The following is a 286,616-nucleotide window of genomic DNA, read 5'->3' as shown; positions in this document are numbered from 1 at the left end:
TGAGCCACTAAGTGAAGAGTCAGTGAAGCCTTGCAGCAAATTTCATGCTCAAAGACAGTGCAGCAATCTATGATTCCCAGAAGATCTGGCCTAACCCATGAGACACAGCTTTGAAGAAGTCAATCCTATGTTGTAGAGGAAAGTGATTTCAACAGCTTGGCGTTTAACCTTGTATGCTGTAGTGTTTGAAGTGCGCATCTAAATAGTTATTGAATGAATTGAGTTTTACACCTTCTACACCCTTTTAGGCATGAGTTCCAAATATTCATGACTCTCAGGGTGAAAATATTTTCCACAAATCCCCTCTACACTTTCTACTCCTTGCTTTAAAACTGTAGCTTCTTGTTATCAACATCTTTACTAAGGGGAAATATTTCTCCCTATCCATATTGTTCATAACTTTGTACTGTTATCTGTGCTTTGGATAGTTTGACCAGTTTATGTATTAAAAACTTAACCCAAGTGCTCAAGTCAGTGAGTCAGACAAAGGGACACAGAATTGAATTTGTGGTTCAGCTCTGATTTTATTAACAAAATATTCTTTATTAAAAACACTATGTGAGTATTTCCCAAATTCCCACAATATTTACTCTCTATCCACCTCCAGATGTTTTAGAAAGGATATTACCTGCAACAATCCATAGAAGGCTGTTGAAATCACTTTCCTCTACAACATAGGAGTGGAATGGAATTAGAATTAGAATTAGTTTTATTGTCACGTACTCAAATGTGTCTAGTAAAAAGTGTATAATTTGCCACTTACGTTGCCATCTTGGGTAAAAGGTCCCTAGATACAGTTTCTTCAGTTACAGTTCTTAGAAAAATAAAGAATTATTGCACATTTTATGAATTTTATGCAATTAAAATGGAAAACAAATGTTCAGTACAACGGTCTTCCAACCAAATCCATGCTGGCACCTAGCCTCTAGTCCACAGCAAGACTTGACTCTAGATTATGCTAGGTTTCAACTCAGGGTTCACAAGGCCGGGAGATCACTCTGGAATCACCTTGAGACCAGATCTCTACACTGAGGCCACACCAGTCCAATAGACTGCCCCAATGGGCTGCTGGGAGATCACCACGCTAAGCCAAGAGACTGCCATGCTGGGCCAACAGGCCTCCACGCCAGTTCAAGAGGACACCTTGTTAGGTCTAAGCAGAAGCTGGGAGTTCAGAGGACGAGATTTCAGAGTTTGGAGGCTAGGAGTTCTGAGACCGTGAGGTTGGAGGTCTTGAGTTTGGAGGTCGTGAGGTCATGATTTTTGAGGCCACAGTGTTGGAGGTCATGAGTTCTGAGGCTTGGAGGTCTGAGGCCAGGAGGATGAGAAGATAAAAGAGCAGAAAAAAAAGACAAAAGAGTAAAAAGAGAAAACAAAAGGCCTCCACGCCAGGCCAAAAGGATGCCTGAGATCGAAGCAGAGGCCATGAGGTCAGAGGCTGGAAGGTCCGAAGCCACGGGTTCAGAGGCTAGGACTTCCGATGCTGTGAGGTCGAAGGCCGTGAGACACTGAAGCTGCAGGATTGGAGGTTGTGTGTTCTGAGGTTGAAGGCCACGAGTTCCGAGGTTGGGATGTCAGAGGTCATGTGGTCCAAGGCCGGAGGCTGAGAAGAGGAAAGAACAGAAGAGAAATAAAAGACAGAAAAAAAAGGCAAAACAAAATAAAAGGAATGGATAGAGCAGATGTTCTCTGGCGAAAGCATCCTACTCCAACACCATCTTGATTGGACCAAAATCCATTACTAGTATCCAGCATGGTGAAATGTTTTGCCCATGAGTCCTGCATCCTCATGGTTTTAGGGCTAGTCACTACTGTCAGTGTGTGATTATGGTGGTTTAATTTAACTCCTTGTAATTGATGGTGAGCTGCCAAAGCCATCCAGTTTATCCACCAGTCATATTGGTGAGTCATTGGTCGAAGCTTTAGTGTATAGGGCATTTAGCATTAACAAGCTGCTAATGACATAGGTCACTTGCCCCTCTGCCTGCTTGGAGAAACTGTATTGGTTTTGTAGCTTTGGGTGCAGTTCACCTAGAACTGCCTCTATATAACTGCAGTCATGTTTGTCAGTGGCAAACATACATTTGTGGTTGATGAGAACTGCTTGTGCTGCTGGGTCCTCAGTCATTTCAGTGTGCTTAATCCACAGTTCCTCCAACGTACAAATTCATTGTGTATATGTGTGTGTTGCAATCTCTGCTGGGTCTTCATCAAACTTGGGCATTTGCCAAATACAATTGGCTGGCTCAAAAAATAAATTACACTTCCTCATAAGATCCAAACCTAAAATGTGCTCTGCATCTATATAGAGATTAAGCAACAATTTAATAAGTTCTGCCTCTATCCCACCCTATAGTGTCGAGGGAATATACCCAGAAGAATTTTCTTATGGATGTGCCATGTGTTAAGAAAATGTCTGGTCATTCTGGACTCCACTCTGTCCCACGAGAAGTCAACAGTCTGGCCTTCCACCTTGCCATCGACCAAGGGCCATCCCACACTGTCCCATCTGGTGTTGCACACCTACGGAGGAGAGGTGCAGCTCCATCACGCTTTAGGGAGTGTATCCAGCTGGGGGTATAAGGAGTTAGACAGTAGAATTTCCTTCACTAATTTTGACTACATGATCTCCTTACCAAATTAACTGCCGCTTGCCTCTTTGGTTCTTCCAGCAGTATGGACAGGGATCGTGACCCTGGCTCTGTGGCAGAGCTGACTGCCTGGGTACCCTGCAATCCTTGTGAAGTGACCTGTGTCTCCACAATTGTGACATTTCCTTTGAAGTAGCTGCTGGTGCCCTGAACCTCTCTGCTGCTGATCCCTATTTCTCACCGCAGGCATACGGCGGTGAACAAACAGGCCAACAGCATCAGGAGATGGAGAAGTCATGAGGTATAACCCTTCTTCAGAACTGGATGTGGGAGTAGGGGCAGCTACAGGTAAGGGGGGAGAGTGGGGGGTGTTGCGGACAGTAGCAGAATAGTGAAGTAGTGATAGGTGAACACAGGTAGTGGTCGATAGTGGGAATGAATCCGGTTAATGGCTGGATGGAAAGGTCAATAGATGGAATTGAATGGAGGAAGCAGGGCTGGAAAGGGAGCAGGGGATAGATGGGAAGGTTTGAAATGTTGACTCCTCCACCTCCTGATGCTGGCTTGCTGTATTCTTCCAGCATTCTGTTTGTCTACTTTGGATTCCAGCATCTGCAGGTTTTTTGTCTCTATACAGAGGAGAATGGCTCTGATAATACCTCCCTTGTTTTGGTCACCCCCTTTGTCCCTCCACAAGGGACTGGAGTTTGGGGCTTTTACTGGATGCATTTCTCCCTTGTCTGCTTTGGAGTGTCTGATTCAAGAATCTCTTTCTCCCAAGCATGGGACATCCTCCGGATCAGCCATTGTTCTGTGTAGGTGTTGTCACTGGGATCACTGTTTCAGTGGCCAATTCGCCCTGTTTTATGGTGTCAGCACAGTCTGAACACTCCTGTGAAGTGTCCATAGGCACCAGGCAAATGCAATTAGGTATTCACCCTTTTGCTGCCTACACGTTTTTCATCCTTGCATGGGTCTTCCTTATTGTATTCTACAGCAGCAAGCCTACAACTCCCCATGTCCCAAATTCTGACGATTGCATAGAGTCATAGAGAAGTACAGCACAGAAACAGATCCTTTGGTCCATGCTGACCAGATATCCCAACCCAATCTAGTCCCACCTGCCAGGACTCAGCCCATATCCCTCCAAACCCTTCCTATTCATATACACATCCAAATGCCTTTTAAATGTTGCAATTGTACCAGCTTCCACCACTTCCTCTGGCTGCTCATTCCATACATGTACCACCCTCTGCATGAAAAGGTTGCCCTTTAGGTCTCTTTTATATCTTTCCCCTCTCACCTTAAACCTATGCCTTCTAGTTCTGGACTCCCCGACCTCAGGGAAATGATTTTATCTGTTTACCCTATCCATGCCCCTCATAATTTTGTAAACCTCTATAAGGTCACCCCCTCAGCCTCCGAAGCTCCAGGGAAAACAGCCCCAGCCTGTACAGCCTCTCCCTATAGCTCAAATCCTTCAATCCTGGCAACATTCTTGTAAATCTTTTCTGAACCCTTTCAAGTTTCATAACATCTTTCCGATAGGAAGAAGACCAGAATTGCATGCAATTTTCCAACAGTGGTCTAACCAATGTCCTGTACAGCCGCAACATGACCTCCTAACGTCTGTACTCAGTACTCTGACCAATAAGGAAAGCATAACAAATGCCTTCTTCACTATCCTACCTACCTGCGACTCCACTTTCAAGGAGCTATGAACCTATACTCAGAGATCTCTTTGTTCAGCAACACTCCCTAGGACCTTACCATTAAGTGCATAATTTCTGCTAAGATTTGCTTTCCCAAAATGCAGCACCTCACATTTATCTGAATTAAACTCCATCAGACACTTCTCAGCCCATTGGCCCATCTGATATTGATCCTGTTGTAATCTGAGGTAACCTTCTTCGCTGTCCACTACACCTCCAATTTTGATGTCATCTGCAAGCTTACTAACTATACCTCTTATGCTCACATCCAAATCAGTCAGCTGACGTCAAGCTCACTGGTCTATAGTTCCCTGGCTTGTGCTTACCACCCTTCTTAAACATTGGCACCACATTAGCCAATCTCCAGTCTTCCGGCACATCACCTGTGACTATCGATGTTACAAATGTCTCAAGAGGCCCAGCGATCACTTACCTCATTTCAGACAGTGTTCTAGGGTATACCTGATCAGGTCCTGGGGATTTATCCATCTTGATGCATTTCAAGACATCCAACACTTTCTCTTCTGCAATATGTACATTTTTCAAGATGTCACCATCTATTTCCCTATATTCTATATCTTCAATGTCCTTTTCCACAGTAAATACTAATGCAAAATACTCGCTTAGTATCTCCCCCATTTTCTGTGGCTCTGCACAAAGGCTACCTTGCTGATCTTGGAGGGGCCCTATTCTCTCCCTAGTTACTCTTTTGTCCTTAATGTATTTGTAAAAACCCTTTGGATTCTCCTTAATTCTATTTGCCAAAGCTATCTTATGTCCCCTTTTTGCCCTCCTGATTTCCCTCTTAAGTATACTCCTACTTCCTTTATAATCTTCTAAGGATTCACTCAATCTATCCTGTCTATAAAATCTGATTGAAGATTTGTAGCTCGGGTATCCGTTGTTGTGGTTCTGCTCGCCGAGCTGGAAGTTTTTGCTGCAAACGTTTTGTTCCCTGGCTAGGGAACATCATCAGTGCTGTTGGAGCCTCGTGTGAAGCGCTGCTTTGATGTTTCTTCCGGTATTTATAGTGGTTTGTTCTTGCCGCTTCCGGGTGTCAGTTTCAGCTGCAGTGATTTGTATGTGGGGTCCAGGTCGATGTGTACTTATGAAAGTAACCACCCCAACACACACAAACGAAGCTGCATCAGGACACTATTCAAAAGGGCCACAACACACTGCAGTACACCAGAACTGCGAAAAGAGGAAGAGGAACATCTATACAAGGTATTCGCCAAAAACGGATACCCACGCAACTTTATCACCAGATGCCTAAGAGATAGACCGAGGAACGAGGACATGCCACAACCAAAAGGACTAGCCACTCTACCATACGTCAGGAGCGTCTCAGAACTGACAGCCAGACTACTGCGACCCTTAGGACTCATAACAGCACACAAGCCAACATCCACGCTCAGACAACAACTCACTAGAACAAAGGACCCAATACCCAGCATGAGCCAAACTAACGTAGTTTACAAAATACCATGCAAGGACTGCACAAAACACTATATAGGACAAACAGGAAGACAGCTAACAATCCGCATCCATGAACATCAGCTAGCCACAAAACGACACGACCAGCTATCTCTAGTAGCCATACACTCAGACAACCAGCAACATGAATTTGACTGGGAAAACACCACTATCATAGGACAAGCCAGACAGAGAACAGCCAGAGAATTCCTAGAAGCATGGCATTCATCCCCAAACTCCATCAACAGACACATTGACCTGGACACCATATACAAACCACTACAGCTGAAACTGACACCCGGAAACGGCAAGAACATCCATCAACAGACACATCGACCTGGACCCCACATACAAATCACTGCAGCTGAAACTGACACCCGGAAGCGGCAAGAACAAACCACTATAAATACCGGAAGAAACATCAAAGCAGCGCCTAACACGAGGCTCCAACAGCACTGATGATGTTCCCTAGCCAGGGAACGAAACGTTTGCAGCAAAAACTTCCAGCTCGGCGAGCAGAACCACAACTATCCTGTCTATACCTGACATACACTTCCTTAATTTTCTTAACCAAACCCTCAATTTCTTTAGTCATCCAGAATTCCCTATACCTACCAGCCTTGCCTTTCATCGTAACAGGAGTATACTTTCTCTGGATTCTCGTTATCTCATTTCTGAAGGCTTCCCATTTTCCAGCCATCCTTTTACCTGCGAACATCTGCCCCAGTTAGCTTTTGAAAGTTCTTGCCTAATACCATCAAAATTGGCCTTTCTCCAATTTAGAACTTCAACTTTTAGATCTGGTCTATCCTTTTCCATCATTGTTTTAAATCTAATAGAATTATGGTTGCTGGCCCCAAAGTGCTCCCCCACTGACACCTCAGTCACCTACCCTGCCTTATTTCCCAAGAGTACGTCAAGTTTTGTACCTTCTCTACTAGGTACATCCACATACTGAATCAGAAAATTTTCTTGTACACACTTAACAAGTTCCTCTCCATCTAAACCCTTAACACTATGGCAGTCCCAGTCTATGTTTGCAAAGTTAAAATCCTGAAGCACAACCAGCCTATTATTCTTACAAATAGCTGAGATCTCCTTACAGATTTGTTTCTCAATTTCCCTCTGACTATTAGGGGGTCTATAATACAATCCCAATAAGGTGATCATCCCCCTCTTATTTCTCATTTCTACCCAAATAACTTTCCTGGGCAGGAATATCATCCCTCAGTACAGCTGTAATGTTATCCCTTATCAAAAATGCCACTCCCCCTCCTCTCTTGCCTCCCTTTCTATCCTTCCTGTAGCATTTGTATCCTGAAATATTAAGGCAGAACGGAATGCGGGACTCAGGCACATTAACATTCATTTTACCTCTCGACATTGTCAAGCCCATGGAGAACCCTTTGTTGGTGATTGCTATTGATAAACATATGTGCGTCAGCTATGGGTTAAAATCTTTTTTGCTATCTTCAATTGCAACATTGTAAACAGGATTATATAAATTATTGAATTACTGTTCTGGCCATCCTTATGGGTTGTGGTAAGTTTGTTCATTGAGGGAGGGTAAGATCCTGGGACTGTCAAAGGACCTACTCCCACTGGAAAAGAAGGGGGTCCCCAATCTCGCCACTCTCAAAATATATATCCCATAAACGTGATTCCATCTGATTTTATTATTCCAAATGTGCATATTATTTCCCTTTGCATGGAAAGTTGGGACTTTTAATTTTTCAATCTCGCACTGGCATTTTGAATGGTCCGCAGTGTAGCTTTGTTTTCTTTGCCTGTCTGGTGCAGGACTCTGAGCACAGCCTGTCAGTCTTTGCATTTCTCGTTCGGCTCGTTAATAGCTCTTTAGGCTGCACCCCAATCACTGACCGTGTCTGCTCCTCCTGGTACCTTCTATCACTCTGGGTCTGAAACTGTGTAAAGTGTACCTCATTCATCTGGTTCCTCTTCTCCTGCTCTAATGCTTTGCCTCTTACTTCCTCCAGCCCTTATTTAGCTTCACTTTCTCCCATTCTCTACCTCTCAGCTGTTCCATGCAGCTGACTATCACCATAGTCTTGCTGAGTTTTAAAGCATGTTCCTGTTCAGCCTTCTGTGCCACCTCCCAGCATTTTTGTCCCATGGGTCCCGGACTCAATATTTGCTCACTGCAATGGTCGACCCACCTGGGCCACTTCTTATTTTGATACTTTGTTATCTCATCCACTCTGGGCTTTGTGACATTTCTCCTATTGTCTCCTTCTAATTTTCTGTTTCCTCATTCCCTCTCTCATGGGTCCCTGATCCTATATTAACTGCTTTTTTGCTTGTCTACACATCTGTGTCCCCAATTCTTTTCATTGTCCCTTACCTTTTGGGTTCCTGAGCTTACTCTAGTTTCTCTGTATCCATGTGGGTTCCTGACCCCATTATCTGGATTCTTACCACCATATGGGTCCTCTGACCCCGTATTCCATTTCCTTTCCTCTGTTTTCTACAGGACCCGATCCTGTACTAGCCTTTGCTAGATTTCCTGTTCCTGTACTAACTTTGGCTGTCTTTCTCATGTTACAATCACTTAGTTTAAGGCCCAATCACTGGTCGTAAACTTTCACATTCTTTCACCCGCTAGAATCCTGACCATCATATGGGCAGCTGCTCACTTAATTCAAGCTTAGGCTGGATGTCCAAGAGTTCAAGGCTGGTGTGATTCGACTTTGGAAGTTATACAAACACTTTTAAACAAAGCCACCCAGGGAAGCCAATGTTGTCTGTGCTTTGGACGTGCCAAGGGATTTTAGTATCACAAACACTTTACCAAGCACTCTTGATGGTAAGGCAGTCAAAGAGACTCATAATTCTGGTAACAATTCAACTCGATTTTAGGAACAAAATATTCATTATTAAAACCATTGTGTGAGCACTTCCCAAATTCCTACAATAGTTATTCTCTACTTAGCTCTATCCATATGAGAAAGGATATAATACCCGCAACAATCCATGTGTTTGAACTGGGTCGTTGAAACTTCCTTCACCTGAAACACAGAGCTGGCTCTCTTTCATCAAGGTGGATCTTGCATGTCAGGGCAGATCTTCCCTTGAGTCTTCTGCCACAAGTCTTGCTATGAGTAATCCTGGCAAGTTTTCACTGAGTGGCTGGCTTCCAGATATCCCCCCCCCCCCCCCCTCGTCCTGGACCTTCCAGAATGATTTGTTGCCTTTGGCCAATAAGATCATGAGCTTGGTTCATATCATCCAAGGTGTTTGCACTAACACCCTTCACATAAATTGGGAACAGATATTCTCAGGGAAATGCAACCCTTCACTGTTGCTGCTCCAGCAAGTGCTAAGAGTAGATACTCAGGCAGTCAAGATCAGAACGTCTGATCAATAATTCTCCAATACACAACTCTCAGCCTGATTGTAACTAGTTCCCCTTGAACCTTTGTAACCTCTTTGATCTTGGTTTCCACTGTTCTCTGTTGCTGATTGCTACTATTTAATTTGTAGATAGGCCAACTAGAGGGGAGGCCATATTGGATTTGGTGCTTAGTAATGAACTAGGTCAGGTGTCAGATCTCTCAGTGGGAGAGCATTTTGGTGACAAGTGATCACAACTCCCTGACCTTTACTATAGTCATGGAGAGGGATAGGAGCAGATAGTATGGGAAAGTATTTAATTGGGGAAGGGGAAATTACAATGCTATTAGGCAGGAACTGTGGAACATAAATTGGGAACAGATATTCTCAGGGAAATGCATGACAGAAATGTGGAGGTTGTTTAGGGAGCACTTGCTGCGATTGCTGGATAGCTTTGTCCTACTGAGGCAAGGAAGGGATGGTAGGATTAAGGAACCTTCGATGACAAGAAATGTGGAACTAAGAGGAAGAAGGAAGCTTACTTAAGGTTGAGGAAGCAATGATCAGACAGGGCTCTAGAGGGTTACATGGTAGCCAGGAAGGAACTGAAGAATAGACTCAGGAGAGCTAGAAAGGGGCATGATATAACCTTGGTAAGTAGAATTAAGGAAAACCTCAAGGCTTTCTACATTTATATGAGGAACAAGAGGATGGCCAGTGTGAGAGTAGAGTCAATAGGGGATAGTGGAGGAAACTTGTGCTGGAGTGGCAGGAGGTAGACGAGGTCGTTAATGAATACTTTGCTTCAATATTCACTAGTGAGAGGGACCTTGTCATTTGTGAGAACAGTGTGAATCAGGCTGATATGCTCAAACAGGTTAATGTTAAGAAGGAGGATGTGCTGGAAATGTTGAAAAACATGAGGATAGATAAGTACCCTGGGCCAGATGGGATATACCCAAGGTTACCACAGGAATGGAGGGAAGAGATTTTTGGTGATGATCTTTGCATTCTTACTGTCCACTGGAGTAATGCCAGATGATTGGAGGGTGACAAATGTTATACCCTTGTAAAAGAAAGGGAATAGGGATAACCCTGGGATTATGTTGGTAGTGGGCAAATTATTGGAGATGATTCTGAGAGACAGGATTTATGATTATTTGGAAAAGCATAGTTTAGTTGGAGATAGTCAGCATGAGGGATAGGATGCTTCACAAGCCTTACTGAATTCTTTGAGGATGTGACAAAACACACTGATGAAGGTAGAGTAGTGGATATGGTGTATATGAATTTTAGTAAGACGTTTGATCCAGCTCCCCATGGTAGGTCATTCAGAAAGTAAGGAGACATGGGATACTAGGAAATTTGGTTGTCTGGACACAGAATTGGCTGGTCCATAGAAGACAGAGGGTAGTAGTAGATGAAAAATATTCAACCTGGAGCTGGGTAACCAGTGGTGTTCCACAGGCATCTGTTCTGGGACTTCTGCTCTTTGAAATTTTTATAAATAACTTGGATGAAGAAGGGTGGGTTAGTAAGTTTGCCAATGACACAAAGGTTGGTGGAGTTGTGGATAGTGTGGACAGCTGTTGTAGGTTGCAACAGCACATTGACAGCATGCAGAGCTAGGCTGAGAAGTGACAGATGGAGTTCAACCTAGAAAAATGTGAAGTGATTTGGAAGGTTGAATTTGAATGCAGATTACAGGTTAAAGGCAGGATTCTTGACAGTATGGAGGAACAGAGGGATCTTGGGGTCAATGTCCATAGAACCCTCAAAGTTGCCAACCAAATTGATAGGGTTGTTAAGAAGGCATATGGTGTGTTGGCTTTCATTAGTAGAGAGTTTGAGTTTAAGAGCCACAAGATTATGCTGCAGCTCAATAAAACCCTGTTTAGACTACATTTGGAAAATTGTGTTCAGTTCTGGTCGCCTCATTATGGGAAGGATGCAAAAACATTTGAGTGGATGCAGATGAGATTTACCAGGCTGCCTGGACTGGAGGGCGTGTCTTATGAAGAAAGGTTTAGGGAGCTAGGGCTTTTCTCATTGATGTGAACAAGGCTGAGAGGTGACCTGATAGAGTTGTACAAGATGATGAGAGGCATAGATAGAGTAGATAACCAGAGACTTTTTCCCAGTGCAGAAATGGCTATCACAAGGGGTCATTTAAGGTGATTGGAGGAAGGTTTAGGGGAGATGTCAGAGGCAAGTACTTCACACAGAGTGGTGGCACATGGAATGCATTGCCAACAGTGGTAGTAGAGTCAGATACATTAGGGACATTTAAGCAACTCTTGGATGGGCACATAGATGACAGTAAAATGAAGGTACATAGGTTAGTTTGATCTTAGAGTAGGATAAAAGGTCGGCGCAACATCGAGGGCCAAAGGGCCTTTCCTGTTCTGTTCTGTTCTATTCCTATGTTTTCATTTAGATTGGCCAATTTTCTGTCAAGCCTGCTTTTTCCCAGCTGTGAGTCAATTTAAAATGTCCACATTTGGGCCCATGGCCACTTGACTACTATACACTTTGTTCAGGTCTCCCCACAGCCTTCTCGGTTCTGAGGAAAACAATCCAGCCTGTCAAGAATGAAGCAAAGAAACATGGATGCTGGAGATCCAAAACAAAAATGAAATTGCTGGCGAAACCCAGCAGGACTGGCAGCATCTGTGGAGAAAAAGCAGAGCCAACATTTCAAGCCCAGTGACCCTTCTTCAGAACTGAAAGAATTCTGAACTGAGCTGAATCCATTCTGAAGGGTCACTGGTCTAAAAATATTAACTCTGTTTTCTCTCCAAGATGCTCCAGATATGCTGAGTGTCTCCAGTAATTTCTGTTTCTGTCTCAACCTATCTAGCCTCTCTGAGTATTGGTGAGTAAATTGGATGTGCACATACTATTATATATCCTGGTTTTCCTCCTTACAGAAAATAAATTCAGATCAGGCACAAAGCAGGCTGCTATTTTACCATTTAATGCTACCAAACAAGTTGGGTTTTTCCCTCACCACTCCAGTAGGGAATGTTTAGCATAGAAGAAACCAGTTCTATGATTCCAGAAATGGCATGTAACATAAACTTTTAAAAAATTATTCTTCATAGATGTAGTTGGCACCGACTGGGCCAGCATCTCTTACTTATTCGTTGTTGCCTTTGAGAAAGTGATGGTATCCTGCTTTCTTGAACTTCCACACAATGTTGTTAAATGCATTCCAAATCTTATAGCTTTGGTATATGCTCCAAGCTTTATTCTGGAAGATTTTGCAGGTTTGATGAACTTTGTTGTACCTGAATCCAACATCCACGCTGATGTTGTGTGTACCACCCAATTTTATTCTTATTGCAATTCTTTGAAGCAAAATGAAAACCGAAAGGCTTAGTCAGTTATTTTAGGGGGCGCATAAGAGTGAACCACATTGCTTTGCGTCTGCAGTTGCATGTAGGTCAAATTGGATATGTTCACAAGTTTTCTTATCTGAAGGGCATTAGTAAACTACTGATTTTGTCATAATATGCAGCTACACAGTCACAATTGCGAACAGAAACATTTAATATTTAATATTTATTTCATTTTCCAAAAACTGATTTCAAATTTACAAACTGGCATTAGTTGGGTCCAAAACTCAACCTAAAACATGTGATTGTTTTAATATTGGATTACAAATGACCTCATGGGACCTAATATTTGGGGCACTATGTGAGTGCTTCATATGCTAATTTCAAAAAAGGTGCATTGAAATTGAAGTTGATAGTTTATGCAATTCTAATCACAAAAGGAACCATGCATTTTTTAACTGTGTGCTGTTGAGGTACATGTGGAACTACAGCACCTAATGCTAAGAATAATTAGTTAATTCCTGTTTTTAATATCTCAACCTTCCAGCACTATTTCACATTTGTGATTGCAATTTTTTACACTACCACATAAGAATATAATGCATAAGTCAGAGTTACAGATATTCTGTATGGCAGGTCTGTTCCTACTCAGGACACAATACAGCAGCAATGACAGTGTATACAAGAATAATGAAAATATTCAATTTAAAATTAAGCCAGAATTTTTGAATGCTTCGTACTGCTGATAAAATACAGAGAAGCACAGGCCCATGAGCAAAGCTGCAGCTGGCAACAATACATAAATAGCCACAGTAGCCAGCTCATTTAGCGACAATAAAGTATTGGAATAATTTATTGGTACTCCAACAATAAAGTTTAAGCAAAGTTAACCAGATTATACATTTATCATGCATTTTTTGTACAATGATGATAGTTAAGAAGATTAAACTACTGAATAACCCTGCCATTTAAAATAAAACAAATTATATACTTTTTTAAGTGCTGACTGCTGCCAGTGCTTGTTTAATGTTTTGTTGCTGATTGTAACATGTTAACAATTAGCTTGAGACACAAAGCTCCCTGTCGGAAGTGATTGACACAAAGGTGTGCTAACAGTTGTACTAACATGGCTACATTTTGATTTTGTTGTTGATGTAAGATCCAGAGCAACTTGCTGATGTTCACTGAGTCTTCTGTGGACTTCATCTGTCTGTGACCATAAGCTGTTTTGTCCTTCAGTAAGAATTCTGGGATAAGCCTTGGCTGCTTATTCAGGGTCTGGTTTTGATAAGCAAGTTCCAGAACAAAGCATCTGTTGAAAATTCATTGAGCCGGGCTTGGGTGAGGCTAATATGTCTTCCCCCACATTTCCTTTTTCTTCTTTTAACTGTTCCAGTGAATGTGACCCTTCAGTAACCAGGAATGCCTTTCCTCCTCTGGGAGCTATCTTTCCACTCTGTGAGTTTATCTGTGCGCACACAAAGGCTCCATGACGCTAGAAAAGGAAACAAATTCGGCTTTAACAAGCAGAACACAAGCATCTACTGGATGCAGCTGTGGGCTGAGTTCATTTATTAGCTCAAGTGCTGGCACTGGCTTGCTTCTCCCACTCCACTGGCCATCAACCATAGCTCAGTTATCTACATGCTGCAGATAATGGATATTCTGTCAGCTCAATTTATTCATGAAACTAAACAACAATGGAAAGTATTAAGATTTTGGCTCAGAAACAACTAAAAGAATAAGACTCTTATTCTGTTACAATTTGAATCCATTTATTATTTATTACTCAAATGCATGTGACTAGAATATTACACTGGTGTGCTTGATCTTAATTATTTCTTGTCTTGCAGCAAGGATATGATTTGGTTACACGTTAATTATATTGTGGGCTGACAGATGTAGAATTTTGATAATTTTTTCTTCTAGGACACTTCATACAAGCAGGAATCAAATACATGCATTAGAAGAATAAAGAGGCTGCTCCTGCAACTCTTCTAATGCTATGAGGAGATACATGAGAGTGACTAGCTTTCTGATTTTCCCTCCCTCCCCTTAGAGCCAAATGACTTCAGAATTGTATGACAACTTATTTTAATCACTTTTTAAAAATTCAATCAAGGGACGTAACCATCATTGGCTGGGCCAGCATTTATTGCTCATCCCTAGTTGCCTTTTAGAAGGTAGCATTTTGAACAGCTGCAGTCTATTTGGTGTAGGTACACCAACAATCCCATGAGAGAGGGAATTCCAGGATTTTGACCCAATGACACTGATGGAACCTTGATATATTTCCAAGTTAGGGTGGTGAGTAGTTCAGAGGGGAGCTTACAGGTGAAATATCTGCTGCCCTTGTCTTTCTAGGTTATTGTCATGGTTTTGGAAGATGCTGTTTAGTTTAGAAAATTTCTGCATTGTATCTTGTAAATGGTACACACATCTGCTACTGAGCTTCAGTGGAAGAAGTGGATGTGGTATCAAACAAGCCTGCTGTTATGTCCTGGATAGTGCAAGCTTCTTGAATGTTGTTGGTGTTGCACTCATTCAAGCAGGTGGGGAATATTCCATCACACTCTTGATGTGTACCTTGCAGATAGTGGACAGGCTTTGGGGATTCAGGAGGTGAGTTACTCATTGGAAGATTCCTAGCATCAGACCTGCTCTTGTTGCCACTGTAATAACATGACGAGTCCAGTTCAGTTTTTGGCTAATGGTAACCGACAATGGAGGATAGTGAGGGATTCAGTCCTGGTGAAGCCATTGAATGTCAAGGGGCGATCGTTAGATTCTCTCTTGTGAGAGATGATTGCCTGGCACTTGTGCAGTAGGAATATTATTTGTCACTTGTCAGCCCAAAACTATGTATTGTCCAGATCTTGCTGCATTTGGCAGTATCTGAGGAGTTGCGAATGGTACTGAATGTTGAGCAGTCATCAGTGAACATTCCCATTTCTGACTAATGATGTAGTGAAGGTCATTGCTGAAGCAGCTGAAGATGGTTGGACCAATGATAATCCCCTGAGGAATCCCTACAAATATGTACTGGAGCTGAGATGATTGACCTCCAACGACCATAGCCATTTTCTTTGTGCCAGCAGAGAGTTTTCCTTCTGATTCCTATTAACTCCACTTTTGTGAGAGTTCCTTCATGTAACAGTCCCATCAAATGTGGCCTTGATGTCAAAGGCAGTCACTCCTACCTCATTTCTGGAATTTAGCTCTTTTGTCCACATTTGGACAAAGCCTGTAATGAGGTCAGGAGCTGAGTGGCCCTGGCGGAAGCCAAACTGAGCATTAGTGAGCAGGGTATTGCTAAGCAAGTATTTCTTGATAGCACTTATGGAAAATATCTTTTGTCACTTTATTGATGATGAACAGTAGACTGATGTGGCTGTAATTGGGTGGGTTGGATTTGGCCTGTTTATTGTGTACAGATCATACCTGGGCAATTTTCTACCTGGTTAGCTAAATGCCAGTGTTGTAACTGTATTGAAACAGCTTGGCTAGGGGTGTAGCAAGTTCTACATACTATTGTTGGAATGTTGTCAGGACCCATAGCCTTTGCAAAATCCAGCACCTCCAATCATTTGTCGATAACATGTGGACTAAATTGAATTAGCTGAAGACTTGCAGGTGTGATGCTGGGGACCTGTGGAGGAGGCCAAAATAGATCATGAACTCAACACATCTCGCTGCAATTTTTTATGAATGCCTCAGCTTTAATTTTTGAACTGATGCGCAAGGCTCCCTCATTGCTCAGGGTGGGATAATGTTGGAGCCTCCTCCACCAGTGAGTTGTTTAATTGGGCAAGGTGCCAAATTTGAAAATAAAAGCTGTATCCTGACCCAAACTTACTCTGAGGATGTGGGTTAGAACTCTAAATTTGAAAAGGAGCCTGTCAGCCTCACTTGCATTCAAGTTTAACTCTGGTCACTTGGCTCCTCCCATCTTATGGAATCCATCAGGTTTACTGAGATGAAGATGACGGACTCAGAAACTAAATATTTTTGCCTTTTAGTTCCAGATGCCTGCCTGCAGCCTCTATAACCTCCTTCCCCAAAGCCTCTGATCCTGCTACCAGACCATAATCTCCCTCACCACAAGACTTCCCATCTCCAGCAGCAACCTTTTGATTCCCCCTTAGCAGAGGCATCCACCAATCTCCATCCCTCATGCCCCTACCATCCTCCCTGAGGCCTATGGCCCACTGACGCCATTAGCCCTCCAATCTCACTTACACCCCAGGCCAAAATCCCTCTCAGGATTGGCAGCCCACCAAGTCTGGGAGAATCCTGAACTGAAGGTTCGTCATGAGTTTCTGATGAACCCATTCCTTGGAAGTAAAACTGGATGTAGCAAGTAGGTGGGGAAAAAAAGGGGAACTGGTACATGTAATGTACTTGCTTTGCAAAAAACATTTGATAAAAGGTACCACATAAAATGTTACTGCACAAGAGCTCGTCATGTTGGAAGTGCCATATTAATATGATTAGAGGATTGGCTGACTAACAAGAAGCACACAATCAATGAGCCAATTTCAAAATGGAAAAGAGTAATTAGTGGAATGCCATTGGATCAATGCTGAGGCTTCAACTATGTACAAATTGCCAGAAGGCAGGGCCAATTATTGTAGTACAATATTTGCAGATAATACAAAATTAGGTAGGAAAGCAAGTTGTGAGGAGGATATTAAGAATTTGCAAAGGAATATTGATTGGTTAAATTAATAGACAAAAAAAGTGAATCAAGTATAATATCAGCAAATATGAGATTGTTCACTTAGCCAGGAAGAATAGAAAAAGCAGAATAGTTAGAGTGATACTGCAAATTACTATAGTACAGGGAGATCTGAGTGTACTTGTATATAAATCACAAGAGATCAGCATTCAAGTACAGAGGGAAAGCATGTGAAATGCCTGCCTTTATTGCAAAGGGGACAATGTATGAAAATTGAAACGTCAGTCTACGTTGCACAGGCATTGGTGAAACCGCACATTGTGCATGGTGTACTTTTTGGTCACCTTATTTAAGAAGGCCATGATATTGAGGCGCCTGTGCAGGACAGGAGTGGATAAAGTTAAACATCACACAACACCAGGTTATAACCCAACAGGTTTGTTTAAAAATATAATCAAAACCTGCATCCCCATCCTAAGTGATTAAAATCTTAACAGCAATATAGGTTCGTTTAATACATTGTATCAGTTGTATGACACTTTGATCTTTTAACATAAATCCTGTGTCCTATGATCCTGCCCCACTAGTTACCTGATGAAGGAGCAATGCTCCAAAAGTTTATACTTTCAAATACACCTGTTGGACTATAAGCTATTTAAGAAGGGATCTACTAGTATTGGAAACATTTTGGCAAAGGTTCATCAAGCTGATCCCTGTAATGAAGACATTTCCTTTGAGGAAAGATTGAGAATATTTGACCTATATTCATTAAGGTGAGAAATTATGTTATTGAGATTTGACATTGTACTTGCTAAGAGGATGGACAGAATTTGTTCCCTAGAATGATCTTATCCTCTACCGGATTGAGAGTCAGTGAAAGACACGTACTGCCTCTTTTTGAGAAAGACCAATTAGACTAGCAGCATGCCTTTCTTAGGAATCAAGACTCCAGGATTGGAAATCTCCCTTACCAATCAGTTATCACACTCAACCCTAAAGGGGAGGCAGTGACTGCTGCTGGAAGAAAGAGTTCGGAGTTCAAGGATCAAAGAACAACCCAGACCAGAAGTATTGTTGGGAGGAGTTTTGGGGATGGAGTCTGTGAATGGAGGGTGGCAGTTCTCAGTGGGCATCTTTCACCCTAACAAAGTTAAGTTTCTAGGAGGCACTGAGTGCCTTTGATCAAAGGATCTCCACACTCCGGTATATTACAAGCTAACAACATAGCTGCAGTTGTTGTGCACACTGTATGGTTGTGGAAGCAGGCTGAGACCCTCCTTAGGTGGTCATAAATTGGTTTTTCAGCTGTGACTGGCAGCAGGCTAGGAATGTTGACCACAGGGCATTTGTTCATATTCTGGAAAAGGCACACAAGAGGTGAGACTCGAGTAAGCCATCATCCTGCCTAGTTAGATGTGTATTTTTCAGCAGCGGCTTCTGGGTATTCCAACATTCATCGTCTTAATCAACTTTACCCAAACTTAAATTTCTCTTCGATGAACTCTGTCTTAGTTTTTACTTTGTTTTTCTTGTCTATTAATACAGGCACCGTGATATGATGACTTATAAAACTCACTTTTTTGTGTGAAAATGCACGACATTAGATTGCTATTCTAATCTATTCTATTCTACTGCCTCCAAACCTACCAGCAGAGACAATAGAAAGTTTTGTCCATTGTTTCCTCTTTTGAGTGAATCTATAACTAGGGGACACAGTTTAAAAATAACAAGTCTTCCGGTTCAGACATAGATGAAAAAGAATTTCTTCTCTCTGAGATCATTTGTAGGTGGAATTCTCTTCCCCAGTGAACACTGGTCATTAAATATATTAGGACTGAGTGAATCAGCTTTTTGATTGACAAGGGGATCAAGGAATATGGGGAGTAGGCTAAAAGGTGCATTCAAAACCACAATCAGAGAAGCCAAAATCAAAAGGCAGAATGGCATTCTTCTGCTCTTATTTCCTATGTTCTCTTGTCATAAGTATAATTTCTTAAGTCTAGCAATATCCTGGTAATCTATATTGACTGTTTCTAACGGCACTGACTACTTCCAAATGGCATGCCTAAAACAGCACATGTGGTGTAATATAAATTTATATAAACTCATCATGATCTTGTTGCTCTTAGTTAGCTACCTCACTGGAAAACAGTAATTGCTGTTAGTTCAGTCGAAAAGGTTTAAAACATGAGTACAGTTGCAGTGACAGTTTTAATACTCTTGAAAAATAGGATCAAAAGTATTTGTATTATTTCGTATACTAAATACAAATGCACTGTCTGACAATAAAGTTATTGTGTATTCAGGTTTAGAGAAAGAAACCAAATCTATGAGTAAGCAAGTGAAGTTTTGGCTCAGTTTAGTAGAGCAAGTCAATAATATAGCCATAGGTCAAACTGTGGAATTCTATGTTTCTCAGAGTATAAAGTTCTTACCTTTAGTACTTTCAGTTTGTCATTAAGTTAATAGCTGTAAGTACATAACAGTTGACTCTCCCACCAATTCTGACTCTTTCCTTGCTTTTGGCTTTCACTTCCACATTATGCTCCTTTACTCACATTGGCCAAGATAAGCTGGTTAAAAACCAGTTTGAATATTTAATTCAGAACCTTTCATAACTTTAAGGCTTCATTCCACACCAAATTGGATAACTCTCTTAGCCATTGAACAAGTCCCTTCAAGTACATTTGAAGTTCATAGCCCATGGATTGCCTTTGATGCAAATTCAGTAATTAATCACATAATACTTTAGTGCAGTTTGCACATAGGCCTTACAACTATAAATCTTAACTTACTTTGCCTCTGATGGGTTCATTTGGACACTTCCTTGCATCGTATTGATGAATGAAAGATATGTATTCTTGATGATTCTTTGGAGGAGACAGTAATTCCCTAGGATCCGCCTGAGGGACTTGGTGACATTTTTAAGAAATAGGTAAGTTCAACATAAAATATAAACACCATATACTAGAGGTCATTATTAGATTACATATAGCTGTATTTCACTGTTGTGAACTTCACTGTCAGACCTTGATTACAACTGTGCTTCAAAACCTGATTGCAAAATTAAGAGTTCTCACATTACTTAAATAGTATAGTTGAGAAGCTTTTTTAAAGCTATAGGCTTGCTTGACTTAGTGCAATGCCAAGCTGAGGTGTATCATTCTGTAAAAATGTTATATCAAGGGCTTTTCTACTAAATATACTAAAATTCCATTGTCCTATTAGAAGAAAACTAGGAAGTTCTTCTGGTGCTCTGGCCAACAATCATTACACAGCTAACATCACTAATAAGAGATTAACTTTAATTTGTTGTTTGTGAGATCTTGCTATGTACAAATTGGCATTCATGTTTGTGAAAATAAAATGATTTATTGTGGGACATACTCTAAACGGACTGAAGACAGAATAAGGTATCACACATCACTGCAAATTTCTTAAGTAGCAACTATTTACACAGTATGTCACTGATTTAAGATGAAAAAACATATTGTTCCACAGAATATGCATGACATGGAGAGTACTAATATCCCTAATGTCAAACTATAATCAACATTTATTTCTACAGTAAAGTCTGTGTTCTAAGTTGCAGGTTTCATGTTACATAATTCAACTTATTAAATCAGAATTGACCCTGACATTAATTATGTTTGGGTATGATTAAATACATACCATTGACTGCGAATTTATGACCATTTGATTGCATAACAAGAACTTAATAACATCAAGTCTGCTTGTCCTCAATCCCTTCTCTTACCTTACTGTGATTAAATATATTTAACAGATCTAACAGATTTAATAGGCAAAGAAAATATCTGCAATGGTTATCAAAATTTGTCTCTCAAGCAAGTGTAATTACTGCAAATGATTACATACACCAGATTCTTACAACAAATGCTTTCCTGTGAACCTCCAAACCACAGTTTAATCAGCAAAAGGACAGGAAATGTATATGGGGCACCTGATAGTCAATTTCATTTTGGTCAGTTAAAAGAATATTTTTAATTCAAATTACCCTAAATTTCTTTCATCAGTTTCATCTATTGAAGCCCATTAGGGAATTTCAATTCATTTTATAATCCATCAATTCACTGAGAAAGAGAATGCATGATATTAAAATATTGTGATTAAGTGGTGAACAATCTATTAGTTCTGCAAATCCAAATTCTTACTTTCCTGCCAGCACCTATATATTATTTTCCTTGGTTCCAGTTACTACCTCAGAATAAGCCAGAAGAAGCTTACATATATTTTTGACTGCGGTAGGTTTCTTTCTGCAAGAGCTCTAGCATCTGCCGTACTCTGCTTTTATTTTAGTTCCATAACAGTTGTGAATGGAACTGGACATTAGGTAATTACCAGTAAATATCCCCACTTCTGATTTTATAGTGGAAGGAAGGTTGTCAATGAAGCAACCGAAGATGACTAGGCCTAGAACATTACTCAGAGGAAAATGTTCAGCAATGAGCTGATTGACTTTCAGCAAGCACAAGCATCTTCCAATGTGTTCTAAATGGATCTGACTAGTGAACTGTTGATTTAAACTTTGCTTAGGCTCAAGAAAAGTCACTTTAATCTTACTTGTCAAAATTTAGTACTTTTGTTTATTTTGGACTAGAGCTGTAATGAAATATGAAGCTAAATGGAACTTGTTGGCAAAATTCAGCAAGATTCAGCAGCATCTGTGGGAAGAAAGCAGAGTTTAAGGTCTGCTATCATACTCCTGACTTGTAACTTGTAGATGGTGGACAGTCTCTGGAGAGTCAGAAAGTGAGTTACTCTCCACAGTATTCCTAGCATCTGACCTGTTTTTGCAGCCACTGTATTTATATGGTGAGTCAAGTTGAGTTTCTGGTCAATGATAAACTCCAGACTTTTGAAGTGGGGGATTCAGTAATGATAATCCCACTGAATATAAAGAGGAGGTATTTAAATTGACTCTGATTGAAGACGGTCATTGTCTAGCATTTTTGTGTCGCAAATGTAACCTGCCACTTGTCAGCTCAAGCCTGATATTGTCCAGATCTTACTGAATTTGAATGTGGACTGCTTCATTTTCTAAGGAGCCATGAATGTGCTGAACATTGTGCAATTATTAGAGAAAATCCAATCATCTAACCTTGTGATGGAGGAAAGGTCATTGATAAAGCAGCTGATGATGGTTGGGCCTAGAACACTACCATGAAGGACTCCTGCAGAGATGTTCTGGAACTGAGTTGGCCCTGGGTCAATTTTTACTGGCAGTTCTGGGATAACACGTGTTTTGGCAGTATGACTTGTTTGTAACATCACTGACGAATTAGGGAATGGTGTTTTGGAAAACGCTTACCTCCATTGGCAATAGTGTAATTCCAGCAGGGATTTGCTCGCGTGCTTTGTTCTGTGCACGTGCCGTTGTGCACGTCGAAATCTCTGTGTTCTGCGCATGCACCACTGCTTTTGCCGTTTTGCGCATGCATTGGTGCCAGGCTTTGTGTCGTCCTGTACATGCACCAATGTCAGTTGCCGACAGAGCAACATTTTGCAAAACGTGCTGTACAGAGAGCAGCTTTCTTACATTTTTAAAAAATGTATTGTGTTAAATTTTCTTTTATTTTGTTAATAAATTTGATTTCAACCTTCACCTTTCTTTGTATTCGACTTTTGGGTGATTTCTGAGCAATCATGAGTGACATTTTTTGTTGATCTACCCCTAATCCTACTTTTCCCATAGGCCACATTATTCACAATAAGTGATTTTCTATTAAGCAATGTTTCGCTGAAATGCAACTGTGGCATTATAGAAATACTCATATACCCAAAGCTGAGTTCACAGATTTTTGATTGACAAGGGAGTCAATGGTTACCATGGACAGTCAGGAAAGTGAAATTAAGGACACATCAGATCAATCATGATCTTACTGACTGAGGGGGAAGAAAAAAAGGTCTACTTCTGCTGCTATTTTCTTTCTTCTTATTCATTGTTATCATTTTCCTGTATCACTTCAGCAGAGTAGGCTGTTTCTAAAACAGTTCATACTGCTAAATGAAAATTTCCTCATAGCATATCATTTGGGAAATTATATATTGTTGTTTTGTGCATAAGAATGCAACAGTTAATACTTTAATCCACTTATTGAGTTGTTTGATAACTGTTGGAGTAAGTCCATGGATAGGATTTCAGGCACTGAAACAAGTATTGTGAAACAATGATTTGGAGATGCCGGTGTTGGACTGGGGTGTACAAAGCTAAAAATCACACAACACCAGGTTATAGCCCAACAGGTTTAATTGGAAGCACACTATCTTTCAGAGCGATGCTCCTTCATCAGGTGATTGTGGAGGGCTCCATCGTAACACAGCATTTATAGCAAAAATTTGCAGTGTGATGTAACTGAAATTATACATTGAAAAATTGATTGTCTGTTAAGCCTTTCATCTGTCAGAATACAGTGATAGTTTCACTTCTTTCACGTGTAAATCACAAAGCCCTTTTTTTTAAAGTTGCATTCTCGGGTTAGCTGTTAACAATGGTGATAGCTAGACAACATGTTGAAGGTGTAAGCCCCCTGTGTTTTCTGTCTATGACCTGATGTTTAGATTGATTCTAATCTAAAACGTGAGATAACAGAGTTTTACATAAATTCCTGCAGTTTTTGAGCTCAGAGTTCTACATGAATGTATGCAGTTTTTGAGCAAAGTGCAATGTAACTCTGCAAGTACAAATTCACCCCACAAAATATATGTGTGCATGTGGGTCTTTGTCTGTCTGTGTGTGTGTCTGTCTGGGGTGGGGGTTGTGAGTATGAGAAAGTGTGTGTGTGTGTGTGTGTGTGGTGGGTGCAGAGTGTCTTAAGTCTGTGAGGGGGTGCATGTCTGACCGTGGGAGTGTGTGTGTCTATAAGGGTGTGTGTGGGTATCTGTGTGCGCGTCTGTGTGTACCTGTGTCCATGTGTATGTAAGATTGTGTGTGTAGTGCAATGGTGATCACCTGTAATGTGACATGAACTCAAGGTCCCGGTTGAAGCCCTCCCTATGGGTACCGAACTTAGCTACGAACCTCTGCTCAGCCACTTTCCTCTGCTGCCTGTCCCGAAGTCCACCTTGGAGGCTGGTCATCCGAAGGGCCGAGGCTGAATGTCCTGGACCACTGAAGTGTTCCCCAACTGGGAGTGAACCCTCCTGTCTGTTGATTGTTGTGCAGAGCCCATTCATCCGTTGCCGTAACCTTTGCTGGGTTTCCCCAATGTACCATGCCTCCGGGCATCCTTGCCTGCAACGTTTAAGATAGACAATGTTGGCTGAGTCACATGAGTACCTGCCATGTACAAGGTGGGAGGTGTCCCCACGCGTAATAGTGGTATCTATGTCCACAATCTGACACGTCTTGCAGCATCCACCGTGACAGGGTTGTATGGAGTTGTCCTGAGAGCCGGGCAGGTTGCTACGAACAATGATCTGTGTGACGTTTGGCGGTTGTTTAAAGGCAAGTAGTGGAGGTGCTTAGTGAGGTGCTCATCCTCATTGATAATGTGTTGCAGGTCACGAAGAACATGGCGTAATGTTTCAGCCCCTGGGAAGGGTACCCTGTCAGTTGCAGCATGTGTCTGTCTCCTGAGGAGGTCATTATGGTTCCTTGCTGTGGCACGCCAGAACTGGATGTCGATGAGTTGAGCATCGTACCCCCTTCTTGTGAGGGCATCCTTGAGTACTTCCAGGTGTCCGCCACGTTCCTCCTCATTTGAGCAGATCCGGTGTATGCGTAGGGCTTGTCCATAGGAAATGGCTGTTTTAATATGTTTTGGGTGGTAGCTGGAGAAGTGTAGCATTGTGAGGTTGTCTGTGGGTTTGCGGTAGAGTGTGGTGCTGAGGTGTCTATCCTTGATGGAGACGCACATGTCCAAGAATGAGACAGACAGTCGAGAGTAGTCCATGGTGAGTTTGATGGTGGGATGAAACTTGTTGATGTCACTGTGCAGATTTATCAATGACTCCTCGCCATGGGTCCAGAGGAAGAAAATGTCATCAATGTACCTAGTGTACAATGTCGGTTGGAGATCCTGCATAGAGAAGAAATCTTGTTCGAACCTGTGCATAAAAATGTTGGCATACTGGGGTGCAAATTTGGGCCCCATGCTGTTCTGTGTGTCTGGATGAAGAACTGGTTGTCAAAGGTGAAGATGTTATGATTGAGGATAAAGCGGATGAGTTGTAGGATGGTGTTTGGAGACTGGCAGTTGTTAGCGTTGAGTACTGAGGCTGTTGCTGCGATGCCATCCTTGAGGGGGATGCTGGTGTAGAGTGCGGAAACGTCCACTGTGACGAGGAATGTTCCCGATTCGACTGATCAGTGGGTGCTGAGTTTCTGTAAGAAATCCGTAGTGTCACGACAGAAGCTGGAGATCCCCTGTACAATAGATTTCAAGATGCGTTCTACAGAGCCAGAAAGATTCTCAGATAAGGTCCCATTGCCCGGCATGATGGGACGTCTCAGTGTGTTGGCTTTGTGTACTTTTGGAAGGCAGTAGAAGTGGCCTACACGAGAAGTACGTGGGATGAGGGCGCATAGGGAACTCTGAAGGACTGGATCCAAAGTTCTGATCAGTGTGTTTAATTCTCGGGTGTGTTCTTTGATCGGATCAGCTGGTAGTTGCCTGTAGTGTTCTTGGTTGTTACAGTTGTCAGTACACTTCCTTGCAGTAATCTGTTCTATTCTGAATGACAATGGCTCCTCCTTTATCTGCTGGTTTGATGACAATGTCGTGATTGGTTTTGAGAGCCTGGATGGCATTGCGTTGTGAACGGGTGATGTTTTGCTCTACGTTGTGGGTACGGCTGATGAATCTGGCATTTATATATTTCCTGACAGTTTGAGCATACATGTCAAGTCCAGGGCAGCGGCCTTCTGGTGGGGTCCATGTTGACACCTTCTTTGGTCGCTCCTCTACAGATCCCTGCGATGACTGTTCTAGTTCATCAGTGGGCTCAGTGGGATCACTGCTGGCACCTTGAAAGAATTCCCGGAGTCCCATTCGTCTGATGAACTCCTCTGTGTCTGCTGGCAGAACCAACAGGTCCATTTTGGTGGTGGGGCAAAAGTTGAGACCCCTACTCAGGACTTCAATCTCTTTTGGTCGAAGGGTATGGTCCGATAAGTTGACAATAGACTTCCCCGCAGAGATAATGTTGTCTGCTGTGGTTCCAGGGGGGTCTTTGCTATTACTGGTAAGAATGGCAAGCTTCTCCAGTTTTTTGTTCTTGGAGCGCATGTACGTGATGTAGATTTGTCACCTTGTCTGTTTGGCAATGTCACGTAATTGTACTGATGTATCCTGTGTGCAGGCTGTGAGTGTGGACTCCATCTGAATTTCAAGGTTGTGGCACCTGTTGTAGAGTTGGTGCACGAGATGATTTAGATGTTTACGAGAGGTGCGGTGGCACCTCTGCATAGTCTGTGTTGTAGGTCGACCTAAGTGGGTTCGTGATCCATAATCCTTTCGGGATCTTTCCTGCATGCCTGCATTCCTGTAGAAACTTGATGTCTGTGTCTTATACGTTGCAGGCAAGGATGTCCGGAGGCATGGTACATTGGGGAAACCGAGCAAAGGCTACGGCAATGGATGAATGGGCTCCACACAACAACCAACAGACAGGAGGGTTCACTCCCAGTTGGGAAACACTTCAGTGGTCCAGGACATTCAGCCTCGGACCTTCGGGTGACCATCCTCCAAGGTGGACTTCGGGACAGGCAGCAGAGGAAAGTGCCGAGCAGAGGCTGGTAGCTAAGTTTGGTACCCATAGGGAGGCCTCAACCGGGACCTTGGGTTCATGTCACATTACAGGTGATCACCATTGCACTACACACACACACAGATATTCCTACACACACACACTCACATACACACGGACATGGGTACACACAGATGCGCACACAGATACCCACACACACCCTTACAGACACACACACGCTCCCACACTCAGACATGCACCCCCTCAAAGACTTAAGACACTCTGCACCCACTACACACACACACATTCTTACACTCACAACCCCCACCCCAGACAGACACACACACACCCACAAAGCCCCACATGCACACATATATTTTGCATGGTGAGTTTGTATTGCAGAGTTACATTGCACTTTGCTCAAAAACTGCATACATTCATGTAGAACTCTGAGTTCAAAAACTGCAGGAATTTATGTAAAACTCTTGTTATCTCACTTATTAGATTAGAATCAATCTAAACATCAGGTCATAGACAGAGAACACATGGGGTTAACACCTTCAACATATTGTCTAGCTATCACCGTTGTTAACAGCTAACCCGAGAATGCAACTTTAAAAAGGATTTTGTGATTTACACATGAAAGTGAAACTATCACTGTATTCTAACAGATGAAAGGCTTAACAGACAATCAATTTTTCAATGTATAATTTCAGTTACAGCACACTGCAAATTTTTGCTATAAATTCTGTGTTACGATGGAGCCCTCCATAATCACCTGATGAAGGAGCATCGCTCCGAAAGCTATTGTGCTTCCAATTAAACCTGTTGGACTATAACCTGGTGTTGTGTGATTTTTTTAACATTGTGAAACAAGATTAGTTCACACCAGTTTTCATACTACATTTGCCTTTTCCCATCTTTTCTCATCTAAGCAGCTATTCCTTTCTCCCTCATGTGCTTGGAGAAAGGACTGCAGATGCTGGAGATCAGAATCGAAAAGTGTGGTGCTGAAAAAGCACAGCAGATCAGGCAGCATCCAAGCAGCAGGAGAATCAATGTTTTGGGCATAAGCCTGATGAAGGCTTGAGTTAGAGGCAAATGACAAGGAAAGGCAACAGAAATGAAACCGTTTGAATTCTGATTAAAAGCAGAGAAAAGAGAGAGAGAAGGGAGAGAAAAAAGGAAAGAGAGGAAAGGAAGAAAGAGAGGAAGTTTGACCTTCAGAAATTGGCACTTAGACAGGAAAGCTGAAAATGTGTCGCTGGAAAAGCGCAGCAGGTCAGGCAGCATCCAAGGAGCAGAAGAGTCGACGTTTCGGGCACATAAATTCATGCAATTTCTGAGCTCAGAGCTCTACATGAATGTATGCAATTTTTGAGCAAAGTGCAATGCAACTCTGCAAGTACAAATTCACCCCACAAAATATATGTGTGCATGTGTGTCTTTGTCTGTGTGTGTGTGTGTCTGTGTGGTGTGCAGAGTGTCTTAAGTCTGAGGGGGTGCATGTGGGAGTGTGTGTGTGTGTGTGTGTGTGGTGTGCAGAGTGTCTTAGGTCTGTGAGGGGGTGCATGTGTGAGTGTGGGAGTGTGTGTGTCTATAAGGGTGTGTGCGTATCTGTGTGCGCGTCTGTGTGTACCTGTGTGTTTGTGTATGAATATGGAGAAGGGCTCATGCCCGAAACATCGACTCTCCAGCTCCGTGGATGCTGCATGACCTGCTGCGCTTTTCCAGCAACACATTTTCAGCTCTGATCTCCAGCATCTGCAGTCCTCACTTTCTCCTACTTAGACAGGAAAGCCAGCCTAAAAAAAATGGTGTTGAAGGCTGAAGGTAAGTTTAGTGAGGGTAAGCAAACTCATAGTAGCTGAAAGGATCTGTTTAAATACATTCACACATTGCCTAAATTTGATGAGAAGCCTGTGGAAGCCTTTTTCATCTCATTTGAAAAGGTGACTCAACAAATGCAGTGGCCAGTGATCATGTGGGCACTGTTGATCCAAACAAAACTTGCAAGTAGGGCTACTGAGGTACTCACATCACTATCAGAGGAGGTATCTGGGGAGTATGAGGAGGTGAAGACAGCTATCTTAAGTGCATATGAGCTTGTGCCAGAAGCCTACAGACATCTAAGGAGGTACCCTGGTCAAACCTACATTGACTCTGAAGGCATCAAATAAGGCAATTTTAATAGGTAGATAAGGGCATAGACAGATGATCATTTTGGAGGAATTCAAAAATTCACTTCCTGAAGTAGTGAGAACTCGTGGAAGAGCAGAGAGTTAAACAGCAAGATTAGCAACTGAAATGGCTGATGATTATGAGTTAGTCCATAAATCAAAGTTTGGCTTCCAAAATCAATTTCAATCCATGAGGTATAGAAATTGGAGAAAAGAAAAATCCTCACGTGGAAAGGGAAAGGTAGATCACAGTTGAGATCATAAGGATTATTTACCACAGGGGGAAAAGGAAACCCTTGAAGGGGAAAGAAATTAAAAAGCTCAGACGTTTTACTCCAACGAAATAGGCCACATGAAATCACGGCGTTGGTGGGTTAGGAAACGTACTCGGAAGCCACGTGTAGGAAAACAGAAGAAGCCAGTGAATTTTTTTGGAGTGGTAACAGAAAGCACAATAGAAGTTAAAAAGCTGCACCAGAATGTACAACCTGGTCAGAGGTTGGTTAAGGAGGAAGTGCCTGATCTTCTTAAACCAGAGGTAAAGTTTACTCGCATAGGCCAGGAGCAGCAGGTAAAGAGGTTACAATATGAAGAGATACAGGATCCTTACAATCTTTGATGTTGAAAGATGAGGAGATATGTACCTCTGGTGGACTATTGCCAGAAAAGGTGTGAGTACCTGGAATTCACGGCGAGACAAGAAACATTCACTTATGTAGAATGAGGTTAGAGTGTCCAGTGAAGAGTGGAGAAGTTATGGTAGGAATACTGGACAATTTCTCAGCTCCAGGCATACAACTTGTCCTTGCTAATGATATAGCTGGTTCACAGGTAGGAGAGCTGCCTAGTGTGGTTGAAAAGCCAGTGGAAACTCATGCAGCTGAACTATGACAGGACATATATCCTGGACTTTTCCTGACTGTATGCTAACGAGGTCACAAAATTACCAGTTGAAACAGAAGAGATCAAAGAGTACAGATAAGAAAGTTAAAGCAGAATTAGCAGACACCTTGTTTGATCAGATGATTGAGACGAACCAGGAGCAGATAGATGACAAAGCAGACACCTTTAGCTCAGAAAAATTAACCGAGTTACAGCAGAAAGATTGAAATTTAAACCAGTTGTATCAAAAGGCATACATGGAAAAAGAATCCAAATATATCCCTGAATGCTACCATCTTAAAATTGATATCTTAATGAGGAAATGGAGACCATCACATATTCAAGCAGATGAGAAATGGGCAGAAGTCCATCAAGTCATATCGCCACGGTGGCTCAGTGGTTAGCACTGCTGCCTCACAGCACCAGAGACCCGGGTTCAATTCCTGCCTCAGGCGACTGACTGTGTGGAGTTTACACATTCTCCCTCTGTCTGCGTGGGTTTCTTCCGGGTGTTCCAGTTTCCTCCTAGTGTCCAAAAATGTGCAGGTTAGGTGAGTTGGCCATGTTAAATTGCCCATAGTGTTAGGTGAAGGGGTAAATGTAGGGGAATGGGTCTGGGTTGCGCTTCGGTGGGTTGGTGTGGACTTGTTGGGTCGAAGGGCCTGTTTCCACACTGTAAGTAATCTAATCTAATCTAATCAGTGGGTTATAGAAAGCGCAGTGTTGCGGGTGGGGCATGAACTACCAATAGAGGGTCACTTAGGGGTAAGAGAAACTCAAGCTAAAATACAAAAACATTGTTACTCACCTGGATTGCACAAGAATGTCATTAAATTTTGCCAGACATATCATACATGTCAGGTAATTGGAAAACCACGGGCAGTAATAAAACATGCATCTTTAGTAACTATTCCTGCATTTGAAGAACCTTTTACAAGAGTTTTAATTGATTGCATATGGCCCCTATCTAAAACAAAAAAGTGAAAAACAGTATTTGTTAACAATAATTGATGGGTCCACTAGATTTCCAGAGGCCATTCCATTACACAATATCACAGCTAAAAGGATTGTACAGGAGTTACTCAAATGTTTCACTAGATACAGACTACTCATAGAGATACAATCAAATCAAGGGTTAAACTTTACATGAAAGTCATTCAAGGAAGTTATGGACAGCTTAGGAATACAACAATTCAAATCTACTGCACACCATCCAGAGTCTCGGAGTGTTAGAAAGGTGGCATTTGACATTAAAGACCATGTTGAGGGCTTATAGTCAAGACTATCCAGATGATTGGGATAAAGGAATTCCATCTGTACTTTTATGTGATCAGAGATGCATCAAATTAATCGACCAGATTCAGTCCATTTGAATTAGTTTTTGGGCGTGAAGTGAGAGGATTGCTAAAATTGATTAAGGATAAATTGATAAGTCATAAGGCAGACCAGCATATTTGGACTATGTGTCAAGTTTCAGGGAATAATTAAACAGAGTGGGGGAATTGGATAGGCAGCATTTAAAAGTATCACAGCATACAATCAAACAGGAAGTAGACAAGAAATCAAAACCTCGCAACTTTGCTATCGATGATAGTGTTAGTGCTATTTTCAGTAATAGATGAACCTTTAAAAGAAAGGCTTCATAGAATCTCTACAATGCAAAAACAGGCCCTTCGGCCCAACAAGTCTACATCGACCATCCAAAGAATAACCCACCCAGATCCAATCACCTACCCTAATATCCTATATTTACCCCTGACCAATGCACCTAACCTACACATCCCTGAACACTACGGGCAATTTAGCATGGCCAACTCACCTAACATGTTTGGGTCGTGGAAAGAAATCAGAGCACCCGGAGGAAACCCACGCAGACACTAGGAGAATGTGCTAACTCCACATATACAATCGCCCGAGGCTGGAATTGAACCTGAGTCCCTGGAGCTGTGAGGCAGCAGTGCTAAACACTGTACCACTGCTCAAAAGGTATTTTGAAAGGGAAAGAAAACATAAGGAGATTGTGTTATTGGTTACAACATAGATTGAAGAAAGATTCTGAATTGGACATTCCTCAAATTAAATTGGATAATGCAAAATTGTTAAAACATGGGATAAAGTATTGAGTTACCTTCCAGAGGAAAATCGAAATGACCTGAAAGTTATTGCTATCACATGGGGCGATATGTGGAAATAAACTGGGAATTATCAACCTAATTATGCATGATGTAGATATAGGAGATGTTGTCCCGATTAAGGCATAACCCTCCAAAGTTGGCACAGGTTCAAAAGAAGATGGAAAGCATGCTCCAAGACGACATAATCAACATGAATTACTGTGATGGGAGCTCACCCAAACCAAATGTAACATCGCAAATGCAGTACAAAGACTGATCACATCTGATTGCGCATTTGGAAGACTGTGTTGAAAAGGTGGGACAAGCAACTTATATTTCTAAATTGCGCTTGCTCAGTAGATACTGGCAGTTACCTTTGTCCGAAAGAGCGAAGACAATTTCGGCTTTCATAACACCGGATGGACTTTAAAGTCATGCTGTTTGGTAAAGAAAACGCACCAGCCACATTTCAGAGACTAACCAATAAGGTCATTGCAGGATTACCCAATTGTGTAGTTTATAACGCCGGCCTGGTGATTTTTAGTCACAGGTGGAAGGGACATTTGCAATATTTATCAGAATTGTTCGATCAACTTCAGGAGGCAGGCTTGGTGATAACCCTGGCTAAAAGTGAATTTGCCAAAGGCCAAGTTACCTTCCTGGGCTATATTACCGACCACGGACAAATAGCCCCATGGAATTCAAACAAGGTAATTGGCGAGTTTCCCATATCAAAGAAAAGTACTATAATTCCTGGGGTTGAGAAGATTTTATCAAAAATTTACATAAAATTTTAGCAGTGTGGCTGCTCCATTCACTGAACTGCTGAAGAAAGGCAAGAACTTGCAGTGTACAGTGGACTGTCAGAAGGCATTTGACAGCCTGAAAACTGTGTTGACCACGCCCAGATATTAACCACACCTAATTACACAAAGCTATCGATGCAAGTGATGCAGGTGTTGGTGCGGTGCTCTAACAGGAAGACAACAAGAAAATAGGAAGGCCTATCCAGTATTTCTCCAGGAAACTGAACACTCATCAGAAATTTTGGACAGTTCAGAAGGAGATTTTGAGCTGGGTGTTGGTATTACAACATTTCAATTTTTGTGTTACCAGTAATGTATCTGAGACAATGTACACTGATCATAACCCATTGAAGTGTAGAGGTATTTAAGGACAAAAATTCCAGACTGTTTAGTTGGAGCTTGCTGTTGCAGCTATTCAATTAGAAAATTGCGCATGTGGCAGGACAAGGAAACGTGATTGCTGATGCATTGTCAAGAATTGAATGAGAAACGGAAGCGTTCAGTGGCAGGAATAAAACAGATTGAAACAGAGTGTAGTTGTGCATGTTTGCATGATTATTGTGAATGTACTGTATTTGGGTGTTGTCACGTACTAACAATTTATAGACAATAGGTGCAGAGTAGGCCATTCAGCCCTTCGAGCCGGCACCACCATTCATTGTGATCATGACTGATCATCCACAATCAGTATCCTGATCCCCATAACACTTGATTCCACTATCTTTCAGAGCTCTATCCATCTCTTTCTTGAAAGAATTCAGAGACTTGGCGTCCACTGTCTTTTGGGGCAGAGCATTCCATATATCCACCACTCTAAGTAAAGAAGTTTCTCCTCAACTCTGTTCTAAATAGCCTACCCATTATTTTTAAACTGTGTCCTCTGGTTCTGGACTCACCCATCAGCGGAAACATGCTTCCTGCCTCCAGAGTGTCCAATTCTTTGATAATCTTAAATATCTCAATCAGATCCCCTTTCATCCTTCTAAACTCAAGTGTATACAGGCCCGGTCGCTCCAATCTTTCAACATATGATAGTCCCACCATTCCAGGAACTGACCTCGTGAACCTATGCTGCACTCTCTCAATAGCCAGAATGTGCTTCCTCAAATTTGGAGACCAAAACTGCACACAATACTCCAGGTGTGGTCTCACCAGGGCCTTGTACAGTTGCAGAAGGACCTCTTTACTCTTATAATCAATTCCTCTTGTTATGAAGGCCAGCATGCCATTAGCTTTCTTCACTGTCTGCTGTAACTGCATGTTTGCTTTCATTGACTAATGTACAAGAACACCTAGATCCCTTTTACTTCCCCTTTATCTAACCTGACTTCATCTGGATACTAATCTGCCTTCCTGTTCTTGCCACCAAAGTGGATAACCATACATTTATCAACATTAAACTGCATCTGCCATGCATCCACCAACTCACCGAGCCTGTCCAAGTCACCCTGTATTCTCATAAAATCCTCCTTACATTTCACCCTGTCACCCAGCTTTGTGTCATCAGCAAATTTGCTAATGTGGCTTTTAATGCCTTAATCTATGTCATTAATGTATATTGTAAACAGCTGCGGTCCCAGCACCAAACCTTGTGGTACTGCACTGGTCACCACCTGCCATTCTGAAAGGGATCTGTTTATCACTACTCTTTGCTTTCTGTCAGTCAGCCAATTTTCAATTCAAGTAAGTATTTTGCCCCAATACCATGTGCCCTAATTTTGCTTGTTAATCTCCTATGTGCGACTTTATCAAAGACTTTCTGAAAGTCCAGGTACACTATATCCACTGGCTCTCTCTTATCCATCTTCATAGTTACATCCTCAAAAAATTCCAGAAGATTAATCAAGCACAATTTCTCCTTCATAAATCCATGCTGACTCTGACCTATCCTGTTACTGCTATCCAAATGAGACATAATTTCATCTTTTATAATTGACTCCAGCATCTTTTCCACCACTGACATGAGGCTAACCGGTCTATAATTCCCTGTTTTCTCTCTCCCCCCTTTCTTGAAAAGTGGGATAACATTAGCCACCCTCCAATCCGCAGGAACTGATCTTGAATCTATAGAACATTGGAAAATGATTACCAATGCATCCACAATTTCTAGAGCCACTTCCTTAAGTACCCTGGGATGCAGACCATCAGGTCCTGGGGACTTATCAGCCTTCAGACCAACAGTCTATCCGACACCATTTTCTGCCTAATATAAATTCCCTTAGGTCTTCCACTACCCTAGGTCCTTCAGCTACTTTTACATCTGGGAGATTGCTTGTGTCTATCCCAGTGAAGGCAGAATCCAAAGTACCTATTCAACTCTTCTGTCATTTCCTTGCTCCCCATAATAAATTCACCTGTTTCTATCTTCAACGCCCAATTTTAGTCTTCACCATTTTTTTTTCATATACCTAAAAAGGCTTTTACTATCCTCCTTCATATTTTTGGTCAGTTTGCCTTTGTACCTAATTTTTTCTCCATGTATTGCCTTTTTAGTTATCCTCTGTTGCTCTTTAAAGGTTTCCCAGTCCTCCGACTTCCCACTCATCTTTGCTATGTTATACTTCTTCTCTTTTGTCTTTACACAGTCCTTAACTTCTCTCATTAGCCACTGCTGCCCCTGCCTCCCCTTAGGATCTTTCTTCCTCTTTAGATTGAATTTATTCTGCACCTTCTGCATTACATTAAGAAATACCTGCCATTGTTGTTCCACTGCCATCCCTGCTAGGGTGTTGAACCATTGAACTTTGGCCAGCTCCTCCCTCATAGCTCCATAGTTCCCTCTGTTCAACTGCAATATTGACACTTCTGATTCTCCCTTCTCCCTCTCAAATTGCAGATTAAAACTTATCATATTATGGTCACTACCTACTAATGGCTCCTTTACTTCGAGGTCCCTGATCAAATCCCATTTGTTGCACAACACCAGATCCAGAATTGTCTTCTCCCTGGTAGGCTCCAGTACAAGCTGTTCTAAGAATCAATCTTGGAGGGACTCCGCAAACTCCCTTTCTTAGGGTTCAGTATCATCCTGATTCTCCCAGTCTTCCTGCATGTTGAAATTCCCATAAAAACAGCAATTATACATTTGCAAATTTAGGATTTAGGGGTTTTAAAATGAAGCTATCTTTGGATATTGATGTTATTTTAAGGGTGGGTGGGATGATGCTGCTCCTTCAACAAGGTCATGTTGTCCTTGGTTTTTTTTCAGAGGGGTCATAAACGCTGAGACTCTGAGGAGGTCTGGTTTTTATGGGTTTTACAGCCAATTTGATTATAGCTAACAGATACTGCCTCACACAAAACACTTTCAAGTTTTAAAAAACACTTGTACAATGAAAAGGGGAGCAGCCAGTTCTCCCAGCTCACTTTTTCTCTGGTTTGGTTTGATTTGTTTTGGGTTGTAGCAATCTGGCTGCTCAGAGCTGCTGGTCAGTTTTGAGGCAACTAGTCCAAGAAACAGCTACGTGGACAAAGGTGTTCCACGCTGAATCTCTCTGCCATCTCGCTCTCTTTGACATCTCTCCTGTAAGAAACTGAGTTTGATTTTTACCTTTTTTGCCAAGGGTGTTAATGGAATTGTTGCAGGAATTTGGAACAGCATCATTAAGTTGGGATAATCTGCTGGGTTTTTGAAGTGGTTTACGTTATTCTGTATTCTGTTCTCTTTTGTTTATGTTACATTTGGTAATCTTGCAAATAAATTATGTTTTGTTAAAAACTAAATGGTTGGGCCAGCTGCATCACTCCTAGAATATCCATTTTACACCTACATAAACAACTAGCAAAGTTACGGTCTGGGCTACCTTCCTGAAATATTTTTTGGGTGTGGTGGGGGGGAGGTGTCTGGCCTGCTCCACAATAACCTCAGGTTAAACTGAGGACTACAGATGCTGGAGATTACAGTTGAGGGTATGATACAGGAAAAGCACAACAGGTCAGGCAGCACCGAGGAGCAGGAGAATCAATGTTTCGGGCATAAGCCTTTCATCAGGCATGAGGCTTGTGAGCCGGGGTGGGGGGGGGGGGGGATGAGAGATAAATGGATTGGGGTGGTGCTGAGGGGAAGGTAGCTGGGAATGTGATAGGTAGATGAAGGTGTGGGTGAAAGTGATAGATTAGAGGGGAGAGTGGAAAGGAAGGAAGATGGACAAGTAGGACAAGTCAAGAAGGCTGTGCCGAGTTAGAAGCTTGGGACTGGGCTAAGGTTGGGGGAGAAGAAATGAAGAAACTGGTGAAATCCACATTGATCCCATATCATTGCAGGGTTCCAAGGCGGAAGATGAGGCATTCTTCCTCCAGACATTGGATGGTAATGGTTTGGCAATGGAGGAGGCCCAGAACTTGCATGTCCTTGGTGGAGTTAAAGTGTTCAGCCATGGGGCAGTGGGGTTGGTTGGTACAGGTGGCTCCAACTCGCAGACATCACCTCCTACTGCCCCTTCGACCACGATATCACTTCCTAACACTGTCTCCGAGACCATCCACAACCTCATCACTTTGGGGATCTCCCACCCACAGCCTCCTCCATTATAGTCTGAGAACCCTGCACAGCCCGAGTCTACCTCCTCCACAAGATTCACAAACCTGACTGCCCTGGCTGACCCATTGTCTCTGCCTGCTCCTGGATTAGTGGTGCTGGAAGAGCACAGCAGTTCAGGCAGCATCTGAGGAGCAGTAAAATCAAAGTTTCGGGCAAAAGCCCTTCATCAGGAATAAAGGCAAAGAGCCTGAAGTGTGGAGAGATAAGCTAGAGGAGGGTGGGGGTGGGGAGAAAGTAGCATAGAGTACAATAGGTGAGTGGGGGAGGGGATGAAGGTGATAGGTCGGGGGTGGGGGGAGGGTGGAGTGCATAGGTGGAAAAGAAGATCGGCAGGTAGGACAAGTCATGGGGACAGTACTGAGCTGGAAGTTTGGAACTAGGGTGAGGTGGGGGAAGGGGAAATGAGGAAACTGTTGAAGTCCACATTGATGCCCTGGCGTTGAAGTGTTCTGAGGCAGAAGATGAGGCGTTCTTCCTGCAGGCATCTGGTGGTGAGGGAGCAGCGGTAAAGGAGGCCCAGGACCTCCAAGTCCTCAGCAGAGTGAGAGAGGGAGTTGGAATGTTGGGCCGCAGGGTGGTGTGGTTGATTGGTGTGGGCGTCCCGGAGATGTTCCCTAAAGCGCTCTGCTAGGAGGCGTCCAGTCTCCCCAATGTAGAGGAGACCGCATCGGGAGCAACGGATACAATAAATGATATTAGTGGAGGTGCAGGTAAAGTTTTGATGGATGTGGAAGGCTCCTTTAGGGCCTTGGATGGAGGTGAGGGAGGAGGTGTGGGCGCAGGTGAAGGTGCCAGGATGGGAGGGTGGGTTGTAGGGGGGCGTGGACCTGACCAGGTAGTCATGGAGGGAACGGTCTTTGCGGAAGGTGAAAAGGGGTGGGGAGGAAAATATATCCCTGGTGGTGGGGTCTTTTTGGATGTGGCCGAAATGTCGGCGGATGATTTGGTTTATGCGAAGGTTTGTAGGATGGAAGGTCAGCACCAGGGGCGTTATGTCCTTGTTATGGTTGGAGGGGTTGGGTCTGAGGGCGGAGGTGAGGGATGTGATCTTTAACCACGTGGAAAGGGAAATTGCGGTCTCTAAAGAAGGAGGCCATCTGGTGTGTTCTGTGGTGGATCTCGTCCTCCTGGGAGCAGGTACTGCGGAGGTGGAGGAATTGGGAATACGGGATGGCATTTTTGCAAGAGGTAGGGTGGGAAGAGGTGTAATCCAGGTAGCTGTGGGAGTCCGTGGGTTTGTAAAAACTGTCTGTGTCAAGTCGGTCGTCATTAATGGAGAAGGAGAGGCCCAGGAAGGGGAAGGAGGTGTCAGAGATGGTCCAGGTAAATTTAAGGTCAGGGTGGAATGTGTTGATGAAGTTGATGAATTGCTCAACCTCCTCGTGGGAGCACGAGGTGGTGCCAATACAGTCATCATTGTAGCCGAGGAAGAGGTGGGGAGTTGTGCTAGTGTAATTACGGAAGATTGACTGTTCTACGTAGCCAATAAAGAGACAGGCATAGCTGGGGCCCATAGGTGTGCCCATGGCTACCCCTTTGGTCTGGAGGAAGTGGGTGGATTCAAAGGAGAAATTGTTAAGGGTGAGAACCAGTTCGGCCAAACGAATGAGAGTGTCGGTGGAAGGGTACTGTTGGGGGCGTCGGGAGAAGAAAAATGGAGGGCTTGGAGGCCCTGGTCATGGCGGATGAAGGTGTAGAGGGATTGGATATCCATGGTGAAGATGAGGCTTTGGGGGCGGAGGAAACGGAAGTCTTGGAGGAGGTGGAGGGCGTGGGTGGTGTCTCGAACGTATGTGGAGAGTTCCTGGTCTAGGGGGGATAGGACCGTGTCAAGGTAGGTAGAGATGAGTTCAGTGGGGCAGGAGCATGCTGAGACAATGGGTCTGCCAGGGTGGTCAGGCTTGTGGATCTTGGGAAGGAGGTAGAACCTAACAGTGCGGGGTTCCCGGACTTGAGGTTGGAAGCTATGCGTGGGAGATCTCCTGAGGTGATGAGGTTCTTTATGGTCTGGCAGATGATGGTTTGGTGATGGGGGGTGGGGTCATGGTCGAGGGGGAGGTAGGAAGAGGTGTCCTTGAGTTGGCGTTTGGCTTTAGCAGTGCAGAGGTCAGTGTGCCAGACTACCACTGCGTCCCCTTTATCTGCTGGTTTGATGGTGAGGTTGGGATTGGAGCAGAGGGATTGGAGGGCTGCGCGTTGTGAGGGTGAGAGGTTGGAGTGGGGGAGGGGGGTAGCCAGGTTGAGGCAGTTAATGTCCCGGCGGCAGTTGGAAATGAAGAGGTCGAGGGCAGGTAATAGGCCAGCGGGGGGTGTCCAGATGGATGCAGTGTGTTGGAGGTGGGCAAAGGATCCTCGGAAGGTGGGCAGGAGTCCTGATTGTGAAAGTAAGCTCAGAGGTGGAGGCAGCAGAAGAAGTGTTCGACGTCATGGCGTGTATTAAATTCATTGATGAGTGGATGGAGGGGGATGAAGGTGAGTCCTTTGCTGAGGACTAATCTTCGTCCTCAGTGAGGGAAAGGTCTGGAGGGATGGTGAAAACTCAGCAGGGCTGGGAGCTGGGATCTGGTGTGGGTGTGGAGCTGGAAGTGGGGGCAGAGCCAGTAACTGCAGTGGATGTGATGGTGGGGGGAATGGGGGTGGAGTCATGAGCGGGGTGGTGTTCCCCTCAGGGTTCTGGTGGCCGGGAATGGTGACAGTGGGATCTATGGGGTGCATGTCAGCAGAATGCAGGTGAGTGGTGTTGGTGGGGACGGAATTGGTGGCAGACACGGCAGTAAGGGTGGCGGAAGTCACTGAGCATGTGACATCAGCGATGATGTGAGGGGCGGAAGTGATGCCATGTGTGATGTAGACCTCAGCCTGCTCCTGTCCCACCAAACTCATCTCTGCATACCTTGACACCATCCTGTCCCGCTTAGTCCTGGAACTCACCATCTATGTTCAGGACACCACCCACGCCCTTTACCTCCTCCAAGACTTTCATTTCCCTGACCCCTAACATCTTCACCATAGGTATCCAGTCCTTGCCTCCAAGCCCTCCGTTTCTTCCTCTTATGTCAACACAACCAGTACCCTTCCATTGACACTCTCATGCACCTGGTTGATCTAGTCCTCACCTTCCACAACTTCTCCTTCCAATCCTCCAAACCAAAGGGGTAGCCATGGGCATCCATATGTGTCCCAGCTATGTGTGCTTCTTTATCGGGTACATGGAACAATCCATCTTCCGCAGCTACATCAGCACCATTCCCCACCTTTTCCCCAGCTACCATGACTGTATTGGCGATACCACATGCTCCCACAGGGAGTTGACCAGTTCAGCAACTTTACAAACACCTTCTACCCAGACCTCAAATTCACCTGGACCATCTTGGACACCTCTCTCCCCTTCCTGGACCTCTCCACCTCCATCTCCATCTCCGCCGACCGACTAAGCACGGACATGTACTACAAATCAGCTACCTGGACTACACCTCCTCCCACTCCACCTCCTGTAAAAACACTATTCCTTATTCCCAATTCCTCCGCCTCTGCCACATCTGCTCCCAGGAGGACCAATTCCACCATAGAATATCCAGACGGCCTCCTTCTTCAAAGACTCCAATTTCCTCTCCCACGTGGTCGGTGATGCTCTCCAGCGCTCTCCTCCACTTCCTGCTCCTCCGCCCTTAAACCCCAGCCCTCCAATTGCAGCAGGGACAGAACACCCCCCTAGTCCTTACCTTCCACTCCAGCAACCTCCACAAACATCACATCATCCTCCGTCACTTCGACCACTTGCGAACAGACCCCACCACTATGGATATATTTCCCTCCCCATCCCTATCCGCATTCCAGAGAGACCATTCCCTCCGTGACTCCCTTGTCTGATTCACAACCCCACCAGCCCAACCCCAGGCACCTTCCCCATCACTGCAGGAAGTGCAAAACCTGCACCCATACCTCCCCTTCACCTCTGGCCAAGACCCCAAAGGATTTTTACACATATAACAGAAAGTAACCTGTACTTCCATGCACATTATTTACAGTATCGGTTGCACCTGATGTAGTCTCCTCATCGTGAAGACAGGAGACCAACTTGCAGATCATTTCAGAGAACATGTCTGGGACACCTGCACCAACCAACCCCACTGCCCCTTGGCTGAACACTTTAACTCCCCCTCCTTCACCAAGGGCATGCAAGTTCTGGGCGTCCTCCATCACCAAACCCTTACTACCCGAAGTCTGGGGGGAAGAATGTCTCATCTTCCGCCTTGGGACTCTGCAACCACATGGGATTGATGTGGATTTCCCCAGTTTCCTCATTTACCTTCCCCCAACCTTATCCCAGTCCCAAGTCTCCAACTCGGCACCACCCCCTTGACCAATCCAACCTGTCCATCTTCCTTTCTTCCCACCCATCCGACCTATCACTTCCATCCACACTTTCATCTACCTATCACATTCCCAGCTACCTTCCCTCCAGCATCACTTCCCTCCCATTTATCTCTCAGCCCCTGGCCCACAAGTCCTATTCCTGATTACTCCCGAAATGTCGATTCTCCTGCTCTTCAGATGCTGCCTGACCTGCTGTGCTTTTCCAGCACCATACCCTTGATCCATAACAATTTCCAGAGTGTGTAAAATCAATGGTGTGCTCAAGTCAAAATAAAATAATTCCTGTTAAGATTGATAGCTACTGCTTCTAACTCAGATCTCCATGGGATGGTCCTAGCATTCATAAAGCAATAGAATAACACTACGATAGACCTTGCCTTAGTTTACAGTTGCAAACAATATTGACCTTGCAGTAATTCAGTTAGGCAAACTGCTTTTATTAGAGACTGTTTTGCCGATTTATGATATGTCATTCTTCTAATCTACTAGCTCTTTTGCTCATTATAAATGGAAGCCATTTGACCTCTGACTCTTTTCAAAGACTCCAGACAGCCTTTCAAGAAAAAAAGACAATTAACTTCAGATCAAGATCAAATAGAATTAAATAACCATATATTAAATTCAAAAGTGAATTGGATTATTCTCCTGTGAGTGAAGATGACTTTTAAGTACTTATGTAAAATAACAAAATTAAGGAAACTCATATCAAGTTAAATATTGGACAAAAGTGCGTAATTCTGACCATAACCTTCACATCACCAACAAGTCAGTTCAGTATGTTGCAACCTGTCTCCCCATTAATGTTGTAGAAATCACACTTACCTTCAGTCATTACTATATTCAAATATCATTCAGTCGTGGTTTTGAAAGATCTTGGAGTCCAACTTCAAAATTCTGGTGTGAGCTGTTTTTCATAATGGGGCAATCCCAATTTTTGGACTTAGTAGGCATAATCTAACCAGGCTTTGAGTAACATAGATTACGGAAAGATGTGTGGCTGAATTGGGAGAGAGAAGTTCCGCAAGCCCAACTTAATGTTGAATAATCTTGTAGATATTTTTAATCAACTTATTCAATGTGTTATTAATACCTCAAATGCAGGTGGGATCTGAACCAGGCCTTCCATCTCATTTTATGCACTTTCCTCAAGTGAGATTTTAACTAGGCAGGAATAAGTTCTCAACCGACAATCATTATCACTTGCCAAATGTTTTGTTAACTCTCTAGCTTGCCACTGGTGGTGATTTTACTAAACTCACCTCACAAACTGTCCATCAGCAAAAAGTAAACATGAAAACTAGAGTGAGTTCTTGACAGGTTCAACTGCCACTTGCTCCAAATGACCACCATGTTGGACACCAAGGGAAACATCTCGAGACCCACTCCAAAGGCACTGAATCCAAAACAATGGATGTTGGCATCCAACATATGCCAGCCTCCAAGAATCTGTAAGGATCATTTCCAAACAACTTACAGGATGTTTGTGAACTTCAGTGCTGCACCTTGAATTGCACTTGCAATTCATTTTAATGCCACTGTAAGGACACTGTGAGCACAGGGGAACACCTCCAGCTCCTGGACTGTATCAGTTGCATCTATAGGCTCTGCACTTGCTGTCATAGTGCTCACTCACCTTGATCTGACCTGGATGGTCACAACATTCTTATCTTATATCTCCTTGCCTTTGTGCATTTTAACCCTTCAGCCAGGCAATCCAGGTTAGTATTGTTACTGTCTTTCCATGCCATTTAACATAGATGAAATGGGAGGAAACATGTCATGATTGTCAACAGACCTCAGTCTTCAAGAGGGATAGCCCTTGTTTACAGAATTCCAGCACAGTAAATCAAGGACAACCTCGCAATTCAGGATCTGTGCTGTGTAGTCCAAATCAGGATCCTCTTCTTATAAGAGCTAAGGAGATGAATGATGGATAGCACACCACCCACTGGTGTATTTCTGCCCTATTGTGGGCTATTTTCCTTGTGAAATGAGAGACAGAGGCACAGATATTACATAAACCCAAAAGTGGTAACACAGCAGGTGGGAGGTTTCCTGAATAAATGAGTAGGCAGCATAGAGCATTGCAGGGTTGATGATAGATAAGGGCAAGTTGGTAGAATGTTGGAGGCAATGATGAGAGTTGGTAGAGCATAACCTTTGGTGGAAGGTAGATACAATAGCAATAATTAAACGAGTGTCAGGTATCCAAATAGCTGAGAATGTTTAAACCTGGGTGTCAATCTTTGACATGGCCTCCATTGCTCATCCTGGGGAAGAGAACATGCCACCTATGCACCATCCCATCTAGTAGGACCTCCAGGACCCAATTTTCCATATTCTCTCCTGTCTGGGCAAATGTCAGGAACTGTACAGGGTGACTCTGACCGACAGTGCTCATCCGATAACATAATTGCTTTTTAAAGGTGGCATGGGTGCAGTGAATTTTAGGATATTCAATGACTGATGAGATGTTCTGGGAACAATGTGTACTCAGTTGGGGGCAAAGATTAGGCATGATTCTTGCTGCAAAGGCTCAAACAACAATTAATGTGTGATGTTTGGTAAGTTATGGTGAGAAAGCTTGCTCGTTTTCATGGCAGGAATCACTCCACACAACATATTGTTCACTTGGACAGCCAAAAATCTGTAAGATTCTGCCCAATGGAAAAGCCAAATTTGGATGACCATTCGTTGCACACTGTACTATTTGGGTGGCTTCTGTGACCAATCAAATAAAATCTACCACTTAAAATAGCAACATTGCAATTCTGATCTTTGGCTGGCAAAAGAGATTGTGGTTTCCTGTCCAGTGACCCCTCCTGGAAGGTGCATATTATTAGTTCCTAGATGCTGCAAAGGTTGGGATTAGCTATAATTTCCTCTACTGCCAATAGCCTGTAAACATTTCTTGTGTAAGTTATGTCATGGAGAATGTCTTTTATGACAAAGTACCTTAGGGTTCTTGTGCATTACTTCAAGCAGGATTTAGTGGTTTCCAGTGAGGAACAGAGAATATTAGAGATCAAAATGTACAAAAATAACTTCTATATTACTTGTAATTTAAAAATTAATTTATAGGACATGCATATCACTGGCAAGGCCTGCATTTATTGCCTATCTCTACTTACCATGGAGAATATTTCTATTTTTTAACATGGCCACTTAAAGGAAACAAATTTTGCATATTTAAAAACACTTCAACAGAGATCTTATCAGATTTTTTTGGTGCTTGTCATTTTGCTTGTTCGAGAATTTCCCTGAGATTTCCTTTTCTTTATTTCAGTACAGTTACTACCACTACTGACTATCTGCCTTGATTACATTGCACGCTGAAATCAATTCACAGTTCTGTTCTGAGATATAGTTGCAGCCTTGTTCACAGAGTATGAACTTTCTGCCATTGCTGTCCTAGTCTTAAAATTACGTGAATTTATTGAAATTTATTCTAAAATCCTGTCTGTCAAGACATCTGTAAATCAGTACATTTTTTAGAGATAATTTGGAGATGTCGGTGATGGACTGGGGTGGACAAAGTTAAAAATCACACAACACCAGCTTATAGTCCAACAGGTTTAATTAGAAGCACACTAGCATTCAGAGCGTCACTCCTTCAATAGATGATAGTGGAGGGCTCAATCCTAACACCTATAATTTCAGTTACATCACACTGTACATTTTTGCAGCCTCCTCCAGCCCACTAAAAGTGTTGGAAGGAATAGGTCATGATTTGGAGATGCCAGTGTTGGTCTGGGGTACACAAAGTTAAAAATCACACAACATCAGGTTATATTCCAACAAGTTTATTTGGAAGCACTAGCTTTCTGAGCACTGCTCCTTCATCAGGTGGTTGTGGAGTATAAGATTGTAAGACACAGAATTTATAGCAAAAGTTTACAGTGTGATGTAACTGAAATTATATATTGAAAAAGAGTTGGATTGTTTGTTAAGCCTCTCATCTTTTAGAATGAGCATGTTGGTTTCAGTTCTTTCATATGTAAATCGCAGAACATTTAAAAGTTACATTCTCAAGTGAACTTTAACAATTGGTGTCATGTCAGCCTAGATAATGCATTTAAGGTGTGAGCTACCCTGTGAGAAACTCTGTGCCACAATAGTCAGACTGATTCTAATCGAAAAATTGGATTTACAGAATCTTACATGGATTCATGCAGTTTTTAGAGGTCATGCAAATCTTTAGAAGTTTTTTGAAAATTAAAAATTAACATTCCAGGTACCGATTGCTTTTGTAATGTGTGCAATTTATGGTTGATCATTGTAATGGGGAGTTAGCCCCCCCATAAGCAATGCAATTGTTCAGCTTTCCAAAGAACTATCTTAATTAGGCAAGGGATGTTTTACAAATACAAATTTACAAATACTGCATTAGAAAAAATGTTGGAGAATTAATTCAAGTAAATGGTGTTGGCTATTCACCAGCTGGAAGCCATGTCCGAGAAGAGAATATGGGAAAAGGGCAAGAAAACAAAACTAGAGTGGATAACTCCAGTTACACACCTAACACTGGCATAAGCCGATAGTTTCTATGATTCTTTCAGTCCAGAATTACACATTCAGTTCGTACTGGATAGTCAGTAGTTGCTAGCTCTGTGGCTAATCCTTAGAATAATATCACATCATTTCTGAAATGTAAACTGATTCTTAAAATTACAGCAAATAATTTACATTTGTGTAGAATCATTGAACCATACACTGCAGAAGGGAACCATTTCATCCATCATGTCTGTACTTGGTCTCTGAGCATTTTTTTATAATATATTTTTATTAAGAAAAAATAGATTTTTAAATATTATAACAAATACAAAACTATGCAATTCAAAACAGTACAAAAATTGTACAAAACTAAACCTAAATAATAAAAAACAATTCCCCAACCCACCCTCCTATACGAATGTATAAACATATATAGAGAAGTATAAAATTTAAAAAAAACCTAAACTAGCTATTTAACTAACTAAATCAATACCTAACAACAAACAAATAAATAGTAATAACTCAGCCCAGCCAAACAATACACTCATACATTCACAGTTCCTCCTCCCTGGATATTGGACTCATGAAACACAATCGTCACGGCTATATAAAAGCCCTTGTTAGTGTGGCAGATAAATCTGAGTCCAGGTATTTCAAAAAGGGTTGCCATGTCTTGTAAAAATTCTCAGTTTTGTGGTATACCATATTTGTGAGAAAATTCAGGGGAATATGCTCCATAAGAATCTTCCGCCAACCCGACAGGCCTGGGAGTTTTTCTGATATCCAACCTAACAAGATATTCTTGATTGCACATAATGCAAGAATATTGAAACGTTTCTCCTTATGCGAGTCTGCAGGAAATGCAATGGGTAGGCCCAAAAGGAACGCAATAGGGTCCTTCTCCACCCCTACACCTAAAATCCTCTCCATTGCACCCACCACAGCGCTCCAATATATTTGAAGCCTGTCACAAGACCAAAGGCAATGGGTAACAGTATCCATACAGACCTTGCACTTGGGAAATGCTGAAGATACCCCTGGTTTAAATTTTGACAAACGGTCTGAGGCTAAGTGGACCTTGTGGAGAATCTTCAACTGTAAAGCTTGGGTGCTATTGCAAATTGATATCTTCCTTGCATTCTCCCAAATATCCTCCCATGCCTCTGAAGAAACTTCAACACCCAGCTGTCTTTCCCAAATCTTGCAGAGTCGATCAGACTCACCTGAGGTGGCACTCCCCAATTGACGATATAGAGTACTGACAGAGAGTGTACTCTTAGCCTTTAGTACCCCTCTTTTTATGTCGGTCAAAAGTGTAGTTTTTTTTAATAGAATCCCTAACTTGAAAAAAACAAAAGAGGTCTCTATTAGGTAACTCGTACTTCCGTACTAACTGATCGAAGGACATCTCCCTCAAATAAATCACCTATGCAAGATATACCCCTAGCTGCCCAACGTTTAAATCCTGAATCTATCATACCTGGTTGAAAACTCGGCATACCCAGTAAAGATGTTTTCCCAATATTACCTTCCCTCTGCCGAATTGCCCTCCATGCTTTAACAGTATTGATGATTATTGGGTTATGGCAATATTCCCTAACTGTTCTCACTTTGTCCAAAAACAGCAAACTGGTAAAGGGGCACCTTGCCTGGGAGACTTCGATATCTAGCCATATTGAAAGAGGGTCCCCACAAACCCAATCACTTACATAGGTCAAAAGCAAGCTTAATTGGTAATTTTTAATGTCCGGAAGGTCTACTCCTTCCAATCCGTGAGGCAACTGCAGTTTGGCTAATTTAATGAGGGGCCGTTTACAGTGCCAGATAAAGGAGCTGAACCTCCTGTTCAGTCTCCTGTGTGTTTGTTTATTGAAAATCAGGGGAGCATCCGTATAGGGTATAGCAAACGAGGGAGAATATTCATCTTAATAAGCGCTATTTGACTCAACCATGAGACTGGAAGTGCCTCCCATCTTTGGAGATCTTGTTTAATTTTTTCAAATAATTGAGTAAAATTGGCTTTGAACAGCCAATCCAGAACTGGAGTAATGAATATGCCCAAATACACAAAACCCCCCTGCGACCACCTACATGGGAGTCTATAGTCACTCTCAAGAGCCAAGTCTTTCGAAAGACCACCCATAGGCATAGCCTCTGATTTAGCAAAATTAATCTTATACCCTGAAAAAGCGCCAAACGCGTGAATGCATTGTATCAGGCAAGGCACTGAGACTGCTGGATTTGTCAAGAAAATTAGAACATCATCTGCATACAGTGAGATCTTACGTAACCTTGACCCCACATCTGGAGCTGATATATTGAAATCCCCACGAATGGCCTCTGCCAACGGTTCAATCACCAATGTAAAAAGTAATGGTGAAAGGGGGCAGCCCTGCCAGCTGCCCCTAGAAATATTAAAATTGCTTGATCGTACCCCGTTGGTAATGACCTCAGCAGGAGGTACACTGTAGAGAACCTTTACCCATCTTATGAAAACTTTGCCCAGACCAAACCGGTCTAGAGTATAGAAAAGGTCCAGCCACTCAACTCAGTCAAATGCCTTCTCTGCATCTAAAGAAATCACCAATCCCTGTATTGACTGCTTTTGGCATGCCTGAATTACATTAAGCAGTCTCCTAATGTTACTGGAGGATCTGCGACCCTTTATGAAGCCCGTCTGATCCTCTTTAATAGTAGAGGGCAACACAGTCTCCAGCCTTAACGCAAGAGCCTTAGAGAGGATCTTAAAGTCCACATTTAAGAGTGAGATGGGCCTGTATGAAGCACAGTCTTCTGGATCCTTCCCTTTTTTAAGGATGAGTAAAATATTGACCTCTCTCAGAGATGGTGGGAGACAAACATGACTGCATGAATCATTAAACATATTCAGCATCGGACGTGACAGTATACCTATAAATTCCTTATAGAATTCACTGGGAAGTCCATCAGGACCGGGCGCCTTTCCACTCTGAAGTTGCCTCACAGCTTCCTGCACTTCTTGCTCTGATAATGGGTCATTGAGAAAGGACTGTTGTTCGGGAGTCACACCTGGGAGCTTCAGATGTCTAAAAAAGGATTCCATTTTGGCCTGCCCCTCCTCACAATTCTCAGACTGATATAACTTAGAGTAGAATCTCTGGAACGCCACATTAATCTTTTTAGAATCAAATGTTAGGTTCCCAGACCCTTCCCTAATCGCTGTAATGGTTTGTGGGGCACTTTTAGAACATAGAACATAGAACAATACAGCACAGAACAGGCCCTTCGGCCCACGATGTTGTGCCGAACATCTATCCTAGATTAAGCACCCATCCATGTACCTTTCTGGCAAGGTATGCTAAGTATTTGCCTGGCTTGTCACCATGCTTGTATAACCTTTGCTTTGCAGAAGCCAGCTCCTTCTTTGCCGTCTGCATGAGCACGGAATTTAGTGCAGACCGCAGTGCCGTAATCCTCTGTAGTTTGACTAATGAGGGTCTGTCAAAATAGGCCTTCTCGGCTGCTTTCAACCATGCTTCAAGGAGACGTTGCTGCTCACCCTTCTACCGCTTCCTACTGGTGGAATATGAAATAACTAACCCTCTGGCATAAGCTTTGGCAGTTTCCCAGAGAACAGATGAGCTATCAACCGAGCCTATGTTGATGTCTAGGAATGCCCGAAATTCCCTAGAGAAATACTCCACAAACTTGCTGTCCATGAGAATAAAGGGAATATTGCTTTGGCAATATATGTTAATGATTTAGATGAGGGAACTGAATGTAATACGTCAGAATTTAGAGATGACAGCAAGTTGGGTGGAAGGGAGAGCTGTAATGAAGATGTAGAGACGTTGCAATGTGATTTGGACAGGCTGAGAGAGCGGGGAAATACATGACAAATCCAGTTTAATGTGGATAAATGCGAGGTTATTCACTTTGGTAGCAAAAATAGGAAAGCAGATTATTATATGAATGGCTGCAGATTAAGAGAGGGAAATGTTCATTGAAACCTGAGTGTCCTCGTGCGCCAGTTCCAAAAGCACACAGATGCAGCAGGCAGTAAAAAATGCAAACTGTATCTTGGCTTTCAAGCTGAGTACAGGAACAAGGATGAGCTGAAAATGTGTTGCTGGAAAAGCGCAGCAGGTCAGGCAGCATCCAAGGAGCAGGAGAGTCAACGTTTCGGGCATGAGCCCTTCTTCAAGAATGAGGAAAGTGTGTCCAGCAGGCTAAGATAAAAGGTAGGGAGGAGGGACTTGGGGGAGGGGTGTTGGAAACGCGATAGGTGGAAGGAGGTCAAGGTGAGGGTGATAGGCCGGAGTGGGGTGGGAGCAAAGAAGTCAGGAAGAAGATTGCAGGTTACGAAGACGGTGCTGAGTTTGAGGGATTTGACTGAGACAAGGTGGGGGGAGGGGAAATGAGGAAATTGGAGAAATCTAAGTTCATCCCTTGTGGTTGGAGGGTTCCTAGGCGGAAGATGAGGCGCTCTTCCTCCAGCCGTCGTGTTGCTTCGGTCTGGCAATGGAGGAGACCAAGGACCTGCATGTCCTTGGTGGAGTGGGAGGGGGAGTTGAAGTGTTGAGCCACGGGGTGGTTGGGTTAGTTGGTCCGGTGTCCCAGAGGTGTTCCCTGAAACGTTCCGCAAGTAGGAGGCCTGTCTCCCCAATATAGAGGAGGCCACATCGGGTGCAGCAGATGCAGTAAATGATGTGTGTGGAGGTCAGAGAGGGGAGCGGTGAAAGATCAGTCCTCAGTAGAGGCCTCACCTTCATTCCCCTATGCTCTCAGATTAACGAGTTCAACAGGCGGCAAGACATTGAACAATTCTTCCGCCACCTTCGCCTCCACGCCTACTTCTTCAACCAGGATTCTCACCCACCCTCTGACAACCCCTTCTCCCGCTCCAACACACCCCATCCACTTGGACACCCTGTGCTGGCCTCTGACCTGCCATCGATCTCTTCACAGCAAACTGCTGCCGCGACATTAACCGCCTCAACCTCTCCACCCCTCTCACCCACTCCAACCTCTCACCCTTGGAACATGCAGCCCTCCACTCCCTCTTTCCAACCCCCACCTCACTATCAAACCTGCAGACAAGGGAGGCGCAGTAGTAGTTTGGCGCACCGGCCTTTACACCGCTGAGGCTAAACGCCAGCTCGCGGACACCTCCTCCTACTGCCCCCTTGACCATGACCCCAGCTCCCACCACCAAATCATCATCTCCCAGACCATCCATAACCTCATCACCTCAGAAGATCTCCCATCCATCGCCTCCCAACCTCATAGTCCCACAACCCCGTACCGCACGTTTCTACCTCCTGCCCAAAATCCACAAACCTGACTGCCCTGGCCGACCCATTGTCTCAGCCTGCTCCTGCTCCACAGAACTCATCTCTGCATACCTCGACACGGTCCTGTCCCCCTTAGTCCAAGAACTCCCCACCTACGTTCGGGACACCACCTACGCCCTCCACCTCCTCCATGATTTTCGCTTCCCCGGTCCCTAATGCCTTATCTTCACCATGGACATCCAGGCCCTGTACACTTCCATCCCCCATCACGAAGGACTCAAAGCCCTCCGCTTCTTCCTTTCCCGCCATACCAACCAGTGCTCTTCCACTGACACCCTCCTTCGACTGATTGAACTGGTCCTCACCCTGAACAACTTCTTTTTCGAATCCTCCCACTTCCTCCAAACCAAAGGAGTAGCCATGGGTACCCGCATGGGCTCCAGCTATTCCTGCCTCTTCGTAGGATATGTGGAACAGTCCATCTTCTGCAGCTCCACTGGCACCACCCCCCACCCTTTCCTCCGCTACATCGATGACTGTATCGGCGCTGCCTTGTGCTCCCACAAGGAGGTTGAACAGTTCATCCACATTACCAACACCTTCCACCCCGACCTCAAATTTACCTGGACCGTCTCAGACTCCTCCCTCTCCTTCCTAGACCTTTCCATTTCTATCTCGGGCAACCGAATCAACACGGACATTTACTATAAACCGATCGACTCCCATCGTCATTTCCGCCACCTCCAAATGGACCCAACCACCAGAGATATATTTCCCTCCCAACCACCAACCAACCCAACCACCCCGTGGCTCAACACTTCAACTCCCCCTCCCACTCCACCAAGGACATGCAGGTCCTTGGACTCCTCCATCGCCAGACTATAGCAACACGACGGCTGGAGGAAGAGCACCTCATCCAACCACAAGGGATGAACTTAGATTTCTCCAGTTTCCTCATTTCCCTTCCCCCCACCTTGTCTCAGTCAAATCCCTCAAACTCAGCACCGCCTTCCTAACCTGCAATCTTCTTCCTGACCTCTCCACTCCCACCCCCACTCCAGCCTATCACCCTCACTTTGACCTCCTTCCATCTATCGCATTTCCGACGCCCCTCCCCCAAGTACCTCCTCCCTACCTTTTATCTTAGCCTGCTGGATACACTTTCCTCATTTCTGAAGAAGGGCTCATGCCCGAAACGTTGACTCTCCTGCTCCTTGGATGCTACCTGACCTGCTGCGCTTCTCCAGCAACACATTTTTAGCTCTGATCTCCAGCATCTGCAGTCCTCACTTTCTCCTACAAGAACAAGGATATCTTGTTGCAATTATACAGGATACTAGTGAGGCCACACTTGAAGTAGTGTATGCCATTTTGATCTCCTTATTTGAGGGAAGATGTTCTTGCTATAGAGGTGGCAGAGATTGAATCAGTTAGGATTATATTCACTGGAGTTTACAAGAATGAGGAGGATCTCATACAAATTTATGAAATTCTAACAGGATTACACAGGGTAAAGCAGGAAGCGTGTTTCCAATTAGAGGGGGAGTCTAGAACCATTACTTAAGGAAATGGAATAAACCTTTTACAACCAAGATTGAGAAATGTCTTCACACAGAGTGGTGAGCTTATGGAAGTCACTAGCACAGAAAGTGGTTGAGGCCAAAACATCGTGTTTTCAAGAAGGAGGTGGATGGAGCTCTTGTGGCTAAAGGGACATGTTGGGGGGCGGTGGGGAGGGAGGTTGGGGGGGGGGTTGGATGGGTGGGGGTGAGGGGGTGCAGGATTAGAATATTGAGCTCAATGAATAACCAAAATCATATTGAATGGTGGAGCAGGCTTGAAAGGTCAAATGGCCTTTTTCTGCTCCTATATGCGTCAGGGATGGAAATATGTCATCCTTGCCCAACTCAGCATACATGTGATTTCAAATCCATAGCAACATGTTGATTTTTAGCTGCCCTCTGAAATGGCCTAGCAAGCCATGTCTAGTAAATCTCTACATAAAAATTTAACAAGAATAAAATTGGATTGACTACTCTGCATCAGTCTCAATACTCAAAATGAAAAAGCCACAACCTATACCTGATTACCCTGCAAAGTCTTCTCACTAAACATCTGGCAACTTGTCCCATAATTGGAATAGCTGTCCTACAGGTTGATCAAGTAACTGCCTGACTATAGTAAAGTCCCATTTTTCAAAGGAGATGCTTTCTAAGAAAACGTCACAGTGATTTTTGAACAGCAAGAATGGCTGACTGTATATGAGAACTTCCAGGAAACTGCAGATGAGAAAACACTGGAGTCACACATTGTGAAAAGGCGCACACTAGATATCACTTAGATAAGCAAATGGTGACTTCTGTGATATTCACTCGAGAGTAGTAGTCATGAGAGTCATTAACATTGACTCCAGTCTCCATATGTTCTCAGGCCATCAGGTGAAACATGGACAAGTAATATTTCTGGTGATTATTATCCACTGCTTTCTTCATCTGAACAATCAGTACTCCTACATGTTGAACATCAATACTGGGAAGGGCATAGCGCATACTCTGATTGCAGGACTTTAATGTTCATCATTAAGATTGGCTTTGTAGAACCCGTACTGAGAGATGTGGCTAAATCCCGAATTTCCAGCAGGCAGTGAGAAAACAAACAAGAGAAAAAAGCTTGCCCTTAACATTCTACGTGTGATAGATGCATTTGTCCATGACAGCATTGGTAACAGTGTCCATTGTACAGTCCTTGTGAAGGTAAATTCCCATTTTCATACTGAGGACATTATGTATCCTCGTATGAAGCTCCACTGCATTCCATATGGAATTGATTCAGAACAGATCTATCAGTTCAAAATTAGGCACCTATGACATGTAGCAGAATTATACTCAACCATGATCTTTAACGTTTGGCCCAGCATATCTCTTATTCTAACATTGCCATCAAATCAGGAAACTAAATTTTTTCAATGAGGTGTGCAGGACAGCATGGCAGAAGTACTGCTGGCATATTTAAAAATGAGATGACAACCTAATAAAGCTGCAAGACAGAGTGTATGCTAAACAGCCAATGAAGTACTTTCAAGTGTAGTCACTCTTGGAATGTAGCAAATGTGGTGGCCAATGTATACACATCTCCCATAAGCACCAATGTGAAACTGACAATTTTCTTTATGTGATGTTGATTGAGAGATAAATTTTGGCTAGGACACCCTGCTCTTATTGAAATAGAGCCGTAGATTCTTTTACATTTACCCAAGCAGGTGTTTGGGGCCTTGGTTTAATGACTTATCTAAGAAACAGTATGTTCAGCAGTATAGCACTCCTCCTGTACTGTACTGGTGTATAGAGTTGATTTTACACTCAATCCCTTGAACATAAGAAATGGGACTGGGAGAATAGGCCATTTGGTCTTTGAGTTATGCCTTACCATTCTACAAGATCATGGCTGATCTGCCGCAGGTCTCAGCTACTTTTTCATAGACCTCAGCTCATTGAGAGTCATAGTAGTTTACAGCATGAAAACAGGCACTTTGGCCCAACTTGTCCACGCTGCCCAGTTTTCACAATCTAGTTCCATTTGCCTCTGTTTGGTCTATATCCCTCCATACCTATCCCATCTATGTTCCTGTCCAAATGTTTCTTAAATGACAGAATTGTACTAACTTCCACCACTACCTCTAGCAGTCCATTCCAGACACTAACTATCCTCTGCGTGAAAAAATTGCCCCCGGATCTTTTGTATGTCTCCCTTCTCACCTGAAACCCTCTCATTTTAGACTCCCCTACCATGGGGAAAAGCTGTTGGCTTCCTACCTTCCCTATGCCTCTCATTATTTTACAGTCATCAATAAGGTCAACCCTCAATCTCCTTTGCACGAGGGAAAAAAAGTTCTAGTCTATCAAGCCTCTCCTTATAGTACAAACCTTCCAGTTGAGGTAGCATCCTAGTAAATATTTTCTGCACATTTTCTAATTTAATAATATTCTTTCTTTCTACAGTAGGGTGACCAGAACTCATACAGTAATCCAAATGTGGTCTTACCAACATCTTGTATAGCTGCAACAAGATGTCCCAACTTTTAAGACCAATGAAAGCAAGCATGCCCAAAGCCTTCTTCACCACCCTGTTTAGCCAAGACTCCACTTTCAAGGAACTATGAACCTGTACCCCTAAATGTCTTTGTTCCAAAACACCCCAGGGACTCGCTAATGACAGTGTAAGTCCTGCCATGGTTTGACCTATCAAAAGGCAAAATTAAACTCCATCTGCTATCCTCAGCCCACTGGCCCAGTTGATCAAAATCTTGCTGTATTTCCAAATAAACTTCTTCACTGTCCACTGTACTACCAATCCAGGTGCCATTCACAAAGTTACAAACCATAACTCCTAAATTCTCATCCAAATCATTGATATAAATGCGGAATAACAGTGGACCCAGTACTGATCCCTGTGGCATACTGCTAGTCACAGGCTTCCAGTTTGAAAAACGTCAGGGTCTTTAAATAGTACTTTAATAGTCTGTTTTGTTTGAATATAGAATGAAGTTCAGAGTCTAAAGGGTAGCAATTTAGCATTTCTACCTAGATAAAAAAAAGGAGGTCCTGTCTCCTGAACTAATTGCAGGCCAAAAAGTGGAAATAGCAAGCAATGGTCAAAGTTAAGTGATCTCACAAGCAGCAAGTCACATCTAAACTTTCCTATCCTGCCACATCCAGTTGTGACTGGAGGTAAGATGAAACTCACTATCCTTGGTAACAAAGTAGTATCTGAACAAGTATGACATCAAGGAGCCCAAGGAAAACTGGAGTCAACAGGAATCAGTAGGAAATCTGTCTGCTGGTTGGAGTCATACATAACACAAAAGAAGGTTGTTGGATGTCAATCATCTCTGCTCCAGGACATCTCTGCCAGAATTCCTTTGAGGATTGTGCTAGGCCTAATCTTCTTAAACTACTTCATCAATGACTTTCCCTCCATCATAAGGTCAGAACTGGGGATGTTCACTGATGATTGCACAATGTTCAGCACTATTCACGACTCCTCAGATACTGAAGCAGCTTGAGTTTATCATGCAGCAAGATGCATAGAACATTCAGTTCAGGCTGACAAGTGACAATTAGCATTCGTGCCACAGAGGTGCCAGACAATGACCATCTCAAACAAGAGAGAATCTAACCATGTCCTCTTGACAGTCAATGCTGTTTCTTCCTATCAATTTCCTGGCAATTACCATTAAGACCATAAGACCATAAGACATAGGAGTGGAAGTCAGGCCATTCGGCCCATCGAGTCCACTCCGCCATTTAATCATGGCTGATGGGCATTTGAACTCCACTTACTTGCATTCTCCCCGTAGCCCTTAATTTCTTGTGACATCAAGAATTTATCAATCTCTGCCTTGAAGATATTTAGCGTCCCGGCCTCCACTACACTCCGCGGCAATGAATTCCACAGGCCCACCACTCTCTGGCTGAAGAAATGTCTCCGCATTTCTGTTCTGAATTGCCCCCCTCTAATTTTAAGGCTGTGCCCATGGGTCCTAATGGAAACAATTTCTTAGCGTCCACCCTTTCCAAGCCATGTATTATCTTCTAAGTTTCTATTAGATCTCCCCTTAACCTTCTAAACTCCAATGAGTACAATCCCAGGATCTTCAGCCATTCCTCGTATGTTAAACCTACCATTCCAGGGATCATCCGCGTGAATCTCCGCTGGACATGCTCCAGTGCCAGTAGTCCATCCTGAGGTGTGGGGCCCAAAACTGGATACAGTACTCCAAATGGGGCCTAACCAGAGCTTTATAAAGTCTCAGTAGCACATCGCTGCTTTTATATTCCAACCCTCTTGAGATAAATCTTCGAGGAGAAAGTGAGGTTTAGATAAAATTAGATTACTGACAGTGTGGAAACAGGCCCTTCAGCCCAACAAGTCCACACCGATCCGCTGAAGCGCAACCCACCCATACCCCTACATTTACCCCTTACCTAACACTACGGGCAATTTAGCATGGCCAATTCACCTGACCCGCACATCTTTGGACTGTGGGAGGAAACCGGAGCACCCGGAGGAAACCCACGCAGACACGGGGAGAACGTGCAAACTCCACACAGTCAGTCGCCTGAGTCGGGAACTGAAAATGTGTTGCTGGAAAAGCGCAGCAGGTCAGGCAGCATCCAAGGAACAGGAAATTTGACGTTTCGGGCATAAGCCCTTCTTCAGGAATGAGGAAAGTATGTCCAGCAGGCTAAGATAAAAGGTAGGGAGGAGGGACTTGGGGGGGGAAGGGCAATGGAGATGTGATAGGTGGAAGGAGGTCAAGGTGAGGGTGATAGGCCGGAGTGGGGTGGGGGCGGAGGGGTCAGGAAGAAGATTGCAGGTTAGGAAGGCGGTGCTGAGTTCGAGGGATTCGACTGAGACAAGGTGGGGGGACGGGAAATGAGGAAACTGGAGAAATCTGAGTTCATCCCTTGTGGTTGGAAGGTTCCCAGGTGGAAGATGAGGCACTCTTCCTCCAACCGTCGTGTTGTTATGGTCTGGCGATGGAGGAGTCCAAGGACCTGCATGTCCTTAGTGGAGTGGGAGGGGGAGTTAAAGTGTTGAGCCACGGGTGGTTGGGTTGGTTGGTCCGGGTGTCCCAGAGGTGTTCTCTGAAACGTTTCGCAAGTAGGAGCCCTGTCTCCCCAGTATAGAGGAGGCCACATCGGGTGCAACGGATGCAATAGATGATGTGTGTGGAGGTGCAGGTGAATTTGTGGTGAATATGGAAGGATCCCTTGGGGCCTTGGAGAGAAGTAAGGGAGGAGGTGTGGGCGCAAGTTTTGCATTTCTTGCGGTTGCAGGGGAAGGTGCCGGGAGTGGAGGTTGGGTTGGTGGGGGGTGAGGACCTGATGAGGGAGTCACGGAGGGAGTGGTCTTTTTGAAATGCTGATAGGGGAGGGGAGGGAAATATATCCTTGATGGTGGGGTCTGTTTGGAAGTGGCGGAAATGACGGTGGATGACACGCTGTATATGGAGGTTGGTGGGGTGATAGGTGAGAACCAGTGGGGTTCTGTCCTGGTGGTGGTTGGAGGGGCGGGGCTCAAGGGCGGAGGAGCGGGAAGTGGAGGAGATGCGGTGGAGGGCATCGTCGGTCACGTCTGGGGGGAATATGTGGTTCTTGAAGAAGGAAGCCATCTGGTCTGTACGGTATTGGAACTGGTCCTCCTGGGAGCAGATGCGGCGGAGACAAAGGAATTGGGAATATGGGATGGCGTTTTTACAGGGGGCAGTGTGGGAGGAGGTGTAGTCTAGGTAGCTGTGGGAGTCAGTCGGTTTATAGTAGATGCCCGATAGAAATGGAAAGGTCTAGGAAGGGGAGGGAGGAGTCTGAGACGGTCCAGGTGAATTTGAGGTCGAGGTGGAAGGTGTTGGTAAAGTGGATGAACTGTTCAACCTCCTCGTGGGAGCACGAGGCAGCGCCGATACAGTCATCGATGTAGCGGAGGAAAAGGTGGGGGGTGGTGCCAGTGTAGTTGCGGAAGATGGACTGTTCCACATATCCTACGAAGAGGCAGGCATAGCTGGGGCCCATGCGGGTGCCCATGGCAACTCCTTTGGTTTGGAGGAAGTGGGAGGATTGGAAAGAGAAGTTTCTCCAGTTCTTCAGTTCCCTCATTTCCCCTCCCCCCACCTTGTCTCAGTCGAATCCCTCGAACGCAGCACTGCCTTCCTAACCTGCAATCTTCTTCCTGACCCCTCCGCCCCCACCCCACTCCGGCTGATCACCCTCACCTTGACCTCCTTCCACCTATCACATCTCCATCGCCCCTCCCCCAAGTCCCTCCTCCCTACCTTTTATCTTAGCCTACTGGACACACTTTCCTCTTTCCTGAAGAAGGGCTTATGGCCGAAACGTTGAATTTCCTGTTCCTTGGATGCTGCCTGACCTGCTGCGCTTTTCCAGCAACACATTTTCAGCTCTTGAGATAAATGACAACATTGCATTCGCTTTCTTAATCACGGATTCAACCTGCATGTTTACCTTTAGAGAATCCTCGACTAGCACTCCCAGATCCCTTTGTACTTTGGCTTTATGAATTTTCTCACCATTTAGAAAGTAGTCCATGCTTGTATTCTTTTTTCCAAAGTGCAAGATCTCGCATTTGCTCACATTGAACTTCATCAGCCATTTCCTGGACCACTCTCCCAAACTGTCTAGATCCTTCTGCAGCCTCCCCACTTCCTCAGTACTACCTGCTTGTCCACCTATCTTCGTATCATCGGCAAACTTCACTAGAATGCCCCCAGTCCCTTCATCCAGATCATTAATATATAACGTGAACAGCTGTGGCCCCAACACTGAACCCTGTGGATTAAACAGGAGCTGAACTAGACAGGCCACATAAATGTTATGGCTACAAGAACAGGTCAGACAGTAATAGATCCACACCAAATACACTCAAGAAGCTTAACACCACCCAAAATAAAGCAGCCAGCTTGATTGGTATCTTACTGACCATCTTCCATATTCACTCCACCACCAAAGCAATGGTAGCAATGTGTACCAGCTAGTAAGACAAGAACCACAGATGAGTTGGAATACTATCACCTGCAAGTTCCCTTCAAGTCACAAACCATTCTGACTTGAAACAATATCACCATTCTTCAGTGCTGCTGGGTCAAGATCTTGGAACTCTCCCTAACAGCACTGTGAGTGACCCCAAAGATTGCAGCAGTTCAAGGCAGCAACTCACCATCTTCTTCTTGAGGGTAATTAGGGGTGGGTAATAAATATTGTCTTAGAGATATTAACATCCCATGAGTGAATATGTTTTTAAAATGAACACTGTGATAGTCTTTGAGAAGGGCAAAGTCCATATAGATCTATGTGTTGGATTGGGCCACAGGGTCTAGAAAAAATACTTCTGAAGTTGAAAGACAAATTAGACTACCAGTATTGGAGAGTGAGAAAAGCCAGTCTCAATAGTTCATTGTACATGAATGCAGGTAACAGCCTGCACTCAGATTGAAATGACCAAAGTCAATTTGAAACGGGGTCAGAAGATTCATCTAACTTGCAGTAGAATCTCCAGGGAAAACTCTCACTGAGACACAGTTCTGTGCTTAAATGTTAGCTTTCTGAGAAAAGAAAGGCACAGGATCAAACCTTTGGGAGTTAAGAATCACTTTAAACTGATTTAAGATAGAGCCATTGTGAAACAAAGGAAATAAAATGTTAGAAATACAAAGCAGGCAGCATTTTGAAAAGACAGATTAATCCTTCTTACATAAAGCATTCAAATTAGTGTATATAAGACAATCATAACAGACTGAATAAAAAGAAAACAAAATGAGTGGAGAAGAGAAGAAATATTGATTGAGATTTTTGGAATCTAGCAGGAATGCAGAGGCAGAACTACAAGCTGGGGCCAAGGCCCTCTTACTCTGACCTGTCATGGTGTAGTCTCACATTAGCTGGCATATTAACAACCAGTTACTGGAACTGTCGATAACTCAGCTTCTGGAGGTGGGCAGCCACATTGTCTCCTGATGCAGAAGGTAGTGCTGGCAACGTGAGCCACCAGCACTGGGCCCTTATTTAAACAAAGACCTGACATTAGCTGGCAGCCAGTAACCTGTCAAACTGCCAACAACATCCTTCCCCACAACACCATCATTGCTGTCAACTCCTTGAAATTTCAAAAATCTCTCTCTAAATTCTTGTAATATTCTAACCTCAGCAGTTTACTGTGGTAGAGAATTTCAGACATTCACTATCCTCTGGAAGAAGAAATTTCTTCACATCTCAGTTTTAAATGAGTGGAAATAGGAACAGGAGTACGCCATTCAGCCCCTCGAGCCTGCCCCTTGCTCAATGCGATCTGCGTGTCCTCTTATTCTGTAACGATACACCCTTGTTTGAAATTTCCCCTCTAATGGATATATCTTCTCAACATCTACCTCAACAAGACTCCTTGGAATCCGATATGTTTTATAGAATCAATAAAATAGCTCTCATTCCTCTAAACTATAATAAATAAGGGCTTAATGTGTTTAGCTATCTTTATAAGTCATCCCCTTCATCCCTTATTTAGTCTAGTGAACATCAGCTTCTTTGAATGATACACCTGCAATGCCGGTGTGTCATTTCTTAAATATGGGGACCAAAACTGTACACAGTACCACAGGTACAGCCTCACCAGTGCCTTGGACACTAAGAGGACTTCTCTATTTTAAACACCAACTGACAAGGAATAAATGCCAAAGGTAATTATTTGTTTCAGCAACCTATTGTCTTTTTGCGTTTCAAGCATAAGAACACCAAGTCCCTCAAAACTGCACATGTTTGGAATCTCTTTTTCTTAATTCATTTGTGGGATGGGAGTGTTATTAGCTGGCCAGCATTTGTTGCCCATCCCTATCGTTGAGAAGGTGATGGTGAGCTGCCTTCTTGATCATCGTGATCCACCTATTGTGGGTTGACCTACAATTACAGGATTTTGGGAATTCCAGGATTTTTGGAATTCCAGGATTTTGACCCAGTGACAGTGAAGGAATGGCAATGTATTTTCAAGATAGGATGGTGAATGACTTGGATGGAAACTTGAAGGTGGCTGTGTTCCTATGTATCTGCTGTGTTTGCCCTTCCAGATGGAAATGGTTATGGCTTTGAAGGTGCTGTCTAAGGACCTTTGTGAATTTCTGCCGTGTATCTTGTAGCTAATACACACTGCTGCTACTGAGCTTTAGTGGTGGAGGGAGTGCATACTTGTGGATATAGTACTAATTAAGAAGGCTGCTTTGTCCTGGAAGGTGTCCAGCTTCTTGAGTGCTGTTGGAGCTGCATCCATCCAGGCAAGTGGGTAGTATTCCATCACATTCCTGACTTGTACCTTGTAGATGGTGGACAAACTTTGGGGAGTCAGGAGGTGAGTTATTTTCCTCAGTATTCCTAGTCTCTGACCTGTTCTTGTAGCCACTGTGTTTATGTGGCAAGTCTAGTGAGTTTCTGGTTAATGGTATCCCGCAGGTTGTTAATAGTGGGGGATTCCATTTAAATAATAGTCTGACTTTTGATTACTCCCACCAAGCTACATGACCTTCCAACTTCCTATGTTAAACTCCATTCACTCACTCAATTAACCTTTCTATATCCCCTTGTAGATTCCTAATGTCACAACATCCTTTGAGCTATTTATGTATTATCAGCAAATTTGCATTCATTCCAGTCTGCCTCCTGCTCCATAATTGAGAGCTTAGGTCTGATCCTTGTGGCACTCCACTAATTACATGGTGAACGCTGTATCTTTGGAATCGATTTCCGCTGTTTCAGTTACCCATGGTTTACTGCAGCCCGAACATATTACAGGGAACATTCCAGAACCACGGACCGAGGGCTGCTGGGAAGGTAAATTTCCCATTTAAATGAATGGGTTTGTTACTATCTCCAATTTCATGTTTCCACGTAGGTCTTGTAACATATCCCCCGCAGGTACGGGAGGACTATGTATATCTTTCCAACTTGAAAATGACCCAATAATCCCAAATGTCTGTCTACTGTGTGTTAACAAATTTTCAAGCCATGATAATATGTCACCCCCAGTACTGTGAGCTCCTATCGTGCAGCAACCTTCTATATCACACATCATCAAATGCCTTCTGAAAATCCGAATATACAACATTTACCAGTTACCCTTTACCAGTTATGTTTTTTATATCCTTAAACAACTCAAGCTAATTTGTTAAACATGATTTTCCTTTCATAAAATCATGTTGACTCTGTTTGACAGTGTTTAGCGTTTCTAAATGTCCTTCTCTTTCTTCCCTCATAATTGACTAGCACTTTCCCATCAACAGATTACTGGCTAACTGGCCTAGTGTTTACTGCTTCCAGTCCCTCTCCCTTCTTGAACAAGGAATACATCAGCAAATTTCCAATTGGCTAGAACCCTTCGGGAATCTCTTGAGTTCTGGAGTATTTAGACAAATAGTTCCACTATCTCTTCATCCACTTCCTTAAAACCTTTCGGTGCAGGTCATGACATCCTGGACATCAGTCTGCCTTTAGTTCCATTAGTTTGTCAAATATTTTGTCCCTTGTGATGGATTGTTACAAGAGTTTTCCTACCATTATCTGTTTTATTTTCTTCAAATTCAATTTTCTCCCTCTTTATTAGCCTTTTAGTCATCTGCTGTTAGTTCCTAAAAATGTCCAAACCTCTGACCTACCACTGTTTTTTGTCACTTGGAATCTCTTAGGTTTTTGACTGGATACTCACCTTGACTGTCTTTGTTGATCACGGGTGGTTGGTTCATTCTTCTCATATTGTCCTTTTTGATAGAGATAAATTTTTATGCTGATTCAACATCTGCTGGTGATCATTAACTGACTTTCCCTTAGTCGACTTCCTCAGCCCATTTAGCCAACTGTTTCTTCATACCTTATGACTGCCCTTATTTAAGCTGAGGACACTAGTTTGAGACCCAAGTTCCTCTCCCTCACACAGAATATGAAACTCTATCATATTGTAATGGCTAACCCCTACATGAACCTTAACTATGAGATTTCATGAATCCTAACTCATTATGCATTGCAAATTTAAAATAGTCTGTTATTGGGTCATTATATGCTTTATATACTATTTTATATGGAACATACTGCTCTAAGAAACAATCCCTGATGCAGTGTAGAAATTCGTCTTCCATGTTATTCTGGCTCATTTGACTTATCCAGTGAATATGTAGATTAAAATCACCTATGAAAATTGTACAGTCCTCCTTACACGCCTCTAATATTTTCAAGTTTATGCTTTATTTATACTTTGTCCGGCTGAGAGGCAATGCTTTGGAGGCCTATGGACAACTCGCACCCACTACCTATTTCCCTTGCTATTCTGATTCCACCCAAACTGGCTCTACATCGTGATCTATTGCATTTACATCGCTGCTCTTCAATACATTGATGCAATCCTTTATGCAAACCTATCATACCTCCTTTTCTTTATGCCTATTCTTACAGAATACTGAATACCTTTAATGTTCAGTATTGATCACCTTCTGACATCTCCAAAATAGCCAGCAATTCATTTGTTACTTCTATTTGTGACATCAACTCACCCATCTCAAAAATTGTCTACATTCAGATAAAGAGATTTATGCTTTGTCTTCTTACCATTTTTACTTTCTTGGGTACTAATTTCTGCTGCAGCATAGATTTTCTATCCCTTCCTGTCATACTTGGATTCCCATTCACATCTACACCTCTGCCCTCTTGTTTTGTTTTGATGTTTTTAAACTTTCCTTCAATTGATCTCTACCCATACTAGCATTTTCCCGTCAACAGATGACTGGCTAACTGGCCTGGCATTCCAGTCCCTCTCCCTTCTTGAACAGGGAGATTTCCAATTGGCTAGAACCCTTCGGGAATCTTGTGAGTTCTGGAATATTTAGACTAATAGTTCCACTATATAATTAGTTTAAACCACTATCTACAAACCTAACTGTACAAGTTGCCAGGATATTGGGACCAACATTATTCTATTGAAATTCATCCTGATGGAACAGTTCTCTCTTTCCCCAACACTAATGCTCGTTCCGTGTGAATCAAAACCCATTTCTCCTACGCTGATATTTCAGCCATGCATTAATCTCTCTAATCTTATTTACCCTGTGTCAATTTGCATGTACTTGAGGTAGTAATGCATAGATTTTTACCTTTCTACTTCTGCTCTTTAACTTAATCTCAAGTAACTCATGGTCTCTCAGCAGAACTGCCTCCCTAGTCCTATCTATGTTGTTGGTACCTAAAGGAGCACAACAACTGGATCTTTACCTTCCTAGTCTAGGTTCAGAAGCGATATCTTAAATCGGAATACCAGGTAGACAATGCAGCCTTTGTGACTCTCTATCTCTGCTGCAGCAAAATGTATCCACTCCCCTAACTGTGCCTCCCTTTTAACTAGAAATGCACTCTGGACCACAGTGCTGTGACCAGTTCCACTACTCCATAAGATGGAGGAGCAGAAGTAGGTCATTCAACCTGTTGAGTCTACTCTGGCATTCTTTGAGATCATGGCTTATCTAATAGTCCTCAACTTCACTTTCCTGTCTTGACTCCATATCCTTGATTTCGTTATTGATTAGAAATCTATCTATCTTAGCCTTGAATATACTTAACGATACAGCTTTGACATCCCTCTGCAGTAAAGAATTTCAGTTTCACTCCCGTCATCTCTAGCTTAGATGCGTAACCCCTCACTCTAAGATTGTGCTGTTTGGTGCTAGACTTACCCACAAGAGTAAACAAATTCTCCAAAGCTACCTTGTCAAGCTCCCCAAATTACCTGTTGAAAGGAACAGTGCTCTGAAAACTAGTACTGCCAAATAAACTTGTACTGTTACCAGGTGTTGTGTGACTTTTAACTTTGTCCACCCCAGTCCAACACCAGCACCTCCACTTCAAAGCTCCACAAGAATCTTAATTGCATCAATAAAGTTTCATCTCAATCCTCTAAATTTCAACGGTATCAGCCCCCAGCTTGTCCTTATAAGAAAATCCCTTCATACACATTGTCGACCTGTTGAATCTTCTTTGGAATACCTAAGTTTGAATCTAACAAGTAGAAACAGTTCTTCGCCATCAAGTTTCAGGACTGGGAGTAGATAATTCGGCCCTTTGAGCCTGGTCTGCCAATTATCATGATCATGGCTGATTTTATCCTGATCTCAACTCTACTTTCCTGACTGCTCCCCACAGCCCTTTATCCCACTTTTCATCAGAAACATATCAATTTATTTCTTGTTTCTGCCTCCACTGCATTCTGGGGCAGTGAGTTCTACAGATTCATAAACTTTTGAGAAGAGTAGTTTCTCCTCATCTCAATTTTGAACCTATGTCCTCTCTATGATCTCTTGTTCTAGACTGTCCCACAAGGGGAACATCTGTTCAACATCCACCTAATAAATCCCCTTTAGTATTTTACATACCTCAATCAGATAGTCCCTTATTCTTCTGAGCTCCAGTGAGTACAAGCCCGAGGTATTCAACCACTCCTCATATAGCATTCCTGGATTCAATCTGGTGAATGTCCTCTGAACTGCCTCCAGTACCACCACCACACTGTTCCTCAAGCAAGGAGATGAAAACTGGACACATTACTCCAGATGTGGTCTCGCCAATGCCGTATATAATTATAGCACTCCTTTACTTTTATAATCCAGTCCTTTTGCAATAAATGCCAAGTTTCAATTTGCCTTTCTTATTATATGCTACACCTGCATAGCCACTTTCTGCAATTCATGCATAATGACACCCAAATTTCTCTGCACTGACACACTTTGAATCTGCTTTCCAACTGAATAATAATTTGCCCATTTTTTTGGTCAAAATGGATAACCTCACAGTTATTTACATTAAAGTTCCATCTGCCAGATATTAGACCATTCTCCTAGCCTATCAATATCCATCTGTAAACTCTTTATATCCACATCACATTTCCACAAACTATTTCAGCATCATCTGCAAATTTTGTTATGTTACACGCTGTCCCTGTTTGCTGATCATTTATATAGATTGTAATAGTTGAGGTCAAAGAACTGAAACCTGTAGCACCCTACTAGTTACAGTTCGTCATCCACAGAAGGATCCATTTAATCCGAACCTCTGATTTTTTTCAGTCAGCCAATCCTTTACTCAAGCCAATACTTTACCTGTAACTGCCTAGGATCTAAAATTCTGGATCAGGTTTTTTTTATTTGGCACCCTCTCACATGCCTTTTGGAATCCTTGATATACCACACCAAGGTGCCTTGATGCCCACTATCCACCCTGCTGGTTCCATCTTCAAAGAACTCTAGCAGGTTTGTCAAGCATGGCTTGTCCTTCATAAAACCATGCTGACACTAATGAATTGAGCTTTGATTTTCCAAGTGTTCAGTTATCTTCTCCATTTCTGTCTCAACAAGGCTATACTGTATATGTACCAGGGTAAAGCAGAATGGGGGCCAGTAAGATTTGAATTCACAATCTCTGGTTTAACATAGCCAGTGCTCTGACTTGAAACTCTCCACTTGTCTCCAATAACACTCAAGAAGCTCGATGCAATCCATGATAAAGTAACCAGCTTGATTACCATTTTACCTATAATCATCCACCACTCTCCACTTCTAAGATTCAGTAATAGCATTGTGTACTATCTATAAGATGGACAGCACCTTCCAAATCTACAAACACTTCTACCTAGTAGGACAAGGGCAGTAAATACCTGAGAACACTACCATCTACAAATCCCCCTGCAAGCCATTCACCATCCTGACTTGGAAATATATTGTCATTCCTTCACTGTCACTGGGTCAAAATCTTGGAATTTCTTCCTTAATTGCATTGTGGGTCAACCCACAGCACAGGGACTGCTTCAGTTCAAGAAGACAGCTCACCATCATCTTTCCAATTGCAACTAGGGATGGGCAATAAATGCAGGCCAGCTAGCAATGCCCATGCCCAACGAATGAATCAATTTGAAAAGCAATCTTCTAGGAGCTTCTCCAAAGTCAATGTCAGCCAAACAATCAACATTGTGTACTTCCTGCTAGGTCTGGAATGCTAATAAATGTGTTGTAATGTCCTATGGAAAAGCAGAATTGGCAGGTTACAATTATCCTACAACAAAATGTGTTAATGTCTTTCCACAACCACTAGAATTGGTCATAGACAGTTGGCTATCTGCTAATCCTTCCCCAGGTATTTGCTCATATGACTTCTACAGTATTAAACCCAACAGCCTTTTAACTAGATTTTTTAAATAGCAGGCAGTTTAGTAGTTAGTGCTGTTCCATAAAACATTTACTGAAAAAGTCAACATCCTTAGCTTCAGGCTGTAAAGGGAATAAAAAGCCTCTGGCCTGTATAAATTAGCCACTAATCTGTATTTGTGTAACCTGGAAGTAAAAACCTCCCTTTGCCAAAACAGTAAAATGGAAGTCATATTTCAACAAAACTTGTTATAAAGTCTTTTGAAGAAATGTTAAAGAGAAGATTCTACCTAGTATTCCTCAACTGCTAGCTAACCAATCAATTCACCTCTTTAAAGGAATTACAACTTTGGACCTATGGACTGCATCCTAAAAGTAAGAACATTGATAACCTGATACCCCTCAGTTTTACAGTATTTAAATTGTTACTAATTGTTTACTCTCTTTATCTGTTCTGATTTTTACATTTCACTGTATGCTTATATGTGTGCTTGTGTTGGGAGATTTCCCCTCCATCTAAGAGCGTGTGGCTTAACTTTACTGCAGTGTTTCTGTGGTCCATGCAAAATCACAACTCATCAGCAGCAGGAGTAAGGGAAGTACACCCACACTGCTTAAAAGAGGGGGAAAAATAAATAACAATCTACTTTTGGATAGGTAGCAAGAGTATGCAGAGAGATTTGTTTTGAAACTTGCATTCTATTTCAAACAACATCTTTGTCCTCCTTCTGTCATCCAGCTCTCCGCCGTACCTACTCTATTCTCCACTCGACTCCTCTAAATCCCATCCCCATTTCAAACATAATAAAGATAGGATCCTCCTTGTCCTACTTTCCACTTCACCAGCCTCCACATCCAATGTATTGTTCTCAAACACTTCGACCAACTCCAATTAGACCCCACCACCAAGAACATCTTCCCATCCCCACGCCTCTCTGACTTCTGCAAGGACTGTTCTCTTCACCACTCCCTAGTTTGTTCCACACACCCCAACAACCTCTGCAGCCCAATGTTATCTTCCCCTGTAAGCAAACAAGATGCAATACCTGCCCATAACTACCTCCCTCACCTCCATCCAGGGTCCTGTACAGTTTTTCAAGTGAGACAGAGGTTCACCCTATATCTCCTCCAACTCAGTCTACTGCATCCAGTGCTCTAACATGGTCTTCTCTACATTGGTGAGACCCAAAGTAGACTACATGATCATTTCACTGTGCATTTTCACCGGGCATGAAACAGCCAGCCTGACCTCCTGGTTACCACCCATTTCAATTCCCCCTCCCACATGGCCATTCTCGGCCTCCTCCATTGCCGCAGTGAATAAGACTGTAAATTGGAGGAACAACACCTCATGTTCCGCCTGGGCAGCTTACAGCCTGAAGGACTTAACACTGAGTTTTTGAATTTCAAGTAACCTTCCCACTCATCCCCGGCTCTCTTTCCAGCCCCGCTACCTCCCTTCCATTCCACCTACCGACCCTTCCTTCCAGCTACCAATCAGATTCATCCCTCCCATCGGCCAACCTGATCATACCCATTACCTGTGTTCATCTATCACTACCCCACCATTCTGCTACTTTCCCCATCCCATGACCATCTCTCTCTCTTTAACTGTAGCTCCCCTTACCCCCACACCTAGTCCTGAAGAAGGGTTATACCCAAAACATTGACTTCTCTAAATCCTGATGCTGCCGGGTTTACTATGTTCTTCCAGCCTCCTGTTTGTCTACCTTGGATTCTGGCATCTGCAGATTTTTTTGTCTCTAAACATTATAGACTGGTATTTGACAAAACTGTCAAATCATGCTTCCATGTTAGATATTTGGTGAGCCTAGATCTAGGGCTTAGGTAAAAGATGCCCTCCAACGCATCTCGTCCACATCCCGCACCTCTGCCCTCAGACCCCACCCCTCCAACTGTAACAAGGACAGAACGCCCCTAGTGCTCATCTTCCACGCTACCAACCTTCGCATAAACCAATCATCCGCCGACATTTCAGCCACCTCCAAACAGACTCCAGGATATATTTCCTTTCCCACCCCATTTCGCCTTCTGCAAAGACCGTTCCCTCCGTGACTACCTGGTCAGGTCTACGCCCCCCTACAACCCACCCTCCCATCCTGGCACCTTCCCCTGCCACCACAGGAATTGCAAAACCTGCGCCCACACCTCCTCCCTCAACTCCATCCAAGGCCCTAAAGGAGCCTTCCACATCCATCAAAGTTTTACCTGCACATCCACTAATATCATTTATTGTATCCGTTGCTCCCGATGCAGTCTCCTCTACATTGGGGAGGCTGGACGCATCCTAGCAGAGCGCTTTAGGGAACATCTCTGGGACACCTGCATCAATCAACCACACCACCCTGTGACTCAACATTTCAACTCCCCCTCCCACTCTGCCGAGGACATGGAGGTCCTGGGCCTCCTTCACCACTGCTCCCTCACCACCCGATGCCTGGGGGAAGAACACCTCATCTTCCGCCTCGGAACACTTCAACCCCAGGGCATCAATGTGGACTTCAACAGTTTCCTAATTTCCTCTTCCTCTACCTCACCCCAGTTCCAAACTTCCAGCTCAGCACTATCCCCATGACTTGTCCTACCTGCCTATCTTCTTTTCCCCCTATCCACTCCACCCTTCCCCATGACCTATCGCCTTCATCCTCTCCCTCACTCACCTATTGTACTCAATGCTTTTTTCTCCCCACCCCTACCCTCCTCTCATTTATCTCTCCATCCTTCAGGCACTCTGCCTGTATTCCTGATGAAGGGCTTTTGCGTGAAAGGTTGATTTTAATGCTCCTTGGATGCTGCCTGAACTGCTGTGCTTTTCCAGCACCACTCTAATCTAGATCTAGGGCTTAGGCCAATGAATTGTCTTCTTTCTATTTAACTATTTTTCTAACCAGACTGTTCAGAGATGATATTACACACCTCTAGAGCAGGTGAGATTTGAACCCTGGCCTCCCGGTCTAGGGGTAGAGACACCACCAGTGTGCCACAAAAGGGCCATCAATTGTCTTTTATTTAAGGTAATTAACTGAATAGTTCTCAACTTGTCAGTTTGTTGATAAAACAGGAACCATTGTCAAGGAGTTCCTGCTTACTTTTGGAAATATTAACTGAATTTCAGAAAGTCTCTTATAATGTCTTTATGGGATAATTACAATTTGGACCCAATACCAACTGAATTGGCAGGGTCATCATGTAATTTCTTGGAGCCACTTTGTAAGGTTCTGTGCTTCCATTTTAAAGACAGATAAGCTTTCTTTTCAAAATATATGTAGCTACACATTTGTGACAATGTGTATCATGCAGGCCTGTTATTTAGGTGCCCCATGACACTCACCATCTTGGATCTTATGGGATAATTTAAGTGCTTGGAGGATGGATCCATGTTCTCTTGGTTACTATGGAAATATTCACCTCCTCCTCCACTTCCAGCCAGGCACTTCTGATCTCCTGAAATGAGCCTAGGAAGAAGATCTGCCAAAGCATCTGTAGGATCAATTAGCTCATATCTATTTGGAAAGAGTGTGACATGTCATGCAGTCAGTATACAGAATTGGTTTGATGATTGGGTTACTGAACTAGAACTGAAAATCCCAGCCTTAGAGTAGAAAGAGTTAAAAAGTGTAGAACTTAACATCTAGGTGATATTTGGACTGTTTCTGGCACTGAACCTGAAAGCATGTTGTCTTGAAATAATACGATATAAATTTATTTGGAAACCATACAGGGCCTTCCTGAAACAATAGATCAAATGTTGTGTAGTTTGGAAACGGAAATGTTTATGTATATGAAATGTTCAACTTTGCAGTCACAATTCCAGTTATATCATTACTATTAAAAACCTTCTCGCTGACTATGACTGTAAGAGCAATACAGGGGAGTCAACAATAAAACAGTCAATGATTACGTATTCTGGACGTGACCTACATCCTATTACAAGGACAAAAAGAAAGGGCTGGAACTTGAAAGCCACCCACATCTGCAGTACATCATTCTGGAGAAAACTGTTACAGTGTATTAATCCTACAAGTTTATCATCAATACAAAATTATTCCATATTTGCATCAATGCTGAATGTGGAGACAATTGGTTGGATTTTCATCTTAAAGGGGGTAATGCGAGTTGGGAAATTTCCTTGCACCCACTTCAGGGTAAACAGTCATTAAATGCAGGATTTTCCTTCGCAGTGACGTGGTGATAACAAGGTTAGGCCCACCACCCCTGGAAAGAATTCAGGGGCAGACAGAGAAGCAGTTGAAACCTGGGACAGGTTATGTTAAAAGCCATTGTACTCTGAGAATTTGTCACAGTTGTAGTAATAACAGAAAAGCATTTCTCTGGCCCTCATCTCCATGTCCCATCCATGCCAGCTGATGTCTCCTCTCCTCCTCACCTCATCTATCTTCATGGACCCTCATATGTCTCCACAGCACATTAAGCCATCTCAATGTCAATTCACTCACTCTAAATTCTATAGACAGCCAGTAAATCCTATATTAATTGTAGAATGTGTGGAGAAACGGTCATAACTTTCCACTGGCATAAAAAAGATTCTCTTTTCACTACAGCACTATAAAATTGTCATCCATCAATTATTAATTACAGAAAGTACAAGTACTTTAAACTTATATCTTTTGTAAACAAGTGTACTGCAATTGACTGAATAGATCACAGAGCAAGAGGTGTCAATCAAGCAATGTTTTCCCGAGAACACAGCTGTTGAAGCTGTCTAATGGATGCTGAACTCTTAACGAAACCTCATTACACACTCCTGCATTCCTTCAAAAATCATGTCAGGCAATTATTTCAGACATTCTGACTGCAGGTGGAAATCCTGAATCCTGCCATGGCAGATAGTGGCATTTGAATTAAATAAATATCTGGAATTAGGAGTCTAATGATGACAATGAATCAATAGTTACAAAAACGCATCTGATTCGCTGATGTCCTTTAGGGAAAGAAACGGCTGTCTTTACCAGGTCAGATTTACATATGACTCCAGACCTACATGGTTAATATCTAACTTCCCTCTGGCCAATTAGGGATGGGCAATAAATGCTGGCCTATCCAGTGATGCCCCTGTCCCATGAAGGATTTTTTTTTTAAAAATGCTACAGTAAATTCTGTGAATTGTCTGCCTTCTCTACTCACTATCTATATTCTGTAAAATTTCTATTGTAAATTTAATACCAATTGTCTTGAATTTTAGAACTGATTTCCAGTGTAACCTCACACCCAAAAGGTACTATGTCCAAACTGTACAATTTCATCTAAACAGAATTCTTACACCATGAGAGCGCCAGGTAATACCCATATCCCAAAATCCTGGCTGTTTTCAAATCTATGCAGGAGAGATGAAAGGGCAATGCTTTAACTAAATATATCAGTTTCTATTTGTGACACCATTATATTTAATTATTAAGAATGATTACAGTTCACCATCTTCAATAATCAAGCTTAAAGTGATTTTATAATACTATATTTTGCAAACTACTACTTACTTACAATTAATATTATTTTCTAACAGCAATATTAGAAGATTGTGACAATTGAATAAAAATTACATTCTTTCAACCAATGCGCAGCTTACCTATGCCTGAACAAGGATATTTGTTTGGATTACATCCATGTCTTGTTTGAAGATGAGGTTTGGAGATTATTCTCTGGTAATCATGTCTTTGGGTGCTTTCCAAACTGTAAGCTGGTACATGCTGTGTCAGAAATGGTGATTCATGTTTCATCCAATGAAACTGTTAAACAATGACAAAGCAGTGATAATCTTTATTCTCCTTCCTTACTGTGTTTTTAAAAGGTGATATATCCTGTTTGCCACATCGTTTCCCTGTGTTCCACCTGCTGATTTATTTCTTAGGCATGTAAGCATGCCAGGAAATGGAACAGGAACAATTAAGCTGTTTCTCATGCTTTCATTTTTAATTTTATCGCTACAAATTTGAGTTTCGGGATTCACTCGTCAATTTAGGGCATCGGTATCCCCCACTTTTTGAAAGTTTGCTTTACACCACTTCGCTTTATAAAAGACCAACATTACTACCTGTATTTGCTTACTGAAAGAAATCTGAAGAGGATTTTCACTTTCACGAGAAAAGGTGAAATTTTACCCAAATAAATTTATGCTTCTTCGCTTTACACCATTTCAGCTTACTTTCAGATAGCGGGGGTTACCTATAAAATGGAGGGAAGGAGGGAGTTCAAGTTACCTGTTGTGGAAGGCTGAAAGGAAGCTGAGGTTGTTTTACTGTAAAGCAGTTGGAATGTATTACATCAGTAAACAATGATCTGAGTAGCTGTATTGGTGCAGGTAGACTGTTAGTCTCCAAAGTTTCCTCAGATAATATTAGAAATGCTAGATCTCGTTAATGATAACACTTTATATTGTCTATTTAATTTCAAGATAGAATTGCATTTACTAATTTGCATTTCTACCTAAATAAAGTCCTTGTGATTAACATAAACACAGAGGTGATCTTTGAGAAACGAAGAGCCGACAGAAAACCATTGTAGGATTGGCCATTTCTCAAGAAGTATTAATTAGTTGGACAGCAATTTTATTAGGGTATACCTGCTTTGGAAAGGGGCCCATTGAGGAAGGCACTCCCCTTCCTGCCTTAAGTTCAAGCATAGTGATTTGCTAGAATTCCTCCTCTCATCAGCTTCAAAATTGAGGGTGGGTGCAAAATAGCCCTTCAGCTGTCATTATTTGCCCACTTAAGGACCACAATTGGGGCAAAGGCAGCTAGTTGGCCGAGGTCTCATGCAGTAAAATAGCAGACAGGTCAAGACACGCGGAAGAGTGATGGAGGTGATTTCCTTGAATTCCAGGAGCAGCAATTACTGTTTTATATGCTGTTGCATTGTTTTGGAACTTTGGGAAAAAAAAGCAAAACAACAGCAGTTTAAAAGGGAGAAGAGCAGACAAAGGAAGCACATGGTGAGGACAGCGCAGGAGAGAGAGAGAGAGAGAACCTGTAAAGTTACCGCCTTTGCTGTTTGAATTTGTGTATCGCTGGACATCGAAATGCATCTGGGAAAATTAACAAACAGTGAAATTCGCAACTAATCTTGGAGGAACTGTTGGGCTTCACAGCACAGAATCAGATAAGTTAATTGTTGTTTTAAGTCTGTCCAAAAGAAAGGCTGCAGTAGTGAGTACAGTGGATTCTTTCTTGATTATATGTTTTTGGAGATAAGTCTCTTGATTAAATTAAAATATAAGCCATAGCTATTAATTTAACCTGGGGCAGTGTTTGTCGAGGAATAAGACGGTGTTATTTTCTGGGTCTGTAGATTGTGAAGGAGCAAAAATGGCCTTTGCAGTGATACGTACTTCTTGTCAGATGTGGGAGTTTAAAGAGAGTTTAAGGGTTACTGCGGATTATATCTGCCATAAATGCTGTTGGATGCAAATCTTATCATATCGAGTGAATCGGTTGAAGAGACAGATAGAAGCGATGAGGAATTTGCAATAGCAACAGTATGTGATGGATGGTTAGCCACTGTTGGAATACTGCATGCAATTCTGGTCTCCTTCCTAATGGAAAGATGTTGTGAAACTTGAAAGGGTTCAGAAAAGATTTACAAGGATGTTGCCAAGATTGGAGGATCTGAGCTACAGGGAGAGGCTGAACAGGTTCGGCAGTTTTCCCTGGAGCGTCGGAGGCTGAGGGGTGACCTTATAGTGGTTTACAAAATTATGAGGGGCATGGATAGGATAAATAGACAAAGTCTTTTCCCTGAGGTTGGGGAGTCCGGAACTAGAGGGCATAGGTTTAGAGTGAGAGGGGAAAGATATAAAAGAGACCTAAGGGGCAACTTTTTCACGCAGAGAGTGGTACATGTAGGGAATGAGCTGCCAGAGGATGTGGTGGAGGCTGGTACAATTGCAACATTTAAGAGGCATTTGGATGGGTATATGAATAGGAAGGGTTTGGAGAGATATGGGCCGAGTGCTGGCAGGTGGGACTAGTTTGGGTTGGGATATCTGGTCGGCATGGATGGGTTGGACCAAAGGGTCTGTTTCCATGCTGTACATCTCTATGACTCTAAGTAAGGGAACATGTGCAAAATAAGATGTGGATGGTAGAGTTTTGGAGTCATGATTGCGTCTATATGCCAGGAATAGCTAATGCAACAATCAATGCTCTGTTACATGGAATGTCCCCAGTATTTCCTCGAAGTGCAGAAAATATTTGACAGAGTGGATTCTGGATGCGTAAAGGGAATTCGTATGATTATATTCTAGGATTTTTGAGCACGTTGTGTAAATGCTGACAGAGATGTCCATAATTCACAATAACATGGTTAGGAGTCAGTCCAAGAATATAACAACTTGTGAGAATCTTGGATTTCATTACAAACTTACATCAGTAAAGCTTGAGTGTGTTTTAATAGCTAAGAGGCAGTGAGAGAGTCACACCCTAATAACCCAGTTCCATTGTATAAATCATGCTGCATAACTAGTCAGGATTTTTTAAAAATACAGAATTATTGCTTATTTTGAGCTGTTCAGATCAATCAACTAAGAACCGTGACAGTGGTTTAATAAGAAATGCAAAAGAAACACAAGAAACTGATTCTCAGCAGCTAACACTTTCTAAACTGTTTCAGAAAGAATAAAAGTTGAAAGATTCGCTGGATTTTTAAATTCTTTTTATTCAGGTGTTCCACATTTATTTTTGCTTGTTACTGTGATTTCCATTTTGCAAATGGTACTTATATTGTCCATTTTTTTTTCTTTTTCTGCTAATGGACATAATTTTGACTATTCAGTATCATGATATTACATGAAAGGAAAAGTATGGTGGAAAATAACTCACTGGCTAATATTCATAGTATATATAACAGTACAGGAAATATCCACCTTTTATATAGCTAATATATCTACCTTAAGATGAGGCAAATATGTATATTACAATAAAGACTAATTATGCTTTCCTATTAATTAAAGTGCCATAAAGATATGTAAATTATTTAATATCTGTGTATGTATAAACATTTTTGCTCCAGGGCATAGTTTGCAACAAAAACACCTACACAACAATCATGTTCAGATCATGGTGTAGGCATGAATGTTCTTCAAACTTTAGGTGGTTGTGTAAATACAAAACCTTAATTCCAAACGTATCATCTGTCAAGTCTGTTGCCTAACACATTCAAGTTGCATGTGTCAGCTGTATCCATTCATGCAGGGCAAAAACAATTCCTGTTAACATTCAAAGTCATTCTCCAGAATACAGATATTTTTTCAAAACATTTTCACTCATTTTGAGCTATTTAGATTGATCAGCTGAAAACTGTGACAATTATTTAATGGGAAATACAAAATTTGCATGAAAATAATCAAATGCCCAGCATCAATAAATACTTATTAGAATTGTTTTTTTAAGTAATAACTTTCTATGGAGTTAACAAGCAACTTTCTGATCTTCCCAGTAGGACTTTAAGAATATATACCAGAGCATTCAAAGTAGTCTCAGCCATAAGACGATAAGATACAGAAGCAGGATTAGACCATTCAGCCAACCAAGTCTGCTCTGCCATTCGATCATTGTTGTGCTTCTCCATTCTCCTGCTTTCTCCCAGTATTCCTTGATCCCCTTACTAATCAAGAACGTATATATCTCTGTTTTATAAGCACTCAATGACTTGACCTCCACAGCCTTCTGCACCCAACAGTTTTCATAGATTCACTACCCTCTGGCTGAAGAAATTCCTTATCTCTGTACTAAAGGGTCAACCTTTCAATCTGAGGCTGTGACGTTGGGTCCTAGTCTCTCCCATTAGTTAAAATATCTTCTCCGTGTTCACTTTATTCAAGCCTCTCAGTATTCTGTAAGTTTCAATGAGATTCCCCTTCTCATCTTCTGAACTCTACCAACCCAAAGTACTCAAACGCTCCTCATATGACAAGCCATTCATTCCCAGGATCATTCTTGTGAACCTCCTAAGGACCCTCTCCAAGGCCAGACCATCTTTCCTTAGATTTGGGGCCCAAAACTGCTCACAATATTCCAAATGTAGTCTGACCAAAGGCTTACACAGCCTCAGCAGTACATCCCTTGAAATGATTGCCAAAATTGCATCAGTCTTCATAGCTGCCAACGAAACCTACATTTTAACCTTAAGAGTAACAGGATTAACATAAATGCATTGATTTAAGTCTGGAGTTTTTGACAGTTCTTAGCAAGCATTTAGTTAATTCATATTATGAGAATATGTATTTGGAATTGCATTTTGACTTAATTGACTACATCAATTGTACCTAAAATTTTTCCATTCTGTCAGAACATTGCACAATGCCATTCCAAATTCTGTTTTCCATATCTTAGTCTGCATTAAGTTACAATCACCTATCAGCCCAGCTGACTACCCTGGCTCCCAATTCCCATACTATCTTAAATTCAAAATTCCCATTGTGTTGAAATTCATCCAATTTTTGTCCTACCTACTACTATTATCTCCTCCAGCCCTATAAATCTAGGAAAACTTCTCCATTCATTTAAATCTAACCTCTTTTGCATCTCTCACTTCCTAGACATTTTTGGCAGCCATGGTTCAGCTACTTAGACCCAGAATCTAGAATTATTGACTTAAACTATCTTACCTACCTGTCTCCATTTGAAGTTTCTCTAAAACCCATATCATTGAACATACTTTAAATATCTCACTGTTTAGCTTACCATTCACGTTTTTTGATTTCAGCTCCTCAAAAGATCATATTTGCTTATCTTATAGATTGCACATAAAGACAAATCTTTGTTGTTCAAATCCAACTCAGAATATTTTGAGTTTTTAAAAAATATTTATATAAATTATAAAATAAAATATATAATTGTGTATTATCATTTATGTAAGAATTTTGCTGTATTCAATAATTAATAAAATTAATATGATGCGTGCATGAACTAAGATGCATAAGACTTACCTGCTTTGACACTGTATCTTCAGATTCCATATATGCAAATGGCTCATTGATAAATCTTGTATTACTTCTAATATATCTTGCATAGTGGGGTTGGGGTTTATTACGATTTGGTGATCTTGGACGTTGAGGGAAAGCCTTGGTGCCATCATGGACATTAGAAAATATTCCTGAAGTATTTGGGCTGAAACCATGGAGACCAAACAGTTATTTAATTAAATAGTTATAGATACATGTAAAACACCAACATTAATCAAAATAAGCTTTCTTATTTATGTATATTTTATTGCTTTCACTTTGATAGTAATTGCTTTTCTCTTGATTTGTTTCCATACACTACTTACATTCTTTGACAGAGAAGAAAGGAAAATAGCTTGTTGCTAGGCACTCTCTGTAGTGTCTTGAAGGTGCCAATTTGAAAGCAGCAGATGGTGTTCGTTAGGGAATATTTTTTACAATATCAGCTCAAATGAGGGACAGGAAAGGAAATTCAGTGGTCAGATTGAATGAGCTGGAGATGGGTGCCCTAAATTATATGAGCTTGAAGGGAGAATGAAAATTTGGGTGAGAAACAAGGGTTTGAGGTGAGGACAGAGTTATAGATCAATGTCTGTTTAGATGAGGGAATAAATAGAGACAGCTGAATGAGTGGCCTCTAATTTATTGATTTAAAAAAAACCTTATGGTTGTTGTTAAAGGTATGGGAGGAAATGGCAAGGACTTATGGAGATGACTAGAGGCAGTTAACTTAGTTCTCCAGAAAAATGGTGTGGTTCATTTGTAGAGACAGCAGGGTGCAACAGAGACATTCAAGATTTTCCCCCATCTTGAGGCAGGGGAATGGAGGAGTACCAGGCTAGAATATGAAAAGGGGAGTATTGGGAAGTGGAATAGAGATTTTGGTTATGACAAACACTAAGCTAAGAAAAGAGTCATGATTGGAGATGCTGGTGTAAAACTGGGGTGGATGATCACCTGATGAAGGAGCAGCGTTCCAAAAGCTAGTGCTTCCAATTAAACCTGTTGGACTATAAACTGGTGTTGTGTGATTTTTAACTAAGAAGACAGTCATGAAGCAAAGTAAGATATATACAGATATGTAAAAAATGCAGTTGTCTGTCAGCTACGAGGCAGGGAAAAGGCTTCCAGGGAAAGATGCAGAAATAAGTAGAGTTAAAAGAGGATAAGAGGAAATTTGTGACTTATCATTCATTCAGACAATGGGAGTAAAGAAACCATGGGGAAATGTTGAGGTCAAGACAACGGATGCAAATATAATTAGGAGCATTTAAAGAGAAGTGCGCAGGTAGTTGAGATATGGATTGAAATTGCCGAGGATGAGAAATCTTTTTATACAGATTTGGGATGTGGGGCAAGAGAAAAAGGATATCAGAGGTGGATCTTGATGGCATAGAAGAAAATGAGAAGTTCAAAAAAAATGCAGAAGGCAAGTTAAAACAAACTAAGGTCTAGTGACTAAAAGAATAAGAAGAAGACATTAGATGACAGCAAAGGCCAATGTGTGACTCGCTATAAGGGTCACCAAATTACTGTCACAGCTTGCACTGATCAGAAAGTATAAGCAAATTGAAATAAGGTGACATCCTCAAAAAAAAATTTTAATTATAATGAGATCATGGATAGAAGGTGCCTTGTTCAAGAACAACAGACATCCTGGGAGAAAATGTAATACATTACAAATAAAATATGCATTTTCCTAGTAGTAACAGACCAGAGTAGCTAAGATAATAATATTCCAGGGGTTTCAGTTTATATCACAAATCAGTGTTAAGAAATTTAAGTATTTTTGGATGTACTGTCCTTTGGAGGATTTACAACATTAGACCTTGTATGCCTGTTCCAATGGTTCAGATAGATGTGAAAGACTCCTGGTGCTATTTGATAAAAAGAAAGTTCTTCTAATATCTTGGCTAACACTCCTCTCTCCATCAATATAGTTTTCATAAAAATTAATTCCTCATGTTCATTTTTGTGATCAAGCTGAGCATGTTTGAAATCCCTTTGCATAGCAACAAGCGCTGCAAAATAATTTATTCTGTGCAAAATGATTTGTAGTGACTCTGACTGTCATGACAATCAGCTAAATAAATACAAGTCTGATTTTTTGATGAGAATTCTTACAGTTTTCCAACCAATCTGCTTTTAAGGTCTTTGAAGATCGATAAGCGAGATGTATATTTTATGGAACTCTACATCATCATTGGCAGACAGTACGCACTCCTTACCAGGCGAACAGAAATCTTCAAACAATTTCTAACAGGTACCCAGCAACCAAAGTAAAACCGATTAATTTCTCATATTTCCAAAGTCAACCTCAAAATCATGAACGAAAAATATATCTACGTTTCAACTACTGTGCGTGTATGTACTTACCAACCAAGCAATGGCAAAACAGTTGCCATGAGTCATGATCATATCATAGTGCAATATTTAGCATCTCTATTAAATATGGGCAGTGAATGTAGGATGCATTATCTCAATCAATTCAAACTTGGCAATTGCTGAATCATGATACTCAACTGTAACTTGGATTTATAGAACTAGTGAGAGTTCAGCTCCTAGCCATTAAATTTCAATAATCATAAGTACTGAAGCCTGATTCGGTGAGGTGTGGAGAAAGGCATGCCAGAAGCAGCACCAGGCCTTGCTGCACTTGTCCGAAACTGCCACACATCTTGCCATAGCCCACATTGTTCAGATCCCTTATAAAATGCACCTGGCTCAGTGTTCCCACATTGAGTGAGGAAAGCAGGTACAGACATCTCTCCTCTGTTGGTGTGTTAGGATCAGCAGGCCATTTGCAAGTTCAGTACATCTGTTACCATCACTATGGATCTTAACTTGGGCTTTCCTTAGTTGAGATCAATGGGGACAGCTGGAAACTACTTTTGTACTGAATACACTACTAACTATGTAGAAGGTCAGGCAGACCTTGACCCTCAGTGGCCTTTGTTAGCATTTGATCTTACCTCACTGATGATGTAGATTGTCCATTCACATATTTAGTGTATACACAATTTTGTGTATAATATACACAATACACAAAACACGTTATACAGTGTCCATAAGTGGTAGGGGTCTGGAGTGCACTGCCTGGGAAGGTTGTTGAGTAACCGCACAGCCTTTAAAAAGTACTCAGATGAGCACGTGAAGTGCTAGAAAATTCATGGTTATGGGTTGAATGTTGAAAGTAAGACTAGTGAAGATTTAGTGTATTTTTGATAGTACAGATTTGATGGGCCGAAAGGCCTCTTTCTGAGCTGTATGATTCTTTGATTCTAAGCAGTCACACTCTCAAATTATTAGCAATTCTTCATTAATTCAGTCTGGTAACTTCAGGACTTTTTAAAAGGTGTTTTGGAACTACGGGAATTATACTCTAAGGACTTTCAAGTCAAAGGACTTGAGTTCCTATTAGTCCACCCCACATTCAGAATGGTACCTTATTCCACAGATAGATTGATTTTTTTAATAATTTGCAATCTGCAGTGGGACAGCTCTTTGAATACAATATTATTGGCCTCCACTGCAGCCAGAAGCACCCATAAATTTCCCATCTGCCCTTCCAACCAATTACCCACCTGCCTCTGCCCTGTCTGCAATTTTACAGTTGACAATTGAAACTCACAATGACCTATTCATCCTTCTCCTATTTGAGGCTATTAAGTTGCCAATACTAACCAGCCCGGTTGATTAGCTTGGTTGGACCTGGGAGGGCAAAAGGGTTTGGGTGCTTCCATCATAGAATATGGAACAGTACAGCGCAGGAACAGGCCCTTTAATCTACCATGTTTTTATACTCTTTCAATTTATGCAACCTCCCTAACATCTGCCCACTCACCGCCTCCTTGGGTGTTCCCTCCCTACATCTTTGACCCAGACCTGGATCCCCTTCTACTCCAATTATGACTCTCTGAATTTAGATAGTTCCTTAGTGGTCCCAGCATTCACCAATGCTCCAAGTGGCACAACAGGAAATACAAAGCTTGGCCAATCAAATGGCAGTTGGTTCTCAGAGACAGGATTCCACGTGTAATAAGATAATGTCTCACAGGGTGGCAGATAGTAAGTGTCCAGAGATGTTAACTGTGGTAAATGTGAGGTCACAGGGATAGGGTGGGTGCTGTTTGGAGGGTCGGTTCGTACTTGGGCTAAATGGTCTCCATGTACACTGTAGGGATTCAACGGATTCTATGATCTTCAGCCAATCCATGTGCAGTAGAGCATTAAAAGGCTGCAGAATTGCAGTGATTGGCAGAGCTGCTGCAAAACTGACTTTTTCAGAGGTGGATAAAATGTCCTGTCAGCTGAAAACCCTGACTCTTGGAGATCTAGTTGCTGCACAGCTGAAAAAGTCAGAAAAATGTACCTAAACAAGCAGAGATATGTTTGTCTACAGATTAAAAACTAATGCAACAACTAACAGAACTTTCTGAGGCAAGAAAAGTTGTAATGGAATGGGGACTACATCCTGCTTTCTTGGCCTTTTCCCATTAAACTACTGACTATTCAACATACATTCCTTACTCCATTATTAGCTGATATTGTTAATGATTCTCTCTCCACAGGTACTAACCCCATCGCTTCAAATCTGCCATCATCTGCTGTCTCCTAAAAAATCTGTTGGCCCCACTGCCCTTGGAGACTTTCAATTCATCTCCTGAAATTTGATTTTCTCTCTTTTCAGATGCAGCTGCTTAGCAAATATATGCTCATCATTCCAGATCTGTTTAAATCCCTCCAATCATACATCACAGTACCAAGCTGATTCTGATCAGTCACAAATGGCATTCTATTTGACTGTGACAAAGTAAGCTCTCTTTTGTCATCCTTCTTGACCTGTCTGCAGCATTTGACATAATTGATCACATTAGCAAGGCACCCCTAAAGTTCATTTTCTCTGTCCTCCAGTTAATTGGGACTCCATTGTATGGTCCAATACCTATCTATCATATATTCTCAAACAGTTAGATAAGCAGTTGCCAGGACTTTATGTCCCACTTCCAAACTGGCATAACACCCCCACCTTCCACACCCCCATCCTCACCTCTAACCAACAGGTGGTGGCCTACCTGTTTCTTGTTATATGCTAATTCCTTGGTGATATATTCTGAAAACATAACATCAAATTCCACAAGTACACTGACCATACTTAACTCTATCACATTTCTACCTCTTGAATCCTCCACAAACTTTAAAATTGGCAGACTGGTTATCAGAGATCCAGAGATAGTTGAAGAAAGATTTCCTCCAACAAACACTAAGAAGAGCAAAGTCTTTGTCTTTATTCCTTGACAGAAGTTTTGTTCCCTAGCAACCAATTGCACTCTTCTTCCTAGCAACTGTCTGAGGTTGAACCATGCCTTCAAACGCTGTTCTCATGACTGATGCACAGATGAGTTTCTGGCCACTTAGCTGTCCTTACGTAAGGCTGTCTTTTTCCACCTCATTAACATCAGCCAACTCCACCCTGTCTCAGTTTATGTGATGCGGATACTCTCAGGGATAGCTTTGTTGCCTTTTCTAATTAATTCCTGGTCAGTCTTCCATCTTCCACTTGCCGTAAATTATGTGCCACCAATATTCCACCGCCTGTATCTAACTCACACTGAATTCTATTAATCTATCGCTCCTGCATGATCCATTGTCTCCCCTGTTGAGCATCAATTTGTTTTTAAAATGTCATCCTCACATTTAAATTACTTCTTGCCCTCACTCCCTGCTATATGGATAACCTCAGCCAGCTCCATAACCCTGTGAGATAGGGTTTCCAATTTTGGTATCTGATGCATTCTTGCACCACCATGACAGCCACATCAACTGTTTGCCAAGGAGCAAAGCTTTGGAGTTCCCTCCTGAACCCTTTCCAACTCTCTTTCCTTTTTAAATACACTTCTAAAACCCACTTCTTTTTTTTTTGTAGATATTTTTATTGAAATTTAACATTTTTGCAAATTTACAAAAATAAACAAAACTCTCAAATACAAACATTGATGTACAATTAAATCATATATACAATAGTCATTTAACAAAGAAAAGAGAAAGAAAGAAAACAAAAAGAGAAAAAAAAGAACGAAAAAAGAAAGAAAAAAAAACTCAACTTTCTACTAATCTAACCTGTAACTAACCAGAGTGTATACCTAAGTCTCTTACATGCTCGGAATGTATAAACATCAAATATAATAAAACCCGTATTCGCGCAGGATTCCTCTCCCAAGGGGCCCCGGAGCAGCCCGGTCTGAAATCTTCACTAAATAAAAGCCCTTGTTAGGATAGCCGAAATATCTGCATTTATATAATTCAAAAAGGGCTGCCATATTTTATAAAATAATTCAGTCTTTCGGTGCACCATATTTGTGAGGAAGTCAAGGGGGATATATTCCATAATTAATCTGTGCCAATTTGAAAGTCCAGGGGGGCCCTCAGCCACCCAGTTCACCAAAATATTTTTCCTTGCACAGAAAGAGAGAATAGAAAATAGTCTCTTCCCATGCATATCCAGAGATGAGAGGTTCGAAAAGCCCAAAAGGAGAGATACAGGGTCCACCCTAATTTCCGTTCCTAAAATTTCTGTCAGGGTATTTGCCACTTTAGTCCAGTATCTGCGGATTTTCTGACAAGTCCATAGACAATGTGCAAGAGTACCCACCTCTATTTTGCATTTGGGACACATTGGAGATGCTCCTGCCTTAAATTTTGCCAGTCGAGCCGGAGCTATATGGGCCCTATGAAGTATCTTTAGTTGGATAGCCTGAGTTCTGTTACAGATAGCAATTCTTCTAGCATTTTCCCAAATGTCATTCCACATATCCTCAGAGATTTCTAGCCCCAAGTCCTGCTCCCATGTTTTAAGCAGGTCATCCATGTCTCCTGAGACTCCATCATGTAGCAAATGGTATATAGTACTAACGGAGGATGCCCCCGCTGGTCGTAAGACATTACGTTCTCTGTCTGATTTATAAAGACTATCTATTAATGTAGTCTTCCTCTGTATATAATCTCGAACTTGGAAGTATCGAAAGAGATCCCCATTAGGTATTCCGAATTTCAGACGCAGCTGCTCAAAGGACATCAGGATCCCATCTTTAAATAGGTCCCCTAAGCATGAGATGTCCCTGGATCTCCAGAGTTTAAAGGTGGCATCTGTAATCCCCGGTTGGAATCCCCATGCGCCTACTATTGGTGCATGGGGGGATGTTTTATGTGAGTTACCCTCATTTTGCCGCATTATATTCCAGGCCTTAATTGTGTTTAATATTATGGGATTTTTACAGTGGTCTGTAATGATTTTCCTCTTATCTGAAAATAAAAGGTTAATAAGTGGGTATTTTACTTGGGAGGCTTCGATATCCAGCCAAATTGATTGTGGATCAGATGAAACCCAATCAGCTATGTAACTTAGTAGGGAGCTTAACTGATATTTCCTAAAGTCTGGGAAGTCCAGTCCTCCCCTTGCCTGTGGAAGCTGTAGCTTCTTCAGCTTAATAAGGGGCCAAATAAAGGAGCCCAACCAGCCATATAATTTACGTAGGGCTAGCCTTGGCAGCATCAGCGGGAGCATTCTCATAGGATATAAGAGACGGGGCAGAACATTCATTTTAATTAATGCTATTCTCCCTAGCCAGGAAGTCGGAAGGTCTCTCCATCGCTGGAGGTCCTGCCTTATCCTTTCCATTAATTGTACAAAATTAGCCCTATACAGCTGATCAAATACTGGCGTGATAAAAATACCTAAATATAAGAAGCCCTCCAGGGACCAACGGAAGGGAAAAGGGGATCCGTCCATTAAGTGGGGTATCATAGCCAGACCACCCATTGGCATGGCTTCCGATTTTGAAAAATTAATTTTATAGCCTGAGAATGTACTAAATGTATTAATAACTTGAATTAGACGAGGCACTGACATTAAAGGATTACTGAGGAATAAGAGAACGTCATCTGCATAGAGGGTAATTTTGTGTTTACCTGTACCAATCCTCGGGGCCGTTATATTAGGATCAGTCCGGATGGCTTCTGCTAATGGTTCGATTATCAGTGTAAACAACAATGGTGAGAGAGGACATCCTTGACGGCAGCCCCTACCCACACTGAAGCCATCCGATTTTAACCCATTAGTAATAACAGCTGCTTTGGGGTCATTATACAATGTTGAAACCCATTTGGTAAACACCTGTCCAACGCCAAACCTTTCCAATGTGTAAAATAAATATGACCATTCAACCCTGTCAAATGCCTTTTCCGCATCCAATGAAATTACTACTCCTGGTATCTTTCCCTGATGACAGGCTTGGATCATATTGGATGATCTGCGGCCCTTAATAAATCCCGTCTGGTCCTCCTTTATAATATATGGCAGTACCCTTTCTAGTCTTAGTGCTAACATTTTTGAGAGAATTTTTAAAGTCTACATTTAGTAAGGATATTGGTCTGTAAGATGCACAATCTTCTGGGTCTTCTCCTTTTTTGAGGATAAGAGAAATATTTGCTTCTTTCAGCGTGGGTGGGAGACAGACCTGACTATGCGCAAAATTATACATATCCATAAGTGGGTCAACCAATATTCCTTTAAATTCTTTATAGAATTCAGCTTGAAAACCATCCGGGCCCGGTGCTTTTCCGCTCTGAAGTTGCCTAATTGCCTCAAGTATTTCTTGGACTGTTAAAGGGGTATTTAGGGCCGACACCTGTTCCGGAGTCAGGTCCGGGAAGGTCAAATTTTTAAAAAATGACTGCATCCTCCTAATCCTATCTTCACAATCCTGCGATCTATATAGTTCAGAATAAAATTCTTTAAAGGTCGCATTGATCTTTTTATGATCGTGAGTCAGGGTACCTGTACTTTCCTTGATGGTCGGAATAGTTTGAGGGGCTTTCTTTTTCTTTGCAAGAAATGCTAAGTATCTACCCGGTTTGTCGCCATATTCATATAATCTTTGTTTCGCAAATAATATTTCCCTTTTAGCCGTTTGAGTAAGCGCGGTGTTTAAAGCTGTCCTAAGAGCTGTAATCCTCTGCAATTTTGTGATAGAAGGTCTATCAGCGTATGCTGTTTCGGCTGCTTTTAGGTGAGCTTCGAGCAGATGCTGTTGCTCTCCCTTCATTTTCCTCTGGGTCGCTGAATAGGAGATGATCAAACCTCGTGCATAAGCTTTGATGGTCTCCCACATCATTGACGGATTGCTAGCCGTACCAGTATTAATTTCTAAAAAAGTTTTAAGTTCTTGGGAGAAGTACTTTAAAAATTTGCTATCTTTTATCAGGAAGGGGTCCATACGCCAATGCCGAGCGGTTGTCCCATTGTTCTTTACCTTAGTTTCCATGTATACAGCGGCATGGTCAGAGATTGCTATCGTACCTATTTTACAGGTTGCTATAGAATTTAGAAAAATCGATGGGGCAAAAAACATATCAATTCTTGTGTGACATTTATGTGGATTAGAGTAGAAAGAAAAATCTCTACCCTGTGGATGGAGACATCTCCATACATCTACCAATCCTAATTCTTTATTCAGGTCCGCCAGTTGTCTAGATCTGGGAGATACTCCAGCGGCACTCTTGGGAATCCTGTCTATTTCCGGATCCATAATACAATTAAAGTCTCCCCCTATAATTGTATGACGGGCACCAAAGGCCATCAGTTTTGAAAAAGCTTCCGTTATGAATTTAAAGGGGTGTGCCGGGGGGCAGTACACATTTAAGATCCCATATTCCTCTCCATTTATGAGGGCTTTAATCAAAATATATCGTCCAGATTCGTCTTTTATCTGATTTAGAATTTTCAAAGGGAAGTTCTTCCGGACAAGGATAACGACTCCCCTGCTTTTTGAATTAAAAGAGGAAAAAAAGGCCTGATCAAATCCGCCCTGTCGTAATTTTAAGTGTTCTTTATCTGACAGGTGTGTCTCCTGTAGGAGAGCTATATCAACTCTCTCCTTCTTAAGATTTGATAATATTTTCTTCCTTTTAACTGGCGAATTACTCCCCCTGACATTCCAGGTGCACCACTTAACCGACTGTTCAGCCATAATCGTCTGGACAGATCCGAGACCCCTCGGGAGGGGAAACCCTATCTAGAACATCCCGAGCATGGAGCATACAAGATTTACAAAAGTAAAGACTCTCTGATACACTCAAAACAATATGACAAAAAACTCTTTCTAAGTATAAAAGATATAAAACATTCCGAATTGGAGATTTTCTCCCTTGTTCCCAGAGAGCGTCACTTCCTCTCCCACAGTCCATCTTACCCTCTTCCAACCAGTGCCCCACCCTTGACCCAGGTGTTCCTCAATAAAATGAGGAGAATTCAAATATAATATAAAGCTAGAGTTAACAGCGAACAACCCACCCCCACCCACACCTAAATATATTTGGGAATATTAATACCATATATAACTATAAGATTACAATCTCAACATGTAATACTTAAATATAATACCACAAAATAACAGGGGAAAGAAAAACAACCCCGCTCCTAAAAACAGAAGTAAAATAGAATAAGGTAACCACCTCTCCCCACCAACATTAACCAAACGCCCCAACATATATATATACATACACACACAGGGGGAAAGATAGGAAAAGATGAAGGGATGTAAACCAAAATAATGGGAAAGGCAGACCAACGTCCACAATCTCTTACAGTTTATTTAAGAGAGTCCAAGAATTCCTTAGCCTTCTCCGGTGATCCGAAGTTATATATGGATCCTTCGTGGCTAAGGCGTAGCGTCACTGGATATCGTAAGGAGTACTGGATATTTAAGTCCCTTAAACGCTTCTTCGCCTCATCGAATGCCTTCCTCTTTCGGACCAAAGCTGGGGAGAAGTCCTGGAACAGCATGATCCTGGATCCTTTGTGGGTCATAGCTTGGGGATCTTTTCCCAGATTTCTTGAGGCTTCCAGGAGCATCTGCCTCTCCCTATAGCTCTGCAGCTGGAACAGGACCGGGCGTGGGCGCTGGGTTGAGCCGGGTCCACGTACTGTGACCCGGTAGGCCCATTCTACTCTTACCTGGCCTGATCCATTATGCAAATTTAAAAGTTGTGGCAGCCAATGCTCTAAGAATGCTGTGAGCTTGCCTCCCTCTTCCTGCTCGGGCAGGCCCAACAACCGAATATTTTTTCTACGACATCGATTTTCGAGGTCATCAATGTGGTTTTCTAGGTTCTGGACTCAATTCTCGAGAAAACGGATGTGGTCGGCTGCCGATTTTATCGCAGTCTCTGAGGCTGCGGCCTTCGACTCCACCTCTCTGACTCGGCACCCCAATTCCTGAATGTCTCTGCCCTGCTTCTGCAGCTCGGCTGATAGTGCCTCTCTGCTCTGCCGAGACTCATCGATAAAAGCATCAATCTTCGCCTCCCACCTGGCAAACATCTCCTCAAAGCTCATCTTCATTGGTAAATCTCCTGAAGTAGCTGAAGACACCTTTGTTGCAGCTGAAGAGGGAGAGGGTGGGGGAGGGGTCCCTGCTTTCTTAGAGCCGCCTGTTCCCTTCCCTTTACTCATTTTCCAGCTAGTATTAGACTATTTAAATGTACTAATAGGTAACTATTTAAGGTTAACAACTGTTATAAATGGTTTAGTGAGTGTGGTGGGGGTGGGTGATCCACTTTGCCCAAATTTTGGGTAGAGCACTGTGGACTCAGTCTTGCTGGGTCGCCGCCATCTTGGATCCCCTCAAAACCCACATCTTTAACCAATCTTTTGGACAATTTCCCTAATATCCTGTTATGCAGACTGATATCAAATTCTGTTTGACAATGTTCCTGTAAAATATCTTGGGAAGCTTTACGAAGTAAGAGTGCTAAATAAATATTACTTGTTGTAAACGAAAATGCAGTTACTCTGGAATGCTGGAAGGGGATGTCAGTAGCTGGTGTGGGGGCTTCCAGCACTGACAATAGTAAAGATTAAAAGATTCACTTCCATGAAAGCAGATATTGAACCACCACAATGTTGGAATCGATTACATAAATTTTCACCAGTACAATACCTAGATGATGCGTTATTTCATACTGACAAGATCAATAAGTATGCATTAGCATTACAGTTGATACTCCTTAAGGTAATAGAATATGCTTCCAATATATATCTTTTTCTTCCTGTGGACTACTGCAATATATCTCTCACAATCAACAAGGACAACTGTATGAAGATGTGTAACATTAGATCTTAACACACACAACCCAAAGATCATAAAGCATGGTTTATTTATTTTACTCACATCCGATCATTTCAACAAAGTAGGAAATGTATACACGGAAGGCACAGTATTTACATGGGATTAAGCCTGCGTATGTTTTTTTACATTTGGTTGAGAAAATCCTTTCTGTGTCTGATCCACCTCCCCATGAGCCTTGCTTCCATGAAAGACACCCTTTCGTCCAGAGAGGGTTAGTTTAACTGTTCCAGCTCTCTGTCTGGTTCACTCCCTGACCATTCCTCACAATCACTTTCCTGCCTTTCACTCCTCCTCCTAGGAGCGTGTGTGTGTCTGTGGGAGTGTGTGTGTGTGTCTGTCTGTCTGTGTGTGTGTGCGCATCTGTGTGTAGTGCAGTGGAGTTACCTGTAGTGTGACATGAACCCAAGATCCCGGTTGAGGCCTCAGCTCGGCCACACACACACACACACACCTACAGACTCATACGCACATGCAGACTCTGTCATACACAAGCTCTCTCTCATATGCCCACACATACACTCATACACTCACACGCACCCTCTCACAGACTTATACCCCTTTGCACACACATGTACACACACTCTCCCACAGTCACTCATAAGCTCTCACCACCACACACACACACACACATTGTTTGTGGGGTGAATTTATACTTGCAGAATTACATTTCATTTTGCTCAAAAATTGCACGAATCCATGTAAGATCCTGTAAATCCATTTTTAAGATTAGAATCAGTCTAAATATTGTGACACAGACGGTCTCACACAGGGCAGCTTACCCCTTAAATGCATTATCTGGGCTGACATGACACTGATTGTTAAAAGTTCACTTGAGAATGAAACTTTTAAAAAGCTCTGTGATTTACATATGAAAGTACTGAAACCAACATGTTCATTCTAAAAGATGAGAGACTTAACAAACAATCCAGCTCTTTTTCAATATAGAATTTCAGTTACATCACACTGTAAACTTTTGCTATAAATTCTGTGTTTTACGATCTTACACTCCACAACCACCTGATGAAGGAGAGCACTCCAAAAGCTAGTGCTTCCAAATAAACCTGCTAGACTATAACCTGGTATTGTGTGATGTTTTTTTTTATAGATATTTTTATTGGGAATTTAACATTTTGACAAATTTACAAAAATAAGCAGAATTTTCAAGCACAAACATTAATATAAAAATAGATCTTAAATATATAATCATCAAAATTCAACTAATCCACAATCATCCAGAGTGTATAGTTGAGTCGCTTACATCCTTCAAATAAGAGAAAATGTTCTCTAATACACTCATACCAGTATGATAAAAAGGAAGCTATTTCCAAACAATAAGAACAAACAAAAAAAAAATTAAACATGTTTGAATGGAGATCTTCCCCCTTGTTCTCAGGGGGCCTTACTACCTTTCCAACGTTCCACCATATCCTCTCCCAAACAGTGTCCCACCCTCGACCCGGGCGCTCCTCAATAGGATTTAGATATAATACCGAGCTAGAGTTAACAGTGAGCGCCGCACCCCCACCCCTCCCCACCCATACCTGAGTATATCTAATAGCATCAATGCCACGTACAAACACACATAACTATAAAATTACAACTCCAACAGATTACAGTTAAGTATAATAACATAGCAAGGAAGACAACCCCGCTCCCAGAGGCAAAAGTAAAGTAGAATAAAGTATCCATTTCTCCCCACGGAGTGTGGGAGAGGCAAGCCAACATAAATTGTCTCTTACGATTTATTTAACCGAGTCTAAAAGTTTCTTGGCCTCTTCCGATGATCTAAAATTATACTCGGATCCTTCGTGGGTAAAGTATAACGTCGCTGGGTAGCGTAAGGTGTATTGAATATCTAAGTCCCTTAAACATTTCTTCACCTCATCAAACGCCTTCCTTCTTCGTGCCAAAGCCGGGGAGAAGTCCTGAAATAACATAATCTTGGATCCTTCATGAATCATAGCTTTAGGATCCTTTCCAAGCTTTCTGGAGGCATCCAGGAGTATCTGCCTCTCCCTATAACTCTGCAGCCGGAACAGGACCGGGCGTGGGCGCTGGTTTGGGCCAGATCTGCGTCCTGCGACCCGGTAGGCCCACTCCACCCTTACCCGGTCAGTTTCAGCCCCCAGGTTTAAAAGCTGGGGCAGCCATCGCTCCAGAAATGCTGCTAACTGTTCTTTCCCTTCTTGCTCTTGAAGGCCCAGCAACCGAATATTCTTTCTCCAATTTCTGTTGTCAATATCATCGATGTAAATTTCAAAGGCCCGGACTCTCTGCTCCAGAGCTCGCACCTGTTCTGTAGCTGTTTGAGCTGCAGTCTCGGAGGTCGTGGCCTTTAGTTCCGCCCCCTCCACTCGGCCCTGCAGCTCCTCCATGGTTTGATTCTGTTTCTGCAGCTTTTCTTCGAATGCATTCCATCTCTGTCGGGATTCTGCAATGAAATTGACGAGTGTCGATTCCAATCTGGCAATCATCTCTACAAGGCCTGTTTTTACATCAGCTGCAGCCGGAGCTGATGTAAAAACATCAGAGAGGAGGGTGGGGGAGGGGTCTTTGTTTTCTGAGAGCTGCGGGGTCCCTTTGATTTACTCATTATCCACTCAGTATTAGACTATTTAAATATAATATTCAGCAGCTAATTAACATTAAAGAAATTTTTTGGGTGGTTTGGCAATTGTGGTGGGGGCAGGAAACCCACTTTACCCAGGTTTTGGGAAGGGCTCTGTAGACTCAGACTTGCTGAGTCGCCGCCATCTTGGATCTCCTTGTGTGATGTTTAACTTTGTACACTCCCAATCCAACACTGGTATCTCCAAATCATTAACATAGACAAGGGTTTTGCTCCCACAGCTCTCTGTGGCAAGGAATTCTGAAGACTCATAATTGTCTGACAGAAGAAATTCCTCCTCATCTCAGTGTTACATTGGCACTCCTTTATTCTGAGACTATGCCCTCTCGTCCTAGAAGGGAAACATCTTCTCAGTAATTACTCTGCCAAGCCCCTTAAGAACCTCTCATTCTTCTAAATTCCAACAACTCACGTCCCAATGTATTCAACCTTTGCTCATAGGACAATCCCTCTACACTGGTGATCAGTCTTCCAATTGTTTAATGCCTTTTTTTCTCAGTACTTCTCTCTCCATCCTCTTGGATACCATTTCAAACACCTGACTGAGCCTCATGTGATGCTTGGCTATCCACACACTGACCTGATCATCTCCATCAGAAGATGTGATTCATGCCAGGAGATGGTTCAAGAGATGGCTAGGACATGTCTAAAGAAAAGGTTGTGGGGAGTATAGTCCATGGATGAGTGCAGAGTGCTATTAGAAAATGAATCGAGATCCAGAATATTCTTAAGCCATTTCCATTTATTCATCGCAGGCAAGGTGCGCAGACAATCATGCAAAGAGTGATTGAATTATTCACAATGTCATTACCCTCTGGATGATAGACAGTGGTGTGGCTCATGGCACTGCCATTAACTTGCAAAGATCTTGTCGGATTTTGTTCCCAAATCATTGTAATATTGACATGGAACAATGAATTGGACAAATCCATCCTGCACTATCACTCTGGCTATAGCTGAGGCCTTTAGGTCAAAGGTGGAAAAGGCCTGCATGAACTAGATGAAATCGTCTCTGAGTACAAGAATGTGTTCAGTCCCATTACTACTAGGGTTATGCTCAATAAAATTGTTTGCAAGGATCTCCTGAGATTTCTTGGTGACCAGGTATCCCATTTTGGCCAAAATACATCCCTCTCAAATTTGACAGTAATTATCAATATCAGCAGTCACCCTGGGCCAGTAGCATGACTCTCCGGTCAGCACAATCTGCTTTTCTGATGTTTGGATTGTTGCTTGAGCATGGCTTGCTCCGAAAACCTGAGACTTGAGGATGGTGGAGGCTGGTACAATTGCAACCTTTAAGAGGCATTTGGATGGGTATATGAATAGGAAGGGTTTGGAGGGATATGGGCCTAGTGCTGGCAGGTGGGATTAGATTGGGTTGGGATATCTGGTCGGCATGGACAGGTTGGACCGAAGGGTCTGTTTCTACGCTGTACATTTCTATGACTCTATGTCAAGAAAGATGAGTTGCTTCATCTCTCTGTCTTTATAATGAACCTGCTGACAGAGGACTCCATTCTCCTCCCAGATCTTCTTCCAGCATCTCAAATGTTACTGTACCTTTTTGGACTCCTTCATCATCTGGTGCTATGTTGGTGGATGGTGTGCTTTCCAATAATAGTGCTGTCTATTGATGCCCATGTTAATCAGCTGAAGCTGCCTGAGTTCTTCTTTCAAGATACCTGCATATGATAAAGGTGAAACCATATCTGGGGCTACTTGTCTGACCAGGTTCAAATCTCACTCATAAGTGCAGATGATACTCCACTGCATCTTAGACTGATATCAGAGGGAATTGGAATCGGAATGCTGCCTTTGACCGTGGACACGTTGTCACCCACAATGCCTTCCAGCCGGACAGAATGTACCTCCAAATAAGGGCATCAGTACTTGCATTACTTTTGCCTGACCTGTCCCAGATCTAGAATCAAAATTGAGTGAGTCCAGCAGCCTATTGCGAGTCTACTGCTTCAACTGTGGTAGCTGTTTGAAAGTAGCTGAATGGGCTGTTGCCTGTAAACTTTTCAAAGTCTGCGCCGATCAGAACGTCTCTAAATTTCAAGGAACTAACCCACCTCAAAGCTAACAATTCAAGTGTCATACTGGAGTAATTCTCCATATTCCTTCTGTTTGGCTTGAGATTCCAAGTGACATAGCTATAACCACTTTTTTCTGCCTTAGGCCTGTGATAGCACTGTTCCTATGCTGAGGAAACTGGTGTCACTTTCCAATATGAAATAGAGATGGAAATCTGAGAGCCATGGATGGGCGATGAGACAAGGTTCTGTTTGTGGGTGCGGAAGGAGTCTTCACATTCTGGGGTCCAACTCTCTATGATGTATCACACATCGTTCATCTTTTTCCATACAGTCTTTTACCATACTCTGATTTTCTCAGCAGATCATGGAGCGAGACAGACATTGTGTGTATTCTTGCCCAAATCTCTTTTAGTCACCAAATAGACCAAGGAACCAATGCAGATCCTTCCCCAACTTAGGCTGGGGCTAATCCTCTACCAGTTGAACGTTCTCACCATCAGGAACAATGATTTCCTTGATAATGAACTGCCCAAAGTAGTTGAGGTGTCGTATCATGCAAGGGCCTCAAATATTGAAGTAGAGATGTATATATCATCCAAATAACTGAAAATGAAGATCACAAAAAGCTTTACCCATTACACGCTTGAAAGTGGCAGGGACAATACAGAGCCCAAGTGGCATTCTTGTGTAGCCATAAAGTACCCCAGTGTCTACTTGGAATTCCATCACTTCAATGTCTTCTTCAACAATGTGGAGGTGGTTATAAACTGTGAGCCAAATCAACACTGCAGATACTGTGGACCTTTGAGAACTTGCAATGTTTTCTCAAATCCTGTTAAATGATAAGCATGGGTCTTTCCATTAATGCCCAGAAGTTAACTCAGATCCTCAGCTTTCTGACTCATTTCTTTCCAAGGAATGTGGATGATGGTTCTGGGCTTGATGACTCTTGGATGATATCTTGCTTTAAAGACTTCTCCAAATGATCTGGCGATAAGGAATCTTTACTGGACAGTCACCTTTCATCATCATCATGTGGCTCACCAAGTCACAATACGCAATGTCATCATCATCTTTATTGAAAGTTGTCCTGCACTTAGTAGAAGTAGAAAAAAGCTGCTTCCTCTGCGTATCCTCCAATTTGCCAATGTCCATCTTTGAAATTAGGTTAGAAATGCCTTTTCCAGTCAGTCCATTATCCACAACAGTGACTGGTCTAACTCACCTACGGTGTACTTGGGTGGAGTAAACATCAATGTCACTGAAATTGGCATCTGCATGTGTATCCTACCCTTTTCCCTGACAATGATGAGTATGATCTCTACCACATGTAACATATAATCCTCTGGAAAACCCTGATGTCAACTAGTTGGAGGTAGCTGGCATGCATCTTTAAGAACAATGACAGATGCATTTCATTTGTCAAATTCCACGTTTACTGTAAAGCACATTCCTATCACTCTACGTATGAGTGAACCTCTTCCTGGAGAAACCTGGTTCCCTCTACCAGTTCCCTCCAACCAAATAGTTGAACATCTCACTTACCACAGTGACGGGACAGCAAAGATTGGATCTGTGCTTTATTACTATTAAGCCTTCTCAACTTAATTTGGAGGTTCCCAATTAGTCACTACTTTCACGAGATGATCCTTCAGAAGTGCCAAATCATCAGGTGTTTCTGGTCTTCCCCATAATCTGTCCATCTTCCCACTCCAATGGACAGAATATCCAGGAATACAGGAATACTACTTCATTCCTCTGCAGTGCCAAAGGAATGGAGATGCAAGGTCCAATTTTGTCTGCTGAGCTTTGAATTATGCGAGAGCAGCTTCAGCTTCCTGCGTGGAAATTGCCACTTTCAAATCCCGCACCATCTGTTCCATCTCAAATAGGTACCTTTCAACCTCATCTCCTATGACTTGATAGTTATGCTATGGACTCCTGTTGACTACGCCATGAGATTTGAACATACAGAAAGACCAAAAGAACATAAAGCAGGGATCTTTTATTCCTCTGATAGTGGGTCATTACAAATATGAGACAAATTAAAGTCAAACATGGAAGACACAGTATTCACTTGGAATTAAGCCTTTTTTTTACATCCAGTTGAGGAAATTCTTTGTCTGTCTGATCCTTCTCCCAGTGAGCTCTCTGGACCCAAAGAAACCCTTTCCTCCAGACAGGATCCATTTGTCTGCCCCAGCAGCCCTCTGTCACCACTGCCTTCTGTTCCTGAAAGCTCTCTGTTACAGATTGAAGCAATGGCACTAACAAATACAGTAGTACTCAGAAGCACCATATGTACGATAACTGAGCACACAGAAACTAACAACTTGTCTCTCAAGTCATTTTGGAAGTCCTATTCAAAGTCGCAAATTTTACAGAACCTTGTCTACAGTAGACTCACAAATGGTTAAGAGGCTTCTTTTCAAACAGTGAATGTTGAAATAATGATTGCAATTCCTTAAATTAATGGTGCTATAGTATACCATTGCTAAAGTTTCAAAGTCTAGGAATCTCACTCTCAATATTATCAAATTGTGGTTAGAATAGACTGGTGAATATGCAAATCAAGTATATCCAATTGAGTCAATAGAGTAGCAATTGTACAAAACTATTGTTCCTTTTTTCAAAATTTTCCAGTGATTCGTGCTTCAGTTTTTTTTTCAATACAAGTGAACACATTTCCTGTACAAACAATTCATTCAATATCCCTTAATGGATCTAATTACCAAGCAAGTAATGACTGCTGTTCCTCAGGGGAGAAATTAAATTTCACAATCAAATAGGCCATGAAAAGAGAAAGCAGTTAAGAAACGTGGAAGAGAAAGAAATAAAGAAAAAGAAATGAAGAAACAGGAAAGTAAAGACTGAAATGAATGGTAAAAGGAGAATAACAGATTGACATCTGATCAATCATAATACAGGTGTAACTCTACACTTTTAGCCATGTTTCTGCCTGGACACAGGGCACTCATGGCACAGTAGCAAAGTCCATAACTCTGAGCTAGGAGGCTTAGGTTCAAGTCTCACCTGCTTCACAGGTGTGTAATAACATCTCTGAACATTGATTAAAATTAACTGGGAGTGAAAATTGTATTTCTACAATTCATCACAATTTGACTGCTATGACCTCTGCAACTACAGACCAAAGAGTCACTCCTATCCCATTGATATACTGCATCACATGTACCTCCTGGAAGGTCTGCACCTCTCAATGTAAGGTGTTCCTGTAATAGGTGTACATATAGGGCTGGTACCCTTTCACTGAAGATCACTTTCTTCATTCCCTCAATCTGCATGTTCATTGTTCTAATACATCGACATTGTTCTAATAGTATGATTCCTCTGGTACAGGGGCATGTGCCATGTTCTTTCTTCTGAAGCAAAACCTTGTCCATTTAATGATGTAGTTAAAGTCTGATGAATGATGATAAAGAATGTCAGTTTGAAATTTCAAATATTCAGCATGATTTAAATTAATTTCTCCCATTAGACTTGACTGAATTAGTTGGCTCATTTAATTCATCATTTTTTAAAAAACATCTTTTCATTTTTTTCCCAGACCCATAATGTGAATCATTGGTTATATTCAAAGGCTGACTATTAGTCTGAAGAGACACAATGTGAACTTTCCTTTATGGTTGCAATGATTTTGATATAGTTAATAAGACAGTTAGTCCTATAAAGAAGAACAACTTTATGAGCTCCCACTATTCATACAATGATGGAAGGGCCATCTACCTAACATGACTGTCCCACTGAAATTCAGAATTCAGAGCCATCTGTTCAGTCTGACTCTATCAAAGTGTGCCAAATATATTAATACTAGATTACAAAAGTACTCAATTATGACCGACAATCTATTATAGCGCTTATCACTAAACAGCATCCAGAAAAATTAGTTGTCTGTTATATTTGGACAACTTCCTTACAAGCTGTTCTTTCCACAATTGGTTTTATGGGCCAATGGTTAATGGTTTGGCAATTCACTTCAATATGATTAAGCAGTCTGTCAGAATCTCTCAACGAATGGAATGTTAATAGAGTGGAGAGGTCACAAATACAACAGTCAATTACAAGAAGCATTTTTGCATTCTGGGAGATTGTACAATTAGAGTTCAATTCAAAATGATATGCTTCTCTTAACCAGAGCAATGTATAAATGGGGCAAAATGTATTTCATCAAGATGCCTTTCTAATTGATTTTTATTGTAACTTCAAAATGATTCTTATTAGAGAATGTAATAAATACGTTATTCCTTGACAACGTCGTTGACATCATTTTCTGATAAAACACAGTACAAAATTTACATAGGCTTCAACTGAAGTGATTTTATAGGTTTTAACTCTTATTTTTGAGCCAATTTATATGAAGAGCACCCTGATAGGGTGCTGAGTTCAAATCAGCCAATCGCACATACACTTCCGTTCTAAGGAAGGGTCACTGGACCCGAAATGTGAACTGTGAATTTTCTTCACAGATGCTGCAAGACCTGCTGAGCTTTTCCAGCAACTTCCGTTTTTGCCACAAACATTTTATCTTGGGTCTGTATGATTTTTGGAAATCAAAGTTGAAGGCAAATCAAAGGTAAAGTCGCTATGGTCCGACCAAACTACAGGAGAGAGACAACTGGTGGTAGTTAGAAGTGAGGGTCACCATGCCTCAGATGAGGGAATAGGTTGGAAAGGAAAGTCCTTCATAGTAAACACATTAAAGGTGTAGTTGAGATAAAAGATGAATTAATCATCAACTATTCAATGGCTGGATCGCCAACTTATTTTCCTGTTTCTCATGTTCTTATGCATCTGATCTGCACCAACAATATATACTTTTTGCACTTAGGAACAGGTGATAACATTGTAAAGTTTAGGATATTTTAGGATATGAATTAGATTGGTCATATGGAGTCATAGAGATGTACGGCACAGAAACACACCCTTCAGTCCAACTCGTCCATGCCAACTGATATCCTAACCTAATCTAGTCCCATTTGCTAGCACTTGGCCCATATTCCTCTGAACCCTTCCTATTCATATACCCATCCAAATGCCTTTTAAATGATGTAATTGTACGACCTTTCACCACTTTCTCTGGCAGCACATTCCATACACGCACCTCTCCATGAAAAAGTTGCCCCTTACGTCCCTTTTAAACTTTTCCCCTCTCATCCTAAAGCTATGCCCTCTAGTTCTGGACTCTCTCACCCAGGGAAAAGACCTTGTCTATTTACCCTTACTATGCTCCTCACGATTTTATAAACCCTTATAATGTCACCCCTCAGCCTCCAATGCTCTAGGTAAATCAGCCCCAGCCTATACAGCCTCTTCCTATAGCTCAAATCCTCCAACCCTGGCAACATCCTTGTAAATCTTTTCTGAATCCTTTCAAGTTTCATAACATCCTTCCATAGGAGGGAGACCAGAATTGCCCAAAATATTCCAAAAGCTTCCTTACCAGTGTCCTGTACAGCCACAACATGACCTCCCAGCTCCTATCCTCAATGCTCTGATCAATAAAAGAAAGTGTACCAAATGTCTTCCTCACTATCTTTTCTACCTGTGAATCCACTTTCAAGGAACTACGAACTTGCACTCCAAGGTCTCTTTGTTCAGCAACACTCCCCAGGACCTTACCATTAAGTGTATAAGTCCTGCTCTGATTTGTCTTTCCAAAATGCAGCACCTCATATTTATCTAAATGAATATCCATCTACCATCCCTCAACCCACGGGCCCATCTGATCAAGATACCATTGTAATCTGAGATACCTTCTTTGCTGTCCACTACACTTTCTATTTTGGTGTCATCTGCAAACTTACTAACCATACCTTCTATGTTCACATTCAAAACATTTATATAAATGACAAAAAGCAGTGAACCCAGAAGCTATCCTTCTGGCACACCACTGGTCAAAGGCCTCCAGTCTGAAAAGCAAACCTCCACTCTGACCCTCTCTCTTCTAACTTCAACCCAGTTCTGTATCCAAATAGCTAGTTCTCCCTGTATTCCATGAGATCTAACCTTACTAACTGGTCGACCATGAGGAACCTTGTCGAATGTCTTACTGAAGTCCATACAGATCATGCCCACCACTCTGCCCTCATCAATCCTCCTTGTTACTTCTTCAAAAACCTCAATCAAGTTTGTGAGACATGACTTCCTATGCACAAAGCCATGTTGACTCTCCCTAATCAGTCCTTGCCTTTCCAAATGCATGTAAGCCCTGTCCCTCAGGATTCCCTCCAACAACTTGCCCACCACCATTGTCAGGCTCACTGGTCTATAGCTTGGATCCTGTGAATATTTGATAGACTAGTTGATGATTGTAAGCAAATACTAATAGGTCCACATTCACGCTATATTTTGCAAAATATAATTAATTATGCTTTAAGTGGAGCACATACATTTTTATCTGACTTTTATTCCAAGTTAATAGAAAAATTGTTTAAATATTTGTCATTTGGTGAAAAACAATTAAATCAGCATTATGATCGCTTCAATTTTTTTTGCTAGACCGATATAATTATTTTCCAGAAAATTACTTAACTTTATGTAAGTTACAAGAAATGTTTTAAGTGTAACATGGGGAGGATCTTACATTAGTTTTAGTGAGAACACTTAAAGACACAGCTCTTCTCTCAAATTTGCCTTTTTAACAATTCAACTTGATCATTGTCAACTGCAGACTTGCTGTGTGCAACAGAATTATAAAAAGGATTATCATAATCTATGAGAATAGGAGCCACGATACGGCATATGGCTAAATGGAAAGTCTGCTTTACAGAAACTGACCTGCGACTTGGCAAATTAGAAGTACCTTCAATAAATATTCAAATAAATAAACTTCTGAAGCCAAGGCAAACCTCTGACTTTAAAATATATTACTAATCCTATTTCTACACCATGGTCAGCGTTTAGATAGCGTATGATTATTCCTCAAAATTGTCAGTACCTAGTTTTCCATTTAAAATCAAAAGTAAACACTACCGTATAATGCATTTGAGGTACAAAGTTATTATTGGTATTGGTGATAGGTTTAATCACCGTTTAGGTGAATCCTAGTGTCAACATTTTTAAGTAATAATCAGAGTAAAACTTATTTTAAAAATCCTTTCAGAGGGCTGCTATTTTTTAAGAGTATTTGCACGTACAATGGTTCTTGTTTGTGAGCGCATGGCCTAATTAGTTAAATTGCATCACAGGACGTCTCTTGCGTGAAATGAATGCCTGATCGTGCCTCAGCATAAATATAATTATTGTGTTCCGTTCCCAAATAAATAAGATGGAGCGATTTTTGTTTGCATTAGGCCTGGAGTTTGTTGGTGGTCTGACTATTCCCTTTCGATTTTCGTCGAGAAATATGCCAGGGAACTGCAACACAGGGAGGACATTGTTCTTCATTTTAATTTGTCTTGGTGAGTTTCGAGTTGGTTGGAATGCTGTTAAGATTATACTTACTAAAACCGCCTGGTGACCATTTGTTCGATGAAAACTCGCTCCTTTGGAGCCTGCTGCATTTTGGTGGAGGCAGTGATAACAAGAGATATTGAGCTTTACCTGAAGCCTGCTCGTCAGGACTGTTTTGTCAAAGTCCACCTGGAGAACGTCATGTTGCCTGTCAGTTGCTAGGTTACACACGCGCGTCTCTCACATGGCAACAGGCAGGTCGCTGCAAGGAGCGTTCCAACAACTTGAGACATTTTGTTTTTCGCTATTGTAAGAGAGTGCTCGTAAAATTACAGTTTTAGCTCTTTCAGATGAATTTAACCTGCAAACCTAACACATGATGATGGAGGCCGATAGACGGCACTATACATATATATATATATATATACAGCTAGGGCGAACTTTGCATCTTCATCTTTAATTTGCACTAGATATAAGTAAAACCAGTTTTGTTCGATTTTCCTTCTCATCATCTAGTTCCGCAGAGTCAGAACAGAACGTGAGAAGGAAGCTTGTCATTTAAAGCTATAGACAATACATCCTTTTTCAGACCATAAGAATTGACTCCATCTAAATCATTGCATTTCTAAAGGGCATAAGGCTTTTGGTTTCAGATAGTCTGTGGCGTACCAAATACGGATAACAGTAATGTTCTTATAAAACTAGTTTACAAACATCTCTCTACAATGTCCCACCTCCCTCTTTGCTACTCAGAATAGGCTATCTAGGTTGAAGGTTTGAGAACCACTAGAGAACAGGAGATTGGACACAGCTCATGACGTGCTGAACAAAAATAATTGTAAAACATACATTATCAAATTAACTCAGATATGCTTCAGTGAGGCTTCAGAATAGAATATTAGATGATCCTGCTCAGATCAAGAGATGTACAAATAAAATTTCACACCACTTTCCTTTTCTTTCTACAAATCATACTTTATATTGCCATATTTTTGTGTCAATCTTTCCATAAAAAAAGCTATAAACACATTTTAAATGCAAATGATCTTTGTAAACTTCTTGTGTTATAATTACACACCCCGCCAGTATTATTGGTGAAAACTTGTCTATTTACCTGCTGTTAAAATATTTGGCATGTTTCCACCTAATACAAATACTGTAAGGTCTGAGAATATCAAAATAAGCACAGATCTATACCTTTAAACCGTTGGGGGGGGGGGGGGGGGGGGGATACTATTTGCTCAGGTTAGTTTTTGGTTCAGCAACACTATTGTGTCTAATATGTTTCTAAACGGGAAAATCCAGGCAAGTCTATTTAGTCAGGATGAAATTACAATGTAACTCGGAGTACATTACAGACAATGGAATAATGTGAAACCAGTCTATGACTACATTTGGAAGCCATGTGGCTAAGCCACATATCTTCCTAGAACTGAAATGTTTCCTGGGAACTTCATTGCTGAAAGATCATTGAGAAATAACTGGTGCAGCGGTGGAAATCTTTTATACAAAGTTGAAAGATATCTTTGTCATGATGACTGATCAGAATGCTGAGGTGCTACCAACATTTATTTTAATGTTTGATTTCAAAATTTGTTTTTCAAAGAGAACTGCTACAAACAAAATAAGCTGCTGATATAATTTCATTGCTGTATGGCAAAGTCTTGTGTTGGACCCATGGAATGTCACACCTATACAATGTCAGAGAAATTTCAAACTGAGAGAGATGCAACATGAAGCAATAATGCCAATAATATCAAGTATCAGAAGAAAACTACTTGCTGCAGCCATTTTTTGTATTTTGCTCTTCGGAATATACAAAAACAGAGTTAAAAATTGCAGACTTGGTTTGTTTGTGCTACTGGGAGAAAGTGTGCTCGTGAACTGTGGTTCATATGTGCTAGCCTGAATTTGAGCCCTAGCACACTGTGAAAATGCTTGTTAAAGAATTACCCATGTATTGCCCCTGCATTGCAAGTAAAATTGTTTCCTTAGTCTGAGTGCTGGAAGCCAACTAGCCAACAAACTAGACAGAAGGAAATGGGACAATAAAGATTTCAATTGACCTGCATAAATCAAGAATCCCAAATATTCTACTCCTCACAAACACCCAAGAGAGACTGATCCGTATATTTTTTAATCTCCATCTTTTGTTTTGACTCACTTCTTATTCTTAACCTGTGTATGAGTCTTGCATTATTAATTCATTTTGCATTTAGTAACTAATAAACCATTCTTTTGTTAACTCAAGAAAGCCTGGTTAATTGGCTTTTCTTAAAATATAACTTTATTTGTTCTGGGAAAAAGGCATCACAAGGAAGGGATCTTTTCAAATGAACCTGGTGCGACCAACAAGGGGGTGGGTGAATAGAGGAGGGGGGCCAGTTCATCCCCCATCAAACAAGAGCTTAACATTTTCAGATATCTTTCTGGAACTGTCATAAATTGGGGAACATCAATACAGTCTAGTCATAACATCACCTGTGCCAGATCTACATTTGTCTAGAAGCTTTCTTTAAAATAAAGTCTTATGAATTTGGCTTTTCTGCTACAGGTTGACTGGGACAAAGAAAGCACCTTTGTGACTGTTAAAATTTTAAATTTATCTTGCATCCTACTGGAAATAATATTTAATGGTGTTATAAAAAGATCTTAAAGGATTTGTCAATAAATACGTTTCAACTGAAGTGAGAGGTTTGGCTGCAAGGCTTCTTTTTGCAAATTGAGAGTATTTTCCTCTTCATCACAATGGCTATCTGAAATGACAATTGAGTGATTAAGTTGTAGTCAAACAATATATCATTTGCCCTCATTCAATTGTGCTCATTCTTGTTTAAGAAGAGCTGGAATATTTGTTGCAAGCCAATCAGACACAGTTCATATAAGATCATAAGATTGTGGTCTGAACTCCACTTACATGCCAGTCTCCTCTAATCCTTATCAATAAAAAAATCTGTCTAACTTCACCTTAAATACATTAAATGACTTAGTCTCCATTGTTATACATGGAAAAGAATTCTAACCCACTGAGAGAATAAATTCCTACTCATCTCTATTTTTAATGAGAAACTTATTAAATTTGAACTGTGCTCTCTAGTTCTAGATTCCCCATGAACTGAAATATCCTCTCAGTGTATTCCTTCAAGTGCCTTCAGAATTTCATGTATTTCACTCCAGATAACCTTTAAAGTTCAATAAGTATGGCACAATCTGCGCTTCCTTTCCTCATAAAGCAACACTGTTATCCTTTGAAATCAGCCTAGTGAATCTGCTCTGAACTATTTCTAATGCAAATATATCTTTCCATAAGTACGGAGAGCAGAATTGTACGCCGGACTCTAAATGTTGCCTCACTGAAGTCCTATAGCACAATTTCCTTACTTATATATTTATTCCCTCTTAAATTTTGCCTTCATAATTACTTGCTGCATACAATGTAATGTTTTCATGCCCTCTGTACTGCAGCATTCTGCAATCTCTCTTCAGTTAAATAACATTTTGCTTTTTCTATTCTTCCTGCCAAAAATGGATAACTTACATTTTCCAATTTATATTCCCCTGTAAATATTTTGTGTGTTCACTTAACCTATCCATATTCTTTTGTAGTCTCTATGTATACTTACAACTTGGTTTCATACCTACATGAAAACATACATATGATATACAAATTAGAAGTATACTAGGCCATTCAGCCCTTCAAGCCTACTCCTCCATTCAATAAGAGATCTTAAATGATCTGATTACTCCACATTCTTACCTAACCCCACAACATGTTCCCTCTTGTTTATAAATCTATGTATCCCTGCCTTAAACATTTTAGACTCTCCTTCCATCACCTCTTGAGGAACAGAATTCCAAAGACTTAAGTCCTCTGTTAGATAAAAAAAAAGACTTCGAATATCTGTCTTAAATGGGTGATTCTTTACTTTTAAACAGTGACCCTTAGAATCACATTTGCTCACAAGATCTTGGTAGGATCATCTTCAGAGGGCTGGTGCAGACTTGATAGGCTGAATTGTCTTTTTCTGAACTCTAGGGATTCTATAAACTGGCTTTCCTGAGGAACTAGAACCAAGATGTGACTCCACTCTTCCAGCTCCTTTATAGTTCTGGCTCTGGTTCTCTGAATATGAAACAAAATGATGGAGTAATGATTAGAATACTTCCTTAAGATTTCTTCTGCAAAGTCCTAGGTTTTGCCTCCGAGTCAGTCAGCAGTCTATCCATGGAGAAAGCTATGCATTCTAACAACTGGACAATCACAGAGCTTGTGGCCTGAATAGCACCTCAAATTCTGTGCCAGAACATCCATTGCTGTGCTATCCCCTCCACATCGCCATATATGTTGATGTTTGCGTATTCCACATTACTGATTTACTCCAGTAGATCATATTCTGACTAGGATTCAGCATTTAGATTACTTCTAGTGTTACTCTGAATACCAAAATCCTGCTTCAAATCAATCTCTAGCAGCTGCATGTATGCTGCAATGTTCCCTCACTCCAAGACTTCCTCATTCCAAGGTGCAATTCCCTCCTGAGGTGGTAGTACCTCCTCAGATGCTTTGGATGGAGCGAGAACACCAGATAAGGTTTCCTGTTCCTCCTCAGATGTTAATGTGGGAACCTGTAAAGGATTGGTGCCAGCATCTGATGGTTCACCTGCACAGGAAAAAAAAACCCAGGAACATTACTGCCGTTCACATTTTTTTTTGTAAATATATTTATTAGCAATTTTTTTTAACTTTACAAACATATAAAATTATTGAAAAATACAATTAATAACAAATATCAGTATAATAAAAAGAAAAAAACACAAATTACAACACAACTACTGTCTACTAACTACTAACCTACCCTATAATATAAAATAAACTCTAACACTGTGCAAAGCAACCTAATTCATAAAGAACTGCTATACTCGGCGCAAAGCTCCCAAACAAAGGAACAGGAGCATTGTATATATACCCGTATTAACTCAGGAGACCCCCCCGCTAGGGTCCAGGGCTTGACAAACATAACCATCCTGGTTAAACAAATGCCCTAGTTAAGATAACTGGCAACTCTATATCCAAATAACTCAGGTAGGGCTGCCACATCTTATAAAAATGGTCTGTTGTGTGATGCACCATGTTTGTAAAAAAAATCCAAGGGAATGTGCTCCATAATTAATTTCTGACATCCCAGCAAGCCTGGCGGGTTCTCAGACAACCCAGTTCATCAGAATATTGTTCTGTGCACAGTATGCAAGAATATTGAATAGATTCTTCCCATGCCCATCTAAAGATGGTAAATTTAGTAGACCTAATTGGGTCTACTTTGACTTTAGTCCTCAATACCCTCCCTATCTTTCCTGCCATGGCACTGCAATAAACATGTCCAGAAGCAATGGGTAAGAGTACCTACACTTATTTTACATTTGGGGTACACTGAAGGTGCCCCTTTTTTTAAACTTCAAGAGATGGTCTGGTGCCAGATGAACCCTGTGCAGGACTTTTAACCGCATAGCGCATGTCCTACTACAAATTGAGATCTCCCATGTTTCAGAAGAGATCTCCACTCCTAGCTCTTGCTTCCAGACCTCACAAGGCCAGGCCCTGACACCCAGCATGCGATAGAGAGCACTAACTGAAAGGGTGCTTGTGGAACGTAGCAACAACCTCTCTGTATCAGGCTTAGAGGGCTTAGTGAGAAGCGTTGTCTTCTTCTGGATGAAATCCCTAACCCGAAAAAAAAGGAAAAGATCTCTGCTGGGCAATCCGTATTTGCAGCTCAGTTGCTCAAAAGACATGATAACCTCCCCTTCTAGTCTCCCAAACTAGAAACTCCTCTCACTGCCCATAGTTTGAACCCTGAGTCCCTGGTCGGAACCCTGGCATGCCAACTATAGGCATAAGTGGTGAAGTCTTGGATAAGCAAACCTCACTCTGACTCATCACCCTCCATGCCTTGACTGCACTAAGGACAACGGGTTTCCGGCAGTGGTCCATAACTGTCCTCATCTTATCCATGAACAATAGGTTAATAAGAGGGCACTTTGCATGGGAGGCCTCAATATCCAAGTGTAAAAAGTGAGCTCTGCAGATGCTGGAGATCAGAGCTGAAAATGTGTTGCTGGTTAAAGCGCAGCAGGTCAGGCAGCATTCCTGATGAAGGGCTTTTGCCCGAAACATCGAATTTCCTGTTCCTTGGATGCTGCCTGACCTGCTGTGCTTTAACCAGCAACACATTTTCAGGCCTTAATGTCCAGCCATATTGAGTTTGGATCATTACCTACCCAATCACAGACAAAGGACAGCAGGGAACTCAATTAATACCTCCTGATGTCTGAGAAATCAACTCCTCCCCCTCCTTGAGGCAACTGCAATTTAGTAAGTTTGATGAGGGGCCACCCACGATGCCAGGCAAAGGAACCAAACCATTCCATAAGCTTCCACAGCATTGACCTGGGAAACATTATGGAGAGCATACGCATGGGATAAAGCAAATGAGGAAGAACATTCATCTTAATGAGGAATATTCAGCCCAGCCATGAAATTGGAAAAGCCTCCCATCTCTGGAGAACTCGCCTAATATTGTCAAGCAAGTGAGCAAAGTTAGTCCGAAATAACAGATCAAACTTTGCGGCAATAAAAATGCCTAGGTATCGGAACCTTGCCTGTGACTATTTAAAAGGGAACTTCGGGCCACCTTAAATTTATGGCACATCCTTAAGGTTCCCCAAAGGCATAGTCTCCGATTTTGCGAAGTTAATCTTATGTCCTGAAATAGCCCGAAATAAATTGATGCATTGTATGGAGGTATGGGATACAGAGGTCATCGGGTTTGATAAAAACAGGAGAACATCATCCCCATACAGTGTAATCTTGCGTGCCCTCGATCCCACTTTCGGAGTGGTAATGTGGACCTTCTGACAAATGGCCTCTGCCAGCAGCTCTATCACCAACGGTGAGAGGGGGCAGCCTTGCCAACTACCACTACCAATCCTAAGATTCCCAGACTTCACCTTATTGGTGATGACCACGGCCAGAGGATGGCAATATAAAACCTCCACTCACCTAGCAATGACCCCACCCTACCCAAACTGTTCTAAGACATTAAAAAGATACGGCCATTCCACATGGTCAAATGCTTTCTCTGCATCTAAGGAAATCACCAACCCCAGAATCAATCTTTGCTGATAAACTTGGATCATATTCAGCAACCGTCTAATATTATTAAAGGACCTATGGCCCCTTTTAATGCCTGTTTTGTCCTCTTTAACAATATAAGGCAATACCTTTTCCAATCTCAGCGCCAGGATCTTGGACAGAATCTTGAAGTCTGAATTTAATAGAGAATCGGTCTGTATGAGGCACAATCCTCAGGAATTTTCCCCTTCTTAAGAATTAAGGAAATATTAGCTTCTCTCAAAGATGGTGGTAGGCATTCATGCATATGGGAGTGGTTGTACATCTCCAACCACAGAATCCCTACCAATTCCTTATAAAGCTTACCCGGGAGACCATCAGGGCCAGGCACTTTCCCACTCTGAAGTTGCCTAGCTGCCTCCTGTATTTCCAGAACTGTCAAGGTTCCCCTGGGAGGTCCAGGTTCTTAAAAAAAAAGGCCTCCATTTTAGCCCTCCTGTCCTTGTAAACTTCAGACCAATACAATTCAGACTAAAAGCTCCGAAAAGCCTTGTTAATCTTTTTAGCATCGTAAGGACCCCAGTGCTGTCTCTGATTGCAGTAATGGATTGGGAAGCACGCTTTTTTCTCGTCAGGTACGCTAAGTACTTCCATGGCTTATCGCCATATTCGAACAGCCTTTGTCTAGCAAAAGCAAGTTATTTCTTTGTGTTTTGTGTCAGTATTGAATTCAAGGCAGCCCGGAGGGCCGTGATCCACTGTAGCTTAGTCACCGAATGCTGCTCAAAATGTGCCACCTCGGCGGCTTTCAACTGCGTCTCAACCACTGTTCCTCCTTCTGTCATTTCCCGCTAGCCGAATAGGAAATAGCTAATCCCCTAGCAAAGGCCTTCGAAGTCTCCCATAGAATAGACGGACTGCTAGCCATGCCTGAATTGATAGTCAAGAATTCCTGAAACTCCTTAAAAAAGTATTTCACAAGTTTGGAATCCTTGAGAAGATAAGGGTCCAAACGCCAGTGCCGCAAACCTAGTCCTTCACTCTTGGCCTTAACTTCCAAATATACCGCCGCATGATCAGAGATAGCTATATGCCCAATTTTACAACCCATAATCAAAGCCAGAAAGGCCGAGGGAGCCAGTAAGAGGTCAATCTTCGTGTGACATTTATGTGGGCTTGAAAAAAAAAATGAAGTTCCTGCCAGTAGGGTGAAGACATCTCCAAACATCAACCAGCCCCAACTCCTCGCATAAGTCAACCACCTGCTTGTCCTGCAAAGAAATAGTTGGGGGCCCACAAGACAACCTGTCCACTTTCGGATCAAAAAGACAATTAAAACCCCCCTCTATAATAATGTGCCGTGTTCCAAAAGCACTCAACTTAGAGAAAGCAGTAATCAAAAATTTGAGGGGATGCGGGGAAAATGCCATATTCCTCCCTATATATTAGGGCTTTAAGTATCACAAACCATCCCTGCTCATCTTTCACCTGCTCTAATAAAGTGAACAGAAGATTTTTCTGAATAAGTATCGCCACGCCCCTTCTTTTAGTAATAAAGGATGAAAAGAATTCCTGGTCATAACCCCCCCTGTTGTAATTGCAGGTGTTCCCTGTCATCAAGATGGATTTCCTGTAACAAAGCGATATCAACCCTTTCCCTCTTAAGAATAGAAAGCACTTTTTTCCTTTTAACAGGTGAATGACTTCCCTTAATGTTCCAGGTGCACCATTTAATAAAACACTTAGCCATATCCCCTTTCAGAGACCCTTGAACCCCTCGGAGGGAGAATCCTGCTTACAAAGCACCAAGCGCATGTAAGTAAAGACTCATGGAGTCGAAGAACTATATATACAAAAACTACTCTATCATAACTATAAACAACTAGTATTACCAAAAAACTACAAAGAAAACCAACGATAAAACTTTGAATAGAAGACTCTTCCCACTGCCCATAGGGGGCAGTCACTCTACCCATCCCCCCTTCACAGCTCCTTCAAACACAGACTGTGCCCGAGCCTTAGGCCAGAAAAAAAAACAACTTGATCCTTAAATCAACTGAAAAAAGACAATGTCAGGATGAGCAGTCCACCCATCCCTGGCTTCATATCACCCCTACTTGTGACTAAAAAAGAAACAGAACAAACAAACAAAAAAGGGGGGAGACAACAAAGAACATCCACAAAATTTCCCATCAGAAAATCTAGTTATTAAAAAAAGTGGGAACAACTTATTCCAAGGTATTTTCCTCCCTTTCCAAAAAAAAGGAAATTATTGGAGAGAAAGAAAGGAATTAAAAAAAGGAAGGGGAAAGAAGGAAAAGAGAACAAACATTAACCGTATTCTTCTTTAAAATCCATCAATTTTAAAATGTCTACAAAGTTTTTAACTTTATCTGTTGAGTCAAATGTATAAATGGCTGAAATGGAGTACTGCAGGGTATATCATAGAGTACTGGATGCCCAGGTTCCTCAGCCTCTTTTTAACTTCACTAAAGGAATTCCTCTTTCGAAAGCAGCAGAAAAATCCTGGAAAAACAAAATTTTGACCCCTTGTACAGCAGTTCCTGCAGATCTTTTTCCAAAGATCTGGAAGCTTCTATGACTTTTTGCTTTTCCTTATATGAATGGAAGTGCACTAGGACCGAGCGTGGGTGCTGCACCGGCCATGACCTGTGCACTGTAACCCAATAAGCCCTTTCAATCTACAGCCTGCTGGACTCGATGTGAAGGCCTAGAAACTTCGGCAGCCAGGTTTCAAAGAAGCTGACTGGCTGCTCACCTTCCTTACCTTCCTCACCTTCAGAGAGCCCAACAATTTGGAAATTTATCCTCTGAACTCGAAAATCGAGGTCGTCAATATGGTTTTGCAAGGCCCGCACCTCTTGCTCCAACACCTGGATCTGACTGGAAGAGGACTCCATCACAGCTTCCAAGGCCTTTGTTCGACCTCCAGCCTCTCCCTGAGGCTCTGGATGTCCTGCTCATGCTTCTGCAGCATGGATGCAATAGGTTGGACTTGGGCATGAATCTCTCCACGAATCTCCTCAATCGCAGCCCCAACTTCAAGGTAAGTCTTTCCATCGCTGCTGCCAATTCCTGTGAGTCTGTCAGGTCCCTGGGGGATTCAGGAGATGCTGCTGCTGCTCCTGTCTCTGGTGTGCCTGGTGCTGCAGGGGAGTGACCTTCCTGCTGCTGTTTGCTCATTCCTTTTTCCTTTGGCTTCCTTCCCACTCCCAAATATTAACAAATATGTGTTCTGTAAGGTTTTAAACTAATAATTCCACCACATAAGTTGGCCAGGGATGGTAAAAACACCAGTATGCCTTGGCTGTTAGGCAGAGCTGTCAACAGCAGTTCTGTAGAATCGCCGCCATCTTGCCGAGACCCCGCCATTCACATTTTAAACACCTCAGGTGCTGGAGTATGTTGCCAATGTTCATATTTCACAGATCCCAACACGCATTCCGAATAGATGAGAGTGTTCAGGAATAGGTATCATTCCCCTTTCCATGCAATATACAGGACACTATGCCCCTGTCCTTAATGTGTGAAAACAAATTGCTCTGTGTTGTACATTATTGCTTTTACAGTCTTAACAAACCTGTGTTTTCCTCTCAATGTACATCCCCAATGGAACTGCTTGATTTGTTGTATGCAAGACTCTTTTTCTATTGATGTGAACTCTGCCAGATTTAGTACACTGCCTCGCATCCTTATTTTTTGATGGGTGTTGTATGCCCCTTTTCTCCTGCAAAGAAAATGCAACCTGTGCAATATCTACCAAATCATTGCAATCACTGTTCTGACCTCTCAGAACTCAACAGACTTAGGTGTCTGCAGTGCAAAACTGACAGCAACCATTCCCCACTTCTTGTCTCTTCTCCACACAAAAAAAAATCAAGGGCAGTTCCAATCACTCTAGTGCATCAACATACCTTGCACTTGAATCAGTGCCAACATAACACACATATTGGGTCTTTCCACATCTCTTCAGTTTTGTGTATCTCTGAAGTATAGCCTCTCTCACCAGTGCAGAATCATTAACGTTATTGAGGTTTTTCTTGATCTGCACCAAGATGAGCCAAGGTTATTGCCTTCCATATCAACATCCACTCAAGCTACTTTGGTCAGACGGAGATGTCTCTTCTTACTGTCATCTGGCATTAGATCTTCCAAATTGCACTACCATCATAGAGAAAAGTGTGCAAGAAAACAATGTTAAATTCTGCAGCTGTTTCTTTCCTTTCATCTTGGTCATCAGGTCATGTCCTTCCTGAGTGACCTAAGAAAAAGCAAAGAGATGTTAAAGCCTGATTCTTAAAATATTCCTGTACTTGCCAGAGGTATGTGTGAAATGCATTCATCTTTTCCCACCCTGGTACAGTTTCATTAATCAAATTAGATCATTAAACATGCAAAATTGACATTTGTTTGTGCAAATGACTCCAAAGCATTATCAGCAACAATAATGTTTCCTCTACATAAAAATACTATCAACCCTAGGACTCTTGACACTGTGCCATGTTGAGGATCCTGTTTAATGAGTGGTTGTGACCTTCTTACAGGTCACAGCTAGCAAGGATAATGCCTGGATACCTTGTCCTCCATCAATAATTGGTGGAGCAGCCCACTGTCAAAAAAAACCCTGCTGTCAAGAAAATACCCAGCAGCCTTTAAATAGCAATTAGCTTGTTATTGAAAATCCATTCAAAGAATGGCAGAAGTTGGCTATGTTCATACTTCTGGATTGCCACACCCACTACAACAGAATGTAAAATTAAAGATTTTTTTAATAAACCTGTTATCAATATTATGGGCATTTTATCAGCAGCAGTCCATTTATTGACACAGGATTTTATTATATTTATTACTTTTTCTATTCATTCTTGGGATGCAGATGTTACTGGCTGGCTAGCATTTATTAGGTAAAAACAATGACTGCAGGTGCTGGAAACCAGATTCTGGATCAGTGGTGCTGGAAGAGCACAGCAGTTCAGGCAGCATCCAACGAGCAGCGAAATCGACGTTTCGGGCAAAAGCCTTTCAGGAATAAGGGCAGAGAGCCTGAAGCATGGAGAGATAAGCTTGGGGAGGTTGGGGGTGGAGAGAGTAGCATAGAGTACAATGGGTGAGTGGGGGAGGAGATGAAGGTGATAGGTCAGGGAGGAAAGGGTGGAGTGGATAGGTGGAAAAGGAGATAGGCAGGTCGGACAAGTCCGGACAAGTCATGGTGACAGTGCTGAGCTGGAAGCTTGAAACTAGGATGAGGTGGGGGAAGGGGAAATGAGGAAACTGTTGAAGTCCACATTGATGCCCTGGGGTTGAAGTGTTCCAAGGCGGAAGATGAGGCGTTCTTCCTCCAGGCGTCTGGTGGTGAGGGAGCGGCGGTGAAGGAGGCCCAGGACCTCCATGTCCTTGGCAGAGTGGGAGGGGGAGTTGAAATGTTGGGCCACGGGGCGGTGTCGTTGATTGGTGTGGGTGTCTCGGAGATGTTCCCTAAAGCGCTCTGCTAGGAGGCGTCCAGTCTCCCCAATGTGGAGGAGACCGCATTGGGAGCAACGGATACAATAAATGATATTAGTGGATGTGCAGGTAAAACTTTGATGGATGTGAAAGGCTCCTTTAGGGCCTTGGATAGAGGTGAGGGAGGAGGTGTGGACACAGGTTTTACAGTTCCTGCAGTGGCAGGGGAAAGTGCCAGGATGGGAGGGTGGGTCCTAGGGGGACGTGGACCTGACCAGATAGTCACGGAGGGAACGGTCTTTGCGGAAGGCGGAAAGGGGTGGGGAGGGAAATATATCCCTGCTGGTGGGGTCTTTTTGGAGGGGGCCAAAATGTCGGCGGATGATTTGGTTTATGCGAAGGTTTGCAGGGTGGAAGGTGAGCACCAGGGGTGTTCTGTCTTTGTTATGGTTGGAGAGGTGGGGTCTGAGGGCAGAGGTGCGGGATGTGGACGAGATGCGTTGGAGGGCATCTTTAACCACGTGGAAGGGGAAATTGCGATCTATAAAGAAGGAGGCCATCTGGTGTGTTCTGTGGTGGAACTGGTCCTCCTGGGACCAGATACGGCGGAGGCGGAGGAATTGGGAATACGGGATGGCATTTTTGCAAGAGATAGGGTGGGAAGAGGTGTAATCCAGGTAGCTGTGGGAGTCGGTGGGTTTGTAAAAAATGTCAGTGTCAAGTCAGTCGTCATTAATGGAGATGGAGAGGTCCAGGAAGGGGAGGGAGGTGTCAGAGATGGTCCAGGTAAATTTAAGGTCAGGGTGGAATGTGTTGGTGAAGTTGATGAATTGCTCAACCTCCTCGCGGTAGCACGAGGTGGTGCCAATGCAGTCATCAGTGTAGCAGAGGAAGAGGTGGAGAGTGGTGCGGGTGTAATTACGGAAGATCAACTGTTCTACGTAGCCAGACAAGAGATAGGCATAGCTGGGGCCCATACATGTGCCCGTGGCTAACCCCTTGGTCTGGAGGAAGTGGGAGGATTCGAAGGAGAAATTGTTAAGGGTGAGAACCAGTTCAGCCAAACGAATGAGAGTGTCGGTGGAAGGGTACTTTTGGGGACATCTGGAGAGGAAAAAACTGAGGGCTTGGAGGCCCTGGTCATGGCGGATGGAGGTGTAGAGGGATTGGATATCCATGGTGAAGGTGAGGCGTTTGGGGCCGGGGAAACGGAAGTCTTGGAGGAGGTGGAGGGCATGGGTGGTGTCTCGAACGTATGTGGGGAGTTCCTGGACTAGGGGGGAATAGGACAGTGTTGAGGTAGGTAGAGATAAGTTCAGTGGGGCAGGAGCATGCTGAGACAATGGGTCGGCCAGGGTGGTCAGGCTTGTGGATCTTGGGAAGGAAGTAGAACCGGGCAGTGCGGGTTTCCCGGACTATGAGGTTGGAAGCTGTGGGTGGGAGATCTCCTGAGGTGATGAGGTTCTGTATGGTCTGGGAGATGATGGTTTGGTGATGGGGGGTGGGGTCATGGTCGAGGGGGCAGTAGGAAGAGGTGTCCTCAAGTTGGCGTTTGGCTTCAGCGGTGTAGAGGTCAGTGCGCCAGACTACCACTGCACCCCCTTTATCCGCTGGCTTAATGGTGAGGTTGGGATTGGGGCTTAATGGTGAGGCTGGGATTGGGACTTAATGGTGAGGTTGGGATTTGCCTGCCATTAGTTGCCCCTTGAGAAGTTGATGATGAGCTGCCTTCTTGACCTGTTGTACTTCACTTGCTGTAGATTGACCCACAATGCCTTTTGGGAAGGAATTCATGAATTTTGACCCAGTGACAGTGAAGGAGTGGCAATATATTTCCAAGTCAGATTGGTGAATAGCTTGAAGAGGAACCTGCAGGTGGTGATGTTCCCATGTATTGATGCCCTCGTCCTTGGAGATGGAAGTTATCATTGGTTTGGAAGGGCTGTCCGAGGTGAATTTCTACAGTGCATTTTGGAGACAGTACAGCTGTAACTGAGCATTGGTGGTGGAGGGAAGGATATTTATGAATGCCTGGATGGGTGCAGCTCCAACAACTTTCAAGATATTTGACACCATCCAAAACAGAGCAGCTTTCTTGACTGACATCCAAGGAGCAGGAAAATTGACGTTTTGGGCAAAAGCCCTTCATCAGGAAGCAATCACACATTCCTGATGAAGGGCTTTTTCCCAAAACATTGATTTTCCTGCTCCTTAGATGCTACCTGACCTGCTATGTTTTTCCAGCACCACTCTAATCTAGACTCTGACCTCCAACAACACAACCATCTTCCTACGTGCTAGGTATGAGTCCAGCCAGGACTCCTTGAATCCACACTCAGTCGAATGCAGTCTTGATGTCAAGAGCTGTCACTCTCACCCCATCTCTCGAATTCAGCTTCTTTTTCATGCTTGAACCGAGACTATAATGAGGTCAGGAGATGAGTGACTCTGGAAGAACCCAAACTGGGTATCATTAAGCAAGTTGTTGCTGAACAGGTACTGTTTATTAGCACTGTTGATGACACTTTCCATCACTTTACTGAGGTGTGTTATTTTATGTTTCACTCTAACTAAAAAAGTCAAATTTAATATATTTCCGAGACAGTTTCCCATTTATTTCATTTGTTAGCTGAAAATGTGTTGCTGGTTAAAGCACAGCAGGTCAGGCAGCATCCAAGGAACAGGAAATTCGACGTTTCAGGCCAGAGTCCTTCATCAGGAATGAGGAGAGGGTGCCAGGCAGGCTAAGATAAAAGGTAGGGAGGAGGGGCTTGGGGGAGGGGCGATGCAGATGTGATAGGTGGAGATGTGAAGCCAGACCAGTTCCAATACCGTACAGCCCAGATGGCCTCCTTCTTCAAGGACCGCAGATTCCCCCCAGACGAGATCGACGATGCCCTCCACCGCATCTCCTCCACTTCCCGCTCCTCCGCCCTTGAGCCCCACCCCTCCAACCGCCACCAAGACAGAACCCCACTGGTTCTCACCTACCATCCCACCAACCTCCGTATACAGTTTATCATCCGCCGTCATTTCCACCAACTCCAAACAGACTCTACCACCAGGGATATATTTCCCTCCCCTCCCCTATCAGCGTTCCGCAAAGACCACTCCCTTCGTGACTCCCTCGTCAGGTCCACACCCCCCACCAACCCAACCTCCACTCCCGGCACCTTCCCCTGCAACCGCAGGAAATGCAAAACTTGCGCCCACACCTCCCCCCTTACTTCTCTCCAAGGCCCCAAGGGATCCTTCCATATCCGCCACAAATTCACCTGCACCTCCACACACATCATCTATTGCATCCGCTGCACCCGATGTGGCCTCCTCTATATTGGGGAGACGGGCCGCCTACTTGCAGAACGCTTCAGGGAACTCCTCTGGGACGCCCGGACCAACCAACCCGACCACCCTGTGGCTCAACACTTTAACTCTCCCTCCCACTCTACCAAAGACATGCAGGTCCTTGGACTCCTCCATCGCCAGAACATAACAACACGACGGTTGGAGGAAGAGCGCCTCATCTTCCGCCTGGGAACCCTCCAACCACAAGGGATGAATTCAGATTTCTCCAGTTTCCTCATTTCCCCTCCCCCCACCTTGTCTCAGTCGATTCCCTTGAACTCAGCACCGCCCTCCTAACCTGCAATCCTCTTCCTGACCTCTCCACCCCCACCCCACTCCGGCCTATCACCCTCACCTTGACCTCCTTCCACCTATCACATCTCCATCGCCCCTCCCCCAAGTCCCTCCTCCCTACCTTTTATCTTAGCCTGCCTGGCACCCTCTCCTCATTCCTGAAGAAGGGCTCTGGCCCGAAACGTCGAATTTCCTGTTCCTTGGATGCTGCCTGACCTGCTGTGCTTTAACCAGCAACACATTTTCAGCTCTGATCTCCAGCATCTGCAGACCTCACTTTTTACTCTACTATTTCTTTTGTTATACAACTAACATGACCAGAACACACTGAACCATTAGCTGAAACTTTTCTGTTATCATACTTTGAAAATACATATGTATATCTATATACTATGTGAAAAATTGGGGTATATTGAACGCTTTCGACACTTTCTGAATTAAACATTTGAAGGGAACGTACACTGGAAATTAAGTCAATAGTGTAATGTGTGCTGTGATTCACTTGCTGATTCCACAAAAAAATCAAGTGATTTTGAAAAGTAGCCAAGCAAAGCTCTTTGGGAGATAACTCGTAGGTTTATTGACCTTAATTGCTGGAAAACCTGGCTTTGGAAGACACTAAGGAGTCCATGTGCTGATGGTTGCTGAGAGAACCTTTCCAGACTTAGTTAAACCTGTCAAGTCAAAATGAAGTGAACATCAAAAGCTATTGTAAGGCTATAGGTTTCCCTCTCACACTCTCTTGGTTGAAGTACTGGGAACCTGTAAAGTCTTTGAAAACCTTGTAAACTTTGAAAAGCTGAACTGTGACCACTATCCAAAGACTTGAACCTAGCCTGCATTCCATCTGAACTGAAATCTTATTTGGAAGATTTTTCATCAGTCTGGGTTGTCAACAGTTTGATTTTGTCAACAAGAAACCCAGTGAACTATGCGCATTTATCAATTTCTATGCTTTCCTTTTTAACTGATGAAGGGCTTTTGCCTGAAACGTCGATTTCGCTGCACTTTGGATGCTGCCTGAACTGCTGTGCTCTTCCAGCCCCACTGATCGGGAAAGTATTTATTCTGGCTAGCAAACAAAGGGAAACAAAGAGCCACTTTAATGATTGAATTTAAACATTTATACTAATGCTGCAGCCTGTGGAGTAGTGGGTTTTGATTACCAGTGCATGCTTACTGTCACAGATATATTAGTAGAGTCATAAAGTTATACAGCATGGAAAACAACCCTTCAGTTCAACTCATCCATGCTGACCAGGTTTCCCAAAGCAAACTAGTCCCATTTGCCTGCATTTGACCCATAACCCTTTAAATCTTTCCTATTCATGTACCTATTTAAATGTCTTTTAAATGCTGTAACGGTACCTGCATCTACCACTTCCTCTGGCAGTTCCGTCCACATGTGAACTACCCTCTGAATGAAAAATCTACCCCTCAGGTCCCTTTTAAATCGTTCTCCTCTAACCTTAAAATTATGTCCTCTAGGTTTGAACTCCCCTACCTTAGGGAAAAGACCTTCGCTATTCAAATAAGATAGGTCCCTCATGGTTTTATAAACCTCTATAAAGTCACCCCTCAATCTCCTACACTCCAGTGAAAAATGTATCAACCTATCCAGCCTCTTCTCATAATATATCACAAAATTCCTAACTTTCTTCTTGTTAATAATATCCATGTGCTGCATTAAAGCCATCTGCCAAAATTCAAAAGTGTTTATAATGATTGAAATTTCTGTAATAATAGAAATTGCTTCAGGGATTGTTATTTCAATTTGGGATCCATAATTATTTTCAGAAATCACAACTAAACCCAGTGATGCTAACTCTCAGTACATTTCTGTTTTAAATGTGTGGATATAAAGCTGTGGTTCCAACAGACTTAAAGACAATCTGGATAGATCAACAATAAAGTTTACACAGTTGATATAATTTTGTATGGAATGGTTCCTATTAAATAGAATACGATACAGCTGACTAATGAGGCACACTTTTTTTTAAACTGTGAATGATGCAAAGTATAATAAATGGTCTCGAAACCTGAACTGAGAGTTGTCACATCAAGATGTAGATATTGCATTTGTCAATGGTGTTCAGTATAGTAACAAAGTTGGAAGATTTATTGGAGGATTCATCCTTTCATCTGTTGCTTGTACAGAGCAGGAATTGTAAATCACCAGAAGCCTAAGTGTGAACATTGTTTAAACTGCTTCTCCCTGTTTCTGCAGCTCACAGCTTCCAAGTGTGGGTTCAGATTCCAAGTGGAATCCAATGGATCAATGGCTCACCTTGCTTTTTCTTGCTCTAATAAGTCTTACCCTACTGCCACATTGCTCACAAAGAGGTCACAACAGTTTCCAAACTGACCTGCTTTGCTTTTCCAGCACCACACTCAGAAATTAAAATAGTCAACCAGGCCATCAACAGCTATTTTTCTCTTTATTTCCAAGGTTACCAGTGGTCTATAGCGATTCAGAATCTCTTCAACTCAAAGAAAATAAACTCTGAACAGCAGCTGAGCGATGATGTGAATTAGCTAACAGCCACAGTGTGAAGCCATGTGAAGAAATGATGCCATCAGGTTTGGAGGGGAGCAGAAGGTGGGGCTTAAATGAAGTGCTGTCAGTGGAATTCGCTGATAGAAGAACAACTTTCTTGAGAAGGTTATTGCAGTGACAATCTCATCTGGTGAGGTGATCAATATTGTCAGACTTTATATCCTTCAGTGACAAAGAATGGCACTGAAATGAGGATGAGGATGTAGTTACACCAGTGCAGCAGTGCATCATCACTGGAGAAAGGCAGCACTGCTTTCGAAGATGTAAGATGGTGGGTGAGGCTGTGGGGCAGAGCAATGGTGTGACTCGTGCATCAATTGCATTTCCGTCAGCTCCAAATAAAAAAGGAGGAATTGTCAACAACAACTCTGCAGCATGGTCACCTACCACCTCCGTGCACTGCCCCCCCCAAACGAATCAAGAGTGACACCTCCCACAGCATCGCCTGCAAGGATCAGTGGATGAGTTTAAAGCTGGACAGCCTAATGGGTTGATGATGACTTCCTGCATCTCTTCTTCTAGGATGTTCTCATACTGCAAGAGATATACATAAGAGGGAACAGATATACTGTAATTATCTTGACAGATTCTACACCCATTTTCACCACTATTTAAAGGCTGATGTCTACTGTTCAAATAACTTTACCCTAATGCCAGAGGAATTCTGTATGATATGCACCCAGATTAACTTGTCAAAGTACCTTCCAAATTAAATGGGAAAACAAAGAGTATCTAATACTTTAAATCCTGAAAATGATGAGTTGCTGGTACTTTAAACCCTGCCTCATTTTTCCCTGCTGCAGTTGCACTACAGTGACACTGGCGATTTTGCACAATGAATACTACTTGGCTTTGTAGAATAGATGAAAAACGAGACTATTATGTACATTATAGATTTTGTTGCTGCTTTTAATTTCACACCAACAGTTGACTAACAAATCTTAGACAAAGCAGTATGTACTACATTTGTTTAATTTAGGTTCAGTGGTTACGGGTATATTTTCATCATGTTTCATAAAATGCTGCAAGATTCAACTTCACCTCTACATTTAGCTCAGATTGGCTGATTGAGTGCATTACCTCATTGCTCTGCACTGCAAATCTGTCAAATTCCTGAAACTCGTTTTGAATCCAGCCCAAACAGATGGGATGAAGGTCTCATTGTTGAAGCGTTGTGCAAAACAACCAACCCAGTCCCTCTAGTGCACAGCAACAAACTATTCAAATTGTGACAATAATGAAATATTCCAGAAGTTCTTGCTTAAAGTTGTCAAAAAAGCAGCCGGGGTTTTCCTGCGATTCATGGAAATGCATAATCTGGGCAATCAGATGAGCCCTGAATGCATCTGGTCAATGTCATTCTTGATTTGTGAGTACTTGATATTGTTTTCATATGCAAAAGAAAACATTGTTCACAGTTAAAAAGCACACAACACCAGATTATAATCCAACAGGTTTATTTAGAAGCACTAGCTTTTGGAGCGGTGCTCCTTCATCAGGTGGTTGTGGGTAGCACAACCACCTGATGAAGGAGCAGCATTCCAAAAGCCAGTACTTCCAAATAAACCTGTTGGACTATAACCTGTTGTTGTGTGATTTTCAACTTTGTACACCCCAGTCCAACACCGGCACCTCCAAATCATTGTTCACAGTGTTCACATGATTGGATTTGATGAGTAGGAAAAGGAAATAAGCAAACTCATCACAAAAGACCTTTGAACTGAGTGTATGTTTTAAACTGATAGGAAAGGAAAAGTTGCAAAGGAAAGGTGTTTTCTTCACTGAGAAATTTTAAATGTAATGAAAAACACATTTGTTTCTGCAATTCACATAAGTGTTGATGGACATTAAATATTTGTTGAAAATGCTGTTTTTAAATAGTGTGCATCAAGTTGTAGTAGCCTATTGATATATTGAAATGAGACATTTGTTCATAAATTAATCTTTGGATCCTGTAATTAACTCATTTGTGCTCCTCAAAAACTCTTTATGAGCTTAAAAGACATTGATTAAATAAACAAAATGTGTTTGCTTTGCCGATATATACAGCATAGAATGATGAATACAGCAAGTGAAGCATGCTCAAAACAACGAGTGATAATCACGAAATAATAGAACTAAATTCTGGAATTTAGCAAAGCTAAGCCTTTGGCTGAATACAGTAATTCTGAATGCCAAAGCTTGTTAATTTGTTATTGATATTAAAGTGTTTTAGAGCAGCAGTGCTAAAAAAAACCCTGTATAAACATATACTTCATTGTCCCACAAAATGGTAATCGAAAGACAAACATTATTAGGGATCTTTCAAATCTGTAACATAACTTGAATGTAAACCTCTGCTAAAGCTGCAGCTCCCTGAAATTATTCATTTCTAAAATTGATGTTTATATGTGTTAATAATTTCCACCCTTTAACATTCTATTCTGTCTTCATAACTAGCAAGAACCTGTATTGAAGAGTAGAAGTCAACGGTGCAGATGCAGGCTGCATGCTGTTAAAGTTAATCCACCTCTGAAAACTTTAATATCTTCATAACCCAGGGGGGTAGAGCAAACATCTTGCAACCATTAAACTTCCCCACTCCATCGCTATGTAGAACATATTTTTATAGTGGAATTAAACTGAAACATTTTTTTCATCCATTACGGTTTTGCCTTCCAAATAAGTGTCCATCTTCCTTTGGAACTTAATACTTGGCTCTCACCAATCAGGTTTCTGCCCTTGTAGTCATGCTGAAATGACCAGAGTCAGAAATGACATCCTAGTTGACTGTGGTGGAGGTAAACTATTCATCTTCATCTATCTCAAACTGTTTACAGCTATTGATATTGTTAACCAGGAAATTCTGCTTCATTGTCTTTCCACTATTATTTGGCCAGTTGGTATTGCACTCACCTAGTTCCATTCTTATCTATCTAGCTTTACATAGGGAATCACCTGTAACGGCTTCTCTTCCTGATCCTGATCTGCAGTTCTCCCAAGGTCCCTTCTTATTTTTCATCATCATGGTACTGCTTGATGATATTAACCAAAACATAGCATCAGTGTCTACATGTTCACTGATGATACTGAGTTCCACAGCTAAATCTCCTGATTCAACTCTTTTGATTTCCCCTGCTGACTCAAAACATCAGAGTGTCTTACTCACATTTGGTCCTGAATAGCAGAAATTTCCTCCAGCTAATTATTGCAATGGGAGAAGCCTTGACTTTGATTTCCATTACAATGTTTATTTCTTTGTAAATCACTCAATCCCTTTTCTTGGCAAGTGTAATTCAAGACTTTTAAATATTTAAGCATTTTAAACCACAGATATACACCATCACTAAGACCAAATATTCCCACCTATGTGACTGTCTCATTTTGCCTTTTCCTCAGCTTATCTGCTGCTAAAGCCTTAATCAATGCCTTTTGGAACTCTAGACTTGAGTATTCCAAAGCACTATTCTATGGTCAGCTTTCTTAGTGCTGCCTCCCACAAACTTCAAGTAATTGAAAAGTCTGCTATGTACTAACTGACACAACTCTCTATCTTCTTTGTACTTGCTTACCTCCATTGACTCCCAGTTATGCAGAATCTTGATATAAAAACACCTCATAGAGTCATAGAGATGTACAACATGGAAACAGACCCTTCAGTCCAACCTGTCCATGCCGACCAGATATCCCAACCCAATCTAGTCCCACTTGCCAGCACCCGACTCATATCCCTCCAAGCCCATCCTATTCATATTCTTTCTCCTAGAAGATTCCATCCTATTCATATACCCATCCAAATACCTCTTAAATGTTGCAATTGTACCAGCCTCCACCAATTCCTCTGGCGGCTTATTCCATACATGTACCACCCTCTGTGTGAAAAAGTTGCCCCTTAAGTCTCTTTTATATCTTTCCCCTCTCACCCTAAGCCTCTGCCCTCTAGTTCTGGACTTCCCCACCCCAAGGAAAAGACTTTGTCCATCTATCCTAACCATGCCCCTCATAATTTTGTAAACCTCTCTAAGGTCACCCCTCAGCCCATGCTCCAGGGAAAACAGCCCCACCCTGTTCAGCCTCTGCCTATAGCTCAAATCCTCCAACCCAGGCAACATCCTTGTAAATCTTTTCTGAACCCTTTCAAGTTTCACAACATCTTTCTGATAGGAAGGAGACCAGAATTGCATGCAATATTCCAACAGTGGCCGAACCAATGTCCTGTACAGCCGCAACATGACCTCCCAACTCCTGTACTCAATACTCTCACCAATAAAAGAAAGCATACCAAATGTCTTCTTCATTATCCTATCTACCTGCGACTCCACTTTCAAGGATTTGTGAATCTGCACTCCAAGGTTTCTTTGTTCAGCAACACTCCCTAGGATCTTACCTGCTAAGATTTGCTTTCCCAAAACGCAGCTTCTCGCATATACCTGACTTAAACTCCATCTGCCACTTCTCAGCCCATTGGCCCATCTGGTCAAGATCCTGTTGTAATCTGAGGTAACCTTTTTCGTTGCCCACTACATCTCCAATTTTGGTGTCATCTGCAAACTTACTAACTGTACCTCTTATGCTCGTATCCAAATCATTTCTGTAAATGACAAAAAGTAGAGGCCCCAGCACCAATCCTTCTGGCATTCCACTGGTCACAAGCCTCCAGTCTGAAAAACAACCCTCTACCACCACCCTCTATCTTCTACCTTTGAGCCAGTTCTGTATCCAAATGGCTAGTTCTCATTGTGTTGTATGAGATCTAACCTTGCTAACCAGTGTCTCATGGGGAACCTTGTCAAACGTCTTACTGAAGTCCACATAATCACATCTACCACTCTGCCCTCATCAATCCTCTTTGCTACTTCTTCAAAAAATTCAATCAAGTTTGTGAGACATGATTTCCCACGCACAAAGCCATGTTGACTATCCCTAATAAGTCCTTGCCTTTTCAAATACATGTGCATCCTGTCCCTTAGGATTCCCTCCAACAACTTGCCCACCACCAACATCAGGCTCACTGGTCTATAGTTCCTTGGTTTGTCCTTACCACCCTTCTTAAACAATGGCATCATGTTGGCCAACTTCCAGTCTTCCGGCACCTCACCTGTGATTATCGATGATATAAATATCTCAGCAAGAGGCCCAACAATTACTTCTCTATCTTCCCACAGAGTTCTTGGCTACACCTGATCAGGTGCTGGGGATTTATCCGCCTTTATGTGTTTTAAGACATCCAGCACTTCCTCCTCTGTAATATGGACATTTTGCAAGGTATCTATTTCCCTACATTCTATATCTTCTATATCCTTTTCCACAGTAAATACTGTTGCAAAATACTGATTTAGTATCTCCCCTATTTTCTGCAGCTCCACACAAAGGCCGCCTTGCTGATCTTTGAGGGGCCCTATTCTCTCCCTAGTTACCCTTTTGTCCTTAATGTATTTGTAAAAACCCTTTGGGTTCTCCTTAATTCGATTTGCCAAAGCTATCTCATGTCCCCCTTTTGCACTCCTGATTTTCCTCTTAAGTATACTCCTACTTCCTTTGTACTCTTCTAACAATTCACTCAATCTATCCTGTCTATACCTGACATATGTTTCCTTCTTTTTCTTAACCAAACCCTCAATTACTTTAGTCATCCAGCATTCCCTACACCTACAGCCTTTCCTTTCACCCTAACAGGAGTATACTTTCTCTGTATTCTCATTATCGCATTTCTGAAGTCTTCCCTTTTTCCAGCTGTCCCTTTACCTGTGAACATCTGCCCCAATCAGCTTTTGAAAATTCTTGTCTAATACTACCAAAATTGGCCGTTCTCCAACTTAGAACTTCAACTTTTAGATCTGGTCTATCCTTTTCCATCACTATTTTAAATCTAATAGAAATATGGTCACTGGCCCCAAAGTGCTCCCTCACTTACACCTGAGTCACTGCCCTGCCTTATTTCCTAAGAATAGGTCAACTTTTGCACTCATTGCTTTATAATTCCTCCCTTTCACTGTCTCTTTCATCTCTTTGAGATTCCTTCATATTTACTTCTGGATCTCCCAAGATTACTAAATGAAATGGTTGAAACTTTGAAATTAGAATTCAGCTACTCACAATTTCTGGAATTGAAGGCTCGTCCTATGGGTGGATTGAGCAGAACATGTTCTGGGAGGGAGTGAAATTCTTCACTTTGCTTTTGAGCATTTCTGATTTAATTGTTTCACTATTGCTGGCTATGGAAATCCAATCCTAGATCTCTTCTCTCTTCATTTCTCCTTACTCCTTTTAGATGCTCACTATAACCTATCTTTTGGTCTTTTGTCCTAATATCACCTATGTGTCTTTGCAGCAAAGTCTATATAATACTTCTGTAAAATGCTTTGGAACATTTTATGATGCTATTACAAGCTCAAACAACAAATGCATTACATCTGAACGAAATGCGTTATTAGAAATAAAAGTAAAATTTTGCATAGAAGTTAATATATTCTCTTAAAGACTATAATAAAAACTCATATTATGCATCTTTAGTTCAATGATTCTGGTTAAATCTTAAATTCTGCCTATTTTCCACGAAATAATTATATAAGAAGGTCATCCACTTTACACAACTACTATTCTCTCACACAGAAGTAAATCAATACCCTCCTCCAGATGTAATGGTGTATTGAATATGTTTAAATATTTAATATTCAAAATTTTTCATTCTGTTGACAGTATAGCATGAATTTAATGGAAGCTTCTCATGATAAACTAACAATATGCTCTCACTGTCATAGAATATTTGTTGCCTTTGTCATGACCACACCACGCATGTCTGCAGAATGGTCCAAAAACTACAAACTTATATGTTTGTTTAGCCCTATTTTAGTTTTTTTTTCCCAAGAGCCCAAATTTTAAAAAATAACCAGTAGCAAATCTTTACTCTTAAATAACATCAAAGGTTAGTTTGTTTAAGCAATTATTACTGATATTACAATGTAAAAAATGATAGTTATTAGATAAAATACAGATGCAATATTTAAAATATAGATAAAAGATGCTTATAAAGATGAAAGTAAGATCAATCTGTTGCCATTGCAAGCCCGTTACTTCACTGAAGATTTATTTTCCAAAGTGATGGGATTGAAAACCTGAACACAGAATTCAGCAGCTGAGATAGCCTTTTTAGTTGAATAGTTGGAGGTGCTATGATCCCAGTTGATGATCAAAAATCACACAGCACCAACAGGTATAATCCAATAGGTTTATTTGAAAACCCATTCAGCTTTCAGAGTGGGGTTCTAAATGTTTGTGTTTTCAAACACTAACACCCGAAGAAAGGATGGGGCTCGGAAAGTTTGGAAATCAACCTATTTGACTACAGCATGATGTTTCGTGATTTTTCACCTTGTCCAACACCGACATTTGTTTGTCATGACTGTCAGTTGATTGTAACACTGGTAAGTTAGCTCCTAGAGTGAAACCTGGCTTGGTAAACCGCAAGTTTTATTCTTCTTTTGTTTGTCAAAGGGGCCAGTCATTGAACATATTCACTGAGGCTGTCAATGTACTTCTAATAAAAAAAAGCTTATTACACAAAAGAAAAGCACAAACCATTATTACACTATCCAAGAACTATTACAATCATCAGAAATGAAGATTTCTCTTTTGTAATTCAGCAATAGAGTGGCATGGTGGCTCAGTGGTTATCACTGCTCCTACACAGTGTCAAGGACCCAGGTTCGATTCCAGCCTCAGGCAACTAACTGTCTGTGTGGAGTTTGCACATTCTCCCCGTGTCTGCATGGGTTATATCCGGGTGCTCCAGTTTCCTCCCACCTTTCAAAGGTGTGCAGATTAAGTGAATTGGCCATGCTAAATTGCCCCAAAGTGTTTAGGAATGTGCAGGTTAGGTGCATTAGTGAGGGGTAAATGTAGAGTAATACGGTAGGGGAATAGATCTGGGTGGATTCCTCTTCGGAGGATTTGTGTGGACTTGTTGGGCCAAATGGCCTTTTTCCACACTGTAGGGATTCTATTCTATGATGCAATAAAGTTAAGACATACTTAAACCTCAGTGAAGTCACCCCAATTACTACACTAAAGCTTCTTGTTTAGCTAACATGGCTGTTATCAGTTTCCTTTTGGCAAATGTCTGCACACTCACTAGATTCTACTTTCCTCAGTTAATATTTGCAACTGTCCAAGACATCCTGTTTTTATTTTTATAACTATTTTTTATGTGTACCTACTTTTAATCTTTATATTGTCACAAGGTTGGTCTTTTTACAAGGTTACTATGCTTTTGAGGGTTTTTTCAGAAAAGGCGTAATTGGCCAGGTTCCAACTAGGCTGGGTTTGAAAGGCTTATAGGCTTCATAGAATAGTATAGAATCCCTTATTGTGGCCCTTTTTGTTTACCCCTAACAGATCATGTCTTCGGCCTACAGTATTCATGTCTTTAAAAAAGGTATAATCAAAGGGGAGTGGCCACCTAGCAGTGTAGCTGGCCTTTGTTTAGAGTTTTGATTCAGTTCAGCAGCAGTGTGTGTGAGGAAAGGCTGCTGGGGCAGGTCCAGCCTGGTACTCTCTATCTCTCTCTCTAACTTCAAGCCTGTAAACCCTGGTTTGTTTCATTTTCACTCTTTGTGCTAAGGGCTGTGTTTATTGGGACTGTTGCGAGTATTTTCGGAACAGTATTATTAAAACAGGATCGTCTGTCGGGTTTTTGGATTGGATAAGTTATCCAGTAATTTATTTTCTGTTCTTCGTGTTTTATTCCGTAATTTTGTAAATAAATTCTGTTTGTTTAAACCTTGGCAGTCAGATCAGCTAATTCACTCAGGGAATACTCATGATACATTTACCTAAAATAAATAGCAAAGTCACAGTCTGGGCTACCTATTTAACAATGTTTTGAGGGTTTGGGCCTGATCCATAACAATATCTATATGTGCTACTATGCAAAATTATGGATAACAAAAACATAGCTGTGAAGGAACACAATGAGGATGACACAAAGAATGTTTAGCAGGAAGAATAGAGGAGCTGAATATTATCTAAGTTGAGAAAGGCAGAAGAAATCTGCAGCCCAGACGGATTGTGGGTCCTTTCAATTAGATTCCCTACAGTGTGGAAACAGGCCCTTCAGCCCAAGCAGTCCACACCGACTCTCTGAAGAGTAACCAACCCAGACCCATTTCCCTCTAACTAATGCACCTAGCACTATGGGCAATTTAGCATGGCCAATTCACCTGACCTGCACATCTTTGGACTTTGGGAAGAAACCAGAGCACCCGGAGGAAACCCATGCAGACATGAGGAGAATGTGCAAACTCCACACAGACAGTCACCTGAGGCTGGAATCGAGCCTGGGACCCTGGTGCTGTGAGGCAGCAGTGCTAACCACTAAGCCACCGTGCCACCCATAGCAAAATGAAATGCATTCAAGCTCAATGGGTAATATCTATTATTTCAAAGGTACTGGAGTCTTGAAACAATGAAAACTTGTTAAAGCTATATAAGGCACACGTTAGATCACATCTAGAATACTGGGAACAATTTTGGTCACCGTATTTAAAAAAGATATACTGGTATTGGAGGCAGTTCAGAGAAGGTTGATTGAGCATGGAAAAATTTTCTTTTGAGGAGAGACCGAGTAGGTGCGCCTGTACTCATTGGAGTTTAGAAAAATGAGAGGTGATCTTATTGAAACATATAAGATAATTAGGAGACTTGACAAGATAGATACTGATAAATGTTTCGTCTTGTAGGAGTGTTTAGGACCAGAATGTACAATCTCAGAGGGAGGCGTTGCGTACATAAGACAGAGATGAGAAGGAATTCCCTTTTCTCAGAGGATAGTGAATCTGTGGAATTCTTTACCAAAGTGGGGATTGAAGCTGGGCTGCTAAATATATAGGAGTTTGAGCTGGACATATTTTTACTCAGTAAGGGAATCAAAGGTTCTAGGAGAAACAACAGAAGAGTAGAGTTGAGGATTATCAGATCAGCCATGAATGATGGATGAATGATCTCATTGAATGATGGATCAAATTAGGTGGGCAAAATTGTCTACTTCATATCCTCCATTTTGTTGTTTATGGTCTAAGTCTCAACGCAGCAGGTCAGACAGCATCGGAGGAGCAGGAGAGCCAACGTTTCAGGTCAGGATTGGAGAGGGGGAAGGGAGCTCAGAAATAAATAGAGGGAGGGGGGGTGGGACTGGGGGAAATGTAGGTGGATGGTGACAGGTGGATGCAGGTAACTCATATCTTCAACAGCATTATCTGACATGTCCAGACCTCTGCTTCTGGAGCTACCTTCTCCCTGACTTCTAAGCAATGCAAGTCTTTTCCATGGTTCTGTCTGCTTGGAGACTTCTAACAACAACACTTCTGCTGTTATATGCCTTGTTCCTCTTCATTGACTTGCTTCTGGCCCTTTCTCTCTTTCTCTGTAATCAATAAACACATTAACACCTTAGCAATTATTTTCTAGATGATATGCTAATCAATTAGCCATAATCCATATTATTTCTTGTAAATTCTGTTTTGAACACTATTTTCAAAATGAATTTTTGACCTTTAAAAAGAAACAGGTTGACTTTTACAAACTGTAAAATGAATCAATTTATTCCTTCACTTTAGAACTCAACTTTATATTATGAATGTACATACTTGATTTCTCCCAATGGTGGACTGAGCAGAACAGTTTGTGGGAAGGAGTGAAGGTTTCTCTATTTCACTTGAATGGGATGCAGATCTTGTCCTTAGTCTCCCAGTTCAGTACTGCAATCTTTAGCTGTTTGTCTTTTTCTACCTCCCTATTGAGTAGCCCCTCTCTGACGATATCTGTCAGAATACTTGGTGTTCTTTCAAATTGGTGTTTCACAGAATTCTTGTCATAAACAAAGCAAAATAGTTATCATCTTGACTTAGGTGAGTGATTGTTCCATAGAACAAAGTAAATTTTGTTGAAATTCCTGGAAATGTCCTTATAATCTTCTGTTTTCTTAGAAGATTTGAGCCTTTACACTTTTAGAAGGACCCATTGTGTTTTCCAAGGGTTAATTCTAAATGTCAGTCTTTCCATTCGAAACTGAAGTATATCATTTGTTAAACTGCTTTATCTTTGGCTTTTGTGAATTAACAAAGACGGTTATGTGACTTCCAGGGTCCACTTTGCAGTATTCTGTATCCACGTTTAAAAAATCAGATTAAACTTCTTTATAAAATATATAAGTACAGTCCTGATATTTTACTTTCTTTTGTTTCTTTTTCTTTAATCAACCCATTCTCTTCTATTACTTGTTCAACTGTATTCTTTGACCTAAAGCACATGTTGTTATGTTTTAAGAAATCTGTTCTTCATTATGTAAATTCAACTTCCCCAAGTATTTCTGTTTTCAGCAATGAGTAAGATCAATTTCAATATAATGTATCTATATATTAACAGTTAGACTATTGCTGAAGCTGAGAAGTACACTTTGCAGGATTTGATCATTCGAACCATTGCTGTCTAATGTATGTAAGACCCTTCTTTATTTCTACGGTAGTCATTCTTATGGCTACCTTGTAATGAGGAATTCCAAGCTGGAATTAGGGCTGTATCCCAATAAAGGTACACAGTTTGTTCTTAGCTGTAGAACTGTATCCTGTGCCACACATTGCAATCTTTTGCCCTTCATCTCAAATCTCTCTTCTACCTTTTTAAGTCACATTGTTCTAATAGAGTCTACATTTTCATGATAGCTATAAAGTCAAGTTGTAAAGTTACTTGGATCTCCTGACCATTCCCTGCTATTGTTTTATTCATGGACACTGGAACCAGGCTCAAACTTTGCTTTTAAATTGCTGGGCTTTTCTGCTATCAAGATTACATCACTCCACATTGAACTCAGCTGTGCATTTCAACTATTAAGTAGTTTCAAGGTCTCTTTGTGTGTAGTCTACAGTCCATCCTCCATCTTGGTTGTTACTTGCTGCGCTTTTGACTGCAGCAAACCCATAGTTTGGATTGGATCATTGGAGGGCTGAAGGGGAGGAGTTGGAGGAATGGTCCGCTATGTGGATGACATTTTTGTCATCTCAAAAACGGAGTAAATTAGACGACACCTACAACATCATCAACAAAATCCTTACTGGCATAAATTTCACAAAAGGGGAGAACAACAACAGACCCCCCTTCCTAAATGTCACAGTGGAATGAACAGTTAATGGAAAACTGCAGACCAGTATCTACAGGAAAGCAACACACACAGACCAGATACTTATTTATAGATGCAATCATCCTAACACCCACAAATGGAGCTGCATCAGGACATTATGCAACACATTGCAGCACCCAGGAACTACAAGCAGCAGAAGAACACCTATACAGCATATTCATGAAGAACAGCTGTCTGATAAACATAGTTTGCCAATTCTTAAACAACAAACTCAAACAAGTAGACACAACATGCACAGAAACTCTAGCTACACGACCATATATCAAAGACATCTCAGAGATGATTACCAGACTACTCCAACCCCTTGGTGTCATGGTAGCCCACAAATCTACCAACACACTAAAACAGCTACTGATGAACCTAAAGAACCCTATACCAACATTGAATGCCATTTACAAAATACCATGCAAGGACTGTCATAAACACTACATTGGACAGACAAGCAGAAAACTAGACATCAGAGATACATGAACACCAACTAGCCACCAAAAGACATGACCCACTATCACTGGTATCCTTACATACAGATGAAGAAGGATACACTTCAACTGGGACAACACGTTTATCTTTGGACAGGCCAAACAGGGAAACGCATGGGAATTCCTAAAGCCTTGGCATTCAAACCAGAACTCCATCAATAAACATATCGATTTGGACCCTATTTACCAACCTCTTAAAAAAAGAATCAGAAATGATATCATCTACCTTAAGAAACCAAGACACATAAATAGAAACCGGAACAGAATACCAGTGCTTCATCGGAGGCTCACTAATGATGTTACCTAGTATGGTGACGAAATGTCTGAAAATAACCTAACTAGCTCAGTGAGCAAACTTACAACCCGAGTAAACTTTGTAGATAGTGGATGGGCTTTGGAGAGTCAGAATGGAAAAGGCTATATTCGTGCCAACTGATCAATACATGCTTGAAATGACACAGATGATGACGTTCATTTCCAGCCCTAATTAACATTTGTGCTTGTTAGGATTTTGTGATTAGCAAATGAACAAATGACAGAATGAAGAATACCGAAGATCAGATGGCATTTTCACAAGATTGGGTCAGTTCTCCAGTTACACCAATTTGTCATTGTGAATCAGACACAATCTTGTTAAGACAGATAATGCCTGGAAACCATTGTTCTCTCTCTGTTCATTTAGGTTTATTCATTGTTGTAAACTATCTTATTTTGCAAACAAATTAATAGTCTTGAAATGTTAAATGTATGAAAAACAAGTTTACAATGTCCCTCATGTAACCCATAATGTGTGAAATAATGAATATACATCATTCAGCTGGATTTTTTGAAGAATTCAATGTGTGAAACCACTTTATGGTTTCATTGTGGTTATAATTTCAAATATATGTCACAGTTTGAATGTCAAAACTTCATCAGAAAAATCAGTTTTAAATAGTGTCTTAAAGGAGCAACATGAACTGTTGAGGCAGTGGGGCGAGTAAAAGTTTTCCAGAGCTTGAGATGTAATCTAGTCAAGTGGAAATGTGGCTACCAATTGAGGAGCAGTTAAAGTCAGGGGCAAAAGATTAAAATTAGAAGGGCAATGACATCTCAGTTGGCTGTGGGGCTGGGAGAGATTACAGTGATAGGGATGATATATGAAAGGACTTGAAAATGGGGTGAGAACTTTAAAATCAAGATATTGCTTGACTAGGGCCTAACATGGTTTAGTGATAAGAGAGTGTAAATTAAGACACAGACTGCTGAATTTCAGATGAACAGTCATTTACTAAGGATAGAATGAAGAATCCTAGCCACAAGTGTGTTAAAATACTCAAATCCAAATAAATGATGCATGACTGGGAGTTTCAACAGCAGATACATTGAGACATGGGTGAATTTGGGCAATATTACAGAAATGGAATTAAGTGTTTTTTAGTGATGGCACAAAAATGTGGCTGGAAGCATATTTAAATTGAACATGACACTGAGATTGCAAAGCCTTAAGTATAAATTGTTGCAGGGACAGGGATGGAGTCAATAGTTAGAGAATGGAATTTGGAACAGGGATGAAAGATAATAGCTGCTGTCTTCCCAGTATTTAGTTTAACAGATTAATTGCTATGAGGTGTGTGTGTGAGAGAGAGAGACAGGAAATGTGATGGACAAGAGGAAATATTTTCTTTTATATTGTTACCATCCTGTTTGGGAGGTGTAATGTTTAAAGCAGAATTCTGAACATTCAGTAACTAACCAACAGAACCACAACACAAGGTTTCACAGTTTCAAATAAGAACAAAATTTATTGTTTCTACACAAAAAGATTTTAAACAAATTACACATGACTAACTTAGCACTATAGCTTAGAAAGAATTACACTGTATTCTACTTCTACCTTTCCCAAGACTTCTCTTATCATAAGTATTTTGAAAAGTTCATCCTGTTTTCCTGGGACAAATCAAAAGGATATGCTACAATCCTTAAAATAACTCAATGCAACTCTTCTTCAAATTCCAGTTATTCCTCCAAAGTAATATTCCCTGTGGGCCCTTCCATTAGTTTTATCGCTATGCGATCTTTCACCTTTTCTTGACAGATCTCATGACTATGGCAGCCTTAGTTCCATTTTCACTATACCAGTAGTATCCAATTGCCTTCCACAGCTTTCAAAGTTAACTCTGCTGATTGTTTTCGGTCACAAAGCTCTGCAAAGACAACTATGGTCTTCTTCCACTAATCTTCCAGCAGCTCTTTCCTCACAAAATTCAAAATGAGATATAATATGTTCCATTCATATTCCATATGATGTATGATGTAGTTTGTACTTTTACTGCTTGAAATGGATGTCCTCCTGGCAGTCCTCTTGATATGTGCAATGCAGTCTTCATGAAAGGAAAGCTATAACTGCCTCTGACTGTTCCCAAATTAAATTGTTTGCTTCTGTCAACAAACACTTACAACAGACCAATCAAACAAACAAACTTTCTAACCAAGGCTAACCACATCACTACAGCAGCATGACATGCATTGGGATAATTTAACCAAAAAAGCGAATGAATTATTTTACTTTCAATGTTTCTTTTAATTTTACAAGCCATATAAATAACTGCGAATAAATGGAGTTTTATAATCCTTTTTCCCTGAATTGCCAGATCAGATTTTTAAGTCAACACGCACTCTACCTTTTAAGTGTGATTAGATCCAACATTGTTTAAATTACATTTACTTTCTCAATCATTTCTCCCAAGTAAAAACTTTAATTCCTATCACAAGTAAACTAAAAACCAATGCTAATGTATGTCGATATATGTGTTGAGTCACTGTGTATAAAACTGGTTAAGTGACCCAACAAAGGTGGCCCCTGTTATCATGTGACTGGAATTAGCTTTATCCTTCGAGCAGCTTCTCAGAAGTCAGTCAGACAGTCAATACCTAATGTTCCTCCTGATGGGATGAGAATGCTAACTATTGTAATATAAATTGCTACAGAGACTGATTGTTGCCAAATACAGACACAAAAAAATTGCAAGCTACCTCTATCCTGTAAGAAGATGGGTAAATGACTCTTCACCGAACCTCTGAGATGGATCATAGACAGTCTTTTTAATCTGCTTTGCTGGACTTTGTCTCAATGATAATTTCCCCCCTCTGATCAGGCTTTGCTACATAGTCCCCCCGTGCTTAAACATACAATTTTGAAATAGTAGTAAGGAGTCAATGCTGTTTCATACGACATCAACTGATGATATCAAAACTCCTAAATCTGGGCTACAAAGGAAAAGCCTATGCTCTACAAAAAGCTGCCAAAAAGCTGATTTTGTGGTCTCTGTAAATAATTTGCATCAGAGTCATTGAGTCATAGAGATGTACAGCATGGAAACAGACCCTTCGGTCCAACCCGTCCATGCCGACCAGATATCCCAACCCAATCTAGTCCCACCTGCCAGCACCCGAACCATATCCCTCCAAACCCTTCCTATTCATATACCCATCCAAATGCCTCTTAAATATTGCAATTGTATCAGCCTCCACCACATGCTCTGGCAGCTCATTCCATACGCGTACTATCCTCTGCCCCTTAAAAGTTGCCCTGTAAGTCTCTTTTATATCTTTCCCCTCTCACCCTAAACCTATGCCCTCGAGTTCTGGACTCCCTGACCCCAGGGAAAAGACTTTGTCTATTTATCCTATTCATGCCCCTCATAATTTTGTAAATCTCTAAAAGGTCACTCCTCAGCCTCCGACGCTCCAGGGAAAACAGCCCCAGCCTGTTCAGCCCTTCCTGTAGCTCAAATCCTCCAACCCTGGCAACATCCTTGTAAATCTTTTCTGAACCCTTTCAAGTTTCACAATATCTTTCTGATAGGAAGGAGACCAGAGTCACACGCAATATACCAACAGTGGCCTAACCAATGTCTTGTACAGCCGCAACATGACCTCCCAACTCCTGTATTCAATACTCTGACTAATAAAGGAAAGCATACCAAATGCCTTCTTCACTATCCTATCTACCTGTAACTCCACTTTCAAGGAGCTATGAACCTGGACTCCAAGGTCTTTTTGTTCAGCAACTCTCCCTAGGACCTTACCATTAAGTGTATAAGTCCTGCTAAGATTTGCTTTCCCAAAATGCAGCACCTTGCATTTATCTGAATTAAACTCCATCTGCCACGTCTCAGCCCATTGGCCCAACTGGTCCAGATCCTGTTGTAATCTGAGGAAACCTTCTTTGCTGTCCACTACACCTCCAATTTTGGTGTCATCTGCAAACTTACTAACTGTACCTCTTATGCTCGCATCTAAATCATTTATGTAAATGACAAAAAGTAGTGGACACAGCATCGATCCTTGTGGCATTCCACTGGTCACAGGCCTCCAGTCTGAAAACCAACCCTCCACCACCACCCTCTGTCTTCTACCTTTGAACCAGTTCTGTATCCAAATGGCTAGTTCTCCCTGTATTCCATGAGATCTAACCTTGCTAATCAGTCTCCAAGCGGGAACCTTGTCGAATGCCTTACTGAAGTCCATATAGATCACATCTACTGCTCTGCCCTCATCAATCTTCTTTGTTACTTCTTCAAAAAACTCAATCAAGTTTGTGAGACATGATTTCCCACACACAAAGCCATGTTGACTATCCCTAATCAGTCCGTGCCTTTCCAAATACATGTACATCCTGTCCCTCAGGATTCCCTCCAACAATTTGCCCATCATCGAGGTCAGGCTCACTGGTCTATAGTTCCCTGGCTTGTCTTTACTGCCCTTCTTAACAGTGGCACCACGTTTGCCAACCTCCAGTCTTCCGGCACCTCACCTGTGACTATCAATGATACAAATATCTTAGCAAGAAGCCCAGCAATCACTTCTCTAGCTTCCCACAGAATTCTCAGGTACACCTGATCAGGTCCTGGGGATTTAACCACCTTTAACCATTTCAAGACATCCAGCACTTCCTCCTCTGTAATCTGGACATTTTGCAAGATGTCACCATCTATTTCCCTACATTGTATATCTTCCATATCCTTTTCCACAGTTAATACTGATGCAAAATATTCATTTAGTATCTCCCCCATTTTCTGTGGCTCCACACAAAGGCCGCCTTGCTGATATTTGAGGGGCCTTATTCTCTCCCTAGTTACCCTTTTGTCCTTAATATATTTGTAAAAACCCTTTGGATTCTCCTTAATTGTATTTACCAAAGCTATCTCATGTCCCTGTTTTGCCCTCCTGATTTCCCTCCTAAGTATACTCCTACTTTCTTTATACTCTTCTAAGGATTCACTCAATCTATCCTGTCAATACCTGACATATGCTTCCCTCTTTTTCTTAACCAAACCCTCAATTTCTTTAGTCATCCAGCATTCCCTATACCTACCAACCATGCATTTCACCCTGACAGGAATATACTTTCTCTGGATTCTTGTTATCTCACTTCTGAAGGCTTCTCATTTTCCAGCCGTCCCTTTACTTGCGAACATCTGCCTCCAATCAGCTTTTGAAAGTTCTTGCCCAATACGGTCACAAATGGCCTTTCTCCAATTTAAAACTTCAACTTTTAGATCTGGTCTATCCTTTTCCATCACTATTTTAAAACGAATAGAATTATGGTCGCTGGCCCCAAAGTGCTCCCCCACTGACACCTCAGTCACCTGCCCTGCCTTATTTCCCAAGAGTAGGTCAAGTTTTGCACCTTCTCTATTAAGTACATCCACATACTGCATTAGAAAATTGTCTTGTATACACTTAACAAATTCTCTCCATCTAAACCTTTAACACTATGGCAGTCGGAGTCGATGTTTGGAAAATTAAAGCCCCCTACCATAACTACCCTATTATTCTTACAGATAGCTGAGATCTCCTTACAAATTTGTGTCTCAATTTCCCTCTGACTATTAGGGGGTCTATAATACAATCCCAATAAGGTGATCATCCCTTTCTTATTTCTCAGTTCCACCCAAATAACTTCCCTGGATGTATTTCCTAGAATATCCTCCCTCAGCACAGCTGTAATGCTATCCCTTATCAAAAATGCTACACCCCCTCCTCTCTTGCTTCTCTTTCTATCCTTCCTGTAGCATTTGTATCCTGGAACATTAAGTGAGATCTCTATCCTCACTATCTCCCTGAGTCCCATCCCCCCACCTTACTAGTTTAAATCCTCCCACGCAGTTCTCGCAAATGTCCCTGCCAGTATATTAGTCCCCTTTCAATTTAGGTGCAATCCGTCTTTCTTGTACAGGTCACTTCTACCCCGAAAGAGATTCCAATGATCCAAAAGTGTGAATCCTTCTCCTATACACCAGCTCCTCAGCCATGTATTCATCTGCTCTATCCTCCTATTCCTGCCCTCACTTGCTCGGAGCACTTGGAGTAATCCAGATATTACTACCCTTGAGGACCTCCGTTTTAAATTTCTGCCTAACTCTCTGTAATCTCCTTTCAGAATCTCAACCTTTTCCCTTCCAATGTCGGTGGTTCCAATATGGACAATGACCTCCTGTTAGCCCTTATGTCCTTGATCCTGGCACCAGGGAAATAACACACCATTCTGCCTTTTCTCCGCTGGCCACAGAAATGTCTGTCTGTAACTTGGACTACAGAATTCCCGAACACAATTGATCTCTTGGAAGCCAACGTACCCTTCGTTGCATTAGAGCCAGTCTCAATACCAGAAACTTGGCTGTTCGTGCTACGTTCCCCTGAGAATCCATCACCCCCTACATTTTCCAAAACAGCATACCTGTTTGAAATGGGTATATCCACAAAAGACTCCTGCACTAGCTGCTTACCTCTTTTACCCTTCCTGGAGTTAACCCATCTATGTGATTGTATCTGAGACTTTCCCCCCTTCCTATAACTGCCATCCATCACATGTTGCAAATTCCTCATTGCTTCTATCTGTCTCTCTAACTGATCCACTCGATCTGATAAGATTCGCATCCAATGGCATTTATGGCAGATATAATCCGCAGTAACCCTTAAACTCTCTTGAAACTTCCACATCTGACAAGAAGTACATATCACTGCAAAGGCATTTTTGCTCCTTCACAATCTACAGATCCAGAAAATAACACCGTCTTATTCCTCTACAAACATTGCCCCAGGTTAAGTTAATAGTTATGGCTTATATTTAAGTTTAATCAAGAGACTTATCTCCAAAAACATATAATCAAGAAAGAATCCACTATACTCACTACTGCAGCCTTTCTCTTGGACAGACTTAAAACAACAATTAACTTATCTGATTCCGTGCTGTGAACTTCGCCCAACAGTTCCTCCAAGATTAGTTGCGAATTTCACTGTTTGTTAATTTTCCCAGATGCACTCCGATGTCCAGCAATACACAAATTCAAACAGCAAAGGCGGTAATTGTGCAGGTTTTCTCTCTCTCTCTCTCTCTCTCTCCTGCGCTGTCCTCACCATGTGCTTCCTTTGTCTGCTCTTCTCCCTTTTAGACTGCTGTTGTTTTGCCTATTTTTTTCCAAAGTTCCAAAACAATGCAACAGCATATAAAACAGTAATTGCTGCTCCTGGAATTCGAGGATATCACCTCCAACACCTAAAATACCTCAAAAGAAGGAGCAGCTCTTACAGCCAGAAATTTTTCCCATCCTCCATCTTGGATTACTCAGAATCCACTTTTCTTTTGTCAAACTGTGAGCCAAACTATTGTGCTATTCAAGGACCACACAATCAGGAATATCAGGCAGGATTCTAAACTTCATCTCTTCTGCCCTGAGTCTGTTCTAAGGCTCCAGGCCTAAATAAGGGGGAGTGGGTGGATGGTTTTCTATTTGCTTCCACCAAACTCGCCTACAGTATGGTTCAGTCTCAGGACCTGTAGTCACAGAAATTGTTCTGGCAATTCTAGTAATAGAGATATCTTTCCAGGAATGACATGGCCAACAATTATTGTAAATCCAAAAGACCCAGGCCAGACAGGCACCACAAGAGAGACTGACTAATCACATGAACTGAGGGAGCCAGGCAAGAGCTTGCCAAAATAAATAGGGACTAGAGAGGACGCATAGGAAATAAACAGAGCAAATAGGGACACATGAAGCAAAAAACATTCCTGCCTGGCTCTCAGAAAAAGGAAGGTGTTGCCTTAGAATAAACCACTTCAGCAAGTTTCTACAAAGGGGCAAAAAGAGAGATAAGATTCAATGATCCTACAGGAGCATAGTATCCAAAAGGTTTGGGATAAGCAAGTTAAAGCATAAGAAAATTAAAGGGCTAAAGTTTGACTGAAAAAGAGGCAACCAGGGTTCAAGAGTGGAGGCAGAAGACAGTAAGGAGTATGTAGCCAAAATGTGGACAGCAGAATTTTCACCTGAATGGGGATTAAAAAGTCCACATCTCTGATAGCTTATAGGTGAGAAGGTTGACTAACCAGAACCTTCCATTACAGGGATACATAGAGAGGAGACACCTCACTCAGATGAAAAGCAGCAGTAGAGTATAGCATGGACTAGATAGCCACGTGAGGGCTACAGTCTCCCAACAAATATGAGAGCAGCTTTCAACTGACTAGTCCCCAAATCTGCAGGATTTGAAGCTTTTGAAGTTCCTGAAGTTCAACCGCCTTAGAAACTACCACCAGTATATTTCAAGTATAACTACCTACAATTAAGATAAGGAACCTTCTGAGGCTTGGTCTGAAACTGTTTTTACCCTGAGCCCTGCAACTCCACATCCCCACAGATACACAGGTCTCAGCAGAGTCTTCCAATAAATGCACCTTCACCTTCATTCCTGACATAAACCTTTACATAAAAGCTAACACTTGGTTACCAGATACAAGGTTGTGGAAGCAGCCTGAGAGAATTAAATATTTTACAACTTGCCTCCACAATCAGTCACGAAAATATACATAATAAAAACAGTCCCACAAAGCACCCCTTAGTAGAAACTGATATTTTTCCCAACATCATGAATCTGGGAGTGTTTCTAAAGCATTACTGCATTGACACTTTGACCAGACTATGAATGTTGTATGCCTTTACAAGGAGCTATTTATTCCAAAAATACATAATATTGGGGCATTAAGCCAAGAGGTGCAACCAAAAGATGTGACTACAATAAATAATCAATTGCGTGTGACCTCTGATTATGAGTGGGAAAATGAGTGCATACCTCTTTAGCACTTTCTTTCCTATTACCAGCACAGATGTTTAAAGAAGTAAAAAAGAATTCATTGCTTTTAGAGACAAAAGAAGTCACAAACAAATCAAATATCAACTTTAATATGTAACTATATGTAATGACTATTTTAAAAGGACTTGTACATTAAACACTTCAACAAAGATGGCTGCTCTAATCAAGTGACTTGATTTGGGAGTAACCTTCCATGTGTCAATGTCAGACACATCCTGTAGCTCCTGATTGGAGTGGAGTAATTGTTATTGTGTTATAAACTGCGAGAGAGACTATTTGTTCTTCAGGCAAGAAGAGAAACATGGACATTGTTAATGGCCCTGTAAGTCAATTGTCAGAAAGTGCACAATCATGATTTGGTGTTAAGTCTTTCTCAGCTTCTTCTCCCTCAAGCAATGTGACTGATAACAAAAATTTAGCTTGGGGGGAGCATAACTGAATAGAAACCCTGCCATACCAGGTCATAATTGATTCAGAATTCAATGCATTCTTTCATTATCTCATTGGCTGTGCCATGTCACTACTTCACCTGTCTTTATCAAAACCTGTTTCTGCTTTTATTCTTTTTTTTAACCCCTCCAACTATTAACATTCCCTAAAACCATCTTTCCTCACAATAACAATTTTATCCTTTTATCTTGATTAACACTGAGGTTTTTTTCACTTGTATCTTTTTTAATGAACCCACATTTGTGATGTTTCTCCTCACTATATATTTTCCTCACCTCTTTATGATAATACAACGGCAAATCTTTGCAGATATAATTGAGCATCAGTTTTAGAATATCAAGCACAATAAATTAAAGCCTTGAAGATGGCACTAGTGCACTAATTATTCCTCCCTTCTGCAATAACCTCCCTGAAGCTCTGAATAACTTACATATCTAAACTGTGTTGTGGCATAGATTCAAAACTGTACTTTAATCTGACGGCATTCTTTTATAGTCATTGATGAAAAACTACTGTTGATTGTAACCTGACCAACGGAGAGAGACATGTTTTGTTACTTCGTTTTCTTTATGATGTCACCATGCTGATTGTAAGGGTTGAATAATGACTGGTTTAAGCAGCAATCCTATTCATCTTTTGTATGTTTTGTTCAGTCAGTGTGTGTAATTATCACTCTGGCTTCTAAAAATAATGCTGTTTCTGTTCTATCAGGAAAAAAAATCTGCAATCAGACTATAACCTTTTAAGCACTTCTTGGTTGCATTCATGGTGCCAAGTGGAATTTCTTTCTCATTGAAGTGGCAAGTGCAAGAGGAAATAGGAGGAATTCAGTTCATAACATGAACATTCATTACTTATTTATTTCTTTTAGGATTTTAAAAAAAATAATGGCCTATCATTCAACTATATTACTTAGTGTAGTTGCAGTTCCTGATTACTAAGAACATTCTTCATCTTGAACTATCTGCAAGCCTTGCATTTTAAAGCAGCACTTTTGGAAAGGACCGATAAACTGTTGCACAATTAACTTGGCACAAATTTCCTGCTTGGCTGTTGCACCAGGGAAATTAAAGGGGGTGGGCTCATTTTGTTCATTCTTAGCTGTGGAGTCGCTCATTTTGAAGAGGCTGATTTCATTACCACACCGTAGTCAGAAATTTGTCATTGCAGGCACCAACAGAGTCTGTGGAACTGCATTTGAAGCCACAACAACCAAAATTGACTCTTTGACTTGTCGGTAACTGTGGTATTCGTACAGATGGTACAGAAAGTACAGACTGTTGCCCTAACTGCATTCATGAAGGAAGCCTTAGGCTATGATATAGCATGCTAAATTTGATTTATTTTGAGCTTACCTTCAACAGTTGAACGTTATCTAGTTCCAAAGGGTGATGTTGTAATCAACATGTTTAAATAAGGTTTTATGTGAATTATAATATATTACAAACATGTCAATTTACATGTATTCTGGCAACACCCAGCTCTATCTTATTGTCACCTCTGCCAACCCCTTCATTGTCTCTACATGTTCAACATTCACTACAGGTTGAGCAGAAATTTCTTCCAAGAAGCTATATACGTAAAAGTAAAACCATTATCTTCAGTCCTTGTGGCAAATTGTGAGCCCTATTTACTAAGTTTTAACCCTCTTTGAGACTAGACTCCTCTGACCCTAAGATCACATTTCTCCCATCACTAAGACTGCTTACTTCCATCTCTGTAACATTACCCATTTCCATTCTTATTTACTGGCGAAACCCTCATCTAAATCTCTGTTATCTCTAGATTTGACCATGATAAACCATTCCTGGCCAGCTTCCCAAATTGTCTCCTCTATAAACTAAGTCATTCAAAATTCTGCTTCTGCATCCTCAGTTATGACAAGTCCTGTTCACCCATCATCCCTGTGCTCACTGACTAACATTGACTCCTGTTTAAGAAATGCCTTCACTTTAAAACTCCAAGACTTTTGTTGAATTCCTTTGTGGTGTCTCTTTTATTCCATAATCTTCACCAGCTCCCCAAGCATCTCAGAGCTTTTCATAATTGATGTCTCTTGAGTATCCCTGATTTTAATCACCTCACTGTTGATAGCCATGCCTTCAGCTGCCAAGACACTGAGCTCTAGAATTTCCTCCCTAAATCTCACCTATCCATCTCACTTGCCCCTGTGAAAGAACTCCTTAAACCTAACTTTTTGACCAAGTTTTTGGCCACTTGACCTAACATTTCCTTTTGTGATTCAGTGCCGCATATTGTTTGATAATGTTCCAGTGAAGCACATCAGAACATTTTTATTATATTGTAGCCCATTCATAGACACAAATTGTTATTCCATAGTTAAGAATTTGAACTGCTGTAACTAATTTCTCTAAAGGCAGCTCCAATTTCCAAAATAATTTAATAAGCATTTCTAAAATTCATTTTGCAGGGTTTGCTAAAATAACATTATAAATTGAATGCTCTACGCTTTCTGTCAATGCAACTTTTTTTTTCTAAATTAACCTATTTTTCTAATCAACCCATTGAGAGATGTTATTACACACCTCTGGAGCAGGTGGGAGTTGAAACCCAGGCTTTCTGTCAAGGAATTGTTGACACTAATATTTAATAATACACACATGTTAACTTTCCTTGCAATTCAATATGCAGCTTTTAAAAATGCAGAGATTATTGTACAAGTAGAGGAAAAGCTACCAACTTTTATTTTATAACCTACAAAATTGGTTTGGGACACAAACATTCAGCAAAATATCCCTTGTCCCTGAACTCACATGACCAAGTTCAAGAGAAAACTCTTTAGGCTAAAGATGTACAACATACTGAAAAGGGGCTCCTGCTAGTTCGTGCCTACAGCGAATCTGGGGTTACCAAGGAGACAGAAAAAATTTTGTCCGGGCATGTCTGAGCTGTAAGTTAACAGTGTCTAATGATCCAGTCTGGGAACTCCACTTATTCAAATCGGGGGACAATGAACCCTAGCTCACATCATACAATTGAGTATAATGCACAGGTTGAACCTGTGACCATCTTGATCTACAGAAATTTATTGTTGAAGTGCTAGTTCATTGAGGTTTTTAGACAAACATTTATAGAGTAAATGCGTAGAGTCACACAGTATGGAAACAAACCCTCTGGTCCAGCTTGTCCATACTGACCAAGTTTCCCAAACTAAACTAGTCCCACTTGCTCGCATTTGGCCCATATCCCTCTAAACCTTTCCTCTTCATATAACTGTCCAAATGTCTTTTAAATGTTGTAACTGTACCTGCATCTACCACTTGCATGTATGAATCACCCTCTGTGTTAAAAAGATGGCCCTTTGGTCCCTTTGCAATCTTTCCCATCTCACCTTAAAAATGTAACTCTTAGTTTTGAACTCCCCCAACTGAGGGAAAAGACCTTTGTGATTCATCTTATCTATGCTATGTGTATATATATGTGTGCGATAATATATACTATATAAGGTATATAATTATAGCTTATCTTTACAGTTTTTCAGTTAATCTTAACTGGGATGCATGGGCTTTGGAGGAATCTTTCAAATGCAATTTTTTTGATGATCCTCAAAGAAGAAGGAAAAATAATGCAATCAACAAGTTATTGTTAAATATATAACATAAAAATATTTTCAGATATTGTCAATCTTATTGTCATTGGCAGAGGGAAAGGAGAAATAAAAGCTGCAATTTGTGTTCTCTGGAATCACTTTTGGAATGCAGTTACCAGATTTCCTCCTAGTCAGTAGTCATTCAAGGATATCCTATCTACTTAACTATCTTGCACTTGAAAGATAGTTAACTATCTTGCTGACTCTCCCCATGCAGTAGTTCACACTGTAGCATTACATCTGATATGTCAGTAAGTTACATAAGCAGCCTGTGCAAAAGCATCCCTGCATTACCAAGTCTGCTCTATTTCTGTTGTTACATTTGGAAGATCTATCACCTTTTAAAACATTTGAAGTGCATCATATTTCAGAAATGCCTCTGTGGAAGCCGTTGTGATTTGCTTTGCAGAAGTTGTACAATATACCATTAAAAGATATTCTGATAATATCATCACCATATCATGTCATGTTACCTAATGGTATAAAGCTCTCAGTTTCCACCTTACTGAGCTGTTTCCTCTTACAGCATGACATACAGAGAAGCTTGCTTCAGTAAATTTGAATTACTTCGCTTGAGCTCAGATACACAAGTGCCTGTGATTGTCATGTCCACATATACAGATCTGTAATAAAAGTTCATTGGATTAGAATCAAATATATCTACAGCACCGAAAAAGGTCTTTTGGTGCGTCACATCTTTGCCAGTCAAAAACAACACATAACTATTCTTATCCCACTTTCTGGCACTTGGCCCGGTGGCTTGTATGCTTTGGCATTTCAAGAGCACATCCATACACTTCTTGAATCGTATGAGGGTTTCTACCTCCATCTTTACGTATAGTGAGTTCCAGATTCCAAAACCCCACGGGTGAAACCTGTTAAGTCCTGATACCTTAAGGGACCGGTGAACTTGTACACCAAGGTCACTTTGATCCTTAGTACTTCCAAGATCCTATCATTTATTATATATTACCTTTCCTTGTTTATCCTGGTCAGGTCCATGATCTCAAAATTATCTGGATTGATTTCCATTTGCTACTGGTCACCCACTCTGACTAGCCTGTCTATATACTCCTATAATCTAGGTTACCCTCCTTCCAATTTACCACCTCACCAATTATTTTTATCAAGTGCAAACTGACTGATCAATCCTCCTACATGCAAATCTAAATAATTTATACAAAGCACAAACATCAAGGGTCCCGCCATTGACCCCATTGGACCCCATTGGATATAGATGTCCAGTAGGAGAAATATCCCTGAACCATCACTTTCTGCTTCCTGCCACTCAGCTAATTGTGGATTCAGTTTGCTAATTTACTTAGATCCCATGGCTCTTCCCTGTATTTTCAGTGTCCCATGTAGGACCTTATCAAAAGCTTTGCTGAAGTCCAAGTAGACTACATCAAGAGCACTGCCTTCATCTATACAAATGGTCACCTCTTCTAAAATTCAATCAAGGCCGGGGAACTATAGACCGGTGGGCATGACCTCAGTGATGAGAAAGTTGTTGGAGGGAATCCTGAGATACAGGGTGTACATGTATTTGGAAAGGCAACGACTGATTCGGGATAGTCAACATGGCTTTGTGTGTGGGAAATCATGTCTCACAAACTTGATTGAGTTTTTTAAAGAAGTAACAAAGAAGATTGATGAAGGCAGAGCAGTAGATGTGATCTATATGGACTTCAGTAAGGCGTTTGACAAGGTTTCCCATGGGAGACCGATTAGCAAGGTATCTCATGGAATGCAGGGAGAACTAGCCATTTGGATACAGAACTGGCTCAAAGGTAGAAGACAGAGAGTAGTGGTGGAGGGTTGTTTTTCAGACTGGAGGCCTGTGACCAGTGGAGTGCCACAAGGATCAGTGCTGGGCCCTCTACTTTTTGTCATTTACAGAAATGATTTGGATACGAGCATAAGAGGAACAGTTAGTAAGTTTGCAGATGACACCAAAATTGGAGGTGTAGTGGATATCGAAGAGGGTTACCTCAGATTGCAACAGGATCTGGACCAGATGGGCCAATGGGCTGAGAAGTGGCAGATGGAGTTTAATTCAGATAAATGTGAGATGCTGCATTTTGGGAAAGCAAATCTTAGCAGGACTTATACACATAATGGTAAGGTCCTATGGAGTGTTGCTGAACAAAGAGACCTTGGATTGCAGGTTCATAGCTCCTTGAAAGTGGAGTCGCAGGTAGATAGGATAGCGAAGAAGGCTTTTGGTATGCTTTCCTTTATTGGTCAGAGTATTGAATACAGGAGTTGGGAGGTTATGTTGCGGCTGTACAGGACATTGATTAGGCCACTATTGGAATATTGCGCTCAATTCCGGTCTCCTTCATATCGGAAAGATTAGATTAGACTTAGATTAGACTTACAGTGTGGAAACAGGCCCTTCGGCCCAACAAGTCCACACCGACCCGCCGAAGTGAAACCCACCCATACCCCTACATTACCCCTTACCTAACACTACGGGCAATTTAGCATGGCCAATTCACCTGACCCGCACATCTTTGGACTGTGGGAGGAAACCGGAGCACCCGGAGGAAACCCACGCAGACACGGGGAGAACGTGCAAACTCCACACAGTCAGTCGCCTGAGTCGGGAATTGAACCCGGGTCTTCAGGCGCTGTGAGGCAGCAGTGCTAACCACTGTGCCACCGTGCCGCCCAGATGTTGTGAAACTTGAAAGGGTTCAGAAAAGATTTACAAGGATGTTGCCAGGGTTGGAGGATCTGAGCCACAGGGAGTGGCTGAACAGGCTGGGGCTGTTTTCCCTGGAGCGTTGGAGGCTGAGGGGTGACCTTATAGAGTTTTACAAAATTATATGAGGGGCATGGGTAGGATAGATGGACAAGGTCTTTTTCCTGGGGTGGGGGAGTCTAGAACTAGAGGGCATAATTTTAGGGTGAGAGGGGAAAGATATAAAAGAGAATGGAATGAGCTGCCAGAGGATGTGGTGGAGGCTGGTACTATTGCAACATTTAAGAGGCATTTGGATGGGTATATGAATAGGAAGGGTTTGGAGGGATATGGGCCGGGTGCTGGCAGGTGGGACTAGATTGGGTTGGGATATCTGGTCGGCATGGACAGGTTGGACCGAAAGGTCTGTTTCCATGCTGTACATCTCTATGACTCTATAACTCTAAGTTGGCCTGACATGACATGCTCTTAACAAAATCATACTGACTGCTCTTGATTAATCCCTGCTTCTCCAAGTGCAGATGAATTCTGTCCCTCAAAATTACTTCCAACAATTTCCCACCACTGAGGTGGGGCTGACTGGCCTGTGGTTTCATGGTTTATCCAATGCACTTTTCTTGAATAATGACTCCCATCTAACAACTGCCATAGATCCAGAGAGCTAACTAACCATCTAACAACTGTTGTAAATCCAGAGAGCTAATTGCACATTTAACAACTGCCAATGATCCAGAGAGCTGCCTCCAGTCCTCTGGCACCTCTCCTGTGGTCATTGAGAAATTGAACGTTTTACAAGCATCCCCCTGCTATTTTCTCCCTTGCCTCACTCAAACCTGGGTAATGTTCCATCTGGCCCGGGATATTTATCCATTTTAAAGCCGACCAGAATAGTCAGAACCTCCTCTCTGTCTATGCTAATTTCTTTAATTATATCACATATTTTCTCCCTGATTTCCATACCCATATCGTCTCTCTCACTAGTAAAACTGACATAAACAATTCATTTGAACCTTACCTAAATCCAATGGCTCTACATGTACTGTTGTACTCCTTAATAGGCCCTTCTCTTTCCATTATTATCCTTTTACCCTTAATGTACCTGTAAAACAATTTAGGATTTCCTTTATTTTGCCAGCATTATACTTTCATATCCTGTTTTTGTTCTCCTAATCTCCTTTTTAAGTTCCTTCTTGCACATTATATCTTCCTCTTGGACTTCTGCTGTTCTGAGCCCTTGCTATCTGGCCTCCCTTTTTCTCTTAATCAAATGCTCTCCATCCCTCGATATCTAGGGTTTACAGAATTTGATGGCCTCACCTTGGCCCTTTACTCTCCATTTTTTCTTCTTGAATGTATCCCACTGTTCGAAGACACCTGAAAGTATCTGTTCCCAGTCCACTCTGGCCAAATCATGTCTGATCTATTAAAGTTGTCTTTGCCCAGTTGAGAACCTAAACTTCAAGTCCATCCTTGTCCTTTTCCATGTTGAAGTCTTCAGAACTATGTGACCAATGCCTCGTGTTTATATTATAGGAGCTAACATAGATATCATCGTGATAGTTCCAGGTCATCGCCTATCACACCTTATCATCATGTCATGGTTGTCAAGCAAAGATAAGTACCATTAATTGCTTATAAAAGAATCATGAATGAAAATTAGACACAAGTAAAATTAACAGCCAAAAGGCTTTCTACAGATTCAAAGTGAACAGTGTTAAAGCATAACGTCTGTTTTACTACACAGCCCTTTGGTTTGAAATACATGATATTTTAAGCACTAAGGAGTGATTTTCTAATCTAGAGTCGATGTGCAGTTGGGCTGTTAGTTTTGCTATTTTGTTTCCTTCAATGCATCGCCAAAACTGCTGCGATGTCATCCGCCATTATTTGGTATTCCTTTATCTCTTTATCTCTTAAAGGCACAGAAACATGTTTGGCAAACATTCCTAAAGAGGTGACAACTAGGAGAACTAACGTAAAGCAAAAGGCGGCAATATTAAAGGACAGAACCAAGTAAAAGAAAGGAATAAACAAACCCCACACACTGATCAATAAAAAAAGGTATAGATCATCATTAAGAAATGGAAGGCAAACATTTGGTTATGGATTGGGCTGCAAATGACACCTTCATTGAATTAAGGCTATTTTAGCTTTATTTTATAGAGCAAACCATAAGTGATCCCAGGAAGAAATCCATTAAAATATTACTTACTATCATGTAGGATAGGCTTTGCAGAATAAGTATATCCAGTCTTCCTGAAGATCTAAGATACAGCCAGAGAAGATCTGAGAGTATTGAAGGTCCAAGTTCGAGGAACAAATTAACTTCCAGGTAAACAAATTCCAACACATCTTATACAGAGAAAAACCCCAAGAGTCTATTAATGACATTGCCATCCAATTCCACAGCAAAGAGAATGAATGTGTTTCTCTGAAGAAGAACTCACATGGAGGCCAATCATGTTGGAAATCACCTCTACTCTAATACCTCCTTCTATAAAGATCTTCTGGACAAGAAAAAAGGACATTTCATTGACATCTTGCTGGATAACTGAGACCAGGGTGAAATAATTGCAATTGTTCAACATCAGTTATAACTTTGGCTGCAGTCAACATAATTGCTGCAGTCAGCAAAGCATATCAAACGAGCAAGATGTATCCTCGATGAAGATTTTCATACCTACTCAAATATTGTCCTATGATTCTTCACATCTGCAAGTCATGTGGCACCAAAGGACATTGGACACATATGTGTAGAAAATATGGTATCAAAATTAAAAGCAGACATGGGCTGTTTTCATTGTTTGCAACCCATTATCACTTATGGTCTTTATTATTAGCTTTTCTTTCTCTATGGCTCACCATTATCCATCCCTTTTCTGTATAACTGCTGTTTTCTCTCTCTCTCTGGGCTCCATCTGTACCTATCATGTACTCCTTTACCCCACCTCACCCTCCTGTCTTCTGCATATATACCGCCCTTTCCTAGCTCCCAATGGATGTGAATAAAGGTCATTGGACCTAAAATGTTAACTTTGCTTTTTTCCAGATACTGCCAAGTCTATTAAATGCCTCCATTAATTTCTGTTTTTGTTCTATATTCCCAGCATCCACAGTTCTTTTTTTAAAAGTTTTAACTCACAGTATCATCGCTTTCAGGTATACCCACTTTGAAGAGGTTTTACACCTCTCTCCGATAGGATTTCCATTCTAATCTTTTTTCCTATTCATCATCATTACTTTTGTAGTTGCTCCTAATGTTTGACAAGATACTTGCTAAAACTCACTTCCACAGCCACATCTCATTCCTCAGTGACTGCTTCCATTTCAAATTCACCCCACGTGGATTCCAACTGAAGTTTCATCCTTTAATTTTCGTATCCTAGCTCAATGCATTCCTCTCATGAAAAGCGACCCAAGTGTGTGATCGTTGTTCCAGTAGAGGAGATGCCAGATGTAGTCAGATGCATCATTCTTGGACACAGATAAGAATCAGGTAGGAGAAAATGAGAACTGCAAATCTGGCGACCAGAGACAAAAACTGTAGCCTGTCAGACAGCATCTGAGGAGCAGGAGAGATGACGTTTCAAGCATTAGCTCTTCATCAGGAATGTGGGACGGGACCAAGGGAGCTGAGATAAATGGGAGGGAGTTGGGATTGGGGGCGAGGTAGCTAGGAATGCGATAGGTGGATGAGGTTTGACGGTAATGGTGATAGGTCAGAGTGGAGGATGGAATGGATAGGTGAGAAGGAAGATGGACAGATAGGACAGTTCAAGATGGCGGTGCCGAATTGAAGGGTTGGATCTGGGATAAAGTGGGGGGAGGGGAGATAAGGAAACTGGTGAAATCAACATTGAGTCCGTGTGGTTGGAGGGTCCCAGGGCGGAAGATGAGGAGTTCTTCCTCCAGGCATCGGGTGACTAGGATTTGGCAGTGGAGGAGGCCCAGGTGGAGTGGGAGGAGGAGTTGAAGCAATTGGCCACATGGTGGTGGGGTTGTTTAGTGCATTTGTCCCAGAGACGTTCGCTGAAACGTTCCACAAGTTGGCATCCAGTCTCCTCCATGTAGAGGACACCACATCGAGAGCACCTTCCCTTGCCACCGCAAGAGTTGTAAAACCTGTACTCACATCTCCCTTCTCATCTCCATCCAAGGTCCCAAAGGATCCTTCTGGCAGAAATTTTCTTGCACCTCCAAACACCTCATCTATTGTGTCCGTTCCTCTTGATATGGCCTCCTCTACATTTGGGAGACAGGATGCCAAAGTGCAAATGTTTCCTAGAACACCTCTGGGACACATGCACCAAAAAACCCCAATGCCCTGCAGCTGATCACTTCAACACCCTCTCCCACTCCGCAAGGACAGGCAAGTCCTGGGCCGCTTCCACCGTCAAATTTTAGTCACCTGATGCCTGGAGGAAGAACACCTCATCTTCCACGTTGGGACCCTCCAACCACAAGGAATCAATGTCGATTTCACCAGTTTCCTTATCTCCCTCTCCCACTTTATTCCAGATCCAACTCTTCAACTCAGCACAGCCCTCTTGAACTGTCCTACCTGTCCATCTTCTTTCCCACCTATCCGCTCCACCCTCCATTCTGACCTATCACCATCGCCCCCCCCCCCACCTTTATCCACCTATCGCGTTCCTAGCTGTCTTCCCCTGCCCCAATCCCCTTCCATTTATCTATCAGCCACCATGCCCCAATCCCCCACATCCCACATTCCTGATGAAGAGCTTATGTTCTTCGACTCTTTTGCTCCTCAGATGCTGCCTGACCAGCTTTGCTTTTCCAGCGCCACACTTTTTGACACAGATAAAAATCAGGCTGTTCAGTTACCAAACTAAAATGCACTGCTGTCTAAAGCCATCAGAAATCACTAGCTTTTGGCAAGGGGCACTCATTTGAACAACAGGTCTCCATTTGGGACCACTAATGGTTTCTTGACCAAGGTGTAACTCCATTAGAGGATCTGAAAGAAAGAATTACATTTATATGATACCTGCCATGACCAGCAACATCCTCAAGTGATTAACAGCCAATGAAGTGCTTTTAAAATGTCACTATTGTTGCAAGGTAGAAATGCAGCAGTTAATTTACACACAGCAAGAAAACTCATAAATAGAACAAAGAACAGTGGATGTAGAAAATTTGAAACAAAAACAGAAATTGCTGGAGAAACTCAGCAGGTCTGACAGCATTAATGGAGATAAAGCAGAATTAACGTTCCAAAACCAGTGACCCTTCATCAGGTCAGATCTCTATTTGTGGCTGGATTCTGACTTCCTAGCATCCCAGCAGTGATGTCAGCAAGTAGGGAAAGCATTCAACCACAATACAGACAATAAACCAGGAAGGAAACTCTTTTGAATCCCTTCACTGTTCATTTTATATTTTACAGATAGTGAAATAAATGATTGGGATATATACATGGAAAAAGTGAGGGCTGGAGATCAGAGTTGAAAAATGTGTTGCTGGAAAAGCACAGCAGGTCAGGCAGCATCCAAAGAGCAGGAGAATCAACGTTTCGGGCATGAGCCTGAAGAATTCCTGAAGAAGGGCTCATGCCCGAAACGTCGATTCTCCTGCTCTTTGGATGCTGCCTGATCTGCTGTGCTTTTCCAGCAACACATTTTTCAGCTCATATATACATGGAATTAAAGGAGAAGCTAAAATATCAAAAACAAACACTTATTTACATTTGTGGAATCTATCATAATGGAGAGATCTGACATTAAGCAAATATGAAATTACTTTCTGAGCCAGTGAGGGTGGATTAGCAGTAGCTATGAATTCGATGTACTGTTAACAACCCAATTACCCATCATTCAACAATGTGTAATTTTTCAAAAGTTTTTTTACAGCATAGAAGCAGAAGTTCTCATTGATTCTGAAATGAGTACAGTCAGTTGGGATATTTCATCCGCATTAATAGGTAAAATATTCTATGACTTAATTTCACATACGTGTCTGGCATGCAAAAGGAAGCTAAATGCAAAATCTCAGGCAGACTCCTTTTGGATTTCCATCTATTGATTTAAATGGGAAATTAATGGTGGGCAATATAAGTGGGATATCATGAAGTATTGTCCTTGAGTTTCTTCATTGAAGAGAAAGGTTGTTACGGTATTGCCAGAGACCAGTTAAAAAAGGTACTTTCTGTAAGAATTTAATGCACTACAGATAATATTTGTTCATCAGAAGCAAAGCCTGATTAATTCCTTTTTATGCCACCTCAAAGCAGCATTTTGGATTTTAAAATAAACAACCTGGTCTGTACTGGGCTACAGTTTCAGTGGTATTGTAGCAAGCTGGGAAATGCATTAGGCAGCTATAATACTGCATTAGCGCCAACATCTTGCCTGTCAAATTTTCCAAACTCACTTCTGTCTGAAATCTTAAAATGAACAGCTGTTAAATAGGGTGCAAATGACATAAAGACTTAAATGCCTCATTTTCTATCATTGTTGCTCCAGTTTCACTGATGTTGATATATAACTCGTGTCACTGTTCACTGTACAGGAATGAAAAGGTAAAAAATATATTATTTTAATTGTTTAGTTGTCATAAAATAACTCATTGCAAGGTTTTGAAAATGCTCTTGTTTCATTCTTGCTGCTGAGAATTCTTGCACCGTTAATTGTGTCCATTTTTCTGAGGTTCTCCTGTTTTAGTTCCAGCCTCTCCCATACACTTAAGATGGAGATAAGTAGGAATTTCCTCTCTCAGAGGACGCTGGCCTTTGGAATTCTCTTCACAGTGGAAGCTGATCTATTAAAAATATCCAATCAGAGTGATTTTTCATTGACAAGGGAGCCAAGGGTAATGGAGTGGAAGGGATAGGGAGAGGCAGGAAAGTGGATTTAAAGTAACAATAAGATCAGCCATGACCTTATTGAATTGTGGGATACACTTTAGGGGCCTCTTTTGTTTTCCTTTTCGTAAATAGTTTATGAATATTATTTAATGTGACAAGAAAAAGAAAAGATTGCTAAATTGTTCTGATACTAAAGGAGGCATCACCATATACAGATCGAATTCTACTTTGGCAAGGATTAGAGACTTTACAGTTCACAGTAGAAGACATTGCAGAATCTTTTTAAATTTAATCATGGAACATGGACATAGATGGCTGGCCAGCATTTATTACTTGTCCCTAGTTGATCTTGAGAATGTGGTGGTAAGCTGCCTTCTTGAACCGCTGCTGTCCATGTGCTGTAGCTTGAGCCACAATACCCTTGGGGAAGGAATTCCAGTATTTTGACCCAGTGACAGTGAAGGAATGGTGATATATTTCCAAGTCAGGATAAAGGCATTCAGACTGCCAGTTAATAACTGAAAGAACTATGCTGCCCAATTTCATTCTTTAAATAAAAGTCTTTACTGTATAAGAGTCAAGCACAGCAAGAACCACTAATTTAACACTATATTAGATAAACACCTAATCTAAGTCCAAATGTCTCAGCAAGACAAATCGTGTTCTACTTTTATTTCACCCAAGAGGAACTCCAATGTTCCTTAATCACCTTACATGGGAAACCCCAAAACAAAAGGATATCTCCCTGTATAGTTTATTTCATAGCAAGATGGTATAGCTCAGATACTCTAGATAGAAAATTTAAACCAATTATCTCCAACCCTCCCAACCTTCCCTTTGATCTGAAAAGTAGATGAATTCTTTAAAGGATTCCTTATTTTATCAATTGCTTTCAAAGATTTCTATGATCTGTAAAAATGATATGGCTAATGCAAATGTAAACCTCTAATGGGGGCAATTTTATCAGTCTGACTGGCTCCATTACAAAGTCAAGAGAGGATTAATTTTTAATACATCTCTAACTCTAATCCCTTTAAGTAAATAATGGACCACCACTGAGTTGTAGCTATCTTAGAGGTACTCACTAGTTTCCCAAACCCAGATTTTTCCATTTATCATACCTTTAAAATCTAATTTTCAAACATTATTTTCCCCAAACATATGAGTCACGAAACCACACATTCATAACACTTGCTAAATCCAATCTACATCCCATCCTGATTATATGCACTGCTCCACAAGTATCTGCAAATGTCTTGTCACCCATAAATTTTATGTTAGATATGGAAAACTGGTGGATATTCACTGGAAATGTAAATAACTGGATAAACAGACACACCAAGGGAGTCACAAATGCTGGTGTATGCCAGCTCACATACTTTCCCATGGACTACTGGCAGCAGTTGACAAAACAATGTAATTTTACCAAGTGGCAGTATTCCCCAAGATTCAGTAAGCCATAGATTGCACCCATAAGACCATCTATAATCTTTTGATCAGTCCCAATGCCTAAATCAACAGGAAAATAAAAGCCATAAGAACGATGGATGCTGTAAATTAGAAACAAAAACAGAAATTGCTGGAAAAGCTGAGCAGTCTGATAGCATCTCTCCACAGATGCTGCCAGACCTGCTGAGCTTTTCCAGCAATTTCTGTTTTTGCCAACAGGAAAATACTTCACTTTCCAACAGATCATTTATGACCATTAGCACAATCTCACACACCTAGCAGTGACTGAATTAGATTTATATCATCAGATGACCTCAGTCTGGTCTCTGATGGTGATGATGCATCATGTCAGATCTCATTTTATGTTTAAAATTTCAAGTGAATGAGAAAATTAAGAGGCACATAGCAAACAGTATGATAATATATTGGGTGGCATGCTAGCTCAGTGGTGCCTTACAGTGCTAAGGACCCAAGTTCAATTCTAGCCTTGAGTGACTGTCTCTGTGGAGTTTGCATGTTTGCTGTGTGTCTGTGTGGGTTTCCACTGGGCACTTCAGATTCCTTCCAAAATGCAGGTTAGCTGGATTGGCCATGATAAATGTGCGGCTCTAGGCTAGAGCTTGGGTTTGGATGGGATGATTTTTGAAGGGGTGGTGCAGATTTGATGGGCCAAATGGCCTCTTTCCACACTGTAGGAACTTTATGATGTGGTTAGCTGTTAAAATATATCTGACTTCTCATGGAACTTTCCAACATAACTTTAATTTAAATAGACCAGGCTATTTTTTTTATTGTTGGGATTTTATGGATTTGAATTACCTATACCAAAATGAAATCTTCAGTCAAATTGAAACTGAAGCAATTACCCAACTGTGTGTAAGTTAACATTTTCTCAGGCTATAACCAATTAATTTGGTAATCAGGAACATTATTCATTATGGAGTGATACTTGGAAGTTAAACTCGATATGTTTATGATGGGTTTAAAGGAATAGCTGCCAAAGCAACATTGGACAATGAAAAGGAATGGAGGCCTAATTGGTGCAATGTGTTAGCACAATGTTTCTAGCCTCTACATTTACAAATTAGATCTTTTAAAAATTCAGACAAGAACTTAGAATCATAGAATCCCTCAATGTGGAGAGAGGTCATTCAGCCCATCAAGATTATACTAACCCTCCAAAGAGCATCCCACCAAGACCCAATGCCAATATCCTGCATTTACCATGGCTAATTCACCTATCATGCACATTCCTGGATATTACAGTCAATTTTCCACAACCACATCTTTGGACTGAGGGAGGAAACCAGAGCATCTAGCAGAAATCCATGCAGATACAGGGAAAACATGTAACTTCACACAGACAGCCATCTCAGGCTGGAATTGAACCCAGGTCCCCAAACCTATGAGGCAACAATGTTAATCACTGAGCCACTGTGTTGCCCAAATCAAATCATTTTGAACAATTTTAATCTACTTTGCAGTTAAAAAAAAATCCAATACCAATTTCTCATTCTAATTTTGAGAGGCCATTGGAATAGTTCAAACAATTCCATTAGTAGGAGTTATTTTCTGAAGATTTTCTAGGCAGTGACAGGGGATACTGTTGACTGTACCTCTCAGTGTGAAGACTTGTGCCATGTAATACCAGATGTCTTAGTTATCAATCACTTGTCACATTTCCTTGCTGCTTTTTGTGAAATTCAGAATAATGGGATTTACTCATGTTGTGGGATCACAAGTCATTGAATTACTTGTGACTGCAACATGCCATGTGACCATCCCATGGCTGCTGACCTCATCTATGACCTCCTGCCATGCCTTCTTGGTGAGGTTTAAAAGCCTCTTCTTTCCCCTGCCAGAGAAAAGTATTTTACATTGTGCCATTTCTGTTTAGAGGCATCATAAATCTGGCTGACATTCTTCCTCTAACTGCAGCCATTCCTTGAAATCAGCTCTTGTATATGTTTCCTTTTGGCTACTGCTATTTGTGATGACTTTAAAGTGCTGCTGTTCTTTAAATATGGCAGCTCTATTTCAGCTGCCAGGATGCCTGCTTAGCCATCACCCCTTCTGATTGGCCTTCACATCTGCCAAGTGCAGGCACCAAAATCCACGTCATGTCCTGTCTGAGAGGCCACACAATGTAGTTTAGGTCCTAACACCAGGACATTCTTTTTTCAATAAAAATTCAGCCTTTTGTCTCTCAGAAGAAATAAGGAATTAATATTTCGCCTACATGGACAATGGATGTTGCAAAGATTCTGCCTCCCAACCCCCCTCACCTCTACAAGGAAGTATAAGGGACTCATGGATTTCTTCGTCACTCAGATTGAGACCATTCTTTAAGCTGCTCCTGCTGTTTTCCTCCCCTCCACTTGCCCAAACATCCTACAGTGTTCCCCTTGACTTTACCCACATTTCTTTAATTTCTCTCTTTAGTGCCCTCATGGCCTTTGAGCTCATGTTTCCTTAAGGCAAGTAGAAGGAAAGGAAGGCGAATAGAATTTTGGCAATTTGTTTGTTAGAGTAATAGAGTACAAAAGTAGGGAAGTGTAGGTGCAACTATACAGTGCATTAATGAGACCTGCCTGAAGTTTTGCATACAATTTTATTACTCTTACCTGTGAAGGGATGTAGTTGCATTGGATTCAGTTCAGAGGAAGTTTCTCTTGGTTGATTCCAGATATGAGGATTTTTTTTATGAAGAGAGATTGAGCAATTTAGGCCATTAATATTTGGAGTTTAGAGTTGAGGTATTTATGTTTTGAAAGGGGATTGACAAAGTAGAAATAAAGAGGATGCTTCCTCATATGGGCTAATCTGGAAGAAGAGGTCATAGTTTTAGGACAAGTGGTGGCTGATTTAAAACAGAAATGAAAATGAATTATTTCTCACAAAGGTTCATGAATCTGTGGAATTTCATTATGCCAAAGACAGTGGATGCCAGGATATTGAGTAAATTTTAGGAAGAGATGGACAAATGTTTAATTATAAAGGGTTGAAGAATTATGGAGAGGAGGCGGGAAAGTGGAGCTGAGGCTGTGATGAGATCAACCCTGATTACACTAAATCGTACACTAAACATTCCTGAAGAAGGGTTTATGCCCGAAACGTCGAATCTCCTGTTTCTTGGATGCTGCCTGACCTGCTGCGCTTTTCCAGCAACACATTTTCAGCTCTGATCTCCAGCATCTGCAGACCTCACTTTCTCCTCTACACTAAATAGTAGAGCAGGTTCACAGTAAAGCAGGCTCAAGGGACTGAACTATCTACTCCTGATCTTAGTCCTTAAAGCCTTATAGTTCTGCTAAATTGATCCCCCATTATTTCCTCCAGGACTCAATCTTAGTTCATGTTGTAAATGGTTCTCTCTATTCATGTGTTATTCCTCACTCCTTTAAATCTGCTATTATAGCCTGTCTTCTCAAAAAAAACCTTTATTGTCTCACTGTTTTTGCAACCTAACATCCCAACTTTTATCGAGGTCACAAATATCATTCCACATAACTATTTCATCATTTAAGTATTCCTTGGAGGCTACTTCTTTGACCAAGGTTTTATCATCTGATGTAAAATTAGCAAGAATAAAAAAAGGCTGAATTTTCCTGCTGTTTCACTGGAGAAAATAATGATACATTTTGAAGTGCAGATTGACAGTATCGTGACATGAAGAAGCTGAAAGAGGTCAGGTTGAGTGACATCAGCGTGAATCTGGACATTGTTATTGCCAGACAGCAGCTTGAGGGTGACAAAGTAACAAGAACTACAGGTAAATTAGAAGTTAAAACATCATTAGACCTGCTGAGATTACAATTGATGAAGCAAGAGCAATGACCTCTCTGATATCTTTGGTTGTACTATCTATTCACAAGTTTTGCAAGCCTTTATTTTGTTTTGCACAGCTGTGCACAAGCAACGTCTTAAAGGGGATAACTTTGACCAGCCTGCGCTGTAACTCTTGGGTTGTTTTATGGTTGTGAGTACTTGTAGCTTTAAGGGAACATTAGAAAGATGGAAAACACGCCATGTCAAGTCCTGTCCTGTGGGGCAATGGAAAACAGCGTTTGGAGAAGGGTTATGCAGTTGATTGTATCAGAAGTTACCGAGAACAGTTGACAGGAGAAAGAATACACCCTCATCCTCATTGAGAATATTATTTGTTGTCTTGATTAGACCTAGTTTAGTGGAGTAGGTGGTGTGGAAGGCTGAAGAGAGTGATTCTAACAGAAAAAAAACAACCTCTACGCATCAGTTTTTATGAAAGTTAGAACAAATGTTTGTCAAGCTACTAGTAAGCCCATTTTAAAGTTTCTTGGAGAAAGTGAGGACTGCAGATGCTGGAGAGTCAGAGTCCAAACATGTGGCACTAGAAAAAGCATAGCAGGTCAGGCAGCATCTGAGGAGCAGGAGAGTCAATATTTTGGGCATAACGCTTTCTGTCGGTCAGTTGTATTTAAAATACATTTCTACTTTAAATTAAACACTTTAAGTTGCTATACTTAAATTACATTAGTGTTTTGGTGAACATTTATCCATCAACCAATGTCACTAATAACAATGTGCAAGGGCTACATCATTGATGGTAATGAAGGACAACAAGAATCATATTGTGCTAATTACTACACACATGGAAAGCGATGATAAAGCAAACAAATATTGTGCACATGGAAGCATTAGGAAAGAGAAAAAAACACTCAAGGTTTATGGAGAGTTAATGGGGTGTACCTCTCCATGAACGAGTGGCAGTAGGAGCAGCATGGCGTAGTGTAATACTAATGTCACTCGACCAGTAATCCCAAACCTCAGGTTAACATTTTGGGTACATGGATTCGAATCCCACCATAGCAGATTTTTTTATTCATTTGTGGGATTGTGAGTATCACTGGTTGGCCAGCATTTATTACCCATCCCTAGTTGCCATTAATGGTAACATTTGAATTCAACTAAAAAAACATGATGCAATGATCAATCCAAAAATCCAGTGATGACCACGTTATCATTGCTGACTGTTGGGAAAACCCATCTGATTCATGAACGTTTTATAGGGAAGGAAATCTGCCATGCTTACCCGGTCTGGCTTTTCTGATCGCAGAGCCATAACAATGTGGTTGACACTAAATTGTCCTCTGGATAATTATGAATGGACAATAAGTGCTGATCTAGCCAGTGATGCCCACACCCTGGAATGATTTTTTTAAAAAACCTGATAAGGGCCCAAAGGTGAAGTGACTGTGTCGAGACCTTAAATGGAAAGCAACCTATCATTTTGACACAGATCAGTACCTCCATTCCAGAAGCTAGAATTATTGAACCCGGCAGTAGTTTTAGCATTGCTGAGATTAAGAAGATAAAGAGAAAAAAGGAAGTGCTATGACAGTAGAATTGGAAACTTGAGGTGAGGGAGGTTTCAGCTGTGAATGGGGAAGTTGTGCATGAGGAGGGGAGCCAATCTCTTCAGCATTGCAGAACAGACGACAGAGAAAGTCACGTGTACAGAGGCACTGTAGTTACCTTCAGATGTGTGAACAACAGTGTAGGAGATATCTTTGTATGGTATCAGCAGCTTTTCTTTTGCCATAGGTGAAAACTGCTGCAGCAACCTCCATTCAAGTCACCTTGGTGATTCAGGATGACCTCGTGTTGCTGGTCCTGGGAAATACCACATTCTTTGCGGGAAAGCCCTGCGGGAGAACACCTGAAGTGTGCAGCATTCTTCTTTTGTGTGTGTCTAAAATCACAAGGATGCATGGCAGTGAGGAGCTGAGGTCCACTGATGATTCTAGATTGCCTACCGTGAAGTGCTAGCTCAGTGCCAATATCATGGCTGAAAGATCCTTGTGGACTTCAGAAATTCTTGCCTGCTTGCCAGGCATTTTGCCTAAGTACAAATATATTAATAAGCTTATATGAACCTAATTGTATGAGAAATCTATCTTTCTCCCAAGTGGAAATCCCTCCTGTCTTTTGATCTGCCTCCGTTCTGAGCCTCAGAATGAAAATTCCACACAATACATTTTATTACAAGTAAACATCTGATCCCTCCTTCTGTTACATTGTTTAATGTTCAGAATATTCTATTTTATGATTGATGGGATGTCAGGATCACTGACAAGGCCAGCATTTAATCCATAATCTGAATTAGCCTTGAGAACTTGGCTATAAGCCAGTTTCTTCAACCGTTACCGTTCTTATGATGTAGGTACACCCACAATGCTACAGGGTGGGATTTCCAAGATTGTGACCTAGCAGCAATGAAGAAGTGTCAATATATTTCCAGGATGGTGTGTTATTGGAACAAAGAACATAGAACATAGAACATAGAAGGATACAGCGCAGTACAGGCCCTTCGGCCCTCGATGTTGCGCCGACCGAGTCCTACCTAACCTATACTAGCCCAATAACTTCCAAATGCCTATCCAATGCCTGCTTAAATGAACATAAAGAAGGAGAGTTCACCACTGATACGGGCAGGGCATTCCATGAACTCACAACCCGCTGTGTGAAGAATCTACCCCTAACATCTGTCCTATACCTACCACCCCTTAATTTAAAGCTATGTCCCCTAGTAACACCTGACTCCATTAGCGGTAAAAGGTTCTTAGTATCTACCCTATCTAAACCCCTAATCATCTTATACACTTCTACCAGATCTCCCCTAAACCTTCTCTTCTCCAATGAGAACAGCCCCAAGTGCCTCAGCCTTTCCTCATACGATCTTCCTACCATTCCAGGCAACATCCTGGTAAACCTCCTCTGCACTCGTTCTAAAGCTTCCACATCCTTCCTATAGTATGGCGACCAAAACTGCACACAATACTCCAGATGAGGCCTCACCAGAGTCTTATACAACTGCAACATGACCTCAGGACTCCGGAACTCAATTCCTCTGCCAATAAAGCCCAGTACACCATATGCCTTCCTCAAAGAAGCAGGTGGTGGTGTTCCTAAGAATCTATGTACTTGTTCCTTTTGATGATAGTTCCTGCAGAGTTCAAAGGTACTTTGAGAAGAGCCTTAGTGAATTGATGCATAGCATTTTGTAAATGGTATGCATGGTTAGTACTGTGGACGATGGTGCTGGAGGGGTTGAATGTTTTAGGTGGTGTATGGCATTAAGCAGACTGCTTTAGTCTAGATGGTATTGAGCCTCTTGAGTGCTGTTGGAATGGTATTTATCCAGGCAAGTGGGGAGTATTCCATTGTACTTCTCATTTCTGTCCTTTACATGGTAGAGAGAATTTGGGAAATCAAGAGGTGAATTACTCACCACAGAATTCCCTATCTTTGAACTGCATTTGCAGCCACAATATTTATATAGCTGGTCCAGTTACCTTTGATAACTCCCATTCAGTTGATAGCAAGGGATTCAATGATGGTAGTGGCTGTTAAACAATTTAAACAAATCATACTTGTTTGTAACTGGTCTGGATTTTGCAGTCAGCAGTTAAGGAATGGCATATCCAGATTTTGCAATTCTTGAGTGGCAGCTTGTGATCAGCAGGCAGCTAATTCAATACCATATCATTTACAGGACATCTGTGGCATAGATAAAGTGGGAAAATAGCAGAATTGGTCTTCAAAATAACAGACTGATTATATCTCAATTGAAATACTGAAAGGATAAGTCAGGATGTGTGATTCATTACAAAATCATACATTGAAACATAAAAACATTGAAAATAGACGCATAAGTAGGTCATTCAACTCTTCAAGCCTGTTTCACCATTCAATATGATCATGGCTGATCATTCCCACTCAGATGTAACCAGCTACTAAGTAATATATATCAAACCTGTTTATTGTTTATCTAGATTGAGCCTAGATCTTGCTGAAGATTTTGTATGGACATCCTCCCCACATATTATCGGTTGCTTAGACTGGTACCAGCAGTTGATTGCTGGAAGGAAAACCACACAAAGCTTCTCACTCCCATCATTACAATACAAACCACTTCAATACCCTGTACTTTTCACTGTTCATCTGTGCTCATAGTGAATGATTCTTCAATACTGCAGCCAAGTACTTTTTGAATTAGTACACTGTTATATTACACAATTTATATGATTATTTCAAAATTTACTTGAATGAAGTAAAATACCTTTAATGTACAGAATCAGCCTGAACTGATTTTAGACAAGCAGTGTTCTGTATTCCCAAGGTGGCAGTCTGGGACATTAGTAATCACTTAAATTAATTTTAATAGTTCTGTGATTATAAACAGACTTGAAAACATTTTAACTTTTTTGAATATTAGCAGAGATCTGATTGTCTCGTCAGTTCCTTTGATCATTAAAATGTAACCACTATTTGGCTGCACATTCCTGAGAAAATGAAGTGGATCCAGGAATATTAGCTGCATCTTACCTTATTCCATACAGGCAATGGTTTCGAGGAAAATGATGATATCTTTATTATTTTGAGCTTGGGTTGGATTTGCTTGGGTTGGATTCTAAATTGAATACAGTTAAGCATTTATAACCATAAAAGTTTCCATTTAGCCACATAGCTGTGTTTGATTATAATTAAAGACAGTGGATGGAGTAAACTATGGAACATAGAAATTGTGTTATAGATTTAGTAATCCCGAAAAGAGGACTAATAATCTAATGAACAGGAGAGTTGACATTTCAGGAATAAGCCCTTCATCAGGAATGTGGCTTAAGTCCAAAAAGTCAACTCTCCTGCTCCTCGGATGCTGCCTGACCAGCTCTGCTATTCCAGCACCACAGTCTCGACTCTGATCTCCAGCATCTGCAGTCCTCATTTCCTCCTAATAATCCAGTGACATGAGTTCAAAATTCACAATGGCAACTGAGCAATTTAAATGCTGTTAATTAAATAAATCTTGAATTATAAAATTAATATCAGTAATGTGGATTTAAAGCCACCAGATTTCCATAAAAATCCATTTGTTTCACTGATCTTTTTTAGGGTAAGACCTTCCTGTTTTCACCTGTTCTGGTCTTCGACTAAAATATGATTGAATTTTACATTCAGATTGAAAGGGAGAAGAATAGTTCTAAGATTAGTATACTTAACATGAAAGCTGAGTTATCTGAAGTGCACTGGACCACCATCAACAGAGATACATTTAAGAGATATTTCGCAAAACTCTTATACTCCTACAATAACATAAAGAAGTTAAGGAAAGCATAAAAAAAATTAGTTCAGATCAGTGACAGGTCAAATGATTTGCCAAAATATAAAGAATAGCAGAGAATGACTGAAAGGTTATTCAGGAAATTAGAGTTGTGAAACAAATTAGCCAGAAATGTAAAAAAAAATGGGTAGCAAGAGTTTCTACAGTATTTAAAAATAGAAAAGGGATAAATAAAATTAGCATTGGTTCTCTAACAATAAGAGATGCAGTGTTCACAATAAATGATATGGAAATGATGCATGAAATTAACAAATACTTTGCTTTTGTTTTCATTATAGAGGATACAAAAATATACCAGTAATAGCTATAAACTAGGAAGTGGAAGGCAAACAGAAACTTGGTGGAATTGTAATCACTAAGAATGTGGTACTGAGCAAACTAATGGAACTACAGACTGACAAGTCCCCAGGTCCTGACGGACTTCAATGAGATAGCAATGTATTGGTATTAAACTTCCAAAATGCCCTCAATTCATGACAGAAAGTAGGAAATATAATGCCTCTATTATTGAAGTGAGACAGGCAGAAAACAAAGTAAATACAGGCCAGCTTGCTTGATGTCTGAAATAAAAGGTGTTGAATTGACCACGAAGGAGGCTATAGCTGGGTCCTTTAAAAATTCAAAGTATTCAATAAACACCAGAATACATTTGTGAAACTGTAATCATGTTTTAACAATTTTTGGAGCTCCCTGAAGGAGTAATATGTTATGTGGATAAGGGGAAGCCAATGTAAGTATAGGTAGACAGTCCTTTATCTGAAATCTGAAAAGCTCCGAAATCCAAAGTGCTTTTCGTGAAGTTTTTTTCTGCATAACAAGGTTATTTGGCGTACAAACAGTTAACCTAACTCCACAGTCACTCGACCCACATCACTCAGATGTGACGTGGCAGTGTGGCCCAACACTGGTAGGTGTCAATCGTGTCTCAGTGCTCCTAGTAGACACACTTGTATCTGCTGCTCAGTAAGAGTTTTTTTATTTCACTGTGAAAATGTCATTTATTCCAAAGCCTGAAAAATTTCAAATTCTGAAAACAGCTGGCCACGAGGATTTCAGATAAAGGATTGTGTAACCTTTCGAAAATACATTTTACGTGGTGAAAAATAAATGGTGTGCAGTATTAGTTAAGATATTAGCATGGATGGAAGGTTGACTGGCTGGCAGAAAACAGAGTATACATGAGTAGGTATTTTTCTGATTGGTAGCATTTGATGAGGATTATCCTGTAGAGGTCTGTGTTGGGGCGTCAGTTTTTTACAATTATATCAATAACTTAGATGGGGTGATGAAGGCATGGTAGTTAAATTTGTAGACTACACAAAGATAGGTGGGAAAGTGTTGTGAAGAGGATATAGTAAGGTTACATATGCATATAAATAGATTGAGCAAGTGGACAAAAATCTGGCAGAGTATAATGTGAAATTGTTCACTTTGGCAAGGCAAATAAAAAGCATTACTCAGATGGAGAACAACAGCAGAATTTCAAGGTGCGGAGGGATCAAGTTGTTCCAGTAGATGAGTCATAGAAAGTTAGTATGTAGTTACAGCAAGTAATTAAGAAGGCACATGGAATTCTATCTTATAGATTATGTAGACTGCTTTGTCCTGGATACCACTGAGGTTTTGGCACGTTGTTGGAGGTGTACTTGAAGCAGAGAACATTCTGTCACATTCCTGACTTGTGCCTTGTAGATGAATGACAGAATTTGTGGAGTTAGCAGGTGAGTTACTCGCTGCAGAAATCCAAGGCTCTGACCTTTTTTTTAACCATTGTATTTTTTATGACCAATGCATTTAAATTTCTAGTCAATGTTAACTCCCAAGCTGTTGATATTGGGGATTTCAATAATGGTAAAACTGTGGAATATAAAGGGGGAGATAGTTTAATTTTCTCTTGTTGGAACTGGTCATAGCCTGGCACTTTGTGATGTGTATATTACTTGCCACTTTCCAGGTCTTCCCACATTTGGATACAGATTGCTTCAGTATCTGAAGGAAATGCAAATGACACTGAACCTTGTTCAATCATGAGCAAACATTCCCTTATGATGAAGGGACAGAAGATCATGATAAGGTTAGAAAACAACCCTGAGCAGCTCCTGCATCAGTGTCTGGGGCTGACATGATGGACCTCTAATAGCAACAAGCATTTATTCTGTGCAAGATCTGAATCCAACCAGTGGAAAAGTTTTCCTTATTCCTACTGATTTGAACTTTCCAGAGCTCCTTGACCTCCACCCTCCCGCGCCCCCCCCCCCCCCCCCCCCAAACCCTTGGTCATTTCAGTCATTCTCCCATCTCCTCTGGAATTTTCTTTTGTCTGAGTTTGGACCAAAGCTGTGATGGGAGTCAAAGCCAAATGGCACTGATGGAACCCAGGTTAAGCATCAGTGAGCAATTGCTGAGTAACTACTGCCTTTATAATGCTGTTAATGACATGTTCCATCACTCTACATAAGACTGAGAAGCATACTGTTGGTATAGTTGCTCAACACCAGGTTATAGTCCAACAGGTTTAATTGGAAGCACTGGCTTTCGGAGCGCTGCTCCTTCATCAGTTGGCTGTATCCACAACCACCTGATGAAGGAGCGGCACTCCGAAAGCTAGTGCTTCCAATTAAATCTGTTGGACTATAACCTGGTGTTGTGTGATTTTTTACTTTGTACACTCTAGTCCAACACTCTAGTCCGTATCAGGGATAGTTACTGGTTGATTTCAAAGTCAATTTCCTGGTAGCTGAGCTAAATGGCTGAAACTAAATGATAGAATCTCCTGCTGTGACCTAGCACAGGCGTTTTTAAATAGAGGTCTATGGCCCCAGTGTGACCATTAGAAGTTTCAAATGGATAGCCAAAAATACACTGTACTCTACCTGCACTTTAACTTTCCGAACAGTAACTTGTCTTCCTCTTCAGCTGCTGTTGCTGACAAACTCCAACTGTATATCTGGTATTTCTTTCATATTTGTCTTATTTTGTTCAACATGTTCTTGGATTGGCTATACATGCAAAGTGGTCACAGAACAGCTCCACATTCACATGAAGGTAAGTAGCTCTTTGTGTTCATGGATGCACCATCATTGTGTAATGAGCATATAGTCAAATATGTCTCGTACTCTGTGGAACATGACAGGAGTGGAAAATTTAATCTTATGTCAGTTGTTTTCCAAAGGGAAACAGTTAATTTTTTTGGCCCTGGCTAAAATACATCCCTGATTTGTGTGATACAATTGTGGGCAGAATTTTAAAAATGTGACAGAGGTTTCCAAAAGTTGTCTATAAAGACCCTTCTGTAAAAATATTCAACGCAGCTGTAACCTTCAAAGACAGAGAGAGCAATCTCTCGAGACAAATCTCAAGTCTGGCTGCAAAAGTATGCATAGCTCTGTTATGGTTTCTCTCAAGAATGTTATGGGTTAATTTCCATTTTGGATATGGGCAGAAAACTCACAGCTGCAGATCAATGAATATAATGGAAAGGAAAATCGAGTGATATGTATGACAGACACATAGCTAACCTACAATCACCAACTTTCCTATCCTGGCCAAAGTGAGTTACCCTTTTAGTCTTCCCTGGCAACTGGTCTTCAGACATTCCACATACAAGATCCTGGCATGGATCATATATGTGGCATTGAAAAGTAAAATCTAAAGAAGCTCTTGAAATATATTGGTAACTGTGTGCAACGTCTTCTGTGGTCAGAATGTGCAAATTAAATATTATGCTTATGTGGATAACTATAAACTTTCATAAATTCAGCACACTCATTTTACTGTAGAGACCAACTCAAATGAGAGATACTTTACAATTTCAAAAAATGTTCAACTTCAAGAAGTTTATTTATCAACAGTAATGTAGCAATGAAATAATTATACAGACTTCACCAGAAACAACACTGCATCTTACAGAAAAAAATACAATTGAAAGTAAGAAGCCCTCCTTGCATTGTCAGTTTGCTATACTAACAATTGGCTCTTCTAGCTTGTCCCCTTAAACTGTACTGTCTACTTCATAATATATACATCTACACCATCTCATCTCATTCAAAAGCCATGTGAGTGTCAAAAGAAAGATAAGCACCCAGTCCAATTAGGGATGAAAAGATCTGGAAAACTACTTTTTGAATTCCTTAGGTGATATGAACCAGTTCAAAAGACCATTCCAGCTGTAATTATGTAAATAGACACTTTGCATATAGAATGCTATTCAGTTAATCTGCTCACAAAACAGGCATTCTGCATGTTGCAAACATGTGCTATGTTTGAGTCTATTTGCAAGTTGATTTGTATGCAAGTTGGAACACAATACAGAACATAATAAAATAGCCATTCACAAGTGTGAGGAAATGTTCAAATTAGATCTTTAAAATTAATATTAATATACCTCTGGATTGCATTTCTAACTACAAGCATTCATAAGTCAGTCATTTGTAAACTGTGAATCGCCTGTATATGTGCTTGCCTTCATTTATATGAAAACTGGGCTTTCAGGAACTTAGTACACAACTGGTGCACAGACCGTGTACATATAAGCTGCTACTGGAACACAGGTCATATAAGGTGCTCCATTGTTTCAGTGGTCTTAAATGTGTATTACGAATGTTAAAGGTTGTGTCGTTGAAAGTTATTAGAGTAACGTTTAAAAATTGCACTGCTGATGGAAGCCTTATCCATCAGACATAGGTGTGGTTTCCACACGTTTTCATTTGGTGATAACATTGCGATGACAATTACATGCTGGTGGATGAGATTCTCTCCTAAGACCATAATTTTATAAAATCAGTTATCATAGGCTTTGATGCAGTTAATTAAAGACCACAGTTTAATTTTAAACATAAATGTATTATACTATTTACATTCCAATGCATCTTCCATGTTTCAGTCATTTATTGGTTTCTAAAAAATATGTTTTGCTGAGATGGTGTAACAGGTAAGCACAATCATTCATGAAAGTGAAGTATGATGACAAAACTAGCCTTGAATGAAATTCTGGAAAAGGAAAGTTGACAGATTGCTGTCACACACACCACATCTGTTCTTGATCTGCACTCAGTCAATTACTCCACTGCCAAGGGGATGGCACATACGGAGGTATGTTCAATTAAAATAGCAAATGTAATGCCTTTTGATAATGTATAAACAAATGAAAAGTCCTGCAAGTATAAAATGTTTTTGCTACTTGACCATTAGAAAGAATACTAAACACATATTGGTTTTAGAGAGTTAGTGGAATTTTTATTGCTTAAAACTCAGTTCAATGCACAATAATTTAAAAATTACTTGAATACCACAGTTGAAATTTATTTATTTTTATTTCTATTTTCTTATTTATATACTTCAATTGCACAACCAATTGGCTCATATTTTTAAAATAAACATTCTCAAATGTTTTCGAAAGACAGCATAGCACCATACCTCCATGCGAGTTTTATTTTTAATTTAAGTAAGAACTATTTAACAGAGAAAACTGAAAGAAAATTCGTCCTAAGTTTACATCTCTACAGGGAAATATCATTTTGTACATTAGTGCAATCTTTCTTATGTCACTTCTTTTCAGCAAAAAGTACTGTTTGTTTTGATAGTAAAGAGAAAGCCTTTTCCATAAGCAGCAATCACGCAAGTAAAGGCATTGGGGTGAAAACAAACATTGCTTACATAATTTCAACTGGTTGTTTTAGCTGTTAGCTGGGGAGCAATGTAAGATCATGCTATTAGTATCTGGTGGTGAAATTACTGAAGTCCATTTTGGAGATCTCCTTCTCATTTGAAAAATGTGCTCTGTCAATGCGAGAGCTTGGACTTCCCACTTTGCTTAACCAATTCTTCCTGCAGAGAAAAGCAAAGAAAAATGATATGATTATTTAAGTGAATTCCCACCCACCCCTTTATTTATACACCTCTGCTCCATTCTGTAGATAGTGATGTGAGTAGGTTTCAGTCCCTCAGGCTGTGCAAATGTTGATGTAACCAAATGCTGGAAATTCATAACACCAGTTGGATTAACTTGATCATATCTTCCTTCTTTCTGCATCTCTCTTAATGGCTTATTGACATCTTGACTATGTAAGAGTTTCATCGTGCTTTAATCTGTTCAATTTTACAAGTGAAACTAAACAATTAATACATCACACAATACATGTCAATGATGTGATAGGGACTACCGATTTGGCTTCTATACCTGAAATAGATGAACTCAATCATTCAAATCTCTGCACTTCCACAGGCTTTACTTAAGAGAATGTTCTAATTGGTCTTTGATCAAAAGTGGATGACTTAGACTTAGACTTACAGTGTGGAAACAGGCCCTTCGGCCCAACAAGTCCACACCGACCCGCCGAAGCGCAACCCACCCATACCCCTACATTTTACCGCTTACCTAACACTACGGGCAATTTAGCTTGGCCAATTCACCTGACCCGCACATCTTTGTGACTGTGGGAGGAAACCGGAGCACCCGGAGGAAACCCACGCAGACACGGGGAGAACGTGCAAACTCCACACAGTCAGTCGCCTGAGTCGGGAATTGAACCCGGGTCTACAGGCGCTGTGAGGCAGCAGTGCTAACCACTGTGCCACCGTGCCGCCCACTAAATGGTACAATTCATGGTACAATTGCAACATTTAAAAGGCTTTTGGATGGGTGTATGAATTTGAAGGGTTTAGAGGAATATGGGCTAAATTTATTGAGGATATCTGATCAGCATGGACGAGTTGGACTGAAGGGTCTGTTTCCGTGCTGTACATCTTTAAGACATTGAATCCATCTATTTGACGTTGGGGTCATACGCAATATCATAGTGTCAATATCACTATCCAGAGCTCCAGGTTAATGTTCTGAGAAAATGGCTTTGAATCCCACCATGGCAGATGGTAAAATTTGAAGTCATTAAAAATCTAAAGCAAAACGCTAGCCTACTGGCAACCATATAACCACTGTGAATTCTTGTTAAAAAAAATGTTCAGGGAAGGAAATCTGCCATCTTTACTTACATGTACCTCCTTTAGACTCTATGACTCTAAATGTTGTTGACACTTAACTACTCACCAGGCAATTAAAGTTGGGCAATAATGTTGGCCTAGCCAGAGACACTCACGCACATGATCAAACAAACCAAAATTGTTAACCTTTTCCTCACTAATTTAATCTATGTGATTTAAGTTGGAAATTGCTTTGAATGTAAAATCCTGATCCTATCTGAACATCTTTCAGTTTTTCAAATTGGGTGCCATCGCAAACTTCAATGTAGAATTCTCTATTCTTCACTTAGATCATCAATATGATCAAATACTGAGGCCCAAGTACAGATCCCTGGAACATCACTTGTCACATTCTACTAATCTGAGAATGAATACTTGACTCCTATAGTTTCACTGCTACAATTGTGACCTGTCTGTATCACAACGAATGGGTGTAGGTTCGTCATTAATCAGGCTCCTGTTGCCTGTTTACTAGCCTTACCTAACTTGTCTATGAGGGTATCAGTAAAAAGTTTTTAATGACTATATATCTTGCTCATAGTATTTCTTGCAAGCATTAACAAGTTGTTTCTAGTAGCCTGCATTTTCTAATTATTGGTTTTGATTGACAAAGGGGGCTAGAAAGGTCTTGTCCAAAGTTTCCCAATTGACCTTCTTGGGTTGTGTGTAATCACAGATTAATATTCTCATTCTGAATGGGATTAACAATAGCCATATAACCTGTTCCCAGCATATTTTTTGAGAGATAGATATTGGCCAGGACTTCCCCAGCTCTTCTTTAAAGTAGTGACATAAGATCTTTTACATCCATTGAGCAGGCAAATGGGGCCTCCATTTACAGTTTATCTGAAAGCTGACACCCCCAGAATTGCAGTGCTCCCTTAGAGGCTCATAATCCTTTATCCGAAACTCTCGGAACCAGCTGGTTTTCAGAGTTTTTCAGATTTTTGAATAAGTGACGATTTAATGGTGAAATTTTAAAAAATCTTACAGAACAGCAGACACACCTGTAAGTATTACGGGCCCTGAGACAGAATTGATGCCTGCCAGTGCTGATGTGACGTGGGTCGAGTGGGTGTGGAGTTGTGTTAACTGTTTGCACACCAAACAACCTTGCTAATGAGAAAAAAATCTTCATGAAAAGAATGGATTTTGGAGCGTTTTGGACTAAGCATTGTCTACCTTTACTGCCTTTTTTTTGCATTCAAGCACGGAAGTGGGACTGGGATGATGACCTTCCAGTTCAGCTAATCTGGCAGTTGGAGAAGAATTCAGTCTGAACGCTCCTATAAACAAACTATTAATGAAGAAATTCAACCAGGTTTTAATTTAAGGCCAATATAATGGTGAGCTCATTAGTGCTAAATATTAGTGTCTAAACCATCCTATAACTTGTGCTAAGGACAAAATACTCTGGAATTTGCAAAGCCACAATTTACTGTGTAATTTGCATCATCAATCTGACTTAATAGGAGCCTCACACAGTAGTTTTCCACCAGTTTCAAGCATTTGCTATATTACCTATTTAATTGCCATTAAATTTGTCATTCAAATTTAGGACTGCTAACCTGACATCTTAAATACCTTCCTCATAGCAGTTCAGAAAAAGAACAACTTAAACCATGTGGTCTCATTCCTACAGGAAGCAAAATGTTAGAAATTTAAAAAATGTTAAAATAGGGTCATAGAGTCCCGACAGTGTGGAAACAGCCCCTCGGCTCAACAAGTTCACATCGACCTCCGACAAGTAACCCATCCAAACCCATTCTTCTATCCTATATTTACCCCTGACTAATGCACCTAATATCCCTGAACACTGTGGGCAATTTAGCACGGCCAATTCACCCAAGTTGCAAATCTTTGGATTGTGGGAGAAAACCGGAGCACCTGGAGGAAACCCACACAGACAGGGTGGCATTGTCAGCAAACTTGAAAATTGGAGTTGGTGCAGAATTTGGCCACATAGCGGTGTTTGTATGATGAGTAGAGTAGGGAGCTGAGTATGCAGCCTTGCAGAGCACTACTGTTGAAGATTATAGTGGAGGAGATGTTAGTGCCTGGCCTTACTGTCTGCAGTCTGTTGGTCAGGAAGTTGAGAATCTGATTACAAAGCGGGGAGCAAAGACCTAGGTCCTCGAGTTTGGAGATAAGTTAGCTTGGAATTATGGTGTTGAAAGTGGAGGTGTAGTCAGTAAGTAGGGGCCTGATGTATATAGCCTTGTTCCCAGATGTTCCAGGGATGTAGGGCATGAGGTGCATTACTGCAGTAAAATCTAGAGACATTAGCAGTTTACACAACAACAGAAATGCCTGCCAAACTAAGTAAATGTTGTTGCATGTTCAACTTGGAAAATAGGCATGCCAGTATAGTAGATAAAATGTCCATCAATTGCTTTCTATTTTTCTGAAGGTTTTTTTGTTTACCATGAAGTTGGAATATGTTGTTGCATTCATGTGCTTCAAATAGTTTTTCGCTTGAGAGCTTTTCCTTTTGAAATAAAAATGAAATGTATGTGCACATATGACTTTTCCATGCAGTGCATAAACAAAAGTGTTCAAGCCAGGTCAGACAACTTAGTTGGGAATGAACATATTGCTGTAGAAATGATTTCTTTGAACTAGGAATGGTTCCCTTAATTTGTTCTCATTCATTTTTCTGAAGGTTTCCTCCCTGTTTATTTATGCATTTATTTTTTCACTTGGAGGCTGTAAATGGTGAATGTTGTTGTGTTTATTTTCCCCAATTTTCTATTGTATGTTGTGGCAGAATCATGAAAACCTAAAATTTTCAGAATTTTAAGGCTCTTTGTCTAAAGTTAGTCCAGACAGGTGGCAGAATTTCTATAGAAATTCACCCTCTCCTCTTAATGATGTTAATGGTAAATCAATTAGATAAAGGAATTTTATGGCAGTGTCTAGTCCAATACTGCCTTTAAATATTCAATAAGGCCTAAAATGAGGGGTCAACCAGACAATTTTCACAGATTCTGGCACAGAGACACATGTTTGGTTGATATATTTAAATCTCTGATTTGGGGCTCCAGTGATAGCTCAGTGGAACTAATAAATAGATCTGAAATAACTCCATGAAGACCAGTGTCCCATCACCAAGTCACCAGCTATTTACACCTGCATTGTACTGACCCTGCTAGCTCAGAGCTGGCTCCTAGAGTTAGCAGAACCTCTGACATTCCTGTTTATATCTGTTAGCCAGGACTCTCTGATAGCGCCAGGTTAACAGCCTCAATCAGGGAACTCATATTTTATGAGGTACACCTTGTTCCAATCACTACAGGGTCAGGAAGTCCAGGAAATAGATGATCGATTTTGATTTGGGTACGTTGATCATAATCAAGCCAGCAGATGGAAAACACTAACTGCACTCAATATCCTCATCAAAGGAAGGGAAAGATAAGGTATGTTTGTTACTTCTAATTCCTAGCAAATAGTTAAAATGGGAACAAAACCACACGTGCTGTTGCATGAGGATGAAATCAGGCTTGGATATAATAGCCTGCTAACATTTACTTGGTGAAAGTGAGTACTGCAGATGCTGGAGATCAGAGTCAAGATTAGTGTGGTGCTGGAAAAACACAGCAGGTCAGGCAGTGTCCAAGGAGCAGGAAAATCAATGTTTTGGGCAAAAAACTCATTGACAAAGAATGCTAATTAGAGTAAAGTATTTTTAAACAATTACAAATGTCTGAGGAGTCATACATCAGGAAGAGGCTACACCTTTTCACGTTGCTTGTCAAATTTCCAAATTTACTTTCCAGTTTGTCACCGTGTGGAACAAGCCATAGTGCATATGGATATTGATTACTTGCATAGCACGAATAGTTATCTACTCTTATCAACGAGTCTTGGTTTTTGTCATAAAAAGACACTTCAGCCATTTAAAAATAAATATTGCCTCCCCATGAAATGAAATACAATTGTTACATCTCAATTGTCACACAGAATTGTCTAACACATAATCCAGAACACTAATTTATTTTTGTTTTAAATTCATTCATTGATGTGGGTGTCACTGGTTATGCAAGTATTTATTGCCTATCTGTAATCCTGTCAAGAAGGAGGTGGTGGTGAGCTGACATCTTGAATGGCTGCAATTTTTGGGATGTTGGTACACCCACAGTGCTTTTAGGAAGGAAGTTCCAAGACCCAGTCGCAACGAAAGAACGGTGATATTGCTTTCAATTCTGGATGGCTTAAAGGAAAATGTGCAAGTGCTGGTGTTCCCACGCATCTGCTGTCCTTGTTTCCCTAGGTGGTAGAGGTTGCAAGTTTGGAATAGAATAGAATCCATATAGGAAGCAGGATGCCACAATTGTGACCGTCGTACTTCATGCATTTCTTCCCTCACCTCTTCCACTCTCTTTCAGAACCATAATAGGATTTTTGACATGACCTACCATCCCACTAACACCTGTATTCAATAGATCATCCACTTCCACTTCTGTCACCTTCAATGTGAAACCACCATAAAACATATCTTCCTCTTGCAGCATGGTGAAGAGACCATTTTTTAATAACGCATGCTGGGTCAGTATTTATTGCCCATCAATTGTCGCTCTTGAGAAGGTGGTGGTGAACTGCCTTCTTGAACTGCCAAATTTCATTAGTTATGGTTAGACCCAAATCCTTTTAGGGAGGGAGTTCTAGGATTTTGACAAATCAAACTGGCCACGTTGTCCTGGATGGTGTCAAGCTTCTGGAATGTTGTTGGAGTTGCACTCATCCAGGCAAGTGGACAATAATTCATCACAATAATGACTTATGCCTTGTAGACGGTGGACAGTCTTTGGGGAGACAGGTGAGTTATGCCATTGAATGTTAAAAGATGATGGTTAGAGTGACTCTTGTTGGAGATGGTCATTGCCTGCCACTTGTGTGAACGTTACTTGCCAATTGTCAGCCCAAACCCAGACATTGTCCAGGTTTTGCTGCATTTGGATATGGACTGCTTCATAGATGGTGCTGAACATTACATAATCATCAGCAAACATCCCCACTTCTGACCTTATAATGAAAGGTATTTCATTGATGAAGCAACTGATGATGGTTGGGCCTGGGACACTAACCTAAGGAATCCTTGTAAGATATCCTCTCAAAGTTGAGATGGCTGACTTCCAACAGCCACAACTATCTTCTCTTGTGCCTGGTATGACTGAAGCCAATGGAGAGTTTTTCCCTAGTTCCCATTTTCTTTAGTTTTGCTTGTGCTCCTTTCTGCTGGTTAAGTAATCCTCAATCCATGTGACTTTTTTAGATTAGATTCCCTACAGCGTGGAAACAGGCCCTTTGGCCCAACCAGTCCACACCGACCCTCCAAGGAGTAACCCATCCAGACCCATTTAACTCTGAATAATGCACCTAACAATATGGGCAATTTAGCATTGCCAATTCACCTGACCTGCACATCTTTGGACTGTGGGAGGAAACCACAGCACCCGGAGGAAACCCACGCAGACACATGGAGAATGTGCAAACTCCACACAGACAGTCACCCGAGGCTGGAATCGAACCTGGGACCCTGGTGCTGTGAGGCTGCAGTGCTAACCACTGAGCCACTGTGCCACCCTAATTAACTTCCTGTGTGGGGCTTTATCAAAAATCTTTCAAAAATCCAAATAAACGACACCATTGTTTTTTCCCTTATTAACTGTTCGTAATATCCTCAGGAAACTCTTACCAAATGTGTCAAACATGATTTCCCCTTCATAAATCCATATAAACTCTGCCTAATTATACAATTATTTTCTAAATATCAAGCAATCATATCCTTTATAATATATCCTAGTACTTTTCCTTCTACAATCATGAGGCTAACAGGTCTGTAGTTCTATCTTTCTCAAGTAGAAGGTTATATTCTTAACACTGAAGTGTTCTAATGAAGTTCAACATACATTTGAGGAACAACAGCTTATCTTCCAACTGGACATTTCTCCACTTAACACTGAGCTCAACAATTTTAGACCATAATTATCTCCCATCTTGTTTAATTATTCTTCTCTTGTATCTTTCTGAGTTTCTTTACTGTGTCTTTGGATGGTTGTTGTTCTACCATTCACATCACCACAACACATAATTTTTGTTTCTTTCCTTGTCCTATCACCCCTTCCTTTGGCTTTGCACTATGAAACCTTTTGTCATTCAATCTGTCTGGCCCTCCCAAGCCATCACAGACATTTCCTTTTGGTCTTTCCACATTCCATCCTTTCATGTGCTTAAAATCTGTTCAATTTCCATCTTAGCTTAGTTTTGATGCAAGTTCACAGACCTGAAACATAACTACATTTTTCTTTCTCCATAGCTGGGAAGAGTTTCTAGCATTTTTCTATTATCCACAGTTGTATCGCCCTTGAGGGAATTATGTGACCAGGAACCAAATCAAAATCCAAACCAGCCATCAAATCATCCTGCCCTTTTCAGCAGAAGGTCAGGAGATATTCTCCTACTGCACTGTCTGAACCCAGCAGAAAGCACTAGGTGGTCACTGGTTTGCAGTGAGATACTGGTAGCAAACACTGCAGTGAAGGAATAATCACCAACACTTGGGTAGGAAGGAATGCTGGTAAGGCATTATGGTTGAAGCACAACCTGGGGTTGCAAGGTCCAGTTTTTCTGGATGACTACACCTAAAGCTTCTTACAACTTTTCCTACAACTTCCAATTTCCTATAACTCTTCTGATGAAGAGTCACTGCACTTGAAATGTTAACTCTGTTTTCTTCCTACAGATACTGTCAAACCTGCTGAATTTCTCCAGAAATTTCTGTCTTTGTTTCAGATCTTCAACATCCGCAGTTCTTTGTTTTATTATGGATAAAACTCCTGTTCCTCCAGGCCAACAAGAAAGCAAATAAAATAAAACTCAGCTACCCTGTGGATCATCACCACTTCACAGCTGGGTCCTGAGGACCTGATTGGAGCCTGACCTACAATATTAAACGAATGGTCCTGCTTCCTTTTAGCAGCTGCTCAGAAGAGGAGGATAAAACTGCATAAAAGCAAAATACTGTAGATTCAAAAAATATAAAATAAAAACAGAAAATGTTGAAGAAATTTAGTAAGGTCTGGCAGCATCTGTGGTGAGACAAAGATAGTTAACATTTCAGGCATGATATAATTCTTTTTCAAAACTGCTAAATAAAATTCCTGTGAGAATGTAACAGAGTTGGAGAGACTAAACCAGCACAATTAATAGCATGTCCAATTTCCAGCAGATGAGCAAGTTTAAAACCCTCAGGACGGATAACAGGGTTTTTATGATCTATATTGCTCAGTGCCCTATTACTTTGGGCACTTACTCAAAGCTATTGGGGTACTTTCTCTCTTGAAAGTATCTCCTCATATGTCTCTGTGCACAGTTTGACTGCACTGTCAGAATAATGCTTTATCGCTACACAAGAAATAAGTGACCTTGCTCCTGAAGGAACATGTATTGTCTCACTAGCAGGAAAGAATGTTTCAATTATTTATCGACTGCCAGGTCTTCCATCCATATATCTGCCCCAGTCATGCTTAGATACTGAGTACTGCGGAGCAATAATTACAATAACACAGGTTCACATTTTTATCTATACCTCAAATCCCTGAAAATAATTTTTAATGATGTCAAAATATTTTAATTATTCTACTTTCACACAAGTTTAAAATGCGTAGTAACAATTATTCATTTTGCTTAGTTTCTTTACATGTCACAAAAGGAGGAAGCAGGATACCTATACAATAAAAGCATTTACAATGTAATCTCTTATTATTGCTGCCAATTATTGACATCTTTTAAATTCCCACTGCAGAAAATAAAGTGATAAATCAAGAATAGTTTCGAAATATCTCGCATTCACAATATTCATTTCCAGTTTTAAATACTACATTATATCACATGTGTTATGACTGCAGCTACAGAATCTGGCTGTGCATTTTTGTGGGGAAGAAAGGCAGTATGAGAAGAAAACTTTGAGAATTGCAAGTGTTTACCCCCTTCCATCCTTTGATGTTTTAAAATTTTCTTAAATCTGGTCTCTGAGATCTTATTTGCACAAGCAATTTTCATGATATATTTACTATGTGAACTAAACAATTAAGAAAATCATTCCACAATGCCCAGTTTGGTGCAGGAAAGCTGCTTGTGATGGCCTGTCAGATTACTGTGTTCTTAGCTATTTAGGAACTGGAATTGAATGCTTTGAAACGTGTACTGAGCAGAACTGGAATTTTAGTGAAAGTGCAGTAGGCACTTTAAAGCAAGTAAAGTTGGCTTATGGAAATTGGCTTCTAACGTATCATTTTTATATTTCTTGGGTTGGGGTACATTAAGCAGCAGAGAGGAGTGAGACATCATCAGCCCTCTGAACAAGAGCGGAGAGGTCTTACTGTTGTTGATGGGTCTGAAAAATGAATACTGAGAAGCACCATAGTGCCACATACTATGATAATGTCATATAAATTTGCACAGACTAGCTTAAGATCTTAAAGAAGTGAGACCTAACATTTGGTTCTCTCAAAGTCTGTGTAACAATGGCTATTATATCAATGTAGTCTGTAACTAGTTGCTATCATGCAATAATCTATATCTCATTAACTGCAAGAGACTGTAACAAGACCAGGAAGTGTTTTCTTCCTCACACTAACATCTACCTGTAGTTTCTTACGCTTAAAGAGATGGATGGCAACCATCTTCATCATGAGCAGCAGCTCATATAATGTAACAAGCTGTCATGTGCATGCAAACCTCACTGGCTTCTTGAGTGAATTATGAGAATAGAAAACAGCATCAAGCATGAGAGCAGAGGGAGGAAGCAAAGGTGAGAAACTCAATCTCGAAAGGCTTCAGGCTGATGGCACTAATAGAAACAGCACCATTGCACCTCTCACACACAATCTCACAGCCGGTAGAACCAGGAGTGAACTGAGTCATGTGGAATAAATGAGTCAATCTGAGCTCAAATATGTGATAAAAATAGGAAGCTTATGCATTTCAGAAATGCCTTACAGATAGGTATGATGAAAATTGTGTAATGGAAGAAGTGAAACATGGAAATGGTGCATTAATAGGTCGTGTGAACACATCCATGTATACGAATATTAAAATATTTAGGAAAACTTTGCAAGAAAAAGCAATCCTGCGATCTCAGTATAGAACTTAGGATACAGTTTAAAGAACTGGTATTAATTTGCAATTCCATATCTGGTCATCATTACCTTTGATTGAGGCTTCCACCTTAGAACTCAGGATTATTGCAATTTCCCTAATGTTTTTGTGATTTAAATTAGATACAGGCCGTTCTTCTATAATGCGTGTTTCATCAAAGCAATTAGGCTTTTTTGCGATTGGTGAATTGGGGAACAATTTTTTACAACGCCAAACCTACAGGCTATTATGCAATTCCATCCGTGGTCATCTGAAGTCAATCTAGGTGTTTACTTCCATAATTTCCTATGGCTCTAAACTATTCCTCATTATGAAACCACCTCCAGTCCCCACAACCCTTCCTATCAGTGTATCTGGTGACCTCCAGATCCACATGAGTGACCAGAGTTCATCTCATCAAAACCTTAGTTTGGAATTGTTTTTCTCATTATTTTTAAGTGGCACTTTGTGAGATGCAGGAATTGGTTTCCCAGTGGCGAGAATGAAACCTTTATCATTAACCCTGAACCATGCAGTGAAGTTTCATGGATTCTCTACAGACTGTTACTCAGAGGATTGTATAACCAGGGAATCTGAATGCAGACTGGTAGGACCTGTATTGTAACTCAGCAAACTCAGAAAGCCCCTTAAAGTGTCAAATTTATTGTACTGTTTCATTAAAATATGATTTTAACATTTAGTTAGACTGTGCTATCATTTGTTTCAGGCTAATTATTAATTTTGTTTTGACATTAACTAATATTTTTGATGATTCGTCCCAACCCTGTTTTTTCCCAAAGGCCCTGTTACTTCTGTTGCATGATTTTCTATAACGAGGTCACACAAGAACGCAACTACAGCATTACAGCAGAACGGACTGTAGGTGTGTCCAAGTGTAGCCTGATTGGCTTTTAATGATGAGTTTCAACAGTTCTTTTTGAAAACACCTTTAAATATTATATTTTTAGGAAGCTGTTTGTGGTGGAAACATAGGAGGAATAATCAGAATTACGTTCTTCCCATATTCCTGAAGAATACTTCATTATGTTATGTCACAGTAATTTTTAAAAGAAGTATTCCAACTATTGCAGATTAACTTCTTCAATATTTTGTTGTCATTGGAGGTGAGTGCAGATCTTCTTGTGCTTGGCTTCAGTATCTGATATAAATTCTGTTCTAGGAGATACAATTAGAAGGTTCATCAGTGATAAGCCACCTTTTTATAGAGCAACATTTTATAGAGGGGAAATGGGTCTTAATTGTGCAGATGTCATGGTGCTTGTGCAATGTGATGGTATTAGTTTGCATAAAGTTAGATCTCCTGTGATTTGAGGGAGGTGGAATTAGAAATGTTTATTTGTTCTTTGTATGGCTCTTATATGACAGGAGGGCAAATGTATTTTAAGTATTTGAGGCAGCTGTTGGAAATGTTGGAATACCTTTGAAGAATTTTGAGCCGAGTAACCTAGGCCGTCCTGTAATTGACACCTCAGTTGCAAGAAGCAAGCCTGATGTTCTCAAAACATTTTGCTAGGTGACCCAAAGCATTTCAAAGTTGTGTATGCAATGCCACTGGCAACATAGCTCAACTTGGATTCTAGCCATTACTTCTTCATTTGCAAGTTAACAGCAAAAGATTTTGTGTGATTTAGATCTGCTGGACTGGGCATTCATATATACTGTATTGTTTTAAAATCAAACGATGAGATGTGGGATCACTGTCTAGGCCAGTATTTATTGTCCAACCCTAATTAACCAGAGTGCAGTTAAGAGTCAACCACATTGCTGCCTGAGTTCTGCTCCTTCATCAGGTGGTTGTGGAGTATAAGATCATAGGGCACAATGTAGCAAACGTTTACAGTGTTATGTAACTGAAATTATATATTGAAAAATATCTGGACTGTTTGTTAAGTCATTAGTCAAACCGTTGGGTTTTTCCAACAACTGACAATAGTCTTATGGTTTATTAATTCTAGTTTTTTTTATTGCATTCAAATTCTGTCATTTGCCATGGTAGAGATTTGAAGCCAGGTCCCCAGAATATTACCTGGGTCACCTCACATGTTCCAGTATGAAGACTGTTCTATCATCTAGAGTCAGGTAGAATCAGGCCGTCTCCTGGATAAAAGTGACAAGCTTAAGTTCAGATTTTCAGGACTATCAAAGATACAGACATTATTGCACTAGTCATTGAGATTTTTTTTGTTTATATCATGGTCAGGAGAAACGCCTTTTTAGTTTGCACTGATAGAGTTATCTTGTCAGCGTATAGGTTCTACATTCAGTGTTCTGCTCCACTATGTACAAACCTGTTTGCCAGCTCTATGGTGTGCTGTTTTTGACGGCTGAGCATCTATTCTTTCATGGTCATGGTCACTGGATGTTAAAGCTCATACCATAAGCAATTCTCCAAAAATTAAGGTCAATGGTCAGCCTTTCTATTTAAGCAGGTGATGTTGTACTCCTGGTTTATCGATCTCTAAGGGGGAAAGGGACATAATTATGCTCTTGATGCAGACAACCTGAACTGTTGCAATACCAGGACTGCAACTCTTTGTTGTCATTCACAACATGACATTTCAGAGATAACATAGTTCAATCCCTCTGGAGGGTTCCTAGTCTACGCTGTACCTGCACTTCCAGCTAGAGTGACAGCAAGAGGCAGGCAAATTCAGTGAATAAAATGGTAAGTATGCAGAGATTTCAGCCAGTCCTTAAATTCTACTGACAGAATTTTTACTTTATAGCAGGAGCAGATAAATCTGATCCTGGTAGCCAAATTATTGTAAACTAACGTGAAGTAAATCACAAATCACACAACACCAGGTTATAGTCCAACAGGTTTATTTGGAAGCATTAGCTTTCAGAGCACTGTTCCTTCATCAGGTGGTTGTGGAGTATACGATCATAGGACACAGAATGTAGCAAAAGTTTACAGTGTTATGTAACTGAAATTATATATTGAAAAAGACCTGGATTGTTTAAGTTTCTCATCTTTTAGAATGGGAATGTTGGTTTCAGTCCTTTAGTTTCAGCACCTCTAAAGAGTGAAATGAGGACTTCATACTTTATTCATACTCAACACCTCTAATTGCAAATCATTTGGTGGAGGCTGGAAAACAATTTGAGTGGAGCCATAATAGTCATTGGACTGAAAAAAATGAGAGAATCTTTGAATCAGGAAGTAAGGAGAGCTTGGGAAATGTACTTATTTCCATTTGAACTGGGAGAAGTATTGCTGGCGAGTGCTGCATTTCTTGGTTCTCCATGATTATTTGGATTACGTGAGGCATTTTTGGAGAGAAACCAATATCTAAGCCCATAATTCTCACTCTAGTCAGCTTGATAGGCTATGATACCATAGATTCTCCATCACACTTCAAAGTGTTTTTGCCTTTAATAAGCGTCATTAGAGATGGTCAGAAAAGCACAGATTTAACTTAAAAATATCAGCAGGGATATTCCAGTTTGAATTTGACTACAACTGGAGGTCAAAGTTGAACACTGAAGTATTGTATATGACCTTACAAAGCATGCAAGCGTAAACCATATAAACTATCACTTTTTACAACCTGATAATGTTCCAGGTTTCATGGTTTTCTTTGGCACTCCTGTGATATGTGACCAAAGAGCAAACCTAACTGCCAATTAGTTTCCAGTTCAGCTCAGTAAAACTGTTCACCACACTGTATCAAGGTGAAATATTTGTGCTGTAATGGCTGTAAAGTTGATTTTTTTTTATAAATGCAATTCAATCTAGTTGCTGTTGATTAACCAAAAAATACAAACATTGTACAAATTGAAAAGCTCTCCATGTCTTAATTTAAACCTGTAGTTATGTTATGACATAAAAATGGCACTATAACTTTAGAGATAGATAGATAGGAAGGAAATCCATTTTTGGGCAAAGTCTTCCAATCTGATGGCCTACCACAGAAGCTTTCACTCTCCATAAACTTAAGTTGAACCTGCTTTCCTGTCCTATCTTAATATTGATTCTCATTCATCCATCACAAAATTTCCTCTAAGATGTGTGGCTACATAGCAACCCCAAACATTTCCATGCAGGCCACACAAAGGTAGATCCACTTAATTTACTCTCTATGCACAGTTGAATTTAATATGCTTATACCAGATGCCTTCCTGAACAACATAAAAGAATGGGTGGCTTGCCATCACCCTTTGCTCTCTGATCTAGCAATCTAAATGCCCTAAACTTAAAATTCTCATCATTCGGTTCAAATCTGTCCATAGCCTCAGCCTTCCAATCTCTGTGACCTCCTTCAGCCCTATAACTGTTCTGGAAATCTGTATTTCTCCTTTCTAACTTCTTCTGCATTACTAATTTCCTTTATCCCACCAGTAGTATTTTCCGCTGTTTATGATATTTCAGTTTCTGGATTCTTCAAAACCCTGTGACAGATAAGATGAATTTTAAGGAATGTCTTGAAGGAGAGGAACAAAGTATGACAAAGTATTTAGAGTACATAAACATGCCATTTGGTCCAACAAGTCCCGGCTGGTAGTTATGTTCTGCACAAACTTCCTTCCACCTTTCTTCAGCAAACCTATCAATATATCCTTCTATTCCTTTCTCTTTTATGAGGTAATCTACCTTTTTTTAACCTGAAAAACGATGACAGTATCACTTTGTAATTGTTAAGAGATTCCTCCTGAAGTCCTTATTGAATTACAGAAACTTGGTTGAGAGAAGGGCAGGCCTGGGAAAGTGGCATTACTGATTCAGGAGAATGTCACAGCCGCACTAAGAAAGGACACTTTGGAAGGCTCCTCCAGCGAGTACATAAAATTAGAACTCAGGAATAAGAAATGTGGAACCACTATGATGGGTTTAAACAATGTCTCCCACAAGCTATTGGGAGGCTTGGAGATTTATGTCAGTAGATTAGGGAAAGATGTAAAATTAACAGGTGATTTTAATTTCCCTGATATTGACTGGGACTCTCTTAATGTCAGGAGCTTAGATGGGGCAGAATTTGTTTACAGCATCCAGGAGGGTTTCTTGAAACAATATGTAGATAATCCAACTAGGGGAGGGACTAGACTAAACCTTGTATTGGAAAATGAGTCTGGCCAGGTGATTGGAGCATTTTGGGAATATTACATGCCAGCAAGAAATTATTGGAGGATATTGTCAGGGACAGTATTGACTCAGTCACATTTGGAAAAGAATGAACTTATTGGAGATAGTCTGCATGACTTTGTGTGGGTGATGTCTTGTCTCACAATTTGATTAAGCTTTTTGTGCAAGTGATGAAGATGATTGATGAAAGTAGGGAAGTGGAAGTTATCTACATGGACTTTACTAATTAGTTTACTGTTGGAAATTAGTAAAGTTAGATCAGGGTGAGCTTGCCAACTGGATACAAAATTGGCTTGACAGTATAGACAAAAGATGGTGATGGAAGGTTGTTTTTTTGGATGGAGATCTATGACCAGCAGTGCTCTACAGGACTGCTACTGGGGCACAGAGTATTAAAGTTGGCAGCAGTAGAAAACTTTAGTTGGGCCATATATGGAGTATTATGTACAGTTCTCACCGTCACATTATGGGAAGGATGCGTAGGCTGTGGAGAGGGTGCAAAAGATGTTTGCCAGGATGTTACTTGAATTGGAGTATATTAGCTATGAGGAGGGGTCGGCCAAACTTGGACTGATTTTACTAGAGCGTCAGAGGGGATTTGATGGAAGCAAATGAAATTATGAGAGGCATGAATAGGGTGGATAGTCTGAGACTTTTTCCTAGGATGGAAATATAAATATTAGGGAGCACAGGCTAAGGTGAGAGGGGGAAAGTTTAAAGATGTGTCAGGCCAGTGTTTTACACAGAGGATGGTAGGTGCTTGGAAAGCACTGTCAGGGGAGGGGGTAGCAGCAGATACAATAGCAACATTTAAGAGGCATTTAGATAGACACATGAACAGGCAGGGAATAAACGGATATGGATCATCTGCAGGAAGATGGAATTAGTTTAAAATGGCATCATGGTTGACACAGATATGATGGGCCAAAGGATCTCTTCCTGTGCCTACTGTTCTACGTTCTTAATTTGTAAGTGACTATCTTATGCTTGTGTCTGTACTTCTGGAGTTGCACATCTTGTCTACTACGTCAATCATACTCTTTCACAATCTCAAAGAATGTTTCTTTTCTCTTTCCTAGAGATCCAGGTTGTTCAAACGTTCCTGGCTTGATGATACAAAGGCTAACTCCCTGTGGAACAAAATAATCATGGCTGTTATGATCAGAGTGGGCATTCACTGACAGGGTCTTCAGGGCATGGCCATAAGCAAACTAAATGTTGATAAGATGGTAGCCCTCTCAGTTATAGAATGTGGTGCCCTAAGAGCCATGCTGCAACATTCATTTCACTTTGCATCAGCGGGAATGCTGCCAGCTTAACAAATCCATTTACCGTTTTGTTTCCCTCATTTTGCTGGTCAGTGAAAAGTTGAAAAGTATGGCACTGGGAAAGCACAGCAGGTCAAGCTGCATCCAAGGAGCAGCAGCGTTGATGTTTCAGGCATGAGCCCTTCAGCAATTGTAAGATATTGCACACAAATACATTTCTTCCCTTTTTTAAACAGATTTTGTCACCCAGCATCATATTCATGTCGGGAATGCTGTGGTGCTTAACCATGATTTGGAGTGGGTGGTGTCCCCACGTGTATTGGTGGTATCTGTGTCAACATTCTGACACGTCTTGCAGCTGTTACCATAACAGGGTTGTACTGTGTTGTGACCGACGTTGTCCTGAAGGCTGCGCAGTTTGCTGTTAACAATGATCTGTTTAAGGTTTGCTGGTTGTTAAGTGACGAGAAATGGAGGTGTCGGGAAGATCTTGGCGAGGTGCTCATCATCGATAATGTGTTGTAGGCTGCAAAGAACAAGGCGTAGTTTTTTGGCTCCTGGGAAGTACTGGACAACGAAGGGTACTCTGTTGCAACCTGTGTCTGCCTCCTGAAGAGGTTATTACGGTTTCTCATTGTGGCACATCGAAACTAGTAATTGATGAGTTGAGCATCGCACCCTGTTCTTATGAGGGCATCCTTGAGCACCTTCACGTGTCCCAGTTGGGGAACACTTCAGCAGTCGGATCTTTGGGTGACCGTCCTCCAAGGCGGACTTCGGGACAGGCAACAACGCAAAGTGGCCGAGCAGAGGCTGGTAGCCAAGTTAAGTGACCAAGAGGATGGCCTCAACCAGGACCTTGGATTTATGTCATACTACAGGTGACCCAACTACACTGTACACTCTCTCATATACACCAACACTCTTACATACTCACACACTCACATAGACCCTCTCTCATACACACTCTCTCAGATATACACACACACATACACACCCCACACTCACACATGCACGCTCTCACAAACTTGTACCCCATCACACTCCCACACAGTTTACCAAGTTTGCACACACGCAAACACACACTCTCTTAGGTGCATTCACATTCTCACGCTCACACTTACATGCACACTCTCTCTCCTGCATGTGCGTCTTCTGGTCCTGCTTCACCACTACCTGACGAAGGAGCAGCGCTTCAAAAGTTAGTGCTTCCAAATAAACCTGTTGGGCTATAACCTGGTGTTGTGTGATTTTGAACGTGGTTTTTAACTTAATTTATGTTCAAGTAACTGTCAAAAACATTCTGAAAATCTAGATCTATCAAGGGACAGAATTTATCTGTCTCAAAGACATTAGATAGGAGGTATTTTTAATCTTGCTGTTCAAAAGGTGTTTTGACACGTCTCTTGAGCAGATGGGACATAGACCTGGGCCAGAGGTAGGGGCATTACCACTGCACCACAATAGCTTAGAAGTCAGTAAAGATGATCTCCACCTAAATCACGCCAGCTGGTTCTTTTTAATTGTTCCTATGTAGGTGGTCCTCTAGTTCAGAACAGAATACCTTATTTTAGTAGCTATTGATTTTAAGTTGAGGGCCCATTGGATTTAAAATTTCAATTTGCCTGATATTTCATTAACCTCATTACAGTTCTGTAGCACATCACCAATGACTCCCCTCTGACAAAGTCAGTCTCCAATACATTTTATCCTTTGATCCTGGAGCTTCCTAAGACACACATTCATTGGCCCCTGAGATTTGTTAGTTTCTCCTAGTTTTTGTTTTCCTAACTGATTAATTACTATATTGATCTTAAAATCCTGGATAAACTACTGATGTTGGATAATAAATGAATACTTCTACAAAATTTTAATCCAATAGTCTATTTTGTGTTCAAAATGGCTTCTATCATTTCATAGTAATTGTACTGTAAGAATCTTTTAGTACTGTGTTTAACACACTATTCAAAGTAATTCCTGGAATCAAAAAAAACTTCAGAAGCCGGAAACCTGTAACCAAAACAGAAAATGCTGGAATCATTCAGCAGGTCAAGTAACATTAGTGGAAAGAACAAATGAGTTAATGTTTTGGGCAGAGATGCTTTATCCAAGCAAAATGGTCAACGCCCATATTACTTCATGTATTCTCTCCAAAAGAGCTGTCTGAACTCATGAATGTTTCCAGCATTTTCTGTTTTTGTTCCATTTCTGTGAGGATCTGATTTTTATTGTTTTATTCCTATCAGAATGTTCTCTTTATTTTTATCTTTAACAACATCTGAAATATTTGCGTTTGTTCTTCTTAATGTTCATCATAAATGATCCAACGGTTTTAATGTCTTGCATATTTATTTGTCATGGGCAGAAGTTTAGGATCATAGATTTTTAAATTTGAACCATCTACTTAGACTTATTCTATTGCCCTTTCATTTTTAAACATATACCTAAGTTCATTTTAAAAATGATCATACACTGTGCCCTAAACTTATTTCTGTAGGACATTCCATATCCTAACAACATCCTTTGCTTTGTTTTGGTGACTGTAAATTTGTGTCCTTCAGTTATTGACAATACAATGGAATTAGATCTTTCTCTGAATAACCTCTGGGTTGCCAACTGTCGGGTTGATTCCAAGAGGTAACATTGGAACCATTGACTGTATAACAAAAAGAAATCTGAATACTGAGTCTATCACTTACAGATGTATTTTAAAAAGAAATTCTATTCACAGGCAACACACGTGATGACATAAAGGGGATGGGAAATCTCCTTCATGATCTTCTCACTATACTAACGTACCTCAACCCAGTGTTCTTAGAAGGTTTGGCGTTATTCACCAAAGTTGACCGCACTTAACCACAACTTGTATCTACAGCATATAGTGTCATAAAACAATTTAATGCAAATTTACTGAACACGCAAAGTATTGGGCTGAATATTAACTCCTAAAATAGGGCTGGTATCAAGTCTTGGTATAAAGCAATCAAATCTGGAGCAGGAAATGAATTTACTACTTTTGTCAAACACAAAAGTGGGGCGAGGGCAGAGGCAAACATGGTCAGAGGAGCTTTGTTACGCATTCTACCATGATAACAAGACAGCGTGCCTTCAAATTACATTTAGTTTATTTTTAACGTGAGCTTTGGGAACTTGACAACTTAAAGGAAGAGGAGGCTGGACTCATGAAGCAAGAGAAGATGCTTGTATTTATATAATACTTTTCAGGATCACTGGCTCTTTCCAGGGCTTTCTAGCTAAATAAGTACTTTTGAAGTGTAATCATCCCTGCAATGTAGAAAATAAGACAGCTACTTCTGCACACAATAAGCCCCTCTGAACAGCACAGCGATAATGACCAGACAATCTGTTTTTGAGATGTCAACTGGAGGATAACTATTCGTCAGGACATTAGGGATAAGACCCCTGCTATTCTTTAAAATAGTCATGGGGACACCTTTTGTCCACTTGAGAGGGCTGACAGGACTGCAATTTAACTTTACATCTAAAGGATGACACCTCTGATACAATGCTCACTCAGCGCTGCATGAGAGAGTCAGTCTTGATTACGTGCTGATGTTTTGCATTAGGACCTGAATGTATAACCTTCAGACTCAAAGGCAAGAGTGCCATTAACTATACCACAGTTAACACACACAACCTATTTTGTGTAGTAGAAGTAGAAATGTTTCCTCCAGGGTCAGTAAACGACATAGTAAATCCCCTCCTCAGATGACCTTAGCTCCCCAATGACTATCATTCAAATTCACAAACACCACTGTATCCTATTGACTGCTGTCTAATCCTTTCCCAAAGACTAGAAGCCTTATTGTTCTCATCCAATTCCTCAATCTGTCTAACTCCGCTTGTAGATTTTAGCCAATGATGCTGACCTCCAGCCTGTCATTTATGCTGCCTGTGGATGAAAATCTTAAAGAAAGCAGTTAGAATAGCCTGCAGTTACATTCGGAAAACCTGCTTTTCTGGCTTTCTTGACCTCACAGCAGAATTTTTCAGTCCAGCCGCAACACTTTGGGGCGGTATGGTGGCTCAGTGGTCAGCACTGCTGCCTCACAGTGCCAGGTACACGGATTCAATTCCTGTCTCGGGCAACTGTGTGTGGAGTTTACACATTCTCCCCCTGTCTGCATGGGTTTTCTCCGGGGATCTGGTTTCTTCCCACAGCCTAAATGATGTGCAGATTAGGTGAATTGGCTATGCTAAATTGCCCGTAGTGTTAGGTGGATTAAACAGGGGTAAATGTAGGGAAAAGGGTCTGGGTGTGTTGCTCTTCGGAGGGTCAGTGTGAACTTATTGGGCTGAAGGGCCTGTTTCCACACTGTAGGGAATCTAATCTCTAAGCTAACCAACATTCCCCACTCCTGAAGAAATCAGACAAATATCATCGTTGTAATGAAGCAGTTTAATTAATCTGCAGGTGGGCCTCTGAGGTATGCTGTGATGTATTCTGATCTCAGTAGTCATGTGAGAGAGAATCAATTGGAAGGATGGAACTGGAGCAGTCTCGGTCAGAGAGCTCTGTGGCACAATCATTACGTGTTTCATTATAATATATACTCTTCAAACAAATATCTTGAAGTTTGGCTTGATCTTACCTCCCAGAAGGAAAAATCGGTTAAACTGGGAAATGATGGACCTGGTTCAAACTGGGGTTCAGTTTTCAGGTATATGAGATGCATTCGGACCAATATCATTATTTCCAAGTCGATTGGTCATGGACTGTGTTTCTCCTTGCTCACACTGAAACAATCTCCAGTCTAAAATCAATGCCTTCATTATCAAAGTTTATGTATTCATTAGCAGGCTGGAATTACAGGATTATCTACTAAAAATAGTTATTTGGTAATACAGAACTTGAGTATGGCTTGAAAAAAACACATTTTATTGAAGCTCTTTTGTCTTGCACTCGTCAGGACAATTTGTAAGAATACCAATTCAATGAGCGAACCTTGCAAACAAGACCTGAATCATTTATTCATTCTGCGAAACTGAGGTTGAAACAACATATCAGAGCCATCCTGTGGGATAATGGCTACCTGGATTCAATAATCTCTCACTGTATATTATATAAGTTCTTTAAAAGACTGCAGAGGTTTCTCTTGGTCATGAAAAGTACATGGAAAAGTATGGTATCTCAGAACCTTGAGCGACAGATTAAGCCAACTGTTTCATACTTTTAACACACAGTAGAAACACCAGTGATATTCATTACCGCTAGGATGCTGCCATTAAGTCAAAAGGTGTTTTGCCTGCAACATAAGTAAGTAATGTGGTCTATGAGTTTCAATGCCAGTGTGATGCCAGGTATGTACAATCTACATCCCAAATTCTGATGGGTGGTATCAAACAGCATATCTTTCGCTGTACTCAATAAACAAGGTACTGACTGTACCCAACAAGCCCATGCTTGAAAACTTCACAACTTATTGTCCAACATTAGATGCGATTCATCAATTGAACATTTGCCAAATCATCCTAAGTAGAAAGAATTACTCTGACAAATAATTTAGGATTGTCAGTCTGGCTCAGAGTGTGGTGCTCACAGTATATACTGCAAACTACATGTATTAATTGCAGAAAAGTGTTCTCTACAGAAGAAAGATCATATGCTTGTTTAAACTCAATTAAATAAATGATAGCAATTTGCTCATTTTTTTCTCAGGGCAATGCCCTGCCCAATCGAATTGGTTTAAAATTTAAACAAAGCCTGGTAGTTATCTGTCAATCATTATTAACTGATGCATTTCCATGACAATCCCACTACCAAAGTCCATTTGCCAACCAATCAGCACTCTCCTCTCATGCAGTATAAATAGTAGCATTTCCCTTGAATTGGCAGATTATCCTAATGAGTACAAGAAAAATGTGTCTTTTTTTCAAGAAATATATATTGGCAATCAATGTCTAGGAAGGGACCTCAGCAGTGATTGCAGCAGTATTTTGAAATTGTGCAATTATCCTTCCGCTTTCAACTGATTCTGAAAATCTGTATCATAAAAGAGTCCTGAATGTAAAGGGATCCTGTTCTACAATTTTCCTATTTTCACAGTTCCCATTTGAACTTCTTTCATCTGTTCCTCCATCCGATGGTTTAGCCTTTTATTCCTGATGAAGGGCTTTTGCCCGATTTTACTGTTCCTCAGATGCTGCCTGAACTGCTGTGCTCTTCCAGCTCCACTAATCCAGAAGATGGTTTAGTGTAATCTTCTCAACTCATCTTGCCAGTAGAATAAGATACCTTGCCTCTCAAAAACAATGTCTGAAGGAAACACGAATTCTCAGATTTCAGAAGCTACCTGATGGTTAGCCCATTACATCAGAAACAGAAGGCAAGCCAACAGTACAGTAAACAATAGTTACAAAGAGGAGGAGGAAAATGAAGAGACTGACAGCGAATATCAGATCCCAAAGTTCTGAAGGAAGCTCACAGATGTGGACTTTGGACTGGATTTTCAAATGTCCTTCTGTTTGATCTTGGATATAGATGCACTTCAAAAATATCCTTCCTGAATGGCATGTCAGTCTTCCAACTGCAGTCTAGACTGCAACATTACACTCAAAGCAAGAGTACTTGAGAGGTGTGGGGGATGGGGATGCTGGCACCTCCCATTAATGTCCTGCTGAACTCCTCAAAAAGCTTTTTAAGGAGCTGCAAAGGCAGAATAGGTTTTTAAAATTGTATATCAGGAAAAGTGAATGTGCTGTTTTACACAAGAGGTAGTTTGACAGGAGCAAAGAATAGGACCATTTGGTAATGTGCCTGATAAATAAAATGCAATGGAAAAATAGCAGGATTCAACCAGAGTGCATTAAGTGCCTTGGATTAACCATTTGGCCATCTGTATGAGCTGTGATACTGCTGGCCCTGTAATCTCGTAAGGCTTCCCTGTCATGGCTGCCATGTGTCTATGAGCATTGCAACCTAGAGCAATACCCACCTGCACACAGCACCTGCCACCAGAATTGGGTGCCATGGCTTATCTTTGGATCCAATTAATAGCTGAATATTTCAAAGCAGTATTGGATTCCCTTCCTAGGACTGAAAATCAAACCCATTAACTTTGTTTCTCTAAAAAGATATGATACCTGTCTTACTGATAATTTTCAGATTTATTTGTTCATTTCCCATAGCTGTGACCTTATGAGTCAGAGTCAAGAGTGTGGTGTTGGAAAAGCACAGCAGGTCAGACAGCACCTGAGCAACAGAAGAATCGACGTTTCAGGCATAAGCACTTTCACCTTATGAACCAGTTCAAAGTGTGGCTTGCTAACATATAGATTTCATATTTGTAAAGGCATTATTTCAAAAATCTAAATTTTATATTACGTACATTATCAGTGGCTTGGAGATTAAAATAAATCACTAATGTTCTCTTATATCTATATTTCTGTGCTGTATGGAAGAAATGATACATTGTTGGACACGTCATCTTTTAGATATGGTGTTAAGCTGCAAACAAGATAGTGACAGACTGATGACACTGCGTCCAAGCTCCTCGCCCGGCCATCATCTGCTTTATTTGTTTCCTATTTGCTTTTGTTTTTTTCCTCCTTGAAGGCCTTTTACTGGCATCTTGGGCAGGGTAAGAGAAGGCCTGGCCTCCTGAGTATAGGTGGCAGCAGCAGTGGGAATCAGCTCCTCGAGGAGAGCAAGCCCTTAGAGAGCTAACAGCGGCAGCGAGTGTGGACCCAGCGGTGATGGATGGTGGCAGAGCTTTGTGATTTTGATGTTGGTAGGTACAGCGCAGGACTTGAGGTAGTGGTGGTGGCACCAGCTTTCAAGATGGCAGCAATGGCAAGGTGGCCTCTGCAGTCAGTGGAAAAGGCAGCATCTACAGCTGGTGTCAGTCAGCTGCGGTTGCAATGCGGTAGGCCAAAATCGATACTCTTGGTCATTTTATTTATGTTTTGTATTAAATATAGACTTGAGTGGTTCTAAGGTGATTTTCCCCTTTTCACCTTTGAACTAATGCCACAGAATCTATTACATTCGCCTGAGAGGCTATTGAGGAATTGATTTATTGAACCGAATTGAATGATTGTTGTCACTCGGGGCACTTCTGGATAACAGGACTGCTGAGGCTTAACAATCGAAGAAATCATTACCTACTCTTCCCTCTTGTCAGAGTAATCCAGAAACAGGAAACACTAGGATTCAACTGAATTAAGGAATTTTGCCCGGTCCAGGAAGCAAGTAACTGCACAATGTAGCAATGCAAGTCTCTCCTTTAAACTGGAATGAGGAGCAGGAAAGAATTCCATTCTACAAATGCACAGTGTTTCTGCAGCCAACAGTACATCATGCAGTACATACTTTCATAGATCCAGGATGACTGTGGAGTAGGATGATCCAGCCAGAGCTTTTTTTCCCCACATAGTGTTTTTCTTCTTCTCTCGATAAGTCCTGGCTTCCGGCGATGACTCCCAGCTTTGACAACTTCCAGCCTCAGACGATGACTTCCAGCCTTGGATAACCCCCTGTCTCCAGCGGTGACTGCTGGCCTCCAGCGACTCCCAGCCTGCTGCGGTGGCCTGCCTGCATGGCTCAGCGATCATCCTAACCTAGCCGCAGAGACCTCCCTGCATGGCTCGGTGATTCGCCCGGCCTGGTGCAGTAGCCTCCCAGCGTAGCTCAGTGATCCTCCCAATGCAGAGGCCTCCCTGTGTGGCTCAGTGATCCTCCCAGACGGGCGCAGAGGCCTCGCTGTGGGGCTCAGTGATCCTCCCAATGCAGAGACCTCCCTGTGGGGCTCAGTGATCCTCCCAGCCGGGTGTGGTGAGGTACATGCATGGCAATTGTAGCGGCCTGCTGGCATGGTGTTCTCTCGGCCCAGCGTGGCGGTCTCAAGCAGTCTCACAGCCTCATGATCCTCAAGGTGTAGCCCAGTGCAGTCTGGAGCCAGCACCCAGAAAGCTGGTGCCAGCGTGGTTTGTTGTTCTGAATTTTAATTTCTGCAACACTGGACACAACTTTATTTCTCGATTGTCTAAGATCTCGAAACTAAAGAAGCTGTACCTCGGTACCTTTGTACTGAAGATGGTGCTGTATAAACTTTTCATCATCCTTATTGAGTATATTTGTCAATAAAGGCTAATTCTAATTATAATTCCAATTTTTATCCGAGGAGCTGATTACAGCAAAGTCATCTGTCAAAGAAATCTCTGAGCCACGAGGCAATTGCTAAGTGAACAGAACAGCTGGCCAGGATTATGTAGTTCAGAATCGGCAAGGACTATACTTTTTCTCTTCCACATTTACCATCCTGTTTTCATGTGAGGCTCCATACCCTACTCAAATTAGATACTCATTTCAACCACTGAACCACTTATCCAAACAATAGAATGAGGCAATTTCTGGGCCAGAAATATATTTGCAGTGTTAGCTAACAACTGTGCAGTAACAAACAAAGGAACCAACAGTATGTCATTATCCAATGCAATTCAAATGATGAAAGAAGCAACAAAGCAACAAAAAATGGAAACGGGGAACCTCGTGTCAGATTAGATACATCAAAGAAACAAAGGGATAAAAAGTTTACATCTAACAGAAAAAAAGAGAGAAAACAAAAGTAACACAAAATATTAAACTTCAAATTTGAAATACCTCTTAGTACAACCTCTTGTGGGGAGGAGGCTTAACTGTTTCAACTATACCAAGTTCTACCTCAACAAACCTCAAATGTTAAAAGGGCCCTTATATCACTGAACACAAAACCTAACTTAATGCATCATGGTTAAGTTGTCTAAATGTAAAATGCAACAACATCTCGAAACTGAAAGGGATGTTGACGTGAACTCCAGATTTGACAATGTGGGATGGTTCATGGCAAGTCTCTCTCACCAAAAAAATTTAATTTTCTTTACACACTGTTTCAGTTTAGTTATTAAACACCATTATTTTCCCAGCAAATTCTAGACCTTCATCTCAATTTTATCATCAAATAAAGAAGAAAAAGATACTTAATTTACTTTGATGAAATAATTTTAAAATAATCTGGTTGTACTTGATCTTTTCTGAAATAATATTGCTTTTTTCCAAAATTTTGCAATCAAGTTAAAATCACATACATGGGGAGAGAGCATTTGCTTTTGATTTTAAGAACATGTTAAGTTTCTTGCAACTAAAACATTTAATAGATAATAGATTATTATTATTAGAAACAATGAAAACATTGTAACTGTGAAATACAGTCTGTACCTGCTATGCCTTACATTACTAAAACAAGACTATAGCTTGAACACTCCTTTCATTCCATATCTATTGTTTGACCTCCCAACCTCACAAAATATTGGCAAGAGCTCAGCAAAATCTGAACTTCACCTCACACTGTTTCAACTTAAGTTCACAAAACAAAATCATGTGACATATATTTAATTGGAGCACCATACATTGTACATTTTAAATCAGTTTTTTTTAGAATCTAAAACAGCTGCATAAAATTAATAAGAAAACAAGGGTGTGCAATATGTAACAGAACTCTGGGAATAGGAAATAGAGCTTACTGCACTTCCATTAAATAAATTCAATGTTGTTTGCAATATAATTTACAGACCCATCTGGATTCTTTTTAGAGGGTGGTGACTGATAGTTGAGTTCCAACAGTGGTATGTAAAGCATTTCAACAAGGTCATAACATTGACACATAAACCCTTACTAATTACACCTAAACTTGTCCCACAACAACATTGAGTTACGTTTTTTTTGTTTACTGCTTCCTACATAAATGTATCATGGTGCAACATTTTCTGTTTCATTTCTTATTTTCACTTTATCCTGGTGCATTGCAAAATCAAGTGAATTTGCACTGTTGACGTTAAACTACAGCGGATAGTCAAAACAAAGTTAATTGAAAACAGGCTTATATCAAGTATCTAAGCCAGTTGGATGCATGTGCACCATGAAGTAATTTGTTCAGGACCATACTGTAGCCCTGACTTACATGTGGCCCCGAAAAAATGTAATTCTGGAATAAAAACATTAGTTTTGTAATTAGACATATATGAACAAGATGAAGCACTTAAACTTTTAGATTTTCTTTTATAAAATCTTATACTTTCCAGGAAGGAAATGGCCACCTAGCAGATGCTTCATGCCAACTTTTGTAATGAGGTTCTTCTTAAATGCGGTTTCAAACTCTATAAAATAAATACTGTGGTAATTGAAGGGCTCTACATTGTGGTAAATGCGGATCTCCACTGAAATGATTCCATAGAGGCCTGTATCTCGTCACCAAGTCACCCTTTACTCATATGTAGAGTGTCCTTGACAGTAATCCAACTCCCACGGAGCCAGCTCCCAGAGTAAAGAAGATGTCTGACACTCCTGTTTTTTTCTCGTTTTCCTTTTTCTCTTTTTTTTAATCAAAAGTAAACGTCTACCTGAAACAAGGGGGAGAGAAAAAAGAAACTCTCCTCCTCAGTAGGAAACCCAACAGCAGTAATAACACACTGACTATGTGATCCAGGCAGGAGAGGTCACTCCTCTTACTCAATGCAAAATGGAGAGTCCTTCACACTGGTCCAGCTCCATCAGAGGCAGCTCCAAGTGTAAACAGGATGTCTGACACTCCTATTTTTTTTAAGACACAAGGTGTATAAATCTTTACTCAATTTCCACCACCAGGAAGAAAAGATACACCCAAGTGGCCAGTGACCAGCAGTGCCCTTCTCATCAAAGCGCAATGGTGTGTGATCAAACAGTGAAGGGGAGGGCAGGGATTAAATCAAAATAGAGTTGGAGGGGGAAATAATAACCTCCACTTCCTGCGGTGCCCACCTCTCCCTGAACAGCTCAAGGGTGTTGGTGGAGACCGTGCACTCCTTCTCAAGAGACACCCGGGCTCTAACATAACCACAGAAGAGGAGCAGACAATCGGCCCTAACGATCCCTCCACGGCCCGCTGCCTGGACTTGTTTATGGCCAGTTTGGCCAGGCCCAGGAGCAGACCCATGAGGAGGTCCTCAGACCTGCCAGCCCTCCTCCGCACCGGGTGCCCAAAGATCAGGAGCGTGGGACTGAAGGGCAAAAAAAACAGAGAAGGACGTTTTTAAGAAAATCAAAAAGGAAGTGCAAACGCCCACACCCAATATACACATGGCCCACGGACTCCACAGAACAAGCAGTTTGGCTGGGAGTCCGTGAACCACCGCAATCTGTGGTTGCAGGGGACCGCTGCGTGCAGCATCCTCCACCCCAGATCCCCAAGAGAAAGGGGGAGGACTCCCGCATAGAGAGCCCTCCACTGGGGATCCCCACCACCAGGTGGCAAAGGGACATGTGAAGGCGTGTCCAGGTGGTGGATGAGGGAGATGTGATGGATGGTGTGCAGCAGCAGTCGATACAGGGCCTGCCATTTTATGTCCCTAAAAGGGGCAAAACTAAAATTCCGGAGGCAGCTCAGGTTGTGGGTCACAGGTTCCCAAGGGAAGTACAGGACCTTGGGGTCAATGTGAAATTCCTTCTGGCAGGGGTAACACTGCTGTTCTATTTTTTTTTCTTTTATAACCCCCACACTACCACCTAACTGCGGTAGTGTTTATTTTTTCCCCAGCACCCATGTTGTGTGTGTGCAGGTGTGATACACAGTGAAAGACACAAGGTGCACAAATCTTTATTCAATTTTCACCACCAGGAAGAAAGGAAACACCCGAGTGGCCAGTGACAAGCAGTGCCCCTCACATCAAAGGGCAATGCTGTGTGATCAAACAGTGAAGGGGAGGGTAGGGCCTAAATCAAAATAGAGTTGGAGGGGGAAATAACGCACTCCACTCCCTGCGGCGCCCACCTCTCCCTGAACAGCTCAAGCGTGTCGGTGGCCACCGCGTGCTCCTTCTCCAGAGACACGCGGGCTCTAATGTAACTGCGGAAGAGGGGCAGGCAGTCAGCCCTAATGACCCCCTCCATGCCCCGCTGCCTGGACCTGTTTATGGCCAGTTTGGCCAGGCCCAGGAGCAGACCCACGAGGAGGTCTTCAGACCTGCCCTCCCTCTTCTGTACCGAGTGCCCGAAGATCAGGAGTGTGGGACTGAAGTGCAAACAAAAGCAGAGGAGGAGGTTTTTAAGAAAATCAAAAAGGGAGCGCAAATGCCCACACCCAATATACACATGGTCCACGGACTCCACAGCGCCACAGTACAAGCAGCCGGGCTGAGAGTCCGTGAACCATCACAATCTGCAGTTGCAGGGGACCACTGTGTGCAACACCCTCCACCCCAGATCCCCGAGAGAAAGGGGGAGGTCTCCCGCGTAGAGAGCCCTCCAGTGGGGATCCCCACCGCCAGGTGGCAAATGGACATGCCAAGGTGTGTCCGGACGGTGGATGAGGGAGAAGAGGTGGACGGTGTGCAGCAGCAGTCAATATAGGGCCTGCTGTTTTATGTCCCTAAAAGGGACAAAACTAAAATTCTGGAGGCAGCTCAGGTTGTGGGACACAGGTTCCCGAGGGAAGTACGGGATGGGGTAACACTCCTGTTCTTAAGTGTTAGCCAGGGCTCCCTGATTGGATTAACTTAGCAGCCCCATCAGAGAACCCATATTCTATATGAGTCCACCTGGCTGACCTTGTTACAATCGCTACATCACTGAGTCTGAGTACATTGGCTGATACTTTTTTTTGTAGCTTCTCCTGGGGCATTTTAGTACCAGGTCAGGCTCCTCTGACTCTGTCTCTGGTATGGATGCTGCGTAATACACAGTAGTTTGTCTCTTACACCTAGAGCATTTTGGAAGAAATTCATTCATATCTTCAGAAGCAAAGGCATTGAGGTGACAATATCTGCTGTGCCCATCTCAGATTCCAAGGTGTCTTCAACATTTGACAGAGAATTCATGGGATCCAGAATAGTTGGAAAAGCTTTTGAGGAGCCGGGCATGTTTTGCTCTTGCACTGTTTGCAGCTTTCATATGGTCCACATGCTTATTCAGAACTGTCAGACCTAGCCAAACTTTATTGTCACTGGACCTGACCTCATGATGACTTGTGCCCCTTACTCATGCAGGGCCTTTCCTGTAGTTCCTATACCAAACTTCACCCCCTGAAGTAAACTGTCTCTCTTGGCTAGCGGAGTCTGATGCCATTTCACCCTCACCCCCAGATCTGGGAAGTTCAAATTTAACCTGGTGCAACATTGCTGGAGCTACCTCTGTAGTTGCAAGAGAGCAAATAGGAACCTGGACAGTTTGGGGTTTAGAAAAGCTATAGGCTGTTTCTTTAACCTTGTCTTCAAAGTTTGGACTGTTCTTTCTTCCAGACCATTGGATGATGCATGATATGGAGCTGTCCTTATAAGTTGAATAAACTTTCGGTAATACTCAAATGCACTGCTGATGAATGATGGCCTATTATCTGGGACAAGCACTTCTGGGAGTCTGTGTATTGCAAGAGATTCTTGCAGCTTTTCTATTCATCATTCCTGTGTTTGACAAATGAACTCTATGCACATCCAGCCACTTTGAGTGGGCATCCACAATGACTAAGGACGTTGAGTCCATGAAAGGACTTGCACAGTCGATGTGTAACCAAGTCCAGGGTATACCTAGCCATTCTGACGAATATCTGGGAGCTGCTGAACATAATTTGTGTCCTTTTGGAATTCTGAATACTGCCCCACCAACATGGCCATGTCTACATCTAATCCTGACTGTTAGACCTAACATGTCGTCAACATCTTCATTTTGGAAATCCCTCGATGACCCTGGTGGAGTTCAGCCAGTATGTGGCAGCAACCTTTGCTCGCAACAATTACTCTTGCTCCCCATAATAGGCAGTCCTTTGCTGTGATCCAGTTTCTCTGGTTCAAACAAGTTTTGATTCTGCTTGTGACAGCCCTTTGGTTTCCCCATCATCGCCAGCTGTTTCTGTTTTGCCTAGAACAGAGTTTTCTGCCCTCAAAGTCTGATATTGTCAGCTGTGACTGGAAATGCGTCTAGAAAATTTAAATCCTTCACTGACTTTTCCAGTGGCAGTACCATTGGTGGTGTATCTGCCAGAGGGAGGTGGCTCAGTGCTTCCACATTTGCCACTTGGCCTCCTGGACTGTGTTCCAAGTTGTAACGTTACACACGTGCTATTAGAGCTCACTGCTGAATTTGACCAGAAGCTATGGGCAGCACTGCCTTGTCCTCTTTATTTAGACCTAGTAGGGGTTTGTGGGTCATTATTATTACAAGTGTAGGTCCATTAAGGTATTGGTGGAACCTTTCTTCTCTGAGTGTATTTATGCTCTGCATTAGCCAGAATCCTTAATATCTACATTACTGAGCATTTCTCTCCTTTGGGTCACCTGTGAGTTAATATCAGCCCAATGCCGTATGGGGAGGCATCACATGCCAAACTAGATCTTGCTTGGACTCATAGTGTGCCAATGCTTTAGAGGATGATAGCTGTTTCTTCACTTCCCTGAAAGCTATGGCTTGTCTATGCAACCATTTCCAAGGCTGATTCTTTTTGAGAGTTGATGCAAAGGTGCCAGGATGGATGCCAGGTTATGTATAAACTTTCCATGATAATTAAATAGTCCAAGGAAAGACCTAAGCTCCAATACAAACATGGGAGCCAGGGATCGCCCTCACTTACCTTCCAACAGATATAATCCAGTCTTGTCAATTCTGTAGCCTAAACAGATCGCGGAGTGCTTGGAACACACATTTCTCCCTTCTAATGTGTACGCCTACCTGAGAAAAATGTCTAAGAACTATGTCTAAGATCTCTAAGTGCTCCTTATTGGTCATCTTTCTAATTAGCAGGTCAACTTGATAAATAGGGACCTGGTTGTCCACCTTATTAAATGTTCCCTATGAAAAACTGCACAGGCTGCCAATACTTCAAATTGGCAGTCTCGTATACTTGTACAAACCCTTATGGGTATTAATTGTAGCATACTTCTGGAAATCCTCATTAACCACAATTGCAACACATGGCTCATTTCCAGTCCTCTTGCCAGCATTGTGTATAATCCTCTATGCAAAGGACTGGGTAAAAAAAATCCGCAAAAGGCGGTTTACCATTTGTTTAAAATCCCAACAAAGGCTAACTGACTTCAGGCTTCACAATCGGTATGACCAGTGCTGCCCATTCCGCAGACTGGACTGGTTTAATGAGTCCTTCACTTTCCAGCTTTCTGATTTCTGCCTCTAGATAAGGCTGATCGTTCAGCTTTCAAACACACCCACCACTAGGACTCTCCGAGGACCATCGGAGGAATAGCTTAGAGTGAAGATGACTCAGACACCAGCAAGGCCACAGGACAGGCAAGGGACCACCTACTGCATTGACTCAGCAAAGAAGGATACAGAGGGAACAGTAAAAAACCCTATACGTGTAGTGGAGTCCATATCTTGGAGAAACTGCAGGGTCCATGTCGTAACCATCTGTCGATGTCCAAATAGCAATGTCAATGCAACATTGCAAAGGACAAACGTATATTAAGTCTAAAATAACCCAAGTATGTCTGGGTATTTTCCTAACTTATCAGACCACAGGCTACCTATGGTCTACAAAGACCTTGACAGTTCTGTAGCTGTCTTATACCTCAAGGACCTGGCTTGCTGATTTGGCTTTTGTTCAATTGCAGAATATTCTTCTGTCACTGGCTACTGGAGATGTCAGGTCCAGGGGCAAAAGGGCTGAGAAGCTATGGACAGTACTCAGGGAGGCCTCTGCAAGGGGCCCTAGATATAGAAGGCAGATTCTCCCCCTCTCTCGTAGCATACATGAAGCATGATGAGTATCTGGAGGAGACTACAAATGAATCAAAACCTTCTCCTCTTACCACTGCTGCATAGAGCTCAATGACAAGACAAATTAATGTTAAAAATCAAAACAAAAAGTAATGGAAAAGCTCAGCATCTGTGGAGGGAAAACAGAGTTTTGGATGTCAATCATCTCTGTTCCAGGACATCTCTGCCAGAATTTCTTTGACGACTCTGTTAGGCCCTTCAGCTGCTTCATCAATGACCTTCCCTCCATCATAAGGTCAGAACTGGGGATGTTCACTGATGATTGCACAATGTTAAGCACTATTCGCGGCTCTTCAGATACTGAAGCAGCTTGAGTTTATCATGCAGCAAGATGCATAGAACATGCAGGTTCAGGCTGACAAGTGACAATTAACATTGATATCACACAAGTACCAGAACTCTCCCTAACAGCACTCAGTGACCCCAAAGATTGCAGCGGTTCAAGGCAGCAACTCACCATCGCCTTCTTGAGGGTAATTAGGGGTGGGTAATAAATGTTGTCTTAGAGACATTAACACCCAATCTAAACTCTAGAGGATACAGGCCTACGCTGGTATTAGTCCAGCAAACCCTCTCTGAACTCAACGCAAGAGGCCTAACAGGGGTGGTATGGTGGCTCATTGGTTAGAACAGCTGCCTCACAGTGCCAGGCATCCATGTTCAAGTCCAGCCTCAGTCTGTGTGGAGTTTGTACATTCTCCCCATGTCTGTGTGGATTTCCTCCAGTTGCTCCGGTTTCCTCCCACAGCCCAAAGATGTGCAGGTTAGGTAAATTGGCCATGCTAAATTGTCCATTGTGTTCGGGGATGTGTAGTCAGGGGTAAATGTAGAGTAGTAGGGTCAGGAATGGGACTGGGTGGGTTACTCCTCAGAGGGTCGGCATGGACTTGCTGGGCCAATGTGCCTGTTTCAACACTGTAGGAATTCTATGATTCTGAGAGTGAACATGTTTTTAAAATTCACACCGTGATGGTTGTTGAGAAGGGTAAGGTCCACAAGGATCTGTCTATCGGATTGGGCCACAGGCTCTGGAAAAAATATTTCTGAAATTGAAAGACAAATTAGACTGCCAGTATTGGAGAGTGAGAAGTCTCAATAGTTCATCGTACATGAATGTAGATAACAGCCTGCACTCAGATTGAAATGACCAAAGTCAATTTGAAATGGGGTCAGAAAATTCATCTAACTTGCAGCAGAGGGAGAATCTCCAGGGAAAACTCTTACCGAGAGACAGTTCTGTGCTTAAAAGTTAGCTGCCTAAGAAAGGAAAAGCACGGAAACAAACCTTTGGGAGTTCAGAATCACTTCATACTGATTCAAGATAGAGCCATGGTGAAACAAAAGGAAATAAAATGTTCGAAATATGCAGCAGTCAGCATTTTGAAAGGACAGATTAATCCTTCTTACATAAACCATTAAAACTAATCATGATTTGGAGATGCCGGTGTTGGACTGGGGTGTACAAAGTTAAAAATCACACAACACCAGGTTATAGTCCAACAGGTTTAATTGGAAGCACACTAGCTTTCAGAGCGACGGTCCTTCATCAGGTGATTTTGTGTGATTTTTAACATTAAAACTAATGTATATAAGACAATCATAACAGACTGAAGAAAAAGAAACAAAATGAGTGGAGAAGAGAAGAAATATTGAGATTTTTGGAATCTAGCAGGAATGCAGAGGCAGAACTACAAGCTGGGGCCAAGGCCCTCTTACTCTGACCTGTCATGGTGTTGTCTCACATTAGCTGGCATATTAACAACCAGTTACTGGAACTGTCGATAACTCAGCTTCTGGAGGTGGGCAGCAACATTGTCTCCTGATGCAGAAGGTAGTGCTGGCAACTTGAGCCATCAGCACTGGACCCTGATTTAAACATAGACCTGACATTAGCTGGCAGCCAGTAACCTGTCAAACCACCAACAATATGTGAGCCCTCCCCACAACACTATAGCAAGTTACACTGCCCTCCTGATCCCAAAAACAACTAGCAACCTGTAAACCTTTCCCCAACTTTATGAACAGCCAGCAAAACTCATCCTGCAATAGCCAACAACTTCAACCACGTCCCCTTCCACCTCCAATTATCCAGGAGCTAGTGACCACACAAAATCCTCAAGAGGAAGCCACAGTAGAAATGCACTTATGGACAAGGTGAAGCAAGGTCCCAGGAGACCTACATACACTTCAATGTCAACTTCTTGCATGTTCTACTTCAGACTATTCAGGCCAGGAAGGTAGTCCTCTCCCCGAAAGACTTTGTGCCTTAGCAAGCACTTGGATGGCAGCCATTGAGGAAGTCATGAATATTCAGGGAGGGTGTGGGCATCTTCTGGAGCACCAAGCTATTTGCAAGGGGGGTCACTGACCTTCTCTGCTTTATAATGGTTAGTGATAAACCTCAATTTTCTTTCGGGGGCAGCAAATGAGCAAACAGGAAGTTAGGAATGGAGGTGGGCATAATTGTTGGTGGAAATGAATGAAGTTTACACCAGCTCCTTGAAAGGGAAGGGCTGTTGTCAGGAATGCAAGCCGAGCACTGTGGACAAACACAATTGCCTGTGAGTGGCTCAGTGCCACATACATGCCATTGGCCACAAGTTACCTCAGGAAAGATGTATGGGCCCTTGAGCGGGTTCCGAGGAGGTTAACGAGAATTATCCCGGGAATGAAAGGCTTAACTTATGAGGAATATTTGAGGACTCTGGCACTATACTTAATAGAGGTTAGAAGGATGAGGGGGTGAAACTTTCAGGATACTATATGGCCTCGGCAGAGTGGCCATTGGGCAGATGTTTCCATTGGCAGGAAAGATGATGAATCGAGGGAACAGCCTAAAGGGAAGACCTTTTAGAATGGAAGTAAGAAGAAACGTCTTTCAAGAGAGAGTGGTGATTCTGTGGAATTCATTGCCACAGAAGGTTGTGGAGGCTAGGTCACTGGGTATATTTAAAACAGGGATAGATAGGTTCTTGATTGCCAAAGGGATCAAAGGTTACGGGGAGAAAGTGGGAAAATGGGGTTGAAAAACCTGTCAGCCATGATTGAATAGCGAAGCAGACTCAATGGGCCGAATGGCCTAATTTCTGTTCTTATGTCTTATGGTCTTATACTGCAGTAAGCTGGCAAAGTGACTATACATTACATTTGCTGGAGTATTGGCTTTAACATTAAACTCCTGTATTCCTACAAGGAAATAAGGTGTAAGAATCCAAAGACAGGGTTCAGACCAGCCTTATGTAAGAGGAGACTTTGAAGCTCATGGAGCATGAGAATGACTGATTTGTTGTGGATGGTGAGGCTGGCATTCAGTCACAGAAAACAGAGTCAACTCATCAGCAGATGTGAAAACTTCATCGGACAAGTAGAGGGGCAGAGACCACCTGTCCCCAATGTACAGACGTCTGTGAACTGCAACCAATTCTGAGGGCTCCCATGGAAGTGAGACAACTATTGATAGCTGCGTTTTTCCTCACAGTTTCAGAGAGCTGCCCTTTCCATGAGACCTCTGAGGAGGAGAATGCAGTATTACATCATTCCCTTACATTCTCCACCAGTGCCGAAGTTTTTATCTCAGTGATTATACAACTGTGATTAGATTTTGGGTCACAATATCATGTTAGCATTACATGCACAACTGACTGGTAGTTGGAGATTATGAAAGAAGAGGCCTTTTACAGTCTGAGGACAGTGAGAGGGAAGAAGAGAAATACTGATTGTGATTTTTGGAACCTAGCAGGGATGCAGAGGCAGTACTAGAAGCAGAGGTGAAGGCCCCTTTTGCTCCAAGGATGCTTTCTCTGCTTTTCCTCACAGGGTTCTTCACCTGTGACAACTCTGACTTCATTTTACAATGGAGTGGTTTTTCAGGCTTTCTTGTCTAAAGCCTTTTTGGAACTATGGGTTGGCAAACACACAAAGTTTTTGACTACTGTTTTGAAGTAAATGCTCAGTTTGTTTAATTTCAGGACATTGCAAATTTTTCTTCCACTTTATTTTGGGTACGTTTGCAATAAGCCTTTACACTATTGCAGGACAGATTTAAATGTGACCACCGAACTACTCTTGGGAATGTTACAAACTTGCCATTTTCATGAACGCTGGCATTCAGTATGATGAATGCTTACAAAAAGAACCATTTATCACAGATCATTATTAGGGCATAAAACAAGAAGCAGCTTTCATTCAAACCAAATATCTAGTGATGATGATGCCATTGCTGAATTAGTAATTCAATGATGAAATCATCCTGTGACACAAGGTTTGGCTTTGCGTCCAGAGCATTAAAGCAAACTGAACAATACTCAGCACAGATTCAGAAACGGTGTCTGCCTACTGTGTTTAATTATGAGCATTATACTCAGGACCTGTCTGGAAGAAACTATGTGACAGTACAGTCTGACCACAAGTCATCTTAAAACAGATTTCTCAAACCATTTTCATCTGTTGCAAAGAATGTTACCTCATTTGCAGAGATATAATTTAAAAGTGGCATACAAGCAAGGAATGCAGATGCACAATGTCCATATGTTGTTGACAGCAGCATTCCCTTTGAAAGAAGTTGAGGATGCTAACGTTGTGTGAAATCTTCCAGATTCAATGAGGAGCAATAGCATGACATGATCTGGAAGTCATTAACCTTTCAGACCCTAAATCTGAAAGACAAACATCTTATTCAGATCAAGCAAACAAGACACAATTTTCCAAGTGCTGGAGGAAGTAGTGATAAAAGGATTACCTGAAACCATCAAGAACAGATCTGTTGCTATAAGATAGTTTCAGGCACGCAGAGATAAAAAGGATTCCTCGAGATTGCATCCTTCACAAAGGAAACGGAGTCATTATCCCAATGGAGATGTGAGAGGACATACTGAAGCACATCCATGGAAGCCAGCAAGGTGCTGAATCTAGTTTGAGGAAGACAAGAGGAGTGCTCCACTAGCCAGACATGTGTAATGTGATTAAGAGCTGGTGTCAGCCAGTGCAATGCCTGTAACGAATACCAAGTTAAACAAGCTAAAGAGTCACTCATGACATCCCAGATAGTGCACAGATAAAATTTGAAGTAGACCTCTTTATTCTCACAAGAACTGATTATTTTGTCATCATCAGTTAGAATCCTGACTACTAGGAGTTATATCAGCTGATGCCAACAACTAGAAGTAGCCTTGTAGAATACCTGCAAGCATGCTATAGCCATTATGGCATTCCAATTTAGCAATGAGTGACAATAGCTTTAATTCACAAATGAAGAATTCAGCAGCTTTGTAAAAGAAATGGAAATTCAGTAGCTCACACCATTTCCACACAATCTCCATTCAGATGGAAAGATTGAAGCCGCAGTGAAAATTGTCAAAGAAATCATTAAAATATTGAGCAAATCCAGTCCAGATGTTTATAAGGCAGTCAGTGGAATAACACACCTTCCGAAAATAGTCCAGCCCAGCTACTAATATGCTGCTACTAATCTTCTAATGGCCAAAACAAAAATCTGCAGTAAGACCTACAACAAAAGTGAGTGACAAAATCAAAATAAAATGACAAAAGACAACTTCACGTTGACAAAAGTGCCAAATTGTTGTTACAGTTGAGCACTGGTGAGCCAGTCAGGTACAAACATTCAATTATCTCCACAAAAATCTGTCCACTTGGCAACTTGGATCTTTGAAGATAGAAGTTGTCATCTTGATTGGTCATAGTGAACATAAACAAGCAGCTATATCATTAAAATTGCTGCTGTATATATACAACTGGAGAAGCTGCTCCTTTATGACAGATGGCTGATGAAGTGGACGTGCTGCCACCAACTGCATAGAATAGACAGTCATCAGTCCCAGTGGTTAACCATTTCCCATTAAGGGTAATGGAACAGTAACAACAGTTACCACAGTAATACTTACCACTAGAGTGACATTCCCTGGACAGGGAACAGCACCTCAAGATTGAGCAGATACCAGACTAACAGCCAACAAAAATGCACCGCAAACCATTATAAGACCTGAAATCTTTTAGGATTATGTATGCAGAGATTGATAAAAGTGGGACAGACTGCAATAAATAGCTTTTATTTTTGAGTAGTAAGTTTCTTTACAGACCAAATATACTGGATAGCTTGCAGCTGCAAATGAGTTGTCTTCTCACTTTAAGACTGAATGTGTTGCTGAAATAACTGCTGAGAGATTTTACCTTCTGTCCAAGATAGCCAAGGTTTCAAGTCCAGGTGTAACTAGATTTGATGTATTCCCATTTACCATACTGAACATCTATAACATTCCTTTCCCCGGACAAATATGGTCAAAGCCTTCAAATTATATGTAATCAGAGAAAGATTGTTAAGAATCAGCAGGTTTGGCAGTATCTGTTAAGAGAGAAATGTTTCAATAGATGACTTCGCTAGTGTTCTGTTGCAAGAGCACAGATCCAAAACATTTGCCAGACTTTGGTGTTCTTGGGAGGGAGCTTCTGGTAATCAGATGAAGATTCCTTGAAAATCCTACATTGCTTTCGTCGGGGAGGCCTGACACAATTACAAGCTAAGCAGTTACTTACCTGTCTATGGTGTGACCTCATGCCAGGTTAAGATCTCAACAAGGCAGAAACTCACCCCAAAATCTGGAAGCCAATGAGTAGCCGACAGCTTTCCATTACCAGAAATAGGGCCATAGCTGTAAACATACTGGGGCATTCACCAGGGATCACTGCTGGATGAAAGGAAAGATAAATGGGTGGGATAGAATCACGAGGGGATGGTTTGGTGATGAGAAAGGTGTCAGATGCAAGGGGAGAGGGATGGACCTCAGAAGATCCATTCCCCCACTTGATGATGCTAGACTGTTTAGGTAGGCATCAAGTGCTTGTGAATGAAGGATTCTCTGTGTAGGCCACTGGTAAACCCAACAAAGTTTGTTGAGTAGCTTTCTGTAAGGATGAAAGACCCATGCGTACCTCTCACAATCCCAAAGCCACCATTAAATCCTGGTGGGTTCAAAGATAATTAGTTTAAGTGGCTCCGTAATGAGTCTAATTGCCTTTCTGTTGTTAGCAGATAGATTTCCCACAACAGCCCTTTCTGCCAATTACTAAGTGAGGGACAGTTTTCCTTTCTGGAGGTTGGGCGCATGACGTCGTATGTGATTCTCCTATTGCATCTGCTTTCCTGTCTGCTCCAGATGAACTCCACTAATTTCTAGTACAGCTGACTCACAGCACCAAGGACCCTGGTATGATTCCAGCCTGGGGTGACTGTTCTCCCTAATGTCCACGTGGGTTTCCTCTAGGTGCTCTGGTTTCCTCCCACAGTCCAAAGACATGCAGGTTAGGCGGAGTGGCCTTGCTAAGTTGCCTAGTAGTGTCCACTGGTGTGCAGAGTAGGTGGATTAGCTATAAAAAATGTGGGGTTATGAGGATAGAGTGGGGTGGTGTGTCTGGGTAGAATGTTCTTTGGATGGTCAGCGCAAACACGATGGGCCGAATAGTCTCTATCTGCACTGTAGGGGATTCTATGATTCTACCCGTTAACTCTGTTTTTCTCTCAAATGCTGCTGGACCTGCTCAGCATTTCCATCATCTTCATATTTCAAATTATCAGGAACTGCAATAATTTGCTTTTTCCATGCTTAATAAATATGTTGGTTATAGTGACCTCAACAACCAGATTAACACCTATGTTCCTTCAGTAATTGCCTTTCATTTTCTTCTTTCCTTTCTATTCATTGTCCATAGCTGGTAATGCAATTTTGAGCATCAGGTTTTGATTTATTAAATCCAAACAGTCACCTCCAATCTATTTTTCCTTGGAAGTTGAGCATTTATGAATTACCATCTGGACTTGCTCTTGTGGTGTTGGGCACAATTGTAAGAATTGACATGACTGCCAATTTCTGCCCTTGGGGATTCTGAGGCACCCAAAAACTAGGATAAAAAAAATCCAGAAAACATCTGTGATACTCTTTCCTTCTACTTCAAAATATAAATTAGAAAAATATTATTGTTGTTAGAACAAATTTCCAAATAGATAAACTTATTAGTAAATTCCATACTTTTTGGCAGCAGATCTGCTTCCCTCAATCGATCCTTCTTATTCCTTAATTCTGGCACCATTTCATCAATTCTTGCCTGAGCAAGGTCTCTGCATCATCCACTTTGAGTTTTGTAGCTTTTTAACATCTGCAAGCTGTTTCAGACACGACCCAGTTTGCATGAAAGACAGATTTCATTAAGCCATTACTGTTGACAGGAGTCAAAGGCCTCTAAGGTTGACTAGGAGTTTATCTTCATCTATTTCCACCGTTACCGTATTAATTTGTCATAAAATGTAGTAGGCTGTGTCAGGGACCACCTCTTCTACCTATTCTATTTAACAAACTTGCCATGGCAATAACATTTGGTAGAGAACAAGCAGCAACTTCCATCACGATTCCAGTTTTTGTTTCCATTTCACTTGCATCTACCATGTTTTCTCTCGATCCTTTTTAACTTCCTTATTCTCACTGACACAATTCTTTAGTTTCTGTCTTAATGCCTTCCACCTTTGACCTCTTACCATTCTTATTTCTTTTTGAGCCAACTTCTTTCTCTGTCCCATTCCATTTCTTCTAAAAGTTATTAATACGAATGCAGTGTTTTAAATGTTTTTTGTCATTCTGGTAAAATCTTCAAATGATCAATTGCTTTGTTTCTTGAAATAATCATATATGCTGAAATATCCAATTTATAATCCAAACACAATAAAATATAGGTTTAAAAAGAGCATATTCAAGCCTAATTACCTGAAGATATATGTTTCCTCTGTTCAATAACCCTTCTTGCTGTTTTTCCTTGTATGGCTTTTCATTGGTGACAATTTTGGTTCAATTTTATATTGGAGTTGTTTTTCTCAGGCTTTCTTGCCTAAATCCTTCTTTGAACTATGGATTATCAAACATGCACAGCTGCTGACTGAATATATCTGCCCAAGTACATAACATCTTAGTTTATTTAATTTCCAGACATTGCAGATTTTTCTTCTACTTTATTTTGGGTGTGTTTCTTGCTTATTACTGTCACAACCACACACCAGGCATTTCCTTAGAGTGGTCTATGAACTAAGCAATGGTATATGCTTCTAATAATTTTTTAACGTTTCAATTTGAAAATTATCAGAAGCACAGAGTTATGTTTCAAACAAGTTTAAAGGTTATTTTATTACATAACCACTGGAATCATGGAAATATACAGCACGGAAATAGATTCTTCTGTCCAGCTTGTCCATGCCGACCAAATATCCTACATAAATCTAGTTCCACTTGCCAGCATTTAGCCCATATCCATCTAAAGCTTTCCTCTTCATACAGCCATCCAGGTGTTTTTTAAATACTGTAGTTATACCAGCCTCCACCACTTCCTCTGGCAGCTCATTCCATCTCATTCACTCTCTGCATGACAAAGTTGCCTCTGAGGTACCTTTTATATCTTTCCTCATTCACCTTAAAACTATGCTCTCTAGTTTTGGACTTCCCCACCCCAGGGAAAAGACCTTGCCTATTTACCCTATCCATGCCTCTCATGATTTTATAAACCTCCATAAGGTCACCCCTCAGCCTCTGACACACCAGAGAAAATAGCCCCAGCCTATTCAGCCTCTCCCTATAGCTCAAAACATGCAACTCTACCGAAAAGTACTTAAGTAAATTATGTAGGATATTAGATAAAGTAAGTATACAAAGATTTAAAGTGAGAATAAAAGTGACATATGAAGATGAAAATGAAATCCGTCCTTAAAATATTGTTGTAGGACTGGCCGGTTTCAAGATTTTCTTTCTGAAGAAAAGGGTTGAAATGCGAAGTCAGATTCAGCATCTGCAATGGGTTCTATTGTTAAATAGTTAAATAAGACGATTCAGTAAGCACAGTTAGTTTTAGGCTCCTTTGCTTCACTTCTACCTTTATGGTGTTGTGGCTCTTAGTAGCCTGGTACAACATAGCAGATTTCTAATTGTCTTCTTTTCATCCCACATCCTTCCCCTATCTTATTGTTGCAAACAGATTTTGTTTTAAGCTGACTTTCTCAACCATTTTTACCAAAATTAACGTAAATGGCTGCAAGATGTTAACACTGAGAAATCATTGTTCCACAAAGCTCAATTATGCTAGAATTCCCTGTGATTTCCATCATCTGTCTCCTGTTCAACACAACTAAAAGTTTGACTCCTCATATCTTTTTGAGAGTTCATGTCCTGGAATCTTTGAATTATTTAAATACTTTGTGATTGTGAGCCCAGCTCAATGCTTCAGCAGCAAGTAGATCCATAAGAGAAGTCATGCAACTTGGAGGAGCCATGTTTAAAAGCTCCCTGACAACCAATTTTAAAAAGCGAGTATAGTTTGTTACAAAACCTTTAACTGGATGTTTATGACATTACTGAAAAATTGAACAGTTTTCTGCATTTTGTTGGAATTTCTAATGTAGTTTTCATTCAATCTTGTACAATAAGGTTATCCTGGACTTTTATTTATAAGATGCTCAACTCCCTCAAAATCTGAACATGAGGTCATGAATCCCATGGCGGATGTGTCCACCATTGGAAAACACTATTATTAACACTATTATACTATTTTCAGATTTGCGATATAATGTTCTCCTGGTTTACCAGACAGTCTAGGTTTCTCTAAAGCATAACAATGGGCAAAAATTGCACTTTAAATCATTTATAGTTTTAAAAGGAACAGAAAATGGTTTTAAATTACAGAGCCAAAGTACAGATCCTCTTCTTTATAATAAACAATAACTGCCTAGTTTTCAAAATATTTATTCTGTTTCTGTATTTATCCAGCAACACAGTCACTTTTGTTTTTAAACTGACATACAAAAATTTAATTAATTTTACAATAGTCCTGTCCTTAGAAAAAAGTCTTTCATCCAACTTACTATTAGCCACAGGGGGTGGAAAGGTAATTTTTAACTATTCTAGGTCATGCGTTCATATCCTTCCTTAACAAATTGTAAAAATGAACTCAGAAAATGTTGTTTGGGCTAACACCAAATGAAACCAACTCAGTTCATGTATCTTGTGTTTTTAATACCAAGTCAACTAGCAATGGTCAATAAATGCTGTCTTGCCTGTGTCACTAACAATCAAGAACAAATTGCTTTTCACAAAATCAATAATTCATAATTTACAAGAATATCTGCCAGTATTAAATGGGACTTAAATATTTCAAATTACTTTGGACCTTGAATGACTTATTCATGTAAAACTACTTTAAGAATCCTGTACTTCAAATTCACCTGTAAATCGAAACCTCAAAATCCCTTTGGGGGGTGGGGTCAGGAAATGTTCCTGAAATGGAAACTAAAGTGAACAAACTCTTCCTTCTGTCCAAATACTGCCACGCATTGATTTTAATATTGGGCAATTTAAACACTCACTTGATTAAAGCTGATGCCTCATTAACCTACATGAGATCTGCTGTTCGGATAGACTCTGCAGCAATTAACCAACTTGTGGGTCTGGGGATTGTTGTGCTTGCTCTATCCAGTGAAATTTGCAGCAGAGGTCCAGAGTGAAAGAACACTCATTTGTGAAGGCACAAGAAATGTAGATGTTCCACCATGCCCATCTCAACTGAATTCTAAACTTGGAAACTGTTGTCAAATTTGCCCCTGCTCAAAAAAGAATTGCCAGCAGACAGTCTTTGTGTTCTCTGATCTTTACCTTTTTGGCAGCCAGCCAGCTGCCTCTTTCCGTCAATTTCCAACTGGCAGCTGGCTGGCAGACAGCTAATGAGGCCTGGCTGTCAAAATCTCTTCGTTGAGTTAAAATCTGTGGTCTGTGCTTCATACTTCATTGGTGTCGGTAAAAATAAATCAAGTGCATTCATTAAGACTATGAGAAAACATTAACAGCAATTTGCATTCTTCGTATATCTAAACCCTGCACTTTATGTTACTTTTTAATCAGGGCACACGTTGTTGCCCATTCAATGCAGAATTTGCAAGTCCATCACCTTTGCTTCCTATTCAAAACTATTCTGGTACAGTTCACTGCCCTATTTTTTGTAATCTTCTTTTCAAAGTTGATGTGTGAGATTACTGAACCAACATAACACCAAAAGTGAAAGAACTTTGACAAAAACTGCTCAACATATCAAACCAACTGGAAAATCTTTCTTGGCAAATCAAGCTGAGTCTTTTAAAAAGTAGATTCAAAAATGTTAAACCACACTAAATTTTTTATCCAATATTAAATCCCAGTCCTGTCCCCTGGAGCTAACTTTTATAGAAAACAGGACATAAGTTGAAAATTGCTAAGTACAATTTCAGTGTGGGCTTTATGAAATGCTCTTCACTGAGGAGATTTTACGAAAGGTCAGCTCTGCATGAGAGGAAGCTTGACAAATGGGCAATGTGCTGATCTTTTACTCACAGCATAGCATCAGAATTTTTAATCTTGCAACAGTGAATCAAATTACCAATTAAAGAAGCAGGCTTTCATCTTTAAAATCAAAGACAAATTTAAACCTGTAGCAGCCACATGAGTTTCTGACTAAAAATAGCAACACAAATACTTCTCAGTAATTTCACTGGTTCACTCTTTTTCAAATTAATAGCTGTAAATAATAGTATATGTAAATTATATGTTATATTACTAAAAATGCTCTGTCAGAAAAATCACCCTTTTAGTTTCTGCAAACAACAATTTGCCACAACTGTAGACAAAATTGTTTCCTTTCATCTCCATCTAGACTGTTTTTTTCATGCTGCTGAAACAAGGGAAATTTACTGGTTCCCCCAGGAGGTAGATTAGTTCCTTGGTTGGGTCCAAGCCAGAGAATCTTACTGATGACAGGAATGGGATTGATCAGGTTGCTCAACCCAAGATGACAAATGGCTAATGTGAATGCACAAAAATGCATGAAGTATCACCTTGATCAGGCAGTCAGTATTTTTGTGATGCTGAATTGATCTCCTTCCCATGGGAAGGCTGCCAAATAGAAGTGGCAGGGGAGGTAGTCCGTGCAATTCCCTTCGAAGAATTTCCCCTCCATGGTTACAACTTAAAAAGAATTTCTTCAGCCTACTTTCTACCTGCAGGGCTTCAGCAGTGTCTAACACTCTGAGTGATGCTACTGAGCCTCCTAAGCTACCAGCCCTCTGATTGGGCCAAAGGCTCCTGTAGATGGGCTGCTGCCACCATACCATTGCTACTGCTCGTAAACTGAAGGGGAAGTGCCCCTCAGGTATCAGATGGTCCACCCCATTGGCATGATTTTGCCCAATGCCTTTATTCGGTCAAAGTTGAATACTGCACGGTTCTCCTTGGGAGCCTCCCAAATTCTACATCAAACAGAATGCACTCATTACCATACTTAAATTTTCATCCCCAATATGCTTATAATTATCAAAATCCAGTGATCCATAGTATTCCAAAAGATACCACCTTCAATTCTCACAATAGCCTAATCTCTACATCTTTCTAAATCTTCTCAAGTTATGCCCTATGGACACTCTATACTTTCTTTGAAATTGGCCTATAATTGTCTGTTCCTTCTCCCCCACATTTGGTGATCCCTTCAGACAGATTTTCTCTTAATCTGAAAAGCTTAGCCGTACAATCTTTGTCTTACCAGATTCCTCCCAAAGAATATTCTCTTTAACAGTGCTTTGGCTATTTTTACTTGGCCCTGTCTTTTTGGGGTTCAGATCACATTTAATTGCCTTATAACTCTGACCTCTCACTGTCAAAACTGAATGCTATGGATAGGTAAACAGTCTTATCAAGAATGTATTATTTAACAAAAATTGCTACAGCTTAATTGCATCCATTAAGAAATCCATAACATTTTCCAGATGCATCGAAAGGAATCTCAAACTCATGGCAAAAATTGGATGGGCTGAGGGATCCTCTGATTTCCCACTCTAATCTTGCCAATTGCAATTTTAAATTGTAAGTATTATGGATACCGAACCAAAGCTGCTAGGGTACCTGCTTGAAAACTACAACCAGTACTCTGGCACTATAGTTTTCTACTTGATCTGAAGTAAAGCTCTTTTCAAAGCACTCATTCACAATGAGAGTGATGATAAAATGGATGACTAAGCAATGATAAACATTAAGTGTAAAAAACTGAAAACAGTTTCCTTTCCCTGAAAGGGAATAATAGTATGAGAGGTTGAGATTTTTAAATTCCAGTCTGACTTAGTTGTCACTGTGTTGCCAAGTTAACTGAACTGTTAAGTTAAATTGTTGCTTGTTTTTCAGATGAAATACAAGAAAAGAAATTGCTTGAGATACAGAATTGATGTTTCGAGCCCAGTGATTCTTCAGTTCAAGGGTCACTAAACTTGAAACATTTAGTTTTCTCACTACAATGCTGCCAGACTTGCTGAGTTTCTCCAATAATTTTTGTTTTTGTTTCAAATTTCTAGCATCCCCAGTATTTTGTTTTATTATCAGATATACTCTGATATATATCTTGAAAACTTTGTACCCTCAGGCTCAGAGTTTTAATTATTTCTACATTTCACACTGTTAAGAGAACTGTGCCAGTGCTAATTATTTTAAGAGTACAAAGGTAAATTTCATAAAGGTTGATATTTTGTTCAGAAATAAGCTACAAAAACTGTGCAATTCCCCTCAATAAAAATGCTGAATTATGAAATTATTCACAAATGTTTTGACCTATCTTTGTAATAGATTGTTGTGCAAAACTTAAGAAACATTTCAAATGGGACGTTTGACAGCTGATGAAATCTGATAATTCTGTCATGTTCCAGCTGGTGACATTCTTGCCTCCAACTCAAGAGGTTTGGGGTTCAAGTTTCATGGCAAGTATTGAACAGAAAAATTAAAGCTGCACTGTTGGATGCAAAATGTTCACATGCAGTATACGATCGAGGGTTCCCTACTTCTTAACTCATGGCACTATTTGAAAATGAGGAGAGTGACACCCCAATACCTAGGTCCATATTTGCTCCGCAATCAAGATCACACAAAACAAGTTATCTGATATGGAAGCTTGTTGTGAATGAGTCGCTGTTTCCCATATTACAACAGTGACCAGCCTTTCCAAAATACTTAGCTGGCTTATTACAATCAGGTGAAGAGGGTTGACTGTCTCCCCTCTTTTTTTTAAACTCCTTCCCAATTGGTCATAACAAGCAGCAGGTATCATACTTCAAGTAAAATTTGGGGGAATCTCGATCCAAATGAAGAAGGCATTTCCAAGCTTTTCTTGAGTGGAAGAGTGTGTACTCCCCAGCAAATAATTAAAATGTGACCTTAAACACAGTACAGGTAATACGCTTAAAAGGGGATTCTTATTACAGACAGCAAGGTAAAAACATTGAAGTTTGAAGTATCCTTAAGATGCTGGATTTTAAGACTGAGCCCAGACTGCTGCCTTGTTTCATCAGCAGTGGCATGGTTTGTAGATCTTGAGTTCTCACTGGATAGTTGCTTCAAGTTGGTAAAAACAATGACTGCAAATGCTGGAAACCAGATTCTGGATTAATGGTGCTGGAAGAGCACAGCAGTTCAGGCAGCGTCTGAGGAGCAGTAAAATCGACATTTCGTGCAAAAGCCGATTCCTGATGAAGGGCTTTTGCCCAAAACGTTGATTTTACTACTCCTCGGATGCTGCCTGAACTGCTGTGCTCTTCCAGCACCACTACTCGAGAAAGTTGCTTCAAGTTACCTATTCACTGTGTGTGTTTTTTGTGAGGTTCAGATAACGATAGAAGAGCTTTCTTATTCTTACCATTGTGATTCCACAATGTTGTCTCTCATCCTTTGCTGCTGAAAGGCTGCTGTTAATAAACAGTTCCATCGTGGATTTCAAGCTGGTAGGTACAGGCAAACTTTCATCAGTCATTATATGCATTTATCATAAAAGTGTGAGGAAAACTAGCAATGTGATCTTTTTGATGCCTCACTGAGTCTCAGGACCTCTTGGCTAAATTGGTAAATTTTGATGCAGCCTGTGTTGTATATTTCCATGTGGGTTGCCTAGACTTGTCAGGTGATGAAGGGCTTTTGTCCGAAACGTCGATTTCGCTGCACTTTGGATGCTGCCTGAACTGCTGTGCTCTTCCAGCACCATTGATCCAGAATCTAGACTTGTCAGGTGATCACTGCAGCCATTCTATGTCATAACTGCCCTTTTCAAAATCTCTCAGGTTTTAAAATTAAATAATGAAAGTTGAATATTGATTGGACATTTTCACCACTTTCAAGGAGGTTGGGGATATGTTTTATTCGTGAAAGCTGCTATATAAATGCAAGTCTTCCCTTTTTTAAAAAATGTAAATTAAAATCTATTGCCAAGATGTAAAACTCCTCAATATGCAAGTTTTCTGTAGACCTTAGTCACTTTCACTAGGGGTAAAGAGAAATGTTTTGCTTGTTTTTCATCCAGTGTTTTCCTCACGGGACATCCTGCTTCAGCATGATTTCCTGCAGCTGGAAGGGTGGAGTGCCTGTGGCTGCAAACAACTCCACATCACACTAAGATCCTACTGCATCAATCATCATCAACCAGATGAGATGAATGATGTCAAAGATGTTGTGTTGAGAAACATTAGTTTTTGCATTCAGTGATATCAATTACTCTCAAGTGAAAAAATGTACATCTAATACAATGCAGATATAATCCTATATTACTCCAACACAATTCTCATGCAAAATATTTTCAAGTTTCAAGTTTTAACTGTCCATTTTGGAGTCCATTGTGAGTACATGTTGCTCATCAAGAAGCTGTAGTGACTTTACAGTACTCTGAAAAAGGAACATTTTGTCCACAATATTCAATAAGGCCAAAGGTTTTCTTTAAAATAGAACATGAAACCAACTGAAGTGAGAGACAGTGTTAACACATAAGCTTAGAAATAAGGGCATGCAGGATACAATCACTGATTTAAATGGTAATGTTCAAAGTGCGCCCCATATTAGATCTCTGGTCTCGTTATCAGCATAACAATATGGTGGGGACATCCCACCAGCTAGTCTGAAGTGAAAGGCTTTGTGGGCAAAGATCCAAGATAGAACCCATGGCTCTTGAGGTGAGCAAACATATCACTGGCTTCAGGAATGTTGGGGGCAAATGGCTGGTCATTAGCTGGGTAGATTGTTGGGTGGTGGTGATAGCATGAATGGCACTCAGAAACCTGACTGTAAAATATGGCTCCATAGTGAACTGAATCTATGCAATATATGTAGCTACCACGCTGGAGAAAGTTATCTAGGGTGTAAAACAAGAGGTCCATGATGATATATTCGGTGGAGATGTCCTCTGAAGATATATTTACTGAGCTTGAAAGTCAGTAAACTTCTTGTGATGCTCATACCAGGTCCTGGAGATCAGACTCTGGAAGTTGATCACCTTGGTCACCTGTTCCAGGCTTCCTGACCTGAAAAAAAACATAGTTCCTTGCCACCCGTTCAGCTCCACAACTAAAGCATCCAGTTCCACAGTCATGAATCTCTCTGTCTTGGTGCTCCATGACCCTAATTTGCAATTGCAGCACAACCAATCAGCAACAGTCTCCTTTCAATTAATGCAGCTTCCATTTAAGAATGAAGTTGGCCTTTATAAGTTGGAGCTGAAAATGTGCAGCTGGATAAACGCAGCAGGTCAGGCAGCATCCAAGAAGCAGGAGAATCGACGTTTCGGGCATGAGCCCTTCTTCGGGAATGAGGAAAGTGTGCCAAGCAGGCTAAGATCTTAGCCTGCTTGGCACACTTTCCTCATTCCTGAAGAAGGGCTCATGCCCGAAACATCAATTCTCCTGCTCCTTGGATGCTGCCTAACCTGCTGCACTTTTCCAGCAACACATTTACAGCTCTGATCTCCAGCATCTGCAGTCCTCACTTTCTCCTTGATAGGGTGGAGACCAGTTGAAGACTCATGGAATCATAAAATCCTTATAGTGTAGAAGCAGGCCATTCAGCCTATGAAACTCACACTAACTCTCCAAAGAGCATCCTAACCAGACCCATATCCCTGTAACCCTGCATTTCCCGTGGGTAATCCACCTATCCTGCACATCTCTGGACACTATGGGCAATTAGCATGGCCAATCCACCTCACCTGCAAACCTTTAGGCTGTGAGAGGAAACCAGAGCATCCGGAAGAAATCCACCCAGACACAGGGAGCATGTGCAAATTCCACACAGAAGGTTGCCTGAGGCTGGAATTGAATCTGGGTCCCTGGGAACAGTGATAACCATTGAGCCACTGTGTCACATCACTGGAAAGTGCCAGCCTTAAAAGCTCTTCAACCCCCTTTTGAGCGTGCCGTCAAGCAAGGGGTGTGGGTTATATTGGAATTGTACAAAAGACAAGTCAGTGGGCGGCACGGTGGCACAGTGGTTAGCACTGCTGCCTCACAGCGCCTGTAGACCCGGGTTCAATTCCCGACTCAGGCGACTGACTGTGTGGAGTTTGCACGTTCTCCCCGTGTCTGCGTGGGTTTCCTCCGGGTGCTCCGGTTTCCTCCCACAGTCCAAAGATGTGCGGGTCAGGTGAATTGGCCAAGCTAAATTGCCCGTAGTGTTAGGTAAGGGGTAAATGTAGGGGTATGGGTGGGTTTCGCTTCGGCGGGTCGGTGTGGACTTGTTGGGCCGAAGGGCCTGTTTCCACACTGTAAGTCTAATCTAAAAAAAGTCTGTCCTTGACTTACTGCAATAGGAATTGCCACAGGCAAACCAAAGTCATAGCCGTGTACCTGAGAATGGGTACCAATGAATTTTAAACTCTAACCATTTTCCTCTTTTTATCATAAAATCAACAGCTAACTACTGCCTACTACCAGATTGTCGATCTGTAATAACTAAACATGACATTAGAACCCTCACTGATTTTTTTATTATTTGCATTTTTATATTTTTAATTAATTTTGGTTTAGAGCTGTGAACTACAAGCGGTGAACTTAGAGGAAACCTTTGGATTATGAGCAGCATTTGTGTTAAAAGAAGAGAACAAACAAGCTATTAATTGCTTTTGAGGCCAGGTCGAAAGTTAATTACAGATTGTTCTTGATTAAAAATCCATGGACTCTTCAACTGTGGAGTGATAGCATGCTTAAACAGATAGAAGATGTTTGGCCACTAATGAGGTGAAAATCTGGAAATTGGTTTCAATAAGTCTGGGAGAGAATATGATGATCAAACAGAGAGCAGTGCCAGAGATTTTTGAAGTGCTTGAACTGAGGAGGGGAGGCATTTTGCAAGAAGTTTGGTTATTGTTACAGCATGAAGATTTGAAAGCTCCTTATCTATCCTCCAATTGTCAGCTACTGGAATTTGAGAAAATAAAAACTTAGTTAAAAGTGTTACTGAATCTCCAGAGTGAATGGGAAAGGTGGCACTGATTGATGTCTTCAGAAAACCTATACACACATGAATCAGTGTAGCGTGAAAACTGCTTCAGTAATCTAACCAATTTTATAGAACATTCACAGCGCAGTATAGGCCCTTCGGCCCTCGATGTTGCGCTGATCTGTGAAACCAATCTGAAGCCCATCTAACCTACACTATTCCATTATTATCCATATGTTTATCCAGTTTTGTTATTTTATTTTAATTTATCTCTCAACTGTATTTGTTTCTCTGCCAGCTTTTTGTGTGAATGGGACTGACAACAAAGGTTATTGGGTTCACATCCTCAACATTAATTAGATTACCTTATTGTTTCACTTTGCTCTGCTATTATTAATAAGTTGTTTTTTTTTAAGCTGAAATTTGGTGTCCAATATCGATTATTCACAAAGTCTGGTACTGGTTATTTAGAAAAATTCTGCTCAGGAACAATTTTGGGGTCAACATGGAGGTTCACTGAATATTCTAATTTTTCTATGTCGTGAATACAGAGGTAGAAAGGCTGATTCGATTTGGCTGTCTGTTTCTGAATTGTAACAATGGTTAAACAAAAAGGTCTTGAATCCTAAATCAATATTTCCCATTCTAACAATGAATAGTTTGAGTCACTAACTTCCATTCCACAGTGAAAGCCCTGTTACATCATAAGCGCATCAGGTCATTTCACCATTCTTTTTGCAGTGTTTTGAATAATTCATACGTGATATTCCGACCACCTCAAATAACTTATCTACCATACAATAAAAATTTAAAAGTAAATGATAGAAAAAATAAGAAATTCAATAAGAAATTATACTTTTCCTAAAAATAGTTCCTATCAACTTTAAAATGATTATTTTCTTTATTTTGGTACAATTGTATAGGTCGCAGGTGGCTCAGTGGTTAGCACTGCTGTCTCGCAGCGCCAGGGATCCAGGTTCGAATCCAGCCCTGGACAACTGTCTGCGTGGAGTTTGCACATTCTCCCTGTGTCTGTGTGAATTTCCTCCGGGTGCTCTGGCTTCCTCCCACAATCCAAAGATGTGCAGGTCAGGTGAATTGGCCATGCTAAATTGCCCGTAGTGTTAGGTGCATTAGTGTGGGAATGGGTCATAGGTGGGTTACTCTTCGGAGGGTCAGTCTGGACTTGTTGGGCTGAAGAGCCTGTTTCCATACTGTAGGGAATCTAATCTAATCGTACTATTGAGTATAGGTTTGGTCTCCTTATTTAAAAAAAAGTACAAATGCATTAGAAAATATTCAGAGAAGGTTTATTCAACTGATACTTGGGATTGGGGGAGTAGGAGTTTATTTCATGAGGAAATAATTTGCATTTGAGTGGGAGCAGCGGCTGAATAAAAGCGAACCCGGAAGACTACAGCTAAGGTAAGACAGTTTGTTTTAAAATTACTTACCTGTAGCGGGCAGCGGTGTTTTTTTTCTCTCTCTTCACAGAAAGAGTGGGAGCAGCAGGGGAAGTGACGGCTACCAGAGGGGCAGCCGGGAAGGAAAGCAGTGAGTATATAAATCAGGAAGGCGGCTAAACCCGAGATTCTACAACTGTAGTGTCTCCCACCTATCCTCCTCGTCTAACCTCCTTAACTACACTGTTGTTTTTAAAGGTAAGGATTTTCTAATTCTTTACCAGTGACTGGTTAAAAATTTACTTTGTTTTTGTGTGTGTATATATATTAATTCTTTTTTAGGGAAAGACTATCGCAGAGAGGTATCAGAAACTATTCTAACTCAAACTAGTACAAAGTAACTAAGTAATTAATTAACTAAGCAGAGATGGCTGGGCAGGTGATGTGCTGTAGCTGTATGATGTGGGAGCTGGCTGATCCCATTGTGAATGGCAGTGAGGGGGAGAGTTTTTGTTTACTTTAAACCTGGACGCTTTGTTTCAGGAGGCAGTCACACCTGGGAGATTAAGTAATTCACATTCAGCTCGTGATCAGGCACATCAGAGTGTGACTGTCAGTGAGGCAGGTAGGGGGAAGCTGAGTTCAGGAGTGGAGGAGCCTCAGCCCTTGACTTTGTCCAACAGGTACGAGATTCTTGCTCCCTGTTCAGATGAGGAAAAGGGCTCTGGACAGGATGAGCCAACTGACCAAGGCACCACGGTGCAGAAGGCCATTCAAGAGGGCGGAGCTAATAGACAAGTAGTGGTTATAGGGGATTCTATAATTAGGGGGACAGATAGCCGGATCGGGAGTCTCGCATGGTGTGTTGCCTGCCCAGTGCCAGGGTGCGGGACATCTCCAACTGGCTTGGAGCAGGAGGGGGAGGATCCAGTTGTTGTGGTCCACGTTGGTACTAACAACATAGGCAAGACTAGGGTGGAGGACCTGTTTGGGGATTACGAAGAACTAGGCAGGAAATTGAAGTACAGGTCCTCAAGGGTCATAATCTCCAGATTACTGCCCGAGCCACGTGCCAATTGGCATAGGGACAAGAAAATTAGGCAAGTAAACACATGGCTAAGGGATTGGTGTGGGAAAGAGGGATTCCACTTCATGGGGCATTGGCATCAGTTTTGGAACAGGGGGGATCTGTACCGTTGGGACGGTCTCCCCCGAACTGATCAGGTACAAATGTTCTAGCGAAGAGGAGAAATAGGGTGGTCAGTAGGACTTTAAACTTCTGAGTTGGGGGGGGGGGGGGGAAAAGGGAAAGCGACAGGGAGCATGGCGTTAAATGGAAAGATAAGCAGCAGGATAGCATGTGTCCAGGCGGATTTAAAATTGAGGCAGACTGGGAATGCAGAAAAAAGCAAGGATAACTTAGGACATCATATGACTTCCAATATCTCTAATGATAAGAAAGTTAGCATTAAGGCACTTTACCTGAATGCTCGTAGTATTCATAACAAAGCAGATGAACTAATGGCACAGATCATAGTGAGAGATTATGATGTGGTAGGCATCACAGAGACTTGGTTACAGGGGGGTCAGGACTGGCAGTTAAACCTCCAAGGATTTTCAACTTATTGAAAAGACAGGGAGGTCGGCAGATGGGGTGGGGTTGCCTTGTTAGTTAAGAACAAAAGTAAATCTATGGCACTGAATGACATAGCATCAGATGATGTGGAGTCTGTGTGGGTGGAATTGAGGAACCACAAAGGCAAAAAAAACCATAACTGGAGTTGTGTATAGACCTCCTAACAGTGGTCAGGACCAGGGACGCAACATGTACCGGGAAATAGAGAAGGCATGTCAGAAAGGCAAGGTCACAGTGATCATGGGAGACTTCAATATGCAGGTGGACTGGGTAAATAATGTTGCCAGTGGATCCAAAGAAAGGGAATTCATGGAATGCTTACAGGATGGCTTTTTGGAACAGCTTGTCATGGAGCCCACAAGGGAGCAGGCTATTCTGGACCTAGTGCTTTGCAATGAACCAAAGATATTAAAGTAAGGGAACCCTTAGGAAGCAGCGATCATAATACGGTAGAGTTCAGTCTGGAGTTTGAAAGAGAGAAGGCAAAATCTGATGTAATGGTGTTACAGATAAATAAAGGTAATTATGAGGGCATGAGAGAGGAATGGACAAAAGTAGACTGGAAGCAGAGGCTAGCGGGGAAGACAGAAGAGCAAAAAATGGCAGGAGTTTGTGGGTATAATTGAGGACACTGTACAGAGGTTCATCCCCAAGAAAAAAAAGATTATCCGGGGAGGGATTAGACAACCATGGCTGACAAAGGAAGTCAGGAAATGTATTAAAGAAAAAGAGAGATCCTATAAAGTGGCCATGAGCACTGGGAAATCAGTAGATTGGGAAGGCTACAAAAACAAACAGAGGGTAACAAAGAAAGTAATAAGAAAGGAGAGGATCAAATATGAAGGTAGGCTAGCCAGTAATATTAGAAATGATAGTAAAAGTTTCTTTCAATACATATGAAACAAATGACAGGCTAAAGTAGACATTGGGCCACTTCAAACTGATGCTGGAAGCCTAGTGATGGGAGATAAGGAAATAGCAGAACTTAACAAGTACTTTGTGTCAGTTTTCACAGTGGAAGACATGAGTAATATCCCAACAATTAAAGGGAGTCAGGGGGCTGAGTTGAGTATGGTTGCTATTAAAAAAGAGAGAGTGCTAGAAAAGCTAAAAAGTCTTAAAATTGATAAATCCCCTGGCCCCGATGGGATCCATCCTAGAGTTCTGAGAGAGGTGGCTGAGGAAATAGCGGAGGCATTGGTTGAGATCTTTCAAGAGTCACTGGAGTCAGGGAAAGTCCCGGATGATTGGAAGATCGCTGGAGTAACCCCCTTGTTCAAGAAAGGATCAAGACAAAAGATGGAAAATTATAGGCCAATTAGCCTAACCTTGGTTGTTGGTAAAATTCTAGAATCCATCATTAAGGATGAGGTTTCTAAATTCATAGAAGAGCAGAGTCTGATTAGAACAAGTCAACATGGATTTAGTAAGGGGAGGTCATGCCTGACAAACCTGTTGGAATTCTTTGAAGAGGTGACAAGTAGGTTAGACCAGGGAAACCCAGTGGATGTGGTCTATCTAGACTTCCAAAAGGCCTTTGATAAGGTGCCACACGGGAGGCTGCTGAGCAAGGTGAGGGCCCATGGTGTTCGAGGTGAGCTACTGGGATGGATTGAGGATTGGCTGTCTGACGGAAGGCAGAGAGTTGGGATAAAAGGTTCCTTATCGGAATGGCAGCTGGTGACGAGCGGTGTCCCGCAGGGTTCAGTGTTGGGGCCACAGCTATTCGCATTATATATTAATGATCTGGATGAAGGGACTGGGGGCATTCTAGCGAAGTTTGCAGATGATACGTAGTTAGGTGGACAGGCAGGTAGTACTGAGGAAGTGGGGAGGCTACAGAAGGATCTAGACAGTTTGGGAGAGTAGTCCAGGAAATGGCTGATGGAATTCAATGTGAGCAAATGCGAGGTCTTGCACTTTGGCAAAAAAAAAGCATAGACTACTTTCTAAATGGTGAGAAAATTCATAAAGCCAAAGTACAAAGGGATCTGGGAGTGCTAGTTGAGGATTCTCTAAAGGTAAACGTGCAGGTTGTGTCCGTGATTAAGAAAGCGAATGCAATGTTGTCACTTATCTCAAGAGGGTTGGAATATAAAAGCACCGTTGTGCTACTGAGACTTTATAAAGCTCTGGTTAGGCCCCATTTGGAGTACTGTGTCCAGTTTTGGTCCCCACACCTCAGGAAGGACATACTGGCACTGGAACGTGTCCAGCGGAGATTCACACGGATGATCGCTGGAATGGTTGGTCTAACATGAGAGGAACGGCTAAGATCCTGGGATTGTATTCATTGGAGTTTAGAAGATTAAAGGGAGACTTACTAGAGACGTACAAGATAATACATGGCTTGGAAAGGGTGGACACTAGGAAGTTGTTTCCGTTAGGCGAAGAGACTAGGACCCGTGGACACAGCCTTAAAATTAGAGGGGGTAAATTCAGAACAGAAATGCGGAGACATTTCTTCAGCCAGAGAGTGGTGGGCCTGTGGAATTCATTGCCGCAGAGTGCAGTGGAGGCTGGGACGCTAAATGTCTTCAAGGCAGAGATCGATAGATTCTTGTTGTCTCGAGGAATTAAGGGCTACGGGGAGAATGTGGGTAAGTGGAGTTGAAATGCCCATCAGCCATGATTGAATGGCGGAGTGGACTCAATGGGCCGAATGACCTTACTTCCACTCCTATGTCTTATGGTCTTATAGGAAAGTTTGGACAGACTGGACTGTCTGCATAATATTCTGGTGTGGCAGTTCCTGTATCCTTTGAGATTTAGAAGAATAAGAGATAATCTTATTAAGATATATAAGGTCCTGAGAATGACCTAAGATCCTGAATGCTACAAGGATGTTTACTCTTGTAGGAGGGACTAGAACTAAGGGTCATATATTGTTTAGGAGAAGATCTTTTGCATACATGGTTGAGAGTCTTTGGTACTCTTTTTCCCAGCGAATGATGGAGACAGTCATTGAATATTTTTAAGGTACAAGTAGATAGATTCTTGATTACCAAGGGAATCAAAGGTTATTGATGAGAATGTGGAGTTTAGTTGCAATCAGATTAGTTATGATCTTATTCAAAGGTGGAGTAGGCTCCATGGATTCCTAATCCTGCTCATAGTCTATATCTTCCTACGTCCACTGATGTCAGATTATGAGGAAGAATTAAAAACATATTTAAAAATAAACCACTGGTTTTGGAGTTACTGCTTTTATTTACTTCATAAATTATGACTTATTTTATACAATGCGTAAATACATCCCTTCTTGTTTTATTTTCTTATTCTTCCTTTCTGTAGGATCCATTTACATTTCCAGGTTTCAGGTACCATTCATTCCCTTAGTTTGTGATCATCTTCATTTGTAAGCAGTAAAGGCTGGTGAGCTATTCAAATATGAAACATCACTCTTGGCTATAATTCGGTTCCCAACCAACATCTATCGAAGTGTTTTACACAACAGGTGCAGCAGACAGACGTTGCTGCACAATCTTCTGATGTTGCGGTCCTTGTAAATTTTATCCATTGAAGCACAGAGTTACTGAAGATAAGTGTATTGTCCAAACTGCTGCTTTCATCTAAGCTAACTCAGAGAAAACACTAATCAAGAAATTCAAAAATCTGATCAAATTTCAATAGCCTCAATGATATCTTCCCAGCGAGCTGTAATGATAATATCAGAAGGCCCAGCATGAGAACATTTTAAATTCAGTCACAATATTCTGGTACTAACCTGCAACTGTTGTTTTGCTGGATAATCTGCCATTTGTTTCAATATGCAGTGCAGTAACTACAGAGTATTCCAGTAATTACTGCACTTGTTTAAACTGGAAAAGCATTGTAACCTTTCAATAATTTCATTAAACTACCATTTCTAAACAAAAATTTTCTAACGTTTCAACAGTCTCTAATGAAACCAATTCCTGTTCTAGTTGGAAACTTAATTAGATTTTACAAAATAAAACACCTATGCTTGAATTCCTTAGAATACATCTGGGATTTCTCAACACTGGAAAGAATGATGTCACAAAGGTATCAGTTCAGAGAACAACTGGCTGAAGTTTGTCAATAGACAGCGAGAACATGTTTTGTTCCCAGCTGAATGACAAAGGGAAACACTGAGATTTTGTTTGAATACTTGGATCTTAGCATTTGGGAAACACTGATAATGCCTGATTTATTGCCTAGTTTTACTGAACGGAGAAAGTGATGACTGTCCTTCTCTTTGCAAGGCTCCACATTCTCAAGAGTAATTAGAGTTGGACAACAAATGCTAGCTCTCCCCATGAAAGAATAAGAAGTATTCTTGTACTGGCAGTGTTCTCACAATGGAATAACTTAACAACAGCAAAGGGGTGGAAGTAAAGGCTGAATGGTGAGTAACTCAGAAGCAAAGTTATTTCCATGACACGGTTACTCTTCCCCCTGCAAGAGATTTTGGTAGGTGGGGGAAGGGGGCTTGAAATTAAACTGTGTCAAAGTAACCTGAGTGATTTGTTTCAGTGCATGCTGTAAATTGTACATACTGCATTGGCACTGCGTCAGTGAAAGAGTGGATGGATATAAGTAAGCATTTTTCCATTAATCTTATGATCCATCTGCTAATTTATTACCTTGCATTTTCTAACACTTAAGCAGCTTTTGTTAGTTGTTACACAGATGACTTGTACATTAATGACGTTCACTGACCATTGCTCCACTGATTAAACAGCCTTGCTTTAATATAAATTCATATTTAATCTAATATTTCCTTTTCTCTTTTTGGAGAAGGAAACAAAAGCAAGAAAGACTGCAAAGTCCACGTGTGATAGATTGCAAGAATCCAAAGGGAATATTTGATCTCCATTCCGAGCAAATGTGGAGATGGGTTCAGACAGCCTTCTGAGTCTGATATGTGTTTGGAATACAAAATATTCTGAGTAACAAATATTCCAGGAGTCCAAATTGGCTTCAATCTTAGTTAGAGAATTACAGTACAATATAAAAGAGCATTATTAAACTCTGGAGATTTGTGGACATAACCAGATGGAGCAACATGCATTCCAGAAGTCCCCCAGTATAATCACAACGCCAGCAGCTGCTAGTTTCTGGGTGTGACCAGGAGCTTTCAGAACCAAATGTCACATACGTAAGACACAAGCAGCTGCTCTTCGTGTTTAAGATGATTGATCTTGTTTTCCTATTATCAACCTTATTTTCCAATCATCATTATCATTCCTCCACTTAAAACTTTGACTTTAAAAGTGTCAGGTGTCTTCAACAGTCACACAGCCTTTGACACTTCATGAAAATAACTTAGATATCTCTGGACAGAGAACAGATATAAAGGCCTAACACAGCACTAATAGGAATTCTAAGCACGAACTGAAGTATATTTTACTGATTATGTCAAGTACAGACTAATAGCTGACCAAAGATAACGGGCCAAAGGCACAGTGAATATTAAACTATGAAGTTTCCATTTCTGGTTACAGAAAATAGCTTAGTTTTTACTCTGACATTACATGGACTTAAAAATGAAGGATTCTTTACCATTTCAATGAATATGAATCTGAGAGATAAACCTGAAGCTGTAGAAATTAAATAAGTTAACCTACCTGTATTTTACATACTAGCTGAAAAATCAGGAAGGCAGTCAAAAAAGATGATTTGAACATCTAATTATCCAATGCAATTAATATGCACATTTAGTGCAGAGAAGGTACCTTTATTGCAGTGATTTTGTTAAAACAGACAGCATCTTTTTGCCCCTCTGGCACATCACCTAAATGTCAGTTCAGAAATAACAATGAGGTAGGCCTGCAAGGAAGTCACCTGCCTACCCCTTCAACCATGGTATTGGTATGAGTGCAAAATATGAAATAATCTACCAAACCATCTTGAACATGCTATGTCAGGAGCTTCAAAAATTAAAGTCTCATTTGTCAGTTTGGCCATCTATTAATTTAAATGCTGTCCTCGTTCAAACTCCTGCATACATTGTCCCTCCATATTTTTTTAACTCCCTCAGTCCAGGGTTCTCCAAGATCTCTGTAATTTGGAGAAGCTGGTGCTGGACTGCGGTGTACAAAGTTAAAAATCACACAACACCAGGTTATAGCCCACAGATTTTTTTGGAAGCACTAGTTTTCAGAGCGTTGCCTGATGAAGGAGCGACGCTCCAAAAGCTAGTGCTTCCACATAAACCTGCTGGACTATAAACTGATGTTACGTGATTTTTAAGATCTCTGTGATCCTCCAACTGCTGCCTTTTGCACATCCCCATAATATTGCCCATCATTGATGGCCATACTTTCAGCCAACTAGATGCTAATTCTGCATTTCTTTCCTAAAACTCACTGTCTCACTTTTCCTTTAAGGTGCCTCTTAAAACCCACATGTTTGGCCCCTTCTTTTAATTAGTTAATAATTCTTTATGTGATTTTTGTATCAAAGATGTCTGATCTTGGGTCCTGTAAAGCATCGGAGGACTGATTAGTGACCCATCCATCACCTTCACTATTCACTTCCCTTATCACCAACGAACTATGGTTGCACGGAGTACCATCTACAAACTGCACTACAGTAATTCACCAAGGTTCCTTTGACAGCACCTTCTAAACTTTTCTTGTCTATTAAATAAACAATGCAAAGTACACATGCAAACAGTTTAATTAGGAGCAGAAGTCTGCTCTGCAACTCAATAAGATCATAGTTCATCTGGTTACATCATCTACTTGCTTATCTTCACTAACATTTCACCTCTTTGCTCATTCACAATCTACCTCTGCCTTAAAAATATTCAAAGACTCTGCTTCTACCAACTTGCACTTCTTTTGGGGAACAGAGTAACCAACTGACAACATTCTGGGAGAAATAAATTTTGCTTATTCCTGTCTTAAATGGGTGTCCCATAATTCTTAAACACAGTGAATCCTGGTTCTAGATGCTCCTACAAGAGGAAGCATTTTTTCAAAATTCTGAAGATGTATCATTTTGAACTCAAACATTAACTATATTTCTCTGTCCATATGTGTTGTCAGGCATGCCGAGTTTCTCCAGCACTTTCTGTTTTATTACTATGTAGTCCTTATCCAGGCAATCTTTGCCCATCTGTATGTAGATTAACAAATAATTATCACTGTATCTTTCTGACAAGCTCTATTTATTCCTTCATGTTACATCTTACATTGTGATGACTGTTTGGGGGCCTGTACATCATTCCTACATGTGACTTCTTTTCTTTATAATTTTTCATCTTGATCCAAACTGCTTCCATAACCTGATTTCCCAAACTTAGGTCATCCCTGTCAATTGTACTAATACCATGATTAATCAACACAGTCAACCTTCTAGCTTTTACAACATCTCCTTCCTGTGTCCTGTATCATTCAATATTTAGATTTTGATCTAGATCATCCTGTATCTATATCTCTACAATGACTATCAGATGATAATTATTTATTTCTATTTATGCTATCAGTTTATCTGTTTTGTTCCAAATGCTGTATGCACTCAGACACAGAGCATTTAGTTTTGTTCCATTATTATCTTGTGTAACTTGCAGCTTTCAATTCACTTATGTACTCCTATCCAGTCACTGTCTCTTTGTTATTTCCCATAGTCATACATTTCTCACCTGCCTTTTCTCTACTCTTAGCTTTACTATATCTTCTTAATTTTAATCCCTTGAGCTCATTATTTAACTTAACCGTCTCTACTTCCTGACTTATGTGGCCTATCACAACACTGGCTCCAATGCATTTTAAGTAAAAACTATCCCAATGGTACAGATTCCACTTTTCCCAATACTGGTGCCGATGCCCCTATCAGTACCCACTTCTCCCAGGCTAGTCTTTGAACCACACATTTACTTCTCTAATCGTATTTCCCTGTGTCAATTTGCTTGTGGCTTAGGTAAAAATTCAGAGATTTCTACTTTTGAGGTTCTGCTTTTGAATTTGGTGCCCAGCTCCTCATACTTAGAAGGTAGAACCTCTTTCCTTGTCTTATGGTGTCATCAATATCTACATGGAGTACAATGAATCTTTATTTCCCATTGCTGGTACCTTTTGATTCATTGTTGTTGCAAACACTGACAGTAGGAAGCATCACAGCTAAAATAACTCCACAAAGGCCAGTATCTGTCCCCAGGTTCTCTTAGAGTCCTGGACACTGATCCAGCTCCCTCAGAGCCAGCTCTCAGAGTGAACAGGTTGTCTAGCATTCCTGTTCTGATCTGTCAGCCTGAGTGGCCAGATCAGCCTTAATCAGGAAACACATATTCTATGAGGCCCACCTGACTGACCTTGTTACAATCACTGCATTCTTCCACCTCTGATTCAGAGGACAGAGGCCAGACCCTTTTTTTTGTAGCTCCTCCTGGGGCAATTGAGCATTGGGTCAGGTTCCTCGAACTCTGCCTCTGATACAGGGAGTGTGGAATGCACGGTAGCTTGCCTCTTGCGTCTGGAATATCTGGCAAGAAATTCCCTTCTTCAGGTGGCAAAGCACCGAGATGACAACATCCTAACATATCCAACTCAGTTTCCAAGGTATCTTGAACGCTTGACTGAGAGGGAGAACCAATAGGCTCCAGAACAGCCAGAAAAGCTGTTGAGGAGTCGGATATGTTTTGCTCCCACGTCATTTGAGAGTCCGCTGCTTTCATACGGTCCATGTGCTTGTTCAGGATCGTTGCACCTTCCAAACTTTATATATCACTGGACATCACTGGACGATGAACATGGTACGGAGCTGTCCATATATGTCAAATGCCATTCAATTTTAGGAGATACTCAAATTTCCTGCTGGTAAATGATGGCCCGTTATCTGTGACCAACACTTCCATGAGTCCTTGTATTGTAAAAGATGTGCGCAGTTTTTCTATCATTGTCCCCGTGTTTGACGAAAGAACTTCATGCATGTTCAGCCACTTTGATTGGACATACACAATGATTAAAAATATTGACCACGTGAAAGGGCCAACATAGTCAATGTGTACCTGAGCCCAGGGTTTACCCAGCATTCCATGATTGTGGGGGAGCTTCTGGCAGTAATTTTTGTTCTTATTGGCAGTCTGAGCACTACACTGCCAATACAGCTATGTCTGCATCCAATCCTAGCCACCAGACATACGTTCTCACCAATATATTCATTTTGGAAACTCCTAGATGACCCTGGTGGAGTTCATCCAGTTTCTGGCAGCGACCTTTGCTTGAACAAGCGCTCTTGGTCCCCAAAACAATATGGGGACGGTGGCACAGTGGTTAGCACTGCTGCCTCACAGCCCTCAGAGTGAACAGGATGTCTGATATTTCTGTTTATAACTGTCAGCCAGGTCTCCCTGATAGGACCAGATTAACAGCCCTAATTGGGGAATTCATATTCTATGAGGACCATTTGGTTGACCTTATTAAAATCCCTACAACAACTTTTTGGAAACTTGTTTTTTAGTGGAGAGAACAGCGTCAATCCGCCTCACTCTACTATTCCCTACTATCACTACATTTCTTTTCAAACCCTCCACTTGACTAGTTTCCGACACCACGGTGCCTGGTCAGTTGGCCCATCTGCTCTGCAGCCCTCACTTTCACTCAAACAAGTTAACAGTACCCTAAATCTGTTGGACAGCTGCAAAGGTGATGCACATCCACCTCCTAGGTCCACTACCTACCTAACACAGTCACATCCCCTTGACCTCACCAATGACCAGATGACTTTAATTTAGTTCCTCCTAGAATAAATTAAACTGAATTAACATGGAAATTACATGAAATAATATGTAAATTTAACTTTAACTAGCTGAATTTATGAAGACATGTCTTTATGTAAGGGCAAACAGCCCTATCCCATTCCCCATCAAACCTCCTTAAGTGAGACACCACATGTAATGTCAAAATCTTTAACTCAATCTCTGGTACATGGGATCTCTCAATTTCCTACCTAACTGATTCAGCTCCAAAGGTGCTTTCAATGATAGCTGTACTCATTTGAGATGCATAAGTACAGCAACACCAATAGGGTTCTTGTGGCACAATGATAATGCCCTCAGAGCTAGGAGTCCTGGACTCACATTCCACCTACTTCAGAGGTCTGACATAACACCTCTGATCAAGTTTATTAAAAATAACTCGACTCTCAACCTAGTATATCACAAAAGTAGTCAGTAAAACTGCAAGTTACAATGCATAAAGACTCGTGTAGCACACTGGTACCATCCCTTCCTTTAAACCATCTTCAAATCCCACCTTGCTCCTGAAGTGTGCAATAACATCTGTGAACAGGTTGATTTGAAAACATCTACAGCATGGTGGCTCAGTGGTTAGCACTGCTGCCTCACAGTGCCAGGGACCTGGGTTCAATTCCAGCGTTGGGCAACTTCATGGAGTTTGCACAATCTCCCTGTACCTGTATGGGTTTCTGCGGAGCACTCTGATTTCCTCCCATGGTCCAAAGATCTGTAGGTTAGGTGAATTGACCATACTAAATTGTCTGTCGTGTTCAGGGATGGACAGGTTAGATGGATCAGCACAGTAAAGGCAGAGTTGCAGGTTGGGGTGGGATGCTTTTCAGAGGATTCATGCAGACACGATGGGCTGAATGGTCTTTTTCTGTACTATAGGGATCCTATGATTCTTCAACAGAAACTGAATTGAAGACAGCTCAGCTTTTTTCTAAACATACCAGGAATTTGATAACTGTGCCCTGCTGCAGCAACTTATTTGTGTCTGCAATTATGCGCTGATCGCCTTCAGCTCTTCTTTGTGTCTACAATCCTATACTGTGTGCCAACTGCTCAATTCATGCTCTTAACTTCCTTCCTGTTAGTACTGCTTTCAGATTAAGAATTGCCAAGTCACATCGACAATAATTCTTATTATCCAAGAAATTAGAATTGACGCAAAACTCAAAAGTCATTTTTGAACATTTTTTAAAACTTTAACTGAAAGAGTCCAGTGCTATATCTTGTATTTTGATCACAACAAATATCTTGAACATTTTGATTATTATGAAACTAGAGGTAAATATTTGAAAGACATCATGCGATTAAAATGCATTTTGCATATTACAATTGAGTTATTTCAGTGTTACATGCTTTAAGTGAATTGCAGTACAGTACCAGAAGGAAATTATTTGAGTAGCATTTGGTATTAAAAGGTTACACACACCAGTTCAGGTGCTAGATACCAGCAGACTTAAGAAGAAAGAAGCAATGGACCTTGTGAATTAACTAGAAAGCAAAATACAGTATCTGCCCAATACCTTATGATACTGCCAGTTAATTCAGGGGCACCCAATATACGACACACCACAGCCAAATACTACAGAAGAAATTGATTAGGCCCTGCACTTTCAAGCCATCTCTATGCAAAGAATTGTACACAAGTCTGGAATGTCATATAATACTGAAGGAACATCATGATTAGCTGTAAAACAGATAAACTCGAACCAGAAAAAGGATAACAGCAGGATCTAATTTAGTGCAAATTGATTTTGGACAGAGGACTGTATATGCCTGAACTGTAAACCATGCAAGGAAAGATCTCGCAAGGAAAGGGCTGCAAGTTATGTGAAGAGAACCCAGGAACTCACAGCAAAGAATCAAGGTGCAAAACAAGGACAGGGTTCATGGTTTGCAATCGACTTCCACCTGTAGCTTCCGATGCAGGCAATACATAGATTTGGTGCTGCCTGCTGATTTCAATGGCTTGTATATACTGCTGAGCGGTTGTATTCTGGCACAGGGCTTGCACAACTTTCAGAAGCTGACATGACTTCAAACAAGCCTGCACTAATTAATGCCTGTTTTTACATTTTAATGTAAGGGGGCATTTTGATTGGTGGGTAGTAATAGAAGTCAGTCTGAGAACGAGTTTGACCTTTGAAACACACAAGGAGAATGATGCAATATATCAATTAAGAGCACAAGTAGGTCACTCAGCCTTTCAACCAGGCAAAAGTGAGGACTGCAAATGCTGGAGATTAGAGTCAAAAATGTGGTGCTGGAAAAGCACAGCAGGTCAGGCAACATCTGAGGAACAGAGAATTGAGGTTTCGGGCAAAAGCCCTTTATCGGGAATCAGGTTCCTGATGAAGGGCTTTTGCTCAAAACGTTGATTTTTCTGCTCCTCAGTGCTGCCTGACCTTCTGTGCTTTTCCAGCGTCACACTCTCCACTCAACCTTTCAAGCGTGCTCCACCATTCAAAAAAAATGGAGGCAGGAGATTAAATATGAGGGTAAGCTAGCCAGTAAAATGAGTTTCTTTAGATTTGGAAAGGGCAAAAGAGAGGCAAAAGTAGACATTGGGCCACTGGAAAATGACCCTGAAGATTTAGTAGTGGGGAAAAAGAAAATGGTCGAGGAACTGAACAATGACCTTGCGTCAGTCTCTTCACAGTAGATGACACAAATAATATCTCAAACATTCAAGAGGGTGAGGGGGCAGAGATGAGTATGGTGGCCATCACCAAGGAGAAGGTGCCTGAAGGTAGATAAATCACCTGGACCAGGTGGACCAGACCCTGGAATTCTCAAAGTGATGGCTGAAGAGATAGTGACGGTGTTAATAGTGATCGTTTAGGAATCGCTAGAATCAGGGAGGGTCCCAGGGGCCTGGAAAAGGGCTGAAGTGGCACCCCCATTTAAAAAAAGGAGTAAGGCAAAAAACAGAAAATTACTGAATGATTAGCCCAGGCTTGGGTAAGATCCTGCAATCCACTGTGAAGGATGAGATTTCTGAATATTTGGAGGTTTATGGTAAAATTGGGCAAAGTCAGCATGGTTTCATCAAGGGGAAGTCATGCCTGACAAATCGGGTGAATTCTTTGAGGAAGTAACGAGCAGGCTAGACCAAGGAGAGCAAATGGATGTCATCTACCTGGACTTCATGAGGCATTTGACAAGGTGCTGCACAAGAGGCTATCCCCTGAGTAGATGGTACCCCATAGTGTTGGAGGGAAGGTGCTAGCGTGGATAGAAGATTGGATGTCTGGCAGCAGACAGAGTGGGGATAAAAGGTCTTTCTCAGGATGGCAGCCACTGACAAGAGGTGTTCGGTGAGGTTCAGTGTTGGGACAACAACCTTTCACTTCATACATTAATGATGAAGGAACAGAGGGCATTCTGGATAGGTTTGCAGATGATACAAAGATAGATAGAGGAACAGGTAGCATGGCGGAGGTGGGGAGGCTGCAGAAGGATTTGGACAGGTTAGAGAGTGGGTAAAGAAGTGACAGATGGTGTACAACATGGGAAAGTGTGAGGTCATGCACCTTGGTAGGAAGGACAGAGGCATGGTTTTTTTTTAGATTAGATTAGATTACTTACAGTGTGGAAACAGGCCCTTCGGCCCAACAAGTCCACACCGACCCGCCGAAGCACATCCACCCAGACCCATTCCCCTACATTTAGCCCTTCATCTAACACTAAGGGCAATTTAGCATGGCCAATTCAACTAACCTGCACATTTTTTTGGACTGAGAGAGGAAACCGGAGCACCCAGAGGAAACCCACGCAGACACGGGGAGAATGTGCAAACTCCACACAGTCACCTGAGGCGGGAATTGAACCAAGGTCTCTGGCGCTGTGAGGCAGCAGTGTTAATCGTCGTGCCACCGTGCCGCCCATAGTTTCTACATGGGGAGAAAATTCTGAAGTCTGAAAAGCAAAGAGACTTGGAAGTTCTAGTCCAGGATTGTCTAAAGGTAGACTTGCAGGGTGAGTCAGTAGTTCGGAAGGCAAATACAATGATGGCATTTATTTCAAGAGGACTTGAATATAAAAGCAGGGATGTACTTCTGAGGCTCTATAAGGCTCTGGTTAGACCATATCTGGAATTTTGGATGCAGTTTTGGGCCCCATATCTCAGGAAGGATGTACTGGTCCTGGAGCATGTTCAGAGGAGATTTGTTTTCCAAGAATGGTCCCAGGAATGAAAAGCTTAACATATGAGGAATGCTTTAGGACTCTGGGTCTATACTCGATGGAGTTTCGAAGGTTGAGAGGGGAATCTAATTACAATACAGAATGGTCTGGACAGGGTAGACATTGGGAAGATGTTTCCATTGGTAGGAGAGATTGGGACCTGAGGGCATTGCCTTAGAGTAAAAGGAAGACCTCTTAGAATGGAGAGGAGGAGAAATGTCTACAGCCAGAGAGTGGTGAATCTATAGAATTCATTGCAACAGAAATATGTGGAGGCCAGGTCATTGAGTATATTTAAGACTAAGATATATAGGTTCTTGACTATCAAGGGGGATCAAGGCTTATGGGGTGAAAGGGGGAGAATGAGGTTGAGAAATTTATCAGACATGATTGAATGGCGGAGCAGACTCGGGCTGAATGGCGGAGCAGACTCGATGGGCTGAATGGCCTAATTGCTGCTCTTATGTCTTATTGTTTTATTGGTCATGATTGATCTGGCTGTAACCTAAAATACGAACTCCCGCCTACCCCTGATAACGTTCACACCCTTGCTTAGCAAGAACATGGCAGAAAGTACAAGTTTCGAGGTTTTCAATTGCACCGCGAGAGGTCTTGGTGTAGGAGATGAACAACAGAAGTGCTCCTCTACCCATGGAATACCAGGAGGCCCAAAAGATGGGCATTGCAAAGGCAAGGGGAACATTAGCCATTACAACCAATGCCACAAGATTAGCCTGAAAACCTGGATGTCATATCACATAAATTTTCATAAACTCATGAGTCTTGAGATCAGTGCATTAAATCTTCAAAAAGGCCATGTCCTTACAATTAATCCATTAACCACTCACAATACTCAGTTCTCCATCTACCCAAGCACAAATTGCAGCAAGCCCCATCGTCAGTGATTTTCCTCATATAGCACCCTCATATTCTTTCTAATTATGGCTTTGAAACCCTACCAGCTATTTATCCAAGTCAAGAAACATCACTCAGCACATTTCAGCAAACTCTCAGACTTACTTCCCCTTCTCATGCAGGACAAGGTGATGCACAAACTCTGGTGGTGTTGAACTCAGAGAACAGACATGGAACATCATCACACTGATGGTGCTGACAGTGCCTACCATAATCAAATCAATTATAATTGAGGGCAGAGCTAGTAGATAAAGTGAAACAATTTTACATGATTCTGTCCAGACACTTATCCTCCTCCTCACATTCCAGCTTCCTGTCATCTCAAACTCTCTTCTGTTTTACATGTTGCAGATGATTTATGAATGAATTCCACTTTCTCTCATTCCCCTCAATACAACCCTAATCTACTGTCTTTCTCCATTCAGATTCTCAGGAACTGAAAACTAGCCATGCAGTGGCATAAGAGCAGAGTGGAAAAGGAAGAAATGACTAAAGATAATGCAACATCACCATTCAGTCTTTCACTGGTAGCCACCAACTCAGACCCTGACAGTGCAGTGCACACACAAATGCTCAGTGCAAAGGCAGGCCTAGTGGAAAGCCTGTGGTCACAATTGAAGAGTGTGATGGAACCCAACAGCAACCTTGCAGAGGTTGAACACAGCTTGGAATCTTTCTTACCAGCAAGGAACCAGTGGTCATCTGCGGAAGTGAGGGAAAGGAGGGGGGGTGGTTAAGAGATAGGAGGGGAGGAAATGTGATGCATGTTTGTAACATAGAGCTCTATAAATAGAAGCTTATAAATGTGCTTAAATATCAGCTCCAGTAGTATCCTTCAGTGCCGGTGCTTCTGGAACATTATATTCTTGTCCCTTCTCAGAAGGACTATACGACACTATTAACCAACCTTATCCTACTGCTCTGAAGTGCTCCGTCTGTTACATGTCAGCAAGCTGGCCCATACTCTTTCAGCCCTAAACCAGACCTTCTAAGCAGAGACATGTTTGAAGTCATCCTGCAAGTTGGGTCGAAGGGCCTGTTTCCACACTGTAGGGATTCTATGATTCTATCTAGAGTCTCGTCAGCATTACAATTACGCTGCAGTCACTGGGGCTCATTGAGCAGGATCATTAGAATTGGCAAAGGCACAAGGAAGACAGACAGTAAGGGAAAGCAGAAGTAATTGGCTTTGGATGGAATACTGGAGGGTATGCTTGATTATCTTAGCCTGCTGGACACACTTTCCTCATTCCTGATGAAGGGCTTGTGCCCGAAACGTCGAATTTCCTGTTCCTTGGATGCTGCCTGACCTGCTGCGCTTTTCCAGCAACACATTTTCAGGTATGCTTGATAAACTTGGTTTTGAATGCTTGTTTTGTGATAGATCTTCCTCCAGAATTGTGGACAGGAGATCAGGTGTATAAGACGAGGTCAGATACTGTTGTTGAATGAAGAACTAGGGTTGGGTTCACTAGTACCACAATCAAATGAGATAATCATATATCTGGTGACAACTAGCCTCATGGCGTTGAGAGTATGTGGGATGCAACAATCCACAACAAATTGAGAGAGACACTCTCAGGAGTATGCAGGGCTTCTTTAGAATGTGCCAAGAAGTTGTGTTGCTTACACAACTTCATGATCTACTAGGTGACATTTTGTGTACCAATATGGATCTTGTTGTGCACATTTAGCCCACACTTGTGTGGGATGCATAAAATCATGAGCTACATGGTTAGTACGTAGTCCTTAGTTCACTGATGGTATTTCTGAACAAGTCAGATTCCAGCATGAAACCTGTTGCGAATTATCATTTTGTGAATTGTTGCTGTTATTTACCATGGCGGTGAATTACTGAAACATGTTCACATGAGGCTGCAGGTCAGCATTCTCTCCAGGCTGTTTGTACTCTGTGCATGGCAATGTGGATTGCAGCATTGACTTCCACTTCCAGCAGTCATTGCTGTGCATAGACATTGGAGGTCCATGCAGAAGAAATAAAATTAGAGGGAATGCTGCTGCAGATGTTCTTTCAAACAGAACCTAAGTTTACTACCCAAAAAGAAAATAAAATCAAATAAAGCTAGTTGTTCTAAAAGTCAAGCAGCAAAATAAATTTCAACACTTGATTCCTAACATTATCCTTTCAGACACTTAATCCCAGGGAAATATCAGTCCTATCTCAAATCTTTAACTGCCTTTTCACAATTTCTTTTCCCTTGACTGCTGAGAGTGTTTTATGAATTCTTTCCAAGTCTGCTGGCATGAAGCTCTCTCAGTTCTGATTGCTGAAACTGATTCAGTTCTTAAAAGTTGTTTCTCCTGCTAGGGGAAAGCTGTTTGATCTGAAGTGAAGTCAAAAGCTAAATTAATGGCATCTATTCTATTTGTAAACTCAGCAATAGAAACATTCCATCTATTACCACTACAGGCGCTTTGCCAGGCTCTTATCTGAAGTCACATAATTTCCGACAAATTATGTATTTAAGTCACTGTTCCAAATAATTTCATGAACTTTAAAATAATTACCTTCCCAGAACTGACCCAAAATCCATTTGTCTCTTATAAAGTTGAAATCCAAAATTATAATATGCTATCCACCTTTTACCACAGCAATATATGGCAGATAATAATTAACTGTTCCGTGGTGGATCAGTAGAATCAGAGAATTCCTTCAGTGTGGAAACAGGCCTTTTGGCCTAACAAGTCCACACCAACCCTCCAAAGAGTAACCCACCCAAACTCATTCTCCTACCCTATTACTCTACATTTACCCCGACTATTGCACCTAACCTACACTATGGGCAATTTAGCATGGCCAATTCTCCTAAAACGCACATCTTTGGATTGTGGGTGGAAAATGGAGCACCTGTAGGAAACCCACACATACATGAGGAAAATGTGCAAACTCCACATAGACAGTCACCCGAGACTGGAATTGAACCCAGGTCCCTGGCACTATGAGGCTGCAGTGCGAACCACTGAAGCACCATACATGAAATAGGAGAATTGTTCCCTGAAGACATGGACATGAATATGGCCTGCAGTTGAGCCCCTTTCTCCAAGCTCCATCTTTGTTTTTAATTCAATCTCCCGTTGAAGTTTTAGGCAAATCAAGATATGGATCTACAGTTACAGCTAACTGGGCGCATGTGGTTTGAGCAAAATCCATACAACGAAAATGAAGTTTTGGATACAGCATCACTCCCTACAGGTTTTAACAACTTGAAGTTGCAATACAAACACCCAAGCAGTTCTGCTAATTCAGCAAGAGCTTGCAAAAATCAATCAACAACTGACATGAAGATGATCAATGATCCCTCTGCTAGTACTGTGGGGGGGCTTCTTCCTGGTGCTGAAAGCATGTTTAAATATCTGGGGTTAAGAAAAGGCATTAGAAAGGCACTGCAAAAGCCAGATTGCAAACTACAAAGATTATATATAGAATGTATACTACTTCATATATTGAATTCAAACTTTGTAGTTTGCTATTTTATTCCAATGTGCAAAGGAGTTCTTTTCAACATTTACATGGAAGTTGTTCTGGTATGTGTACAATAATATTTAACACAGTTTCATGTGAGTCACTTAAATATTTCTTGATCATGTGGCTGAATATGCAGAAAATGACTCAAGACCCACCTAAATAAGATTGAGAATAATGGTGAACCTTTTCTTCCAGAGGCATTAATGTACAAGTGTTAAATAAAAATATAATTTGAATACAAGTCTCCTAACTGGCATGTGTTTACAACGGATAACATTCCAAATGTAACTTGACTGAATTTTTTTCCTCAATAATTTAAAGTGCCTCACCCAGTCTGCTTGGACTCTGGGTTCCTTCTTCTTGTAGTCTCACACCCTAGATTATGTTACCTCCAATTCAGAGCTCATTTCCCTATTCCACAATAGAGGAAACAATTTCTCAATGACTTAATGGTAAAAAGCCAATCTCTCCAAATATTTGAGGACTTTCTGGTCACAAAATTCTCCTAAGTATCATTGTTACTTTAAAGTGCTTTTCTACTACATTTATTAGAGTTGATGCAAACTGATTTTTCATGTGTCTCAAATTATATTAAGGGCCAAAAGATAAAATTGACTGTACTCAAGTTTTTCTAACTCCACCCTGAACTTTCAATATTCATGTTCAAGTCAGTACACTTGGCAATCATTTATCCACATCTGTCATGGGGGATGTTCATAAATTCAACCTATTCTCTGCTGTTATAAGAACAAGACTAGAACATTCTGTAAGAAATCACAAATAATAAACCGTAAGGGGCCTCTCTAATCCAAAACAGACTGATTTCCAGATTTTGTTTAAAAAATGTTTGCCCGTTTCCTAATAAATGCTCCCTTAGCAAACAATGACCTATGAATGAACCATTTTTCTTGGAGAGAAGTGTATGGCCTGTGTTTGTCACTGCTGTGTTAAGGCATTTTTAAAAGATGCAATGTATAGCAAGAACATCACTGCAGACAGACTGTTCATAGCTCTGCATGAAATCCCAGCTCTGTTAAGCAGGGATTGTACATGGCATGAAAAAGCAATGAATATGCCAAAATAATTATTTTAGCCAGTGTTTTCTAAATTTACTTGCTGTCCAATTTTTAACATTACATACTTAAATTCCAAACACATATTTCCATTTAAGTTAATCTTTGTGAAACGTCAGTTTTACTTTTACTTTTTCCTCTGGAGTGACATGTTAAATATTTTCTTATTTTTCCTGTCTCCATCTTCACTGGTACCTAGAAATGTGGATGGTAATCTGCTTCCAGACCTTCATTAGTATTCTCCGAAACAGACATCAAGAATGAAGAAAACACACGGAGGTGATTTTCTTATGATTTCCCTATTATTCTCTTCCTGGAGAAGGTGCCTGCTCTCCATTCAGAATGTTTCAAAAATTGCATTGTAGAGGTTGGAAATTCAACAAAAAAATCCATTGCACAAAAGCTAATCCTCAAATATCCAGTATATCACACCAGTCATTCATAACTTTTTCTTCACTGAAGCATTCTACAACTCCAACATATAATGCAAGAGTGTAAAACTGAATGATTTAACATATACATCTGCCATATGTATTCTGAGCATAAGTAGTTGAATTGTGTATTTGTGGAAGTATATCCAATGGTATTTACCAACTATGCAGTGCTAAGACCAGTTTAAGTTCAATAAACTGTTCAGCTAAGAAAATCAGTGCAAACTGTACAGCAAGTCTGCTTTTCAAGAGCGACTGTGCTGAGGAACATCACAGAGGAGCAGCTATCCAGATACCTCTTCTTGATATTTGAATGAAAAAAAAGGCCGTGTTCGAATTCCACACAATGGAACACAAACATTGGAGTGATCTGTGACAGGACATAATGCATGTTAGATCCATCCCTCTGTTTAGATTCCAGGCCAAGATTCACAGAAAGTGGAAGAAAAAATGACAGTCAACTGGCTCTGTTGGAGCCAGTTTAGATTAGTGTTTGTTTTAAACTGCAGCCATGCAAATTGCATTATATTGAAAAGAAAGACCCAAACTCTCAGTGCTCTTTGATTCTGGATTTGTACTTAGAGGTGGGTGACAGTTCATCTGGAAGCTCATTCTGTAAAGGATTATCAGATCTTATAAAAAAACTATGGAAAATCTGTAACTTGTCCATTGGCAACCTGGTTTTATTTTCCAAAGGTCTTACTGCCTTCCAGTAATTACACAGATCACACTAGGAAAACATGAGTCTTCATTGCAGACGCACCCAGCTGGATTCTGTTATATCATTTATTATTCAAACAAAAAAAAGAGTAATCAGCGAGGGAGTCACCCAGACTGAATGAGTGTACTTCTGATGATCAGCTTAACATTGACACAGAAGGGAGAAAATGATTAGCTACATGATTTACAAAATGAGAAATCTTATTTGAAAATAAGGCTTTGTTTGTGGCCAACGCCACCAATGGACCCAACATGCACAATAGTTTCTCCTTTGTCTCAACTTTCGTTTATTTTTAACTGCATTTCTGTGAAGTTCCTTGGGATATTTTCTGGATTAAAGGTGAAATATAAAGTTTTTTTTCTGTTTGTGCAAGGAAATCATCGAAATTCCTTATCTCCATTGTAAAGTTGAAAAAAGTACAGGGGGAAAAATTCAGAGAACCCGGCTTATAACAATGATTACTTGTGAATAAAGTTTTTGTTATTTGTGAAGGACAATGGTTTGGTTTCTAATCGGCTGAATCAGTTTTGTGACTCTAGCAGAACATTAGTATATAGAAAATTTGCCCTTTTTTCTCATTGAAATGAATGAGTTGAATCTTCTGAGTTAGAAGCTTACAAGGACAGAAAATGGGCGCTGATGTGAGGTCATGGGCACAACTGCACATGTGCAGATGGATCAAAGTCCCACATTTGCATTTAGATTGTATGTTATGTTTCAAAAAATATACAGCTAGAATTACACATAAAATCAGTGGGATTTGGTAAGGGGTGCTCACTCAAATTAAAACTAACCAAATAATTACCCACTTTAAATTTTTGAAAAGCAAAGAACACAATACAATGCCTCAATGTGCATCAAAGGAGTGTCATAAAGCAAAACTAGACATTGAGTGTCTAACTGAATGGCCATTGGTGATTTGCAAAATAGGATCAGAATTTTAAAATCTAAGTGTTGCTTACCTTTGGGCCAATACTGGTTAACAAGCACAGGAGTGATAGGTAAACAAGACCTCATGTAAGATTATGGACAGCAGGATTGTGAATGACCTTAGGTTTACAGAAAGCAGAGTACATTGAACTAGTCAAGTCCAGAGGTAACAATGATATGAATGAGGGTTTCAATAGCAGATGAGCAGGTTTGAAGTTACACAACATAATGCAAGTGAAAATAGGTGAACTTAGTGATAGCAAGAGTGTGTGTTTGGATGGACTTCTCAGAGTCAAGTATACTGCGAGAACTGTCTAGTCTCCCTTAGACAATTAGTTACAGGGAGATGAATGGATTTGGTAGTTAGAGATTGGTATTTGCAATATGTATCGAAGACAAAGCCTTCAGTCTTCCCAATACTTAATCAGAGGAAATTTCTCCCCAACCATTCCTGGATATTAAAGAGCTTTATAATTTAGCACACTGAGGGAATTGAGGGAAATAACAGTGAAGTAGAACTTGTCACCAGTGAGGACTTGAAAAGTAATGCTGCTTTTAGGTAACATCATGCAAGGGCAACATAGATGCAAAATAGCTAGTGAGCAGGGGTAAAACCTTAGGGGACACCAAAGTTAACATTCTTACAGCAGAAAAAGGAACCATTTTATGTCATTCGGTTATTCTGACACAGGAGGAGAACATTAATCTGAGTCCATCTGGGTGATGCTCTGGTTATGATTAAATATTTTAGAATGGAATTTTAGGTGAATTAGTGCCAACAAGTTAGATGACAGTAGAAAGACAAGGGAGTAAATGGTGTGGTCATCCATTACAGATACTGCAGACAGGATTTCCCTTTGTCATTCACACAGGATGTCATTTGTGATTTGGTAAGGGCTTTAAAAAACCGAAAAACCAAAGCCAATGAAAAGCATGTGCTGGAAAATGAAGTGATTGGCAGAGAAGCTGTAACATATTTAAATGCTTCAGTTTTAACAGCTTGAGAAAGGGAAACCTGAAGAATCTAAAAGGTGTATATTTTATATAAAGAGTTAGCAGATAATAGCAGTCTATTAGCAGACATGAGTGTAGGTCAGTAGGACAGCATAATGGAGGGTAGAAAGTGAATGAAGCATACCATATTATAAAGTTCTCTCAGTATTTGTGACTCAGTTTGAAAAAAAACGTTGTCAGTGCAAATTTTTAAGAACTTGAACACTCAAACCAAGGGCTGTACTCTGACACTTATTTACATCCTTTTGATCAGTTGAGCATGTATTTGTGGTGCCATAGCATCATTACAATGGTGGTAGGTGGCAAGTACAGGAAGCTAAGCCATGTGAATACAGGCTGATTGTCTAATGACAATCTGTCATGCACATATAACACTATAACACTGTTTCTGATTTTGTTTGGCACCTGCAAATGTCAAATTCCCAAATTCAAACTGTGTGTGTTGTACATCTCAAAAATTAAGACTCGAGACTTAAACAGAGAAGAGGATTTCATATTTCCAAAACATCAGGATGAATTCTGAAGCAATAGGAACTACTCAGAAGTAGAAGATCATTTGAATCAGACCGTTATCAATGCCCTCAGGTTAATTTGCAGAGAAAATGCTGGAAATACCTAGCCATGTGGCATTTTCTGTTTTCATTTCAGATTTTCAGCATCCACGGTATTTAAGAAATGAGAACTTAGAGATGAGAACAGGCCAAGCAAAATAGATGGAACAATATGGGAGATATTGTGATTTTAAGTACAAGGATATAATCATAAGAAAATGTCAGGGTTATTTAAAAAAGGGTGGACTGAAAATGAGGTGGGAATAAAAATGTCCTCAAATTCGGCTCAAATGTGTCTTGGGGTTAAATTCTGATATCTATAGATTTCTTTCAAATTTCATCTCTCAATAAATGTGATCATCATCGAAAAGGCCAGCATTTGTTGCTATCGTTAGTTAGTCTTGAGAAGGTGCTAGTGACTTGCCTTCTTGAGCCATTACAGTCCACAGTGCTGTTAGTGAGGGAGTTCCACTACTTTGAATCAACAGCAGTGAAGATATGAGCCCAGGTCAGAACAATATGTGACTTGGAACAGAATGTACAGGTTGTGGCATTTCCATGCGCCTACCACTTTTGTTGACAGATCATTGGTTTTGAAGATATTGTTGAAGGAGGCCTGACGTGTTGCTACAGTCCATAACGTACAATATGTGCACTGCTACCACTGTGCTGGTGGTGGAGGCGAGTGAACACTGAAGGTGGTGAATGGCGAGTTGATCAAGTGGGCTACTTTGTCCTGGATTGTGTTGATCTTTCAGCTGTTGAGTTGCACACCACCATCAAAATCAAGTATATCCCATTATACCCTGATTTGTGATTTGCAGATGATGATTAGGCTTTGGGAAATCAGGAAGAGTTACATACTCCAGAAGTTTCAGCCTCTGAACTGCCCTGTAGCCACAGATTTGATATGCCGGAACCAGTTCAATCTTCTGGTCAATGAAACCCCCAGGATAATGATGGTGATTCAGGAAACGTGGTCTATATAATTTGGTAAATTAATGGTTCTGGATATATATGAATATGCCTGTCCGAAACCAGAAGGAGAAGGTAGTGAAACACAAATGATCAGAGAAACATGGGATAAGACAGAATTTGAAAAAAGGGGTAAGGCAGATAGGGTGAGGCCATATAATGAGTTGAACATATAGATAAGGATTTTTAATTTGAAGTGTTTGTTGACTGGGGGAAAATGTAGGGGGGATGGCTGTGTGGAAATTAGATTGCGATGGGATATTGACATCACAAAGTCAGATCAGTTAACTTTATACAAGGTGTAGACTGAAAAGAGACATGCAATAATCAAATCTGGAAGCAACAAAAGTAGAGATGGGCGTTTCAATAATAACTGGATTCGGGGAGAATGGAGATGGGCAGTCTCATGGTGACCCATGTAATGGTGAGGATATAGGATTAGGTTTTCAGCTCAGGGGCAAATAGGAAGCTGATGTTGCAAACAACCAGCTCAGCTTTAGGCAGTGATCGGGGGTGGGGGTTTGTGTCAGCAGCCAGCAACATTTTGGCAATTAAATGGGAATGGCTTTGGCATTCTCAAACATTTCACTGGAAGAAATTGTAGCTGTTCTCAGGTTGGATATTGGACAAAAAGGCTGACATGAGAGACAATGGTGTAGGTGACACTTTGGTGGAACCAAGGAAACTTTGAAATGGGAGGGTATGCAGACCATTCAGCCAATTGAGCCTGCTTCATCATTTAATACTTCCATAGTGAATCAAAGATTAAAATGCCCTTTCTGCACACCATTGCCTTATCCCTTTACACCATTGAAAGATTTCTGATTACCAATCTCTAAACATACTCAAAGACTGAGCTTCCACAGCCTTATGAAATTTGGAATCCCAAACATTCACCATAGTCAGGAAAACTAAGTTATTGTCGCCTCAGTCCTTAATAGCAACTGCCTTATTTTTAAATTGTGCCCCATCATTCTAGGCTCCTGAACTAGGGGTTAGCATCTAGCCTGCATCTACGCTATCTTTCTATCCCTTTTAAGTACTTCGTGGCTTTCAATAAGCACAGCTCTTATCTTCCAAACTCTCAGCAATACAGGCCCAGTTTACCGAGTCTCTTTTAATAGAACAATACTGGCATCCAGGAACAAGTCTGGTGAACATTCACTACACTCTATCTATGGCAATGGCATACTTCCTGAGGCACAGAGATCAAAACTATGCATACTACTCCAGATGCAGTCTAATCAACGTAGGTACAATTAAAGCCAGACTTTGTTACACCTGTACTCAAGTCCTCTTGCAATAAAGACTAACACTCTAGCCTTTCTAACAGCCTGCTGCACCAGCCCGTTAGCCTTCAGTGACTTACTGACAAGGTCCCTTTGTACATCTATACTTTCCAATTTCTTGCCATTTAAGAAACACCCTGTACATCTGTTCCTTCTAACAAAGTGAATAACCTTACTTTTCCACATAAAATTCCATTTTCCATCTTCTTGCCCACTAACTAAGCCTATCCAAAACCTCCTGAAAACTCTTAACATCATCTTCACAATACACATTCCTACTTAACTTTGCGCTATTGGTTTTTCTGGAAATATTAGACTTGGTTTCCATCTTAGAGTAATTTATTTGGAAACTTAAGCATGTCTTCTAAAGATCAGATTGTAGATGAGGAACACCAAAAGATCAAGGAATATCATTTAGGATAAACAAAAGACTATGGTTAAGAGGTGGGAAGATAAATCAATGTTGAAGCACTCGATGACTAGGTCGGCATAAGTGGAGTCAAAAGGGTGGCACTGGAAAAGCTCAGCAGGTCAGGCAGCATCTGAGGAGCAGGAGAGTAGACATTTCAGGCAACAGCCCTTCATTGGCCATTGATTCCTGATGAAGGGCTTATGCCCAAAACGTCAACTCTCCTACTCCTCAGATGCCGAATTTGCTGTGCTTTTCCAGTGCCACCCTTTTCGACTCTGACTCCACAGCATCTCCACAGTCCTCACTTTCTCCTAGGCATAAGTGGAACCAAGTAAAATATGTGGGGGTCAACAATGTCAAAGGAGCAGAGAGATCGAGGTGAATTAGGAGAGAAGATTGCACTCCAGTCTCAGAGGATGAAATTCATAACTTCAATTAGTGTCATTTCAGCTTTGAGGTAGGAGCAAAAACCTGACCGGAGAGACTTAAACAGAGTTTTGAGAATTATTACCAAGATTTAAGACAATTCACTCACACATTTTGGAGAGAATTGGGAGGTCAGAGGTGATTTAGGAGCTGATGTACACCACTCAGCCACTGAGTCTGCTCTGTCATTCAAAGAGATCTTGACTCATCTGTTGATCTTCTACTTTCTTTTCCTGGTTTGACCCATAACCCTAATTCCCTCAAATGATTAAAAATCTTTCTATTTCAGCCATGAATATACTTAATGACCCAGCCTCTGCAACTCTCACTACACACAAGAAATTTCTCCTGGTCTCTTACTTAATTGAGAGACCCTTTAGTCCGAGATTATGTTCTCTGGTTTTAGACTCTCAAAAAGGGGAATCAACTTTTTTACATCTATCCTGTCAAGTACCTTCAGAATCTTGCATGATTCAATAAAGTCCCTCTCACTCTTATAAACACAAATGAGTATAGGTCCAATCTACTTAACCTCTCCTCATAAGAGTTCCTCCATACCCAGGATCAACGACAGCCTTTTATGGACAGCTTCTTGTACCAATATATCTTTCCTTGGGCAAACAGATCAAAACTGTTCACAATATTCCAGTTATCGAGTTAATTTGATTTTTGTCATGTGTACCAAGGTCTTTTGTGCCTTACAGGCAGATTTTTCATAAAGAAAATGCATCAGGATTACAGAACAGAGTGCAAGACACAATGTTACAGCTGCCAAGAGGGTGCAGAGAGGAAGATCAACAATAACATTAAAGAGATCCATTCAAAAGTTTGATAACAGCGAGGAAGAAGCTGTTCTTGAATCTGTTTGTACGTGCAAAAAACTTTTATACCTTTTGCCTGACAGAAAAGGGTGAAAGAGTATAACTGGGTTGGGAGGAGTCTGGTGCTTAGCATAATTTCAGCGAGACCTCCTTATTTTTATATTTTGGATTGGTGGTGCTGGAAGAGCACAGCAGTTAGGCAGCATCCAAGGAGCAACAAAATCGACGTTTCTGGCAAAAGCCCTTCATCAGGAATAAAGGCAGAGAGTCTGAAGTGTGGAGAGATAAGTGAGAGGAGGGTGGGGGTGGGGAGAAAGTAGCATGGAGTACAATAGGTGAGTGGGGGAGGGGATGAAGGTGATAGGTCAGGGAGGAAGGTGGAGTGGATAGGTGGAAAAAATGATAGGCAGATAGGACAAGTCATGGGGACAGTGCTGAGCTGGAAGATTGGAACTAGGGTGAGGTGGGGGAAGGGGAAATGAGGAAACTGTTGAAGTCCACATTGATGCCCTGGGGTTGAAGTGTTCTGAGGCGGAAGATGAGGCGTTCTTCCTCCAGGCGTCTGGTGGTGAGGGACCGGCGGTGAAGGAGGCCCAGGATCTCCATGTCCTCGGCAGAGTGGGAGGGGGAGTTGAAATGTTGGGCCACAGGGCGGTGTGGTTGATTGGTGCGGATGTCCCGGAGATGTTCCCTAAAGCGCTCTGCTAGGAGGCGCCCAGTCTCCCCAATGTAGAGGAGACCACATCGGGGCAATGAATGCAATAAATGATATTGGTGGATGTGCAGGTAAAACTTTGATGGATGTGGAAGGCTCCTTTAGGGCCTTGGATAGAGGTGAGGGAGGAGGTGTGGGCACAGGTTTTACAGTTCCTACGGTGGCAGGGGAAGGTTTCACCAACACATTCCACCCTTACCTTAAATTTACCTGGACCATCTCTGACACCTCCCTCCCCTTCCTGGACCTCTCCATCTCCATTAATGACGACCGACTTGACACTGACATTTTTTTGCAAACCCACCGACTCCCACAGCTACCTGAATTACACCGTTTCCCACCCTACCTTTTGCAAAAATGCCATCCCGTATTTCCAATTCCTCCGCCTCTGCCGTATCTGCTCCCAAGAGGGCCAGTTCCACCACAGAACACACCAGATGGCCTCCTTCTTTAGAGACTGCAATTTCCCTTCTCACGTGGTTAAAGATGCCCTCCAACGCATCTTGTCCACATCCCTCCAACCGTAACAAGGACAGAACGCCCCTGGTGCTCACCTTCCACCCTACCAACCTTCGCATAAACCAAATAATCCGCCGACATTTCCGCCACCTCCAAAAAGACTCCACCACCAGGGATATATTTCCCTCCCCACCCCTTTCCACCTTCCGCAAAGACCGTTCCCTCCGTGACTACCTGGTCAGGTCCACGCCCCCCCCTACAACCCACCCTCCCATCCTGGCACCTTCCCCTGCCACTGCAGGAACTGCAAAACCTGCGCCCACACCTCCTCCCTCACCTCCATCCAAGGCCCTAAAGGAGCCTTCCACATCCATCAAACTTTTACCTGCACATCCACTAATATCATATATTGCATCCGTTGCTCCCAATGCGGTCTCCTCTACATTGGGGAGACTGGACGCCTCCTACCAGAGCGCTTTAGGGAACATCTCCGGGATACCCACACCAATCAACCACAGCGCCCTCTGGCCCAACATTTCAACTCCCCTCCCACTCTGCCAAGGACATGGACATCCTGGGCCTCCTTCACTGCCACTCCCTCACCACCAGACGCCTGGAGGAAGAACCCCTCATCTTCCGCCTCGGAACACTTCAACCCCAGGGCATCAATGTGGACTTCAACAATTTCCTCATTTCCCCTTCCCCCACCTCACCCTAGTTCCAAACTTCTAGCTCAGCACTGTTCCCATGACTTGTCCTATCTGCCTATCTTTTCCACCTATCCACTCCACCCTCCTCCCTGATCTATCACCTTCATCCCCTATCCCACTCACCTATTGTCCTCCATGCTATTTTCTCCCCACCCCCACCCTCCTCTAACTTATCTCTCCACACTTCAGGCTCTGTGCCTTTATTCCTGATGAAGGGCTTTTGCCCGAAACATCGATTTTGCTGTTCCTTGGATGCTGCCTGAACTGCTGTGCTCTTCCAGCATCACTAATCCAAAATCTGGTTTCCAGCATCTGCAGTCATTGTTTTTTACCTCCTTATTTTTATACTCCGTTCTCTGTGAAATAAAGTCCAACATTTCATTAGCTTTCTCTATTACCTGTTGAATTGTATTTTGAAATTCATGCACAAGGACTCCCAAATTTCTCTGTGCTATAGCCTTCTGCATTTTTTCCCATTTAAATAATGTTCAACTCCTCTATGCTTCCTGCCAAAGTATATAGCCACACATTTCCCACATTATCTTCCACCTGCCAAGTTTTTGTCCACTGGCTTAGCCTGCCGATATCTCTTCGCAGACTCTTCACCAGCACATGCCTTCCCATCTATTTTTCAAATATCTGCAAACTTGACTGTAATACATTCACTTTACTCATCCAAGTCTTTCTAAGTAGTGCAAATAATTGCAGCCCCAGCATTGATCCCTGTGGCACTCCATTAGTTGCAGGTTACCACTCTGAAACTGCCACCCTTTATCCTAACTCGGTTTTCGATTGATTAGGTGGACGTGGGTACTGCAGATGCTGAAGATTATAAGCAAGATTATAGTGGTGCTGGAAAAGCACAGCAGGTCAGCCAGCATTCGAGCAACAGGAAAATCGACATTTCGGGCAAAATCCTTTCATCAGGAATGAGGCTGGGAGCCTCAGGGGTGGAGAGATAAATGGGAGGGGGTGGGGATGGGGCTGTGGAGAAACTAGGTGAGAGTGCAATAGGTGGATGGAGGTGGGGGTAAAGGTGATAGATCAGAGAGGAGAGTGGAGCGGATAGGTGTGAAGGAAGATTCACAGGTGGGACAGGTCATGAGGATGGTGCAGAACTGGAAGTTTGAACTGGGGTAAGGTGGTGGGGTGGGGGAAGGGAAATGAGGAAACTGGTGAAGTCCACATTGATGCCATGGGTTGAAGGGTCCCGAGGTGGAAGACGAGGTGTTCTTCCTCCAGGTGTCAGGTGGTGAGGGAGTGGTAATCGAGAAGGCCCAGGACCTGCATTTCAATTGATTAACCAATCTTATAAAGCAAGAGCGATACTTTAACTAACACCTTTTGAAAATTCAAATATATTATATCCATTGCTTCCGCTTTACCTATCCTGCTTGTTACTTCTTCAAAGAATTCTAATAACTTTGTCAGACATGATTTACCCTTCATGAGCTATGCTGACTCTGCTTGACTATACAGTATTATGCTTCTCTAAATGCTCTGCTATTAGATCTTTTCTCACAGACTGTACCATCTTTCCAATAACAGATTTTAAGCTAACTGGCCAATATTACTGTGAGTTTACATCCAAAGTTTATCTTCTCCCTCTAGATTACTTTTGGTCACCTTTTATTATAGTCTAGAATCATGTAGCACAGAAACAAATCCTTCAGTCCAACCCATCCATGCCAACCAAGTTTCCCAAACTAACCTAATCTCACTTATCTCTGTTTGATCCATATCCCTATGAACTTTTCCTATTCATTTAACTATCCAAATGTCTTTTATGTTTTGCAAGTGTACCAGCATCTACTACTTCCTCTGCCAGTTCATTCCACATACAAACCACCCAGCGTGAAAAGACTGCCCCTCACATCCCTTTTAACTCTTTCTCCTCTCACCTTAAACCTACTTTCCCTAGTTTTGAACTCCCCTATCTTAGGAAAAAGACCTTTGTTATCCATCATACTTATGCCCCTCATGATTTTAAAACCCTCTATACAGTCACCTCTCAACCTCTTACAGTCCAGGGAAACTACTCCCAGTCTATTCCACCTCTCCTTATAACTCAAACCCTCTAGTCCCATCAACGTCCTGATAAATCTTTTCTGAACCCTTTTCAACTTTCCCACAGGGCGACCAGAACTGCACACAGTACTCCAAAAATGGCCTCACCAACAACCTCAATATGACATCTGAATTCCTAAACTCAATGGTCTGAGCAATGAAGGCTAGCATGCTCAATGCCTTCTTGGCCACACAGTCTACCTGTGATGCAATAATCCTCAGGCTTACCACTAATCTTTCCCACATTGTACATTTTGGCTTCAAGGCTGATAGTGCTTAAAGTGATCCAAACATATGGAGTTAAATGACAAAACCTGTTGTGCACAGAGGTATTCAAGTATTCAGCTTTGGGGCTTGAGGGAGTGAACGTGTGACCACATCAAGGGGAAAGAAAACCAGGTTTTACTGAAGACAATGATGTCAAAGGTAGAGGTGAATAAATGATTAAGCAGATCAATATCTGCATGAGTAAACTGGTAAAGTGTAGATATTTACAAGTATGAATATGTAATTGCCCTATTTCTAGATTCTCCCAGAAGAGGAACGATCCAGTCCATATGCATCTGGTCAAGTCTCCTCAGACCGTATATGTTTCAATTAAGTCACCTCTGACTCTTCTGTCTAGTCTTTATTCAAAAAGCAACTTTATTATTGGTGTACACCATAACAACATGTTATATATTATGCTTGTTCTTGCATTCAAGGCATCTGAATAAGCTGCAAACTCATTCAGCAAGCACATCAATTGTTATCAAAGTTTAACTATGCAATTATGGTACAAAATAGGGATTATTAATTGACTAACTCATAAATTTTGAATTTTGGGTTTGAAAGAAAAAATAGCTAGAAATGAGCTAGGAAACGTAAAAATTGCCTCAAAAATAGCCAACCTCTCTGGAAGATACAAAGAAATATCTAATGGCTGGGACTCACTCCCATTTCCAGAAAAGATTCTCGGAGGAATAATTACCTAGACAGTAAAAATTAATCATCTTGAATAAATAGCTCACAATGAGACCTTCAAAAGTCTCTGCATTGGTTCAAAGCTTCTTGACTACAAGTATTGCTGGAACAAAACTTAAATTTGATACTTTTTCGGCAATGGTGTTTGAAACCCCACCCCACTTACATCAAAGGGGAATTCTGACAATGGACCTTCAAAACACTTTGTAAAAATAGACTGCCTCTATTATGAGCCTACAGATAGGTTTACACTCATATAAACTTATCACAATCTCACAAAGACATTACAAATGCCAAGTTCTAAACATTTACACAATGAATGTCACAACAGACCTACACTTTGAAAGGAGATTCCAAGAGCATTTTTAATTAATCAAAAATAATCTGCTGTCTCTATTTTCTGTCTCTGAAAATGTTGACAACTGATGCTGCAGAAATGGCTACAGCAAAAACTTTAGGGACTGAGAATTTCCAATAATTACAACATTCACTACAACTGACTGCTACACCAGCTAATCAACATGAGCCTCAGATTAAAAGCCAAGGAGCTCTAAATGATATATTCTTTGCATTGGGCATACTTCCTTTTTAACTTTGTACATGGCACATTAGCACCCTCATCTGGAATTATATATAACAAACACAATTTATACTGAATATGGAGAAAACATATTCCTGATAGATTATATGTCTGAATCAATTACGTTCTGTAAATAACTACAAATTTAACTAAATATTGAGATAAAATTAAAATAATCCAAAATAGACAGGATAAAAAAGGTAAGGGTGTACATGATGAATGGTAGGACCTGAGGGAGCACAAGGATGAGAGGGACTTTAGTGTACATGTAGACTGGTCCCTTAAAGGCATCTGGCCAAGAGGATAAAGTTGTTAACAGACACATGGAATATTTGCTTTTATTAGCCAAGGCATAGAGTTTAAGAGCAGGGAGGTTATGCTGAAACTGGATAAAATGTTAGTTAGGCAACAGCTAGAGTATTGTGTGCACTTCTAGAATCCACATTATTAGAGAAATGTGATAATGCTGTAGAGGGTACAGAGAATATTTACCAGGATCATGCCTGGTCTGAAGAGTTTCAGTTACAAAGAGAGATTAGGCTGACTATGGTTATTTTCCTCAGAGTGGAGGAGATTGAAAGGGGACAAGAATGAAATGTATAAAATTATGAGGGGATTATAAAATTTGAGGAGAAGTAAGAAAAATGTTTTTTATCTAAAGGGTGATGAGAATCTGGAACTCATTACTTGTAAGGGTGGCAGAGATAGAAAGACTCATAACACTTAGTAAATATACATTTAAATACTCCCTATGTCAAAACATACAAGGCTATGGGCCAAAATCTAGAAAGTGGGATTAGAATAGTTAGGTAGCTGTTTGTGACCAGGGCAGATGTGATGGGCCAAAGGGCCTTTTTCTGTGCTGTAGATCTCTATGACTCTAACTGTGTCTGTCAGTCTGCATATGTAAGTGGGAAGTTTGGGTTTGAATCATGCATATTAGATTACCTTGTTGTTTAGCTTTGCTCTCAAGTTCAGTATTGATAATAAACTGTTAATTTTTTTTTGTTTAAGCTGTAAATGTGATGCCTGATGTCTATTATCCTTTACTTCTAGTTAGGAACAATTGGACAATTTTGAGGGTCATCAAATGTTTTAATTTCACTATTCTGTGAATCCACTGCTAGCAAATCTGATTTGGTCTGTCTCATTATCCCTGTGTCATAACATCAGAAAAATTACAGAATTTCAGTGACCTCTAGAGGTCAAAACAAGTAGTAGATTCTTGAGTGTGACAAGCAGATACAATTAGAGTCATAGAAACACACAGCATGGAAACAGACCCTTCGGTCTAACAGGGCCAAAATGACTAGATATCCTAAACAAATCTAGTCTCATTTGCCAGCACGTGGCCATATCCCTCTCAATCCTTCCTATTCATAGACCCATCCTGACGCCTTTGAAAATATTGTAATTGAACCAGCTTCCACCACTTCCTCTGGCAGTTCATCCCATACATGCACCAACCTATCCGTAAAAAAGTTGCTCCGAGGTCCCTTTTAACTCTTTCCCCTGTCACCCTAATCCTACGGTTTCTTGTTCTGGACTCCCCCACCGCAGAGAAAAGATCTTGTGTATTTACCCTGTCCATGCCCCTCATGATTTTATATATCTCTATAAGGTCACCCCTCAGCCTCAGAAGCTCCAGGGAAAATAGCCCCAGCCTATTCAGCATTTCCCTAATGCTCAAACCTTGAATCCTGACAACATGCTTGTAAATCTTTTCTCAACCCTTTCAAGTTTCACAACATCCTTCCAATAGGAGGGAGACCAGAATTGCACGTGGTATTCCAAAAGTGGCCTAACCAATGTCCCGTACAGCCACATGACCTCCCGACTCATAAAACTGACCTATAAAAGAAAACATACCAAACGCCTTCTTCACTATCCTCTCGACCTGTGACTCCACTTTTAAGGAGCTATGAACCTGCACTCCAAGGTCTCTTTGTTCAGCAACATTCCCCAGGACTTTATCATTAAGTGTATAAGTCCTGCCCTGATTTGCCTTACTATAATGCAGTACCTCACATTTAAATTAAACTCCATTTGTCACTTCCCAATAGACTAAAAAATTGAAAAACCCAGTTTAATGATTTAATCACAAGTGAAAACCACTAAGCCATGGGTGGTTAGACTAATCCTCAGTAATAGAAGTGGGTGGCTGTGGTCACTGATTAGAAGTTGGCTTTTCATTGCAGAATGCTGCCTGCTGTTTTTTATGATTTGCTGCATGTAGTTGACACTAACCTTGCTGTTCTTGGCTACAATAATCAGTAGGGACCTGAAATTGTGAAAGATTGGTATTTACTTAGAGGTAGTCTGTTTTTCTTTAAGGGAGATACATTGTAGCCCAAAAACTCTTTGACAGGAATTGTTTGAAAACTGAATCAGTGTTGTGTTCCATTTTACAGAATGCCAGAATGCAGTGACAGAGATGTACTAACGTTTACGTGAAAAGCACTCCAGGCATTGGTGTGAGAGAAGAAACTTCCTGTTTCAGCAGCAGAGGTGGCGGCCCTCGAGGCATATGCAAATAGACACACAGAAAAAGTAGCAGCAAGGAGTGCATCACTGTGAGGAGTACATCCACAAAAACCATAAAAACAGCATGGGAAAACATTTACTCATCTGTCACATGTCATCAGAGTGTGTTCAATCATAAAGCACATCAAAACTACATCCCTATGCTCAATTCACCAACCACCATCCACCTACTGACAATATCAATCAGTCTTAACCCTTTAATTTTGTACTACACCCTCAGATATTTAGAATTGTTGCTTGCTCCACCAACACCTCTTTAATTCTGGCTGCTATTCAACCATGATAACTACATCACATACACACTACAGGAAATTTACTGATACACTTTCCTCTCCTTTGCAGAAGGTGGAGCATAACCAAAGGCAGCAAGAAACTAGAGAAAGACATAAGTATTGACACATTCTAACCCCCGAAGAGGAAATAATGCTGCGACCGTGAGGATAGTCATTGCTCAGCCATGGCAATCTGTAGTAAGTGAGGGTTCAATAATGAGGATCTCTTCATTCCTAATCCATCGTTCCAGCTGCCAGTTCTCTCCCATCCTATATTTTAAACTACAACATTGTTTCATCTTCACCCAACATGCAAACAAAGATCAGGAGTAGGCCATTCAACTCCTTGAGCTTGCTCTGCCATTCAAAAGTATCATGACTGAGTTGACTTTAACCTCAAATCTCTCTTCCTACCTACGCTGGCAACCTTTCATCCCCTTGCTCAATAAAAATCTATCTCTGCCTTAAAATATTTTAAAGAACTCTTGAACCTTTTGAAAAGGTGATGGAAGCAACAGCGGTGATAATCAACCTCTGAGTTTTAAAACTATGACCCAGTTCTACAGTCTTCCATAAAAGGAAACATCCTTTCCACAGCTACCCTGTCAAGACCCCTCAGGATCTTAAATAAAAACAAAAAGCACTGTGGTAACTCAATAGACCTGGCAGTATCTGGAGAGAGAAAGAACAGTTAATATTTTGAGTCCAAAACCTTCTTTAGAACCCTCAGGATCTGTATTTTCTATCAAGTTACTTCTTCCTTTTCTAAACCCCAGTGGGTACAAGCCTGCCTGTCCAACCTTTTCCTGTAAGGCTATCCACTCATTCCAGATATTAGTCTGATAAACCTTCTCTAAATGTTTTCAGTGCATTACATTGTTCCATAAATACAGTCATAAATACTTAGCAGTACTCCAGATGTGGTCTCAAAAGTGCCATGTACAATTGAAACATGACCATAATTTGATCTTATGCTCGCAGCCTTTGTACATGTTGGAGGATAGGAAAGAGGCAATATCACTGTTCACATAATTTTGGACTTTAAAAATATCAGCTACCAAATTATAAGCTAACTTAAAAGTTCGTCTGCTCCTTTGTATTCAAAAGTCCAAATTCCAAAACTGATGATAATGTATTATCCATATTTGTCACACTATGCTCCTGAGAAGGGGTTCTCCGATTACAACTGACATTGCTGATAGAAGAGCAATTCAGTTAGAAGTGACCATGTTCCAACTCTGATCAGTTCCTGGTACAAAGCCAGGCAGCTGGTCCAACAAAGTATGGGAGGCCACCCACACAGAGTATACTCCCTTCTCAGAGTTTTTAAAAAACGTTTTCCCATTACATTGATATTTCTCGTAAATTATCCCCGCAAGTGCAAAACAAAAAGGTTTGTCAAAATATGTCTTCCTCAAAGATTTTCAACATTGAACAAGCAAAAGTGACCGATGACTACAACTTGTTTAACCAAGCAAGTCTATACTCAACTTTCAACACAAGAAAGAATTTTGTTTAAAAATCTTAGCTACCTGTAATAATGTTCAAATAGTATGAAGAGAGATTAAACAAATACAGACAACATAAAATTCAGCCTAACATTTTTCAAAATGCTCTTTGCGCTTGGAGATCAATTCTTTTTATAGTCGACATTATGATACTTTTGTCAAAACAAATATTTCATTAAGTTGCAATAAATATATAAATAGAATGAAATACTTACATTAAGTTCACAAGTTCCTCTTTCCCTTGCACTTGTCCCTCTACAGTTCCCCTCCTAGTATTTCGAACCCATCCCACCACTCCAAGTTTTCTAGCCTGATCCTCTGTGTACTGAAATAAAATTAAACAATTAAATTGCTTTTAATTTGGATCATCTGGTTACTGTACATAGGTTTCTAACAAAAAATACAGTTTGACACTACATTGCTGTTTTGAGGCAAAGCCTACCATTTGATCTGCAATGGTGTGAACTGAATACCCCTGTATACAAATATTAATAGCTACATCAGGGTAGAATTAGAATCTTTCCATTTGAAAGAATGAAAAAAATAAAGATTGAGAAAAAAATACAACTTTATATTGTGGTTTTCATGATTACCATATGTTTCAAAGCACATTATAATACTTATAATACTTATTGAATTGTAGTCATTGTTGTTACTATAGGAAATGTGGAAGCTAATTTGCACAAAGCAAACTCACAAACAATAGTTTGCTAACGACCAGATAGTCGGCTTTTTGTGATACTGATCGAGTAATAAATATTGGTAAATACTGGGGATAAGTTCCCTGCTCTTCTTTAAAATAACAGTATGGTTTTTTTAAAAAAAATCTACCAATCAGTCAGATATCAAAAAACATCTTTTAGTAATTTAGTGCTTTTATGTTATGATTTTTAATTGTTTAAAAAATAAAATAATTATGCAATATACTGCTATTCCAGAGTGCTGCAGCTTGTGTGCCACATATTTGCATTATTGAGAAATACATATCCTTGCTTAATGATGATGTAATCTATTCTATGAAGGTCATGACCACAGCAGCCAACATATGCAGAGTACTCTCAAAGTCACTTGTCCTTTTTTATTATCCTTTGAAAACTTATACAATATGAATGCACAATCTGATCTTGTAACAATCATTATCAATGACAGAATCATTTCCAGAATGCATTGCAGGCTTTAGAAGCTATAGTACTGAAAGCTGAATTTTAAATCATCTCATTACATGAAGCATTTTAAGAGGGTTTTTTTTCATCTGAGGTAAGATTTGGTGTCCTCTTTCAAGTGAAATAATTATCTAACCTCTCTTCTTGTTCAATCCACAACACAAAGCTGTCCACAAATATTAATTTATTATGACCAGGCCTAAGGATGGCTGATGTGAAATCAAAGATTTATTTGATTTAGTAAATAACTTGCTGAGGTTACATATTCCAGAATGATACAGTACAGAAGGACCACATTCAGGCTATTGAGAGTCTGACAATTCTTTGAAACAGCTGTCTGATTATTCTCACACTCTTTCTACACAGTCCTATACATTTTCCACGTAAATATTTATCAGTTCAATTTTTTTTGAGGGTCACTATTAATCCTCATTCCACTACCCTTTCAATTCATACATTCCTGATGATAATTCCATGACACTGCATCAGATTTTTCTCATGTTACATGCAGAAATACTATAAATTATTTTAAATCTATGTTAGTTGGGCACCCTTCAGAATTGTTTCCATATCTTTTAATACATTCCTTACTTCATCTGCCATGTGACTACATCTTTTATGATTCTTTATCCTTCTGAAGTCTGTTGCTATCCCCCGATTGAGCAAAGTGGAAAAACTGGAGTAGCACTGAATAGAAAGCTTCCTGTTTATCCAGAGGACTCAAGATCACTTGTGTTATCCTCATCTGTTTGGTACTGCAATCAAATCTCTGAACTACACTGCTCAATTTGCAACACAAGAGATGCTAATCTATGTTACTGACTTAGAATTCTCATTGGGACGTGAGTGAAAATAAGAAATTGTACTGTCTAGCTATTGCTTAATTATTACTAATTAATTACTGAATTAATCGGCCACTTGTGGCACATTGTTAGTGTCCCTACCCCTGGCACAGGGAGGCCTGGGTTCATGCCACTTGATCCAGAGATGTGTAAAACATCTCTGAATAGGTTGATTAGAAAAACAGGCTAATCTGCATATTTGATAATGGCCCGTTTAGCATTAATAAAGTTAGTATGGAGACAAAAAAAAACTGCGGATGCTGGAATCCCAACTTCACCACCTTGCCACCCTCCCCACACCCCCCCCACACCTAGTTCTGAAGAAGGGTTGCAGCTGAAACTCCCCATCCCTCTCAGCCTTCCATGGGGGCCGTTCCTCCGACAGTCATTGGTTCACACCACCCCTGCCACCGGGTCCCCAGGTGCCTTCCCCCGCAACCAGGAAGGGTGCAGTGCGTGCTAGTTCACCACCCCTCTCGCCTCCAACTGGAGTCCCGGGCTGTCCTTCCAGGTGGAGTTCACCTGCCTCTCTTCCATTGAATTGGGTGCTCCTGGTGTGGTATTCTCGGCATTCGGGGAGACCAGGCATGTACTTGAAGGGCGGCTCACCGACTGTCGCAGCCGGGTCTGCAGGGCCAACCAATCCTCACTGTCGGCACCCATTTTAGTTCCCCCAACCTCTCTCTTTCAGGCGTGACCATCCTTGGCCTCCTCCAGTGCCAGGAAAGGCTGCAGCACCTATTGGGGGGGTGGGGGGGGGGGGCACCTTGCCTTCTGCCTGGGCACCCTGCAGCCCATGTGACCCAGCATTGAGTTCTCCAGTTTCAGGTGGCCTCCCTCCCCCTCACTACCACTGTATTCATTCCTCCCATTGACCAATGAGGTCATACCCTCTACCCGCCTTCACCTATAGCCACCTCACCAGCCTGCATTCTCACCCCCTATATCTGCAGCTCCCCTCTCACCCATCCCAAGTCCTGAAGAAGGGTTACACCTGAAACATCAACTTATCCACCTCCTGATGCTGCCTGGCTTGTTGTCTTTTTCTCGCATTATAAAATTGGCACATAACAAATCATGATAAGTAAAATCACACAGGATTGCCTCAATGACAGCTTCTAACAATTTAACAAGAGTGCTGTAATGTCCTTTTCCAACTCATCGGTCTTAAGATCACATCTTGAGGAGGCCACTGATCTGTGATGGTTACTAGGTTTGATCAGTGGCAGATATTGGTATTATTCCGCTGTAGCATAAAAGCTCTTCACCAATACTAGCAGTCATGTCTTCATTGGGCAACTGTTGACCCTGAAGATCTATCACTGAAGGCATATGAGGGTTGGAACAGCAATGCTATCTAGGACAGTTGAAGTAGGCATGCATCATAACTACACCAAGGAAGTGAGAGCCACATCCGCACAATACATTTTTTGTCGGTTACACACCAGTTGAACGTTGATGGAGTTGACTGTCTTCTATGAAAGCCTCTGGGTGGTCCCAAAGACCTTGATGGCCACACACATGTAACTGGGGAATCCAATGACCTCTCTGCCTGCCAGGACTGGTCTGGAAATGCATTGTTAGCAGCCCTCTTAATAAGATATTGGTCAACTCCTTGATTTAGCAATGAACTATTCATTAGGAGATCCCACACTTGTCCCAGTGAACTGGGAGGTGCCTGATTAATAATAGTTCAGTGCAATAAGAGTTATAAGACCATAAGACCTAGGAACAGAAATTAGGCCATTCAATCATGGCTGATAGGTTTCTCAACCTCCTTCTCCAGCTTCCTCCCCTTAAGCCTTGATCCCCTTGACAGTCAAGAACCTATCTATCTCCATCTTAAATTTACTCAATGACCTGACCTCCACAGCCTTCTGTGGCAATGAATTCCATTGATTCACCACTCACTGGCTGAAGGAGATTCTCCTTATCTCTGTAACTACAAGGTCTTCCGTTTACTCTAAGGCTGTACCCACAGGTCCTAGTCTCTCCTAACAATGGAAACACCTTCCTTACATCTACTCTGTCTAAGCCATGTAATAAGTCTGTATGGTTCAATTCATCCTTCGAAACTCCATCCAGCATAGACCCAGAGTCCTCAAATGCTTCTCATGTGTTAAGCCTTTCATTCCTGGGACCATTCTCATGAACCTCCACTGAACATGCTCCAGGGTCAGTACATCCTTCCTGAGATATGGGGCCCAAAACTGCACATCATATTCCAAATGTGGTCTGATCAGAGCCTTATAGTACCTCAGAAGTACATCCCTGCTTTTATATTCAAGTTCTCTCAAAATGATGCCATCATTGTATTTGCCTTCCTAACTACTGACTCAACCTGCAAGTTTACTTTGAGATACTCTTGGACTAGAACTCCCAAGTCTCTTTGCACTTCAGATTTCTGAATTTTCTCCCCATTTAGAAAATAGTCCATTCCTTCATTCTTCTTACCAAAGTGCCTGACCTCACACCTTCCCACGATGTACTTCTTTACCCACTCTCCTGACATGTCCAAATGAGTCTCCCCACTTCCTCAATGCTACGTGTCCATCTATCTTTGTATCATCTGCAAACGTAGCCAGAATGCCCTCAGTTCCTTAATTATTAATGTATAAAGTGAAAAGTTGTGGTCCCAATACTGAGCCTTGCGGAATACCTCTTGACACCGACTGCCATCCTGAGAAGGACCCTTTTATCCCCACTATCTGCTTTCTGCCAGATAGTCAAGCTTCTATCCATGCTAGCACCTTGCCTTTAACACCATGGGTCCTTATCTTACTCAGTAGCCTTCTGTGTGGCACCCTGTCAAAGACCTTCTTGAAGTCCAGGTTGATAACACCCATTAGCTCTCCTTGGTCTAACCTGCTTGTTACTTCCTCAAAGACCTCCACCAGATTTGTCAGGCTTGATGAAACTATGTTGACTTTGCCCTATTGTACCATACATTTCTAAGTATTCAGAAATCTCATCTTTCAAAATGGATTCCAGGATCTTATCCACAACCGAAGTTAGGCTAATTTGTCTGTAATTTTCCATCTTTTGCCTTACTCACTTTTTAAACAGGGGTATCTTCAAAGCCACAAGCATTGGGTGTCCATTGAGGCCCATGGGTCACAGTTTATCATTTAGCATGATGTGCAAGTCCATGACAGCCTTCCTAACCAGCCACAATCTTCTTTAACACTGACATCCTGGCACCTACAGTTCTAGTCTACACCTAGTTGCATACAGCACACTTCTGGCTCCAGTTGAATCTTTCTTGGTGTGGTGATCTACTGTCAGTTTATTCTGCACCCTTCTTCACCATGCCCAGACAAAGGGTGGCCCTCCTGATACTTTTCTATTTCTGAATCTTGGTCCTCCCTCCACCCATTAATGCTCTCCCCCTCCACAGGAGAAAATACTGGTGACAGTCCCAGACCAATAGGCTATCCCTCTCTCACATGCTGTCTTTGGAGAGGATCCTTAGATTCTTCTCTGGTCATTTACCTTTTACCCAACAACAATGAGTGTCAGTGTGCTTTGCTAAGAGGTCACCACCAATCCTCCTCGAGTCAACAGCAGGTTACCATCCCCTTTTAGAGCCCGGCTGCCACTGATTACCAATGGTCTCCTCTTCCACCAGTTCCACTCATTATCAAAGATTAATGAACTCAAATACTCTAAGACTGACTTCCAATGACACACTTACGGTCTTGCCTCATCGCTGCCAATCTACCCTAAACTACCTTGACAGTGAACCCAATGGTTTTAATGCCTGATCAAAGCAGCAACGCTATCTTGGTGCAGTTGAGAGGCCGATTCTGTTTGAATTCCAGAGCGGTACATTTTCTGTATAAAATACACCTTTAACGCTTAATTTTAAACAGTTTTGTGCTTAAACCCTACAGATAATTTCCAATTCCAGATCATTCAGCTATATCTAGAAATGATGTGGGAATACTTCCATAAAACTACACAAAATAATTCACAATCAGATCTGTGAATAATAATACAGATGTATTACATATGTAAAAATTAAAGGAGAAATGGATAAATATTTAAGAAAAAAATTTAAAAGGGTATAAAGGGAAAAGACCATGTGGATGGGGCTAAATTGACAGTACTTCATGAAAGCTGACATAATGGGCTGAATCGTCACATTCCACCCTGTTCAACTGCATACAATAAAAAGGTATGAACTATAGTTCTGTTGGAAACTTTTGAGTAAGACAGTCAAGGATTCAAACCGTACTCCAGGACAAGCACAAAATCTGCCAGTACTCCATGACTGGAAGTACCATCTTTGAACAAGACTTTTAAATGGCACATTCACAAATTTGGCATCAGGAAGATTTAAAGCGAGATGTGCTTTATTGCAGCTCTGCTTAGGCACTGAATTATGCAATCCTTTTTGCAAGTTGGTGTCTTATAACTACTGCATTTCCAAAAAAAGTCAGCAAAAGGAAGAGGTTGCAATTATTCAGAAAACAACCTTCAAGTTCTTTGGTAACCATAAATTCTTTTCCCCGTCCCACACCAAAGCAAAGTTGCAAAACAAACCAGGCCTTTTTAATTATATAACCGCATTTTTATTTGGGTTTTTTTTGCCTTTTAAATTACTACAATAGCTATTCTTGTTCTCATGATTTAAAAAAAAAGGTTTATCCCAACATAACTAGCTTGTGAAATATATGTCAATTTTGCAGAATCCACTGACAGTTCCATGAGAGAATCTGTATATGCAGCTGTGGTCACAGTGCATTCTAACCATTCCTGCATGTTTTTGGTTGGTTTCAGGAGTTAGTAGTAAAAGATAGCATGCCTCTCTTGATTCCCACAGACCAAAAATATCTCTACCTCAGCCTTAAACATATTTAAGAATGGCTCGGTCACAACCATGGGGGGCTTGGGGGGGGAGCTGGTGGGGGGGCACCTTTGATACGCCGCTGGTTTCTTTACTTCTGATGGTCAGGAAGAATAAACAGGCAGCTATGTATTAGAAAATTTGAGTTAATTAAAACAAACACTGCTAAACTTTTGTTAAATCTATTTTGCCATTTTCTTAAAAAAAACTACAATGACCACAATTTTAAACTGACATCCATTTTCACTTGGCAGAACATTAGTCGATCTAAACCATGATCCGTGTTTAAAACAAAAGCAGAGCTGTATCATTAACAGTTAAGAAATTAAGTGATCCTCTCATCTAGGACTGGTTCCCTAAAATACAAGGTTCTTTCAGTCACTGAAAGAAATGCTTGTTTGCCTAGAAAGTACTGTGTTCGGGATGGTATAGTGGGAGGGTCAGTGCTGAAATTAAAAAGTAGGAACAACTTGATTCATAGCAAAGTGGAAAAGAGAGCAGAAGGAGAGGAGCTTGGAACTGAGGAACGACATGACACAATATGTTCCTCAACTTAGAAACAATGAGCACAAGACAACAAATTAAAATGCAACTGAATCACACTGACATTGAATGTTCAGATACTGCCATCTAGGGTCCTAAAATTATGGACTAAGAATAGCACAAATCTTGCATCTGCTCCTTGCAGACTAATTTCTAGATTTCTTACATTTTAGTCACAAATTTTTTTTGATTCTTCTATAGTCAAAACAAAGCGCATAATTTTTTTTTCAAACAGAGTTGGGGTAACAGAATTTTTGGAAAGTCCTACACATAACTTACTTCTAGATTTATTACAGTTATTACATTTCATTGGTATAAGATTTTTATTCGGATGTATATCTGATTCTTTTACAGTGAAAAATGCAAAAAGAACCAAAACATGCGTGTGATTCTTTTTCCAAGAGTTCTGTTACTAGACCATTTGGAAATGTCTCCATGTGGACTGCTCAGCTTTTCTTCTGTAAAATTATATGCAAAAATTTTTTAAAGTTTTTTTTCAAATTGCAGAGGACAACTTTTTTTTTAAAATAGTTGTGTTTACAGAGTTTTTGGAGAAGCCTACATATGGATGGCTCGGGAATGCATTTTTTTTATAGCAGAAGACTGGAAACTAACTGTTTGCTGGACGACTTGGGGGAGGGGGGTTAAATTCGATTATTCAGATAAGTAGTTAATTTCTTTTTAAGATTTCTTTTATTTATTTTTTGCATGCTTAATATTAATTCTTTGGGTAAGGAAAGGTAGTTTATTTTGCATATAAGGTTCAATTGTAAACTGCTTCTTTTTAGGCTTAATATCATTTAGGGCATATAAGAGACACAGAATTAGATGGAGAGTAGATTTAGAGAAGTGAATACATCGTGGATCAGTCAGATAGATGGGTGACTGTAAGAAAAGATAAAAAGGTAGTTCAGAAGTCTCCTGTGGCTATTCCTCTCTCAGCTACAGATACTTAATTTTGGGTATTGTTAAAAAAAGATAGCATCTCAGAGGACTACAGAACAGGCAGTGAGATCTTGGGCACTAAGAACAAATCTTCCGTTAAACACGGTTTCACAAAATTTGAAAGATTTGTTGTTATAGGAGACTTTCCTGTCAAGGACACAAACAGGAGATCCTGCGACATAAACATGAATCGAGGATAGTATGTTGCTTGCTTTCCTGGTGCCAGGATTAAGCACATTTCAAAACATTTGAAGCACAATGGCTCAGTGGTTAGCACTGCTGCCTCGCAGCACCAGGGTCCCAGGTTCGATTCCAGCCTCGGGTGATTGTCTGTGCGGAGTTTGCACATTTTCCCTGTATCTGCGTGGGTTTCCTCCGGGTGCTCCAGTTTCCTCCCACAGTCCAAAGATGTGCAGGTCAGGTGAATTGGCCATGCTGAATTGCCCGTACTGTTGGGGGCATTGGTCGGAGGGAGATGGGTCTGGGTGGGTTGCTCGTCGGAGGGTCGGTGTGGACTTGTTGGGCCAAAGGGCCTGTTTCCACACTCTAGGGAATCTATTCAGGAAAAATATTAAGGCATTACGGATTAAATATAAGAGATTAAGTAGAAGATTACAAAACAGAACCTCAAAGGTAGTAATCTCTGGCTTACTCCTGGTGTCAAGACTGAATGAGGGAAAGAATAAAAGGAATAAAGAAGATAAATCAATGGCTGAGGAGATGGTGTAATGTTCTGGGATTCAAGTTCTTGATGATTGGATTGCTTCTGGGGGAAAAAAAAGCACCTGTTCAAAAGGATGGTTTTACCAGGATTGGAAAGGGACCAATATCCTAGCGGGAAGATTTGTTCATTCTATTAAGGTTGACTGTAAACTACTAGAGAGGGTGGGTGGGGCAGTGCTAGTGGTGGAGGGATCCCAAGTAGCAGAGTAGATAGAAAAATGGATGAGAATGGTTTTGAATGTGAAAAGAACAAGTTAATTAGAAAAGATAGACAAGAGCAAGACAGAGAACAAAATAAATCTGAAGAATTAAATTACATTTATTTCAATGCAAGAGGTCTTACACACAAGGCTGATGAACTCAGGGCACATTTGGGAACAAGGGATTGGGACGTCATAGCTATTACGGGAACTTGGCTGAGGGATGAACAGAATTGGCAGCTCAATGTTCTGGGTTTTAGATATCATAGCAAGGACAGAAAGGGAAGCAAAAGAGGCGAGGGGAGTGGCATGTTTGATTAAAGAAAACATTACTGTTGTAATCAGAGAAGATATTTCTGAAAACTCGTCTAATGAAAATATTTGGGTTGGAATTAGAAATAAAAAAGAAATGATCACCTTAATGGGATTGTACTATAGATCCCCCCCCCCAATAGTCAGAGGGAAATTGAGGAACGAATATCTAGAGAGATCTCAGATATATATAATAATAAGGTTATAATAGGTGATTTTAGTTTAGATTAGATTATTTACAGTGTGGAAATAGGCCCTTCAGCCCAACCAGTCCACACCGACCCGCCGAAGTGCAACCCACCCATACCCCTACATTTACCCCTTCACCTAACACTACGGGCAATTTAGCATGGCCAATTCACCTGACCTACACATCTTTGGACTGTAGGAGGAAACCGGAGCACCCGGAGGAAACCCACGCAGACACGGGGAGAATGTGCCAACTCCACACAGTCAGTCGCCTGAGGTGGAATTTGAACCCACCTCTGGCGCTGTGAGGCAGCAGTGCTAACCACTGTGCTACCGTGCCGCCCATAAAGCAGCCGGAATTGAACCAGCGACCTACGGATGACAGATTTGCGACACACTACAGTCCTCCGCTCTACCAGCTGAGCTATCGAAGGAGAGCCCGAACATTGTTTTCCAAACATTGACTGGGACTACCACAGTGTTGAAGGTTTAGATGGTGAAGAATTTGTTACATGCGTTCAAGAGAATTTTCTTTATCAATATGGGAATGTTCCCACTAGGGAAGGAACAAAACTTGACCTTCCATGGGTAATAAAACAGAACATGTGATTGGAGTGATAATAGGGGAATGCTTTGGGTCTAGTGAGTGACACGGCATGTGACTGAAGTGATAATTAGGTAAACACTTTGGGTCTAGAGATCACAATTCTCTTTGTTTTAAATAGTTATGGAAGAGGAGAAACCTTCCATAAATGCTAAACATTTTTAATTGTGGAGTAAGGTAAATTTTAAATGGTATGAGACAAGAAATTTCACAAAGTGACTGGAGTAGACTGTTAGCAGGTAAAGGGATGTCTGATAAGTGGGAGGCTTTCAAAAGTGTGATAATGAGAGTTCAGAGTCATTGTGTTCCTTTTTGAGTGAAAGGTAAGGCTGACAGGCTAACAGACAACAATGGCTGAATAAAGATAGAGGTTTTAGCCAAAAATTTTTAAAAATCATATATTTGACAGACAACTGGGTTCAAATGAATCTCTTGAACAATATAATGTGTACAGGGAAATTATTGAGGGAGATCAGGAAGGCAAAAAGATATGATATAACCTTGGCAAATAATGTTAAAGATAATCCAAAGACATTCGACAAGTACATTAAGAGCAAGAGACCAACTAGAGAGAGAGTAGGGCCACGAAAAGATCAAATAAATCATTTTGTGTTGAACGGCAGCAGATGGGAGAGATACTAAATGAATATTACGCATCAGTTTTTACTGTAGAGAAGGAAGTGGATGCTAGAGAACTCAGAGAAACAAATAGTAATGTCTTGACAACAGTACACATTACAAAAGAGGAAGTGCTGGAGGTCTTATAAAATATAAAGTTGGTTAACTCTCTGGGACCTGACCTATTGCATCCAGGATATTGTGGGAAGCTAGGGAGGAAATTGCAGAAATATTTGTATCATTTGTAACTTCAGGTGAGATGCCAGATTACTGGATACCAGCTAATGTTTGTGTTTTTGTTTAAGAAACAATCTACGGAGAAGACTAGGAACTATTGACCTGAGAGATCGACTTTGATGGTGCGTATGTTGTTGGAAGTGATTCTGAAAAGTAGATTTTTTGAGCTTCTGGAGAGGCAAGGAATGATTAGGAATAGCCAGCATGATTTGTGTGAGGACAGTTGAGTCTCACAAACTTGATTGACTTTTTTGAGGAAGTAACCAGGGAGATGATGAGGCCAAAGCAGCAGGCATTGTTTATTTGGAAGTTAGTGAAACCTTTGACAAAGTTCTGCAATACAGACTGATTAGTAAAGTTAGGATACATGGAAGTCAGAGGGAGCTTGCCAACTGGATATAAAATTGATTAATGGCAGGAGATAGTGTGATGGTGGAGAGTTGTTTTTCGTACTGAAGACTTACGACCAGCAGTATTTTATAGAGCTTGGTGCTGGGTCCAATTTTGTTTGTAATTTATATAAATGATTTAGAAGAGAATATAGACGGTGTGGTTAGTAAGTTTACATATGATACCAAAATTGATGGTATTGTGGACACCGAACAAGATTATCTAAGATTACAAAGAGATTGTGATCAATTGGGTCAGGTTGAAGAGTGGCAGATGGAGTTTAATTTGGATAAATACAAGGTATTGCAAGCTTAGTAATACCTCTCCTATAGCAGGGCAACTAGAAGAGGCCTCCCCTCAGGTCTGACACAATGTCCTAACTTCTATACTCAAAGGCCTGAGCAATGAAGGGAAGCGTGCTAAACGCCTCCTTAAGCACCCTACCTATAAGTGACACAAACTTCAAAGAATTATGTGCCTGAACCCCTACATATCTCTGTTCTATAACACTACTCAAGGCCCTACATTTAACTGTCTAAGTCGTGCCCTTGTTTGTTTTCTCAAAATGCTATAGGTGGGATATTATTAACCTGGAAAGGACTCAGGAGAGATTTACCAAGATGTTGCAGGAATGGAGGGTTTGAGTTATGAAGAGAAGCTGAGACTTTTCTCACTGGAGCAAAGGAGGCTGAAGGGTGACCTTATATAGGTTTATAAAATTATGAGGTGGCTTTTGCATAGGGTGGGGGACTCCAAGACCAGGAGGCATATTTTTAAGGTGAGGAGAACGATTTAAAACAACATGAAGGACATTTTTTTAAAGAAAACACAGTGGTCTATATGTGAAATGAACTTCCAGAGGAAGTGGTGAATGCAATTACAGTTACAATGTTTTAAAGACACCTAGGTAAGTACATGAATAAAAAATGTTTGGAGGGATATGGGCCAAGCTCAGACAGGTGGGACTAGTTTAGTTTGGATTATGGTCGGCATGGACTGGCTGGACGAAAGGGTCTATTTCCGAGCTGTATGACTCTATGACTATGACTATCTGGCTTTTACCTTGGTATCAGTATGTGTTGAACAGTGGAGGTGATGTGTTATGAAGCTGAAGGTGTGTACTGTACCTTTAAGAGGGAATGAATGCTGTTTTGCAATGAGAGTTTACAAGCACCTGTCATATGACTGGCTAGCAGTCTTAGAGTGTACTGAAAAATTGAAAATATATACCATTTCGCTGTGAAATAGATACTAGAGTTGTTTTGACAACAATTCGAATCTAACCAATCAGTTTAAATTATGCTCCAACTTACAAAAACCGAATTGAGTTTGAATTTATTGTTTTTGCCAACCTTGAACCAATGAGATGATCTGATGTTGGGGGTAAAGAAGCAAACATTTGAAAGTTAGACAGAGAGTAAGCTGCCATTCAAAACACTCTCTATCAAAGGTACCTTTTTCATATGGAACACCTTCGCAGCAGAAGACCGAAGAAGGCTCAAGGAGGTCTTCAACCAGAGGAAGATAGGCACAGATGATAACAACCACTGCGTGTTTTTTTAAATTAATTTGCTGTAATTTTAATATGGGTTTTAATGGGAATGGTATATTGTTACAGAGTTGGAGGTAGGTAACAAGCATTTAAGAGAAAGGAGGCGTAGAATTGTAAGTGGCTGTTGTTTAATGTTCACTGTTAGAGTTAAAGAATAAATTGATTTTTTTTCTTTAAATAGTGGAATTTGGGAGTTCTCTGTCACACATTCTTTAACAGGTTACGAGGCAAAGTCAGCTTTTCTGGGTGTTTGGTTTAATTAACAGAAGGGTTCACCATTGTGTCGTAACAGAAGCAACAACAGGTGTTATTTATTAAAAGAATTAGAAGTTACCTATAAACTCAAAAAAACGTTTATCCCAACAAATTACAAACCTCTGCTTTACTGATTTTTAAGAATATTAAATGATTCCGCAGCAGTCATCTTACCATTCTGAAACAGACCCCTGTGGAAAAAGAAAAAGTACAGATCAACCATGTAATCCCACTAAAACAAAAAGCCAGTGCAATAAATTAGATGATTTCATATCGGATTGGTTTCAAGCACATAGAATTAAACATCTGCCTGCTTTCCACCAATGTTATTTCCAAAATTTTACATTATTTTTTCCACAAGTGTGGAAATCACTGACTAGGCCAGTTTTTATTGCATTTTCTTAATGACTGTTGAGATGGTGGTTATTAGCTGCTTTCTTGAGTATTCCAATTGTTTTCATGTTGACTTAAAATCATAAAACTTCCTAATTAAACCTTTGAAAAATCCTTTGTAAACATTTTATAATTGGAAACTCTAAAATTACAAGGAGTCATAATAAATACTCCATACACACAATGAAAACACCCATTTTTTTCAAAACTTCAAAACAGATTTTCCTCCAACTTAAAATTTCTGTAATGGAAACTTTAATTCCCCATGGACAAGTGACAGTTAAATGGAGTTTGTGGCTGATTCCTTCTTAGCGCTAACCCAAAATGTCTGATATTGCAAATGGATGAGGTATCCATTTGAATTAGAGTCCAATTGGTATCAAGAGAACATGGACTTAATTTGCAGCAGATGATGAGCGGGGTTCACTTTAATCAACTGATTAACAACAACCATGATTGAAGACAGAGGTTAGTACAGTTAGATTCTCCTATATATGATAATGAGGAATCTTAGTGTTTCTCTGGACTTTATAATGAACATACCATTCTCTCGTCACAAATAGTTTTCACCTTGCAAACTGCTGATTATTCCAGATATTTCCATATCTCCCCCTTTTCTGGCATTAAATGTCTTTCAAACCAAATTCATTAGTTTACAAACTTTCTGGACAAAGCCCTGCCAAATAATTTAGCCTCTAAATAAGGGAATGGCACTGACAGACTTAAAAAAAACTGACTTTCTGTTCCTTTGATGATGTCTCTCTTTTCTTCCATATCTGTGTCTGTCTTGTGGAGATGCTAGCCCTTTATTTGGTTACACTTCCCACATTTTCTTTTACCCTCTTCCCTCCCAGAATAAGGGACTTTAGGAAATTTTATTTCTTTTCACTCTCCTTTTTCATCTTCCACGATGCCCTCTTTCACAAGTTGGCAAGCCAAAAGCATTTCAAGCTGACAAATGGGTCAATAAATAGATTGACAACTTGGGCTGAACAGATAAGCTTGGGATATCTTCAGGTCAAGAAGCAAAAAGGACAAGCAGGGAATGGTTGTAGTGTGGGGCTTTCATGGCAAATGCCTGCATCGAAAATATTTGGGCTAAAAGTATAAACTGTATTTGAAGCAGGTAGGCCAGAAGTCAATGGAGCAAGCAAGCACTCAGGATAAGTGGATAGTCAAGCAAGCATTCAGAAAAGGCCATTGGGATATCTTTGAAACCCAAGTTGCTTCTTAACCCCTCAGTGCCTGCTTCCCAAGATCTGCAAACAAAACTGTCTTGGTAAATAGTGTTTTCAGCCTGTTCTTAGCCCACCAAGCTAAGCTTTTCTACTTGCCTTTCCTTTTCCTTCCTCGTCTCTCGCTCTTCATCCCTCCACCAACACTCATATATGCAACATTTTAACGCCTTCTAATGCATTGTCCTTTTCCAGCTTCCAAACTCTAACAGTCTCCATTTCTCCCATGATGCTTAGAACCTCCAATTTCTACCAGGACACTTCTGTGAGGCTTCCTCTTCTTCCTGGAAAGAAGGCCCAACCAATTCCCATCCACCACACTCTTGCCACCAGATTAAGACTTATTCTTATACTGAACAGAAACCATTTTGTGTTGAGGAAGTAGGGAGGCTGTACAATGGATTTGTCCACACTCCCAGCCTGTCTAAGTGGTGGCTGATGGAACACAATGTGGGAAAGTGAGAGATTGCGCACTTTGGTAGAAAAAAATAGACATGTTGTGGAAATGCTGACGTTGGACTGTAATAGATAAAGTTAAAAATCACGCAACACCAGGTTATAGTCCAACAGGTTTATTTGGAAGTACAAGCTTTTGGAGCACTGCTCCTTCAACACGTAGAATAGAGGCACAGACTATTTTCTAAGTGGGGAAAACGTTTGGAAATCTGAGGCACAAAGGGACTAAGGAGTCCTATTTCAGCATTCTCTAAGTTAAAATGCAGGTTTATTTGATGATTAGAAAGGCAAATGCAATGTTAGCAATCATTTCATGAGGTCCACAATACAAGGGCGGACATGCACTACTGAGACTATCCAATGTTGTCATCTGACCACATTTAGAATATTGGGAGTGGTTACAGGTCCCGTATTTAAGGAAGGATATGCTGGCCTTCAAAAGCTTTTCAGAGGAGGCTTACAACAATGATCCCTGGAATGAAGAGCTTATCATGAGGACTCTGGGTCTGAACGTGTTGGAAATTAGAAGGATTGGGGTAGGGAAGGCAGATCATAGTACAACTTACACCAGAATACTTAAAGGCCTGGATAGAGTAGATATGGAGAAGATATTGCCACTGGTAGGAGAGACTTGTACCTGAGGGCACAGCCTCAGAATGAAAGGACAACATTTTAAGATTTGAGATGAGGAAGAATTTCTTCAGCCAAAGGGTGATGTATCTATGGAATAACTTGTCACAACGGCTCTGGAGACCAAGTTGAGTGTATTTATGACACAGACAATCAGATTCATACAGTACAGAAACAGACACTTCAGTCCAACTCGTCCAGATGAACCAGACATCCCAGTCTGACCTAGTCCAATTTGCCAGAATTTGGCCTATACCTCTCAAAACCATCACTATTTGTATACCCATCCAGACACCTTTAAAATATTTAATTATATACACCTCCACCATTTCCTCTGGCAGTTCTTTCCATACATGCACCCTCTGCGTGCAAATGTTACCCCTCAGGTCCTTTTAAATCTTTCCCCTCTTACCTTAAACCCTATGCCATCTAGGTTTGGACTCCACCACCCTAGGAAAAAGATCTTGCCTATTCACCTATCCATGCCCCTTATGAGTTTGTAGACCTATGTAAGGTCAGCCCTCAAGGTCTTGACTAGTGAGGGGATCAAATGTTACAAGGAGAATGCAAGAGTGTGGGGTTGAAAAACATATCACCCCTGATTCAGTAGCAGAGCAAAATTGATGTGCCAGATGGCCTAATTCTGCTCCTGCATCTTATGATCCTTTCATCTAATCCAAATAAAGTATAAGATGGAAAATCATTTGGGTCCTGTCCATGCCCATTTTTTCATGGAATACATTCTTCATTCTAATTCTACTCAGGTCCACTCTCTCCATTTCATAACTTTTTGGTATTGCTTGTTGTTGTCACTCAGAACTGGAAAAAGTAAGCATTTTGGTTTCAATTTTTCACTCATTTTGCTTTAACGTGGTCCATTTCCAACTCTTCTTATTCTTCCCTGGACTTCTCTATCACCATTCCGGAAGATTGACTATAACCAAAAGCGACTACTTTCTTGCCCCAAACCTCCTGACATGTCTTTCCACCATTCTCCCAGTTTCTCCATCTCATGTTCTTACAATGCCAACTTACACAGCAGTGGTTCCAATTTATTTTCCTTATTTGCAAGGGCCATGAACTGTAATGCTTCAATTTTTGCTCTCACGCTGTCCTTTCCCTTCAAGAATCAAGTGTGTTTTCCTTTCCACCTCACCAGTCTCCACATTCACAGATTGTCCTCCATTATTTTCACTGCTCAGAGTGAACAAAATTCAAACATATCTTCCCTTCTTTTTTTAGCATTCCAAATGTGCTCTTCCCTTAATTACTTGCACACTTCTCTATCAAACACCCTCAAGTCTTCCACCACTGCTTTCCAGCAAACACAGAAGTAAAAAAAAACTACCATTATGCTTCCTCCCTTCACTCCATCTGGTACTCCAATCACTCCTCACAAGAGAAATGGCAATTTACTCAAATTTTAAAATTTAATACATTGTATTTACTGCTCATGACCAAAGCCTGTAATTGGTGTTCCGGCTTCAACCGCCTGCTCGCCAGAGAAGCAGTCTTCAAGTCAATTAAGAGTTCATGCATGTAAAAATGTGAACTTGAAACACATTTGCACTAAGGCAAACCCAGTGCCCAAAATACTCAGGACTCCTGTTCCCCAGCTCCATTGGGAAAGTTCAGTCTATTACCTCCGCTTCGCTTTCCACAAATAGTACCTGGTCTCAGTGTTTCCAGCATTCCCCCCACCCACCAACCTTCTATGTCAGAAATATGCAGTCCTGCATTTTTACTGTGAAATGACAATGCAGTGGATGGCAACAAACTGGAAATCAATGTAACTTTTCTTCACATTTCTTAAGACTTAGGGACTACAAGTAACTAAATCCAGGCCTAGACACAAAATAAAAGACAAACCAGAGTTATATTCTTCAGAGAATGCAGTAAATGGTATCACTGAGATTTTGGGAGAAATGAGCAAAATTTGTAGAATGGAGGGTTTATATGACTTTATATTTCAATTCTGAAGTAATGAACACTGTTTAGAATGCAATTGCTTTGCTTCAACTGTTCTGAGGAAACTGATTAAAGTGGGAAGAAAAAGGCAATTTTAGAATTAAAGATAGAATGATTAAATACTCTTTCTGTACTATGTGGAATATAACTTTGCAGTATTTTAATGAAATATTTATAATTGAACACAAGTTTGACAGAATGTTTAATTCAGAAAGCATTTTCAGCAATTGTTAACTATCTTTCTTTTAATTGTTAATCACCTAACTTACTATTCATCACCACCAGTTTTCAAAAGCTTACTAGGTGCTGCTGTGCTTTTTTGAAAAAAACCTTTAAATTTTGTCTCCAATTTTTATTTTCAGCCAAAAGAATATTATTACAAGGAAAATAATCATGGCAAGGAGAAATTGTCTTGTGCAAACAAGACCCTCACTACATTTTAAACTATTACAGAAAATACAGGAAATATTCAGGTTTGGTATCAACGTTTAGAGAAAGCAAGTTAACGTTTGAGGGTCGGTACAAAAAGGTCACCTAAACCTGAAAAGGGTACATTTTTTTCTTATTTCCGGCAATATTACCATACCTGAATATTTTCTGTTTTATTAGATGACTGTGCAATAGATGACTGGATACGTCTGCAAATACGCTGGAGGATCACGTGACACTCCCAAATGTTAAAGGTCTCTGACAGTCACCAGCGACCAGAATAGAAATCATTGACTATAAACTCGTGCATACACTTTCGGCCTGAGCTGCTGTATTAAAAATACTTATTTGTGACGCATTGTTCACAGCTTTCAGCTGATTCGGAAACATGCCAGCTCCCAGGTTGCTATTCTCAATTTTGCTTCTCAAAGTCCGACTTTCACAATAGACAAATATCACGCGCCCGCTGGCCTTGTCAGATGTGAAAGTGTTGCATTTTCTGCACTGTCTTAACATTCGGTCTCGACCAAAAAGAGTCTTGTCATTTTTCAGCCAGCACTTTGCAAAGTCCCGGCCTTTCTCTGTTCGTGTAGGAGGGGCGTTAGGTTCCATAATCCTAAGCCTTTTCTTATTTTAGATACAAAATAAAACCTCCTGGTTGTAATGAAATTCGGCTGTGAATGTATTGCACCGCAATTTCTAAAACAACAAATGGTAAATACCGCGTTAGAGAGAGGGTGCGCGGCGATGTTGTCCTGAACACGTTTAAGAGTCTATTTATATTCCCCACACTTACCCTGTACTCGGCCACTAATTTCATAATCTATCGATTTGAATCGCGCTGCCACTGACCCCACCTTTGACATGATCAACAATAAACCGAAACAAATCGTTAGTTTAGCCGCACTGCACATCCAACAGCACAGAGCGAAAGCAGCGGCACAAGCGTCAACACAGTCCGCTCCAAGCTTCCTTAATCCTCCCCTCACCACCTACACCGGATGTCCTCCGTTCCAGCTTTCTCCTGATCCACTCCGGTCATCTGGAAGCAGCTATTCCGCAAGATGCGAATCATAACCTGGAGGTGCTGGTGTTGGGCTGGGGTGTACAAAGTTAAAAATCACACAACACCAGATTATAGTCCAACAGGTTTATTTGGCGGCACAGTGGTTAGCACTGCTACCTCACAGCGCCTGAGACCGACTCAGGCGACTGACTGTGTGGAGTTTGTACATTCTCCCCGTGTCTGCGTGGGTTTCCTCCGGGTGCTCCGGTTTCCTCCCACAGTCCAAAGATGTGCGGGTCAGGTGAATTGGCCATGCTAAATTGCACGTAGTGTTAGGTAAGGGGTATGGGTGGGTTGCGCTTCGGCGGGTCGGTGTGGACTTGTTGGGCCGAAGGGCCTGTTTCCACACTGTAAGTAATCTAATCTAAAGTAATCTTAAAAAAAAAGGTTTATTTGGAAGC

General features: G+C 41.1%; 2 protein-coding genes across 3 annotated transcripts; both read right to left on the bottom strand.

Annotated features, from left to right (window-relative positions):
- Nucleotides 1-1,468: 1,468 nt before the first annotated feature.
- LOC132819559 (uncharacterized protein C2orf73-like) lies at nt 1,469-103,603 on the bottom strand. The gene is given in 6 exon segments (XM_060831127.1): nt 1,469-1,603; nt 13,595-13,963; nt 19,942-20,057; nt 73,855-74,014; nt 79,210-79,390; nt 103,545-103,603. Coding segments are annotated over 6 exon segments (1,020 nt in total).
- A 69,557-nt stretch (nt 103,604-173,160) lies between these two features.
- LOC132819434 (acylphosphatase-2-like) lies at nt 173,161-286,128 on the bottom strand. Of its 2 annotated transcripts, XM_060830935.1 has the most exons (4): nt 285,946-286,128; nt 280,213-280,229; nt 266,832-266,941; nt 173,161-174,101 (listed from the first exon to the last, which is right to left on the bottom strand). In XM_060830935.1, exons 1-4 carry the CDS (start codon nt 286,061-286,063, stop codon nt 173,987-173,989), a joined length of 360 nt encoding a protein of 119 aa, XP_060686918.1. In that variant the 5' UTR covers nt 286,064-286,128; the 3' UTR covers nt 173,161-173,986. The 2 variants fall into 2 exon arrangements, with proteins under 2 accessions (XP_060686918.1, XP_060686919.1); XM_060830936.1 differs by lacking the exon at nt 280,213-280,229.
- Between the last annotated feature and the right edge of the window lie 488 nt (nt 286,129-286,616).

The sequence above is a fragment of the Hemiscyllium ocellatum genome, chromosome 10, assembly GCF_020745735.1.
Source record: "Hemiscyllium ocellatum isolate sHemOce1 chromosome 10, sHemOce1.pat.X.cur, whole genome shotgun sequence".
Lineage (NCBI taxonomy): Eukaryota > Metazoa > Chordata > Chondrichthyes > Orectolobiformes > Hemiscylliidae > Hemiscyllium > Hemiscyllium ocellatum.
The sequence above is the reverse complement of the archived record's forward strand: the minus strand, read 5'-3'. Positions and strand labels throughout refer to the sequence as shown.

Excerpts from the sequence above, each read along its gene's own strand:
- LOC132819434 (XM_060830935.1), bottom strand. The coding sequence starts at position 286,063 with ATGTGCAGTGCGGCTAAACTAACGATTTGTTTCGGTTTATTGTTGATC. Across the intron at positions 174,102-266,831 it reads GAGGAACTTGTGAACTTAAT|GAAGAATTGGTTAAGCAAAG; the intron begins GTAAGTATTTCA and ends TTTTCTCTGCAG.